General features: G+C 52.2%; 19 protein-coding genes across 20 annotated transcripts; 9 read left to right on the top strand and 10 right to left on the bottom strand.

Moving 5' to 3' along the window:
• Positions 1–8,465: 8,465 nt before the first annotated feature.
• LOC100904872 (autophagy-related protein 101) lies at positions 8,466–11,898 on the top strand. The gene is made up of 6 exons (XM_003747910.2): positions 8,466–8,822; positions 10,041–10,118; positions 10,340–10,426; positions 10,516–10,738; positions 10,923–11,089; positions 11,238–11,898. Exons 1-6 carry the CDS (start codon positions 8,793–8,795, stop codon positions 11,322–11,324), a joined length of 672 nt encoding a protein of 223 aa, XP_003747958.1. The 5' UTR covers positions 8,466–8,792; the 3' UTR covers positions 11,325–11,898.
• A 2,866-nt stretch (positions 11,899–14,764) lies between these two features.
• LOC100903672 (protein FAM135A) lies at positions 14,765–24,170 on the top strand. Its single transcript, XM_018641225.1, has 17 exons — positions 14,765–14,876; positions 17,788–17,872; positions 18,318–18,558; positions 18,689–18,759; positions 18,879–19,055; positions 19,209–19,320; positions 19,579–19,860; positions 19,981–20,553; positions 20,660–21,008; positions 21,109–21,413; positions 21,514–21,669; positions 21,891–22,227; positions 22,308–22,563; positions 22,681–22,986; positions 23,077–23,228; positions 23,378–23,605; positions 23,790–24,170. Exons 2-17 carry the CDS (start codon positions 17,796–17,798, stop codon positions 24,002–24,004), a joined length of 3,837 nt encoding a protein of 1,278 aa, XP_018496741.1. The 5' UTR covers positions 14,765–14,876; positions 17,788–17,795; the 3' UTR covers positions 24,005–24,170.
• Positions 24,171–24,743: 573 nt separating this feature from the next.
• On the bottom strand, positions 24,744–27,016 carry LOC100903528 (leukocyte elastase inhibitor). Its single transcript, XM_003747977.2, has 5 exons — positions 26,783–27,016; positions 26,440–26,583; positions 25,454–26,345; positions 25,223–25,360; positions 24,744–25,058 (listed from the first exon to the last, which is right to left on the bottom strand). The coding sequence occupies exons 1-5, from the start codon at positions 26,876–26,878 to the stop codon at positions 24,913–24,915; spliced, it is 1,416 nt and encodes a 471-aa protein (XP_003748025.1). The 5' UTR covers positions 26,879–27,016; the 3' UTR covers positions 24,744–24,912.
• A 1,699-nt stretch (positions 27,017–28,715) lies between these two features.
• LOC100903383 (cortactin binding protein N-terminal like nausicaa) lies at positions 28,716–32,359 on the bottom strand. The gene is made up of 7 exons (XM_003747976.2): positions 32,332–32,359; positions 32,103–32,228; positions 30,630–30,855; positions 30,280–30,476; positions 29,917–30,088; positions 29,301–29,786; positions 28,716–29,179 (listed from the first exon to the last, which is right to left on the bottom strand). Exons 3-7 carry the CDS (start codon positions 30,853–30,855, stop codon positions 28,779–28,781), a joined length of 1,482 nt encoding a protein of 493 aa, XP_003748024.1. The 5' UTR covers positions 32,103–32,228; positions 32,332–32,359; the 3' UTR covers positions 28,716–28,778.
• Positions 32,360–32,813: 454 nt separating this feature from the next.
• On the top strand, positions 32,814–34,972 carry LOC100904727 (methylmalonic aciduria and homocystinuria type D homolog, mitochondrial). Of its 2 annotated transcripts, none has more exons than XM_003747909.2 (4): positions 32,814–32,912; positions 33,660–33,849; positions 33,983–34,146; positions 34,308–34,972. In XM_003747909.2, exons 2-4 carry the CDS (start codon positions 33,660–33,662, stop codon positions 34,833–34,835), a joined length of 882 nt encoding a protein of 293 aa, XP_003747957.1. In that variant the 5' UTR covers positions 32,814–32,912; the 3' UTR covers positions 34,836–34,972. The 2 variants fall into 2 exon arrangements, with proteins under 2 accessions (XP_003747957.1, XP_018496753.1); XM_018641237.1 differs by having other exon boundaries at positions 32,834–32,912; positions 33,657–33,849.
• A 680-nt stretch (positions 34,973–35,652) lies between these two features.
• Positions 35,653–45,082, bottom strand: LOC100904581 (uncharacterized). Its single transcript, XM_029112749.1, has 5 exons — positions 44,890–45,082; positions 40,496–40,706; positions 37,800–37,991; positions 36,498–36,657; positions 35,653–36,397 (listed from the first exon to the last, which is right to left on the bottom strand). The coding sequence occupies exons 1-5, from the start codon at positions 44,942–44,944 to the stop codon at positions 36,356–36,358; spliced, it is 660 nt and encodes a 219-aa protein (XP_028968582.1). The 5' UTR covers positions 44,945–45,082; the 3' UTR covers positions 35,653–36,355.
• A 3,749-nt stretch (positions 45,083–48,831) lies between these two features.
• LOC100903240 (N-alpha-acetyltransferase 50-like) lies at positions 48,832–49,413 on the bottom strand. Its single transcript, XM_003747975.1, has one exon. It carries the CDS (start codon positions 49,411–49,413, stop codon positions 48,832–48,834), a length of 582 nt encoding a protein of 193 aa, XP_003748023.1.
• A 2,909-nt stretch (positions 49,414–52,322) lies between these two features.
• LOC100903095 (monoacylglycerol lipase ABHD12) lies at positions 52,323–54,195 on the bottom strand. The gene is made up of 2 exons (XM_018641233.1): positions 54,147–54,195; positions 52,323–53,841 (listed from the first exon to the last, which is right to left on the bottom strand). Exon 2 carries the CDS (start codon positions 53,798–53,800, stop codon positions 52,667–52,669), a length of 1,134 nt encoding a protein of 377 aa, XP_018496749.1. The 5' UTR covers positions 53,801–53,841; positions 54,147–54,195; the 3' UTR covers positions 52,323–52,666.
• Positions 54,196–60,043: 5,848 nt separating this feature from the next.
• Positions 60,044–64,326, top strand: LOC100904006 (tail-anchored protein insertion receptor WRB-like). Its single transcript, XM_003747905.1, has 3 exons — positions 60,044–60,245; positions 63,751–63,983; positions 64,075–64,326. The coding sequence occupies exons 1-3, from the start codon at positions 60,141–60,143 to the stop codon at positions 64,271–64,273; spliced, it is 537 nt and encodes a 178-aa protein (XP_003747953.1). The 5' UTR covers positions 60,044–60,140; the 3' UTR covers positions 64,274–64,326.
• Positions 60,942–62,331, top strand: LOC114828472 (XK-related protein 6). Its single transcript, XM_029112756.1, has one exon. It carries the CDS (start codon positions 60,942–60,944, stop codon positions 62,124–62,126), a length of 1,185 nt encoding a protein of 394 aa, XP_028968589.1. The 3' UTR covers positions 62,127–62,331.
• Positions 62,469–63,236, bottom strand: SmE (Small ribonucleoprotein particle protein SmE). Its single transcript, XM_003747906.1, has 2 exons — positions 63,007–63,236; positions 62,469–62,711 (listed from the first exon to the last, which is right to left on the bottom strand). Exons 1-2 carry the CDS (start codon positions 63,143–63,145, stop codon positions 62,578–62,580), a joined length of 273 nt encoding a protein of 90 aa, XP_003747954.1. The 5' UTR covers positions 63,146–63,236; the 3' UTR covers positions 62,469–62,577.
• A 2,034-nt stretch (positions 64,327–66,360) lies between the features above and the next one.
• Positions 66,361–67,685, bottom strand: Vps20 (vacuolar protein sorting 20). The gene is made up of 3 exons (XM_003747904.2): positions 67,395–67,685; positions 67,041–67,264; positions 66,361–66,914 (listed from the first exon to the last, which is right to left on the bottom strand). Exons 1-3 carry the CDS (start codon positions 67,639–67,641, stop codon positions 66,693–66,695), a joined length of 693 nt encoding a protein of 230 aa, XP_003747952.1. The 5' UTR covers positions 67,642–67,685; the 3' UTR covers positions 66,361–66,692.
• Positions 67,686–67,915: 230 nt separating this feature from the next.
• LOC100902954 (dimethyladenosine transferase 2, mitochondrial) lies at positions 67,916–69,471 on the bottom strand. Its single transcript, XM_018641224.1, has 2 exons — positions 68,932–69,471; positions 67,916–68,819 (listed from the first exon to the last, which is right to left on the bottom strand). Exons 1-2 carry the CDS (start codon positions 69,156–69,158, stop codon positions 67,916–67,918), a joined length of 1,131 nt encoding a protein of 376 aa, XP_018496740.1. The 5' UTR covers positions 69,159–69,471.
• A 3,294-nt stretch (positions 69,472–72,765) lies between these two features.
• Positions 72,766–80,005, top strand: Cont (Contactin). Its single transcript, XM_029112747.1, has 11 exons — positions 72,766–73,127; positions 73,218–73,506; positions 73,617–73,806; positions 75,546–75,839; positions 76,068–76,655; positions 76,764–77,048; positions 77,138–77,316; positions 77,516–77,789; positions 77,929–78,182; positions 78,297–78,659; positions 78,750–80,005. Exons 1-11 carry the CDS (start codon positions 72,766–72,768, stop codon positions 79,341–79,343), a joined length of 3,672 nt encoding a protein of 1,223 aa, XP_028968580.1. The 3' UTR covers positions 79,344–80,005.
• A 1,066-nt stretch (positions 80,006–81,071) lies between these two features.
• On the bottom strand, positions 81,072–83,479 carry LOC100902660 (ankyrin-1). The gene is made up of 7 exons (XM_003747971.1): positions 83,093–83,479; positions 82,749–82,935; positions 82,530–82,653; positions 82,073–82,409; positions 81,784–81,937; positions 81,495–81,693; positions 81,072–81,414 (listed from the first exon to the last, which is right to left on the bottom strand). Exons 1-7 carry the CDS (start codon positions 83,477–83,479, stop codon positions 81,072–81,074), a joined length of 1,731 nt encoding a protein of 576 aa, XP_003748019.1.
• Positions 83,480–84,568: 1,089 nt separating this feature from the next.
• Positions 84,569–85,504, bottom strand: LOC108864866 (SUMO peptidase family member deneddylase 1). Its single transcript, XM_018641232.1, has one exon. The coding sequence runs from the start codon at positions 85,331–85,333 to the stop codon at positions 84,653–84,655; it is 681 nt and encodes a 226-aa protein (XP_018496748.1). The 5' UTR covers positions 85,334–85,504; the 3' UTR covers positions 84,569–84,652.
• Positions 85,505–85,582: 78 nt separating this feature from the next.
• Positions 85,583–87,722, top strand: LOC100903575 (palmitoyltransferase ZDHHC6). Its single transcript, XM_003747902.2, has 6 exons — positions 85,583–85,953; positions 86,121–86,400; positions 86,464–86,520; positions 86,622–86,866; positions 87,042–87,232; positions 87,330–87,722. The coding sequence occupies exons 1-6, from the start codon at positions 85,693–85,695 to the stop codon at positions 87,448–87,450; spliced, it is 1,155 nt and encodes a 384-aa protein (XP_003747950.1). The 5' UTR covers positions 85,583–85,692; the 3' UTR covers positions 87,451–87,722.
• A 22,288-nt stretch (positions 87,723–110,010) lies between these two features.
• Positions 110,011–163,158, top strand: LOC100902520 (gamma-aminobutyric acid type B receptor subunit 2-like). The gene is made up of 19 exons (XM_029112748.1): positions 110,011–110,205; positions 153,387–153,524; positions 153,681–153,848; positions 154,071–154,178; positions 154,712–154,969; positions 156,273–156,515; positions 156,719–156,779; positions 156,892–156,978; positions 157,247–157,533; positions 158,327–158,434; positions 158,822–158,944; positions 159,100–159,270; positions 159,572–159,730; positions 160,541–160,705; positions 160,866–161,052; positions 161,482–161,599; positions 161,922–162,210; positions 162,424–162,565; positions 162,836–163,158. The coding sequence occupies exons 2-19, from the start codon at positions 153,405–153,407 to the stop codon at positions 163,156–163,158; spliced, it is 3,117 nt and encodes a 1,038-aa protein (XP_028968581.1). The 5' UTR covers positions 110,011–110,205; positions 153,387–153,404.
• Positions 163,159–227,242: 64,084 nt separating this feature from the next.
• On the top strand, positions 227,243–230,752 carry LOC108864864 (uncharacterized). Its single transcript, XM_018641220.1, has 7 exons — positions 227,243–227,423; positions 227,712–227,929; positions 228,048–228,165; positions 228,297–228,541; positions 229,428–229,706; positions 230,025–230,183; positions 230,666–230,752. Exons 1-7 carry the CDS (start codon positions 227,243–227,245, stop codon positions 230,750–230,752), a joined length of 1,287 nt encoding a protein of 428 aa, XP_018496736.1.
• Positions 230,753–236,694: the final 5,942 nt, after the last annotated feature.

Here is a 236,694-nt window from a genome sequence, read left to right as displayed (position 1 = left end):
ACAAAGTGACATGCCCAGAAGTCGTCGACACTCTCGCGACGCTCATGGAGCAAATCATCTCTGTCAGCGATCTACCGCAGTTTAACCCAGAAAACCCGAAGAAATGGTTGAGGCGTCTAGAGATGGATGCCGCAGTCAATCAATGGACGGAACAGAAAGTCATACGCCTCGCCTATCGGACCATGGACGACGACACCAAGGCTTGGTTCGTACACACCGGTCCATACGAGAACTGGGAAAAGTTCAAGGAGGCACTCTACGGACAATTCCCGAAAGGGAAAAAGAAATCTCCGTCTGAATACTACAACCGGAAAAGATTCCCCAACGAGTCATTCACGGGTTTCATCCGGAAGAAACAGTCGTTGCTGCGGGAATTAGAGATACCCTTCGATTTCTCAAACTTCCTAGATGAGATAGAGAACTCATGTAATTCGGTGAACTTCAGGAACTTCATTGTCTCCGCCAACCCCGAAGATTTCGAGGCACTGATGGAGGTGGCCGTCAAGTACAAAGACCAACAGTCGAAGATAGAGACACCGATAAGCCAAAGACAGGAGCCGTCAGGAAAGACTAAGCCGCCAATTAGGACACCAGAAAAAGCATCGAAAGTTTGCTTCAAGTGTGGGAAGAGTGGACATTTCCGAGCAGAATGCAGTCAGTACGGTCGTAAGCTCCAAGTACAATGCATCGGGAATGATTCTGCAAACCCCTTCGAAATGCGAGTCAACATCCAGGGAGGACTCAGGACGGCCACGCTAGACACGGGCGCCGATGTCAACGCGATATCACCGACCATTCTCAACCTGGACGACCCGAACCTCGATATTTTGAAGCCAACAGAGAAGCCTTACGTGACAGATGCTCAGAGAAAACCATGCACGTCATCGGTGCCGTCGAATTGGAAGTCGACGGGTCACGGGAACCATTTTTCATCATCAAGAATTTATCGAAGGAAGTCATCCTGGGTAAACCCTTCCTCACCAAATCATTCGATCTCGTCAATAAAGTTCAGGATTCCCAAGCTTATTCGCGACCGAGTTCTGCTTGTAAAGCTAAGAGCGGGACGGTGATACCCCCACAGGCAGCGATGTTCGTGAAGGCTCTAACGGAGAAGCCGAAAAGTACCCTGCAACTGGACGGTACATTACACTGTGCTCCCGGCAGCCAGTTCATAACACCGTATAGCATAGTGAGATCGAACAAGGGGGGTGACTGTGAAATCCTGGTGGTGAATTTGGAAAATACACCCATATACCTCAAAGAAGGAACATCACTTGGGCAAGCCCATGAGCCAATGGAGATAACGAAATCGGCTGAGAAGAGAGTAGATTCCAGTTGGACGAAGAATGAAGTACGACTAGGAAAAGACTTGACGAGAAGTCAAGAAGATCGCCTGATCCGTATGTTCAACGAAGAATTCGCGAATCTGTTCGGTCAGCCCGACAACTTGTCCCGTACCGGCCTTGTACAACATACCATTCCGACAGGAGACACGCCACCGATCGCGTTTCCAGCGAGACGCGTAGCCCCTGTCCAGCGGCAGACAATCACCAAAGAAGTTGACGGAATGTTGAGTTCTGGAATCATAGAACCCTCCTCGAGTCCCTGGGCGGCACCGGTAGTTTTGGTGAAGAAGAAAGATGGTTCTATACGGTTCTGTGTGGATTATCGGAAGTTGAATACAGTCACTAAGAGGGACGTTTACCCACTCCCGCGGATAGAGGATGCGCTTGATGCCCTCTCCGGTAATAGCTACTTCAGTACGTTGGACCTCATAAGCGGTTATTGGCAAGTTGAGATGGCGCCAGATCACAAAGCGAAGACCGCCTTCTGTACCCCCGACGGGTTGTTCCAGTTCAAGCGGATGCCCTTCGGGTTGGCAAACGCTCCGGCCACTTCCCAGCGGTTAATGGACCGAGTCATCGGACCGCTAAAGTACCGAATGGCCCTCGTCTACCTCGATGACATAATTATCTATTCGAAGGATTTTGAAACGCATCTCACGGACCTCAGGGAAGTGTTGAAGAGGATTCAAACAGCGGGGCTGAAGTTGAAAGCAAAAAAGTGCCTGTTCGCCCCGAAAGAAGTCACGTATCTAGGCCATAAAGTCACTCCCCATGGTATAGCTCCTGACCCCGAGAAGGTTGCCGCGGTGAAAGGGATCCTTCCACCGACTAACCTTAAGGAGCTGAGGAGCTTCTTGGGACTGGCGTCCTATTATGGGCGTTTTATCAAGAATTTCGCCGCGATGGCCGCACCCTTGTACGAACTCTTGACGGACACAACCTTCGACTGGTCGAAAAAACCCAACAGGTGTTCGAAAACATTAAGGAGGTGATAACGAAAGAACCGGTCCTATGTCATTACCAGGATGGTCTCGAGACCAGATTACAAACAGACGCGAGTGGAACCGGCCTCGGAGCTGTACTCGTCCAGGTTCTTGAGGGCAAGGAAAGAGTAGTGGCCTATGCAAGTCGCCGCCTCACGAAAGCCGAAATGAAATGCCACTCGTCGGAAACGGAGTGTCTCGCTGTGGTTTGGGCGATACAGAAAATCCACTCTTACCTGTATGGCCGGCACTTCAAAGTTGTGGCCGATAGTATTTCATTGAAGTACCTAAAGAGTAAGGCGAACCTTTGCCCAAAACTCGTCCGGTGGGCAATGGCCATACAGGACTATGACTTCGAGGTCGTGCATCGGAGAGGGGTGGACAACGGAAATGCTGACGCCTTGTCAAGGCTCTCTGTCGCCACACTCTGCGTCGAACGCGTCCGACGAGAACAGGGCCGTGACCCTGCCCTCCGTGATCTCCTACGAAGGCCGTCTGTAGGGTACACCGTTCAGGACCAACTCCTTTATCGCAAGGGTCGTCTCTGTATCCCCAATGTGTTGATGACTGACGCCATCAAACTTTGTCATGAGGACGACATGGCTGGACACCCAGGTATTTGGAAGACTCAGAGGCGCGTGAATGAACGTTTCGATATCGGCAAAGGGTTTCTCGCCAAGGTCCGCAGATTTGTTAAGGAGTGTGGCGTCCGCCAGAGGCAAAAACAGGGGACGGTAAAAATAGGGCTGTTGCAACCTGTCAAACCCCCGACCCGCCCCTTCGAGAAGGTGGGTCTTGATTTCGCAGGGCCTTCCAACATCCCTGGAGAGCGGGCATGGTATGTCTTCGTAGTCATCGACTACTGTACTCGATATGTTCACTTGTATCAGACGAAACGAATCTCAGCCCGAATCGTGGTGCGTTCTCTGTCCACCTTAATGGGTACAGTGGGGAGAATCGGATCCGTAGTTACGGACAATGCGATGTGCTTCCGGAGTCACATATTTGGGGATTATCTCCGGACGTCGGGGATTTCGCACATGCGGACAGCCATTGGTCATCCCCAATGCAATGGATTGGTGGAACGGACGATCCGCACTGTGAAGGATCGCCTGGCAGCATTGGTCATGGAAGGACAGACGTCGGTACCCGATATACTCCCGAGAATCGCATTTTCCATTAATACTTCGCACAGTGAGTCAATGCACAAGACGCCGTTCGAGTTACTCTTCGGTTTCACGGCAATTCTGCCGGGAGAACCCCCGAGGCTCCCCCCGGCGCAAGCGGGTCTGGTGCAAGACTTGCGACGGGAGGCCCATCACTCGCTCGAGAAGGCTCAGAGGAGTATGAAGGAACGTTATGATAGGTCTCGGGCACCTCCTCCGACTTGGTCTGCCGGGGAAAGGATGCTGGTCAGATTGAAAAAGACCCGCCGCGGCTTGTCGAAGAAGTTGCACCCGACATTTGTGGGGCCTTGGACCGTGGTGAGGCAAGTCGCTCCGCAGAGTTATCAGCTCAGAGATCCGGCCGGCCGTCTCAGGACTCTAAACGTAAAAGATCTCCGACCTTTTCGGACGCGGACGTCTCGAGCCGGTAGCGTGCCCGACTGATGCACTGCCGATGGCAGCGCCACAGGGTATAAAAGGGATAACCTTCTAATAAAGTAACGCATTATTCCCACCCTTCGTTGTCGGCGTGCTACACTATTCACCTCCTGTCACGCGCCAGTACACCGCTAAAATCCAGAATCGGCAGCGGCGGATCTTGATCATAGATCTTGAGATCATCTCGCTCTGAGGGAAAGGAGCCAAAATCAGTTGACATGAACGATCCGCCTTTCTAAGCTCCTCTTTCTTTCCCTCGGAACTGCTTGTTCTGTTGTGATCCTGAAGGGGGCGCATACGGACAGCATAGGCGTGCTGGGTAGTTCGACTTCGTGTGGGCAACCCGCCCACGTATCTGGCTCGTCGGATTTATGCTATGCACTTCATGGAGAGCTCAGAAGCCCCGCGTATCACATCGTTCCACTCATCGCTCGGCGATAAGCGAGAATCAGGTGTTTCATTAGGCGAGACGTTTTCCTTGGTGGTTTTAACTTAAAGATAAACGAAAGATATTACAGATGAACATATTATACTGCGTCAATTGACAGAGAGGAGATGAATAAAGATTGTCCTCACGAAAACTTTCAATGTTCTCTACTTAGAAGGTAATAATTATTCTCCGAAATCGAGGTGGAACTGTCCAATGCTGTGATTCGAGGACAAAAAACGGTCGCGACAGAGGAAATCGGGGAGTTGGGAAATAAGGAAATCGCATTAGAGCTGACTAAGAGTCAGGGGTCAGGGGGTCACGACGCTGTGCATATTGTAGTAAGCCGCTCAGCCTGGGACGAATTGACGTTTCTTGCGCGAGAGACCGCTTTTCTCGAACCGGTAGGCGGCTCTATCCTGAGGTGACCGAGAGTCCCTGGTTTGCATCCTCTCCGAGCAAATGTTGGAAACGTATGCACGAGCCCGATTTGTGGGCTCGCCGAGCATGACATGAACTCCCAGGCCCCCCGCTATTGCGTCGTAATCCGTACAACGCTCCGAAACATCCCCCTCCCCTCACATAGCTCCGATTCGTTTCATGAGGGAGAGAAATCAGCAGACCATCGCAGAACGGTGCGACGTCGACGTACGCTCAAGTCGAGTAGACAGTGCTAACAATCGACTGGTACGGTGCGACCATTACTGATATAGCACTGCTTCGTTGTACTAGAGCCGTTCTTCCGGTAAAGGGCGCAACGCACAGAATGCGCTGGTTCCGGGTCGCCTTCGGGCCGTGAAAGATTGTACATCATATAGATCGGGGTCGGATTCTGGAACCTTGTGTCTACGACCTGCGAAGATGAGCAACATTGGCTTTTTCCTGGGAACTCTCGAGATCCGCGGCGATTATACGGGAAGAAAATATAGCATAGAAGACATTTGCTCATTACTTCCGATCGATTCGGCCTAGCGATCCCAGACGAGCTCCAAAGCCTGAGTGCATCGGGGTATATCTCCAATTTCACGGAGAACCTCGTGCGGAATTCATGTTCATAGCTGACTCCCGAATAATTTCTTCGGGCTGAGTCGATGCGATCATTTGCTTGCGCGCGCAAAAGAATCGCAGTTTGTCTGAGGAGAGAACGCGGTATAAGCATGAAATAGGATCGAATCTTTTGATTGAGGAGTGAATTAATGAAGAATAAAGCGGGGCTGAGATGCACCTGATGCAGTCGTCCCCATCTTCCCTCTTCGTTTTCCAGTTCCGCATATATTCTATAGACTCGAACTGGAGGCAATTGCTCCAATAATGGGAATAGAACTCGGTCTTCCGCTTGGCAACAATTAGAAAAAAGTCGAATGTCTGATTAGGCACCAGGCTCAGCTCAAAATCTATTTTGAACTGGAATGGAAGTTCCAATGGAGATCGACCATTGAGGAGAGAGCCGATCACTGATCTTGAGGTGATTTCGAGCGGAGTTCCTCATACCGTGTGATGATAGTAGTACCCCATCTCTATGAGCCGTGAACCTGTCGGTATGGTCTCGTATAGGATTTGGCTCAAACGCAAGCTCTCATCCCGCACGGAGAGGATGCTTTTATTGTCACACCAAGACGTCATAATCTTGAGCTTTTGGGTAATGTCGGATTCCGATTGCGAGCTTGCACGCAAGAAGTCGAAGGGATATAGCAGCGCCACCACAACCATTGTGATAAGAGCCAACGTGACGAGCACAGGCATGGTGTGACCACACCTGGAATCGATAAACTCAAGGAACTAATGAACTGAGAGGATTCCCGGGCATGGCAACGTGATTATCGGATGTTTCCCCGAAACTGACCTTTCGCTGCTTCCCGGAAGAGCTAAGACAGCCCTGTAATCGTACGCTCCGATTTCTTCGGGCACATCAGGCATGCTCACGGAGTCTTCAGAAAACATCTGCGTCGATTCGATCTGGAATCGCTTAGCGAGCGGGAATGCTCGACGTCGTCGTTGTCGCCGATAGCAGCAATAATGTTTCCCCGGAAAGGCCGATCGATCATTGACGGCAAGCAACCCATCCTTGTCTCGACAAGCTGACTGTGCCGAGCGATCTCTCAGCAAGTCAGCGCAATCTTCAGACTCCAAGAAAGTAGCATCAAGCCCCAAGCTGTAGACCATTATCAGTAAGTATTAGTGTAAATGTAAGGACTCTGTGCTCCGTCCGTCGCCTCCTCGAACGCAAACCTCAGGAATTAGGATGTGCGTCCGGTCCGTTCGATTCCTAAATCGCGTCGAGCGTTCGGTTCACAATCGATACTCGAACGTCCCTTCCCCCCTTCCAAGCTTGCCATCGATCGCAGCTTCGTTGAACTACCTATTTTGGGCAGACTGCGAGCTGACGTCTCATGCTCCGACCTGTCTGCTTGTCTCGAGGAATCGCAGCCATCCTGCGATCCCTACCATGGCTTGAAGCATCGCATGAGTGCGACCGTTCCAGCGGCTCCCTAGCTTCTGACGGGGGCGTTCTCAGCCCCTGTCCGGACCCGATGAGCTCCGTCACTCTCCCGGCCGATTCTCAAGGACGCTACGAGAGGTGGTTCCTCTTTATTCGAGAGCTCCCGACTTTTAGCCCCCGATTAGCTAAGGGTGAGCTCGGGAGACGCCGGAGAGCCATGTGACCCTTCTCGCCGCTCGTGGAAGCGAATACGGAGCCCCGATTCCAAATGCCACGAGAAGTGCTCTGACTGTGGGAAGGACACACTCGACATGGGGAGGTCGCTGCAGACCCTGATCGTTGGAAGAAAGTGCGCCGTCGATGGTGACGTCGCAGCTGTGCGCCGGCGGCAACAGCCGCTGCCGGAGATGACCTTCGGACATTACTGCGCGCAATCGCATATAGCGTGAATATACTTGTTGAAGAACAGTCTCGAAAATACGAGCATTCCCTGATGTAGTCGAAGGTCTTGAGGGCTTGAAATAGATAGAAGGGCAGCCTCAAATAAGTATACGAGCAGTCTCTGGTGATTGGGAACCTTCTAGAGTCAAAAATCAGATATCCATGACCGCGGGACTGGGAGATAAACCGAATCAAAACCTCGGAAAGGGCTTGATAGACTGTTCTGCATGCGTGTATTACGGATCTCGCAGTGGTTGCAGTCAAAGGAACCTTGGCTCTGTTCTCATCTTGGGTAGTTGAAGGAATGGAGCTCCGTCTAACAAACATGCGGGTTTTTATTTTTCGAGCGGTAAAAATAGAGAAGAAAGCTCGAAGATAGCATGGTTTACCATCAGGATATTCAGGGTACTTATATTCTGGCTTCATCAGCGGACTCCGCAGAGCGACGCTCATTGGGGGAACAAAGGATCTCCCATTCCTTGCAAGCAGCTGCTCCAGTCCGGGCTCCATGGCACATGTTGCCGAACCTCCGCAAGAACCGAGAGCTCTTTTTCCTCGGAACCCGTCACTGCTCCCGGGAATACAAATCCGTTATCCGAGAGCAAACGCTGTATGATGTTCACATTAGGAATGATCCTATCCCTTTCTATTCCCGAGTTTCTCCATGGCAACATCCTCAATCTGCATTGTGAGGAAGACAACCAGAAACTGGGTATTCACCAGGAATTCAATGGCGTATCGTGAGCGGGTCTCCTGACGAGGCTAACGGGCCTCCTCGGAGCTGAAGAAGAATCCAGACTTCCAACCCCCAAAAAGGACCCGCTCGATGCATACGTAGGCGAAACGCTTGGTGAGATAGTTCGGAAACGACGAACGAGAACGAGTTTCTGACCTGTTCCTCTCGATACAACTATCGATGAAAGACCTAAGAATCGAATGTCTGCCGCGGGCGGAATGATTAGGAGGATCGGAGAAACTCCGATTCCTTCGTGATCCACAATCGAGGGATCTGCATCGAAATAGAAACTCTTCCAATTCAAAACCTGATGCGAGAGAAAGATCGATGGGTTCGCCTTGTCCTGCTCGGGTATCCAGCAAAGATCATCGGCAGCATTGCCCCCGCTCCTCTCCACCGACGAAAATACAACTCTCGCAGCATATATCCCTAATCCCGACTCCCAACTAGCCTCCCTTCGGACTCCCTTGTCATGGACTCGCCTTCTCAGGAGCGATACTATGTGACTCGATGGTTCGCACCGAAGCACGAACTATAGGGCGTCCGCATCGAGAAATTCAATTTTTCTGGAGCTGTATCAGCCAGCTGGGAGAGGGTAGTTCAGTTCGAACACCTGACGACCTAAAGCGTAAACACGGTCTCTCCTCCCCCCTCTCAACAATCATCATTTGGTTCTTCCTCCCGTAGTGTTGTGGCTGATGGTGGTGAAGGAGCAACAGAAGCCCTGATCGGAAATTTGTGTTGCTTTTCGACGTTGTTGAGAACAAGCGTAGTCGAACCAACGTGGCGACCATTGTCATACGATTAGGGATGAGATGAACGCGAGGCACAACAAATTTGAGTTCGTAAGTTGACCAATGTTGAATAGATGTTATCAAACTTCGTCGCAGTGATCTTCGCTGCTGGTTGCGATGCTGCTATCTCTGCTTTCTCTGCAGCTCTGCTTGTTTTACGGTACTTCCCGATCCTATCAATTTACTTCGACAAAAAGCAGCTGCTTCGAGTGAATGAGGCAGCCATCGACGATTTTGACGGTGGCCGCTTCTGTGGCCGCGGCAGCAGCGCAAATCGCTGCTCCAATAGTGTTTACCATAGAGTTCGTACCAGAGAAACGGATTCTGGGCAAGAGAGACGACTTCTCTTGTTGATACGTGTTCTGCTGGGAGCCTACCCACGGCAAGGCAAACGGTCACAGCGCGCGACCGAGGGAATCCTCATCTCGGTAAACGCATCTAATACCTCGATTTTTGTGACGAATCCCTGAAGGGCTGACGGGAATCTTCGACAAAGACGATTGGGTAGCTAAACGGAGCCTCCTCGCATGCACGCACTCGCGATCTCGTCGTGTGCGTCTTGAGCGTATCGCCCGTATCCGATGAGGGTTCCTCCGACGATGTCTCTATATTCACTCGGACGACACAATTTAAGCTTTCAAATCTAGAAGGGTGACTCCTCACTCACGAAACTTGGTATCCCGGACTTAGACAACAATTTGCAGGGGGAGGAGCTTATTATGGCGAATCGATGCGTAATAGAAAGATGGGGTACGCATATCAGCTACGTGCTTCCGCATCAGCTAGCTTCTGCAGAACTCCCTCGAGTACGAGTACATTCGCACACGCAATCTGCTTGATCTGATTCGCGAAAACGATGATCCCTTCGAATGTCGGGGCAAACTCACACTTGAGATTCTCTACGGATTTGTCGATGGCAGCTGAATGAGTGCCTCTTGTTGGGATTCGTTCCGAGCGTACTCGGTCATTCAATTTTCGACACGTAGGCTGAAAACCTAGAAGTGGAACTATAGTTCGGAGAGTTCATGCTGGTCACGAAGCTCCAAGGTGATTTATCAGGAACCCGATACGCAGAGGGCGCCTCGAAATATTCGTCTCCAGAAAACTTCCTCTGGACGTTCTTGATGGACGTATAATTCAAGCCTCGAGAGCAGAGACCAAGCCGAACGAGTCTTTCCGAAGGGCTTTCTGGGATCTGGGTCCTTCTTCTCTTCGGGGAGAACTCTTTTTCATCGAAACTTTGCCACATCCGATAATTTTCCCTTTCAGACTCTAGAAGGACGCCAAGTTCAGGAAGCTGTGACCGGCCTCTTCCACACTCTGCTGTTTTTTAGGTCGACGGGAAAGGTTAGTGCTATAATTATCCCGTGCACTCCACAATATCTTCCGACCAGAGACAGATAGGAAAAACGGAAGGGTTTATATATCTCATCGCAGTCGGTGAACCCTAGCTTTCCGGCTTCCCCGCAGATAGAAGGGCGGGAGTAGATTTCGGACTTGAGATTCATTCGGTGCTCTACGATTTCCCAATCGGGACTCTCGACTATGAAGCGATTTTTCTCTTACAGTACCACTACAACGAGAACGGGTCGAGTTACGGCATTGGAACTATCGGTTTTGAAGACGTAACGTGTGATTTCGTTGATTTCACCTATGTGAGTTTTCAACGAAAGCTTATCTGTCATAAAATTCAGTCATCTTTCTGGATGACCTCCTGGTTCTCATTCCTCATCTTGTTGAGCAGGTGAGAGCTTCTTCGGATGAGCTGAATCGTGATATCTCGCAAGACGTAGCTCTCTTCAGCAACGCTCTCAGAAGTACCGAAGGAACCGGTGGAGTTCAAGAAGGACAGATCCAGCTAGAGTTCTATCAGAAGAAAAAATGGCGTTGGCCTTTCACCTACGAGAGTATACCGTGGGAGATTTGGATCATGAAGGTCAACATAGTGAACCTACCGAATGAATCAGGTGATTACGCTGCCCGTCCTCTGGAGGACCCTTCTCTTCACATTTCACCTCCGTAGCTCACGCCCGCGTTTCGTGACTAGGCTCTGAGCAAATACTTTCTCCTATACGGAGACTCGCGACCCGTTCCTTATGCGCTTGTCGGTCCGAGCTGGTTCCGGAATTTCAAAGTTGGATTCATTCACAGAACGTCAGAAACATCGTTGCACCGCTGGAGAAGAGCTCGCCGAGGCTGTCTGCTCCGTTGCATCGGCGATGAACCGTAATGAATTCGTTCCTCGAGCGAGGCTCCGTGAGGATCTGGACCTGATTTTCGAGACGAAGTATCCCGACATCCAGCCCTACCTATTCAAGGTTCGCCACGAATAGCCTTGATATTGCTTTGATGTGCTGTCTTCTTCTTCTCATAGGTCGCCAGGTCCACCAGCTCAGTCCATTCCCCGAGACGCGTCTCCCTTCTGGCCCCGATCCCTCTTTTGATTTTTGGCCATTTCGATTGCAGGTCGCCTATCAGACCAATCTGGAGCCCACTTCTCCGTCGATCCCATCGGCCGTGAGGAGGATTTTTCGCGACACGTTCGCTCTCTGAATAGAGCGATCAGAGCCCAACTGAATCTACTTGAGCGTTTTGCTGATTACGATTTAATGTGGCTAGGTTCTACGCGACTCGAATGTAGACCGTAGTCATTACATCATTCATTAACCTCATTATTATGATTAATCATAGAATTCTATGATGGAATACACGCGGATCCATCATGGCTCGACGTTTCATTCAGAGGAACTCTCATCACATGGTCTCATAACAAGAAAAGAGTTCTCGACAAGCGTTATGTTGTCTTAGTCGTCAGACGAAACAGACAAGCAACAAACCAATCAAACGAGGAAGCGGCAGAATGAGGGCAAGAAGTCGGCGCGACGGCGAAAGGCCGACCCGCAGAGAATCCTAGGAACAAGAGGATGAGAGAGAGGCATACAAAAGACAGCTTACACTTACAAACGGAAACACGTTTGAGTACATAGTTGTACGGTGTACATCATGTATGATTGTATATAGGAGACTTTTCGATGTTTCATTGAAAGGCCTCCCAGCATCGAATAATTCGTGAGCTGGAAACTGAAGCGAGATGTCGGTGATTTGAGCAAGCGTTCTCCTTTCCTCCTTGAGATGCATTCGCTCTTAGAACATTTAATAAACAGTTTTTCACTTTACCTCTGGTATGGGCATCATTTTCACTTATAGCCTGCTCGAATATCTCGGATCATCCATCTGTGCGATCGTCCATCTCGTAAGGGGAATGAGGACGGTTCGTAGAGGCTTTTTATATTTTATTCGACTCTGGTTTAGACGGGGTCCCGCGACCCGTCCGGACGGTTTACATTACAGAGCGTTGCTTGATCCCCCCGACGCAAAACAATTCCTATCGACGCGGCATACTTCCGTGCCGTCCCAGTCCTCGACATACGTTTTAAAAACTTTCGTTGTGCACAACGAATACCTCGATGTCGTCCTCAGCTGTGAATAGCTTCTCAAAAAGGAGATTCCGTCTATGTATCTTCTGCTCACGTTCCTGTCGTTTCCGAGTCAAGCTGGATATGGCTCGGGCACTCGTTTCTCGTTCGAAGCTCATCGGTCGGTAGTGCTCACTGCTTTGATCCTTAGCCTCAGGAAAATCGAAAGCCGCTCCCGAAGAAGCGCGAACTCCCGTCACCTCGTGCTCGTCTTCGGGTACGCTTTCGTACTTCAGACTGGAGGACAGTCTTTCGAAAACTGCGCGGAGCGGAGTCTGAATATCGAGGAGCGATCGGCGACTCAGTCTGGGGTCCATTCCGATGCTAATATCAATGGGTATCGTATCCCAGAGTACTCACATGTTGGGCAGTAGTGTCGAATTTGCGTGTTGTCAAGTCGAACCTAGTGGTCGGTAAGCGGATATGCATTCTTCTCAGTTCGGTTCCGCTGCGAGGAATTGTTCAACCGGGAAAGAAATCATCGATACCCATCGCAAGCGCATCCTGATAACCATCACGTAAGCAAGTGCTCGAGAGGCACCTGTGTGAATGTGTGAATATGGACCAGCGGTCGCAGAGCTTACTCACAATATCCAGTATAGTAAAGCGACGAGGATCGCCGCCGAGAAGAAACCAGAACCGATCACGACGGCTGCAATCGTAACAGACATCGTTGAAGATTTTACCGCCAGCGGCCTCAATATTCGGACGAAATCCCTTCAACATTCACACCCACCCGAGCGCAAGCTTGTCGATGCCCCGGCCTCGATATGCGGATACATCGTTGTAGTTTCAGGGCCATGAATTCTTCCACCGAGGGTTGTGATCTCATCCGGAGCGTGCGGCACTCGATAAAAAACCGAGTCGCTGAGAGAATTCTCCTTTGCGCTCGAGACGTCCGGATCGATACCTGGTAGAGCATCGTTCCTCTGGCGAACAGTGTTTCGAATGGGATGCATTCCTACTCTGGTCGAACTCTGTGGGCAAACTAATTTGTTTGCCCACAAATCAGAACAGTTCCCTGCTGTCAGCTGTTTTGCAAGGCTCCCGAGCAGTGCCGAGACGTGCACGTAGCGGAAATCAATCCCGAATACTACACGGGAATATATACTTCACGGAAATCTCGCTTCGTTCGATATGCGACGTCCCCTCACGAGCTCCTAACCCTGAGTCCTGTGAGAGTGTCGGTGCGATTTAATCAGGAAAACGATCTCTGATGGTGAGCATCTCGGCTGGAGCCCCAGACTGACAGGCTTCAAGTCGGCTGTTCGCTGTCACTCTGCCTCGACGCTGGAAGATATGAGTCCAGCTCCCGTGTTCCCAAGTTCGTTCCGCGCGAAGCCCATTTTATCTAAATTCGAATCAGGAGACATTTCCGCCACGTTCCGACGGAAACTGAGCGATCAGACTGGAGGGTATCGCTCTAACTCTAATGATAAGAAGGCTCTCGGATCGATGATTGAACGGTGCTACACGGTGGCTGTGTCGACCATATGGTTGCTGCTGAAGGGATCGCGGAGATCATTTCATTTTCCGCAGCAGTGTATTCGATTCGATGATCTCGCCGTCAATCGGATAAATATCCGGGATAAGGGCTTGAGCTCTGGCGAAGCGTGGGGGTGGCTCTGCTGAATTCGGGAGAAAAGCGACATTATTGTATCAAGGAGTCGGAATCGGAATGTTTTGATCTCTTGGACAGCGGCTAGACGATCCGGAAAATGCCAGAAGTCCAAGCTGAAATCACTCCCTCAACTCCTTGTCCCAGAGGGGATCCACTCGTTACGGAGGCCCGTAGCTCGGCCGTCCCTGCGAGGTTTCTCGGTCTGAATTTCAATTTTTTGGTTGACATTTCGTCGATGTGCTCCCGGCTCGATCGTCCTGTGAGACTGGATTTTTCTGATGGAGCGCCGAGTCGAGCGAATCGTTCTGAAGGTATTGAAGCGAGGTGATTGACAAGGTGGGGACTTGACGTGACGTCACCAAGGGAGGAGGGCATAGAATCAAGCTGGTTGCCTGCCAGCTCACTCGCTGCCTGTCTGCGCACCCTCCCCTCAGCAGGTCGTCTCCGCTGCTCGCCCTGCGTGTGCTGCTGCTGCTGCTGGTGGTTGTGGTGATGGTGGTCGTCGTTTTCGCCGTGGTGGTGGGCTCGTCTATTTGAGCTCTGTATGTTCGAAGCTGGTGCATTCTATTTCCGATCCCGATTCACATACCGAGAATCGGACCGGGTTCAAGCACCGTACTTTCCTCGAAACAGCCTGGTGGTGGTCAGTTGGCCTCTGCTGTTAGGGAGCAGGGTTTTTGTCGGTCTCGGCCAGCCCGTCACCCCATCTACCTGTCGCCCGACCGATCAGCACGTATCTGAGGCAAACCGGCGATTGATCCGAGTGATCGACTGCTCCTCAAAGTCATAAAGCGGAGTGAGCCGAGCGGTTGATGACGTCCCAGGCAGCGAGAATCATGCAACGCGCTTCCACGAGATGAACACGAGTTCAGGGGCGACAGTGCTTGCCGTGCAATGTGAGAGCGTTTCCCGCGAAACGCCCAGCGTGCCGGTGATCGTAGGCCTCATAGTCGGCTGTAAAACAGCTACTCAGTGCTTCTAGTTCAACCGCGTGCTCCAGTGTCCTAGGTGAGTGGAGTGGAGACAAAATGTTACCTATAGAGCAGATGTTCGAAATTTTACGGCGAGTGACGTTTGACTCTGTTAGAGCCATCAAACTCTCTTCGGGGTCCATGTTATCTATCGCGGTAGAGGCGAGACTTCGTCTTCGAAGGTACCAGAATCGTTGTATAGCTAGCTTTGTTCTACTGCTTACGCGCACCCGTCGAGGGTGCGCACTCGACGCGGAAGCTACGGTGAAACATGTGCCGGTCAGAATTTTTCAACCGAATTCACGAAATTTTCGCGCGCAGCTGATGCATCGATTTGGTGCCAAATTGCTCGCAGCTCCTCGTGAACGATTGAGGGGCGTCGGGAAGAGAGTCGATGGAAATTTCCCTCCGACCGGTGATATTCCTGCTCTCATAATGGGTCACCAGCCTGGCATTGGAGTGGAGCAGAATGGATCGGAGCGATTCCCGACGATCCGATCGATGGAGCTCCTATGAGGATCTTGGAAGGATCTTCGCTGGCAGATCCGGCTGTCCGTACTCGACTCCTCAGCGAATGCGGAAATTCTCATGGCATCAAATCGCTGCGGTGGCCGCGAAATTTCTCTCACCGCCATTCGGAGCACCACCGACTTAGATGAGAGGTCGGAGTTTTTCGGAACGAAGCAATCGACGTTCGTTTAAAGCAGGGGAGGCCGGATCAAGCCTTCAGAGCGATGGAATTAATTCGGTGTCCCACAGAAAGGGCACAGAGTTTCAAGCATGGGATAGCCTTGCCGCGCGCTCTTCGGTGAGGGCCGTGACCCATTTCTCACTGCAAACGTGACCAGCCCCGGAACATCGTAGCGGGTCTCTCCACCTTCTCCAATCGAGCAGCGAACGTTCCATTTTCTTCTATCTTCGAGAGAACTCCAGTGGAACTCGATGCGGAGGTAGGAAGTTCGAGAAGGTAGTCGACCGCGATGGGTCCACTCTTGAAGCTTTCGCCAAGCTCCAGATGCAGTGAGGAACGCGCTTCACAGATTCTCCAACGGACGGCGACGTTGAGGATCATAATCCATCACTCGAGGCTCTGATGACTGCTGGTCTGAAGGAGGCATTCGACGGTCACCTAAAGTCTCGTTAGAGGATTGCGGCGAACCGTCCAGCAAATTCTGACAGCCAAGTGGTCAAACGGTTGCATTGTCCCGATTCTTTTCCCCCATTCGCAATTATTCATCTGGAGCGCCTGTGCCGAGAAGACTCGTCCTCCGCGTAGGGACTGGCGACTAGGGGGAGCTTTCACACCAGTCCGATGGACAGAGGTGATTAGTTGCTTCGGGTTCTCCGGGAGATATTGGATAATTTCCGTAGAAGTCCGATCTCTGAGGCGCGATCTCTGCAGGCTAGTCTAGAAGCAGGGCCAGGTGTTTTCTTTGCTTGCATTCGGTACGAGAGCTCTTATGTCAGTCGATAGCGCGAATGGGTGGAGGGGTGTGGCTTGTGGTTTCTTGGACGGTCCCGGATTACGCCTTACCTTGGATACCTTTCGTAGAGGATTTTCACGAGAAATGAAGCTCTCATGCGAGCCGGTCGACTTAGGATGACTCGATGGAAGCTCACTAATTCTCCACAAGGAAGTTTTCGATTGTCATGCAATTAGATATTACTCTGTTCAAGATCGTCTGCCTCGATTCTGAGAAATGTGCGATCCAATCCAGGCGCGATCACTTGCTCCAAGGCCCGATGTTCTGCGGACTAATCAACCGAACCCAGCAACGGCAATGAAACAGGTTATCGCTCAAAACAGACAGAGATTCCCATTGATCACATGAGAGTATAGGGACGAGCGCTGCGAGCTGTTCTGTTTCTGCCCGTTATCGGAAAAGAATCGTTGAGCTGACTAGAAATTTCGCGCAGATCCCGGGCGAGATTTGCGACCGCATCCCCTCCTTACGGTACGGCAACGTATTACTTCCCTGAACGACGCCGGATCGGGGACCGAATAGCGGATTCGGATCCTCGGCGTAAGCTGAGCGACAGACCAGAGGCGGAGATTCTCCGACGCCGCAACGACCTACCACAGCCCGAGCGACAGCTTCTGAATCGATGCAATCGTCCGACCCATGGAGCGTACTAAAGAATTCGTTTCGAAAGCCGGGCGCTGCGCAGTTCGCGCGTTGCAAGGCTCCAGCGGTCGCCAGAGAACTCTGACGAATTCCAAAAGAAGATGCGCAGACTCAGTGAATTTCCCTATACGAGTAACCCGGTACGTGGCGATCAATGAGACTCACGAGTTCTTCCGAATTTTTCCGTCCCCGCCCCAACTACGGATTCGGAGCCCTTACCAAGCTGGGGGTCGACGTCGTAATTCCATATCCTGATCCTTCTCCTGTTTTTTTTTCGTCGACAAGATTCCCCAATCGGCCCCGAGTGCAGGCGCATACGGGACGAGCGTCCCCGTGACAGGGGGCAGTTGCGAAGCAGGATGAGTATTCCACCTCCAGGTCGGGTTTTTCGTCATCCCCGATAGATTGTTTCGGACGTACGAGAATTCAAGCCCGAGAAAATTCTGAGAGGGGTCGAACGAGTCCTAAATTAAGGAAATGGACCGTTCGTGAATAATGTCATGCAGCCCTCGACCCCTCGACCTTGCGACGAAGTGTGTGCAGAAGGGTGGCGTCGTCAGGTCATTAGATTGACGTGTGGATCCTCACGTACCCAAGATGACGTATGGCATAATACGGTCTAGGGAGGGATCAGAAACTTGCGAGCCAGATTTTTCAATTTTTCTAATTTAGGAGACTCAGGTCGAATATCGATCGGATCGGCATAGTCCGCGGCGATCGCGGATTTTCGTGTCATCTCAATGAATGAGTCGCTCTCTTGGCCTCGGCGGATGAACTTCACCGATTTAGCCCGGCTATTCAACCTTATTCTTCTCTTTCCAGGTTCCTAGATGAGCCAGATTCAAACGAGTGTGGAATTTTCAGTTGAACTGCAAAGATTCATCAATGTTGACCTTTTCCAAAGAGGGTAAGCGGACACTCCAGAAGCGAAGCACGCCGAGCGTGAACTCGTCACATCCAAGCAATCGCGGCCGGCTGTTCCCAGCTCGGAAGCATCACTCTCCTCAAACCGGGGAGACGCTATCTCTGCCCCGAGTCTGCCTCTCTGAAATATCACCAAAGGGGCGCTCTCGAGCCATTCCGGAAACTTTTCCAGAAAGGCAGCAATCAGGAAAAATACCGCGGGAGATCTACATTGATTTTTGTAGTGGCATCTGCAATTCTTAGCGGACAGCCCTGTCCGAGGACTCACATTCCGAGCAAAGCGACGTTGCTGCGGGAACGGCCCCGTCTAGAAGTAGATAACGCGGGAAGTTTTCCCTTGAGACGCCGAGAGTTCGGCTCACGTTCATCTCTCAAGTCTCCTATGCTAGGTTTCGTTCTTGGAGCTGATGCTGCTTTTTTTTCAACAGATTGTACCAGGTTCGATCGACCTTGCGAAATTCACCCCGGCTGCCATCGAAAGTCGAAGTTCTTGTTGATAAATCTAGTTCCAGTAACCGATCGACTGTCAATCAGTTATTGCTCAACTCTTATGTCATCAATGAACAGACGGCCGTGTCGAAGACTTTCCAGATCCTGTATCGGAATGAAGAGATCATACTCGACGACGTCATCACCTTCCGAGTTCACTCGCTCGTCGATGGACATCGGGTACGTCTGTCTAGCATAGCTAGGAGGTCGTGCTCATGGATGGCGTCTCCCATCCCTTTCGATGCTCGTAGAAAACGATTTTCCATCCCTTCCGATGCCCGCAGAAAACTCACGATTTTCCATCTCTCAGGTGAAGGAACACCTCACCAAGGGTGATTTCCAGATACTCGTGGAGCTCTGGCACACCGATCAAAACTTTGGGTCAGTACCGAGATCGACGGCTCTTTCTATGAGCGGCGTGCGCGAGACTACTTATCGACTTCAACGTTGGAGGCACCGCGCTCGCATAGGGTCTAATTGTGTTCCTCTCATTTTCGCAGCGATTTGAGCCTTCACAAACGTTTTCACTGCGTATCCAGTCGGCACCTTATTTTGCATTTCGACGCGTTCCGTGGACTCCACCATCACATACCTGTGGTATTCGACTATTTTCATTTGTCGGGTATAACGCTGACCGTCCACGGCTCTTTGGTAACCTTGTGTCAACCGATCCAGGGGTGAGCTGTTCCCCATGTCTTCATGCCCTTCTCTCCAGCAGCGAATCCTAGTCACATAGAACGCTGGATGACCGAATCGGATAATATCCCAAGTCGTCCTCCGCGTCGTATTTTCCTCTGTCATTGATTCAAACTCCGATTCGATGATTGCAGATGTGGCATAGGCCAATGGTTCGGTTCGAGTCCGCGATCGCGGAAGCTGCAAGCGACTGCGATGCCTTCGCAAGCGGGGATTACGATGGAGAGCGTTTATTTCCCTCAGCAGGTAGGCGCTGATTGGTACCTCGCGTTGATTCGATTGAATAGTATGCTTTTCTCCCGTGCCTAGCACAAGTCCGAAGCTGTGTTGCTTGCAGATCCTTGGTTACACCATGAATATTTTTGAGTTTTTTAAAAGCGTAAGTCATCGATCTATGATGCACTGGTCTCGAACCGGTTCGTCGCGTAGGCTCCAAACATTGCTTTTTGATCCCCAAAACGATCGAGACTCGACGGCTTCATCTTTGGCCTTTCCTTCCTGCAGAGCGCAATGAAGAAGGCCGTGCGCCAACAGAGGGCCTGCCTCGTTCATTGGGACATTTGTTTACTGATGCTGAGCGCTTGTGGATCTCTCGAACGCCGACTTCTGGAGTATCTGAAACTGCTCTCGCCGTGGCAGCAGTTGCAGCTCGAACAGCTAGAGGCTCTGAAGCTCAATGCCAACCTGAGGGAGTCATTGTCTGAAATGGCAAGACTCTGCATTGACTACCTGAAGGTTGCAAAACTTCAGCCGCCACCTTGGGATAAAATCTTCAACGTGGCCAAGGTCCGTTTTCTTCCCTCTGAAGTTCCGCCTCGGTCCATTCTCTGGGGCTCATATCCAGATTCACTGATGGAGCCATCGAAGCCAGGTATTAGGTAACTATCCTTATAATAATCGTTGCAGAACACCGACTGTGATGACGACTTTCTGATGATGGCCAATAGCGACATCGCCCAGTTATGCGGCGCTCTCATCGTGTTATGGCAGCAGTTCCTCCAAGTGGCGCTGCGTCAGGAGAAGATCAAGCAATTTTTGGCTAGGCAGCGGCATTCGCAGCGCGTCAAGCGTTTCGGGGAAGGCTACTTCATAATTGAAAAACCCCGTTCCGCCATAACGGCCGTCTGTGATTCGGGCAATTTCTTGTTCAACGAGGTGACCGAAAGCTTGCGGAAGTCGACGTACTTGAACACAATACCCCCCCTGAGTATCGAGTGTCCTGAGACCGACGGTAATAACGACACGCTCCCGATCATCTACGAGGAGCACTACCAGGAATTCAAGGCGACTCGTTTGTCGTGCACCTTTCTCGTGAGTCCTTGTGCAACCTCCTCCGCCGAAGCCGCTGTCGACGCCGGCAAAAATTCCTCAGCGAGATTCCTAGCGTCGCAAGCATCCTCTCTGGCGCGCTCGGTTCTTGACTCCGAAATTACAGTGCGTCAGTTGCTCATGCAACTCAATCAACACACCAACAGTAAGGTACGTTGCCGCCATTCCCGCCGTGTGTCAGCATGATCTACCGGACATTCTATCGTCCCCGATGAAATCATAATACAATGCCGAACTGAGGGATTCGCTCTTCCAGAATCGATTGAAATCGCGTTTCTTCAGACAATTGAAGAAAGGCTCGCGCTCGAGATCATCGTCAAGCGATGCTATAAACAACAGCGAATCGATGCCGGACCTTGGACACTTCAGCACTGGATCGAAGCTGAACATGGGGGAACTAGACCTTGCTTCCCTGAATCTCAACGAGCTGCAAGATAACTCGACATCGTCAGCCGAAAGCTCCGCAAATAATTCACTTCGAGAAGATGCGAAGAAGAAAAGAAAGAAGATCAAACACCGGAGATCCATATCGAGCTCGCTCGTGTTCGCCAAACTCCTTCAGAACCAGAACAGAAAAGACTCATTCGACGATGTATTCATTCAAGGTATGTCTCGCTATGGTAGTGAACCCGGAGTAAAAGCCTGCTCTCGATTCAAGTGCTCAATATTCAAAGAAGACTCTTACGAATTTCGTTTCATCATCAGCGCCCTCGAACGTTTCCACGAGTACGTTAGGCAGTGCGAAGACGAGTTCTGGTTACGGTGGTTCTTGCACGCCTCCTGGGACACCTCTACCGCCGGAGGGTTTTCGTGACTCGCGTTCGCCGCTCTGCCATTCGGATCCGCATAGCCAGCGCGGTTCTCACAGCGGGAGTCCACCTGACGAGAGCGCAAGCGCCTGTAGTACCACCAGAGAGGAGACATCACCTTCTGAGAATTCCAAGTCACCTACCATCCCACCGAGCGGTCTCGATCCCCCTGCAACTGCACCAAAAGCGACTGTCGACGAGGTACGTTCTACCTGCGGCAAAAAGGCAGTTGAGGTTTTAAGGATTACTACCGTTCTACGCACAAACATCAAGATGAATGAAAGCTTCTGCCCTTCTCCAGGACGACGCCAAGGTCGGTATGGCGACAGGAAGAGGAGCAGCCGAGGAACCAGGCTTGGAAGAACAAAAGGAGGAAGGTCAAGAACATAAAGGGAACGCAATCGTTGACGTCGAGGGGACCAATGCCGGAGAGAAATCAGCTCCCAAGACAGAGGAGGTTATTATTGTTCGGATTCCATTTTCTGTCGATAGTCCACTCGAACAGTGACCTAGCTACCTCGATATTTCCATTGGGAAGATATTCCTTGTATCGGTTGATGCTCGATCGGGAACTTCTGATATTTTAGGCCTATGGGAAGCTTCCTTTTAAGATGAGCATCGAGTTTCTGATGGAGGCTTGAGAAGTCGATATTACAATTCTAGAACCTCTGGTTGCAGTCAATGAGTAGCGCGCCGTCAACAGCGCATCCGGAAGGAATTGTGGAGAAATCAGAAAGCAAGATCGAGCGGCAGGGGGAGGCCGGAGCCTGTAGCACAACTCCGACGAATACGAACAGTTCGACAAATCGCACGAGCAGCGTTGAGAGGTGTTCCCTGGAAGTCGAGGGAACGATGTTCTTCCCCAAGCCGCCGAAAGAGTTCGCGGAGTCCAACTCGGAGAGGAAAGTGGAAACCTCGAAACGCGCAGATACGAGCTGCGAAAAAGGCACGGAAGAGTCAGAAGCGACGCCAAGCCCCTCGACGCTACAATGCGCTTCCAGGGCCAATTCTAAAGGTCGGTAGTGCGGTCGGTAACGCGTATTCTGTTTGCACTGCGATAAGGGGCGTAATCCGCGCATGAAACGAAAATTCCAGATCCGCAAGAAGATGAGTCATACCTGAACGCCAAGTGCACCATAATGGAAATGCTCACGGACCTCGAAGCCAAGTCCGCCGCAGCGAGTGCGTGCGCTGGAGCTTCGCTTCAAAGCGGCCTTTTGTGCGATTTGGATGAGAGCGAAGAGGACGGAGTTGCCTTCAGGAGAGCTTCAGCTATTAATTCGGATCTTCTCGACTTTGTACAGGCGAAAGAGGATTTCAGACAACAACTCAATCTGCCTTCGTGGTTGTGGTGAGACTCGACTCCCAAGGTCTTCTATTTCCTACTCTCGAGGACGCTCGACGAAGTCGAGCCATCTCTCGACGGATGAGAGGATATCATTGAAAAATCTCATCTCCGGATCCACAGGTGCAGCGATTTTCCGAATCTTGCGTCAAACATTCCCTACTTCTCTTGTGATTCTGACCTGAAAGCCTTCAGTCCGGATGGTCTACATCTGGTAATATGCGTTCACGGCCTCGATGGCCACAGCGCCGACTTGCGCCTCGTGAGAACCTATTTGGAGCTGGGACTTCCCACTGTGAATTTCGAGTTCCTTATGAGCGAGCGAAATCAAGGTGAAACTTTCGAAAATTTTGAAACACTCACCGATCGGCTGGTTGCCGAGATCGTCTATCACATCGAGGTTTACGCGTTGAAACCGAACAAAATCAGGTTTGTTTCCCGATTCCTCTTTCTGATTCCGCTCTCGTATTGGAGGACGATTCGAGAAAGGATCTAGAGCTCGTGCATTCCCTCCAACAGCTTCATCGGGCACTCTCTGGGCAATATCATTATACGGTCGGCGCTGCACAGGCCTCAACTCAAACCGTATCTGAAGAAGCTCCATACATTCCTTTCTCTCTCTGGACCTCATTTGGGGACGCTGTTCAACAGCAGCGGCCTCGTTAACATGGGTTAGTGACGGGCAGTGGTGACCCTCGGAGTTGGTTAGCTATTGAGCGCGTTCAAGTCTTGACATTTATTGTAGAAAGCTGGGTCGAGAGTTCGACGAGGGCTCCATAAGCTCACGCTCGATCCCTGTGGGGTTATTTTCGGATTACAGGCATGTGGTTCATGCAAAAGTGGAAGAAATCTGGATCACTACTCCAGTTGGCGATGAAAGACGCACAGGACATCCGGCAGACTTTCCTCTATAAACTTGCGCAAATGGGCGGTCTCGAGCACTTCAACCACATTCTGCTGTTTGGTTCGTCGCAAGATCGCTACGTGCCCATTCATTCCGCGCGTATAGAGCTCTGCAAGGCCGCTATGAAGGACTCCACAAACGTTGGTGAGCTCGCTACTTGAGGCGACGGTTCTCTTGGTGCGAGGGTCGGAATCCGTCGACCGCGGCCCTTACTCGAGGGAGTGAGAATGTCTCGACGGGAGGGCAGTCTTACAAAAAGCATCCGCATGCTCTGAGAGAATTCCTTCGCAGACTCTCCCTGATTCTGAAGCGAATTTCATTCTGACAGGTGCGGCGTATCGAGAAATGGTTCAAAACCTGCTAAGTCCGGTGATGTCGCGGTCCGGGAAGAGCTGCCAGTTTGTGCGCTTCGACGTGCATCATGCGCTGCCGACAACCACTGCAAACTCGCTGATCGGACGCGCAGCCCACATCGCAGTTCTCGACTCGGAGCTCTTCATTGAAAAGTTCATGGTTGTCACTGGCCTCAAGTATTTCTCTTGAGCATATTTCATTCGCTTGTATTTGTGTCATACATAGGAAGCTTCGAATCAAATGACGTACAGGAGCTACATTTTCGGAGCACTTTTCCTAGTCTGATCTCACTCTTTGAATTCGAAACCATCTTTGACCATCAATGACGACGGAAACCGCCCGAGGAGTACTCACTGCGGTATGACCTGGGTCGAGCAGAGAATACGCTCCAATCTCTCCGACTTGACCGACTCGTTCTTTTCGTAGACTATACGGTGTATTCCTCTCCGGTAATCTAAAATCCCGCTCAATTGTCCGGAAAATCAAGCAACAGTCCTTGCTCGTGGCTGTTATTGGATAGCGTTGCAAGCGTACTCGATTGTCTCTACAGAATGAATCAGGAACCTCGCGTGCGTTGCAGGGAAATTCCGGTGTCAAATTCCAGACGTGGGGACGGCTCACGACGAGCGCGGGTTTTTCATATTCTAAGCCTCATCTTGACAGCCTCCCAGGATACAACGATTCCGCGGGAGGGGGTCGGAAAATCTGACAGTAAGAGAGGACATTTCAACTGAAATGAGTTTGTCTGATATTGAACCTTTAAGAGGAAACGAAGGCTAAGATTTTTCACCGGAAGTTCCCGGAGGCTCCTCCTGTCAGTGCAGTAACGGTCGGAATATAAACTACGAACAAGGATGGACTTACTCTGACTAAATGCACTTGGTCGTGTCAATTCTCAATAAACGACAAAACTATGTTGTACTAAATATCATTGGGCTCTTTGTTCGGTAGCGACTTATGGAAAACTGAAGAAGCGGGCTTGCAATAGACAAGGTTCGCCACTCGACGGTCTATGATGGTTCTCGCAGGGAACCTATCACAATATTATGGTAAGTCCTCTTCACGATGGCGGTGATGGCGTTGATTGCGTTCGGTATTCATCGTCCCTGTGTTTTACCGCCCGAGGTAGGCGCCTGCTCCTGGCTGTTCATACGGAGGATTTTCCCCGCGAAGAATATCGAGCCCGTCTCTTTGTGGATCACGAAGAAGACAAACGGATGTCGTACGTTGAATGACGGGTAGCCTAGATCAATGAGGAGGAGAATTATAATCCTTTAACGCGCCGGGGTATCCTCGAAAAATTCGTAACCGCATACGGGTATTGGGGATGCATCGATCCTTGTCCTGTGCACACATCACACCAAGAGATCTTGTGTTCTATCTCACCGCGGAAGTTCAGAAACTCACGCGAATAGTTTATGATGGCTGCCGTCGAGATGGCCACAGCCTCGGTACCCCGCTCATCGACTCGGATCTTCGCTTCGTGGAGCACGTCATCGACAACGAGCTGTCCCTCGGTGTCCAGTTGTGGGAGATCGGCCTTTCCTGAGACACGAGGATTTGTTTCAGACTCTGAACATCATGAAATTTCTCTCATCAGGCTCAAGACGGGAGCAACCCGCACGGCAAGGTAATCACCTCTGACGAAGAGATCTTTGATGCCTAGATCATAAAGCTGTTTTTTCAGATGATAGCTCCCGCGAACGCTAAACCGTGGGATATGGAGATCGACGGACTCATTCGCGTAGGTGGGCAAATCCTCGATGACTTTCGCTATATTCAGATTCTGGAGCATTCGATTGACCCCGTTGGGATTCCTCGGCAGAAGGACGAGCATGATCGTGATATCGCTTTCGTATGGGAGCTGAATTGCATCGGCATCCAGTTCTGGGAGAGACTTCACGAGAAAACTGTCGCGCATATACATCATTTTCACTGGGACTTCTGAAACACCGTCGTTGAAGAATGTTGAGTCGAACGAGGATCTCACCGAAAACGGTTTCTTCCAGAACCCCTTGAAGAAAACGGCGTTTGTGAGGACGACCCTCGTGGTCGGACTCACGCTCTCGATAGGATTGTCGATTTGTCCTTTGGTCAAGGAAGTGATAATTTTATTCATTTGAGTCACGGCCTGGACGGTCTGACTGAAGTCGATATCCTCGACAAATCCTCCAAATGTCTCCTCGATCAGAGCTCGATAGTCCTTGGAGATATTCAGATTTTTCTGAGCGAAGATGAGATTGCCCAACTCGACGGTCACTCCTTGCGCTTTGCTTGCTTTCGCTGCTTCGTTCAGAAATCTTATGGGCGTCAAGAGGTTATTTGGATCCTCTCCGAAGTCGTCGTAGTGCAGCGCTCTGGAAAGCTCGGCTTTCGTGTTTCCGGCCGCGGCAAAGTACAGCATCCCCAGAGCGATAGATAGAGAGACCGGCGCCATGATAGTATTGTCGTTCTCCGATATGAGGAATCTCATGAGGTTCAAGCCGAATTTGTTTCCCGCCATGATCACTTTGCGCGCTTCTTGCAGTTTCTGAAGGGAGAAACAGACAGTTGTCGAATACCGCGACCAGCAGCGTATGGCTGGTGGAATGAAAAATTCGGCCGAATGCCTTGTCACGACGTACCTGAGCAATTTCGTTCCGCGGCACGGCTGGCTTCGGGGCGAAGTATCTCGGGCTTGACGTGTGCGTCAGACGGTAAGAGGACCCATGGTATGACGGGTTACCAAGATGATCATGCAGAGGACGAAAATCGGGCGGACTCCGAGACTGCTTAAGCGGGGGGGGGGGGAGAGGGATACGGAATTTCTGGCTTAGAAGAACAATCTCGAAGGATTCGTGAGAATCGGAAAGTTGCTGCTCACATCCATCGCATCCCGCGGAGGTTCTAGGACTTGCATTCGACGGCCAGCCGAGCGAAAAAGACAGAAACGAGTCGCAAAATATGATGTCACCATGACGAGCTTACCTCTTGGTAGCGGTGTAGCAATCGTTTCACCGGACCTTGGGACTCCGCTCCTGACTTGCCGAAAACCATCACAAGGAACAGAATTTGAGCCCGCATTTTTGCGCTCGCCGGAAAGTGAATTGGGAGCGAGGAGTTGAAGACAGAGGACTTCGCGCTGACTGCTTCTTGAATTGGGGCTCCTTACACTCAACGAAGAAAAAAGACAGGGTAGGCCACCGGTTTCGGCTTACAGAGGAAACGTTGTCGGCAGCAGTGGTGAGGAGTTCTGGAATAGAAAGTCAAGAGAGGACTGAGCGTTTTTTTTCTCTATCTCCCTCTCATCTCGGCTCGTGCGCTTTCTTGGTTCCAGCGGGAATACCCAGCCGAGGAGCGATTCTGACGCACAAACGACGGCAAGAATAACATTTGACGCGTAGCACTCAGCTCCATGGGCTGGCGGTAGCACATGGAGTTTTTCTGGTTCGGTCGACGTTATTTAGTGCGGATTATTCATTAGCTGGTGATGATTCCTATCGAGCTTTATTCGTGTCAACGAGCGGCTTCTCTCGCGCCGGGCGTCTTACAAACCCGATGAGGGCTCTCTAAGAGCTAGGCACTCCTATGTGATCACGGAGTCGTTCGCTCCCAAATGCCTATCTTTCTTCCGTACCTACCCCTCTGGAAGACAGTGCTTCACTTTCAGAGCGGCATTTGCCGAGCCGCGTTTCGACGCGGGGCTCGGGACCTCTTGCCGCAAAGGAGTTGCGGTCGCCCACGCAGAAACAGGAGCCGGGGCGTTGGCTCATATCCTCTTCACGATTCATGCTATAACAAGCCTTACTCGCTGGGTCGCGCTGTATGATCCGCGGAGAAATTAGGATCCATGCTCATCGAGGTCTTGCCGCGGATGTCAATTGCTGACAAATTGATCCCCTGCATCGATTACCCCGATACCCCCTACTCCCGATAATGAAGGCCGGATTTCCCCGCGGGGGTTCGCTCGGGGCGGTGCGGGTCTCTCTGTCGCTTAGAAGTACGATTTCGGGTAGGATCGTTGCAGCTCGATTTTGAACGGAGTCTGAACGTGTTGTCACGATACACCGTTTGCGAGAAACCGTCGAAGATCAGCGACGCCAGTCTCTGTTAGTTAGGTAACTCATCCACAGTAAGCGCGACGGCCGGCTCCCACGGGCTACACGGTTTTTATTCGGCCCCGCCGGATGAATGATTCGGGCTGGGTCATCGTTAATCGAAACGGAGACAGTGGGAAATTGAGAAGAGAAGGGGACAGAACTGACGAAAAACGTTACTTTCGTCGGATTCGTTCCTCATGACTCATAACGATCAGTTTTTCTACAGAACGATGAACTCCTTCCTAGCGATTCCTCGAGGAAACGCGCATCGGAGCGATGCGACCGACTAGCAAAGCTGGTATACATAATCCACATGTATGGGGAAAGATGCGAATCGACTAGACACCGATGAGGCTCAATGAGTGACCATTTTCATCCTTAGAATTCGCCCACAGCGGACTTGTTTATAACAACTGCGACTCTCATCCACATACACAATATGTTCCGGAATGAACACGAATTTGGGGGTCTCGTCGAGCCTGTCCACGTCCGGCGGGAGCTCATGAGGTTCCACTTCGTTCCTGAGACGACAAGAACGTCGACTTATCCGCGCATCCATCAATTCTCACTGGCTACTTAAATTATATACTCAAAATCTAAGTCCAAGGTTACAACGGCCTATGTACTGAAAGCTATCTGTAAAGTTTACAGCTCGATTCAATGACCTAACACAGCTAGATACCGCCCCGGACCGGGCTCGGGATCCGACCAGAAATATTTACAAAATAAGAAAACGATCCCTCTACACTGAACTCTGAATTCCTCGTCTGTCGCTTGATTCTCGCTCAGAGATAATCTCGACTGCGTCTGAAAAACCTGAGTCAGGGCTCGCTGATCGGTCTCCCGAAAATGAGATTCGGCGAAATTATTCCGTTCGGTTCCTACTATTGCCTCCTAATTGAACTCCGACCCGTTCCGGCGGACCCCGGGCTTTCGGCAACACTGACGTCTTGCGTTTGTTGTGGGGACGACGGCGTCGGGTTTCCCATCATAGCGACGAAGACGCTCTGGAAGTTTTTGATTTCAGTGTCGAGAGGATCCTGCGCTGGGTGCGACGCTTGAGCAACGGATGTCGGGACGATCGGAGCCGCGGTCGCCGAGTCGGTGGTGCTATTGGCAGCTGTTGTGCCACTTGGAGCAATGGCCGTGGTGGCAGGAGGAGAAGGTGAGGGAGCTGTGGTCGTAGAGCCCGAATTCGCAGTGAGGTGCGCCGGCTTCCGGAGGATGACCGGTTTGTTAGGGGGTACTGGTGGAGGCACGGGCCTGTCGCTCGGTCGACTTGGAGCTGCGGGGGAAGATATTTCACGTCATCAAAATGGGGCGAAGGTAAAAGAAGCACGAGCTAGCTACCTGTTCGGATATCTCAAGTTGAAATTTCGGCACTCCCACAAAGGTCCGGCCCGCACCTGTTTTATTGAGCTGAGGAGCTTCGGCGATGTTCCTCTGAGCCAACTGAGCGGTAGACAAGACTGGAATGATCTTCGGCGGAGCGGGCGATTGACTGCTGACCACTTGACTCCGGACGGCACCCGACGACATCGAGAGTTTCTCGATCTCCACCCGGAGCCGGTCGATTTCAGCTTGTTGTCGAACAATCTTATCACGAAGAGAATCCACCTCGACCGAGCACTGCTGGAAATGAGCGCTGTATTGTTTGCTCACAGCATCCATTTGCTCCTCCATGTAGAGACTACGTTTGCTCTCCTCTTCCAAGCCGTCGACCATCTCACTGTTTCTCAATTTCTCTTTACGGAGCGCTTGTAGTAAACTCTGACAATTGGTTCGGGCGGTATCGAGTTTCTGGAGTAGTCGCTGACGTTCATTTAGCAACAGCAACACAATCTGCTTCTGCCGGTCGCGCTCCTGTTCCAAAACAAGACTCGCTTTCGTTTCTGCGAAGAGAAAGTACCAAGACTCAGCTTCCGTGTGGGAGGCGATACCGGCAACAAAATCGGTTAAACATCAACTCCGACGGGAGTGGATCGAAGAGTAGCCCTTGGCGGTGGACCTACGGAAGATTACCTTTTTCGAGCACTCGGTCTGCTTCTTCCTTGGCCTCTTTGGAGAGTTGAGTTCCCAGGGAAACTTTGTTCTGCATCGAACCGCATTCACACGACTGACAACATCGCTCCTTTATCTTAGATAATAGTTCGTTGTTCTTTGAGATAATTTTTTGTGCTAGTTTAGCGTGGACCTGAAACGCACACAGGGATATGTTACGAGTTACGAGCTGATCAGGAGGGTCTCACTCTCTTTTGCATTTGCGTACAATACTCGCCCCCTTGATGTTGAGGTATTTCTCGATGACGAACGCACAAGTACAGCATCAAGCTGCCACCCGTGTACCGTACTTCGAGAACACGTTCCTTTGCGCTACAAGCTCACCTGTTGTATATTGCGGAGGGAGCGCACATCCATTCGTTCCTCGTAGCTATCATAGGCACCGATGACATCTTGCCACAAACTCGTGATCGGATTCCGGGACCCCGGCGGTACCATTTGGGAGCAGGCGGGGTATATCATATGCTTTACATGCTCACTCTTCAAAACAGCAATAACAATATCACGAGCTTGTAGTTCACCTGAAATCGTGGAGATTGAACCTCGATTATAGGTCCCACCGTGACGACTGAGTCTCTCAGAGTTCTGAGTCCAGAATCATAATTCGATTTAGTGCATCCTATAGAGAGTGATAGAAGACTTCGCAGTCCGCCGTAATGTGTACCCCGACGTACCTTCGAGAACTCCGACGAGCCTGAGGAGATCAGGTCTCTCGAGGTTCCATCCGTTCGTTACTCGGTCATAGTCTATTTTCGAAGGTGGAATCCGCAATAACAGCGGAATCGGCGATCCGCTCGATGTGGTGCTCGTCGTTGCATTGGTTGTTGCGGGGGTAGGCGTAGTGGTGGAGGTCGCTGTCGTTGCGGATTGATCCGCACTGACAGGCTGCGCCGAACTCATCTACAAAGCGAGTGTATTATTTCCCTTAGATCTTCGATTCAGGCGATACTTTAGACGAGGCTCTGAAAACCGTTCCTAGGAGGCTGATGCGGAAAATGAACGCTGGAAGTCTCGATCATAATTTGAAATATAGAGGAGCGGTGCTCTCACGGTCACTGGGAAGTGTTGGACAGAAAAAAATGGCAGAACGACAGGCAACCTCTTTCTACCGAGAAACCGTGACGACCCCGCGAAACGAGGCTCCGAAGCGAGATTCATCAATTCATTGAGGTGTATAATGCACTCCCGATCGAATGGAACAAATGAAAGCTACAAACGACCGGAATCGAAACTTTCAATGGAATCAATCAGGTTTTTTCTCATCAACTGCAGCCAGGAATGCATACAGAAGTCATTGGAATAATTTGAACATATCGTTAAGCATTTAGTCCGCCCGGACCCACCAATATCCCCTCCCACATTTTAGCAGAGACAATGGAAAATTTTCGAAATGACGGCGACACAAGCGCCCCGACCATCCGCGAACATCCTCAGAATGCTCGAGCCTAAGATTCATTGTCAGCTACGGGGTTTCGAATTTTCCATGAATTGACGCTGGGAGCGCCTGCGATAATTTATCGAGAATCATGGAGATCTGAGGCTGAGGGCACAGTTTCAACAAAACTGTAGATCATTCCAAGAGAAGCGATGTGAGTGGGAAGCTTCTCGATCCACAAGGTTGCGCGCAATCCGCCTCTGCCGATGGCGGTTGTCACTGATTCTTGAATTAAACATTCCGTTGCTCCGGCAAGTTACGTCTTGACGTATCGACTGCTTTGTCGAGAACCGCCTACATGGGTCCGCGCCAACCTGCGTCGACAGATGAACTCCCTGCACCGAACAATCCCGTCGGGACGATTCACGATCCCACCCCATCTGCAACTCATACTCTGCGAGGGGGAGCCTCTACGCATTAGATCGACCGAGGACCAGCGCGGTTCCCGGGGATCTCCGGATTGGACAGAATCGGAGCTCGATTCGCATGGAGATCATTTGTGGAGCAGAAGCGAAGGCAAAGCTTGCGGCATGCGATCGCGCGATTTGGTCCTCCTCCAATTAATTCGTGGCGCTCTGACACCAGGGTTTGGCTTCAATATTCGAGAGATCAGAAAAAGCAAGAAATCTTCAGCAACCGATACCTCCGATGAGTACACGTGAAGCAAATGTGGGGTGCACTACATCCTAATTGGGTATGGATCGATTCTCACCGTGCAGATTCGGCGTGGACCTTATCGTCAAGGCTTCCCCCCTGAACGTGAAGCACTGCTGAACTCCAGTTGCTGTTGCTTGAGCGCTGAGCGCCGCTCACAGCGCACAGTTCACTTAGAGGAACTCTAGACAGTGGAGAAGTTCGAAGTATTGGCCCGCTCGCTCACTCGCAGATCCGCTACTCGGATCAAAGGGACGAGCCGAACCAGTGGACTTGAAGACAATCACCTTACCCCTCAGCTGTCTCTTTTCTTGCAGAGGCTCTCTCCGCAACTTCTATTGACTGTTCTTCTTCGATAGTTACAGTTACCGAGGATCGTAGCTTGACTGTGTGCTGCTGCTGCTGGTGTGTGTAGGTCTCCTCTTCGGCTGTCGGTTGGTGGCGAAAGCGCTACTTGGAGAGTGGATGGAGCAAGCGGCGGCGCTGCGATCAGCGAAGCACACTTCGGATCAGCAATGTTTCCATTGGAAAGAGAACCGGACACCGGACGTCTCGTCATGAGACGACTGTCCGCATTATTGGCGAACCATCCCACCTTATCGTTTCCAATCGTTGAAGTCTCGGAAAGCTCATTTATTGATCCGCATCTTTTCGCCTCGAAGAGTCTGACTTAAGCGAATCTTCTTGGCCCCCCGTTGTTCGGAGGAGCATAGTGCGCTACGCTTTTTCTCGCACACTTTCTCCGTCTGCTCTTGTTTACAAACATTAGGAGCTACTGCTCATGTCTCTACATTACATCATTCGATCTGTATTGCGTCGCTGTTTCTAGAATTAAGAAGTGTCCGACCGATCCTCCGATTTCTAGAAGGTTGGTTTTCGACTCTGAAGTATTGGTGAATTGATAACCACGCGCGCTCCTTGCTATCCCGCTTGTTCGGCTAGAAAATCCTGCGGAGCGAACGGTACCCCTTCATACTGAACAGCTGAGCCCACCAGAAGTGTCTTTGAAATGCGCATTGCCTGATCTGTGAGCTTCCGAAGAGGGCGCATCAAATCCTTATCGACTATCCAAACGACGGGGGAACGGGGCTCGACGATCGGCGCTAGCTCATATCCCCACCGTACGATCTATGGTCCAGGGTCAGAGCACACGCAACGGGCCAAGATTCGACTGCCGTAGACAATTTTCCCTGGCTTAACAGTTCGTCTCTCCCGATGACCCTCCGGGAGGGGCGCGGTTCTTCGGAAGTCCATTCGGAAGTACCGGAACAGGTTCGAGGCGAATCACGCGATAGACGCACGTTGTCGCGAGATCCCTCCCATTGACCAGTCTCTCTGAGGAGTCTCCGTCTCTTTAAGATTTCTCTTTGATCGTCCGCTTGATGGGGGCTGGTCATCCTGAGTGCAGTATCGTTCGGTTTAGGGAGTACTCATGTTTATGTCGGAAGCAGGGGTCGTTGTGAAAGTTCGCAGTCCATTCAGCCTGATCAGGAAGCTGTGTGAAGCAGTTTCGGCTAATTTTTCGCCCTTGGTTACGATGTTTCTTTCAGCGTGATTCAGTCTCGGGAAGACGGGATCGATCCCGATTCTTGAATATCCCTCTTTTTTCCAGCAGATGCACAACGCGAGCAAAATAAACGTGACTTCTGTGGCTCGCTTGCTGCGGGCTCAGCGCCCATCTTCTGGTGGCCGCCTGCAAACACTCAGCTCGAGCACCTCCATAGAGCACACGCAGACCATCCCGCCGCTACCTGGGAATGAAGTCTCATTCTTCGGTCCAAAGGACCACAGAGTTCCTCTCCCAGGTATGAGGCTTCCCGACCTGATCCTTTCAAGATTTCTTCAGAGTCTTTGACCTGATGAGCTGGATGAGATATCGTTCTTATCGAGACGATACTAAGCTCGAGACGCTATCAATTAAAACTTTCCTATCGACAGGCAACGTTGGCATTCCCGCTTCGGAATTCCGACCGGGCTTCTCGTATCGAGAACCCCTCGATAAGTCGAGTCGTTACATGACCGAGTTAGATTTGTACAAAGTTGATGTGACCGAAGATCGCCAGAGGAAAGTCTATTCGAGATTACTTGATGGAACGTTCGAGGTGAGATTCACGCGCGACGTCGTTGCATGGTATTCGAACTGGGAATGGTTCTCGGGAAACGCCGGAAGTGAGCAGTTGAGCCCTGAGAAGGTGTTCAATCACTGGTTGGTCTGCCTAGCTCCCTGATCTTCGGAGAATGCTCATCTGGATTTCATTTACAGTCAGGTGAATTCAGCGATGTTGAGGGGATTTTCCATTCGGGACCTGAATTGGATTGTCGCGTCCAGGAATGTCCTTTGCTTGTCAAGAAAGATTTCCAGGAGTTGTTTCCTGACCACGACATTCTCATGAAGCCCCTTACTATAATCACAGTGGCTCACAACATTCAGCACGAAAACGTTCTGCGGTCGCGGAGCATGGGATCCGAACGGGAAAGATTGACTGAATCCTTCATCTTCAAAGCGCAGAAAGTAGTGCGTCAACTCAGTGAGGCAGGTTTCTGGGCGGATTTCATAAATCCGAACTCGGGAAAACCCTATCTGAGCGGGAGATTCGGCGACGCAGTTCTCTTCGAAACGGACGAGCGATACCGTCATCTAGGTTTTACCATCGAAGACCTCGGCTGCTGTAAAGTTATCACACACCACGAATGGGGTCGGAACGCTTTCGTCGGATGCCTGTTCACGAACGCTCCTATGAATTCTGTCGAAATTCAAAAAATATTGAACAGTAGTAACAGAAGAAAATGAATCGGTCGGAATGAGGAAAAGCGATGAAAAGAGCTCTCATTCAGCAACCAATGCAAGAGGAGCCGATGAAGGCATGTTAGTCAATCTGTAGCTTATCAAAGCCAGATCTTGGAGTGATACGTTGATAATAAACTTTATGAATTGTTCCGCAAATACCATTCGTCATATATGTCGGTCAGGGTGTTCTCCTGAAGGATGGAGCGCGATATGATATGACCCCGATATCGGGTATTGTATAACACTGACATCAGGTCAGGCCCATCACCGCGAATTCGCTGAGCAACGAGGAAGCGAGCTCTGGCCCGAGAGAGGATTTAGAACGTGAGAAAACGCCCAGGTGGATGGGATGATTATCGAAAAAGTACATTTTTGTTCTTTAGCTGCACGAGTTCGCAAACTTTCCTGATGTAGGCCTCATGGAACTTCCGAGGGGCACAGTAGCGGGCTCGCTTAATAATTCACGGGTTTCTGAAGGGCGATTTCCATTGACCAAAACTCCATGGGTCACGCGGTGAATAATAACCAACTCGCCAACTCGATCCGTTCCGCCACAAGGAAAGTCGGCGGTCTTTCCTTCTCTCTGCCCGCACCCCCGTGTCGAAGGTGGAATTCCCTTGTACAGCTCGCTCACGAAGGACAGGAGTCGAACATCTGGAATCAATCCGAACCCTGTCGGGAAGATAATCCTGTCGGCTCCGACTTCCACTACTCTTTTCTTGGAGGAGAGGATGGGGGAGTGAATCTATCTCGATCGACAACTGTTGGACAGCGGATGGTTCCGATTGCGTTCCGAGACAACTGAGCAACAAAGACAGCATTTGGAAGCTCAAGCGTTTCCCGCGATTGCTTTATTGGGTTCGATAGTCGGCTCCGAATGAGGTTACCCTCTCTTCCGCTTCATTCGCAGTATCCTATGCTCGAATACCTCCACCTACGATATAGGTGACGGGCGATTCCGTCGGAAAAGACCGTCCGGTGATCGGATCGGACGCGACTTGGAGTGTAAATGATGAAGTTCCTTTTTGAAAAGCATCCGATTCCGGGACACGCTGCGGCACTGCACTGTGAAGTCTGCGATCATCAGTCTATGCTAATCACTCAGATCTAGGATATGTGGCGATGAGTAGACCTGAATGTCGTCGCTGCTGCTGTGGCTGCTGCTGCTTTCGCCGCTCCGTCCGCTGCCTACAGAGATACATTTTATACTTTTTCGACAGTTGTGTCCTCTGTCTTTTCATGCCGTTTTATTCCTCGAGAAGAGAAGTCGTTGCAGTGAACTCTCCGCTTAGTTCGGTTCGGGTGAAGCCGAACGAGAGTCTTCGTTCGTCTGTGGCACCCGTATTGAGATGGAGAAGATGTATTCCTACTTGAATAACTGTAATTTTTTGTGTGTTTTTTTCCGATATGCAGAATCGTGCATTCGGGTAGGCTCGTGGCCTCAGGCTTGCATCCTCTCCCTTGTACTGTTTCGTTTGCTTCGATAGAGCTCATTGACGCTTGACGATCCATGTCTTTGAGCTCTACTTTCCGATTCTCGGAGTGAAAGTTCTCAATGTGCGCATCTGGAAGAGGAAGGCTCCACTCAAACTATTATTCCTCTTGGAGCGCAAGATGCTGGATTAAGCTGCGGGAATGAGAATCGCAAACAAAGCTCGCGCTTACCTGCCCAACGTTCCCGTCGGACCTGCCGATGCGAGGCGTGAATGCGGCTCTCCCGATTCTCGGGGTGAAGGCGGGCGCTCGCTTCACCATGAAATCATTATCTTCATCTTCGTAGCCTGAAGGCGCTGATCCCGCTTGGCTCATGCTCTTCTTTCCGAGCCTTGAAGTTAAAATCACAGTCGTTAGGATCAGTCTCGCGGCGAAAAAGTTCCGATTCTTCGAGCTTCAATACTTGATCGATCAATTTCAACCTAATCGCGGTGGAGCGAGAAAGCCTCCCCAAACTAGGGGCTATGTGCGAATTTTCTCCCTCGATGGCCGCACACCGCCCCAGGGATCTCTCATCGAGTGACGGACAATGCCGGGAATGGAGTAAGGGCATGAAGACATTCGAATCGCCGCGTCTCTCGAGGATTGCGGATCGTTTTTCCTCATGAGTGCAATGTTTTCTCATTTCGGGCTGCCGCAGTCGTTTGCTGCGGAAGTCCGGCAATAAGACAGAAGAATGTCAGGCTGCAAGTGTTGGCATTCTGCCAGTGTGAACATGTTCCACGCCATAAGGCACACTCTCATCCACTTATGTACTCGAATGAGGGACGCGTGCGGCACGAAATTTGTTCCTCGAGCTTGAAGAATTTGCATTTGCTGCCCAACAGTCACTGAAGATCTGCAAATAGTCGCCTGCTTTTAGACGAATGGACCCCGAAAGCGGAAAATTCGCGCGACCGTGACTCGGGGGTCGGTGTTCTCGGCTACGTAGGAGCGGCCTTTCATCATGATTCCAGACTGATGTTCTCAATGACGGATCCGGGAAAAGTTCGATTTGGCCGGCCGCATGTGATTCCGTATGTGAAATCGTATACTTTTTTTTCGATTCTATCGTCGACTCTCTCAATAGCGCGGAAACACGACAAAATTCATCTGGAGTGGGCTCCTGACAGCAAACTGAAGGCTCAGTTCCCCATCACGGAAGGAGCCGCGGTGAGCGCTCCCTCGCAAAATGCCAATTCTGATCAAAATCTCAGTCCGTGCCGGAGTCGGAAGTTTTGACGCTACAATTTACCGAAAGCTCTTCGAGGAATGTATGAGCCTAGTCGCAGCTGCTTTAGCTGCCTGCGTCGCACTCGGGCATACATGTATACCTATGAGGGCTGCACATTGAAGTCTCGTGGAGTCCAGACACTGGAGTCTCGTTGTTTCTGACAGCTTGTTCTACCGAAAAACTTCGACTTATCCCTCCGAAGCTTCCCGGCCTAGCCGTCGAACACGGGGGAACATTGCAAGCGAAAGCACAGCGCTTACCTTGGCACGAAAGCGTCCGCGCGGCCGATGCGTGGACTTGGGATGAGCTGACGCATCGTTCTCTGGAACAGGGCCTGGAACTCTTCGGGGAACAGACGTCTCATCTGATGCACTCCGATCATTGAGTTTGAGTCGAGCGATCGCTTTTTGCGGCCGATTCTCGGGGTGAATGCACTGTGCCCCCCGCGTTTCCTGCAAGCAGCGCAGGCTAACAGTTTGCGGCCTCCGTATAATACTCTGCTTGATCGTGTCTAACTCATCTTTCCGTGCTCATGATGGATCACTGGTTCACGTGTTCCAACGCGCTATTGAGTGAGATATGAAAGAGCCCCAGCTTGAAGAGCGTTCTCACTTAACCGATGAGCTCGCTGTGCATCTTGCTCCTGCCGCTGGATGCTACCGAGTTGTAAACCCAGAGAAGTGCCGAGCTTTCAGCTCTCGGTGCTCTGCACGACGATGACAGCTGCTAGCGAGCTCATCGGATCGAAACAGGGCGAAAACTCCCGTGACCCGCGCGTGCTGATAGTCCTCCGGCAGCGATTCACGGAAGGATTACTCAACTTTCGAAATCGAGATTCGATCATCCTCTCTGTGCAGATCGAACATGAATACTGCCCGTTACTCGATGAGACGTTCGGCGGAGTTTTTTGAGACTTTCGTAAAACATTCCCGAGAGCTTGGATGTCGCGTCGAGCGATTCCCCCAACGGCGCTGCTTCATATTTCATGGCTCGCGTAGTCAAGATTCTATCGAATATTCAGTTCGAATGAGGGGAACTTCAGTCGACGAGGAGGTCTTTCGAGGTTTCGGGGAATGAGCAGCTAGCGAGCTGCGGCGAAAAACCAGCCGTGGACCCTGCGTCGAGTTTCATCAGGCTCTTGAGTGTCCCTCAAAGATGAGCTCGCTCCCAAATGATTTCGTCTCGGACGGCCCGGGGATTTCTTGGATGCGCGATAGGAACGTTGGTTATTAGGCCGCCACCGTGGGTATCCTCTACACGGTTCCGGTGGGCCCATTCTTTCTCATATCCTCTACCGCCAGGGAACGGATTCCCGCAACTTCCTCTGAGCGAGCAACCGACACATTTTGCTGCTGATTCTGAGGCCGATTTCGAGCTTATACTCGGTGCTATCGCGAGCATTTTGATCGTCGCTCCCCTTCGGAGCTGAACATTCCATCGCAAAGAAAATAGTCAAGAGCCTCCACGATTTCGAGAAGGTCCAATAAATGAATGATTCTCACCGCACATCCCCATCCCCGGGACTGGAAGCCTAACATAGGTTTGGGTGTATCAGATCTTCTCAGGATTGGAACTCGCCACGATGGAACGCAAGAGCCGAAGGGTGAAAAGTTTCACTGATACAAACATCTCTGACTGAGAGATCCAAAGGTGATGCAAGTTATGAGCGTCCGAATGTGTTGGATGCTTGCCCTAGATTACAGTCGGGAACAAGGTCGAATTTCCCGCTGCAACCTGTAACGCAACCTTTCTGACCGCGATGTGGTCATTGTTTCGAGGCATCGTCATGGGAGACATTGCGATGCTATCGACTCACATATCGGTTGTCACATACTGTCTTTCGTCGTCGAGTAATTCTGGCTGTTCTCGAGCATCCTGCATGAGATCGAATTTCTCTCTCTGACCCTTTTGCGTTGGTTTTAACTGTCTAATGGGTCCCGAGTCGATGCTCCGAGTACCTCGATTGCATGGGAGCGTGACTCGGTCTTCAAGACCTACTCGGACAACTCTTCGGAACCAATGGTATCAGAGGGCCATGGCCGAGACCGTAGGCAATCCCATTCCTGCGAGAATTTAGACCGAATCGTCATTTCATTCAATTTGGAATGGAGCCCAGCGGTTCCTCAAGGACATCGGCGGCTGGCTTCTTCGATGACCAAATGGCATGGCCAGCATGGCCCCATCGCGATACAGGCCCTCTCACTCCGTATTCCTCCTATTCTTCGAAGAACTGTATTGTGTTTGGGATCGCGTTCCGGCTGATTTCGCATCCCCCCTCTTATCAGCATGGAGCCGATCGAGCTTCTTGAGTTCTGGTCGAGCTCTCCGCTGGGTTTCCCATGAGCAACGGAGGTCGCCTTCCCTCCGATGTGAACCGGTAGCCGCTGAGAAGTATTTCTCCGGGAGATCTTCACGGAAAATGATAATCCGAAAATCGCTCTACAGCAGGCGATCCTCTCCTGAGTGAGTTCCGTCTCGGAAATCGAAAAGATCTTATTTCGCTCCTTCCGGAAGCTACTGCTGCATCACGGACGTAGGAGGTGGAAACGCGATTCAAGGTTCCATGTGGTCCAGACTTCCGACTCCCTTCACTCAGGGTCGATATTTTCAACTAGGAAAGGCTATGATTCAGTCTCGGACTGCAGCATCGCTGATTGAGCAAGAGATGTGGCAGATCGACGAGGCTATGAAACACCTCAGCAAAAGCATATTGTATGCAAGATTCGTAGTACAGATGAGGCTCGGGCCCCAGATTTTAGGCGCGATCCCCATCTTATTCAATATGTGTAGGATCTCAGGTGGAAGAGCCGATTTTCATGTCCCATCGACCGTCTTTCGCTCATCTCGCCTGGGATTTATATACGGCTCAGAGGTTTACACTCACAGATACACAGTCTCCGGGAAATACATACATGCAGAGCGGCTGAATGATCTAGACGTCGCACCGTATACTCACAGGTAATCGGGAACTAACATGTAGCCGACGTCGATAGCACCCTCCCAGTTCTCCTCATCGTCTGGACTATTCACAAGCTGATCCTCGCCGCTAGGCGCAAACGACGCGACGGAGCGGCCTATCCTCGGAAACGGAATGAGTCCTTGCCGTTTGCCGATACGTGGGAAGGGCAGCAAGTCTTGTCGTTTGTCCTCCTGGCAAGAAGCATAGTCTGAAGAAAGAAACATGAATCATGTAGGATACGAAAAAAAAGCAATAGGGCAGCATCGGATCTGATACTGGAACCAGTCTCTCTCAGACAGCCCAGTTAGTGGCTAAACGAATGTCGAGTGGCACAGGGAAGGAAGAAGGAACTCCAAAGTTTTAACAGTGCAGGTCCGATCCGACGCTGACCTCCCTACAGCTGAGGAATCATCGATTCGTTGGCGAGAAACTCCCCCGGACTAAGCATCCTCGAGGGATATTTTTTCGGGATGTTATTGCGATCCTCAAACTCGAGACGATGGAGTCGTTGGAGGAGCCGATCCCTTCGATAATTATGAGTTCTGTCGAATTTCCGAGTCTCTTCCGCTGCGCGGAGGAAACGAACCAAGGTCCTTAGACGGAGCGACCCTTAAACGGATCTGAGACTCCGCTCGACCCGAAACAGCCCGATTCGTCTCCGTGGAGTCGTAAACGGAGGACGAGTAGCGTGTCGACGCGGCGCTTGCGAGAGATTCCAAGCGCGACGAGGCCTGCTGTGCGCCAACGTCCATCGGCGCAGTTCTTGGATGTCGGCGAACTCCCCGCAACAAATATATGCAGTTGTGCTGCAGTTACCCTCGTGGGACTCGAAGGTCGATAGTCACAGACAAGTCCCCTGTCCTCGGGGAGGCTTCCACTGTCTCTCTCTCATCCTGCGTCACACCTTCGATCGTTGAGATCACAGCGAACGAAGCATCGCCGAATGACTCAAAATGAGAAAGAAAGTACGGAAGGGAAAAACTACGCCACAGCGTCGTATAGAAGAAACAATACGTCCGATTGCTGCTAGCAGGCTTGCCTCGAAGCAGGAACGCGATCGTCGTCTGCCGGTGCTGCAAATTGAATCCCGCAGCGGGATCTGTTGAACGTCGTCACAGGAATTGTCCTGTTTTCCGGTGCTCCCTCCGTCGGAGACCCATTGCTGGTCGATTGTTCGTACGCCATCACGGAATCTATTCGCCCGGCGAATCGCGTCGTGAAGACTGTAATTCCTCATTCTTGGTTTTTTAAGACATCTCTCCAGACATTCCAGGACAAACGACCAGCCAGCCCGAGAGAAAGGCTGCCTAGTCTTGAGCTGGTCGATGCTGTCCATTAGCGGAATTAAACGAAAAGGCGCAGTGCTTCCTCAGGCCCCGAGAATCGGAAGCTAGTGAGCGCGTCAACGAGGATGTCGTTCTTAACTCAATTTGACAATATGTTGACTGGCGGCATGAATGGATCACGCCCTGCAAAGTCTAGAGCTCTTGCTCAGAGCGCGTGACGAACGGAAGATCAAGCTGAGAAATAGTTCGTACCGCACCATGAAGATTCCGAACTCGGAATACGGTCAGGTCAGGAAAAGGTTCTTTCGGTCAGACTAGGTTCGTAATTTGATTTGATTCGATGGGAGACCGGCATAATCTCAGATTCCAAGCCTGTTCCCGTGAGATGATCCCTCGAGTCGAGGAAGGGCTCTCACTCAACAGGCTCTTTGAGATCATCATGAGTCGGGCTGAGTGTGAGAATACGCTGCTAGAGCGGCTGGAGACCACTCGGACCAATCCCTCACGACGCAAACTCTAGACGTCAGGAGGAGCTCTCAATAAGCCCAATGACTCACGGAAGGCATGTATAGTTGACATATTTTCTTACCAATAAATTACATTGTATGACCCGCAATCCAACGTTCCCGGAACTCGTTGGATCAACTCGTCCTCTGAGAAATTCAGATTGCCCCTTCTGCGGGGCTCTCCCTCTTCGACTACGGATACCGATTTCTGGCTCGAGATTTCTGTATCTTCCACCCTTACTGGTCACGAGGAGTCGGTGCTCGCGAAACGAAGTCTCGCTGCCCTTTCGATTCTCTTGCTTGTCGTCAGTGGAGCCTCCCGTTTCTTCGAGGGCAGCGGGACGATGCGGAAATAGGGTCGCCTCGTGAGATAACATCAGGGATCGTAGCCTCCGGACAGCGGAGAGCTCGACCTTTCTTAAAACGATTCTCAATAGAAATCGATGAGCCAATTCGAAGAGATTTGAACCGAGTTTCGTAAAGCTCGTCAGGATATTGCCTTCTAGGTTCAGGCCGATTCCGCTGCGAGATCCGTCCACCGAGCTCCTGGGGAATCCAGGAGAAATACAGAGATTCAGTCTAGACTCTGGGAAGCTCAGCGCGTGAACCGGGAGAATGATCCAAACTCTTCGAGATCCGAGACCTCTCTCTCGTGCGGCCAGCGACGGCGCGGCGGCGAACTGAGTTGGTCGACGAGGCGGGATGCGCATCTCAGTGCATAGGCCCGGCGACTTGAGAAAAGTCTTTTGGAACCGGAATCCATGCATGAGCGTCGTCATCTCTGTTCCACATGGCCGATGATTTCAGGAGCAGTATGTAACGGAGGAGGGGTGTGGGCGAGGAGAGAAGTAGAACCGAGTTTCAAAGCAGCTGCGGTCGCTCCCCTCGTTGCCGTGAGAGCAATCTCTTCGGAGTTTGAAGGGGCTCTCTGTCGTGCACTCAATTTTTTTCTCAAGTCCAGTCATCGTAGATTACAATTCCATCTCATGTATCCGATCCGGCTACGTATTCGCCGCGTGTAGCCATTACGCTTAGTGACTGGGACGAAAGCGGGAATTTACCCTAAACCGATTGTGTCTCAATCCAGATTTGTACGGATTTACACGATCGCACCTGGAGTGGTAAGATTCTCCGACAGAAGGTCCACCAAAAGGAACATCGACAGTAGGAACTGCTCGGAAAACTCTCGATCGAGTAGGAAGACATATCGAAGCTGAGGGAAGTGATCCTTCTCGCCGAAACGGGGAGACACGGGGAGGGTGATTCTTCACGGAAGCTTCCTCGGGACTAGAATTTAGGAGGACTAGAATGTAACTCCGAGATTCATCAGGAGAGCCGTTCCTGATGCGACGAGACAGTCACTTCTCCTCTATCGCGCTCAACTGGGAGCCGTAGAGGAATATTAGGGGCATATATTACATCTTTCATCTCTAGATTCTCATGCCTTGACGAGGGAGCCGCTCACCCTTCGACGGTATCCCGCTCATCAGCCCTGCGCAAGTAGATACATACTTTACAGATAGCATTCCCGATGGCATTCTGGCAGATTCCGAGGAAGTGTCGAGAATATTCACAGAGAGAATCAGAATCTCGTCAGACGTGATGCAACAAGTCGATCAATTTGCTAAAAGCGCTCAAGAAGCGAGAATCGCGCCCGATTCACCGAGGCGTCTTCTGGTCGGAGCACGTGGCATTCCGAGTCGGAATATCCCCTCATATGCGTGATTCGAAGAGCCGGGATATCGAGCGGTCGCGCACCTCGATGAAGGATGATCCAAGTCCTTCCGTATTCCTGAATCAGGAGAAGATCATCCGCCGGATTGGATCGACTGAAGGCCCCCGCTGCGGAACATCACTGATTCCTCCGTTTGGCGCCAACGGGTACAAGATAGGCATACTATCAATGATGTCGAGAATTTCCGACATTGTTTTGTTCCCCTGTTACTGGTTCTTCGCCGAGGCGCGAATAGAAACACGAAAACTGATCCCCATTTTCAGAAAGGGTCGGTTTTGGATTTCCGAGGTTACCGCACCGTGAGGCCAGGGGGGGAAGGACTGATTCCAATTATCGTCAGAATATCGGAATCTCCGGAGGAATAGTCTTCAAGGTTCTTCCTCTTCCCTTCAACTCTCCCAAGAAGGGTCACTAGAAGTGCTGCACGAAAGAATGAAGGTAATCATAATCTGTACCTCCAGCGAGACCTGATCGCGCGTCCAAATCCTCGTAATGCTAGACCGCATTCCCGATGGGTCAAAATCAAGACGCAGACTCGTGGAAGGTCTCAATGAGGAAGGTTTCACCGTGAACGGATGGGTAGTGGGGCACGGGGATTTTTGTCTGAATCCCTGAGGAGGCGTGCGAGCATTGACCGCTGAAATAGGCTGCTCGAGGTTCCGCGAGGCTGGATATTTCGGAGTCGTCCAAATATTCAGGAGCCAGGAAGGTTCCGGAGACCGCTATTCCGGAACTATTCATCAGTCGGAGCCCGGGAGCAATATTTCTTCCCTGCAGACCCCGAAAGTTTCCCGGAAAATGGAATCCGGAAGTGAATGTACTCTCTGGGGAAGTTCCTTGTTTACACAGATATTCACAACTCACCGTGGGAAATCAACAAAGCAAGAAGGACACTGGCGACCGTTGCGGACGATAGCATCCTGCTTGGCTTTCTCAACTAGCTGAGAGTTTCAACTAGAAGAGGCTTTTCGTTCGGTTCGCAACTCTGAATGCGATGGTCCTTGCGGCTGGGTCGGGCAGTAGGGTGATCGCGGGAGCGGAGTTCAAACTTGTCCGCGGTACACGTCGTGCCTGAGGCCTTTAACGGAGAAGGAGTCCCCTCCTCTAGGCCCTTTCTCACGTTTGGAGGCCACACCTCCGGTATTCGGATTGGCGTGTTTCTGTCGACTTCTACCACACCCCAGTGACGTCTCTGTAGTAACGGAAGATCACCAGATGACCAAATACCTCCGGTGTTCATAACCAGAGCCGGAGAAAACAACCAATTACGAGGGTGAGGTATTTGGGGTCGTCATCCAGCATGGAGAGCGTCATGCCCGTTCAGTGGCTTGGGCATTTGTTTGTCGGAAGAGAAACAGACAACTTCCGTGACGTACCGCCTCCGAGCTTCGGCATCCGAGGAAGATGATCCTTCCCATAAACGACATTGGGAACGAATGCTCTCGGGAAGAGTTTTCCCCCAGTCAGCCATCGCTTCCGGCTGAAGCTTCAGTAGCCATCTGGAAGCGCTGTCCATTTTCCAAGGAATGCCCTAATTCCCCCCCATGTATCATACGAGGCTCCACCGATTATTATCAATCGGCGTGAGGCTGGAATCGGTCGACTCCATGCTAGGCAAAATGTCAGAGCTCATCCCGAGAGTACCTCATCCGGGGTTTGATGCGAGCGATCTCGAAGCGGAATCGATGCAAATCGAAGAATTGCAGATTGAAACGACGACAGGGGCGAGATGCAAGCATCTGGCTAAATGGGATACTAAGATACGAGACGGGCGCATTTTCCACTAGACTGGAGCGGTCATAGCCTCAGGCGACGGATTTGTCATGGGCCACCAATCAAATGAGTCGATCGAATCGTTGATGATTCTTCGCGTTGCTATCCCCTGAGCCAACGCCGATGCGTCGTGCTCAACGGGCAAACATTGCCGCATTCAGTCAAAAAATGCCGGGAAGCAAATGTCCCGGGTCGAGCGGGATCGGGACCATCACGCATTCGATCGGCGCGGGCCTCAGGGGATGAGTCTTTACGTCGGCGGCCATCCTTCGGAAATTCTCCTCCCTCCCGGGGAGGTGGAGACCACCTGCACTTGACCCGTGAAATTACGAACCTTGTTAAAAGAATAGGATGCAAGGCGCACGACGATCGTGAGCTGCGATTCCGGCAACGCAGAATGGGCTCGGTATCTCACGATTCTTCGAGGAATGCGCACAGCTACTGTCTATTTATACTCTCATTATATAATATAGCTGTTCATTATAATGGATGGAGCTCGGTTATCTCCCAGAGGCTAATAGGATGACGGCTCTTGCCCCCATATCAGGGAGAATACGCCAGGCTTCGATTCGCGACCACCCGAACAGACACCGGATGCGAAATCTCCTGAGCGTATGGACCGCGAGATATTCGTCACGAAACATTCCCGAATCCGAAGAGCGGTACAGGTAGCTCCGAGACACGTTTCTTCCGCCCGAAGTTCGGGCCCACCAGATACAGATGAACAGGTACTTCTCGCGGAGTACGAAATCTCCGATATCGCCTGTGAGCGCCTGGACGTATTGTTCGCTCGCGGAATATCATTTAGGGTGCCGATGGCTCTCTCCATCAAGGGAGACAATTCGACAGCGCTTCGATGTGTTTTTTTTCACGAGGAACGGCGTCCGGGTAGGTTGCGTTCGCCAGGTCAGAATCTGCAATGAGTGATTCCAGAGGTTTAGCTCGATAGGCTACCCCTTGTGGGGTTCCTTATTTGCCTCACCCTCCCAGATATGTTGGCGTGAATTCATTTCGGGGTCAGTATTTCCCCATGAATGATTGCTTTTGTCAATTTCGGACTGGAATGCAGATACGCTCGCAGTCGCGACCGATGATATGCTTTCTCGATAGGGAATCGAGAGCTCAGTAGCTCATTGTTGAGCCAGGTCGCTCAGGCGCTGCCTCGCAGAAAGCCGATGGGATTTGTCAATTCGAGTCAAGCGCAGGGAGAACCTTTCGGGAACTTTGTCACAACGCACAGATGGGGCAATGCAAGGCCGTCAAAATCGTATGGGATCACGTCGTCATTGATTCAATGGTGATCTCTGAAACCTCACTGCCTATTCGACCTTTCGGGAGCGATTCATTTATTCACCACTCTCGAACTAGGATGCGCTGCTCGAAAAATAGTCCGATGTCAGACATCTCTCTAGGAAAAGTTCGGGGCAGCGTTCTCCAAACTTTTGTCCTCCGCACCCCACCTATGCATGGCGCGGCAGGGTCGCGCCCCGTCGCGCCTCATCGGTCGCTTTCTCAGGAGGGAGACGTGGAGCATGGGACACGTGAACTGCCGTTTCTCGAGACTCTGTGCGTGCTCAAGCAATTACTTTGACGAAACGTCCCCAAGATGGCTGAATCCAGCATTTTCAGTCTCCCATGTAAATCACCCCATTCGGGCTTCGAGTGGCTCAGGGAACCGACATTCGAGCCATCAGCGCCCCAACAAGTTCAGGACACTATGACTCGAGGCTTCCTAGGCACATTAACCTCCCCCAAAAATTAGGTAGGTAAACCTCCTTAAGATGATAGGCGCCGTGGGATCCTTCGACACTTCCGTCTGCGTCATGATGTCTGAGGGGAGATCGAGGCTCAAAATCCGAGTCGGAGGCTCCCAAGCCATGCCACAAGATTCCCCGGAGAACCGTCGCGGTCGCGCCGCCAATATGAGCCTCGAGACGTCTTTACCCGGCAAGATGGCTGATTGACCAAAACAGCAGATGCGCGATTAATCTTTATTTCCCCGGAAGGGACGGCGTAGCGGGTAGCACGAGTACGCTGCAGCCGCCGAGAGAACGCGCGTGGATTCGTTGCCCTCGGAATTCTCAGTCGTCATCGCGGCGAAAACCCCAGAAGGTATGGGAGGATCGCAGAACGCTATCCGAATCGAAATTCCCGGAGGACACGCCTTGTCCTGAAGCTTGGATTTTCCCACAGTGAGGATGGGCTTCTCGGGAGGTTTCTGTGAAGAAAGGAATATGAGGAAAATATGCCATCGATGCACTCTTCTTCCCGGGTACATGATGCGATATCAAAATACTAATGAGGCAACCCACGGGCCGTGGACATTTTGCCTGATATATTTGCCGCCCAGCACACGGCTTCCCGTGGCTAACTAAGATAGATAAATATCCATCGTCTTCCAACGCTCGTCAGGAGCAGAACTCCACGCAAGCGCTCTGTTTGCGTTCCGCCCGAGGACCCAACTCGAATATCGGAACTGAGACAAGCCCATCGATCAATAATCATAATCATTGACATGACATCAATCGTGATAAGTGATGTTGGATGAGAGACTGTGGTTTTCAGAAAGCTCTAAGGAGACGGATTTTCGATCGGTAATTCTTCATTTTTATGCATGAATTCCCGTTGACGTGTCTAAAATGTAGCTGTAGGAAAAGCAGTGAAGTGCTCAGAGTTAAGCAGGAGGCAAAAACTCGCATTTAGCGTAATTGTCTCCCATCACGTGAAGAACTCCAACACGCCAAATGCTATTCAACTCGGCTGGAGTTCGTCCCTGTGAACAATCGGATTCAGCCTACGATTCTCTTTCCAGCATCCCATGAGATTTCTAATTGACTAGTGTCGATAAGACTACGTAGTCAAAGGGAGCCCTGGAATCTCTTTGCGTGTTGGCGTCCGCTGCGAGCCCAGGACCAGGCTTGTACACTGCTCTGGCACGTTCCTCTCTTGTCGGCATCACGCTCTTAGAATTGGATGATGCTCAAAATCTCCATTGACATTGTCTCTATTCAATTCGGATGGACGAGTTTGACTTTATTTCGCGGTACACTCCGAGTTCGAATGAATTTTGTCGTCGAATCGCAATATTTTCCCGAGAGCGTCCCCCCCGTACGGAGAGTAGTATTGCGCAAGGAAGGCAAAGGACTTGAACCCCAGCTTCTCATACAGGCGGATCGCGGCCAGGTTCTCCGCCATCACATGTAAGTATACAGCGGAAGCTCCGCGCTCTCTGCACATTCTGAGACAGTCTCTCGCAAGAATGGTGGACAGCTTCAAGCGACGGTACGGAGGTTTGGTACCTATTGAGTACATGTATACAGTTTTCTCAGGTAAATAACGAAACTCGGGCGGTTTGTCGTGGATAGTTCGGTCATTGTGGAATTCTTTACCCGCGACGACTATGGCGATGAGCTCGTCATTAGCTGTAAATATCCCAAGCGACCAGTAAGCGGCCGCCGCTATATCCCAAAAGTAGCTGTCTGGGTATTTCATGGGGAAAATGTCTTCCATCAGCGATTTGATCTGGCTGAAATCTCCGGGTCTCATTGGTCTCTTGGTGAGTTCTTTGCTCTCGGGACCCCGTCTTGTTTTGCTTCGACGGTCGTGACAGTTCATTGTTCTTGCATCTTCGTTATCATTCCTGATTTCTCATCCTAGATCTATGATGTCTATGATGCACCCCTCCCGTCTATGTTACCCCTCTACCGTAATATTTCCTCCAAGATCAGGAAAGGCCATAATTGATGTAGTTGAGGATGGAGGTGTGCCTCACGAAATACACACCTGGGAAGCCTTCATCAGAACCACCCCATTATGGAGCATCGAGTGAGCGGCGAATTCGCGGAGTAATGATTGCTTTCTCGACTTTTTCAGAGCGAAATTGAGAGATCCTGAGGCCTTCCTCGGGGACGCATCCTGTAGGATTCAGTCGTACCTCGATCTGAGCATGCAGCTTCCAAGAAGGCTGTACCGTTCGACCTCGAGGTCCGAGTTCGGAATGTCTCCAACTCCTCCCGACGTTGCTGGCAGACAGCCTCAGTACCGTCTTCGATCAGTCTTCGCCTTCAAGCCCGATTTGGACGATATAAGTCGAATACGGTAGCTTTGAGCTGGCGAACCATTGGACTTTCTAACCATTCATGAATTGATAGCATTTGAGTTTGAGGAAACTTGCGAACTTGGGCGCGAAAGCTCGCACCTTGTCCCGATCTATACTCGCCGCCTCGCCGCGCGTCGGGACGCAGATAGCGCCACGGGAGGAACAAACTACCCGGCATTCCCGTATTGTGTTGGACGCGCCATTGAAAAAACCCTCATTTAACCTAGCGCTCATCATGAAAGGCGGACATCCGAGGAAACTGAGCCTCCCCAGAGTGAACTCTCGACATAGTTCCGCGCTGTCGGCGCTCGGAGACATGATTTGACGGGCAAACTGAAATCAAATTTTCTAGAAACCGGAAGTTCTCCGCGCTGAGAATGGTCGGTATGTTGTCGGCAGGGCATATTCCAGCTCGGTGACTCAAATCCCGCAATACGGTGACCAGAGGGCACTGAGATCCTCGAGGAGTTTCCCGCTCTTCCCAGTTTGATCGGGCCTGTGCATGATACATAGGGGAGAACCGCGCGTGAATCGGTACACGCCGGAATCTTCTCTGGCTCAACGCTCACTTGCGCTGCCTTGTTGAACTCTGAATTTCTCGAAAATGTTCCTCGAAAACGAATATCAATACTTTGAACCCCCCACCGGGCTTGATTTTCGACTGTCTGCGCCACTATCCGGGAATTTTTAGCGACAACCTCCATTCTGGTCGGATCGGGCTCACTGCTCCGAATCATTGGAAGGTGTAAAGTCGCTGTCCATTCCCCGGAGATTCCCAATGACATTATGTCTGGCAGACTTGGATTGATTGTGGATGGAACAGAGTGGACCCCCTCTAGCTATCACGTCTGAGGGGTTTCCCACGTGGAATCCGACGCTGTCAGCGGAATTCGATTACTCCGACTGCGAGGATTCGCGAGGCGCAAGATATCATGGATAAGGGCTGAGAGCTCTTCTGATCTGACTTATTCGGGCTGATGGTGCTCTAGAAACGTATGGTATTCCGAGCCAGACAGCTTCTGAGAAGAGCCCTCAACATTTCATGAGATTTACCATAAGAACAACTTCGGTATCCGACGGCTTTTGCGAAAAATTTTCCCAATCCGTGCCTCTGAAGTCTGGGCGCGGCAGAACTGAGCCAATGTGGCTCAAGTGTATGCGTTATGAGCACGACACGACGGGGCTGCTTCTTCACACCACGAATATTGGTGGGCAAAAGACTTTCTCTCCATCGGACGTTCGTCCATCCGATCGAGGAACGTCTCTCCACAAATCCGAGTTCCCCTAAGAGGCGGTCTAGGATACGATGTGCGCCGAACTCTGTCATTGCGCCGGCTCATTCATGAATGCAGCCTCGTTCAAGTCACCAGGTCGCGTTGTGTCTCTGTGGATAAACAAGGGTATTCGAACCCCCTCCTCCACCCTTTCCCTCGAACTCGAAAAACAGTTGGTCTCCGCGCCCGAAGCCGAGAAAGAGCCCACCTACACGTGTCATGACGTCAAAAGTATCCAGACCCGTATCTGTGAATTCCGCGAATATCAATCATCCTTCCTCCCAGAGCTTCGTTCTACGTGCGGCATGATCAGAACAGTCAATGAGCTCTACATCGTCTCATCGAGCCAAAATTTCTCACTCCATGATATCAATCGAGCAACTCCGCCTTGCGGATTGCAGGCATGGGATGTATTCGGATCTCAGAGACGAGTATTCCATGGACTTCCGAAGGGACCATTGAAGAATCGAGACATTAATTGCCCCAAGCATGCCTATTTAATTCCACTCGGAAATTCGTAGCGTCATTCAGTGTCTCTAGCGGGAATCGTGACTGTCGGACTCCACGAGATTGACGAATTTCTAGAACTGCGCTTCTCCAGCGGTCGGGCTCTTGTGAATCAGGAGCTTGGGACAGCTTGAACGTCGAAAACAGAAATCGTTCAATGGATGAGCCCTCCGCATTAAGAGCTGCGATTGATCTCTCTGATCCGAATTCATCTACAGTGACGATATGCTGCGCGATCCCTTCCTAACGGAGCAGAATATCCGCCTCCAGAATGCTCCAAGGCATATATAATCGGTCGGGTAACTCGCGGACACTCGGAGTACGAAACTCCAACTCTGTCGATGAATCGGGACTCAATATGCCTGGAACGCTCAGACGTTTTCTGAGGGCCTCCAAATATCTTGCATCTAAGTCGCGCTTCCCTCCGACGACCTGCGGCGTCCGAGAGACATGTGGCAGCGGCGTGGGACATCGAGCGCAGGATTCTGATCTGAGACGCTCATGATGCCGTGTGAATCAGGTTCCTCTTTTATTTCTACAGAGTGCTGCTCGAGGAGCTTGCGACTCCGGGATGTGTTGGACTGCTCTTACTTAGAGAAAGGGACTACAACCATCTCGCCGTGGGATAATTCTTCGTCATGTTATTCCATTCGGATCAGTCATTCCTCCAAAGCCCCATGCCGGGTTTTCCACAAGGGCTCTTCAGTTTCTCGTGTCCATGTAATAGTTTTTTCCGGGAGTTGGGGGAGGACTGCGAGGTATTTGTATAGATTACAGATCCGCTCACATGCGAGAATCCTTCATTCACGCATTCAAAAAATCACAGAAGCTACGCGGAGCGAACATACGCTGACCAGGTCCACATCTGAGACGGAAACTTAAATACAGACTCTCGAGGGCGTTCGAGATCTCCGGAGCTATACAAAATGGCGTTCATGAGATTGTGCCTTCCATTCCTTGATGAGCCTGCTCCCATCGACGACGATCCTCAGATCTCGGGCAGAACTTCCGAGGGTCCGACAGGATTTGAGCCGAGGAACCCTAGGACTAGGTCCGAGAGTTTGCCGTAGAAAACTATCGAGCTGTGCCCAAAGCCATGCGCGGCTCTGAAGGGGACGAAAGTCACCGGAGCTGCGTTTTCCACGCCTTTGCGGGCATCCCTGATGGTTTCATACAGACTAAAGCCATTTTCGAAAGGAATGGTTTGATCATCTTCAGCGTGCAGCATGAGCATCGGAACCTTTGGATTCAGTGATGAGGCTTGCGCGGTGCTATTGAAATCCACGGCAGGATCGTTCTCGAAGGGTTTCACGAATATTTCGTCGAACCACGGTATCCATTTAAATGGTTTCGAGAGCCGGTTGTGGACGATGACATTGCCCACGCTGTCCAATGCGGCTTCCAGGATTATCGCTGCAGGATCGTCGTCTTGCTCATGGAGCTTCCTCGCCAGATACATGGTCACGGATGTTCCAAGGGAATGACCCCAGATAATAATCTTGCTATTCGGCATGATATTTCGAAGTCTTTTGTATGCAGCAAGAGAATCGTTGACAACGCCGCTCAAGCTCGGCGTCTCGTTTGTGGAGTCCCCGAAGCCGCGATAGTCGATGGCGACGACATGAGTCTTCACTCGACCTGCCATCTTCTGCATGAGTTCCAGGCGATTCCTCGCACTCCTGGTTCTAGTTATCCCATGAAGATAAAGCACGGTCGACGAGTTCCCGGGAAACCATTCTTTGTCGGCAAAGCAAGGCATATCTTGTGACTGCATGTACCACGAAGCAATCCTTACTCCGGGATCTGACGTTGTGAAGAAGTTTCTTGAACAATTGAGACCGAAGCTTTCAGGATCCGAGAGTCCCTCGGAGCTAGTCAGGAAACTCAGGAACAAGATTTGCCGACGCACAGTCGTTGAGAGGTTTATACTGAGAGGGACGCCAATGTAGATTAGGAGTACCAGGGCAATGAGCATTATTAGGAGAGCGAGCAAAGTGTTTTTGAAAATATTAGGTCTAGCCTTAGTCTCCGGTAAGTCACCTCTCTCCATGGTATTATAATTCGAAGCGTTGGCGAAGGCTTGCAGACGCAGATCTTCGCGCGCCGTCGCGGTCAACGACATTCTGACGCTCCTGGAAGCAGATGTCACAGATGTCAACGACTCTGCAAAATGAACGAAGAAGCTCTTACATTCTCTCCGTCTCATAAAGGCATCGGAAGCGCCCCGGAGACGCCGCCGGACGAGGGCGTCGGTGCCCGAAAATCTAGAATCTAGGGGGTCTGCGAACTCCGATTACATGGTATTAATGACTCTCGGGTAGAGCGCTCTCGACCAGCAACACCGCACTGCAGAAATCGACAGGCGTCTCCGGATGTGTTGCCTGATGATGCCAGGACACTGGCGGGAGCGAGTGAAACAGAAACTTTCTACGCTCAGAACTGAGTGCAGCGCTACACGGTAGACTTACTGGGATCCACGAGCCGTGAGGACTTTGGCGGCCTCTGGCTCCGCGACGTGCCCACAAACTCCACAATCCGGAAAGCTTCCAGAGCAGTCACCGATGGAGAGAGCGTGCTTATCTGTTGACGGCCGCCAGGCTTGCCCTGAGAGAGTGAAAAACAACACTTAACACGTGACTGTCGAGCTCGCCACAGCTCTGCATGGGAATCGTTATGCGCTTTAGCCTTCCTAAAAAATCGATGCCTAGTCACAGTCATTTGAACTCTTCCGCGGATTCGTCCTTCGTCTCGTGGTTCTCCGTTACGACTAAATAGAGTGGATTAGCTACATTCGCTTAGCCTAGCTGATAAGGCGCGTTCTTGTGAGGGCTCGAAACGACTCTTCGCGAAAAAGAGGGGGCCGATCAATGAGACGTCCTACAAATCTGAACGAGGTTCCGAACTATTTCGGCTCAATAACTGCTGCAAACAGGTCCTGTCGTCTTAGGTTACATCGACATGTGACTAAGTTTGATCATCGAGCTATGTAAAGCGGAATTTCTGACCCCCCGTAGGCAAGTATGACAAGTCTTGTCTCAGTCAGTCAGACCCAGGGGTCCTCGATCGAGGGATGGCACAGTGGTCGGAAACCACGGAAAATCATAACTTCTGAACGGCTGGACCGATTTCGCTGAAATTTTTATCGTGGGTTATTGGGCCTAAAACGCAACTTTTGAGGATATAACTGGGTCTGGGTTTGACCCCGGTGACCCCGAGAATCGAATTTTTTTCACTAAATCGGCGATTGCGGCTAAACGGCTGAACCGATTTTGGATGTCTTGGTGGCGTTGGAAAGCTGAGTGAATTTCGCATCTTTTTGTCTCCTGAGAGTTTGACCTATGACCTTTCGTAAGCGAGCTAGCGGCCGATTATTAGAAGCGCCGATATCTCCACGAAAAATGCTTCGTTTTTTTCTCGCAAAAAAACGATTCGGCGTGGAATTGGATGATCTACCCGTTTCTGACGATATTACAATCATTTAGTAAAGACGAAAAAAATATTTTTTTTCAAGTCAAAAATCACGTTTTTTTGCAGTTTTTTCACGAAAATGCCCCACCCCTCTAGGTCCGTAGACCCACCAACATTTTTTTATGATGCCCCCCACGCCCCCGCATCCCATGAAGGTCATGTTGGGCACCCCTTCCGGGATTATCTACCTTTAAATCCGGAAAAACCCTTTAAATGGCAATTTTTCATAGAGAAAAATTCTTAAAATTAATTTCAGGGCTAAAAATTCGCTGGATCGGCTTTATTCTTGTAGAAAACCGCGCAAATCAACTCAGAACTTCGAATTCGCCGCCAGCGACGCCATCTTTGGTGCCGCCAGCGCCGCCATCTTTGGCGCCATTCGGTGGCCTCATGATGAACGCGCGGGACAGTCGATTCGCCACACGTGTTAGTGCTTGTGCAGTTCAAGGGCCGGAAACTCTTGCGATGAAGTCGTACATGCTTGTGATACCCTACGGGGATCTTATGGACTTCTTCCTATCTAATCAATTCGACCTGGACCTCATCATGGAAGATATCCAGCATCGGTCCCACATGATTCATCAAGACGATCTCAAGGAGTTCAGAGCACACTTGAGCAAGAACATCTTGCCGAACTTCACGAAGAGGTGGAAAGCAACCGGTCGCTGCAGAATCAAGTTCGGGGAGAAGTACCAGGATTGTTTGAAGAAGTATCTGCTCGTGAACGTTGACGTCGATGAGTCCCGGGAGGCTCCTTGAAATCGTCTTGATGAATCATGTGGTACCGATGCTGGATATCTTCCATGATGAGGTCCAGGTCGAATTGATTAGATAGGAAGAAGTCCATAAGATCCCCGTAGGGTATCACAAGCATGTACGACTTCATCGCAAGAGTTTTCGGCCGTTGAACAGCACAAGCACTAACACGTATGATGGCGAATCGATTGTCCCGCGCGGTGTTTATGTAGCCGCCGCGGCGGCACCAAAGATGGCGTCGCTGGCGGCGAATTCGAAGTTCTGAGTTGATTTGCGCGGTTTTCTACAAGAATAAAGCCGATCCAGCGAATTTTTAGCCCTGAAATTAATTTTAAGAATTTTTTCGCTATGAAAAATTGCCATTTGAAGGGTTTTTCCGGATTTAAAGGTAGATAATCCCGGAAGGGGTGCCCAACATGACCTTCATGGGATGCGGGGGCGTAAGGGGCATCATAAAAAAGTGTTGGTGGGTCTACGGACCTAGAGGGGTGGGGCATTTTCGCGAAAAAACTGCAAAAAACGTGATTTTTTACTTGAAAAAAAAATATTTTTTTCCTCTTTACTAAATGATTGTTATATCGTCAGAAACGGGTAGATCATCCAATTCCACACCGAATCGTTTTTTTGCGAGAAAAAACGAAGCATTTTTCGTGGAGATATCGGCGCTTCTAAGAATCGGCCGCTAGCTCGCTTACGAAAGGTCATAGGTCAAACTCTCAAGAGACAAAAAGATGCGAAATTCACTCAGCTTTCCAACGCCACCAAGAATCCAAAATCGGTTCAGCCGTTTAGCCGCAATCGCCGATTTAGTGAAAAAATTCGATTCTCGGGGTCACCGGGGTCAAACCCAGACCCAGTTATATCCTCAAAAGTTGCGTTTTAGGCCCAATAACCCACCATAAAAATTTCAGCGAAATCGGTCCAGCCGTTCAGAAGTTATGATTTTCCGTGGTTTCCGACCACTGTGGATGGGTTGGACTGGAGGAGTGTAAGCCTTGGCTTGGGACGATCATCTTCACCGAGCTGTGCAGCCATGACGTACTCTTGTATCTTATGCATATGACTATATGATTCCCGCGCGCCATGGATGAAATCATCACTGATCAGATCTCTGGTTGGGGGAGAAAGAAAATCCTGTTGCCCGCTCGCTTTTGTCAGTCGGCTGTGGAGATTCATGCCATTCACGTGACGAAAAAAAACTTCGGCTCAACATAACCCGAAGCTTTTCGAATATGACACCCCTCCGTTCTCGTCGAGTCATTGACGTTTTCTGCGAAGGCTCGATGGCAGTTCCGTGGAATTGAGTCGCCGACGTAGAATGGGACCTAGAATTTTGAGTTGTACCTACATGGAACCACCGTACAAAGAAAGCTCGCAAGACCACTCAGGAGCCCTTCCGAAGAAGTTCATGGCCTCCGCGGAGTGCCCGATATCGAGGTGCCATCCGAGAATGCCAAGGTCTGAAGTTCCTAAGTTATCCCTGCCTCCCCGATTGTGAGTCTTTTCCGCCGGCTAATGTGTTCCAGGTTCGTGACACGGACCGATCGTAGCATCCGAGATGGGTAATCTTTACGGTAATCTTTGCGGCTCGCTACGCGGTTGCTTTCTTGAGCGGGAGAGCGTGTCAATCGTTGTGAAGTTTAGAATCCCGATCGACACGCCTCAACCTAATCGTTCCCCTCCGCGGAGCTCTCAGCTATCATTGTTCGCCCGCAGCTTACCCTTTGTATCTGAGGATTTATCGTCAGACCCGTCGCGGAGCGGACGGAGTCCCTTGACGTAGGTCTCAAGTCTGTGGTCGCACGAAACGAAGAATGGCCGGGGAGGGCGCATTCACGCGACGCGGTTGTTTGATCAGTCGCATAAACGGGAAATGATTGCTAAGCTGTCTAAACTTCACCCAGGAGCGTAATATTGCATCCTCCGATAGGTTCTCTCGAGGGTTGAGCGGAGGCTTCACGTAGCCCAGCAGATCCGTCCTCCCGTTTGGAAAACTGAGAGTAGAATCGCCCGAATCTATGCCTGCTCACAATCCTCACATGTCTGTTGGAAGGGGACGATGAATTCGTCCATTCTCATCGTACGGCCTGCGAATCATATCCTCCAATCGGTTGCCACTTTGAACCCGGAAGTCTTCAGCGGTTTGGAAACCGCGACATCCAAAGGCTGAATGGTATGCGTGGCGTTTGGCAGGAGGGGTAGCGGTACGAAACCGTTGGCTTCACAGAAAGCAGTAACTTCACCAGCAGTCCAGATAAAGTCATTCGGGGACTTCTCTGCGAGGATCCTTGCGGACGAATTGCTCTCGGATTTATATCGAGGGAATGGCCGAGAAGTCGAGCTGCCCGCGGAGATTCTCTTCCCGGTCAGTCTCTCATCAGTGCTTCCACGAGCCACAAGCGTAGAGCAGAAGTTCTTTGGATCCTGATCGAGAGATTTCGGAGGGCCCGTACAAAGCAATGAGATAGTGATACTGCGGTATGAACGGATCGAGCCTCCTTTGAAGTCTCCATGTGCTCTTTAGGTTTCCTTATGAGTCATAAGGGCATATGACTTTCCGTATTTCCTGTATTATAAGAGCGCCCTCCATTAGAAGAGCACCCACGGGGAGATCGAGAAATAAAAGAGCACCCTCCAATGGAAGAGCACCCACGGGGAGGTCGAGAAATAAAAGAGCACCCTCTATAAGAAGAGCACCCTCTATTCGAAGAGCAGCCCCAGGTGGGTATTCATAATCCTGCGACCTGATGCAGGCAAGACAAGTGGAAAATTCCGCGTCTTCTATCCCACGGATGCCCTCTCGAGAAGCATTCTCTTCGAAGTCCGAATGGAGAATAACCATATTATAGACAGGTACCCTCTACTAGAAGAGCACCTTCTAATAGACGAACGAGCTGTTGAGGGATTGAAAAATAGAAGAGCATTCCCGAAAGAGGTTCAAGATGAGCTCAGATCGCTGTGTGTGTGTGTGTGTCGTACAATGCCGACTTTGTCGCTAACATGATCTTGGAACAAATGCCGACGTGTAGCTACTTCTTACCGGGAGAGCCGATGCGAAAGGCTTCACAGCGTGCTCGAATGCCGGCAAATGTAATCGGAGACAGTGAACGAGATTGCCGGGGCGGACTCCATGTCATTCACCGAGACTATTCGAGCATACTGACCTCTGCCTGACGTCAAAGCAATCTTGGGTGATGCCGATTATTGATATCGACTTACCCAGGTTCTCCCTCAGAAGTCTGTAGGCCAGAATCCGTTCCCGAACCTTAGTATCCGTGGTGATACTCCGAGCGTTCAGTGAGAAATCGACCAGGGCAGATCCAGGACCCGCATTGATCCGAAGAATGATGGGAGGAGGGGTTCCGGGGGAACGGTAAGGGTTCGCCCCTTGCTTCTGAGTCCTTCACTCCAATGGATCATCCCTGAAACCGACCCTCGATAAGTCATTGACTCAGTCTCTCATCAAATTGAGAGTATCAGGATATTCGTTCGTCATTCTTTATCCATCGATGAATCATTTGTTTCTCGTCATCTCAAAGGATCCCCCCTGCCCGAGATCAGGACGGAGCTGTCGCTCTGTGGCGCACCATCAAGATAACATGAACCGCAGAAGTCTGCAAATAGCTGGGATTCGATATACCGTGTGGAGAACTCCGATGGAGACTCAGTCCGGAACCCCGCCGAAAATACTCAAAGAGATCCACGCCGCGCCGTAAGATGCACCTCTGAATCCAATCGCCGCCGCGCGTCATGATCGGATACGGCGACTGCATTTCCGTGCATTAGCGACTCCCGGGCTGTGCGCTCAATTCCCCCAGGATTGAGAGCCTGATTCACGTCAAGAACGTGCATGATACTGTAGCATCGAACGAAGGAATACTCGTGGTCGAGACGCTTTCTCTGCGCTGTTGAGGCTGCTTGACTGGAAATATCCCTCTCGGATGAGGCTCGTGCACGGGGGAAGAGGGTATTCATCGCTGCATAAGTAAGATAACTGAAGAGCGGCAAGAACGCTGCGCTCTTCCCTCCTTGTCTGACTCAGTCAGATTATTCCACGGGCAGCCGTCCCGTTCCCCGCGCATCATTCTCTCGGCGAGCGTTCGAATTTAGCGCGCCGTGAACTCAGCTGTTCCTCTGCGAGGTCCGCTGCTGTTTTGATGCTTATGAGGAGCTGAGGGAAGAAGACTCTGACTAATTAAGCTCACGAAACAGTTTACGAGTTTTCTGTATGCCGAGAAATGTTGTACTTCTGGTTCGTGACGCTTTGTGGCCTCTTCTACGCGTTCGTGCCATCCATAGCTCGTTGGATTGTGCACAAACTCTTCAATGAGAGCGACCAAGAAGTAAGTTCGAAGCTGACAATTAATCGCCATGGATCCGTATGATTATATGTTCGATGTGTTCAAGGAAAAATGGTCTCGTCCCCGATAAGCACATTGACTCTGATCATGATCAGAAAGCAGCTTTGTTAGATTCGCCTCAAGGCGCATCACACGGAGACTATTCTGTATCAATTCATGGTTCGGATCTAGGATAGCTTCAGATGGGAAATTTGTGGAAATCGCAGAGTGATGGCTTCCCTCGGTAGCCCTGAGGGGTCTCCCTCTGCCAGAGCGTGCCCAATATGTAGGCGATCCCCTGCGACGCCATCGCGCATCCAGGCGCTTTTTCAGCCTGCGCCGGCCGCCGTGTTTGAGATCGCGGAGAAATTTGTAAACATGAGGTTTTCCCTCTCTCCCCATGTTCAGCTTGCGAGCCGTAAGTCGAACTGGCAGATTCCGAATGAGCCATATGACTAATCGACACGCGACTGACGATTGGTATCGTCAGTCGTCAGAGTCCCTGGGCTCTGAGTCGACTTCTTCCTCCCTGCGGTTCGCCGCCTCGTCAGTCGCATCTCTGTCTCTTCGAGCATCGTTTGCCAAAAATAAGTTGGACGGAAGCAGCTGCTCTTGATTTGTTCATGGTGCTCAATCCCGCCGTCCCGGAACGAGATGCTTTAGACCTGGCATCATCCTGCCGACAAGGGTGTGTCGATCATGGAGGTCGAGTGGCACGGTTTGAGACTGAAGCCATCGCCGGCCGTGCTTGAATTAGACTCCGCAGACGGGAGGAGCACACCGGCTTGGAAAGGCCCTCTGGAACTCTCAGCATGGGACTGCTTCTTCGTAGTTTTGGCAATAGTCTCCATCGGTCTCGACATACTCTCCGACTGCTATGTTGCCTACGCTCATGCGCTCAACGAGCGGATTACGATGATGTGGTTGAGCATAGTCTTCATCGTTGTACCTGCGTGGGTCTCCACTTTGGTGTCTCTCCTCATGATCCTTCAGGATCGGCAAAATAACGTCAAAATGCAGTGGACCTGGCGATGGATAACTTTGTTCCACATATTCCCTCTGGTCCTCGTTCCTCGTTACGTGAACTCATTGAGCTTCGGTCTCAAATCTCAACAAAAAAGCCGGCCGAAACTCGCTCGTCAGGTGCTCTACTACAGGATGCTGTGGGAGGACTACGATGCGGCATACCTGCGCCTGATCGAGGCCTTCCTCGAAGCCTGTCCGCAACTCCTGGTGCAGAGTGTTTTCATCTTCCGATCCTACAGCGAGTTGCGAGACGAATCTTCGTATTTTTTTCTGCACATCGCCATACCCCTAGCGCTGAGTCTCTTCTCGTTGGCGCACGCTGTCGTTTGCTACAAGCGCAGCCTTAGGATATCTCAGAATGAGAAGCGTATGACCTGTAGTGGCTCAATCACGCTTCTCCTTTCTCAGATCTGCCTGATTTCGAGTCGTGTGATAGTTCTGACTTTGTTTATAATTGAAGTCCCTGTGCCAATAATTCTCGGCGCGCTCATCGCGCGGATTTTCTTCAACATGACATGGTTGTATATGTTTTTGGAGTTTTTCCACGTCGACTCGAAAGTCGAATCATTCGTTTTGCGAGGAGTGCTGTCCGTGATGTATCTTTTCACTTACGTCGATTTCAGCCACGGAAATAGCGGTAAACGACATCTAGTGCACCATATCGCCACTGTCATCGATTGTGGGGCTCTTTTGACCCTGTACTATATTTACGCATACCATGTGAATGTATATTGCATCGTAGCGGCAATATGTCTATATCCTCTAGGACTCATGCTCCTCGTGTTTTATTATTGTAAATGCCATCCAACCAGCATGAGCGACGGCGTACACGTAGTCCACGTCGAGCAATCTCTCTGAAATTCCCTAAGCGACACGCTATGCCACATATCATCGATAGCAACGCTTTCCTCGCTCCCGGTAAAATCAAAAGGTTCGGAGCTCCCGGATACTAAGGTATGACCGAACCATCTTGAAGGGCTAGCGGGGGAAATATCGAATCCTGCGGGGTATTTTCCTCGAATGATCGTGTCCCAAAGAAGACTCAATAAACTTCGGAAAGCAATGTGTACTCTCAATCAGGCTTTGAATGGTTGCTTACGAAGGAACCCGATCGCCGGACGCGATCCAACCACGACATTAGCCGGCATCAGATACTGACACATCAGACAAACTGGCGGACAAGGGATAGTCTGAGAAAACTTAGGTTCGCTGCGCAGGAGACTTGATTTATTTACATCATGTGGTCCATTGCCAGCAGGAGATGATTATGTACATCGTCACCAGAACACCACGAACCGCGGTTCGGAATTCAGTTCTGTGTGTTCATCAACAGAGTGATATTCTCCCCTTTGAGTAGAATACGTCCAATCGTTTTGCGGTGACCGGTTTTAACGTAAACTTCTTCAGCCTCATCAAGAACCAAGTTCATGTACTCATCAAAACCTGGAAAAAAGGATATTAGTGACTTGAGATTAGATCAATGGCCCACGCCCATTCTTGAATATCGATTCTCCCCAGGGTGCGTCCAGCTCTTGATTCCGCAAACGAGCCTCACAGCCTGGAGAATCAGTAGCGGCACGGGCCAGGCGATCGCAGCCCCCCTCCCGTAATCGTATCATATTCCCAAACTACCCCTGTCAGAAAACCAAGCGGGAAACGAGCTTTCTCCTCCTCATAAAGAGTCTATTGATCGGTCCCCCGCGAAAGTCACAGGATCCGGCACTGTGAAGAATCTTACCGATAATGTATCCTTCGATGCGGAGGCTTGTGTTTTCATAGAGCCAGACTTGTATCTTCGCTCGGTTCTGAAGATAACGGAAGATGAGGTTGATGGGTTGGACCATCACCTTCTGAACTTTGGTGTTGCCCTTGTACATGATGAAGTTCACAGTTTCACACAAAATTCACTCCAATACGAAATTCGGACCGGCGTGATATGGATGCCTCGATTCTGAGCTGCGCACAAGCAAACAAACAGTTCGGAGGCGCGCGTCGTCTGCGCGGGCTCGGCCGCGCCAAAATTCGATTCCTTCACGATCAGAGAGGCGAGCTGATGAAATCCACGATGGATATTTCGACCGACGGGGGCTCGACCGTACAGCGCGTTCCTCGCTCATGTCTATTGTGTACATGATAGTTGAATGAGACTACAACTCCCCCGTGTAGTAGGTAGCGAAAGAGTGAGTGGGGATGGAAAATTATCGGGGACGCGGCCTCGATCCTCCTGGCTCCAGGCTACATTGTGTGCTCACTGGATCCGACCTCGGAACTTATTGGATTCACTTTTTTCATATTTCCAAATGCACATATTATCCTTTCTCTTCAGGGTAGGGGAACAATGCCTGAGACCTCAAACCTCGGCTGTGAGCACCAGCCCAGAAAAGTTTATGGATATTGGACTCTTCAGTACACTTCGTCTAGCCGACGATCAGGCGAATCGCATCGAGGAGATTTGAACTTTTTCTCAATTCTTCCGACACAGGTGAATCTGAAGAAGGAGCTCAGGAATCTGATAAAAGAGCGATCCAGCGTCAACCCAGTGGAAACTTTTGCGGTATACGCTCGGATAAACCGCAAGATAGACCGCGTCCGCGAGAGATTGGGTGAAATCAACCAGGACAACTTCAAGTACATATACAAGATACGTCTGATAGCCACCGTCATTCTGTACGGTTTGATCTCCCTGGTGAATTTCTACCTAATCTGGAACTACAGGTGAGCGCTCTCGCAGCCGGCGATCGAGGATGCGTCGAGTCGGGCAGTATCAATCTTCGTGAGCCGTTCTGTAAAATTATTCTTCCGACAGGACCGTCCCGTTGCTCAAGGTGCCATCGAACTGGTTAGATCCTTTCGGCAAGCTCGCACTCCAGAACGATACCGGTCTCGGTCTGATTCCGTGGCTGGTGATATCAGCCTCCATGGGACGCGTAGTGATGCACATCTTCAAGAAAGACACTGCCATTCCACAGAAAGAAGCCACAGCGCCGAAAGCGGAAGCCTCTTAGGGAGCCGATCTCTCATGACGACAATTGAATCGCTCATCTAAACTCATAAATATGAATGACTGCCTGCCTGTACTCATCGCCTAATCTCTAAATTGTCGTATCGGATAATGATGGAAGGGTCTCGCAGGATTTGTGCCCCCTTTTGAAAATCACTTCGGCGACCTTTTTCAGAAAGCTGGTCGCAGAGCGACAACCGAGAACACGTCCGAACGCTGAGTCCCAGAGCTTTCATTTTCGAATCAGATCAAAAAAATGATCACCCGGGACGGATTTATACGACGATTTTTTTACTCGAAAACTATATCGACGATTTCGCTTATTTTTATTTTTGCGGACTGTTCTCCGCGAAATCAGACTCTGTACGAAGTTTTACAGTTGTTTAGAGCATGTTTGAATACCCGGAAACCCTTTTTCCATTGGATAAGCCCGATTGGATTCTACGACCATTCGAGTCGGCTTGCGGAGGCTCTATCTAAGAAACGCTCGATCGTACAGAGCCGAAGAAAGTCGCTGGGTAGCCGATGAATCACTGCCTCGATGTAATCACATGAGCATGGGTCGACCGCGGACTCGGGCTCTACGATTCGCCCCAGACTCGGACCCCAGCTTCAAGGAATGAAGCTCAGGGAATTCGCCGATATTGGTGCTATTGTCCTAATGTAAACCGCACTGTCGGCTGCTGCTATGTGGCCTGCGTTATTCACTACTTATCGCATGCGCGGTGCCTTCCGTCGATCCCACGTCCCGCGGAGGAGCTGTCGAATCTCTTCTAGCGGAGGGATTCGATGGAGAAAAGGGTTTTCGGGCATTTAAACATAATTACAGTTGAGCAGCCATTCTTAAACTTGGTACTTGGTACAGAGTCTTATATCGCGGAAAACAGTCCGCAAAAAAAAGGATCAGCGGAATCGTCGACATAGTTCTCGAGTAAATCGTCGTATATCTCCGTCCCAGGTGATAACTTTTCCGATCGGATCAGCGCAAATGGGAGCTCTGAGTTTCAGCTCTCAAACGCTTCTCCGATCGTCGCTCTGCGACCAACCGTTCCGGATTCCGGAGATACAGCTTTCTGAGATAGGTCGTCGGAGCAATTTTCAAAAAAGGCCACAAATCCTGCGAGACCTTTGGAAGGCGTGCCCCTGTCCTTCAGGATGTTGAAGTCTGCTGTTGCAAGATAAGGAGACACGACCTTTTTTTCCGTCTTGTCCGCTTCTTTTACTTTTACAGAAAGAGTCCGCTTCCCGGAATTCGGGGAAACGGCGTCGAACTTTGATAGGAAAATGACTTCCCGCGCCATTTCCTCGCCCTTAGTATCGGCACCGAATCGGCTTCGAACGATGGTTCACTGACATGAGAACTGAAACACTTTAAACCCAGCCGTGTGCAGCTCATCGGGGAAATCGTGGGACGAATTGATCAACTCGGTAGATCGGGCAGCATACAATCCGTTTTCGATGTCCACTTTTTGTCCCTATGTCCACGCAGACATCTTCCTTTCTCCGGGATAGAAATGTCTCCTCATATCGCATCTCTATATGACCAATCTAGCCCTTTACTCAAGAGGGGAAGCCCAATTTAACAGTGCTCTCTCGATCCCCTGATTCTAAATGAACCTTTTCTCGATCAATAGGAGGCTAGCTGTGTCAATTGACGGGTTGTTGAGAGCCTTGCGCGTTTGTGACTACTCGTGCAAACGTGTGTTTCATTCCACGACATGCCGCAGCGACGCCGCTCAGGCGGGGGTGGCGTAGGTTCGATCCCTGCTGCCGGCGGAATATTCCTAATGGGAGCGCAGGTTCTCGGTCTCGATCCTTCCGCGTACATTTGCTCTCAGGATCCGTCTTCGGAAGCAATGTGAAAAACAATACCTGGGATGTCGAGATAATTCTGGATACATCATAGCCGGGAACGCTAGTGTAAAATAATATTGTATAATGCTAGTCTTGGGCGCTCGCACATTGTAATTGAGCGAAACGGTCATCTGAGGCTCTATGATCTTCGGAAATTGCATTTCGTTAGCTTGCAAGCTCAGGAATACAGTCTCGAGAATGAATTCGATCCATCAGGAGTTGTGTATTTGGATATGAAAGATAAAGATGTTATTTTATTTACATGGAATATCGAGCCTCAAGGCCCTGAAGTGCCCCGCATACGTGGAAGCTGTTGTTTCCTATGAACCCATCGTTGACGAAGCCTTCGGTCTCATGGGCACCAATGTGAGAGACCCTCTTATGCGGGATCTTAGTTAGAGCGAATATGATTACGACTCATAGAGTTCCTGAGGACACATTCTGGCTCGATGAATTGCAGGAAGGAGACGACGATGACCTTCCTTGAGGAGTCCGAGGCTGGATTGGGATCTTACGCGATAATCGGCTCGAATAATCAGAGAGCTCTCACTGGATCCAGCTCCGTGTGACTAGGCTTCGACCATCTGCTTTTCGGTCTTATCCGATTTTTGTTTCTTGGCTCGGGGCACCGCTTCAGATGGATCTCCAGCCGCTCTTTCGGGAGAAGTCCTGACATCATCATTCAGAACCTCCGGCAAACGTATGTCCTCGGTCTCGGCAGTATCGGCGGGCGGGGTTTCTTTCTCACCTACGAGTTCTTCGAGCTCGGAAATGAGCTCATCCTCGTCGACCTAAAATCAGAGGGATTTGAGCAGCCTGATCCTGGGCAATTTGAGCGAAATCTTTGCGTCCTGCATCTATTCGAGCTGAGAACAAAGATTGTCGATCGCGACGCTTCGTCTGTCGGCTCGACTCACCTCTATTTCTCCCGCGAAACCAACTATCAAATCATTGACTTCCTTCTGTTTTTCTGCGGCCTCTTTGGTTTCATCCAGCATCTTTTCGATGTCTTCGATGTTCAGCAGCGCGTTTAACGACTTCAGGGCTTCATTACCCTTCTCGAGGTTCTGGACCACGTTAACCTCCACCTGAGCCCACTCGACGTCCTGAGTCAAGCTCTCAATTTTCTCGATATGACCCTCTGTGGAAGAAAGGAAGATAGATAATGACGGCTAATGACCGATCGGTGGGGCAATCTGAATTTGGCTTGCAGGTAGAGGAGGGAGAAACTTCGAGCGTCATCGAATCAGATCGCCCGAGCCGATACTTGCCCACATTTTGAATGAGCTTTTCCATGTGTTTTTTCTTCCTGAGGATTATCAGAGCTCGTTCCCTCTTGTTTTCCCGAACGAGTCGAGCTGCCACCCCGCGCTCCTTCTCAAGACGGTTCTCCAACTGCCTCCTGTACTGCTTCAATTTATCTCTCTGTTGTTTCATTTGGAGTACAACTTTGTCTTGCTCAGTCACGCGACTCGTGCTCGCTTTCTTCGCGTTTGGTTTGCCGAAAAGATTCCCCATCCTGTAACTTGCAATGAAAACTATGAAATGAGCTATTCGACGCTTCCATCATTCTAAATACGATGATGACGATTTGTCGATCAATGGCAATCACGCTGGCTACAATACTCATGCAAGCAACCCGGAAGTTCTATCGATCGAAGCTCCGAGAACGAATTCGTAAAGTTGTAGGAGGAATTCGAATCCCTTGAAAATTGAAGACACCTGGCCAGAATTTCACATCCCCACGCTTTATCTTACATTTCGAACTATGGCACACATCACGACTCAATACCTACAACGTTCGACTGTCCTGTTCATGGGCAGTGGCCAACGGACATTGCGGAAATAGGGGATTCTCGGAAAGAAGCTCGAATAACCTAAGAAGCTCTGTCGGAGCCAGGGAGTAGAGTTTGGTGTTCACGTTTAGATGAGTCAGCTCCTTCCGACTCCATCTAGTCTTTAAGAGTACGTCCCGAGCCGCATTCGGAATCAGCTCATTTAGGTACAAGAGAGTCGCACCCCTCGTGAAGGCTTGTCGTACAAAAAAGGAAAATTCTTCCACTCTCTCCGGTGCATCGAACCTACTGAGGAACTCGTTGCTCGGGCTCAGTCTCACGAGCTTCATAACAGATCGTTTCTTCGTCTTCGAGCTCATGAGATCCCGATCTGAGTTGAATCGAAACGCCTCACCACCGACAGAGGCCAAGCATTGATGATTGAAGAACATGTGGAAAAGCAGCGGTGCCGGCCTCGCCTTCATTCGCCGGCATGCAAACATTTGGGAGTATTCGTCCTCACTCAAAAACATAAGGAACTCGACGTCGGACACCGAGAATATCAGCGATCTTGCTGCGTATGAATGTAGCAGGCTCAAGAGGAATCTCCGCTGTCGAGCCCGCGGCACAGATAGAACCATAGTGATTTTCGGGTTATCGGAGCCGCTCACGTGATTGATCGTTTGGAAGCAATGACCGAGCCGATTCGAGCCGTGGATGAGGTCGAAGCGCGCCAAGGACGCCATTCGTACTAAATTTTCGCTTAGCAGTTCCACGCGGTCTGGGTTCTCGGCCCGAATCTGTTCCACATCATTGTAGAAGGCCGACCATGTTGGCTCACAGAGGAATAATCGCTGCACGCCGGAGTTTAGTAACTGCTTCGAAAGAATCCCAGGTCCCGGGTTCGCTTCAAGGATGAGCCTGAAAGCAGCATAATGCGTAAGCTTCTTCAGGAAGGATAGATACACCGTTATAAATATGGTGCAATATCGGTTCGCCGATCCAGTCTCAATCTTGGACAGGTTTCACTTACCTCCCGGCGGCGATATCCCCTCTGAGTTCTTCGGCTACAATGCTCGCCACGTCGGGATCAGAAATGTAGATAGCGTCGTGATTCGACCTGCGTTTTCGCTCGCTGACTTGAGAGGCGGTTACATCTTCCTTCGAAGTCTTCGAAGATGATTCCCGTCCTCGAGTGGATATCAGAGCGGGAGCCAGGTTCGATACGATTTGAGTCAATCTCGGGAGGGTTCTCAACATTTTGAGCCAATGGGTCGAGCGCAAGATCTTTTCAGACTAATCTAATTCAATCGGATCCTGCTGATGCCGCGGTTTGCTTTCACGGGAATCCCGGCGAACCCCGAAGACACTGCTGTACGATTTCTGATGTCACATACCGTGAGACTCGAATCGGGGAGACAATGGTATGATTGAAAACCGATCGGAGCTCCCGCGTGAAATTTCCCTTCAAGAGTATATAGGCTCCCCGTGGGTGAGACAAGTCCACCGAAACGCACCTTCAATTAGGAAGATTCCGGCCGAGTATCTTTAGGAGTTGTTGGCCAGTGAATGATTGCTGTTTCGAACATCCACTAAACCGAACAATGGGCACTGTATTTTCGTTGTGTCTCTAAAGCAGACGATGCTCTCTCTTCCCTCTCTCCCCAAGTGAGTATATATAGACAGCGAACGGGCGAGGAGGCCCGAGGCGCGCTCGTTTCAACTGAGGGCACCCCTTTCCCCGTCGCAGTATGTTTCTAAGAGGAAGAATTATCAGAGGGGACTGAACTGTTCCCGAAGGGAACGAGTTCTTCGCCTCGCAGCCCCTCCGCAGGTGGGGAGCCCTTCAGATATCCGGCACGCTCTCCATCAAACTTTGCCCTCTTCGCATGTTGATTGCCCGAGTCAGTCGTTGCAGAAAATTGCCTAATGGTTCTCTTGTGAGCCAGTGCTCTGCGCTCGCTTCGTAGTCAGGGGCGTAGAATACTTCGACGTCGTCTTGGAAAAAATTGAACAGAAGATGCGCTCCGTAACCCGGCCGTCCGCTCACTTTTTTCTCCGGGTTGATAAGACTCAAAAAGCCTGATATTCCCACGTTAGACACCGAGAAAGCCAGCATCGATGGCGGTCCCGCGTATCTTCGAAGAGATCGGACCTCATCTAGGAATTTTTTGATTCCGGGTTTCGCGAATGTATTTACCGCCGAATCCGTCATTGTTCTGTATACTTCTGAGGTCAGGAGCAAATTTTCCCGGATACCCTTCGGTTGCTCGAAAGTCGTGGGAAGTTCACTGGCTACATCCTGAATAACGTCCAGACAGTCCGCGATGACGATTTTGCACAGGCTCCGGAAATAGGTCACGATTTTTTCGTCGACTTCATCGCGAGGAACTCCAATCTTTTCCATGCACTCGATAACGCCGATGTCGAAAATTTGCCTCCGATCTCTGGTAACTCGCGACGAAACGTCGACCGGTATCCGGATCGAGTCATACTTCTCAAGCCCTACGGCTTGCATGAATAAGTCAGAGTTCCTTTCGCTCGAAGTGCCATTGAAGCTCATAAGCTTTCCATGTCTAACTCGAGAGAAATAGCCTCGGTATTGTTGCCTGAGTCTCTTCCCAAGCTTGCTTATCTGCTCCCGACCTTGACTAGTCAAATCTCCCGGCTCAATAGATCCCCTGAGCTTTCGAGGAACCGCGCGGAAACGCTCGCCGTGCCGAAATACGACGGCGAGATCCTGGAGATCGATGAGAGCCGACTCGCATCCTGGTGTCCACAGCACGTACATCGCGCTACACAGAAGCACTAGCAGGAGCGCGATGGTGAATATGCTGCCGAAGATATAAAAGAGCCTCTCGGTCGAGGGACTCAATTGTTCAATGGGGAGCAGCTCACGATGCTTTCTGGGAGCCCCGCTCCGCGTCAGTAACGTGTCCGGTTCTGTATTCATGCTTCAAAATTATGAGTCATTGACTTGATTGAGCCGCGGGTCGCGATCATTTCCTTTACATACGACAGCTTTCGCTGCAAGTTGGCTAACTTGCTCTCCCGGATAACTCCTGCTGACACTTCGTTCTCTCCTTTGAATGAATCACACGATTGACGAAACGTTTACCAGGTGAGGATCATGCTCAAACCTCCCCCGGGAGATAGAAATTCCTCCGCGTAGCGATGCCTATGGGTTTCGGGGCGGCGATCGCTAAACTCGTTCGAGATTCATGAGGGAGTTCCCGCTCATGAAGATTCTCCGCCGAAAGATATCCGAGGGACAGCTCCCATTTTCCTAGAAACGGGTTCCTTGTCCGCTTTATACAGGTAGCGTTTCTGGAATACTCCCCCTGGAGATCCGGAGTGGTTTATCTCGTCCTTAAATGTCCCGATACAGGCTGAACTTGGAGGACACATCTAGAGTCGAGAGCGTTTCTCGGAAAAACCCGAGTTCACGGTCGCCTTTCCCGTATCAGGGATTATGGTGGCCAATGACATCTCGATACTACGCTGAAGCTCATCCCTGGGCGTTTTGCCTGAGCCCTTCACTAGGGTGATATCCTACTACTCAACTTTTGGAGCGACCCTCACTTCCGATCCGAGTTGGGCCCCGGAGAAGGCATCGATTCCTCGAGAGCTCCTCTGAAACAGATCCTGATAAGCTATGATGGAAACATACACGGAGAAAACTTCTCCCGCTAGCTCGGTATTAGTCCATGTATGTCTCCCAGAAGAACTGCCGATAGTCATGAATCAGGAAGTCATGAAAATTCTTCGACGATCATTTGGTCCATCGTTGTATATCGGCTGCTGCCAATGATGCGTTCCTCGGACATCTCGGGAGACTCACTCAGACTCCCTTCCTCGAATACCCGACGCGGCCCTCCGAGATTTTTGGGCTGATTCTCTAGTCGTCCATAATCACAAACGGAGCTCTGTCACTTTTGCGCCTCCCGCGTTTGTCTTGCGATCGGATAGATCCCGCAGCGGACCCTCGCTTCCCGCGACAGCCAGAGTCGTCGACAGCAGCAACACAGCGTGAGTATTCGAAGCGAAGGCCCGCCCCTTGAGCCGAAGCTACGGCAAGGGAATGTTTATCGGCTGCAGAAGACAGAGCAGAAGGAGGGCCCCTTCGTGCCTTGACAACGGCCGAGCGTCAACTCCTAGTTGACTCTTACGAGCGCTCGTTTCGCCGCATGATCCGACTCGCGAGAGCTCAACTCGAACCCCGGTCTCCGAGCTGCTCCTGACCGGTCCTCAATCTCGGAATCAGCTGACTTCACCGAACACTCCGCTAGAGTGAGAATAGGGCTCCTCGGAGCCAGTGAGTCAAAGTTTTCAACGCGTAACCAAGCAACGCTGCCAAATATTGTTCCTCGGAATCCCGAACCTGATCGTGTGTGATTCCGTCTGGATGTGTTGAGTTCACCGATGTATCAATTTTTCCGCGATCGCTTCGTCTGGTGAGTTGCTTTCGGTTCGCGAGTCAATCCTTATCACCTTCCCCTAGGAATTTCGTCCCGGGAAGCATTTCGAATCAGCAGGTGTTCGAATATCCTGTTGATTTTCGACGTTGGATGGATGACCGAAAATTGAAATATTCTGCGTGACGACTCGAGTACGTTCGCTCTCGTATATTCCCGGCTTCGCAACTCGGCAGGCAGCTGTAGCTCGGCCCGTCGCGCTCGGATTCGCTATTTCACTCTCAGACGAGGATGCCGTATCCGGCTTGTCGCTCCTGTATTAAAAGACGAGGTCGGGGCGCCCTAAGGCGAGGTCGGGGCTCACTAAGACGAGTACCCCGACGATGAGCTGCTGCTACTACATCACCGATAGTGCGTGACCCTGAAACTGAGTCCAGTCCTCAATTTCAGAGATGTTCCTCATCTTGACCTTCCTCCCGCTGTTGGTCCTAGGACAGGACTGTCCGCGGGGCTGGCTGGAGTACAGCGAGTCGTGCTACAAGTTCGTGAGATCTCCTCAGAAAACTCGTGAGGATGCTCGAGATCTCTGCGCCGCATACAGCGCTCGTCTGGTGAGCGTGAATACCTTCGACGAGCTCCAGTTCATCATTCGATGGCTTCGAGCTAACGACCCCCAACACCGGCGATGGTGGACGTCTGGATACGAACTGAATGGAGCCTGGTCTTGGGACGGGGACGGCTCGTACTTCAGTAACATCGATCAGTTATGGCTCCCGGATACTGGAAACACTATTTGGAATTACGCCGCCTACAGGTATATCCCGGATATATTGAATTCTCTATCGTTCATGACTGACTCAGGTCTCTCCGTCTGCAGAGATCTAAAAGTGCCCCTTCCATACAGCTACTCCTCGCGCTATCATCGATGGGGCTTGGAGAGAGCCTCTCCGACGGATCAATTGGCACTGATTTGCGAAATCTTCAAAGAGAATCTGCACCAAATCATCCTACAGGAGAGGACCATAGATTATGGGGTGATTGAGTTGGATCCTTTGCGGATCCCTCATGGTCCCTATTTCTCCCGAGAGCCGAAAGACGTAATATTCGATCAGAGCGGCCGCTCTCAGGTGGATCATGTGTCTCTGCGCTGCGTCGCCTCCGGCTATCCCACTCCCACTTACAAGTGGTACCGGGTGAGTTCGAATTCGGCAGGATCCTTCGCCCGAAGATTGGAACCAATATCCGGACTGCTGATGCTCCATCGAATTCAACATTTTCACTCTACTGTCGATGTCTTCCGCAGGAAGTATTCCGGGGGGACGACGTCATTGCTCGAGAAATAGACCCACTCGAGGCGGACCGTTTCACGCAAACGGATGGAACCCTCATAATCTCGCATCCGGAGCCGAACATTGATCGCGGGAAATATCACTGTATCGCTGAAAACGTTTTTGGGAGGGTCAAATCACGCACAGCGACCTTGGGATTCGGATGTGAGTTTTCCGAGCGATGTCTGGTTTCAGAAAGGGGTTTCACTGTCTCGATTTCAAAACTATATTATATCATGTTTTATTACAAATCAACACCGGACGGATGAAGCTCCACGAGAGCGTCTCCGGCAGCGATGCGAAGCTTTCTTTGTACAAGTGCTCAACAAAACTAGGACAAACAATAGCACCACTAGGTATATCATCGAATAGCTTCTTCGATCCGTTCGAAGAAGTTCTCCACAAGTTCTCTCGAGCTCCACACCTCCGCCACCGAGTCGAAAGACGGCGCGTATAGAACTTCAATATCATGCTGAAAGAAATGAAATATGATGTGGGCGCCGTAGCCCGGCCGACCGGGATCGGCTCTGTCCGGGTTTATGTATGAGAGCAATCCGGAAACGTGCACATCAGAAAGCGAGAAACTCAGAAGAGAAGCCGTCTTAGAGTTCTGGCGCAGCAAACGCAGTTCGTGGACGAATTTCTGGATCGCTGGCTTGGCAAAGGTCGCCATGGCCAGCCGTGTCAGGGCTCTGAAGAGTTGCGGAGTGAAGAAGATCCTCTCGTCCCGGACGCAGTTGAGCTCGTTCAGCTCGTAAGGCAATTCGATGCCCTTCTCCCGGAGCATATCGAGACCGTCGGCGATCAAGACTCCGTAGAGGAGCTGCCAACTCTCAGGCAAAATGAAGTTCTTGTCTTTCTCCTGCATCTTCGCAATCACTCGCGCAGCAACCTGTTTCATACAGTCGGAAACTTGCGTACGGAATACTTTCTCTTCCTCTTCGAAATGAGGATCATTCGGCTTCACAGCCACGTAGGGAATGTATTCGGCTTCGTACGGATTGCCGATCGATTCCATGAAGAGTTCGGCGCTTCTCCTGCAACGGGATTCGTCAGAGGCAACAACTCGCGCGTTTCCAACATCGGTGACAAACGCCCGATATCGGCGTTTCATTCTCGTGCCGAGTTTCGTCATCTGCTCGGCTCCGAGTGCTGTCAGATCCCCCGGCTGATTGTATCCGAGCGACGGTATCGGTATCATGGGCTGCCGCTCACCGTGACGGAACAGAACGGTGAGATCCTGCAGATCTTCTAGGGCGCTCTTGCCCTCTGTCGTCATGACGACGTACAGTCCCACCGCAAGCAGAGACAGGAGGAAAGCAATTGTCAGGACACTTCGGCAGATGTGGAAGACCCGTTGAGTCTGGGGCGCCAAACAGTGATAACTGCCCGATGATTGTTGAAGCGAACTGTCAATGACCACACTGCCGTAGGTTGTAGTACTCATGCTTGATGTATCAGCTCGAGGCGGTCGTTGAGCCGCTTGGAGTTAACATTGAGCGGAGGGAGAATTGATAACGGCTACGTAATCCTCCGATAGCAGTCTGCGGTGTAGCTTTCGCGAGTTTCTTCTTTGCACGGCGAAAGACATACGCTCAGACTCGGACCACTCACAACAGCCCTCGGAAGCGCGGGTATTCGGCTCCAAAGAAGTAGTGTGAACGAGCTTCGGTAAGGTGTAACAAGGATTGTTTACAACTACAGCGGCGCCGTCAATTCGAACTTCGGGTAGCTGAGTGACGTCACGATGACCCTATTGTCGAACATTTGACTCTATGGAGAGCCCATCAAATGAGTATCCGAATCGTTGGCAGTTGCGGCTGTTAAAGCGAACTGAATGAGCGTCAGATTAGAGAGAGATGCGATTTCCAACGATTGGTAGATGAATGCAATTCTCCTTTCAGATATTGGAGAGTTCAACAAAAAACGTGCTCCGGATACAGGAAGAGAATATTGGGGGAAATCGATAGCATGCGATGAACCGCAACACTATCCCAAAGTGAACTACTATTGGACCAGGAACTCTTTCCCGAACTTCGTGGAGGAGGATCGACGAGTCTTCGTATCACACGATGCGCATCTCTACTTCAGTTCACTGGAGAAAATCGATAACGGGAATTACTCCTGCAACGTTCAAAGTGACATCAGCGACACCGGGAGGACGGGACCATTTTTCCCCGTGATCGTGGAACCAGGCTGTGAGTATCTCGCGTGGCTCCTGGGATCTCCTCACCTTGACATCTTGTCGCGCACCCTCACTTGGCGGACTGTATTTGTGGTGATAGCACTCTATGGAATTCCCAAGGTGCTCTCCCGCAGCTGGACCGAAAGTCGCGATGACTAATGAGCCGGCTCTCATGTTGCTTGTTGCGGTCCCTGAGCTATCAATCCCTTGATGACTTGAAATTAGCTGTTTTCATTTTCAGCCAGCGGACAAAAGCTTCTGTTCCCGAACAATTTTCCGAAGAGTTTCCCACAGACTATCCTTGCGGGGGATCGTGTTCGATTGGAGTGTATCGCTTACGGATATCCTGTGCCGCGCTATAATTGGACTCGGGTCAACGGCGATTTACCGTATGGAAGTTACGTCGAGAGCCACGAAAGAGTTCTAATAATTCCGAAGGTCCGGGTCGAAGACGAAGGCGAATATGTCTGCAGCGCCATCACCAACCAGCAGTCCATCCAGAAGTCCCATCACCTCTCCGTGCAAGCTCTGCCCGAGTTCACGATACCCTTGGAGAACCAGATCTTCGACGAGGGCGCGACCCTCACGTGGGAATGCGAGGCTTTCGGCATACCGGACATCAGCTACGAGTGGTATTACAACGGCAGACCCCTCAACGACACCTCGAATCTCCATCGCCTCAACAGATACATCATCAATGAGAATATCCTCATTATCAATCAGGTCGCGAGAGGCGGCGAAGGCGAAGGAGGCGACGAGGGAATGTATCAGTGCATGGCTCGGAACCAAATCGGCTCTGCTTTCTCGTCAGCTCAGCTGAAAGTCATCTGTGAGTAGCGATCCCATAGATGATTACTCGACATTTCATTCCATCAGACGATGAGAGAGAGAGAGAGAGACGATGATCGAGCTAACCATGGCGTACTTCTTCTGTTAGCATTGATGCCGAACTTCTGGAAATACCCTCTAGAAACGGAGCTGTATGCGGCCGAAGAAGGGAACTTGACGATCTCTTGCCGGCCCGAGGCGGCACCCTTCCCTGAATTCTTATGGAAGAAAGACGGTTACAATGTGGGTACATCCGGGGGAGGTCGTGTCTACATTATGCCGAACGGTTTCTTGCGCATCAATCCAGTGAGGATCGAGGACGAGGGCAATTACACCTGCATTGCCAAGAACATCTACGGGCAGGACATGTCTTCTGGGAGGCTGATCGTATTGCGTAAGTTCTGGAGCGCTTGCAGATAGGATAGCGGGGAGGCTCTTCCTCTTCCTCTGGACATTTCTGACTCTTGTGAAAAAAAATTCCAGCTCCTCCGATCGCGTATCAGTCGCCGCCACCTCGTCTAAGTGCCGTTGTCAATGACACGGTAACATTGCTGTGCGAGGCCAAGGCTTCGCCTCTTCTCGATCTGTCGTACACCTGGACCCACAACGACTTGAAGATCGATTGGCGTCGAAGCCCACTGTACGAGACGAAATATTCCATGGTAATTCTCGAGCTTCCTCGAAAGTCTGCGTGTGCGACAATCCGAACGGGAGTTCAATCTACCCGCGTCGAGGGGCCAGAGGAATAATTCGATCGTTGTATCCCAACTGGACGGCAGACATGGATCGTGGATCGATCGTCATAGAAAACCCACTCGATAACATTCCCTCTCACAATTCCTTTCACAATTTCAATTTCAGCCTGAGGCAGGAAATCTTGTCATTTACAATGTCACCTTTGCCGAGGCCGGTTTCTATAAATGTATAGCGAAGACTTCTATCGGACGCGTGGAGATGCGCACGGAGCTAATCGTCATCGGTCCGCCCGGCCCCGTTGGAGCTATCAAGGCAGAGAACGCAAATGAAACATCGGCGCTTCTGTCATGGACCGATTCCGCGACAAACGGGCGTCATTTCTTGGGATATCTGATCGAAGGGAGAACGAACCACAATCACACCTGGAGACTCATTGCCAGTAAGTCAATAAGACTCAGGACGTCGATCAAGCTCGCGCATAGATCACCCGAGTCATATCGTATAAAACATTAGGGAGATACGTCGGAAGAATTGACCTGAGAAGGAAATTGTGCAGACAGAGATCTCCCCGCTTACAGACTACACCACCGGCGACCGTTTCCGCCTAGAGGCTCCATTCCGCGCCGCGAGACGTGCGTATCAACTACCTCGTTGGTCTCTTTCACCGTATAGTGGGTACGAGTTCCGAATCGCAGCCTACAACGACCTCGGCATCGGCGAATTCTCCGAACCTTCGCCTGTGGTCACAACTCAAGAGGATCGACCTTATAATGCACCGAACAACGTTGGTGGAGGTGGTGGCAAAGCTGGTTCTCTCACAGTGACTTGGGAGGTAAAAATGCTCCATGATGCCTCCTCTGTCGTATCCGATTATTTGTAGATTCGATCACTCAGTTCCGCGTTTATTCCGGAACGTGGCTTTAAAGCGATCGTTCTCTCCTCTCAGCAACTTCATACTGAAGATTGGAACGCTCCCCAAGTGTGGTACATCGTATACTGGCGACCAGCTTCTGAAAAGGGCGAGTTCAACAAACAGAACCTCAAGGAGTATGGAAATGTTGGACTTCACGTGGTCAACGTTGGCGAAGAGAACTATTTCCGGCCCTATACTGTCATGGTGCAAGCTATGAATTACAAAGGAGCCGGTCCCACTTCGAGGGAGGTTGAGGTTTACTCAGCGGAGGCCCGACCTGAGGTTCAACCGACGGGAGTGTATGCGCACGCTTACAACTCCACCGCTCTTAATGTCACATGGACTCCGCTAGATGTAACCAGAGAGAAGATTCGAGGCCGTCTAATCGGTCACAGGGTGAGTGCAGAAACTTCGAGTAAAATCTGGATACGGAGCTCGTATTTCTTGCATGGCTCTGAATAATATATCCCCCGCCCATTTTCCCAGATCAAATACTGGCGCAGCAATGCCGACGCCGAGGTGGACTTCCTCGTGCTCCTCAACCGGGGCTTGCGAAACTGGGCTCTGGTCGTAGGTTTACAGCCCAACACGGAGTATCGAGTGGCCGTCATGGCCTACAACGATGCTGGAAGCGGACCCGAGTCCGAATATTTCATTCAGAAAACTTGGAAGGCTGCACCGCTCCGTCCACCGACGTCTGTCAAGGTTCGACCCATCAGTGATACAAGCGTTAAGGTCACTTGGCGAGGAGTGGTGCCTTCGATCGAAGAGGAGTCCATTCAAGGCTATATGATCCGATATTGGGAAGCCGATCAAGATTACACGCAGGCCAGAGAGGTTCGACGCATTCTGGACATTCACAGCTCCGAGCTCGATGGCATCGTGTCGGATCTCGTCCCAGGGAAAGTTTACAAACTTCGAGTGCTTGCGTACTCGCTGGGAGGAGACGGCAAGATGTCCTCGCCGCCATGGGAATTCAGACTTGGCGACGGCGTTCAATCCTCCCTCACGTCGTCTTCGCTGAAGTTTGTTTCGAGTATCCTGACCCTGCTTTTCGGCTTGTTGATCTGTCGGATTTAATAGTCCTAGTGGGCTCCGTTCCACAGAGCAGCTAGATCATGTCACAGGTGTATAAATCGAGCGTCGCAGAGACCCGCCGATCGAATTCCACCGGAACAACGAGGGGCAAAGGCTCCAAATCCACAGCAGCTAGGAAAATAACGGCCCAAGACAGCGAACCGTCTCTGTCGGGGAAGAGCGAACGTTGACGAAATCGCGAAGCCTCGCTACAAGTCTTCACCGCATAAGCATAATCATTTGCAGCAGAGAACGGCTTACTATTTTTCTTGGATATGTTTCAACTACTGACTCAGATGCTGAACGAGAATTGTAGCCCGAGATTCACGATACGGTGTCACCGATTTTCTGATTTGCCAAAATGACGATATATTATACACTTATCGCTCGAAACATTCCATCTTTCGGAGAAGCATTGTATACACTGCCGACATTAGCCAAGAGCTCTCCGGCACAGCTCGGCTTATTTCATCAAAGCCTTCTCTACGGTGAGCAATATTTTTCTACTACCTAACTTATTGAGCGTATAGGAGAGGTTTTCTACAGATCGAGCATCAGTAAAACCCGGAGCTTCGTGTGAGGCAGTTTTTATAGTAAGGATCGGAGCTCCGTGCTGTACATACTGGAATGGAACTATAATTGATGTTACTGGAGCCAGCGATGAAGTTTTCTACGGATATTTCTATGGAAATAAAACCATTTGGAAGAACCCAGTTCCCTCACCGTCTCTACTCCCCCGTATGGATTCGGATCGGATATCGTAAAATGAACGCGCTCTGCGAGCTCGAGGATCGCTTCTCCGACCAAGAGCCGTATCGAGCTTCAGGTGAGCGTCGAGGAGCCGGGCGGGTCCCTCGAGGCACTATACGTCAGAGACCTGCGGGAGAAGCTCACCTGAGCACAATACGGCGAGTGAAGGTGTTGAGGAGGATGCCGCGATTCGCGAATCCGCGGAAAGTCTTTTTGAAAGGGCGGCATGTCGTTTGGCTCCCAGCTCTCACCACTAACAAGACAGAGAAATAGCTTGTGCGGTTCCATCATCAGCGATATACCTAGCTTCGAGGGTCGATTGGTCATCGTCGACAGGTAAGAGTAGGTACATCTTTTATTATACAACCAGGGTAGAGAGTTTAACGCTTCCATAGATTCACAATCTGAGATCTGCTAGACTTCGAGGAGATCCTTGACAACATGGCTTATCTAGCCTAGCCCGACGACGTCTTCAGAGCAAAACGGAATCATCGTCGTCCTCCTATGACTAGTCATTAATTATATGAAATTACTCTCAGTTGGAGGCCGATCCGCCCGGTCGCGGTCTGACTCCAAGTGCGTTCACAAGAACAATGGACAGCGCGCTTCAGCTAGAGTGCTGAGAGGCGTTCCGTCCGAAGTTGGGGTTCCGTGTATATGTCCGAAGGGTGAAAACTGCTCGAAAGGGTTCGGGCCACTCGATCGCCACATCAATCGATCGGGGCAGCTTCAAAATCGGAGTCTAATGTGAGCACGGGACGGATATGATGTTCTCGCCCCGATTCGTGTGCAGGACGTCCGTAATTCCGTTTCGTGGAACGAGACGGGAGGCTACGATCGCAAAAAGCACCGCTATTGACCGCCCCTGGGAGATGATCGTCTCTGGCGTGACAGGGATGATGATTCGTTGGTCACGATTCGTTTCGTCTTCCCGAAACCCTAATTTTTCTGCCTGATTTCATCACCAAAACCGGAAGTCAACTACAAGAGCTCAACATGGTCGGAAAACTGCAGAAAATCTTTCAGCATCACCGGCAGTGAAATCTGCCGCAAGCTCTTCTCCAATGGTCTTTTAAGGAGACGTCGAACGCTAAGCCTCGCAATTTTCCTCAACGCCAGAGGAGTCCTACAGGCGTCGGCTAGAAATTTCTCTACGGGAGAATCTCTCGGTGTCACCGTTAGAGGCAACGGCTCGATCCCTTTCCTTAGATCGTAACCGGCATCGATGAGCAGTCGAACGAGCTCGAGGCTTCCTTTGTTCCGAGCAATTCTCAGGACATCTATATTCTTGTAGGTGAAGGCGTGGCCAGCATTCGGATCGCAGCTGAAAACAGAGCGCGGTATAGGTTAGATGAGAAAGGCTGGGTTGGGGTCGTCATAGCCGTATCACTACCGAATATTCACCCATTGGCGACGAGAAGCATGGAGAATTTCAGTTTACTGGATTTCACCGCCATGAAGAGAGCAGTCTCTCCTTGGACGCAAGTCTCCGAGTCCATAAGATCGAAATTGAGTTGGACTAGAATCTTTAGGAAATTCCTGAAGAGGGGTAGATCGAATGTCTCTGCGAACGTTTCCACGAGGATGTGTAGAAGTGTCTCGCCTGGAGAGGACACGCCGTCAGAGGAGACATGATTCCCGATTATGAATTATCATGCTGTAGACTCAGCGATATCCGGCCACGATAACATACCCGATATAGAACTTCTTATGGACAAATCTGCACCATGGTTCACCAGGATCAGGAATATATCGAACTGTTTCTCTTTGATTGCAACCAGCTGGGGTGTCTCACCGACTGTGTTTCTGGGTAAAGGCACCGGAGTATAAGGCAACAATATTTTGACCTGGAAAGGGGAAACTTATGGATATTCTGTTTTCAGAACTCGTATGTAACCGAAAGATAGAACTGCCCTCAGCGGCCTCTCCCATCATGTGTAGCTCTACCATCGTGGTCGCCACCTGGGATGCTCGTCGCTTACCATATGCGGACTGTGATGGTAAATGGCCGTCTGTAGCAGGCCGTCGGAGGGATGGTTCCTCGCGCCAGATCTAAGCAGGAGATCCACGACTTCAGCATCGTTTGCCCACACTGATGCGACGATCGGACTCTCTCCGTGGATTTCTCTCGCATTCACATTCGCGCCGTGATCAATCAGAAGCTTCATGATTTTCAGATGCTTGTGCTGTAGCGCAAGCATCAAGGGGGTCCTTTCCGACGAGTCGAGGGCGTCGATCTGGGCTCCAGCTCGGAGAAGAGCTGCGCAGATCTCCAAGTGTCCGTAAGAAGCTGCCATGTGAAGAGGGGTCTGCTTCTCGCTGAAAACCGGTAGATTCGTTCGCATTCCATGCCGCTCCGAAATCGCTGCCTTCCGAATGAGGTCACGATAGATTCTACCGAGTCGCTCGACAGAGCTACGAGCTCCCTTTCCGACATACATCGATTTTCCGCTGAGTCGAGCCCCGTTACTGATCAATATTTCCACATTCGTCAAACGACCTCGGTAGACGCTCACGTGGAGGGGCGTCATGCAGTTTGCGTCTGACGAGTTCACTGAGGCTCCTGAAAGTATCGGATTAGGTACTTCAATTGATTCGAGAGACTCAGAGCTCGATGTATCCTAATGATTAGCCTCCACATTTGCCGGCTGGGCTCACCGCGCTCTATCAATAAGTTCAGTATATCGCTCGACTCCAGTTCAGCTGCGTAGTGAAGTGGCGAGCGATCGAAGAAGTCCGTGCGGTTGATATCTACTCGGGTCCGCCTCTCGAAGGAAGATGAGCGCGTCTGGGGACACAGCACAGAGTCACGGCAGGCCTTGGGTGAAATCGCTGCGTTCTGCTTCTGAAATTCAAACAATAGTAATAATCATAGATGCATAAAAACTACTGCTTGAATTCTGATATTCTGCAGTACTACGACTTCGGTGTACATATGTCCGTGATGACAGATAATAAGACGAAGTCCACAAAATCGCTGGCACCCAGATAGAGGATCTCACCAGTCTGGGTGAGCCCGAGGAGCTTCGGGCAGTACGCTCGTCTTTCCCGCGAGACGGTTCTCGCAAACATATCCTTACGGCCTCTGCATTGCCGGTGCTCACAGCTTGACCGAGGACAGTCATCCCGGATGAGATCAAGGAATTCACTACCAGACCTGGGTTCGCGGCTCGGTGGAGCACTTCGGACAACTTCTGCATGTTGTTGCTGAAGAGTGCCGACGAAGCGAGTTCAACTTCGCCGCTCGATATAGTTTTTGGCATCTCTCTGCCGTGGGAAGACCGCGAAGAACGCGAGGTCACGCTTTCAACGGAATTCTTCTCCATGTTGTTGCTGAAGAGTGCCGACGAAGCGAGTTCAACTTCGCCGCTCGATATAGTTTTTGGCATCTCTCTGCCGTGGGAAGACCGCGAAGAACGCGAGGTCACGCTTTCAACGGAATTCTTTCATTGCGAACTAGGGCGCGAAAAGCTCGCCCTAGTGATTCGCACTCGAACCATCCAGATGCAGGACTTTCACAGAGAGAGCTTCCTTCCGAGAGGTCACATGTCGTGTCACAGACGTTAGTCTCCTCCTAGAACACTAGACAATTCACGTATTTGACGGCATCTTGAAGCTTTTGGCCGTTATACTCTAGTGCGCAGTTCACTCCGAATTCGGTCAACCACCATTAGGCAGGAAAACTCTCAATGGGGTTGAATGGGGAACGGCATTTTTGTCCCGCAGAGAGCGGAGTATGCTGGAGCTGACATCAAGGAATGTCCCTTAGACTTCATGAGTGGTGCGCGCGTGAAAACAGGCGGAGAACCCCATTCATGATGAGATGGTCACCGGGGGAGCGCGACGAGGATGATGACGATGATTCACAGGCACGGTCTCGTCCGAACCGGGCGGGTCGTTCCGCGCTCTCTGTAGCCAGACTTCCACTTTGCGAGTGGCCAGGACGCCGAGCTTCCCAATCTCCTCTCCCGCATTCAATTTCATGTCGCAAATCGAGCGAGTCCCCTTATCCATGAATTGCGAAAGCATGAACCAGAATATCGCACCGGGGAGATGACCACCTCTAGAAGTTCTATGAGGCAGAGCTTCGGATTCGCTCTTCGTTCTCCCTCCAGCGACGGCAGACCAGAAACGCTGCCTCTCTCGTTGATCCGCCCGTCGCGTCGATTCCATCCACGATCGTCACCGGCCGATGTCGGCACGCTACGAGCCGGTATATGTATATTCCCGAAGAGGAGGGGCTCGAAGGGGAAACGTCGTCTCTCTCGTTTCTCATGGAATCGTCGTAGGCGCGGGAAATGTGACCTAAGCTTCCAGAAAGCAATGGATGAGCGACGAGGATCGTTTTGATTGGTCTCCCGTCCGCAAATTCCCATGAAAAAAATGTTAGCTAGAGAACATCATTAGAGTTTAGTTCCGGAAGCAACATGACGGGAGGAACCTAGGTATCCGTGGAAGGTAGAAGCAGCCCTGCTACCAGAGTAATGCAACGAAATTTATTTGACTTGCCGCAGATTCCGAGTGACAGGAAACAACAGGTAGGAAAAATCACGGACCGCGGATCAGAGTCCCACGTCAATGTGGGTATAGTCGGGTCTGTCGTGCAATTCCCCAATGATCCGGATGATTGATCTTCTTTTCTCACGAATACGCGCGGGTGTGACTTGCGCAAAGACATCAACGGACAGCCTTTTATCCCTCGCGTACGCTTTGCACGCTATTTCGGTAAATTCCAGTACGTAGACGCCGCAATCACTAGAATTCGTTTGTGATGGGCAGTTCACTTCGTCGATGGGAATTGGATCTTTGGAAAAGCAAGGAGATAGTTTTTTGCAGAAGCTTCGGGCATTCGCTTTGTTCATCGGGGGTGACGAGTCTAGGTGAAGAAACCTCTTATCGAAATAAATGATGAGTGACCAATGCGATCCGCCTCCGTGGGATATTTCACAATTATTCAGTGGTATGAAGACGAGTCGTTGCTCTGAAATGTTTCCGAAGCTTTGATGGAGCTCATCCGGCGCGAGGCTCTTCATCCACTGGACCACTCCTGCCGGTAGAAATTGTATCTCGTCCCGAAATCGGTGGTAGACATTGTTTTCGAGATACTCGAGGTAGAACGAGATTATTTGATCGTTGAGCCAGTTCCCGTTGTCGAGAGTCGCCAAATCCGAAGTCCGTAAAAGACTGTCGTGGAACGAGAGAACTGTCCGTTGATCACCGGCCTCAAGCTGACTCGGAGACATACTGCCGCAATACCGAAAAGACCTCGTGAAGATGTCCGCGAGTCACTTCCTCACTAATTCCACCGGTGAATCGAGAGTCGAGAGGCTATGGGTGTGCACCTCGAAGAACGGAATACATGAGAGCGGCGTTACGAATTGCATAGATAGGTACCTTGTACAACCCATCTGCGCTGGTCTAAGACTTGCTGTTTACAAACACGATCGAGTGCAATGTTCCGTCGTTTAGGTAAGCGGCAGAGCCCGCTCAAAACGGCTAGTGACAGGACCGTCGACTAGCTCCGAGCCAGTGTGCTGACTTCAAGAATTGAGTAGAACTCATAGAGGAACCAAAGCATCGTCTCCAACGATTTAGGGACGCCATGGGAGATGGCGAGAAGGAGAAGGGTCTCAGCATACTTCTGAGAAGATTGTTCCATTGGGGCCCCTTCGTGGCCCTTTTTATCATCAAATTCGTCTTCTTCACATGTGTCTATCTGACTTCTCTGTGGTTGCCCCCGTACGAGTCGGTCGAAGGAACGATCAACTATTTCTTATATATGGCAGCCATCGGATTGATCATGTACAATTTTTTGTGTTCGGTGGCGTTGGGGGGAGGTTTTGTTCCGAAAGGATGGAAGCCGGTGAGTGCAGCAATTGGTCTCGATATCGAATTCGTCTGAGGGATTCTCGACTCTCCCTGTTCGACTGAGTCGCCCTCTGAAGGGAAGCCAGTACCCTCGATTCGCTGGTGTCACCGTGCGAATTCTATCAGACACTTTCTTCTATCAGACACATTGTTCGCTTTCAGGAGAGCCCGGCGCAAGAAAGCCTGCTGCAGTATTGCAACATATGCAAAGGGTACAAAGCCCCACGCTCACATCATTGCCGGAGATGTGAGCGATGCGTGCTCAAGATGGATCATCACTGCCCGTGGATCAATACCTGCGTCGGTCACAGAAACCACATGAATTTCTGTTATTTCCTACTATTTTGTGTCACGGGCGCTCTCCATTCATTAGTTCTTCTAACGATCGGACTCCAGAGAGCATACAACGCACGCTGGTATGAGGAAATGGATGAGAGACTCCGCTTCGAGTTGTTGATGCGAGAGGAGCACTATCCACCTCCAGGATATCACCCGCCAGCCATAGTTCACCTCACATTTCCGCTGGCCGTGTGCACAGTTCTCAGCATAGGCCTCGCGCTCGGTAAGGCTTCCGAGAAACTATCGATATCTAGATGAAGCTTTCGTCAATCGAATCGCTGGCGAACCGGAATAACCGCCGATACGGGATCTCGGAAACTCCAGGTGTTGTCATCGCGCTGGGATGTCTTCTATACGTGCAGATGAGCATCGTGCTCAAAAATCAGACCGGAATCGAGACTTGGATCCATCAGAAAGCAGAAATGCGGCAGGAGGAGCTCGGCACGAACGATTGGGTTTATCCTTATGATCTAGGATCGTATCGAAACTTTCGCATGGTATTCTGTGATCGGCCAAGCGACGGAATCGTTTGGCCTGTGTTGAGTGGCTGTGATCAATACACCTTAACGGTGAGTCGGACCGTCGAGTGCAGCCTCGTCAGCTCACTCAGCAAGCTCTATGGTCTAGACCCTACTGCGATCCGATCCGCTTATTTTCCCTGCCAGATATATCATGATTATCCGCTTGAGGATTCTGATACAGCACGAATGACGCGACTGTAGATGTTCTCTCCGTTCTCCGCAGAGGGAGCAAATACTCCAGAAAGAAGATAAACGAATGCGACAGAGATTGTATATCGTCACAAAAGGATTCCGAGGCGGCTTCTTTCCTTGGTGCGGACACGGGGTCTGCACTTGTGTGAGAACACCGTTGAATGGCGAACCTCGCTTGAAACTGGCGGTCGGTGACCGAGTATTCGTGACCCGATGGAAAGAGTGAGTGCATACACGTCCCCGACCGGGAGTCATATGACGGCGAAACCTTAAGGAAATACGTGGAGGAAATTCTTCCTTCTGAAACCTTTTCTTGCAGACATTGGCTCTACGGTCAGAGAAACTCTCCCTCGAGAGCCGAAGTCGAGGACGATCCTCCCAAAGGCTGGTTCCCAAGGGATTGTGTAATAGCTTGTGTGGCTTCGAGGAAAGACCTATAGGCAAGGCAGGCCAAGATTGGCTCAGGGTGGATTCGTCTGGTCGATAAGCGAGCGGGCGGAACACTGTGATTCTTCATGAGCAATGACGATCCCGCCCGGCGGCCATCTAGTCTCTGAGAGTCGCGGGACGCAAGAGTGGAGTTTCCTACGGGCGATCTATGTAAAAAGTATAATCATTCTGCCCCGGAGAACTTGAGTACCGAATACTACTCGGAGGATGCAATGGCTCGAGCAATAAATTAATCTCCCTAGATGAGCTGTGTGGTGAGAGAGCAACGAATTCTTCTAGGGAGTGTAGGTATCTGCAGAGGCAGCGTAAACGTCTCATTCTACTTCCGTACGAAGGAATGCTCCGATTGAGAACATACAGATGAGCTTTCCCTCCTCGTTCACGATTGCTCAACGTTGGGTCGTGATTCTTCCTTAGGGAGCTCCGCGGTCCTATCATCGGACTTCGGGGAAATCGATCCACGACGCAACTCATGAAGGGTATTCTGAAGGTGTCTAATCTCATATTCCAAGGTGTGGGGAGGGGAACGAAGCAATCGCGGCTCGTCAGTCTCCTCAGAAGATTGAGCTCTGCACCTCAGCGGATTCCGGAGGGCGCGTCACGCTATACTTCGAGCTTCGTCAAGACAATCTCATCGCCATCGCGATCTGGCGGCACGATCCGTTTCGCCGCGTTCCTCTCGCCTGGCCGAGTGGACTCGGAACGCGATCGTTCTTGGAGCATCCCATCGGCGAATTCGATATCTCGCACAAGAAGTAAAGACTCACAACAAAGCGGAGCTATGATGAAGCTTGGCATTGGCTTTCTCGAAATAGGTGTCGTGTGTTCTTCACGCTCGACTGCATGATTTTCGATGCGTCCTTGCCGCGAGATGATCGGACTGTTCTGGTCGCTTTGCCTCCCTGAGATCGGAGAGAATGGACTATCTCAGTTTGATTGGCATTCATTCAGTATTTCAGATTCTGGTCGGTCTCTTTTCTGGTACCTGCTTTGATTTAGTCCAGCCGACCGTAGACGTCGTTCACTTAGAGGAGGAAGTCGAGCTGGAACTGATGGGGATCAGTTTGGTATTCCAATCAAGAGCCGAAAAATTGATACCACCCATATTTTGCAGCGAACATTAACTCTATATCACTTGTAAGGGCTCGTGAAACGTATGGTTGCCTCGCGGCGAATTGGTCTTCGTCGAGTCCACCAGCGGTGAAATGGTCTCGCGTCGAAACACTCCTGCAATCAGGGCAATCAGGACAAATTTTTACGCAATCAGGGGTTCATTATTCGCGGAACTTTAGGGTTATTTTCTTACCCGGGCTGCCTGAAAAGTTGTACGATGCTCCCAAATGCTCATGTCTTAAACGGGATACGGCCCCGGATTGATATCGAATCGTCTACGGTCGCAGCTAGCGGGGGCTGGTATTCGTATGTCTACCGCGTCGTTTTCAGATTCATTATTTCGGCTAAATAATGTCGTCAGAGAGTTCGGTTGGGCTATATACGCTCGAAAGCGGAGCTCCGTCGGTAAGAATTACTGTGTTTCACCATCCTGACCCGGTCTTCGATCAAAAGCGGCCGCAGGAGTCATTAAGAACGGACATCGAGCATCTGGGAGATTTTTTCCACAAGTCCGCTCACCACCCGGATCGGCGCCAGGGGCTGGTGACTTCGCTCTTGTTATGCGAACTATCTTTCAGGGAGAAAAACCATCAGACTATCAATTGCGTCAGGATTATTCCTAGATTTTCTCGCTTCTATTTTCGAACGAAGAAAAACTCTTCGAGCTGAGTCGAGCAATTGAAAGCGAGCATCCTCGATCCTTATCTATCATTGAAGTTCTTCGACAGCGACCGCTATTTTCTTTTGATGTAGTTTTTAATAAAGTGCAAATTAGCCGAAGCTCCCGAGCTGAATAAGAGCCGAGCGTCAAATGTTCCGCGCCAAATGATTAGCATTAGCACACGGGCAGTGTCTGAAAGTCTCGTCTTGGCCGCCTGATTGCTCTGTTTCTTCCGATCACCGCGTCTTGATGAAGAGCGCCTCAGTCAGATTTATACCAAGCTATGGATACTGCCAGAGTCTAAGGAGCGAATTATCGCGTTCATGGTTCCGTGGGGTTTCCCTCGATGCGGATGGGACGATCAGTGGCCACCCATGGATTGGCGGCGAGCATCGGCGCCCGCAACAAGTTATATAATGCTACTATTTCGGCATATTAGGTAAGTTGGTTCATTTCAAGCAGTTTTGCCGAATGAGCGGGCTAAATGGAATTACTTGACGCGATTCACTTGTCATCCGATCCGCGCGCGAGATCGCTTTCGCGAACCCCTCAGTTTACCAAACAAGCATCTAATTTTATTCGATGCAAGTTCGCTTCTGAAATTCATGTGTCTTCAGCGTCAGGTTCCTCCCGATCAATTAAGCGAGGCGGACAATATGGGCCTCACGACAAGCTAACTATCACCGTAAATATTCTGTTTGGAAGGCATGCCCATCTATTATTCGAGCATTCGGGACCTCCCCGTATATTTCTTCCGTCCACCGACACAGAAGTGCGTCCGGTCACTCATGCTTGCATTCCGTATTGAATCAATCAAATATTCACCGTGAGCATACTTGAAACGGACGAGCTGTGAGAGCAGTTCTGCCAGATAAGACAGGCGCCGAACCACAAAAATATTGTCGCGTCCCGCGATCGCTCGACTGAGATCGTACTCATCGATCGTACTCATCGATCGTACTCATCGATGGTCGAGAAATTATAGAAGAGCGTATTTAGTTTCTGAACCCATAGAGCAACGAGATGCAGGTTATCGAAGACATCAGAGAAGGCATCAATGGATTTTATCGCGCGAAGTATACTCCATTCGCGCAGACCGAGTCGTTTAGCAGTCAAAACGGAACCAACAATGACCCTTCCGCTGGGCGCGATATGAGGCCGGGAAAACTAGCTCAGTTTTATCCTTCGTATACCGCATTTATGCTTCCCAGGGAAAGGTCTCGAGCGAGCAGCGAGGTTGCGGTTCGTTTTCGCGAGCAATGCCGCAGCGCCGAAGCTCAAGAATGAAGCAGGCGGGAGCATCCGGAATGGTTCGCTGATACATGAAACCGAGGAATCGCGACGGCTCAAATAGGAGAGGAGGACGGTTCAGAGCATGGGAGGTTCCGTCCCAGCGTTCAGCGAGGCGTATTGCACACAGCAGGGTATTTTCCTAAGTGCAAGTGAGGGGGACGTGCCGATCTCTCGTGCAGTCATCCTGGGCGCCAGCAGCGATGCTTCGCCTAATGACCGCTCACCGTGAATGCGGAATTGAGGAATCCTGGAATCGTTCTGGGGAGATCACGAGTCTCTCTCAATGACGGATGGTCCAAGCATTGTGAGAAACCCAGTCACGACTGCCATACCGGAAGTACATACGCCTCTCAGGTTGGAGTGCTCAAGGCTGACCCATTGACAGGGGTTGCCGATCGACTCGATTCATCATATGACTGCCTTGGTATGTGATTATTAATTATTATGAGCAGATGCGTAAAGTTCGCTCAAAACTCATATTCATGTAGGACGAGTCGGAGCACAGTCTCCTTCAACAGTCTAGAGGGAAATCGAAGCGTTCAGAGTTGGCTTCCCTTCGTGACGCAGTCACACATCTCTTTCTCCGTTTTTCTACTTTTTCTCACTTCCTTCGCGATAAGCCTCTAGTGTCGGACGCCGCTCGGGCTCTCCGTCAATGCATCGACTCACGAAGAAAGTGCTGTTCGTAGCGCGAGAAAATGCTTCTCCTACCGTTTTTGACTGTGGAGTTACTGCTACGAGTCCATGCCGATCGGCGTGGCGTTTCGACAACTGGAGGTACACGTCAAAGTGTTCATTTGTGCATCGTTCCTTGTTCGGCACGATACATTTTAATTAAGGTCCCACACCGTCGGATTCGCGCCGAGCCGTGACGCTGCAGAGTGACCCCAGCTTTTGCTCAATATCAATCATTTTGAACTTGGAAAAGCACCGTCAATCTTCCGAATGGATTCGTTGGACACGAATATCGCATCCGCAAGGGCTTCTACTGTTGCGTCGGGCATGCGTGACATGGCAGCTATGATCAATCAATTCTAGCAACAATGGAATCCAATCGAAAGAGTGAGCAACAGGTCGAGCTCGACGCAATCCGCACGTCGGACTCCGTGTTCAGCTCCGGCGTTGCCGTAACCAAATGAAGAGAAGAAAGAGAGCAAAGGTGTTGGAATACAGAGGCCAATAACTGACTCAGCGAGTTTTGGGGCATCGAAATGACCTTTTCGAGCAATCAGTTAGTCCGCTCCGAATGTTCCCCATCCTAACCGTATTTCACGAGCTGTCTCAAAATCTGGGAACATTCTCTGTCCACTATTTCCAAGCACGCGGCGTCATGTGGATTTTTCGGTCTCCAGGTCGAGGGCAATGCTCAGACGCTCCTCAGACGAGTTTTCACGGGAAATACTTTCAAGAAGAAGAAGAAGAATTCCGGAGTAGACATATATGATTCTTTCCCGACAGTTTGGAGGAATAGCGTCCTGGTACTAAAGGCTACGTGCTCATTCTCTCTCGCAATGGTGCTCCCGCGATGAATAATAATCATTCAACCGAGAGCTTCCCTCAGAGGGTCGCTCAAACCTGATTGATGATGCCCGAGACGTTTGTTTGTGAGGGAGACTGGGAAATTGTATCAGGTCCCTCAAAGGAGCATCTTTTGATTCCAGGAAATGGATGTCGAGAGCTCGACATGCCGAACCTCCTCTTCGACAGACTGGCGAACGGATCGTATTCTAACGTCAGATGCTTTCCTGGCTACTTGATGCGAGGTCGAACGAAGAATCCTCAGAACAGGCTCACCATAAAATGTCGAGGCGACCATTGGGACAGGCCGGTTCCTTACTGCGCAAAACAAGGTCGCATCCTTGCCTATTCATATGTACTTGAGGCTCCCTGCGGGTGCATTCTTCATGATCAGGAACCGGTCTCTTCTCTTTCCAGTCCTGGCCATTCTGCCCCACAGTTGCCGTTTCGAGGATAAGAGATGCCTATGGAAAACGGATGGACTCGCCCCCTTGCAGTGGCAACGGAATCGAGGAAAAACGAAGACCGCCGGTACCGGACCGCAGAGAGATCACTCGAAAGCGTCTTCGAAACGCTCAGGTCAGTTCTCTCCGGTCAGTTCACTCTACTCAACCAGTGCCTCCTCCCTGAAATCGGAGTAAGCTTCAGGAGTTTTCGCACGGGAACCTCGCTCCGCCTCGCTATCCGAAGCATCAGGCGGCTTGCGTTGTTGGATAGACAGCCGTATCTCCCCGCTTCCGACTTTGTCGCAACGGTCACTCCCAGCAAACGCAGAAGTCGTCGCTCTTATTGGGTCTGTCCGAGTGACTTATACACATCAGCCGACAGGGGAACGTTTACAGCTTGAGACCTCCTTCTGTGGCGGCTCGGAATGCCACTCGCGAACGCCCCCCCCCCTTCTCCCCCTCTTGGGGCGAAGGAAACGAAGGAAGCATATGGCACAGCCGGGAACGGATCGATCCAATTTGTTCACACCGAGCTCTCCAGTCGATTGCGAGATGCCAACCTGAATTAACTTCGGAGGCTAGCTCCGCCGGCGCGCAGAAAATATGAGTCACAGCGGCTCAGGCCCAGTTCGCCGCTCCTTCTGCGATCGTTGTCGGACACCATTAGGATATAATTTCTCTTCATTGACGCTTTCCGACTTTGACTTCGTTATCGATACCCGCTCATATGGGACAGAGCCCTCGTCTGACAAGTCGACTGACGGAGCGTACTCGCGAACAGAGCACGCGTGGACTCGCCCACTCACAATCAGTCACACTCGCGAGTTGTCAACGCAACTTTTTGACGGGGCTGTTTGTAAGTCTGTGGATGACACAGCTTCACTTCTTCGCTCATCCACTCTCCTCGTGGCAGCCCACTCATTGTCTTGCGGGACGCTCAGCCGAAGACACCTTCTCGATTCGACCTCTCGACTGATTGTCGACTCGCCTCGCTAAACTCAGTTCGCCCAGGAGATCATTAACATTCCCAGTATTATTGGTGAATTATCCCTCAAAGCGGAGCTGGTTGGTGGCTCACTCGCCTCTCCTAGCTCGCTCCAACGGTTTGTCGGCGAAGTTTTCGACGCTCCTTCTCTGCGGTTAATCCGCAACGTAAAGCGCTAGGGTCTGACGAGTCTGAGTTTTGCGATCTCCGATCGACACGACCTCCTGGTCGAATATTTATTTCGAGAAGCGACTCGGATGGGCTGAAAACGACTTCTAGATCGCGGAGTTGCCTTCGCCTTCTGAAGTCTCCCTGAAGTGTGTCACTGTTATCACGGAGACGGTTCGAATAATGAACCCTTTCTATTGAGACAATGGAACGCACGAGGTCGACAAGCTTGGCTTTCGTTCGGTGCCAGCAGAAGTAACCGGGAAGTTGTTCATAAATTTCAATAAGCCGGGGGAGCGTTACGGCTTCCGGAGGCTCCATATTTCATGCTGGCACAAACAAACGAATTCGTTTATCGCAGTTGTCGTTCATCATGGCGTAAACCTTGCATGCGATTCAGCACGAGCCCAGACCCCTATCCGCGGCCAGCCCCGCGGCCCCGGGGAGAGAATGGAACAAGCTGAGCGTTAGCAGACTCCGTCCCTCTATCGGACCGCCCAATCATTAGAATAGATCGTCGGAGGTTTCTGGGCGAGTCGCGATCGGAACCTCGCGGTAGGAGGCTCGATTGTGTTTCCAAAATACGGAGGTTCCCTGTAGTCATCTAATCAGATTCCGATTCCTCGATTGTAGGCTACTATTTGTACATGGAGACAACCAACATCGGAGAGACGGCAGTCGCCGACCTCTACTCCCCAGTGCTCGAGGGCAACATGAGCTCGTTCCTTGGCGAGAGAGCATGTCTAGCTTTCTGGTATCACATGCACGGAGACCGCATAGGTAAGCGAACTGTTTGTTGTGATCATATTCATTCCTCGAGGCGTTAGGTGCGGCGAAGCATGAGCCATATTTCGGGTATGGGCCTCCGGTTCCCGAGGAAAATGGGACGTCTGGATTGAAAATCCGAAGGGGAACCACGGTGGTGATGGACCCCCCACCGCGGATGGCTCTGAATCCGGTATCACGCCATCGGTGGCGCGTAGTCATTCCTCTGCGAGAGTCCTGAGTTATCGAAGTCGCACGCACGTGTCCGCACCGCTCGGCTATCTATTCGCAGTTGTACATATGTTTTCCGGCGGCGATCCGTCTCGAACCGATACATCGTGTCGAGCTCGAGGAAAGCCTCGCAGTCGGCGAGGACGTCCGCGCGGTGCTATGAGCTGCGGCTTAATTCAATTCATACATCTGTTCTCTGTGCTCGTCGGAGAATCGCTCCGGAATTTCCGGCGCTAAATACATATCAAAATATCTGGTACCTACCCCGATCGGAATGCTATTTGGAGCCTTTCTCTCAAAAGAAACTCAGGAGCCCACTCGTGATCCTCTGTGAGTATCACTCCGAGAGGAGGACCGAGATATCTTCACTATTCGCGAAGGAGCGGAATCTCATTTACAAACACAAAGTCTCTCGATTCGACCCACTGCATAATTGACGAACATGGCAGACTTTCAAGATAGAAGCATCGAATTTCGAGAGGAAACGACGGTTTTCGGATCGAGTTATGGAAATGCTTGTAATCCGCATCAAACGAGAATGTATCGCTCTTATCGAGAGGGAGTCTCGAGCGGAAGAGCTCCATCAGGGTACATTTCGGAAATCGAGACAAATATGACCTTTAATGGAACTCACCGCTCTCGCTTCCCATTTCGTCTAGTGCGTCACAATCGAATTCGAGTCCGGATAGATCTTTCTCGCTGCTCTGAATCCGTTACAACTCACAGTCTTTGGAAGAGAATTTCCTCTCATTACGAAAATCGATTCTGAATTCGGCTTCCCTGGATCCGCGAATGATCGCTCTCGATTTGGGATGATCTCATGCTCAACTGCTGTTTTTTCGCGACTGCGGTCGATGTTTGCGGAGAACATTGAAGAGCCACGGAGCTCTGTCGGTTCGAAAAATCTTTTCACAATTCTTTCGACGGTATTTCCCTCTCGAAAGCGTATGAATCGTCTCGGTTCCCTGATCATCTTCGGGGATTCGTCCGGATCCATAGCTTGCCCTCCAGAGTCGGCTTCGGATAGTGGAGGAAGACTCCCTGTGCGGACGTTTTTCTGTGGAGCGCGGCCGGAGGGAAGCATATGGGAGAGCTCTCTCGTTCAGTGAATCTCCGCAAGATTCACCATCTGAGGAAACACGCAAGCGGGGATTCGACTCAGGATAGGCAAAGTAATAGATCTGCTCGGCCTGGGTCAGGAGAAAACGGGCTCTAAGCATGATTCATCTTTATAATGGACAGACACGAAGGAAGCCAGCGACGAGAAAGTAATATTATCAGGGGGAAGAGAGGAAGCCGCAAACGTACGCTCAGAGTCTGCGGATATACTGCGAGACCCAGTAAGCTCCCTCAGACCCAGCGGCGGCGGGCCTCTCGGCATGTCGAATCAATTTATCAAGCAGAATCGACCCCTGAAGCGTTTCGGCTGTTTGACCATGAAGCTCTACGAGCGCCGTGATCGCAGAGACTATCTCTTCGGATTCCCCTCGGCTGACACTTCGAGCAGATCATTATTATCGACGGGTCACGATACCCGGAGGGGTCAGTTCCTGTCCTATCGCCGATGCAGCAGCATCGGACGCCTCGACGGCTGTTGAAGGTCGGGACGAAGGTCGGGAGCACGTTGATTACGAGTGAGATTTCCGAAGTTTTCCATTCGTTCGGTCCAGCCCAGAGATGCCCCAACGTGTGCTGTGCCAGCAGTTTTCGTGCATTCGTTATGGTCCCGTTACGCCGAGGCAGCAATTACTCACTTCGGTACGATCCGTTCGTGTCGCCGCCCGTCGATCTTCCGGTGAAAGTCGCACGACTCGACTCCACCATATCCCTGTCTGCAAGCGAATCGGTCGAAACTCTCGAAAACGTCAAGAGCGACTTCGCCGAAGAAACTTATATCCGGTAGGTACCTGTCGACTCCGAGCTAAGACCACAATCGAACCGAGACGGATCGAGCCGTACCGAGAGATCCCGCGGCAGCCGGGAGCGATGGATAATCCCATCGACTCGTGGATTCGGTTTCCCGCGCTGCCACGATGGGTCATGTCGTCCTCAATTTCTCCATACGCGTGAGCCGGATGGGATCAGTAACTCTCGTTCCGCGCGAAATTTCCGCCGGGACCGGTGATGATGGGTCTTCGTCCTCCGCGCCTCTCTGAACGGAACTGACTTCGATTCGTTCGAGGACCTTCGGAATCGCGCCATGACTCGTGCTCGTCCGAGAGAGATCTTTCAGCAGCAAATTGAAGATGGCAAGCCAGCCCTCAAGAATGCGCTTGAGCAGAACATTCAATCAAGCGACCGCAAGCATATGATTGGAAGTTTGCAGAACCTGCATTTCGCCTTGACCTCGATTCCCGTCTCGGGTTTTTCCTCCTCCCCTCACTTAGGCATCCTTTCTACCGCTGCCGTGCGCTCCGAGAACGCCTCGACAATGGTAGGGTGCTGCTCAGTGCGGCCCGGGGCGTTTCATAATTGCTGCTCGGTTTTTGAAACGACAAACAGCGAAAATAAAGCCAAATTCGAAAGTTGATCGGAGCGAGAACCTCGGCCCGAGATTCGTCATGGATCGGTCGTCCTGCCGCCAATGAGGTCCGGGATGAAGCCGAGACGGTGTGATCCGACGCGACAGGCGTTCGGAAGCTGCTCGTTATCCGCTGGAGGATAGCGGAACATTTTCTCGAGAACGATCGGAGGCTGAGAAGTCCCCTCCTGTCACCTCGAAGAACGAACTTTCAGAGATGACGCCATCCGCCGCTGGAGGAGTGAAAAAGTCTATCGACGTCTCTGGACGTCAGCGAGGGAGAACTCCGTATGATGCGTGTCGATCCAGGCCTTATTCGACGCTACTGACTTGTCAGTTCTTCTCGAGCGAGCCTGCTGCATCCGATCAGACCCTGCATTGCTTCGAAGTTGGGAAACGCGCAACAGATGAGAGCGAAACGGAGATTTACGTACAAAAGAGTCGGGGAGGCGTCTTGGGAATTCAAGCAGCGAGATGACTGTGCAGACTTACTTGTTAGGCGTTCCACAGGTAGGACTCGCGGCGTTTTCTCGGATGGCCATGAATTTGTCGGGGAAAGTATACACGACGTGGAATCTTTCCTGCCGCTTGTCACTCTTTCTCTGGCTCAGGGCTAATGTGTGTACATATTCTGCTTGCTGTAGGTATCGTCATGGAGCGAGACGAGTGCCTGCCTCGTCGAAGCGTCTGCGAGCTCCAGCGGAGCTCGGACCTCCGCTATGTTTGTCTCGCAAGCTAGCATATCAATATACCCTTGCTCGACCCGCTTGGGCTGCTCATCATCATTCATGACCGAGTGAGGGGTCTTATACCGAATCCGATGATTAGTATCTATCAGTATGCGGTTGGGGCTATCAGAAAACAGAAAGTGTGAATCGCATCGGAGGAAATATCGTGCGATTGCTCCAGAGAGTCCTGCAAATACTCTCGAGCATCCAGACAAGTCCCTTCCTGGACATGACCCTCAGAAGAGGTTTTCGGTTTGTCTCAAGAGCCTTTTGTCCTGAAATTCGCTCCTGACGTGCTAAGTATTCCCCAGACGTTCTCTCTTGCTTCAAGTCCGAGGAGAATCCAGGCCTGGCAGAGTTCAGCCGATCATAGACGGGTAGGGGCGCCCGAGAATGCGATGGCGTGAATAAAACACAGTCATCGACAATACGTCAGAGAACAGCCGGAACGCCGGAAAAGCCTAAGCGAGAGCGCCGTCGGCAGGCGCTCCGAATTGACTTCCTGGACTCTCTCGGCGTTATAGAACTCCGATGGTCGAGTCAGTAGCACGATTGATGGCCGAATCGGGCCGGACAAGGAGCATAAGGCTGAGAGAATACCGACGGCAAGAAGCTAAGTGAGACGAAAGGGAAAGAATTACCGCTCCAGCAATCATTCCCCGACTTTCGCCCTTGAAAATTGCAAGAACCGAACGGCGAGAAACCAGGTGGCGAAGCGAGCCAACAGCTCCAGGGATCTCTACCTAAATCCGGGCTGTCCTCCGCCGAGGATCCGGGTGAAAAGAGGGATCCATGCCGGTCGCACGATCGAAAGTCGTGTGCAATGAACCATGGAAACAACTAGAGCACGACACACTGTCAGTATTCAAGCTAAAGATCCGACTGGCGGAGCTCCGGAAAGACTCGGTTGCAGTCGAGTGAGGGGATCCCATCGCACCGCAAACAGTCCGCTACAGGAACTCGCCTCGCTCTCGCCCGGAGAAACGCCGAGCCATGAATAGTAGCTGAAAAACTTTATGATCCTAGCGCACCAAATATGTACCGATGTATCTCAAAACTCAGAAGCGACGTGGAAGCCGAATCGACACGGCATCTTCTGAAAGAGGAACTTGACGTAGTTGAGTCCGACCATAAATATGAGCCTTGATCAAGAGTATGTCATCCACCTATACCATTACTGACTTCAACGTCTCAGGATGCGAGACTGCCTCCGACCGAGGTTTGAAAAAAGCTTCGTGGAATCAGATAGAACAGCAGAGAATCGGAGACGATCTTGAAACAGCTGATCTTTGATGAGGAGGCAATCTCAAAGCGGGAGTACGATTTGCATTCGAGCAGAAATTCCGTGCTACGATCTTCGCGGAAACCCATGGACGCCGTACCTCATCATTGGGTCTACCCGTGGTCTCTCGTATGCGAAGTACGAATGCGTGCGAATGGGCTAGACGAAGCGCTCTCTTACGCGAACTTTGGTCGCGCACTCTTTTTTGGGAACTCTCGCCATGCGCATCACCTGGGGCATCAAAAAACAGTAATCTCGGTTGCCTCCTCTGCATATATTAAACCTTTTATTTACCCGGAGTAGAGCCGTGGTTCTAGCGTCCGTGAGAGCTTAGCGAAAACGCGAGAAAATGATTTGATTACAGGGATCCATTTTTCTCAGCAGCACTGATGCTCGACGGATATTCAATCGCAAGAGCGGTTATGTTGGAAAGTCGTTTATTTTTACACACCCTGCGTTGTGAAAAAATTCGCGACGGTAATTCCGCATCTGATGCGCGAAGATCATTTTCACAACGGGTTCGTTAGACACGTGAGTCTGGTGGTAGCGATCGTATGGGTTCTGCGGATTGTTGGGGATATTTGCTCATAGAAACAACAGCGGAGCCGACGAGCCGGCACGGCGCGGGAATGGAAAGAGCTCCGAATTCCAGTTTCTAGTACATAGCTGGAGACTACTGGGGAGAACGGCCCAGGGCATCGAATGCCATCCGGAGCTTTGGTCTGATAGCCGTGCAGCCATCGATCACCCTCAAGGAGATCCATGTCCGGATTCGAGGCACGACATTCAAGCATCATTTTAGAACCTACGGTGTTTGCAGGGCATGGATTTCTCCTTTTTCCGTCGTAGCCGAGCGGTAGGATCCTGACGCCTCACCAGTAGGCTCATGGACTTCCTCCGTGATACTCCAAGCGCAGCTGAAGTTTTCGAAAGGCTGCGCATCGAGCCATTTTCCATCAGAGCCTTCAAGAATAACTTCCAACCGTTCCGTTGGAGAAGGGTTGGTCGGAAACCCCTATAGGATAAGTTTTCGTCGAGTAGAATCTGAAATGATTTGATTACCTCCGGATGACGGACAAGAACTCGACCAAACATTTGCTCATAGGGTGGTTTGTCTTCAAGTGAGCGAGTGTGATGATGCTCAGTCATTTCCACACCGCTAAGCTCCTATGTAATTCTTTTGGCGCACAATGACGTCTTGCATCAAAGAAACCGATTTGATAGAAATATTTCTGCAATCTAACGGTAAGCATTCGAGCTGGGTATCATGAATAATTCTGATGCCATCTCGGTCGTCTGCTTGTCCGGATGGCTTTCTGTCTGTCCGTCCGTCCGTCCGACGGTGCCCGGCAGGACGCTCCGCTTTGGTGGCGACCAAGTCGGTCAATGATTACACCAAGGCGGGTTGCCAAGGTGGAGGAGCAGCATCCAAGCTCAAAGCGGAGCCAGCTCCCCGCTCTTGTAAGCAGAGCGGCTCACCCGATCGCCACATGTGGATGAAACTTGGAGCAAAAAGAAAAGGGAAACTTGCCCCGCTCGAATTTCGGTGTTCGCCTTGTTGCCGGCGGGGCAGCTGATTGCGTCATTTGGGCAAGACTCCTGCTGGGGAGTGAATTTAGCCCTCGCATGCCTCTCTTTCTGTCAGTTTTAAATGTGCGCGAGGTGGACTATTGGATCAGTTGAACTCTATTCCCACGAACAGTAACTCGTTGATCTTCGCAATGAAACTCAGATGGATACGGTGCTCGGTGGTCGTGATAGCCGTCATCGGCGGTCTCTTCTCGCCCGCTAATGGACTCAAATTCAAAAAGGCTATGAAATACGGTCCATTGCTGGCGGGTTTAGCGCCTCTCGCGCTACTGCCTCTGCTCGGCCATCACCATGACGATGGATATAAGGGACCGCCGCCGATACAGACGAAGACCATAACCAAAATTCTTCACGTGCCTCATCCTGTGCCAGTGCCCGTCCCTATTCACCACCATCATCAAGTGACGGAAAAACACCATCATCACAAAGGCAAAACGAAGGTTGTGTTCCTTGAGAAGCACAGCGATCATGATATTGTCGACCATGATCACAAATACGGCAACCACTACGATATGGAGGACCATCACGAGCTTTGGTGATCGACTACCCCATATCCATGCCGCCCCGAGCCCAATAACCCAGCGCCTTCCAGACCGGAACATTCAGATTGTGAATCGGCCGTAATCCATTCAGCGCCAGCTCTCCGTGTCTTCGGAACTGTCGATTACACGACACCGATACAGCCGCTCAGAATCGACTCACCAATTCACAGGGAGGCGATCGATCCCGAGCACATCGCAGATCGAATCGGGACCCGCCAGAAGGTCTTCGAGATCGTAGTCATTATATCAATAACATCCGCTGCCATCTATTGTGAATCATTTTAGTGTCGTGCGTCGCTGTATTGTTCGTGCTGGTTTCGCATTCCCGGGAGGTTGTCCGCGGCCTGTCTTCGCTTCGAAGATACGCCGACCGGCTTGAGACTATTCGTATCACAATTTCCGCAGTCTACTTCATTGGGAGAGTCTGATTGCTCTGGGGTTGAGCCGAGCTTCCCCGTGCGCTCCGGCCCCAGAGTTCAATCGTTTCATGGAAAGAGCGCTTGAGTGACGGGCGCGGTCGGAGCTCGCTGTTCATGTTCGAATTCCACGCGCACGAAAGCGTCTCCAGCATTCTAGTCTGCCTCTCACGGTACAGAACATGAAAGCGTGCCTTTTCCCGCAGCGGCCGTGCTCTAGCCAAACGCTCCGACCGAAGTCCATCGCATCAGTTTGGGTCGCTGCGAGAAGCTTGAGCCTCGAGCTCACTTTGATCAAATGCCTCGAAGATGTCGTGAAAAAGAGATCCTCGAATATTTGCAAAGCTGCATGCATGATTTTTGGACTAAAATATTCCGAAATGCGTTTTTGTTGTGCACCGTTGATCTCTATGTTCGTCATCTCTTGTAAGTCAGCGTGAGCAATGTGAGTCATGCCAGGGGCGGGAATTCCAAATGCCCCTAGGCGAGACCTCTACGTGATGCCCCTCGGAATTTTTCCGCGCTTCCGACACGAATCCCCTCATCTGCAACTCTCGAACTGAGGAACTGGAAGGTGGATTATTATTGTCGTCGGAGAAGTTTCCGATACTTCGCTGTATTCGGACCTCCCAGAGCCCCCAAAGTGAGTCATGACGTTCAAAAGCCTCGGGACCTGGGGCGAGGCCGGCCCTCTCCCCCGATCATTTGGGATAGATAGAGATAGAAAGATTCGATTCGAACCCCGGAGAGACTGTTTCCGTCCTCATCAATGGGATGAGCGAGATTTTCGATGTGTATATGGAGTTCGTCACTCATATCGATTCCGAGCTCTTCTGTCCGAAATTTCGAGAATAATAAACGATGATTGTTTTGGACCGTTCCATGCTTGCAATTTGTTTTACCAGAATCCTCCGTCCATTTTCTGAGAGGATGCTGATGACGATTCGAGTCAAATCGAGAGTATGCTGGGCTTGAACGCTAGCCCGACCCTGTGCCGAGCATTCGGTGTCTGAATTGCCCTGTTCTCGGATCAAGGTGAAAGTCTTCTTAGGCGGGGGAAAGGGATACGAATGGACAGCGCGACGCTGCCCAGGATGTCCCAATCTGAGCTCGGAACGAAATTGCAGTCAATTAGCACTCGCACTATATCAAAACGCCGCCGTTCAGACGGCGCGGCGTCCGTATGGCATATATTTCTGCGCAATCTCCAGTGACTTTTCCGATGGAGGAAGCCATCAAGCGCAAATCGTCACATCTGAAGCGAATGAGTCCCCATTCGCCTCCAGTCGAACGATCCCGAGCATCTATTTATGGAGTGTAGCTCGCCGTTATGAAGATGATTTTTCTTGGGTTCCTTTTTATTCTGGGAGATTGTTTCCCAGCCTCGCCGCAACTCAAAGGATGAGACGGCGACATTAGAAATCGATATGGTCGTATTCATTTCTCTATGAGTCATTATCCTGCTAAAGGTCTCCCTTTGCAGGGAATTTATCGGTGCTACTCCGCTTCGATAGGGATACCCTCGACGAAGCTCACGTCTTGCATACGATAAGCGGGCAACAAGGGGATCAATGGTTGAATTTCCAGGCGAGACTTCCCGACACCCAACGAGATTACCAGGTTGGAATATATTGCGCTTCTTCCTATTTCGGTGGCTGAGCGGCTGGCTGGCTTAGCCGGTGCTTTTCTTCTGCGACCGCTTTTTAACCTTCGCCTGATTTACATGCCGAAGCGCACAGAACCGAGTGAACCTGCACGTCCGGGGATTACTCCTAATCCTGGCTTTCCACTCCAAGTCCGTATAGACTTGAGTCGGCTATCGTGAGAGTATGAAATCGATCGCCTTGCTGTCCGCTTGTTTCGCGGCTTTTGCGCACCCCTCCTCATCCTTGATTTTGAGCTTCGAACGAGAACTAATCGTGAACGGGAATAGAACGTGAAAATATTTCAAGCTCGGGTTCGGGGCTCCGAAGAGTATCTCGCGTGCGAGTGCTCGAGCCCTCGCGAGAAATACCGCACGAGGGTCAAAGAAATTACGGTCTAGTCAAGATGTCGTGTCGCACGATGACCTCACCCCAACAATAATTGTCAAAAGTCATCAGATACCTTGATCCCTTCCCCGACCTTGATTCCTGGGTTTCACGAGACTTCTCTACCGACAGTTCATCATTCGCGGTGATCCTGCGGGTCAAGACGAGGGCGATATCGCGCTTGATGATATTTTCATCGGAGCACCGTGTCCGTACAGCTCGAGAAAAAGTGAGCGCCTCTCTGCATGTTATTCATCATTCTCATTCATTCAATCCTGGTAACCGGTCCCGTCCCAAGCCCTGTCGAGCCTGTTGCTGTCCCCGGTGAGCTCGCCCACTCGAGCACGAGGCAACTTCCACGGGAGCATCCGAAGAGACGTTTCGGAACGCGTCCATTCAACCCTCTGCGTCCTCTGAAAACGAAATATGCATGCTTGCGTGCATGCTGTCTTTCCTGTGGGAGCTCCTTGTCGTTTGACTCTCTTCTCGTTCCGTCGTCAGCCCCGAAGTTTGTTGCAGGCTTTCCGTATAAGGTGCATGGGTGAACGGGAGAGTTTTAGGAATAATGATTCCGAAAGTCGCGAGAATGGAATCCCGGCGGAGGACCGTTCTGTTCAGCCTCCTCAGAAGTTTAGTGCTCGCCGGTTTTCCACATCGAGTATGAGCGGTTCTTGTCGATATAGAACGTTCCCATCGAGAAGAGTCTCGAGACATTATCCTCCGCCGAGCGTCTTCGATCTCTTGCCGAAAAAGTACAAGATACATTAGGGCCTCGCGAAGATGTTGTTCTGCTTTTTCCCCGAGAGCCATGACAGGTAGTTGTTGTGCCGCGCTGATGCGAACAAGAATATCCTCAGTGAGCTTCGCAGACGTCTTCACGTTCTGTGAACAATCGTATTAAACACAGGAGCTCTCGACATGGAGGAAAGAGACGACGACGTCGTCGACAACAACAGCTGCAGCAGCATAGTCGACGGAGGGGGCGCAGTCGACGTTGACAGCGACGACCTGTGTAAATATTTATACAGCTTCAATATTGAAGCTGGATAGCAGAGTGCCTACAGTCCATGATGGTGAAAGTGATAACTAGCGTAAGCTGCCCATGTCAGTTGTGTCCAGCTCTCTCTAGTAGAGCGGGGTCGCTGATGTCAATATCTTATCAACCGGGCTTACATCGGATTCCGCCCTCGTCCGACTACAATTTTCCATCACGAATACCGAGTCCATACTTCATTCCCGAGCAGAAGCGTTCAAGCGGATACACAGGACACGGCCGGGCAGATGATCTTTTTCTCCTTTACAGTTTTTGAATTCGAGATACCTCCAGAAGCTCACGGTGACAAGCCGCCCAGAGTACATCACGTTGACGGAAAAACAGAGCGAACTACACCAGTTTTTGTCGGAGATAATGAGCCCGCGACGTACGCGCCACGTGACATCGGCACAACACCGCCGACGCCATCGCTTCCGATGTCGCCGACAACGCAGGCGACTTCAAAGGCTGACTCCAGTGCCGAGATCAGTGAATTTCGCAATGCGACTCCGGCCTCCGGGACGTCGAGCCAATCTAGGCCTACGAGTGGGAATACTCCAATTCGAAAAACTCCGAGAACTCAATCGATATCCTCGACAAGTCAATACCTGACAGAAGCCACGACCCAAAGTTCCGCCACTCAAACAGACATCCGACATCATTCGACGACGGCGATTCCGCTGAGAGATCCAACCGAGAGATTGACCGACTGGACTGTACCGATGACCACAGAGGCTTTCTCGGGGGGGTACCCATTCATTGTGACGATTGGAGCCACGCTTCCGTCACAAGCGTCGACTCCTCTAATGGAGAAAACGTCGGGACGCTCAGCTACGGCGGACGATTCTTCGATAGCTTCGTCGAACGGGTAAGACCACACGTTGTCCCCACGCAATGAGCTTGGGATACCTCGAAGACAACCCTCTCTGAAAATTCTGAGTTCCAAGTCCTCGGAGTAGCAGACCTCCACACGAGACTGCAATTGAAGGAGCTGAGAACGTAGAGGCTTGATTTCCTGTTTTTTCCGCGCCTCAGGAAGTTTCCTGTTTCTTCTTTTGCAGGTCGCGAGCTTCAAACTCCTCGCCACAGTCGAAAGAAGGTTCGTAGCCCCCGCGGTGCCGGCAGCCGTGGCGACGGCAGCCAACCGCAAGAAAAGTTTAGAAGTTTTCTCTTTCAGATTAAACTCGGTCTTAGCAACTCCATCATGAGAATTTGTTGTTCGCTCGACTCACCCTCTTTCTCTGCGTACTTTTCCGCGAACTCCGTCGACTATGTACCCCTAAGTTTGGCAGAGCCGGTTTTGATCCTCCGTCCAATTAAAGTCACGACTTCAGGGACGAGTATATCGTTGAGCAAAGCGGCGGAGGTCGGTCCCCTAATTTAAGCTCATCGTCGACGGCGAGGCTAGGTAGAGAGTGCGCAATGCTCTCGAATATCGGACGGGGATTCTCAGCACGAGGCGCCTCTAGATCTGAGCTGGAACGAAAAATTATAGGACAGTTGGTCGAGTCCGAGCGGCACTGCCTTTTTCGGGAATGCGTCCTAAGCTATTGAGTCATACGCTTCGTTGAATTGATTAACCCAAACTTCTCTCGCCCGTATCGTTCAAGATCACCACGCATTGATGCCGGCTTCGACGGCGCCGAATGAAAGTGAAGCTTCAATATTGCTGAGAAAGTAAGTGAGAATCCAGGGTCCTTTCAGCATCGAGGACGCATGCCCTGTCGAAGGAGCTCGCTTCATACTATGGATTAGTTGGATAAGGGTCTAATTTTGTTTCTTTCTCTTCGCCTCTGTAGGAGCTCAGGTCCGTCAAGACGCATGCCCGTCAGCGTGGGAGGGATTCCGGTGCTGGACCCGGATACTGCTCGCAAGCGCCGTGTCGAAGAACCCCAAGGAGGAACAGAGCACGGAAAGGGATCAGCGAGCGTCTTTCCCAATTTACCGCACGTGGTTTCAGCGGGATTGCTCTTCCTCCTAATAGGCATGTCAAACTTCCCTCTTCAATTTTCCCCTCCGCCATGAACCTCGTGGCCTCGTGTACAAGCGGCCTCGGGGTGCGTCCATGGCCATGGCTGGATGTTTCTTCGAGCCTCCATACGCGTTGGCGTCAGGCGAGGACATTCTTCAAACGTATTCATATCTTCATTTAATCCCTGTATAACGAGCTTTGCTCTCTGGAAACAAAAATTTCGTCCCCGCGTCGGCGTGCGTGCCGCTCAAACGCGGTGCTGCCCTTCGCTTCATCCTGCTCATTCTAATGCTGACCATGACTTGCGAAAGACACTGAACTCAGAACGAACTGCTAGACAAGGGGCTCTCGTCGGCGGCGAGCAGCCAGCCCGCGGGCCGGCCGCTCAATCGCTCCGACAGACGAACACGGCAGCGTTGAATTCGTCCCCGAAAGACGATCCTTCGATCCTGAGCGCATCGATTCGGGCCTTAATGATGGTACGCAGCTGGAATGCGTCAGACATTTCGAGCCAGTCAGCGAGGCCGCTCTCCGAGTCGAAAACTCAGATGTTCTTTCCGTTCGGACACACACCGTGCCGTTCTGCTGCATCGATGCTTGTATGAGTCTCCGTATCGCCGACTAACAGAGCGAAGACCGAATCTGAAACTTATGTATGTGCTCCATAGCAAGACACTCGTAGCGTGAGACCTTACGCCGCGCTCCGCTGTTTTTACAGTCTGATAAGCGATGTGTTGGGGAACAAAACCCCATGATACCTAATCAGCCATTCAAACAAAGCTGCTCTTTTTAGACGTCGTCGTCGCGGAGACTCCTGCGGGCTCCGATGGCCCGTCGATTGCCGATCAATCGATCGGTATTGAGCTTGTTATCGACTCACACGCACTCACCCTATCCAATCGCAAACAGAGATTCCCTTCGTCGGTGGTTCACATCGGGGATAATGGAATACGGATATCTTATGAATATCCCGCAGCGCAGAAGATCCGTTTTCGAGTGTGCCTCCGGATCTGTTTGTTCTCCGGCCGTAGCCACGGTCGACCGAGCGGAAACTCGAACGTCGAGTATTTACCGAATTTGATTTTATCGATCGGCTCGTGTCCATGAAGGCTAAAATGTCTCGCTCCCCATGTAATTTCAGCATTTGCGGCAGTCCTGTATCTGGTTCGCCGCAGTCGGGGAAACAGTTTTCGAGTTCTGCAAGCCGAGCCGCAAATGAGCCTCCCAATGGATTGGATCGAGCCGCAGCAGAGTTCACGAGGAATGGTGGAACCTGCCCTTGATTATCACTACCATGGAGAGCAGGTCGAAGCCAGGTACGGGTGCACAAGCAAACTGTTGCCACAAACTGCGATTTGAGCATTCGGAGGGAACGTATCGCTAATTGCCGAGGTAGCGACTCGGACACCGATTTTGCGACACACGCTGCCAACGGAAGAGGACTCAGAAACGAGGGAGACAGGAAACACCGGGAAAAATTTCTACTCCCCGCTAGTCAACGGGACACGCCATCAATTGCCAGTCCGCGACCGAGGCAATCGACTCGGTCGAGAATAGCTCCTCGAATCGAACAGAGTTCTAGATCCGACCTGAAAGGCAATGCTAGACCTCACATCGCCTTGCCGATGAGCATCATCGAGCCGGGAGCCCCGATCTGAAACGAATAGGAGCGAAATGCCCTTACCGTAGTAAGATGGGTATTCAAGGATCGAGCGATCACGTGATGAAATAATAAAGATGTATTGTACATAAAAAATCCGGAACGTCGCCGTCTGCTCTGGGACTCGTCTTTCTTTGCTTGGTGTGGAGGCGGGTTGAAGATCAGTCGCTGCAATCGGCGGCGTCGTTCGTGTCCTTGGTAAATCTTTATCGGGCCAATCGTGTCCCGGTGACTCCTATCGTGGATTCTTCCAGTCACTCGAAAAGGCCGGCAGAAGTTTTTTCCCTTGTCAGCCGACGGGGAACCAACCGGGAAAAACCGGACCGTTTCGGTAGGATGCTGGAAGCGACACAAGAACACAATGTGAAAAAATAGAGAGAACGACAGTCAGGGACGACTACCAGGCATGGTAGCCCACTCGCCAATGGAGGCCCCTCGGGTCCCAGAGCTGGCCGCGTTGGATCGGGCAGGGGTAAGTTTGAAGGGCTGCGAAGTGGGGCGGGATGGCAGGCAGACCGGCTTGGCGGGGGGGGGGGAATGGGTGAGTTTGGGCGATCGTCCGGCCAGTCAGTCAGTCAGCCAGCCTGCCAGCGAACCATGGGGGTCCTCGGAGGGGGAAAGATGGCGTTCTCTTGGATGAGAGGATCGGTTTGCGGTGGCTCTACCAGAGGGCGTTGCGAAGGCAGGCTCGCAGGGCCCCGTGGCGAGCCATGTAGTCCGCGCGGAACACGGAGCGGTGCGCTGCTCGTACTCCGGCCGCCGTAGAAAACGTAAGCCGGGAGTTTGCTTTAGTCAGCAAGTTGTGGTCCGTAGGGGCTTAAGAGTGGACCGTGGAAATTTCCCACCCGGACGGCATCAGGCGGGGAAGGTCCAGGCCCCCGCTCATATAATCGTTTCTCCACTTCATCCATCGGACGGTCAATCATCCGATCAATCATCGAGTCGTTCTAAACGTGCTGCAGAGTGAAAGTGAACCGTGCGCGAGTCGCTGCTGGATGCGTTTCGAGACGCGTGCCGCCGCGATACAAGGTCCACATGCTTGTCTTCATGAGCGGACTCCAACCGAGCCCGTCTTCGGGCTTGCCAAAGTACGGCTTTGTTCCGGAGGCACTTTTTTACCAGCGCTACGATTGCCGCTGTCGCTGCTGAATGCTATGTTGTGCCAGCGACTGGTGGTCAAAAAGGCGGCGGCAGACGACGACGAAGAACTTCATTAGCAGCCGCAAAAGCGTAGCTTACCACCGGGCTGACAGACGCAACATTCGATTCGGTCGGCTCGATTCGTCGGAGTCATGTGATTAGCCGGTCGTAAAACACTGTGTAAGGGGCTCCGACCCCCTCCGCATGGCCCTACCGTGGGACATGGGGAGGCCCCCCTCTCGGCACAAGAATAACAACAACAAAAACAACAACAAATACACCACCAGCGAATACAGCGAACACATCGACCATCCCGACAGTTTCGGCACCGAAAACTGTCCCGCTCGACGGCGAGGACCCGCGTCGCGTCATGAGCAGCGACTTACGGGAGTTTGTAGTCGCGGTCGTCGACGTTGCCGATTGAGCAACGTTCTTCTAGCAACATTGTGTTTATCGGTTTGTGTGCTGGCCGGAAGAGCCGAAGGTGTGGATCTTCATATCGCGGGATTTTTTCCAACTACGTACAATCTCAGTGAAGGTGCCATCGGTCGCGGAGTGGTTCCTGCCGTGAACCTTGCTCTCGAACACATTAACAACGCCACCCAATTTTTGCCAGGATACACCCTCGCCATCCAGTGGAACGACACTCAGGTAGGCAATGATCATCCATTAGCGGATGTGAACACGCGAGCAAACCCCTGCATGCTCCAAGTAGCCACGATCAAGAGTGGGTACAGCTCGGCGAAGATGCTCCAAGTCTACGTCCCATTTCTCATGGTGTAAAAACTCGACAGTATCTTGTCCACCTCAAGCGTGGGATCCCTTGGAGAGGAACACGTCCATTCAGAGGCACAGCCATTCATGTCCCTCGATCTGATTCAGATTCGGCAAGAATCCTGCATCAAAATCGCCGCCACTTAAAATTAGTGTTTCAACTTGATAATTTTCGGAAAGGGGGCACGTCCCGCTCTAGGGAGAGACCGCCTCGGAACAGCGTCTATGCAAACCACGCGGTCGATGCCAAGTCGCAAGTTATTTCTCAAGTTTTTCTGTCGTAGTACGCAGGATGCGGGGTCCTAGGACATGTTTCGAAAACCTCGATCTCGTGGCGTGATATAACGCAGGATCGAGATGGCAAGCTTGTTCGCTGCGATAGCGGTCTCGAACCGACTGCAGCGTACGCCAGTTCAAGCCTGCTCAATATTTTGTCCCCGCAACGGGAATGCACTATGGCTGCGGTCCGGTGGTATGTCGCCCTGTCATCTGACCCTCGTCGCGACGTTCGTCGTCGGATATTTCGAGCCGTAGAACGTAATATCGCCCGCCGAATAAACTATTCGCCGAGAGGGCCAACCCGGGGACTTGGGATCCTTCCACAAGCGAGCCCACGGAAAAGGCGGCAAACCAGGAGAGAGGCTCGATCTGAATCAGAAGGAACAGAAAGACGGGCTCCGCTGAGATCGACCACGGGAAGCACACAGGACGAAGTCGGCCACGAGAAACGAGGAACAAACCACGAGAGGTGTGTGAATATTGGGTCAGAGCACGCCCGACGTAAGGAACATTAGTAGTCCTACGAGACGTTGGTCTCGGATGATGGGCAGCCAGCGCAGGGAATACGTTCGCATGAATATGAATACAACCCAAGCGACGAGAGTATGAGCCGCACGCTGAAAATACGTACGGGGCGAGATTCCGACAAACAGACGCGAGAGAAAGCGCCCAGTCTGTCGTTTGGAGGGATTGTCCCGCTAAAGGGAAAATGTCGAGCGAGGCATTCGAGCGCAACATTGTTCAAAGCTCGGAGCCAACGCCTACTCGCTCGCTGTCGAGTCTGTCATTCACTAGCGCAAAGCTCATTGGCTGCCTCCGCCGGAAGTAGGAAAATATACTAATAGGTGATCGGAAAAGCCTCATCTGAACTTGTCGGGGAGAGGAATTGGTCGAAGCTTCCCTTGCGCTCTCTGGTTTCCCGACGTGCCGCGGGGAAAATGTGACTTCGAGAAATCATTCCGAGGGTGCTCGCCCGGGAAGTTGCGTTCCGAGTCGAGCGTAGATGAATGCTGCTCCTATGTGGGTTTGGTCCAGTTGCGAGGCCGCTCCGTCCGACCCTTTCCCCCTTCAATCAGACATCCCTTCCTGTCGTCCTTCTGCCGCTTGGTGTGACCGCTGCCTGACGGTCCGGTCGCTCGAGCGGCGTTTTTTCGTCACCCGCCCCGTGGGCGGACAAGGGATTCGCTTGCGACGCTTGAGACTGACGGGAGTCTGACGAGCTTGCGGGTGGCCAGTCCAGCTCAGAACGGTTCTCCTCCTGAGCCAACTGAAAAGCAGATTGTTTAGTCTCATATGGTGGTGAGACCTCGCGCTAGAAAACTCTGCCGAGATTCAAATGACTCGGAAAGAGGCCGCGAGAGAATGCGAGCCGGGGTCCCCGTGCATCCACGAGCTCGCCTGCCTCACGGTGCCGAGCTGTCCATTTGCCTGGAGCTCAGCGTTCGTTCGCTGCTCGCTTGCCCTTCTCTCTACGGGGTCACATGGGAGGCGAAGTCGTCATGGCAGCTCGTCGTGCCTTGCCTCCAACCCGGTTTTCACAATCTAGCGCTCCATTCAACTCTCTCGCGGTCCGTCCTTCTCTGAGGCCGTCGTCGTCCCTGCCGGGGCTGCCGCGCCGTTCCGTCGGGATCTCGAGACGCGATCGATGAACGAATCCATAATAGCTAATTTTGGAGGGGCAAGCTACCGAGAGCCCAGGAGACACCCCGCTGCCAGTCGGCCACTCTGTTCGGTGTCCGGTTTGTCGGTCCGTCGCTCACCCACCCACCCTGTCCGTCAGGCGATCGTTGCCGTCGCCGCCGCCGCTGCTGCTGCTGCCGCGAGAGCGGGCGGCCTGTCGACCGGACAAACAAAGGACAGGCGCTCACCGATATCAAGCTTCTTCACGCGGTTCGAAACATGTACCGCACTCTGGAGCCTCTTGTCGGCCGCTGCGCTTCTTTGCTTACTCCTTGTCCGGCAAGAGGCGGCGCCATCAAGGCCATCGCTGCCTCCGTCGCAGCTTCCGCGAGCGGTTCCCATACGTGGAGGTTTGCCTCCGCGTATCACAGACGAACGACTTGCTGGTGACGTGGAGCCCGCGATTCGAGCGTTTCGGATGCCATTCCTCCGGAACTCGCTCCGGCTGCTACAACGACATCGAGATAAGAGGGCGAAGCGGTGGAAAGGCACGCGGAACGCACATCCCACAAGTTCGTAAATTGCGCGAGCACTTGTAGACCAGGGCCATGAGAGCGAGGCGGCAGAGCTGGCGTCGTCCATGTCGCTGTTTACTCAGAGCGCATCCCGCGCACAATTCCTATCCTCCGGCCGAGTGCGGTGTCATGCGAAATCCGATGCGATCGGTGGTTTGCGGAGCGTCGTGAAATTCTGAGTACGAGAGTCGGGCCCACAGTCGCGATCCGTCGTCCATCGAAGCTTCCAGGGCTCAAAGCATCCAAGCCGCCCTCTGGTCGCGGGTGGACAAAGGGACGACTTCGAAGCGACGGACGCACGCGCGGGCGGGCGAGCGGGCAGCGAGGTGTTCAGCAAGCGGTCCCTAATGCAAGATAGGGACATGAGAGAAGACAAACGAAGCGAGCCAGCGAGGGCGGGCGGACGAGCGGACGGACGGCCTTTGAAAGTCCGGAGCGCCGACTTCATGACAACAAACAAAGACGCGTTTGAAACAACAGAGTGTCTCAATTATTAAACGCGCTCCTATCTGGTTCTGTGCAAACTCTTCCCTCGGTCGTCGTTGTCGTCTACTGTGTTATTGTTTACGTTGTTCTGGGACGTTCCTCGTGGACGTTGGCGGCCGGAATGAGCTACTCCTTCACGTGGTTCAGCGTGGTGGTGGTCGTAGCGGCGACAGTGGTCCTGTTCGTATGCTGTGGGATGGTCGACGGGAGAAAGAGGGGGCGGGACCCGGTCGAGGGTTGGGGACTCATCAAACGCACGAACTGTCTCCCATTAAAGAGGTCGCTGCTGCTGCTTCTACTGCCGTCACCGCTGCTTTGACAACGGCGGCGGCGGCGTTGCCCCGCTTCGAATCAATAGTATGCTCGAGAGGATTCGGGAACGGATGGGACGTCTGCAGGAGGGTCTGCGCGTGTAGCGGATGGAACGAACGGAGAAGCGACTTGTCCCATGGTCGGCTTGAGAAGAAGCCGCCTGCCTGCCGTTTGGTGATCCGTTACTCTTCGAGAGCCCGCGGCTCGAAAGCTGAAATTACCCCTAAAAAGCAAGCCTCCCAGTTTCTGCACCGCTTTTTCTATCTTCCTGCTCGATGGGGCGGTCGGAACGACAACGGCGACCGTGACGACAATGGCTTAGCGCCTTAACAGACAAGAGTATTGAGCCCGGCGACTCATCAGATCAGTCCCCGGACGAGCGTCGAACGGATGGAACATCCGATGGAAGCGGGAAGAGTCTTTCGAGATGTCTGTTCTGACACTCTTCGCCGATCGTTGGGTTGCCAGAGGACGAGCAAACGAAGATGCGGAGAAGACACCACAGTCAGGATAGAAAAATGCCGATCTCGACACAGACGCCGTCGTCAACATAACCACAAATCCTTGGAGACCACGGCCTGTTTACAAATCCGAGGATCGATTCCCCGAGCTTTCGTTTGGCTGTTCGTCAGGGAGTGTCGAGGCATATGCCCGACACTGGGCTAGGGGTCGGTCGGCCGTTCCTTTGGACCAGGGTGATCGAACCGGTGACGGTCAAAGCACACGTCATAGGAGTGTATCCAACACACAAGAATCAAGAGATGACGCCGACGTTCTCGTCATCCTACTCGTCAGTCGCCGAGCTGAGACATCGAGCTCGGCTGGCGGTACGCGGTACGTCACCGAGTGGATTTGCATCCACCTACTTAGAACATAGCTCAAGGATAACAATAAGAGCACAAGCCACAGCGATAATATCGATCGAGGGTTGCGACGGGAACACCCATCAAGGCTGAACCTGTGTGTGGGACACGTGGGTGATCAATTCCAACAGAGGACCCGGGCCAACTAAATATGACCACGGTTGAGTGGAGAAAATGTGAGGACAGCACGCCGTGAGGAGCGACCGTAGACCAGGACAAAAACTATCGCAAATCGGTGCGCGTTTAACTCGTGTCTTCCGAGAATAACTGATCTAACTGATTGGATAAAGACGATGGGAGGGGGTACGTGTCGGAAGTCGTAATGCGTATCCAGCTCTGTATCAACGAATATCCTTGGGAGTTGCAGCTCTGAGTGAGAATTAGAAATCCCAATGAGCGCGCCGTTCCGTGGGAATCTCTCACAAAGGCCCTCTGACGATTTCCGTCGCCCTTTGTTTTCACTTCCAATGTTTTGATATTATCCTCGTCTCGCTTTGAGAAGGCCTTATCAAGCTCCGTGTGGAGGCACTCTCCCGGGCTGGCTGCGCTTTTTTCCCTAGAGCTAGTGACTGTTGAAGTTCGCGGTGCGATTGTTCTCTCTAAGAGACACTCGCCGAGAGAACTCTCGGCCAGCTGCCATGCGTAAACCATCAGACGGGGGCGGGCGTAGGCGACCGAGTAGGCGGATGGGAGCGGTTGCTCGCGTTCCTGCGTTTCTCCTTCGGTAGTGAGGCTCGTTCAGGGTAGCTTGCAGGCTTGCGAGCAGACGCACCTCTCATTAGAAGGAATTTCCGTCCTCCCGTACGTACGCACGCCCGCCCTCCCGACAGTCCGTCAGCCAGACCGCCCGCCCGCCTGCCACCCGGTCGGCTTCTCGCCCGAGGCGGCAAGTGAAGAGCCATGCGGTAAAAGAGGGCTCACTTCACAAGCCCATCCGACAGCAGAATTAAGCGAGAGTCACAAACGCAAACTCGTGGGGATATATTCGAGCACGTGTCTGTACGCAAGAGTATCATCGTGAGAATCACCCCAGACGGGTCCGAGAACGGGGCGAAAAAAAACCCGTTCGCGGTTCCTGGGTCGGATTTCGGATTGCACGGAATTAAGACCCTTTTTACTCCCTACTGCCTATATGGTACAGCGTCATGCTCCCGGATGCGGAGCTCGGGGCAGTAACGAGTACACTCGTTGATTTCATACGATGAACGATGGAATTATATTTTGCCGGAACCTGTTTCTCTAATTAGGTGCCCATCGAGAGCAGAGGTTCCGACCGGGGCTCGGCAAGCTTACAAGCTAGTTGCAATCGGAACCCTGCGTGACTCGGTGCCAGCTCCGCTTTAACGTGAGTCCAGCGGACCCGGATCAGAGCTTCGCCATCATAATTCCAGTTGCTTTACCCTTGTTCGGGAACCGTCCTAATAGCCCCCTCGCGATACAAAAGAGAGATCGTCAAATTGAGCGCAGGGAGTGCTTTTGAAAAGCTCTGACGCAAACGACAGAGCGAAGCGACGTTCATTGTTGTTTAGAATGAGCAGACGAGGTAGCAGTCCCCCAGGCACAATGCTCTCAGGATATTCTCATGGTAGGGATCGCGGAATCGGACCTGGGGCAGCCAAAAGGACCTACAGCTCGAATCGCGCCCCGTCGTTCAGTCGGTCGATATTCCAGCTCTGTGATTTATTATTATCGACAGTCAGCTGTTGGCGCAATGGCTTCATAATCCAGGGCAGGGAGCATCTTTTTGTCGAGCGATTCCCTTATCTTCAACGTCCAGCTATGGCGCTAATAGCGACCTCATCCCAGCAGAAGGCTGACAAGGAAAATCGTAAACTGATGGATCTTCATCCACCAGTGTTGCGTGTACACGGTCTGGGAACTGATACCGGAACAAGTCGCTCAGATAGCTCTTGTTGTGTTGTATCGAACCTACAGGAGAGAGGACACCGAGAGATCAGGAAAGGAAGTGAGCCCTGGATGGGTTGGAAGAGGCAGCGCTCTCTGTGGAGATTGAGCTGCACCGCCGCGCCGCCGTCGGCGTCACGGCTGAACAGTATTTTCCTCTCACCAGCCGACCTCGGTCGACTGCTTGTTTGAAGTAGAGTTCCGGACTTTTGAGATTGCGTTCGGAAGTTTCTACTTGTTCTTCTGCTTCAGTGACGGAAGCGATGGGGATCCCGAGTCGGAAGACTGACCGATTTCGAAAAGAGGAGAGAAGTATTTAGAAGCGTCTTCTAAGTAGCTTTCCTTGGCCGATGAGAGCAGCATCTAGCAGAGGTAGCGATCCTGAGGAAGAGAGTGCGGATCAGAAACCACAAGTCGGTCGAGAGCCACTGCACTCCCATCGAATCCTCCCAGTCGGGTACACAGGAGTAGAGGTACGAGTCCGTGACGTCGGCTGGCCGATTGCAAGACCGAAAAGGGAAGTGAAAAATAGAAGCCCGAGAGAATCGGACCGTGGCGAAAAACTTGCTCTGCCTTCTTACAACATGAAATTTGCATTTCAAAATCCAGACAGATCATCCTCTCACGCTTCTATCTTGTTCACTTTCTCACCGGGTCGGGATATCTGTCGTGTATGAAGATCCTAAGACCTGGCAGGGCTTGCTTGTAAAGGTGCCGAAGACCGATCGACCGCAGAGCCCGACGGAGAAAGCGAAAGCGTTATCATGTAGACTGTCATTGCCAAACACGTGTCCGTTGGCAGCAGGATATGACACCTATCGGGAGAGCCGCCGCGCCGTCGCTTCAGTGCACTCTGGGACAAATCCATGTCCGGGCCCATTGGAGCTCAAACTCGCCCCGGGTCACGTCATGAAGATCCTCGGAATCTCGCTTGGAACAGGTCGGATCTGGAGGAAGGAGCTCCGGAACTGCTTGTTTTCCTCATTTGGGAGATTTCCGTCGTCTGAAAACGCGGACGCGGAAGTCTCCGGGTATATGAGAGCAATAAAAATGCAAAGAGAGCGAGCGAGGCTCGAGCCCCGCCCGCTCCGCGACGGGGACAAATGTGCTCCGAAAGACAAACGGCAGGAACGCTCTGAAGCCGGGAATGAGCTCTCTGAACAGCGGTATGCCTTGAACGCTCGTGGCCCTGCTCAGTGTCCAAAAGTTTTCCTTGTCAGCTTGGTAAGTCCGAGTACTTATAGTGGTTCAGGACCTCGGATCATGATGGTCGAGGCCCGCTCGGAATATCGTGCGGGGCTCTCGTTCCTCCGAGGAACACCGGCCGATGGCACCGTGCAGAATCGGAAAATAATTACATGGGGTGCGATTCTTTCCGCCGATGGCGAGCAAGCATGATACGTAGATGAGAGCCGCGATATACAGATGTCGAGACCCTTACGAGAAGGTGGCTAGGAGATTCGCAAAGAAGGAAGCGAGCAAAAAATGCAGGCACGTCGAGGCGGAGTGGCTCGTCGTCACCGAAGAACGAATGGGTGACATTCTGCATTGATAATCGATGAAACGTGACCAAGGGAAGCCCGGACAGGGAACCGCAAAAAAAAAGAGTCGCATGGCGAGAAAAATGCGCGAGACACTCAACCCTAAAAACAACTTTATGTTTACGTTGAGCGACACTGTACATACTCTGCAGATTCTGACGCTTAATCATTAGAATTATGAGAGTTGCGGTCACGGTCGTGCATGCGCGTCCTGACGTGCCTACACGCGACAGAGGGGGAAACTTTACTCCGCTCTTCTCGTTCTGGGAGACGGTCCCAACTATGACAGGTCAGTGAAAAAGGACGGTCCGCAACTTCGAAACAGGGGCCTGGAAGAGCGCGCACTGTGATTGATTCCGACAAGGCGACGGATGCCGACGCAATCGAGTCTCCCTTCCGCTTTCCGATAGCATCGACGCTCTTGGTCACCAGGGTTTGAGCCATGGCCAAAACTGCAACGCCCGGTACCACTCCATCATATTGTCGGCCCTCACAATCGCTAGATTAAAGTCCCACACCCTTCGCTGGTCGTCGGATTCGATCGCGAATGCATCATCAACACCATCACCGATATTACGCTCAAGTATGTCCCATTCCTTTGAAAGCTCGGAACAATTGGATGGCCCCGTTATCCGCACACAAGACATGCCAACGAATAGACTCGATGACCCCGCTGGAGGTCCGGACAAGCGGATTCGGTATCCGGAGGCAAGCTGGAATGGCGTCCAATTCCAAAAAGCTCATATGAATAAATGAACGAGAGTGACCGGGGATGAATCTTCCGCGGGAGGTTCGGGACATTACGCTGCGTAGGCTCTCTGTGTCAGTTTCTCGAAACCTCCAGGGAGCCCGGCAGAACGAAGATGAGGAAGGATACCGCCATGGCCGATCGACTCTTTCTGGGACGCTGTCAGGAGATGTGACAAGGATCATCCGAATTGCATCAAGTTTTCGGCAGCGAAGCAGAGAATCGGATCGATGACCACGGCTCACTGGTCCTCCTTTGTTGTCGGCCATGTTGCCCGACATTTTCTCTACATTCCTCCGCTCGTCCGCAGCATTCCATTACACGTCCGCTGGGGACACGAGCGCGGGCGGCTTGAAACGCTCACTCACGCCCAAGGCACATCGAGGCTGTTACGCACACATAGCCCTGTTGTCAGGTCCAATCTGGACTCTCGTCTTCAGCTGGTTGGGTCGTCGCCGGCGGAGACTATTTATACCTTCGTCTCTTGTGGCATTCGCCTTCACTTACAAAACGGAAGCTATATCGTTCAAGGGCCTCGAACGACTTCTTCCCTCATTCTCCCTTCGCTCACTGTCTCTCCCTATCCTCGGCACGATGGGTCGTTCACTCGTTCGCTCGCGCGGATCCACCGCTGAGCTGTTCCCCGCTTTGACTATCTCGTCGATCTCCGATGTCCGTGACCTCATAAAAAGTGTTCCTGTCACAAGCACTAAGTAAACTGTCTCCCAAGCAAAAACGGTATCTTGATTAGAACTGTTCCTTTCTCGATAGCGCGGAACTTATCTCTGCCACAGGCATTAGATTTCCTTCACTCAGTTAACGTCTCGACGTCCCATTTTCTTCGATGCCTGAGCGGCTGAGTCGCTTATCTCTCCGGAGAACGCTTCTATGTAGGAGCGCCGGATCATGAAGACAACTAGATCGGGTGTCGTTTGTGAGCTGCATACGTATATTAGTCGCTCCGTCCGGCGCCCAGTTCTCGTGCCGATCCCCCGGCGCACTTCTCGGAAGGAATCCCCCTTCAATATTACAGAGACGAGCAGGACCCTTCGATCGTTCGAATCCTGCGCAGATATTCATCGAACTTTCGGCGGCCCCCGAGAGCTTCACAGGAGTGGACGAGCCCGGAAAGGTTGTCGGGTGGGAGCATCCGTAATAATTATCGAGATGCTGTATATATTCGCCCTTTCCAATTCTCGAAGGACTCATTCGTGATCCCTTGTCCGAATCCTTATCATGCAGCTGGTCCCTTGCGTTGTTGCCGTCCTGATCAGGCTATAACAATTTCTCGGTCGCAGGAGAGCAATCGCAGTCTTGCACCGCTAAGTGACTGATGTAGCCTTCATTTGTGTGTAATTGATTCCGAGCAGGGATTCTTGTTTCAAATTTAGGGAGAGAGTAATCGTTAAATCGTCGTTTCCGAGAGAATCGTCGGGGACGGACTCCGAACTGAGGACCTGGATCTAACCGAGCAAACGAGAGACCTTCTTGACTTCGATGTTGGCAGTGACTTGCTCGACTGTTCTTGTCGGAGCCAATGTGTACATTAGACCTTCTCTCCGGCCCCGGATCGAATCAACTCAGTTTTTGGCGCTAAATCAGTCGCTCGACCTCCCCGGACGAATCTGCCGAGCCAACATGGGCGCTCCTCTCGTTTCCTCTCGGAACGATGTTCTGGGGAGCCGAAATTTCGGTCCTACCTAACCAAACAGAAAAGCCGAAGCGACCGATCCGCCGTACAAATAAGTTTTCCGTGGCTCTCCCCGCTCATTCGCCGCAGAGGTCAAGTCTCGGGGCCGTCGCGACTCGCCACGGATTCCTCTTTTGTCGATGCTCCTTGGAGCAGACGGACAAGAGAAATTTTCAAAGACGAAATCGGAGTAGTGTTTGTCTGGCTGAATCGCCGCACAACAGGTTGCTCGGAGCGTACTCGATCATATTTCGAAGATATTTCGGGCATGTGTTCCCGAACTCCCCCTACAGATCCGCGCTCTCTCTCTCTGACCCAGTATGAGGTCTGAATGCTCATGCTGGGGGTGAACGCCCCCCCCCGTGGCGCCTAACACAGGTTCAATTGCGGAATTACCAATCGCAAGAAATCGAAATATCATCGAGGAGCAATTAGACCTTCTCGCGATCGTCCACGATCAGGCACATCTCTCTCTCACAGCCGCATCATTGATTGAAATGACGATTGCAGCGATCTGCGAGAGAATCGCGCCGCGGTCCGCGACCCGAATCACTCAATAAGATGTCATTGAGACCTTATGAAGGGAGCTCCCCTTTGAGGGACAGACGATGCGATCTGTGATCGGGACCCAGGAACCCCGTGGCGGAAAGTGGAACGACCCCGCTGCGATGATATATCATCGACGTCGCAATATTGATGAATACATTGCCCTTGCTTCGAATCTGGATGTCTGCATGTTGGTGACCCACGTTCGTGCGTTTCGAAATCGTGGATCCAGGGTCCGCTGCACCCGAAAGACTGGCTCTCACCGCTCAGAGGACACCTCGAATGGAGTACATTTTATTGCAGCAGAGCACGCTCGTATTGGATGGACCTCTGAGCTTTGGGTGTCTCCAAAGCCATTGGGAGGTCAACCGAACGGGCCTTCGAGCTTCGTCGGATGGTTTCGTCGGTCAACGCGGTGGTATTCCGCTGATATTCTCGTCTGCTTGTCCCGGAGCTTTCTTGTGAAGCTTTTTGGCCATTAGCTAATTATGAAGGATTACGGCAGACTGTACGGCGGCACGGTCCAAGGACGACGTTCGGTCGGTAGAGAAGGCATCCTCCTCGCCGTCGTCATCGTTCCTCTGCGTACAGATGAGAGATGGCTGAGATGACCTGGAGTGGCCTGTTGCCCAAGCTCGCTTTACGAGGGAAAGCAGACGACGAGTGGCGCGTACCGAAGGAGCTCGCCGCCTTTCCCCATCCATCGATGCATATTCCACTCGGCAGTCACCGGTAGCGATCAGAATGAGCGGTTTATCGGTTAATGTCGATGACGGCCTCCTATGTAGACAGGGGAGATGTAAGCTGCGTCTCGGTAACAGGTCGCTTCGATCATTCCGCGAGCAAGCCGTGTTGTTGAATCGCTGTCCAACGAGGATATTCGCCTCGTGGCTTTCCGGAGCGGTAACTTGCGTCCAACGTCTTCTTCCTCCTGATAGGCGTCGTCGTCGAGGCCGCCTCGACAGCGAGGGCAGCCACCCTTCTCCTAAGCTGCTGCCATCTTGGCATGGAGGTGTACTGCTTGCTCCCGTGGATGGTATTAGCTAGGTGGTGGACCCAGGCTATCAGTCAGCTCTGCCGACAGATTAAGATGCTGTGGTGGCTTACACGCTTTCGGGTTATTCGTAGGATCTTATGGGTCCGGGATGCGTGAAGATGGAGTGAGGCACGGGCAGGTCGAGCCGAGCGTATACGGGCAAACGAAGACGGACGCACGCTCGCATGGGTGAGTGGTGGACGACGACCAGAGGATTCAAGGGAAAGATCGTCCAGGTGAGCAATGAACTCGTGATTTATGTCTAACGAGAGCCGGTCCTAAACGGCAACCCGGAGATCAATTCGCCGCGGGCGGAATCGAGGCCGCCAGGAAGTGTGCCATTCTCAACCAGCTGCCCTCAGCTGGGAGGTGATCACTTCCCCCATACTTGAGAGATGAGAGCTCCCATCGACGATTGTGACCCATTGCGCAGCTGCGATTGAATTCAGCTCGCAGAAACCAGCCAACATTCCTTCGAAGGCAAGGTCCGTTGAGCCGTCGTCCGGTCGGCCGGGTCGGAGCGATTCCGGTGCTCGGGCTGCGTCTCACCGAACGAGGCGGCGGCCGCGCAATGGCTCGCCACCCGACTGGCGATCCTCTCGTTCCGTGGGTTCAAGTGGACTTGCCCCTCTGATCGCTTCGACTCATAATAAATACTTGGCTGTCCGGGTGAGAACCATGGCTCGTTGACGCTTCCAACGCTACGGCTGGGAGGGAGGCGCTCCCGTTTTTTGCCGCCGAGATAAAGTTGAGCTCGACGGAGGAGTCGAGCCCCGTCAACGACAACCAGCATCAAGGCAGAAAGGCAAAACGGATCAGAAGAAGCGATGGACGTCCCCGAGAAAAGCCACCTGCGAATGTCATTTGGGATCTTGCCGAACAGGGACTAGGAACCGGGTGCAGGCAACGAGCTAGTCAGTCAGGCGGACCTGCTACATAGTGCTTATCCTGGTGTCTAAAGACATCGGGGAGGGTATCCCTCTTCCAGTGAAGAGGGTATCGTTCTTCTCCCCGGCTCCTTCCTCGGCTCTTTGCCGCCGCCGTCCGGAGATGGCTGGGATAAGTAGCTAACCTTAATTGCGACAAAAGGCTTTCCTCTCCGGCATGGCTCCGCCAGGATCAGCTCGCTCGGTTGCTTACTCGCAGCATTCGGCCGCACGGTGGCGGCGAGGGGAGGAGGGAAGGGGTTGGCTGGGTAGTATTGCAAAACGGTCGCGTGCGATATCGACGTGTTGCTCAAGCAGATGGAATCTGGCTCACCGAGAGAAGAACGGGCAAGTCGATTCTTTTGTTATCATCGCTTTATTTCTCCAAGAGACTGCTCGACTGTCTCGGACTCGAGCTTCGCTCTATCGTTGCTCGACTTCGGATGGGTGGGTCCGGTCGTTTGCTCGGTAGCAGACGGACGGACGGTCAGAACGTCGGGCAGACCGCTCGAAGGAGGCTGTTGCTCCCGAGCAACGAAATCATTTGCGGCTAATCTCCCAAATGGAGACTACATATGATTTGGCAGAGAGACAATATGAGGAAGAAGAAGGCAGCGTTAGCAACAGAATTCGCTTGATTGCAGTGCCGTGGAATGGGCGGCGAACGACCGACCGTCGCACTGACATGCGTCGTGCTTCAATCGAGAGGAGACACGAACGGAGGGAATGCTCTGTTCTACGAATACGCTTCTCCGAGCACTATCGAACGACGTATCGTCTATCCATGGGACGATTCTCGTGTGATTCCGCCTCCACAAGATGAATGGATAGAAGTCTGGATATATGGACTCTCGTTCGGATAGATTGACGGATCGAGCCATCGACTGTTCTGCGGAAAAGTGATTTATGTATATCCTGCTGACGAGCACGGACCAATCTGATGGCGGACGCGATTCTGAAAATTCGATATCGAGACTTTTTTGTCTCCGGATCGGAGACGCTCTTCCTCGATGGCGGGGTGTTTCCTGGCCCATCTAGCGAATGCGGGTAAGCTTGAGGGGCTTCTCAAAATGAAATTCACGCCGTCTCCCCGCCTTGAAATGAAAAACTATTCGAGCAACAGCGAGCCTGGAGGCAGGGACTCTGAAAAAGAACACGAACGGAAGAAGAGAACATGTTGTGCGGTGACAAACGGTCTGACATCACGCCAGTACCTTGTAGACATCCATTGGAAGGCACGGGTCGCCTTTAGCAGCTACGTAAACCAGACGCACGGCGAGCCGCTTCGACTGCCTGGAGCCAAATCGGCTCCGACGAGCGACTGTGCAATCTGCGAGAAGGTTCGTTTGCTCACGCGCGAGAGGCTATGCGGCCACAGTTCTTGGTCGAGATCGGAGAGTAGGCTCGAATGCGATCGATACGAATTCGACGAAACAGATTCTAGTTTGAGTTGAGTTTCCCGCTTTGTGTCTTCTCCTTAGCAAATAAAAGAGTGAACCCCAAGCGAGCAGCCTCATTCCGGCTGCCTCCGCGACGAGTACGAACTGCGAGTTTGTTTCCTACTCGCGTTTCCTATGCTCTCCATGTCGAGCTGAAAATTGGATTCCAGGCTAATCTCTCGTCGAGTCTCTTCTGCGATTCTACATACCTCATCATTGCGAGTATGACGAATAGTAAGATGTCTTTTATCTCTATCTAGGCCGAGATTAGCGTTGCACAAGCTCGAAGTCAGCAGATTCTCTGCGCTGAACGCAGTCTGGGGTCCAGAAGGCTAAAATGCCGCTAGCAGAGACTCTTTCCCCAGCCGACCCAACGCCATCCACACAGCCCGATGGCTCCCGGGGAAATTGAACACCTCCAACAAACGATTCGGATTTGTCGGGGGTGCGCGAGAGTCGCTTCCAAAAAGTTGATCATTGATCTCGATCGAGAGAATTTCCAGGAGCAAGCGAAAAAATCGCCCATAGACACTCCAGGCGAAGCGTGGCTCTGATCACTTCAGACCGAATCGATTGAATAGAGCTTCTTCTGCAGCATTCCGCATCAACTACCAAATCGAGGGCATTATTGGCCGCGAACCAGACATTCGACCCGGGGTGCCGCTCCGGTTTTCGAGCGCTAGTTCCTTGCCAGGATGAAGCTCACCTGCAGAGCATTCCCGTCGAAAAATTCCCTTCTCTTCTCGGTGGGAATTATCCGAGGGAATTATCCGTTGTCAGACGCAGTGAGCGTCTGGGACTCGAGAGGAGCGAGAAGCCCGGATTCTTCGTCCTTGATATCTCGCCCGAGTCGAAGGATTGAGCTTGCTAGGGAGTCCAATCATAGCGAAAGCTTATTTCGCTTAGGTAATTGCCGCTTATGAAAGGTGTGGGCTGTCCTGTTTTTTTCCGAATTAAATCCAGGCCTCAGGAGAAAGGCGGAGGATGAGGTCGTGGCTGGATATCGTGCGGAAATAGAAGGGATCCGCAAAGGGGAAGTGAAGAAGGAATTAGGGGAACAACCGACCGAGAACGACGTGGCTGAAATCCGAAGTAGACTGTTTGATGGTTCGTCGTCTGATGTAGCTAGCTTGTCGGAGGAAAGGATAGCCAGACGATCAGGACCGACGGCTTCGTTTCGTTTGCCTAAATTGGTGAGTGACTGGACTGGTTTTCCGTTTCACCCGTTGATTCGACGGCTTCCTCCTTTTCTTCCAATTCCCTCCCACAGTTTCCTATTGAGTCTCATTGCTTATTCATTCGAGCTGCCCAGCTCGGAGTTCTCCTTCGTTTCCGTATTGCCTTCGGTCAACGCAGAGTCTCGATCCATGTCCATGACCCAGACCTGAAATTTCTTCGAGAATTCCGGATCGATGGACAGTCAGCGCTCGATTTTGCGAACAGCGACCCCCGGAGAATCAGTGAAACTTTCAATTTAGTAGACAACTGTCTAGGTCACGACCCTCGGTGGCGCGATGTTGAGTACCCTCAATTTAGTTAATCGCTCGCAACGGTAGAGAAGCTTCCAGGTTCCCTAAAGAGTTCACTAAATTGAGCGCTTTCTGTAATCCATCCTCCAACCCTCGTGAAGGATAGTAGAGACCCGATTCCATACCTTCATCCCTCTCGTAGCTGTCCGCGGCGGCTTGCGACTCTATAGCTTCGCGTACCGAATATTTGAAATTAATCTCTGTGGCAAGGGCGAGAGACGAAGCCATCTCTCATGCTGATCGGGGGCCGGGAGCTGATGCCGGTGTGGAACACAGCAGTCCTCAGCCCGTCGGCCCGCGGAAATCGTAACCGTGTGTATAGAGGGATGAACGGCTCAACTGACCTCATCTGAACAGGCGACGCAAGAAGTCTGAAGGTCAAGATAAGCAGATCTCAGCTTCGCATCGACCAGGCGGATTTGCGATCTCGCGACTCCGATCGTTCTTCTTCTCTTCGTTAGCCGTCCATGTCCATGCCCCCACTCTGATCTATCGAATTTTCCGCTCTTTGATCGTTCCTGCATGGCGAACAGCGCAGGGATCGGGTCACGAACCCACAGGAACGAAGCTGAGAAGATTCTTCCGAGAACGCTCTTTCGGGCAATCACGCGAGGAGAGACAAAGGCAGAAGGCTAAGATAGGAGACGGAACGTCTTCCCGTATCTGGACTTCGGCCGAGGCCCCGTTTCCATAGAGGCGAATAGGTGGAACGAAGTCGACAGACAACGCAAGGGATTGCTGCAACCTCGCAAGAAGAACAGTGCCAGCGGACCGGGGTAGAAGCCTCAAGCAGTCACGTTTGTCGTCCACTTGTTTCCATTTGCGTCCGGTGGTCCCTTGCATAAATGGGCAGAGGGGAAAGAAGGGACGTGTTGTCGTCGTTGCTGCAGCCGACGACGACGACGATGTTTTTTCCCTGATAGTAAAAGCAAGAGTAGCAAACAGTGCTGCGGTGGTAGTTTTCGAGAGCTCTCCTGGAACTGACCATCTGAATGTCGTTGGCATCGTTCCCCGAGCCATGCCTGCTGCCGCGTCGTGGTCGCCATTGCCTTGGGGAACTAGAACGCTCTCTGCAGCGGCGGGGAGACGTGATCGCCCTCCGGATCGCGACAACTCTCTCAACGACGACGACTTCGTCCACGACCAGTTGGCGGCACCCTGACTAACATTTGCTCCAGATGACCACTCGCTCCACCTCGTTCCCTGCATGGTCAATCGGCGGCTGAACCCTCCATCAACCACTGAATTCATCGCCCGCCCTCTCATCAGGCAATCAATGTCGCCCTCGGTCGAATGCCTGTTCCTCCTCACGTCTGGGGACGATTTTCCTGTCCGCGGCGTTGACGACGAGCAACGACACGAATTATGGGTCTGTTTCCTTTCCGCGACTCTGCTCGCTCATTCCACTCAATCTCCCAGGTGCACTCTCTTCCGCCTTATCTCGTTCCTCTCCCTCCAAGCTATTTTTGTCTCATTATTACCACGCTCTGACATTGCCCCAGCCTCGGCCGCTGAGAGCTACTAATGCCACTCTATGAGCCCAGGACTCATATTCCTTCGCTTTCCTCTCCCGTCTTCATCATCGTTTCTGGTCTTTTCCCATGTTTATGTGCATCGCTGCATCGTCAACGGTCGGCCTCTGATGACTGAAAATTCTTCCGGCTCGGATCTTCCTCACTAATGGGAGCACGCATCTCGGGCGATGTTTCGATTCCCGCTCAGGTTGCTCGCTGTAACTTTCGATGGAAGATGCCGTTCCTGGACGAGTTCATGTCGATTGATCAGGCTCTACCACATCGGACCACGATTCGAAGACCGTTCCGAATGGATCGCTTTCTCGCTGGAGGAACGTCAGACTTCCAGTGAGACCAGCTTGAATTCAGATCGTTAGCTCACTCTGAAGAGATGGGCATCCCCTGCCGCCCACAGAGTGAATATGCAAGAGACGTCGCCTGGATGCCCAAATGGGGAATTTCCCATATCTCCACCGATTGCTCCACATATGTATAGGGCGCTTGGCCCCGCTCCCCTTGAGCCATCCTCCGTATGAACTGCCGGATATGTCGAATAGAGACGTCTTTTGGCCCCTCGCACAAAGTTCCTTTGGAACGCGCCGCAGAACGTTGACGGGGTCTTCTCCCTGGTCGCTTCTCTCTCGGAGTATGTCCCCCATCTATGTACAATGTGACTGGGTCGCATTCATATCGTGCCCGGTCTCTTGCTCGGGGAGACACCAGATGGTCGTCCGCGGGGTGTGTTCCGCTGAATCATTCAGGGTTGCCCTCTCGTTGGGCGCTATTCGGTCTCGATTTTTTTCTCGTTTTCCAACTTTCTCGGAGAGCGCTTTCAGCCCCTTTCAGCCTCCTTACCCATCAGCAGCTGGCCACCGAGATGTCACTCACGAGTCTCAGTCAGAAGTCTGCTCGTCGCGTGGGTTCGTCTTCGTCGAATCCAGCACTTGGAATGCGATTAGTGTGCGACAAGCACCCAGAAAACTACTCAGATTCAGACTATCGCGATCGTTTGCCTTCGGCTAGCGCTCACTTTGCCGGCTTGCCGACGACTCGAGAAGTTTCGGCGCCACGCCGTTCCTGCCGCTCGACGCCCAGAGCTTGGCAGATGCTCCAAGGAGGTATCTGAAAGCCACGACGCGGGAAGGAACCTCACGCTGATCGATCGGAAAGTATTTCGATTGTATCGAGGACCTCAGATCATCGAAAAGCGCGATCGGTCTCCGGCAGATCCTCCCGAGCTCGATCAGAGAACCCATCTTCTGATTTGAGAACGCGTGCTCTGGATCGCCGCAGAAGCTCTGCGGCCGCGGCGGGTCCCTCAAAATAAGAAGCTCCAGGTGTCGAGTCGGTATAGTTTGAATGGAATAATGTGAAGAGATTTCCTTCTCGTCGCGGCCTTCACGCGGTGAAGTTGTTTTTCGTCCGAGGTTTCTTCCAGGAAAAATTCTCTGCCCCGGGCGTCGGGAAGTCATTTCAATTTTTCATTGAGATATCCGGTCGTGGGAGCATGGAGGGACCGGCACGGCGGCAGCACGCCGGAAAGGCGAGGGACTCGCTCGACGAACCTCAAGCCATGTCGATTTTCCAATCTAGGCTCGGTGAGCAGGAGCCGCGAAAATCGACAAATCTTGACGGTCTTCGAGAAATCCTCAAGCTCGATTCTCTCGTCGAGTCCGTCACTCGCTTCGTTTACCAACAAGGGAGAAGTCGAAACGCTTGACCGGCGGCGCGGCGTCGGGTCCGCTCACGTCCGTTCGCTAGCCTTGTAGCATCCCCTCTCGGCTGGGCAGGCTAGTGGTCCTCCCATTTCGGTCGCTGGTAATCTAATAGAACAATGATCTAATAATACAGAAATGATCAATGATCGATTTTGTTCCCGAGCCGAGCACGCGAGATCTGCCGCCTGCCGAACGCTCGACTTACTCTGGGGGGATATCTCGATGGAGCGGAATCTCGAGGAGGCGAGTCCCTCGTCAGGAAACTCTTTGACAGATTCGATTCAGACGGATATATTCGAACATATGAGTCGAATGAGAAATTAATTCGCCCATCGAACTCTTCCGTTCGACCAGGGCTCCGCTTCTAGGTCGTTCGCATGACAAAATCGGTCGAGGAGGATCTTCAAAAGGGGACGAGTTATTCTGTCTGATGTGAGTTCGAATCGGATCTAGTACAGATGGACACGTCGAGGTACGAGGGAATTCTCGTCACTCATACGATGAGAGAGCGTCGAGATGATTTGGTCTTCAAGACCTGGAGACATATCTCGCTCCACCGCACGACGGGAGTCGGGTTTCACGGGAGAGGAGGGTCCGGCCACGATCGTGCTATCCACAAGCGATCCAAAGCCACAAACACTGCCTTGACCGCTATGACTCCCTCTGGGGATCAGAAGTCACATTCAGCACACATCTGTGAGAAGTGATGACATATGTACATGTGTTTGATATATACCATGTTATCCTAGGTCGAGTTGCAAATGATCCCTGGCGCTCCAAGTCGGGTTCGACATTGAGCGCGTTGTCTCAGTCTGGATAAATACAGCCGCTACTTGTTCTCATTCACCTCGATGATTAGAGATGTTTCGATGATGACAGAGGAGGCCGAGACGACATCCAGGCTGAAGGAGCGGCGGACAGCTGAGCGATCGAGGTCGTCTCTCACCGTCTATTTATTCGCTGCTCAATAGAACAATAGCCAGGCAGCATTTTTTCCTGACAAGCTGTCAAGTTTGCTGTCGGTCTCTGAACATTCCCCAGGCTCAATCAATCAGACAGCTGGTACAGCCGATCAATTTGCGCATCCATCCATCAATCAATCAATCAATCCACCCATGGAGCGTACAGTCTCCGTAGAGCACCGAACGGGCGTTTCCCCTTTTCATTTCCCGGCGGGTTTATCCACGCATCCCCACTTCTTCAGCTGAAAACGCTCGCGGAGTCCCGAAGCCTGCCTGCGGTCGAAAGGGCGAGGATACCACAGCCGCCTTGGTCTTCGACTAATCTCACATGGAGCGAGGTTCTATTTGCAGTCTTCTCTCGAATGCGGGAACGAGCTGATCTTCCTCATTCTTTTCGTCGATCCGAAGCTTACCCAGGAACGACCCGTCATCATTATCCCAGATCATTTGCTCATCGGGGCTCGAGGGTCTGCACTCACTCGGATAATAGAACAAGCAGCAGGGAGCTTCTGGAGGAACTTGACTGAAAATGTCCGAAATCGGCGGAAAATGCCCATGCTCGCATTTCCCTACTTTTTACCTCAGCAAGCCGCGTCTAACCCGTCGACGACGCTTCGTACAGCGTGGCTTAGCAGGTTCAGCGGAGGAAGTTCAGCGAAGTCACGCGAGAGGGAAGTGTGACGCAAGACAGGGAGTGGTCCCCATCCTGCCTTTCTCTCTTGTCGTCGTGTTCGGTCTTGCCACTTTAGCGCTCGTGAATAATTCGCCACTGGATGCCTCCTGACCTTCCAAGCTCCCGGGCGGCGGAGCATTGCCTGAGACTGTGAGTTTTTTTCCTCGACGTGGCAGTTTGCGGACGAAAACCTTCCCGCAGCTCGTCTCGGTTCGCATAAGCCTTCTCGCGTTGAGCCACGCTCCCGGTTCTGTGAAAGTCACGCTGCTAGAGCGGGATACGGGTCTCAATGGGTTGCAAGGGGTGTTCTTCTATCGCGAGTGTCACTCATTGTATCCATCAACGCCAATAGAGAAATTCGGCCAAATATGATGTGTCAAACAACGTCAGACGGCGCGAAGGAGACAACTATTGGATCGCGCCAATAAGCACCTATCGACCGCGTGAGCGGTGTCGACAACGGTGGTAGCAATGCTCCGCAAGCTTGCGGTAGGGATGGAGGCGGTGGATAGGCGATAGCTTTGCGATTGGAAGTGGCTGTTAAGTAAGCCTTTCGTCGTTTCCACCAGTGGACCGACCGAGCGGATGAATGAAAAAAACGAACTCGTCCGGCAAGCAATCGAGCAAGTGACCAATTAAGCAGTCGAACAACGACGCAAGGTCTCGCTTCGCCTTGGAGCGGCGCTAATTTCCCGGAGTTGCGGGCCTCGCAACACGGCGGGGCTCGCTATCAATCGCCGAAGTCAGCCTTGCTTGCCCACTGACAATGAGAGGTCGTCGTTTGCGATATACTAATAAGCAATCGATCGTTAATCATTACTGATTACGAATTATCACGATCATAGCATAGCTTGGACCGATAGCGCATCTCGTAGATGGACCTTTTTGGGAAACTCAAGACCGAGTCGAGTCTTGCGTTTCTTCTGATCCTTCCCTCGACGTGCCTTCTATGAGATAAAGCTGCTCCCTTCGGCGATTGAGCGCGATCAGGATTCGAACGAATATATCGAGTAGGCTGAAAATTCGCTGATTGAATATTGACTCGTGGTGCACGATGCGCTCCTTGGCAACACATGAATACCCGGAGAATCGCGGACGGTCACGATAGGCAGTCATGAGCTCTTGAAGTCTCTCGGTGTTTCCGGAGGAAAAAGGTCATGAAACATAAAGGATCTGAGACGAATGAAGCAAGTCCGACCAGCCGCGGAAGGATGTACAGATTTCCCTACTCGACCGTGCTCCGCGAAATTATTTGGAGGCTCAGCTCCTTCCCGTCGGGCGAGCGAGTCGACCAGTCGGCCAGTGTCGGGTCTATCACCCTCTCTATCAATGAGCGATGAGAACTGCCGCTTTTTCGGTGTACTCCTTTTAGAAGCTCGCGCCGCTTTTCGATCCCCCGTCCGATTCCGTCTCCTTTTCTCCAGGTCCGGGCCAATTTCGAGACTTACCTGCCTCCCTGTCGCAGGGAATACTATGCGTCCGAAATCCTTATTGAATATGGCAGTCTGCGGAGAGAAGTCGGTACGCCAGCGCCGTCGCAAAACAAGTCGCTTGTCTGCGAGGTTGGGCAGGGAGAGCCGGGGGAATTTTTAGCGGGCGGAAGGATTCGCGAGATCCGAGTCATTCTGAAACGAAACGCCTCTCCGGATAATGTAGACGAATAAGGGTCTCTCCTGGGGCGTCGGGGAACGGTTGGCCGCTGCTCACTTCCACCTCCTTGGCACGAGAACTAAAGAACGATTGATTGATTGATCGGTTCACGGCGCTCGAGCGCGGTACGAAGGAGTCGCCGACCAATAAGCAGGCCAAACTCGGAGGACAGCGTACGGAGTGAAGATGGACGATTTTGTCTTCGATCCTTTGAACTATTGCGCTGTCCGTATGGGATTCGTTCGTCGTTTGTTCGTTGGTGGCGAGGTTCAACCGTCCGTACGTCCATTTGCAAAACAGCGGGGCAGCATTAGATAGCCGTTGCGCCGAAGCCGTTGTACCGATGGCTTCTCTAACATTTGCTTTCAGGCGAACAAACGGCCGGTCGACTGGGATGAGGGCACACCTCGGGTGCGCAAAGACTTGCTTACAGGAGGGGAGCGGGGGCGATGCCTGATAGGACATAATTTATGGAGTGCTCTGTATCTAAATACCGCTTAAGGCTTCTGCCAGTCGGCCCGCCGAACGCCCGTGAGCGAGCGCGGCCGTCGAAGCGACACCCCGGGCAGGCCGAGGGCGTGGGAAAATCCGCTCACCGACCGGAGGGAACGAAGGAAGTGCAATTTTGATACTATGTCTCCAAAAAAGGAACGGAGTCGGGGTCGACGAGACTCGAGAACCGAACGCTGTTGAAGTGAATATCCGTCGCGCAGTTCTCGGATATCAGGCGCCGGAGGAGAGATCCTGAAAGGAGCTCGGCATGTCCATGAATCTCCCGGAAGAGATCGGAGTGACCTGTATTCGAAGCGGAGATATCAGGCGATGGAAGTTCAACACGTTGTCAGCTAGGTAGAGAGGTTTTTCGAAACGCGAATCTCCCGATTCGCCCGGCGACAGATAGCGACATGTTCTCGATGCCTATGCTTGCTTGGTCGCCCTTTTCTCCGGTTTTCCTTGTTAAGCTATTTTTCTTGTGCCTGTCTGATTCCTTCGTGTTTCGTGTCGCTTCGGCTATTATTGCCGCTAAACCGCTATTCTGCCTTATTTAGTTGCTATCCCATTGCTTCCCGATCCGGAGGATGACCGCTGGAAAGGCCAGTTCGACCCTTATCCGGATCAATGGCGAAAGGTTTTCGAATCGCCAAGAGACGTCGTCGCGGATCACTTGGATTCGCTCGGAGGGTTCCTGGAAAGAGGAGAAGAAATCGGATTGCGCAGTTTTATTCGGAAAGTGCAACCACAGCCTTGCTTGAGTTCAAGTTAATCTCTAAGCCCAATTCGCTATTGACATGTTGGGCTTGAAGATTAGCTTAGACACAGGGGAAGGCAGTTCTTCCAGTCGCAAAAGCAATCAGAGGAGCGCGATGAAGCTGACGCAATTCGCCACATTCCCGACATTACTTCGTTCGTCCTGAAATCGCACTTGGCACCAATTTCAATCGTCATACTTTTTTGAGCTTTGGATTTACGACAATCCCGTTCCACCTATACGCTCTCCGCTGTGCCCCTTTCGAAATGAGCTGCCTGGGATCTATCAGGATATTCATGCAGCGGCAGCCACGTGAACTTCTTTCCGCTTAAGACCATCATTCAGAGCACAGGAGTTCGATCCCCGACGACGATTCTGCGAGTTCTCCATCGAGGACCTCTTTGCCGCTACACCCAATCGCTTTCTCTTCGTTGCATGGTTACTTGGCATCTCTCCTTTCGCCTCCCCGGAAGAAGAGAGAAATGTTCACGGAGTGCCCGGGTTCATCATCTTTTCTCTGCGCTAATTTGTTCGCTCTGAGTGATTGCCTTGTTGTCCAGGTCGGTGAGGGACTCTCCTCGGGGTATTCGCTCCCCATCACATCATAGAAACTCCTTGTTGGGCCCTTCCCCCTCGAGGTTCTGCGGCTCCCAATTCTTCCCGGACCCGACCGCGCTCCATGACCTCGTATGCGGAATATCACAAAGTCATGGCACCCGAGGCGGGCAGCGCCAGCGCACCAACGGACCTTGCTCGGCCCGCAAAGTTTCTCTTCGGCTCCCACAGGCTCAAGATACATGCGAACTCTCCACTCAAACTCTAAGCACGTGTTGGCCAGACCGGCGAGCAAACTTGACCGGTGTACGCATATATTCGCTGGGAGCGGCATCTACCCTCGCTCATGAACAATGGTTTTGCGGAAACTTGGGTCAGAACCTTGATTCGAGCTCCTTGACGAGGGTCTTGTAATTTTGAAGCGTAGTGATTTTACTATGTACGGAGTGAAGGCGCGGAAGGGAATCACTCAATGTGTCAGAGAGTGAAATGCTCGGTCGACTTTCGAAGTTGTGAACAAGCTGACCATCCCGTCGCCCGCTCTCCCATGCTCTGAAGTGTATTTCCAAGCGACGACCCGCTGTCCCTCATGCGGAGTCGAGGCAGCTGTATCGAAATTCGAGCGAGTTGACACAGGAGGAGTTGCTTTCCCGAGGATATACATACATATAGTGCACATGATCCGACATCGATGAATTTGCCAGCCTTGAGGGTTCGAAGATGGTCGATTTCGAAGCGCCTGTGCATTTGAGATTCGTACGACCGACTCCTGAGCCTGGCTCTCCTGCCCAGAGGCTCCTGCCAGAAGCATCGGCTTGGCGCCTACCAAGCCTTGACTCTTCGCGTGCTCGGAAGAACCGAAAGGCCTACAAGGGTTCGGCTGTCTGCCCGACTTCTCCCCTACCGCTCGTTGTTTTGCGACGTATTTCAAGCGTCCCATGCCCGTTTTTTATATCTAGCTCCTTTGTCCGCGTCCCGAAAGAAACAAGCGGCGCAAACAAGTCTTCAACTTGAGGAGACGCTGGAGAGAACCCCTACCTCGTACAGGGCAGCGTCGGTAGTCAGCGCTCCCAGCATCGGAAGGACTCCGTCGGGCTCGAACGGAGCATTGCGTGCTACACAGTGAGTCGATCAGGATTCCCATCCCGAGCGGATCGAATGTTCTCTCCAAACAAGTCCGCACGGAGTTTATCGCGTCTGCTGACTTCATCCAGCTGTGCAGGGCTTGCTACCCGCCAAGCGCTTGTTTGCCTGCCGCTTTCTGTTCCTGCTATTATCGCGTTGTTTTATTTCGCCCGTTATCGCGTTAAGAGCTCTGTGGGAGAATGACGACGACGATACGGAATGAACAGAGATCCGCGGGAGGTCCTTCGTCCACGAAATGGGTCGGAATTCGCGCTGCGGTGTCGCAAGGTTCCCAACACGGTGTCGGGAGTCAATACGTCCGAGACGTGATCGGTGAATAGCCTGAAAACCTTGTGCGGCGTCGACTTGGCGTGAGAGCGCGGCCGTACGTCCGGGGCGGAAGCGTTGGGTAACCGTGAGAACACATCCGAATGTTCGACCAGTATTGATCGAATGGAGCCTTAGATCGGCATCCGGGGCGGATTCCGGGAATCGAAGATGAAGGGCAACAAGCTGTCGAGGCATTCCGGCTCGTCAGGAGCAATAATTGTACCGAGCTGCCATTCGGGCTTTCGCAGAGGAATCCGGATGAACTACCGATTGAATGGAGAGGGCAGCGCAACAAGGAATCGCAGTACGGGCTTTGCTGCAGCCTTGTCAATTGTCTCGCTTTTTGTGGATTGTCTCAGCCGAACCGGAATCGATCATCATTTTTTCCGGGAAACGCCCTTCTCCGACTAACAGTGATTTCGAATGCGAGACTTGAAGAGGGGAAGTTGCGATGGAACGCTCCGTCTACCCCAGCCATCTTGGTCAGACACCTCCCTGCCAGCTGTTCTTCGACGGCGCACCTTCGAATCGAAAGCCGCTCTCATTGGTCGCGGAGGAGGCTCGACCATACACAATCTCGCTCGATATTTTAGAGTTCGATGAGCCGAGGTGGCTACGGATCCGGAAGCTGAGTCGAGATTCGTTCGTTTGTCCTCGAGACATCAGACACCTGACACCAGGTCGGCGTCAGCGTCGAAGGCAAACGCGCGAGAAGGTAGCACCATGTTCGTAAATCCGAGAGAGAAAACGGAAGCTTCGGGGGGCGTTCGAAATACACGAACGGGATAGCGAAATTCGAAGATGACGAGGAAAGTTGGGGTGCAGGATACCAATGTGCAGGATCGACTGCGGAGAGGGAGTCCTTGCTGAGCCGGGAAAGCTCCAAGTCTCCGACTCTCGTCCGAGAAGGATCGTCGAGCGATTCTGCATCACGGAAGAGAGCAAAATAAGCACTGCGGAAAGATTTTCACCGCATGGGAGGACCCCGAACGCCGTTTCCGACAGATAGCTCAGAAAATATCACCGGCACCCCCGGTCTGCCGATTTCACCGATACTGACGTCCCGGATTGAGAGAAGCCGAAAATCGGTGAGCAAACAATATCAGCTCGCCTCTTGAATGCAGTGCACCAGAGGTCGTCTGAATCTCAAACGGACCTCTATATGTGAGCGAAGTTCCTCCGGCGGCATTTCCACTAGCGGTTATGAGGAGCAACTAGTTCCTGCAAGCTGAGCTCGAGTTTGGAGTCATCCTCGAGAATAACGTCATACGCTCGGCCGCAATCTGCAAAACTCTTGGAATGAGATGGCTCCCTCGTAAAAAAAACTAGCGAGTTTGCGAAGCGGACGAAGCGACGGAATTTAACGCGGACGGAGAGGAAGCCGAGATCGTGACCAGCCGGACTCAAACAACAACTTTTGATGATAAGCCTCGTTTGCTCGGAAGCGCGCAGCCGGGATCCGCGAGAAAGGGCCCGAGTGAGCGAATGCGGTCCGTGCGAAGAGATCTAAAGTCGCCCTCAGAGTAAATCCGATCAAATACTGCTCCGTATTCGGCTTGCGGTAGCCGGGATCGAGAATCGCAAAGCACGCGCGCAGCGCAGAGACGACAGTTTGAAAGTCATCGATCGAAACTCAATCAGATCCACCTCTCGTGAGAAGTGAGCAGTGTGGTTCAGCTCCCACGGGCCGTCTGTGGGAACGAAATCAATTTACGTCGACTCTCATCGCGGTGACGTCTACGAGATAACCACACGGCGGTTCGAGAAGTCAGTCAACATTGTTGTCGGTCATTGTCATCGTTCATTCCGCCCTGAATTGAGTTTATTTTGGGATCCCCAGCGATTACGAAACGTTTTCGGAGAGACGCGAAAGGGCCCACTGGCTTGAGCCGAGATTTCCGCTCTGCGGGGTCTCTGGAGCTCCTTCTTCTCCAGTCGCTAGCCAGGCTGATCTCTACGCCCGGTCTCCCTCTATGCGGTCGCACTCTCATGTCCAGCCGTTTCCCGCTCGGTTCCGGGAGGGGAGGCACGGCAAGCTCCGGTTTATTTATCTCTGACTGAGAGCCAGTACGCAGCACCCGAGTGCACGGCCATTACGGGGACATATTCAGAATCTGGAGTCTCTTCAGGCTCGTAAAGGGATTGGAAGTTTGCGACCCCCGTGACATTACTTCCCCCCCCCTCCCCTTCCCCGTGGAGTAAGAATGACGGAACACTAATTCCCGGTGAACATTTTCGTTCCCTCCGAGCTCTCACGCCGCATACCACGGAGGGTTGGGCAATTTGAGCGTCCGTTCCCCCGTTCATTCAGGCAGTCAGTTACTCACTCGGAGAGGCTCTACCATCATCACTGTTTCCACTAGAGCTGTCGGTAGATGGGACGCTCTCTTTCCAGTTCTCCTCGATTACATGCTCACCACGCGGATCGAGATTGAACGCGGCTCGTGCACACGTCTCTGATAGGGCTCAGTCCCATTAGCGTGCCGCGTCCTACAGGTATAACCAGTAGGTAGACGAAAGTTCCAATTTACGTACCGACAAGCACGGAGGATTCGGTTGAAAGCATCTCGCGTTTATTAGCGGGATCCTAATTGAACAACACCGTATATAAGTATGTACATATGCATGTGAATTACCCGTACTCCAACTTTCGTCTTCCACCTCTGATCGCCTGCTCGGACGAGCGGGATCCGCTGTCTCGGCAGGTAGTTATCTTCGTAGGTAAGGCATAGTAGTCCCCAGAGCTCCGTACTCACGACCGTATCCAAGAAGATTCGGATTCAAACGATCCGGCAAACTCGATGGCTGCCGTTGAAAACAACTTAACAATTTTATATTTGCATTTCAGGTAAGCGATATATTGAGTGCAGCCATCGAGAAGCCTCGCAGCTCGCGAAGCTTCGCTTCCGAGACGGCCCCGGCGAGATCCTCGCGGATTCTATCGGAGCCTCGAGCTCGTAAATAATTTATTGATGCGAGCTGTGACAGTTCGCAGACTATGCAAGCGGAACCTCTAACGGACGACGAGAAGCAAAATTTAGACAAATGAACGTTCCTTTGAGCCAAAGATTACTAGCCGTCGATTCACGACCTCCGAATAGAAGCTGAGAGTTTGCGCTCGATATCGAGCTTTCGCGATCGAGGCAGCGATTGACGTATCAGGGGGGAAGTCGGAGGGCGAGCCTATCGCGGTCCCGGGTGCCGGCGTCCACGCTAATGAGCGACGCTCATGTCGGACTGAGAGAGTCAATGAATTTTGCGTGCTCCACGGGCACGTAGCGCAATATCTGTGCTGCTGCTGCCGCCGCTTCCGGGAGACTTCGAAATATTCAGCGGATCCTCCAGCTTGGTCCTCATGAAAAAATAGCGCCATCATCACGGCTCCCTGTCCACGTTTTGATGCCGTTTTGTTCATCGAGATTCTATGCAGTAGCTCTCTTCGACGTTGCTCCTCCGGGCTGCTCGAATCGGGCGCTTTGGTTTTAGGACGAAGCTCAAAGCTCGCTTCGATCTCAGAGAAAAAGTAGGAATACTGCTGTGTCCCCAGATATGTACGCAGAGGCACTTTGTTGTTGCTTCAGTGAGCACTCGGTGATTGGAAGTTCCACGTGCGTCCTGCACGAGCTCTGATGGCTAAGCTCCAAGCTACTACTACATATCATTACCTCGCACCGGCGCAAAGAGCCATCATCTAGCGATCTCCACTGGCTTGCGGGAGTAGGTGCTTGCTGAGTCGAGAGATTCGGTGATTTACTGACGCCTGGAATAGGGCGAGCACGGTGTTCCAGACTGACGAGTACTTCAGACCGATGCGTTCGGATCATGGATGATCCCTTTGGAAAAGCGCAGGGTTTTTCCGATAAGGTAGATCACCGTCTCCAAAAGATCGTTAGGACCGAATTCCGCATCTCGGGAGCTGGCATGATTTGAACCCACCGATCCGGCTATCCCCGTGTGGTGTATTCCCTCCATTTCCTGGATGCTTTCGGATGCGAGGTTCACGGTGGGATGGCTTCGACGCACCATCGATTCGGAGCTCCTCACCATGGAGAATCCTCGAATTCCAGCTGCCGAAAAAAAATTTGCTGGCGCTGGCACTGTTCTCGGGCGTTACTCATGCTCGCATGAGCAGCCAGTCGCTTTACGCAGGAAGGGTGGCATTTTCCCCGTTCTTTGCGTTCTCAGCGGCTTATTTGCTCTGTGAGTGTTGGCCGCAGACAGTAAACAAGGAGGAGAAACATTGGGAATAGAAACTTTTGCCACATCTATTTACATAGCTTCGCCCAACAAGCACCACCACCACCTCCAGTCACAGGGGCCGCAAGGCTGGTGGCGCGACTGGCACCGGCGGCGCACGCATTCTTTATATGAAAGCGCGAAAGCCTTTCGAAAGCCGCTCGTTCCTCCCCGATATCCCCTCCCCCATTGAATAAATAAATAATTGCTCACTCATTTTGTCGGATATCGGTCTGGCGTATCCGAATAAGCTTTGCTCGCTCCGGGCCCCGGCAACAATTTTCTTTGTCAGGCGAACTCATGAATTTTCCTCACGGTCCGGCATCGGAGATTCTCGACTGAATTATTCCCACGGAGCGGGAGAAATCCGAATTTTTCGCTCGCTTCGCTTCGGAATAAATCGCCCTCCTGGAAAACTGTTACCTTCATTGGAGGAATAAAGCTATGAGCAGCGAATGAAAAATCTTCCGAGAGAGCCTGGCGAAGGGGCGACCGAACGAGCGAGCGAGCGACAGAGTGCGCGGTATGTCATGGCCGTAAAGTAGGCCAATAACGACCAATAACCTGAAGCTTTTCATGTCTTTGTTATTACACTGTCCTTTATGGCAACGCGCAACTCAACACAAAGCCGTCCCCGGTTGTTTGCTGCATCGAAGCTAGAGGCAGAGGAGCCCAGAGCACATTCGGTGCGAGCGATCGAATTTGGCAAGCCAGTATCGTGCACGGCTTGCGCGCACAAGAATCATAGGGAAAGCGATACTTGGCACATGGCAAAGACAACGTCGGCTTAAATAAGCTCCCGGTACGATCCCGCGCCGGCCTGTATGGATTTCCGAGCGCGGGCCTGAGAAAGAAACTTCACCGTCAATCCATCGCGCAGCTTGCACAGATGCGCTGAGTTGGAATGAACCCGCCAAGCTCCATGCCATAAACGATTTGCTGCACTTTGGCTGTACTGTCGGGGTCCGGAACCTTGCCGGAACACAGCACGAACGATGAAACAACCATGAGGAATACTCGATGGATCCGAGGAAATGGAACGACGGAAAGTGTTTCCCGGGAAAAATCTAGGTGGCTGCTCCCTGCCCCACCCTTATGGTCTTGCGCTGAAGCGGTCGAGTCCTGACGAAACGGAGCGATCGTTTTCAATCGACGTGAACTAGATGGATATTGCTCCTCGGTCCAATTGGTGGAGACGATTGACAGACAGACTCCACAAGCCCCGTTCGCGACCGGCGGCATCGAGGCACGAGTGGAACTGGAACTTTGTGCGACGATTCAGTTCGCGTGCCGCAACCCGAGAGTCCGATGCTCGAATTCGGATACGTCTCATGGAGCTCCCGGACAGGAGATGACGCGGAATCCGGAGCGGTTGTTTCTTGGAAACTGGAAACATTCTGGAGTTGCGGGAGCTTGCTATGCCCGACTGCAAGTCGCAGGATCTTCGGAAGCTCGTCCGGCCGGGTTGATCCAGTGGCGAATCTTCGCAGCCAGGGTGAAACCATGGAGAAAGGGTCGACTTAGCGCGACCAGGGACGCTTTTATGTTGTCTCCAAGTAACGAGCCTCAGCCGTTGGCGACGATGATCCGGCGACTTTTTTTAGGGATACGATTAAAAATAGAGGATTCCCTGACCTGGGAGCACCTGCGAGCGCTCGCTCGCCAGAGCCAAGACAGCATCGATGTGGCGAAGGAGCTGCTCCCTTGTGGAGCACTAGCGAAGGCCAAAAAAAATACAACTGAAAGAAACAACGGAACGGAACGCTGACCACATTGTCACGGTTCTGCACATCGATTGTCGTTCCGCCAGGATCTGACGGGGGCCATCGATTGTGCTGAGGAGAGCCGAGATCATCAAGCGGAGGGGACACTCTGTTAGTGCTCTCTCGCCTCCTACAGTAGGCAGTTTCCACCGAGAGATCCGCACCTGGAGTTCAGGTTTTCGAGAAGGGAATTCGCTGGATCTATTCGGTTTATGATTATACGTTCCTCTTACTCCCTAAAGCGCCCGAATGGTTCCCGTCGAGCTCTCGTGAACTTCGGAGTTTCCGTGGATGTTTCTCTTCAGTGAGGCCCGCCCTCTACATCACCCTCAGTTCCGAGCGCTTCCGCGGCGACTGTTGTATCATATTCCAAATTTACCTCGATGTGGGTCTCGAGGACGGTGATCGTCGTCATAACGCAACGCATTTATGGTGTGGTGGGTCGAGCGGTATTCTCATCCTGAGGGGCTACGGCGCGGCGGCTCCGTGCAGCCAGTGGCGTGAATGCATGGGCCACTACGCGGGAAGGTATACGGTCGGAGCAAGGAGGAGAACGCCCGTGGCAAGGGCTCGAGAATGGCGGTGGCATCAGTGAGCGGAGCCGACTTCGATTTCTCTCGGAAGGACGAGAACAGCGGCCGAAGGGCATAAACAAAACCTGAGCTCGAGGAATGCGGAACGAAATGGAGGGTGAATGGGATGGATACCCTTCTTCCGAATAAACTGAGTGTTGTAGCTTCGCCGTCGCTTCGGCGTTCGTTGAGTTCCTTTTGCTATTGAAGTGGAGATAAATGCCCTCGTGAAAGCCTGTAGATTACCCTCGGCGGATGGCTCGTCGATGCAGTGGATGTCGTAAGCGGGAGACTCGTCGGCGAAATCTCGTTGCTCGCGGAAATCGCTGAACCTGTGCAGAGTCCGAGCCAGTCGGGATTCTCGCGCAAAAAATCTCGGCTGTAATTGTAGAGCAAATCCACATTTTCGCTCTACTCGAAGACCGGGACCGACTTTTCCCGTCCAGCCGAAATTCCCTGAATGTAAACTCAGTCAGCCCTAGACTCACAGTTGGTGTGTACATAGTGTGGTCACTCGCTCGTTTTTGCTAGCAAACAGTTGTAACGAAAAATGAGTGTATCGAGAGTAGGGTACACAGAATAATGACGCAAACCGAACGCAAAGTCGAACCCTAGGCATTACATCATCATCATCATCACAATCATTCTCGGCTGACGAGGCGAGATTTCCCCTGCCCTGGCGTCAACGAGCAACCTGCGGACCTGGACGAGGGTGCACTCGTCCACGTTTGCCAGTGGGGTAGTTTCGCTGATCGAACGCTCCGAGAGTGATGAGAACTTGATGGGACAAGTTTTTTTTTGGAGTTATATGCTCAGGATATCTCACAGAATAGGCTTCGAGTCTCTAACTCGCTTCGGCGAAGAGCGGGCGGCGAGTTCCTTGGGGGAAAGGGAGGAATGATGAACTTGTATCCTCCTGCAGGGGTTTCGACCGCGGGGTCGTTCCTGAGTTCGCGGCAAGATTCTGCTGGCAAGAAGGGTCGGCGGCCTCGCGTTGCCCCATTCAAAGGCAACGATATCCATCCGAAATCCACTGCCCCCCACATTCGTACACAAAAGCAAGCCGGGAGAGCCGATGACGCCCAGATCTTCGATCGGCGGGGAAATGCAATACGGTACGAAATAGAGGAATTCATAGAGCGGGAAAGTCCATTCCGGGAGGGAATACAGCCGAGATCGGGACCGAGCAGATTTAAATTCCGAAAATATTTCTGTGGTACGTGATGCGAGATCAGGACGGTCTACTCCCCCATAGGTAGCCCAGCCGCACAATTTCCTCGTCGAATCCCGAATGCCTTCGTCGGATTCATAGCCGATCCATATATATTTGAGTTCACTCAAGAATTTCCAACGATCCCGGATGAGTTGCGGGGATTTCTGCTCATGGCTCTAGTTTTCCTCGGAGCGTGACTTTCCCCTCGTCTCCGTCCGGAACCACCCGAAATCAAAGGACTCTCCTAATCAGGAAGCGAAAAATACGAAACGGAATGGAGATTGCGATTAGAGAAAGGATCGCAATTGGATTGGGCCCTTCTCCATAGCCCCGATCTCGGGATTCCCTCCACCCATTCAGCCAGCCAGCCAGCTAGCGGGTTCGATCGATCGATTGCCAGGTTACAAGTTAGATCGAATAAGGAGAGGGAGCATGAACGAACGGAGGAGGCAATAAGATAGAGGTCGGAGAATAAGCCAGGAAAACAGCGAATTCGGAGAGAACCGAGTCGAAGATTGCTGCCGCCGATGGAGTCGGAGCTTCGAAAACGGAGAAACGCAGAAAATCAAATTGATTATCTTGCTCATTCGTTCCTGTTCATTCGCTTCGACAACGACTTCGGCCACGAAAATGATGACGGCGGCGGCGACGGTAGTGGATCCGACGGGAGGCAGGGAAGGAGAAGAGCATGTCGACGACAAAACCGACAATGGTCCGTAGGCAGGCGGAGGCTGTTTGTGCGAGTGGTTGGGTGACGGCCGTCGTTTCCGTGACTCCATTACGTGTAATGGTGGTTCTCTCTCTCTCCTCCGCTCAGAATCTCCTACCCGAGAGCCGCGCAGGTTGTCTATCGGTTTGTCCGTCGGAATTCGGATTCCGATTTTCGATGCTCCAGGACCGAGAGCGACGAACGTCGAAGGATCATGCGGAGCACGAGCGACATGCCTACGAGTTAAAGATCTTGAAGGGAACGAAAAGTGGTGAACGATGCAGCCACATAAACGCGGCCGCAGAAGTCCCATAGGAGCTTCCACAGACGAATGTTGAGATCCCGAAGGAACTCGGAAGGAGCGGACGCTTTATCCCCCTGCCTGCCCCGAGCCGACTCTGATTTTTCTTCGTCCCAGAGGTTCGGTTCCTCCCTTTGTTTCGATTTCCTGCCACAAGTGAAGAAAAATAACAATCCGTACGCTTGACTGCTCTTTCTACTCAAAGCTTTCGTTCGTCTATCCGTCCGATCTACCTCAACGGCGAAGGGATGGAACAGCCGAACGCACGAACGAAAAACCCAACCGACCGACCCACGGTCCGAGGAACAAGTCTCCGGCTGCCAGCGACGCCGCGCCGCCGGCAGCACCAGCCCCAGAGGCCGCATCAACCGAAGCAGACTGATGGATTATTTCAGCTGACTCTGCCAAATACGGAGGGAATTCCGCTCCGAACAACTGCGTCGAATCGCTGCAGCCTATGGTAACTCAAAGCAAACAATGGAGCGCTCCCAGTGTACACCGCTATTGACCTCCGAGCGACCGAAAGCCCCTGAGCTTGTATTTGTGTTCTTTCCTTCAAATTAAATCAGACATTGAGCACCAGAACACTGAAAGAGAAACGAGGTATTCGTCGTCATACCCGCCGACCACCCGCGCAGCACTCCGCACGAGAGGTAGTCCCGGCTCACGCTCTCAGGCGGGGATCAGGCAAAAATTTGTCCAGGAGCGCCGATATTGGTTACGAGTTCCATTCATTCAGGACCTTCAGGTAGAATCTTCGGGAGGCAGGGGGCGGTCATCCCTCGGCAGCCGTCTACGGATCTGGGTGGGATCTGAGCGGATCCGTCGGGGCCCGAAAAAAAAGAGTCGCGTTCCGCTTAGTTAGCCCCGTTTATTGCTTCTTTGAGGCTGTCTGTTGGTCTATCACTCGACTCGGTCACTTGGGTGAGCTCAACAGGCACTTCAGAGAGCTTGTCGAGATGAGGACAAACCTGCAGTGAGAACGTCTACCTAATTCAAATGTTTTTCGCCACACTAATTGGCGCATCGTTCCGCAGCGGTCTCAAAGGCTAATCGAACGCCCTAAGACATCGTGCGGAGATTTGATTCCCTGAGCAAACGAGGACTCCGAATGCATAGCTTCTACGATGGAAAGCAGCATGCAAAAATGCGCTCGAAGGAGGAGAATCTGTATCGTCGTTGTGGAGCAGGATGGAATAGGTAACGGGGAACGTTGTAGGGAAAAATAACTAGAGAGATGAACGAAGTCTCTCCGAGGACGCAGAGCCCGCTGTATATGCCTCCGAAGGACGATGGAGTTTCGAGCGGAAACGGAGGCGTCGAGAACGGAGACATTTATCACAAGGCATCCCGATCGATCGATCACATCTAGCATTCAAGAAGGGATGGAGCAGACTCCCGTCGAAATCGCGGAGTGGGGTACAACGACAGCGGCAGCTTCTGAAAAAGATATATGTAAGTCAGTCCAGACAGACGGTTCCGGTTTCGGATGCGACATCTTTTATCTCCGCTTGTCATTCACAAGATGACGGCAGCGAGCAGTCAAGTAGCGAGCCCACAATCGGTGGTCGGTCCGACTGACGCTCACAGTCAATCCGATTGTTCGTTGGTTGACGGCTCGGTGGGTTTGTTCGCCTGTATGTCCTTTCTGGAAGAAAACGAAATTACCGAGGAGCATACAGTAGAACAAAAAAATCCCGACAAGAAGAACTGTTGGACCCGAGCGCTACTTCAGCTCGCGCGTCGTGGAAACCAGCGCGGCGGTAGACGACAGGGTCACTGACATCAGCTAGTTCCTTCGCGGCGTGGAAGATCTGTCGACAGTCTCGGCGGGACAAATTTTCGACGACGCGACGGCAACAACAACGATTCTTAGGGAGGTCGCTTTTCGTGCGACTTTCCGTTTCCCCTCCCTTCGATGTGACGTCTATCGTCTCAGACACTCGATTTGGACTCCGCTGGAAGAGTGGAGCGTCTCCTCGAGTCCTCATGGAGGCGTTCGACACGAATCGCAGCCGGGGGAGACGCGGGTCTCCGGAACGCGGTACGAATGGAGGGAACGGAGGATCTGAGGAACTACAATTTCATCCCGTGTCTGTCCGACGCAACATCGACCGCGAGTCGTCTACCTCAAGGGTCGACCATGCGGAGCGCCCAGCGTTATACGTCGCTGCTGCTTCTTCGATGTGACGGTCGGCCAGCCGATAGCCTTTCCTGGTTTTGGACGGGAAATAGGACAGACGTCAAGCTAAAAACTAGCCAAGCAACGGACCGAAGCCAGCCAGCGATCGACCGACCGACCGAGTCCCGCTTGGCTTTACGTTCTCTGACCTCCGTCCCCGGGAGTTTCACTGCCGGGAAGGCAACGAGCCGGATGCAGTTAATGCCGATGACGGCGATCCATTTCGCAGTAGATGCGCGAACGCGATGCGATTATGCGTGGACCAACTCGATAAGCAGACTGGATGCGGGACCGTCATGCGGCCCTACGAGGCCATAGATTCCGGATCATACGGAGCGACTTCCTCAACGTCCGGAGTTTCCCCCAATCGCGCCGCCGGGGTTCTCCGATTCCCAGATTCACCAGCTGAGAACGGGAGCCGAGCGATGGGGTCAAGGTTCTCTTAACAGCCCCGACACCATTTTTTCCTCGCTGCTGCCCTGATGGCGCGTTGATACCACGTTATTTGAGCTAACGACATCTCCCTGCTTTCCTTGAGAAACCGGTATTATTCCCTCATCCAAATGGGTCATGCTTCAGGATTACGCGCCTACGTCCTGAATATTTCCTCAGTGCCTTCGGCGAAAACTGGCGAGGGCCGTTTTCGATCGGCGGGGCGAAGGATTCCACTCGAGGTGGATTATTCGTTTGACCCGAAGAGAGTCCCGGATTCGCTCGGAATACTCATCAGTAAATATCACATTGTTTTGACAGAGGGGGAAGCGCAACAGCTCGGTCATTCCCCCGCGGCCGGAAGGAATTTTTCTTCTGTAACCGAGGCTCGATGGAGTCCCGTGCATTATTGCTCGTGCATTATTTAAACACAACCGCGTCCCTGGCGGGCGGGCGTCCGACCGGTCGGCCTGTCTGCATGACCGTCTATTTGTATCCCAGGTCTGTGCCGCAGTCCGTTTGGGAATGCTGCGGGGAAGCATCCGAATCTACTGCCGCAGGCGGTCTCACGTTCTATTGCACTGACGTGACGCACGTTCCTAGAAATGCCGGACTTCCATGAACAGTGGACAGATCAGAGGCTTGCTGCCGTTGTCAAATCAGACTTCGGACAGCAAGAGAAAACGGTCCCCTCTCACAGAGTTGCTCCATCGGCATAGCGATGAGGCTGCGTCGGTGGCCGCCCAGCTCACGATACGTCCAACACTGCCAACTCCAACATTCCCTCGACTGAGTCGACCGAGTCCGAAGGAAGGACCGACGCATCATGCACGACTGGTGACGGAGGATAAAAACAGAGAACGCAGGCTCCCGAGCCGTTTCCACCGACGACCGACTGGATGAGGGTTGGGGAGGCTGGTGGGAGTCAGTCGAATGGCTGGCTCGACCACCGTCAGACGACAGAAAAATGACAAGCAGGAGACGAAACCAAAATGATCTCATTCTGCTCTCGCTCGAAGTTGCCCGTGCTTTTCTTCCATCTCCTGCGTACGTATGTAGATAGTGGCACGGTCGACGGCTGTGCGGCCGAATCTAGATCCCTTTCACGTGCGATAGCCGCCCCGGGACCCCGGAAGCGACGACGGGCTTAGCTTGCCACACATATCCGCCGGCTAACAGGGGGAAACGAACGAGGTATGCAACCTCATAGGACGACATGAAGAAACAAAGCAGGAAAGCACAGCTGTTCCGAGCACACACGCATGGGAGGTCCACTTTTTGGGTGTACCCACCTACAAACATACATACATATGCAGTTTGCTGGTGATTGCCCTCACTGAGCTCCTCTCGGCCGCAGCTCGCATGATGCCGTTTTCTCTCCTACAAAAAGTCTCATGCAGAAGCCGGAACGAGCTGGCATCGCGATGTCGCGTGGGTCGAGTTCTATGAGCGACTCACATGTGAGCATCCCGCTTGCACGCTCACGCCGTTGGGGGCTTGAATCTTCCTGTGGAATAATATTCTCTGCAATCCTGTCCCTTTTCGTTCTTGATCAATGGACTACTCGAAAAAAAGTTCTCGAAATCTATCCGCGAACGTCTTCCGGCGAATATGACGACTCGATATGCGGGACCGTGTCGGAGGTGACCCGTCTCGGGAGCCTCTGTGCGTGCCTTCCCTTCCGCTGAACAAAAGCAGCTGCAGCAGCGGCAGCAGCAAATCGTTGCAATATGAGCCGTGTTCGAATTCGCTTCACCTCGCCTCCATCGCTCTTCCGAAGGATCGGTGCGTCTCGTCGTCGACGTCGTCGTCCTTGTTCCCTGTCAGAAGGAAGCGAGAAGAGAGCATCCATGCAGACACGGGTGCACGGCAGGAAATTCGAAGGTATCGTCGTTCTGCAATTGTGCGACATTTGCACGAATGTCGAGAAACGAAAAACAAAGGAGGGCACGAGCTCTGTCGTTGTGCTCTGATCCTCGCTGCAGTCTGAAAGTCGTGGGGCTCGGCCAACGACGAGCGAGCGTGCCAGTGAACCGACTTGGGGTTTTCAAGGAACCCGACAACACGACTGACGAGAATGAAGCACGCCAAGCTATTTACGCGACCGTCCGGAAGTGATCTCTGGCTCGAGCATGATCCTGCCCTCCCTCGAATGAGAGACAAGTCAGTTGAAATATGCACGGCAAGACAAACCGACTGGAATCAAGACTCGTATAGTCAACGAACATCAGATTCCACGAAAACGTCAGACCCGTGAGGAGCTAAGAGACATTTTCAACCTTCCCCGTGATACGGACTGGCGGTAAAGAGGCGACCGCTATCAGAGGAGTGGAAGGACGTTGTCGAAGATCAGAAATAAGAGGGCAAAAATCTCCCCACACTTCAATTCTCTTCCTTATTGGACTCTGGCAGCAAGCTCCCGCAAGATTTCGATGGACGAATTTCTTTTGAACGAAATTTGCGTCAATGGAGCGCTGTCAATTTCCCGCTTTGCAAGTTTTCGGCACGGCGACAGTTCTGTGATTGAAAGTTGTCTCCTCACGGCGGATGCCTAGTCAGGGCACACTCGCGCTCGCTTCAACACCGGCTCGGTGGCTGGCTCCTCCGACCGCCGAGAACGAGCTTGACAGTACCTGGCTCTGACACTTCCTCAAGGAACAAAAGGCGAATGGAAGGAGAACAGCGCGCTTGCTGCTTCCCTAGGAAAGGCAGCTCCTTGAGCGAGTACACGAAAACCAGGCGACGGCCCCGACGACACTCGCAGGAGAAGGTGGGGGAGGAGATTTGCCCTGGCGGTCGAGCGACTCGCTGCCTAAGCCTTTCGTCTTCTTTCTACGCTGTCCTTGAGGCATCGTCATAGACACTTCCTCGGATGCCGGCGATCCGATTCACGGATACTTGTTCATGTCCCTGCTTCCGCTTATCAAAGTTGGAACCGGGATCTGTCGCGGATCTATCGAGTCGACGTGCGTCGCCCAACGGAAGCCCCGAACCACGATCGAGCGCGGATGGCGGGAAGAGGGTTTCTCCATTCGGCCCTCGGGAGCGGAAGCAAGACGGAGACTTAAAAATGTGGCTCTTGCTCTCCCAGCCGCGCCCTCTATTGCGAGCGGACCCCGCTACAGCTGATTCTCGTGCTGCATACGCGGACGGACAGCTCCCGTGCGGTGGTGTTATCCAGTTTGTTGATTGCGTTCCTATACGTATTCCCGGTGCATGCATAATGAGCCAGTGCTTCAGTCCCTGTAACATGCTCCCATTTGCTGCGGCTCGAGCGCTCTCCAATCTGAACTTCAGCGATACCTCCGTTGTCGGAGCTTCATCGACCAGGAAGTGCTGGCGGAATGGCATAGTGAATGACACGAACGGTCTGATCCCATGAGAGTTCGGGACCGAGGAGGGGTCGCCATCCAACTGCGATTCGCGTTGGATCGTTGAAAGGATTCGCCATTTCTGAGGCTAGATGGTTTCCCGGTGATTCCTCTGACTCGAATGGACACTCTCCTTTCCAAGCATGGTGACTTTGACCGATGTTCTCCGGAGGTCGTGAAGCCCCGGGGAAGAGCGAAAATTGGGGACTATGACAAACGAAACGAGAGGGGGAAAAAGGGAAGAGGAGCTTTAAGGAAGAGAGAATGAAGCGGAAGAACGATGATGACAGCCTCGGACGCAACCGGAAGGATCAAGACAGAAGGTGCAAGGCAGAGGGAAATGAATAGAGAGGTGCATAGAACAGTTTCGAATGCGTTCGTTCCGTTTGCAGCGCTGTCATCGCGACCGAACGAAGGCAGAAGAGATTCTTTCGCTAGTCGAGAGCCGCTGTCAACTCCAGACTGTGGCCTCTCGGACCCCGTGTCGGCTTGGCACTCCGTCCAGTTCGGCCACCAGCGTGCGAACGCATTCAGCCAGGAATGCCGGGAACTGCTGCGAGCAGCTGCGGAACCTTCCAGCGTTCGGATGCTACAGCTGCTGCGCGCGCCTCCGCCGCCTTATTGGGATCGGTTTTCTCGAGAAGACTCAGAATCGGAGAAAATTAATCGGGATACGTTTTATTGGATAACCCTCTTCGATCACCGTGTTCTCGCTGTCGGGCAGCGGCGATCACGTCCGCCCGGAGCAGAGAGATGAAAAGTGAAATCAGCGCGGACCGACCGTTTCCAGAGACTCGATCACGCACTCCCGAAAGGGCTGTAGGCAGAGGATAGCGCGAACCGTTGGAGATAAGGATAATTGACCATAATAAGGAGGCTCCCTCCGAGCTCCTTGCTGCTCCGATCCTTGAGGTGGGCGCCGGCACAGGAGACTGCTGGGATAGGTCTCGCACAGATATCGAGCCAGGAAAGTGTGGGAGATCGTAACTAGAGTCCAGTGTTAAGCGGAGCTCATTGTGACTCGTGTGTCGTACCTCAATCCTTGCAATTTTGCTCGCGGGGCTCCTTCGCTCCAGATGCTAGTGAGGGTGTCGCTCGTGTGGGTATGGATGCTTCAGGGATCTCAATATATATCTCGGTGCTCCGGGGCGAGACTCAGTCGAGATCGAGGCGGGATTGGCGACAACAGGAAGAGGACAGAAGGCCGAGTCAGCACGAAGACCCTCCGAAGGACCTGGGCGTGCTCGCGATCATTGAATTAGCGGTGGTCGCCGCAACTCACAGAGACAAGGCGCTCCTTCCTTTTCTTTGATCCGAGACTTGGAATTCTATGCGATGGTCCAGCCCGTTGACATGATGACTATCTCCTCGGTTCGTGTGCTTCCGGGGCTGGATCCGCGACATCTAGAAGGCTATTCTCAAAAGTATCCTTCCGAGTGCTCAACTCCTCAAAGGAACTAGTGGAAATGTCGACTTGAGGAGGTCGTCGGGCGAGGAGCGAGAGCCGCAGGATATATCGGCTGAGTGGATAACACAGATCTGAAGTTCCTCCGCCAGATTCGAAAATCGATGACTCGTGTTTACCCGCTTCATAAAGGAGCGATTCATCCGATAGGCAAGACTCACATCCGACAAATGAGCCGGAATTCCGATAGCGCGGGAGTTCAGAGGATCTTTGCGTGGCCCGCCGAACGCTGCTGAGATATTCCCTTGAAAATCTCTCGAGTCGGAACGCTTATCTCTCCTCCGAAGCGTGACGAAAGTTCCCGGAATAAACCCCGGGCTCTCGTCAGGTTTGGGAAAATTCTTCCGAGCGCGGCTCCACCGCGGAATGCTCACCGAATTTCTGCTCACACTTCTGCTCAAAGCCGATTCCAGCCCGCCAGAGCCTCGCGCGATGCGATACCGTGAGCTCACCTGAAAGTAAAGAAGTTCGAATCACCGCTGACTGGTCGAATCTTTGACTTACGCAAGAAGTTTCTTGTGCAATAGTTCCATCATCGCCACGCCTCTTGATCAGTAAACACACCTAAGTATGCCCACACACAAGTAGAGGCAACTCATTCGTCAAGCGTAACTCTTACGCAAATATTGGTGGCGTCGTGGATCAATCGACAATACGTAAGCGGTCGAATCGGCGGCGAAGGATACCGACGAGAATAATGACGCCCGTAGAAAAGCCTCAATTGTGTCTCGCGCATTGATGATTCGGCCAATGTCGATCGAGTTTTACTTGGTCGAGGGTCGACGTAATTGAATCAACATCGGGTGGAAAGTCATCACGTCACGCATTGCTTCGGGAGCTCCCTGAGCTCCATAGCCATTGCCGCGCTTCAAGAGTCCCTCCGTTGTTCTACTATCTCTGCCACCGGATATGAAATCGCTGTAGGCTCCGGGGGAGATGAAGAATCAAAAAGTTAGACGACTCTGGGTTCGTCTTAGTCCGGTCGACCGGCCGACCGGTCGGTCGACTGCTCTTTTTCGCGAACTCGCTCCACACACTGCTCTCGCGAGGCCCGAAACGTGGCGGCCTTACCGGTGATGGAGCCTGCTGGGTCTGATTTTGCAGCTGTAAGCGGATGGACGGGTAAGCGAACGACAGGGCGAGGGTCGGGGAACGGCGGAGGTGAAGAAAGCGTTACTTCCTCACAGCGCTATATGAGAGAAAAAAGAAGAAAAGAAGGGGAAGACAGACGGATCCGAAGAAACAGAGGAACGAGAAGAGCAGAGATAGAAGTGAAGATTTAGACTCTCTGAGACTACAGCAGTAGACTCAGACAGTTCTTTTTCAGTTTTTCATCCGCTCCGTCTCACGGGTAGCGGAGAAGCTCCCGAACAGGGAAGAAGACGAGAGACACAGAGATGCGGTTGAGAAGGACAAGCGAGCCGACACTACGCCGGTCGACGATGATTTTGACCAAAGGCAAATCATAATCGATCCCCATCGGGGTCATAACCGGGTCAAGACCTTCTACATAATCTCAGGGCAAGTTTCTTTCCCATTTCAGTGTGATCCTGCCGTTGGCATGAAATCCTTTTTCGATATGGTTCACAGTCATCCCAAGAAATTGGCACTTTTCGGGGCGGCTTGCAACGCTGTCACGGATCCAATCGCGAAGGCTTCTCAATTTTTCGAATTGGTTCAGGTGAGTCCTTTTCGCATCGTAAGGCACGGACGACCGTCCAACGCTCATCTTCCCTGCTCATGAGCAAACTCGATCTATGGAGCTTGCGATTTTTCGGTTGTCGAAGCTCGGGAACTTCAACGTGTTAACTCATACACCTCTCTCGTTTGATTCCAGTTGTCGTATGCGGACACACATCCAATGTATTCGGACGAAAACTACCCGAATTTTTTCCGAGTAGTGCCAAGCGAGGCTGCGTTTAATCCCGCGATGGTCTCCCTGCTCAAACACTTCAACTGGACCCGCGTTGGGTCGTTGTACCAAACAAACCCGCGACATTCTCTGGTAGGTTATCGAATCGTTTCAGAGCGATGATCGACGTGCAAAGCTCCACGTCAAGAGGATGCATATGCCTTGTTCGGGCAGAAACACAATGTCGGGTGCGCTGGTCCGGCATCATGGAAGCCTCCGAAGTTTTGCCAGCTTTGAGTGATTTCGGAAATCGGCATCCACGAGGATACCCAGGAAGTCGAACATTGCAATTGAATCCCAAACTTCTATTTCCAGCCACAGAACGCTCTCCACACCGAGCTCGATAAAGAGAAGATCACAATCGACGAGATAGGAGGCATCGGTGAAGGCGATGACCTCACAGACGAACTCAGCAAACTCCGAGTGAGTTCTTCGTCTCTCCCTCTCGCTCTCCGTCCTCGGGGAATCGAGAAGAAGGGTCTTCCCTTGGGTTTCTTTGGGTCAGCTTTTGAAGTAGGGAGCTTTCTTCCTGTTCTCCGTTTTCACAGCGTCCCAGTTGGCGGTGCCGCGCCGTCGCTGTCGCCTTCGTTCTCTAATTAGACCCCGACGTTATCAAATTACGCAAATTGCAAAGCCAGTGTTAGAGGAGGCTGACGGAGTTCTTTGAATCGCCGTCTTACCTCGGTTGGTGGATGGGTGGTAGATTGGTCGGTAGGTAGGTTGGTTGACTTTACTCAGTGAGGGAATAGCTCATGTTTCTTCTCTGAGTGGGCGTCTTTTCGTTGGTCTCGGGAATCAGACTGAAAAGCATACGACATTATTTACCAGGGAACCCGACTTCTGTAGATGCTGACAAGGTTGAGGAAAAAACATAATTCCGCGGAACTCATAAATGCCCACTTCGATTTGAGGCGAATAAAGGTTTTCCTTTCTGGTTCCCTCCTCCCGTTCTTCAGGACATCGATGTTCGGATAATCCTGGGCAACTTCGACGAAGAGTGGGCGCGCAAAGTGTTCTGCTCCGCGTATCGTTCGAAGATGTTCGGCCGCAAGTATCAGTGGATCATCGCCGCCATGTACAGACCAAAATGGTGGGAGGTCAAGCAATCCGATGTAACTTGTAGTCCAGAGGAGTTGCAAGAGGCTATTCATGGTTACATCGGGCTCGATCTTCTTCCTCTCAGTACGAACGAGAATATAACCGTCTCCGGTTGGGTGAGTAGTCAACCCTTGTCCCTGCGAGCCGGCCAACTGGCCCACCGAGTGACCCGCCACGCGGGCACAACATACATACTTGGGCAGGTGGGAGCCGGCAGCGGACAAGTCCAAATATCCGTTGGTCGGACTTGTGAGGAAGATTTCAAGCAGCCGGATTATTGAGGGAGAAGGACCGAGGGATTCCTGAGGAGATGCGGAGGACCGCTTCGACCGAGTGATAAAGGCGGGAGGGGGCGACCGACTCTTCTCGCTATCGACAAACTCATAGGGATGAATGAGGCGAAAAAGAGGCCGATACCGGAAGGCCATTCATCGCTGCGGTCCATGTAGCCTGGCGATCGACGCAGCGATGGAGCGTCGAGCGAGACCTTCAAGGCTGTAGCCGACCATCCAGGCGAGACGATGTTTCACCGCGATGACCGATCGGTCGGCAGACAAGCCGGCACGGCGAACGGCTCGATGAGGTGGTCGTGCTTTATGGAAGGATGAATCATTACGCTCCTTTTCTAATTTATCGCTGCATCCGCCGCGACCTGTCTCTCGCTCGTGCGCTCGCACATCTGTCCCCGTTGCCTCTCAATATCGACGTCAAATGGTCATCCTCGACCGGTCAGCTGGGACCCGTGAAAATTTTTAGATTCCTCACGTCTTACACGATTTATTCATTCAGGGGAGCAGCTCGCTCCCTGCCGCCACTTCCGACCGCTGCGGTAGCGAAGGGAAACTTTTCAAAAACGTCCATAGTTCATACGAGCTGTCTATCGGCTGGAGAGATCGGTGCTCACTCTAAACTTTCAGAGTCCATCGACCTCCTTGGATTCGGTCCAGTGTCTAGTGATGATCTTTTGATGGAATCGATGCAGAGAATAGTGCTGATGGTGCAGGGCTGTAATAAACACATTCACGCAGACACGTCTGCAGGAAGCTGCGAGAGCTGAGCTCCCAACCCTTGGATGGGTATCTCGTTCGCAGTGTTGAAGTATGCATAGCAGCACTTCTCCATTTCGAATCCTCGCCTCCTCGAATGCGATCCTACGAAAGCAATCCTGCGAACGCCACTGCCTTCGCGCGAGAGCTTTGCTCTTGCGCTGCGAGAGTGTCCCGGACCCCGTGAAGCGGTGACGAAGCATCCTCTTTCGAATCATGCTCCCCGATGCACACCTGTGCGTAAACACTGCGGATATTCAATCGGTTTTCCGCAACCTCGTGAAGCTCGGGAGGTAGAGGGGGAGTTTGCGGTCGAGTGGACCGACGCAAATGTTGCCGCTTGGCGGAACTTATTCACGATGCTCACTTTCAGACTCCGAGCGAGTACGAAGCACAGTACAACAAGCTGCGTTACAAGGAATACAGCCGCTTCCACGGCTACGCTTACGACGGTATCTGGACCTTGGCACTCGCAGTGCACAACGTCATCAATAAGTTACGAGCCCAGGAAACACCGAAAAGTTTCACAAAAGTCACCGACTTCCAATACCGGAACAGCACGTGGGGGAAACTATTCCGCGAGGCCCTCAACGAAACGGATTTCATTGGAGTTACGGTGAGTAATCGACAACCTGTATTGGATTCCACCGATATTTCATCTCGCGGGCCTGTCGGCAGGATGGGGAATGAATATTTAGCCGCAGCCACCGTCGCCGCCGCTGCTGCCCACTGACCGGCTCGCGGCGGATGGACGCGACAAAGGCATAGGTTCCCACAGACTCGAGATTCGGGAACTAATGAGCGATCATTCTCTCGCAGGGTCCAGTGCGATTTTTCAAGAACGAGCGGAAAGGTCAAGTGCTCATAAAACAATTCCAAAGTGAGTTTGGATCCTCGCCGTCGATCATTAGTCTCAACTCTGAGTCTGCCTGGCTGGAGATGATTCAATATTCATGTTCGGACCATAAACGAATCGTGGAACTTTGTTGCAGAGGGATCCGGGGAGGTGAAAATTGGAGAATACGATTGTTTGGAAGACCGGCTCGACCTCAATAAAGGACATAGCATCATTTGGAGAGGTGATTACTTTGGACTCATGAATAACTGAGTGACTTGACTTTTATCCCGATCTCAGAAAATTTCAGGATCACAAGATCATCAGGGATGTTTCATGAATGCAGAGGGTCGATTATTATTATTATTATTATTATTATCATTATTATTGTTTTCTACCCGAGTGATTCTCCGAGCGGTGATGCTCCCGAGGGCTCTGAATGTCTCGGCTTCGTCGCGCTTCACGTCGGCTTGACGAACCTTGATTCATGTGCGAGACCGCTTCGATTACAGATGGGAGAACGCCACCCAAAGACCGGTCTCAAGAAGTCATTGAAAGGACGCGAGTGAATCCCACAATGTACGCGGCCGTCAGTGTCACCTGCATCGTGGGGATCGTCCTGGCCACTGTCTTTCTTACCATTAACATCCGCTTCCGGAATCAACGCTACATCAAGATGAGCAGTCCCTACCTCAATAACCTTATCATTGTGGGCTGTATGCTGACATACACCTCGGTTATCCTGCTCGGCATGGACTCGGGATTCACATCCGTTGAGAACTTCCCCTACATCTGTGCCGTAAGTACATCCTGACATCCGGGGGATTTTGGCAGAGCATCGTCGTTCCGGGAATCCGCGTTGAGCGGGACGCTCGGACCGTGGAGTGATCGTAGTTTTTTCCGGAGTCCTACTTCTGAATCGACGAGTTCGAGAGGAGAGCATGAAGTCGACCGAAACGGCGAGATTTCTCGTCGGCGGCTCTTCAAGGTCGGAACTAATACCATCCAAGCTGACGACCTCGGCGAAGAGAACTTGTCGACCGCCGTCCGGCAGCGCCAGGTGGAACTTGTGCGTCCGTGATGGATTTATCCTTCTCGATCGTTTCATATCCCGTCAAGATGCAGCCGCCTCTTTTTGGATGCGCGAGAGCACCAACGGCTTCCTCGCTGGCTTCGGAAGTGCTCTGCCCTAATGTCAGGCGTTTCGTCTCCCTTTGCCCTATTCCCGTCTGTCTCCTTCGGTTCCGCAAGCACTTCCTCAGCCGGTCGGCCCGACGGTCAGTCACTGGGTCAGCGCGGAGGGGAGGAGACTATGGCACAGCAGATGATGATGGTGGTGGCGGTGTTGGTGGAATTGGGGGTCTGGTCCTCGGGGAAGCAGCGGAGACGGAAGGACAAGAGGCATTTCCGCTCACTGAACGTAAGGGATTGTGTTGTGCGCCCATGTGTGAGCGGGGCGTAATGGCAGGGTCTCGCTGACTGAGGGTGTATGGCGGCTTACATGGTGAATGGTGTCTGGGTTGATGGCCGTGGCAGTGAGTCAGAATGATCTTACAGCGGGAACGAGCCTATAACCGCTCATCTGGTTTCAGGCGCGGGCCTGGGTGCTCATGTCTGGATTCACCTTGGCCTTCGGTGCTATGTTCAGCAAAACATGGAGAGTTCACGCTATCTTCACCAATATCAAGCTCAACAAAAAAGTAAGCATAAAAAAGGAGCAGAGAATGAGTACACCCGGCCATCCGATCCGCGATCTGCCTGTCTCGGATCACGATGGGAAAAATCGTCAAAACCAATTAGAACGGCTCGCAGGTCGATTCAATTAGCCCGAGTTCCATTGATAACACTATAAATAATGCAATGATCGAGTCGACGCGATCTGCTGCTGTCCGGATAGCGATGACAACAGCCGGACAGGGGGCTGTCGGTTCGCCTCGCTTGATTGACAGGCGGACGGACATCGAAGCTTTCCCTCAGACACCTTGCCACGTATCGGGAAGCTTATCGCCGATTGAATTTTCATCGCGGAGTGAAGGGCTCTCCACGTCGTTTTGTGAGCTTCCTAGTGACACTGTCGCCGCTTCCAGGTGATCAAAGATTATAAACTGTTTATGGTCGTTGGTGTATTCCTGCTACTGGACATTATCATATTGACAACGTGGCAAATCATAGATCCGTTCTATAGGGACGTAAAAAGGGGAGATCCAGTGGTGAGTACCTAGTCGCCTGACTGAGAGTGAATTTTTCCGAATGCCGAACCGCGGCCTCGGAGAGCAAGTCAAGTTCTGAGGTAGAAGACCCTCAACGGATTACTTGGGAGCAGAGAGAGGAGACTTTGATCTAATGCTAGCTTACCACGCCATAGACGTCAGACGACGACATTGCGGTCATACCGGAGATGGAGTACTGCCAAAGTGAGCACATGACTATTTTCCTGGGCATCGTCTACGGATACAAAGGCCTACTCATGATCTTCGGCTGTTTCCTTGCCTGGGAGACGCGTCATGTCTCGATCCCCGCCCTCAACGATTCCAAAGTGAGTGAAGGGTCAGATGATCACTCTAAGGCCTAGTTGACGAGAATGGGGTAGTTTCCTTCCCTGATGGGTTCCTTACCGTGGTCTGCGGAGTTCGTCCTGTGAGTTCTATCAAACTGATCTTCGAGATACCTGAGCGAGGGAGGCTTTCGATGACATCGAACGCTCGGTTCGATGAGCCGAACACGCAATAATGGAACGCATCTTCCTTCCCTTTATCTCTCAACTTGTGCGTCCCTCATCCGGCAATTCGTGCGTTCATCCGCCATGTCACGGCTCGTTCGGGATCGCCGGAACGCAGTATGTGGGCATGAGTGTCTACAACGTGGTGATCATGTGCTCGATTGGAGCCGCCATTTCGTTTGTTCTGCGAGATCACCAGGACGCTGCCTTCATCATCATATCAGTGTTCATCATATTTTGCTCCACGACAACTCTTTGTCTAGTGTTCGTCCCCAAGGTGAGCCCGCGACTCTCACACAGTATATTCTTACATGTTAGATATCATCGCCTTACGCAACCACAACCTTTCGAAGGGCATCCGACTGGGCGTAAGTCTCACTGTCGTTGTCAAATAGAGAAGTAATTGCTTCGAGAGCGAGTGCCTGTGGGGCCATCGGAAAACTATTGCCTGCATTTGTTCGTTGAGCTTCGACGAGTGGGGACAGCCTGACTGTTGAATAAGAGCATCACAGAAGACTTGCGGTGCCGCACCGTGGAGAGGGAGATGTAGAGCTCCTATTTGTCTAGTATTTCCGTCCAAATTAAAAGCCAACAGCGAGCATTGGGATTAGCTAGGCCTATGCCTCCAGCAGGAACAAGCAAGAGGAATAGTGGGAGAAACAACGATGGGGAAGGACCGATGGCAACTAGCAAAAGAGATGTGTTAAGCAGACTCCCACAAGGCTCAAGTATGGCAGTGGGGCGGCGGCAAAGGAACATCAACCCCGATAGGGCCTCACGCAAGCGAGTTGCTTGGTTGGCGAGCAGCTGAGGCCGAGCAGACACACAGACCTCTCCTTGAGGGCCTATTAGGCTCGAGTAGAGGAGGGAAGGATGTTTGTCCTGGAATAGCTGGGCTTGCTTTGCTTTATGGATAGGAACAGACGAGAACTAATTATTGCATGCGAGAAATGAAGGAAACTCGGCCTGGGCAGACCCGAATAACCTTCTTCTTGGTAAACGAGCAAACGTCATTGAGTCTGCTGCTGCAGAAAGTAAAAAGGCAGGCGAAGCTAATGTAGTGATATCCGCCTACCTCTTCCCCCAGTTGGTAGAACTTCGCCGAAATCCCGCAGCCGGCGAGCAACGCGTTCGGGCCACCCTGAAGCCGTTAAAGAAATCGAGGAGAGATTCCGATTCAGATAGCAACGCGAACAACCGGATCAAGCAGCTGCAAGATGACAACGTCCGTTGCAGGACGCGTCTCGAAGAGGTGAGCTCCATTTACGATCTCAATCGGTTTCCGCTCAACGATGAGGGAGGCACGCTGACGGAAGGCAGGTCCTGAGCGGGCTGAGACCGGTGACATGGGTCAATCCGTCGCTCGACTATCGAGTACTCGGCTCTACCATCGTCCGAATATTCCTTTGCAGAAAAGTAAAGAGCTCCAGCAGCTGGTTGCCCAACTCAATCAGCCAGATCCGGTTCAAATCGTGATAACAAACCAGCACCAAGAATCCAGCGGTGCGAGCAAAGTACCCATAAGTACAATTCCTGAAGTGAGCTCACCCTCACCCTCGCAATCCCAGAGCAACTCCACGTCACAAAAGGCAACGCAAGGTAAGAATAGATGGTTATAGGTTGGATGCACAGAAAAAACACGGGCGAAGCTCGGCCAGCCACCAAGCAAACAAATAAACAAACGAACGAACGAGCGAAGGGAGAAAGGTAGAGAGCGAGCGTGCAATCCACTGGGATAACTGGCAGCTTGTTTGGCGACCCGCGACAGCTGCTGTGATAAAGGCTTCCGTTCGCTTCAACTCGAGCCCTGGTTTGTGCTTCAGCATCAGGAGCCAGAGATAAAACGGCAATACCGGAGCTTTCCCTATCTGAACGATGGACGCACTCGACGGTGGAAGCATTTGGTCGAAGTCGGGGACCGATGCGACGGCCAACGAGAGGGGTACCGGAGTGGCCCGTCAATTTTTTTGTCGCTAGATTCTCCGATCCAAGACAGACGATAAGACCAATTGTTTCCGAAAATTGCAGAGTACAACCCCAAGTTTCACGACGAATGTCAAGCCCTCCGGTCATACCGCCAGGACTCAGTGATATCGACTTCGGAGGATACTGATAATCTGATCCACCATCACAAGTCCGACAGCAGGTACGAATCCGTTCCTGAACCGCGTCAAAACTTGTTGGACGTACGCTGCTTGACTTGATCCTCAGGAAGCCCGAGGACGTGATGCGAATAGACGTAAATCCGGAGCCTCGATTCGAAGCCATAACTTTTTCCAGCAGGGAATGCTGCTCTTAGGATTTGAGTTTGGATTTTTGACGCTCGAGAATTAGAGTAACCCGGCCGAGCGAATAGCGATCCATGCTTCATGCTTCCACGGGAGAAAGGCGGAAGGGGGCGGACCTATTCTCTACGTTTCTTTCCTCGAGCGTCTCGTACTCAAGCCCGTCTTATTCCTCGATTCCAGGAAGCTTTCGATGGCGTCGCTTCAGGGCAGTCTGCTTGTGGCGACCTCGATCCTAGAGGGCGCAGTGAACGCATGCGGAAACGTTGGCAACGTTGGTGTAGAAAGCGAAATCGGAGAGGGTACTGCAAGTGTTCAAGTTCTGCAGACTCTTCGGCCGCTGTCGCTGATTTCAGAGGTACAGCAAATGATGCAAGCCCAGCAAGTGTGCTATCAGCCCTCATTGACCGATGAGGTCGACGACGGTATCGACGAGGGACACCACAGTCCTGATAACGTCAAGCACAGCTCGGTAAGCACTTCGCCAAGCCCGTCAATTCATCAGCAACTGATTGAGAATGACCGACTGATTGATTGTCAGTCCTTCTGCCTGTCTGTCAGTCCGTGTGTCTGCCGGAGCGGCCGGTGGGCCGATCCATGCTTTGGACCGGTGTCGTGTCGCCAGCGTGACACAATCACGGAAGCTCTCCGTCCTCCGCTCATTAACGCCGTGTGATCTTTGCAGAGCTGTTTTGGCACCGGTATGATGTGCGCATCACAGATGAACCACAGGAATCGCGGCTATGGAGCTGAAGATGTTGGCCCAACGAAGACCATCAACAATATTATCGACTACGGTCTCAACGGTAGGGTTCTTCTTCTCGTCTGTTGCACGCTCACTTCCGTGGAGAAAGCAATTAATGGCGCTCCCTGGAGACAGCTGCTCGGCGGTCGGGTGCAGGGAAGAATACGGATGGAGTTTTTCTCCTCTCCGATGAAGATCCCACAAGATGGCAATTTCTTCAGCGATACAGCAGGGCTTGGGAATCCGCGTGGGCAGCCTTGCTGCTGGATCGATTGCACCCTTATCGCACGAAAGTCGGCCGAACTGAACGTCAGGGTCAGTTTCCTCTCTCTATCCCCAGGTGTTGGGGGAGTCGGCCCCGGCGGGGAATGCACATGCGTTGGGATGGACTCACGGGTTCGTCGGAGGACAAAAAGCCTCGGAGCTCTCCGCCAAGGGCAAGCAGAAGACTCGGCGCAACATGAAGCCGGCCGAACATCACAGGCCGACAGCGGTACCAACAGCGGGGTCACCCTGAGGGGTCTGACCGCCTCATCGCAGTTCCTGCCTTACCTCTTCTCGAATCAGAGCGCAGGCTCCGCTAGTGTCGCAACTGCCGGACTGACTCACCAAGATCGTGCGGCACTCTTTGCAAGCTACCCCTCCGTGAAATGTGATATAGTTGAATATTTATGATCGTTGCTCGATACAGTGGATATGATACAATTACGGTTAGCCTAATGTATTGGCCGGAACGATTTCTTTCGACCTTCAAATGGCGACGAGTGACGCGATTGCCTCTGCCGCCGTTGCGATCGGTCAATGTAGGTCTCGTGACCGATCGTCCAGGATCGCGTTTCAGTGATTTCAGTAAATTTTGTGCTACGGATTTTCATGCAAGTGAGGGCTGCCAACGTACACAACATGAAGAACCATACAACCCACAGGACGAACATTAGGAGTTCCAAGCTAGCCGTTCAATCTGACTGGGTGTTGCTTACAAACTCTTGGAGAACACCCTCGTCGAAGGATTGTCAGGACTCAATTAACTCACGTATATGCTTGCATGATATTGTAATGTTCCACGAACATTGTTCCCATGCATTATCCAGAACAATTGAGCCTTCGGAAGGCTACCAATAGGAGGCTCCACGACTTTCGCTATGAAGAGTAATTCTCGAGCGATCCCGGAGCAGACGACGGGTCTCCCCAACAGGAATCACACCAACATCATAAATAATGAAAAAATATGATGACACCAGACGGCAGAAGAAAAGCAAGAATGACGATTAGTTCTCTCATGGCAAGTACTTCGAACCGAGCAAGTGACGAGGAAGGCGGAGCCCAATGAGAACAGTGAATCGATGACGGATAAAAAATAGCCTCATGTACAGTCTTGATTTTCATCGACTGTACATGGGACTGCGGGAACCTGAGGAAGAATTCAAGCAGCATCGGAATCGAGAGCCTCAGTTTTGTGGCCCGCGAATATGATATGAAGATCACGTAAACGATGCAATAGAATATTGGCCGATTCTTTCCATTTGTCACAGATTGGGGGATTCTGTTCAAAGGTTCCGATTTTGTCGGTTTCAGTCTGAGTCTTTTTCATTTTTCTGAGGTTTTTTTTTGCTTGAAAGAACTGGTTTGGGTAGGCTAAAGCAGAGGGGATTCGAAGGCGCGGCGCCTTCGACACCTTCTTCAGAAGTCAGCGCGTTCGAAACAGAAGGTCAGCTGACTGAGTCATCCAGAGCTCAACTACTCGAGCCGCTCTTATGGGAGATGGAGTCGCAGATCCTGAGGTCAGGCACCACGGATTCGAAGACTTCGTACCGACATCGCATGCTTTTGCAACGGAACTGACCGTGTTCTGTGTTCAGTCCTAGTCACCAGGACGGGTATTCGGGTCGGTATAGGCATCAGACTCGGTGGATTAGATCTTTGAAGGATAAAGTTCCCTTGTTGACGGCCTACTGATGACGATGAAATCGCCTCCATAACCATGGGACGGAGGCGTCTGTAAACTTGAGTTCACTTAGATCGAGTGTGCCCTCCGCTCCTGGTGTCTAAAGAAGAGAAGAAAGCCAGCCAACAAGAGTCGTGAGCGAAACAAATGACCGACTATCAGTAGACATCTTAGTACGATGTGTTTTCATACTTCAAACTATTCATGCTACATGCATAGATTTCTCATGATGAGGTATGTTCTCTCCAACTACTATGGCGTCCACTATGTACTTCTACTATTACTCCACTTCTATAGCAAGCCACCAACCCATGAGTCTGCGACCGATAAAATTGAAGAAGTACCTTGCGACTATCCCTACCAGACCCGTACTTCTGCTTACCAGGACTAATGATGCTATTTGAGAGATCCTGTAGCGAGTGCCCTAGGGAAGGCGCTCATGGAGCATAAGTGGGTTCAGCGTGTACGAACCGAGTGGCCTGAATGGATGACTAGTAAGCATGTTGTCGCGGCTCTCAACGTTCACCGTTGTTTCATCGAATGGTTTGTTTCTTATGTGTCCCGGTATGGATTTGGCTCGTGAGTAACTTCGATGGTCGTCGGAATCCCATGGCGTCGCGTACGATCGGGCAAGACGATAGATGGAATCGGATCTTTTCTGCTGATAACGATGTTGTGTGCACGAGTGACTGCCGGATGAGCGAATGAATGAATTAATGAATGGATGATGTATGGGTGGTTTCATATTCATGGTTCTAGATCACTTAGGATAAGTGTAGAGTTCGTCGTAATACCAATTACAAGTGCCACTCCCCGACGGGGGTGGTCACGTGCGCGCGCAACCTCGAAGGTTTACCTCAGCTAAGGCACACAGATATACTCTTCACGTTCGATAGGGAAGGCAGCAGGCATTTCGCCGAGGAGCGGACGACGTTTCAAAGAAATCTCTGTGCCATCCGTTCTCAAGTTAGATTTGGCGGATCCGTTCACACTCCAGCATCACACAGAATGTCGCTCTTGTTACGTTGGATTATCACTTCTGTCCGATAGTGTTTCTATTTCGCGGACGGAAATCAAAGGGTGGCACTAAACGGAATATCCCAATAAAAGCTTCGAGTGTGAACAGATTCCTTATACCACAAAGAAAAACATTGATTCTCCCCAGCTGATCGATTAGTCGCGTCAATTCCTTCTCAATTGGCTGACTGGTTTACACTACTTTCGACAGAGTGAGATACTGAGCAATGTTTTCGAATTCCTCCACTCAGCAGACGAACGAGGATCTACATATTATGTTGACTCGGTAGTCAGCCAACGGCGATTACCAGAATCAGAGGAAGCTGATACGGCTTCGATCCGTGCGTCTGGATCAACGTAGATTCCCCTATCGTATAAAGGAAACAACGGCTTATTATTCTTAATGTATATAGAATCTCCTGAATATCAGAGATGATTCGTTGAAGACTTTGTCCGTTGAACAAGTATTATTGTCTCTTACTAGAATGTGATTCTTCGGGGGCGACATTCCCGAACGGATCCGAACGAGCGGAAATCGCGTTTTTTCTAAGAAGAAAGGGACTGCTTAGAGTACAAAGCATACACCTTATGTTAGAGGAATCGACACAAGCACATTGTGCCCCAGGATTTCTCCTCATCAGTTGACCATACTCTTCATACGCGTCCGTGGAGGGACTTCAGCGGGTGAGGGGGGAAGGCCATGGACTAGGGCCCTCCGGGAGTTTTTTGGGATTTATGTGGAAATACATGAGCGGGTCATTCTTTCGGAGTCTGAGCTTTCTCAGAATCCATTCAAGCATTTTCTAGGAGCGATCCTGCGGACGCGTCTTGATCTCCCTCGAGGGTCAAGCAGATGAAAATGGAGCGAGGGTATCATCCGTGTTCTCCGAGCCTCCACAGCTCCGTCAATGACACGATCAAGATTTCGACCGTGTCTTTTTGCCACCTATGTGATGGATAAGCTCGTGTATGCACGGGAAGCATTCTGCGCCGATCAACCCCCAATCGTAAATCAAGCACTTGACTTGATGATGTGAATCGCATCGTTGATGGTTCTCGTTCTGATATTCCTGTCTACGATCTGAAATTCTCACTCTCCCAGTCTAACCATTATTATGAGGGTACTGAGCGCAGAATACACGATCCGACGATTGCGCAGATTACCCAACCTGCCAACTATTCTTTCTGCCTATCTCCCCTCGAGGATTTCCCTTCAAAGAACTTGGATCTGCGAAGGTGATGTCAGAAATGCGACTCAGACCGATGGATACACTTATTTACCTCCTGTCACCGAGTCGATACCCCCGAATTCTAGTCTGTAAGCATTCGGAAACGGTTTTACCATTGTCGAAAGCGCCCCCTCCGGAGCTTTATCGAATCCGAGCGTCCTTGATGATGGGCGAACAACATTTGTCATAGGGGGGAGTCGAACAGCGATTCGTTTCTGTTTGGAGCAATTTCGACAGGAGAACTCCCCAGAGTGATTTCCGAGTTCTCCAATCTCGGATCAGAGTCGATGGCTGCCCTCGAACTTTATAATACAAGTACAATATGTCTATGTAGTTGTACGGAGAATCAAAGCGAGGGAATGATCGGTTCCCGCTCCATTCTATCCCGCTCATCGCTACTCGTGATCTCGGAAGCCGCCGCAAATAACGGCAGGGATGAGAATCGGGGGTCGCTTCGAGAACTCGTCCTCTTATGCGAGTGTTCGCACCAGGCTCTGAAGCCGACCATCGTCAACGGTAACAGACTCAATAATCTACGAATCGTCTCACCTTAACCGATGGAGACGGGGAACACGCAAAGCATAGAAATGGTTTGGTATATGATCACCGCGAGGACGATAATTGAATGGAGATAACATTAGATAGGTTCGATGGAATGGAGTGGAGAGTAGCGATATTAAGAGAGACACGACAGGCCTCGGATTCCGCTGTTGCTTCTCAGGAGCCGAGAGCGACTGCGAGCGAGCTGATCTCTCGCGTTGTCATATAGTCACGAATCACGAATGATAATCGTTGATGGTTCGACCCAGAGAGCAGGGAAGATCTGCTGGCTCGATAAACTTAATGAGGTTGATCGTTTTATTATCTGTGTTTATTGAGTGTAAAAATACCAGTGTTGAAGATAGCTCAGCGAAACGGTTGATATTGTCTCATGCAATGTGAGGGAACGGTCGAAACTAGGGGGAAGAAGTTCGGGGAATCGCGGAAGCGGGAACGAGAGCCTATGAGTCTGACAGCGAGTAAGCGAGAAGCCTCAAGGACCTCCGCTCTGCGCAGACGCTGGCGATAACGATTACATCGGGAAATACTTCCCGTACAATGACGACGCTGTACTGTGGAATCAAAATCGAACGTGTGACAGAATAAAACATGTACAAAACGCATTCATCTCGATGAATTTAATGATTCAAATATACGCTGTTTTCATTGCTCTTCTCTCAGCACGTCGGAGCTCTGTATTAGCGGGAGGACCATCCTAGCGGGAGGAGTGATATGAGTACATATGAGGAGCTCGTCCGAACTTATCCAGGGAAGGGCTGCGCGGAAGGATCAATCGTTACTCCTGGGAAGCGATCGAGGACCTCCGTAGGGGCGCCTATCATTGGGAGTAGTATTGCCCAGTGACGCGAAGAGTTCATTCTTATGATTCATCAACGCGTCTTTCGAGGGTATCTCATCCCCCGAATTGATGCGGTACATTTCGAAAGGCCTCAGCGCAAGGTCAGCTCTATGATTCAGGTACAGAAGGAATCCTTCGCGGAGAACGGAAGCAGTCGCACGCCACCGGGATCGCATCGGAGCGACGCAGAGGCTTCGAAACCGATGCTCTGTCAGGCAAAAATGGCTCTTGTTCGAACGGACTGCAATCAGCAAGCACGGTGGCAAACGGGGTCAAACAAGGCAAATGGGAGAAGGTGGGCAAGCTCGACGAGCCCGAGCGCTGGGCCTGATGAAGCGCTTGGCGATTTGTCTGTGAGTTCCTTCTTTCGCCCGCTCGACGGCCCGCCAGCCCTTCTGCCAGCCGGCCGATTTACCGGTTTTTGTTCTGCGATGCTGCAGACTCTTAACCTGGTAGTGCCTTGCCTCACCACGCAATGCTGAAGTCGGCCTGCCCATACTCTTCTCCTGCCTGAACCGTCACCTGCCAGCCGTTGTTCGAGACGGATCAGATGGATCACCAGTACAGGGGTCGAGTCGCTCTGCGGAGAAAGGTGAAGCATTCGAGCTCTGCTTTTTCTCGGTTCGCCTGTCTATCGTTGCAACTCGTTCCCTCTTCTTCTGATTTCTCTCGTTGGCTGCTTGCTCCGCTCCTTCACGTGCGTCGGTGCAAGCCTCCCTCCATCCATCTATCCGTCGAATGAAGAGACGTTCTGTAATAGAGGAATTTCGTGTAAGGCAAGGCCGTGGCCGTATGACAGGTTCCAGGACCGTTTTTACATCGGCCCGGGCGAACTCGATACAAGCTCCGCTCCATTTTTTCTGAGCCCTTGCAGTCTCACTCGATGCCCAAAATAGCTAACCGGCGGATTTCTTACCGACCAGGGAACAGAACACTGGCGCCTGCGCGGCGAGCTGTTCTTTTCGGTCTCTTGTTTATTTTTTCCCTTGTGTGTCTCTGATGAAGTTGGGAAGTCTTCATTAAACCGCATCAGAAATGCAGCGAGCCGGTGGTTTTTGTTCGCAGCCGAGGAGCATGAGCGTATCCACAGAATCCACCGAATGTAATCCCATCTGAAGCCCGTTGAGTCCGCGTGAAATCCCCTCGAGTCACAGCCGGTTTCTCGTCGCATCTCCGGCCGGAACCGGCAAGCGCGGCGGATTTTCGCTCTTATTATCACCATGAGAGCAAGAACCTCGTTCGTTTTCATTACCTGATGTCCGAATTAATTGCATTCGGAATTGAGATCGTGATCTAGGATAGTTGACCTTCGGTGTTCCCAATCGATGTGTACGAGTTCTGTTCCGCCGACGAAACGCATCCCGCATCGTTCATCAGAGAGTCCGAAAGGTCGTGGGGTAGGGGCCGACATCAAACTCAGGTACCTCTCGAACTCATGGAGTCGAGGAGACTCCTGTGCTCGGCGGCGGTCACATATCATCTCCTCCCACGGACTTTCCGATAAACAATTCGTCAGAAATCCGCAGCTGCGGGGGATGCGCGCACGGGAGTGCGGATAGAGATCCTGGATGCTGAACGGTGCGCTCATGCCCCGGTTCGGAAGAATCCGATCGGGGCATCGCTCCGAACTTTACGATAGATACCATAGATTACAGGTCAGGAGCCTCCATGACTTACTCAGACGGTCGGTTTCGACCACATGGTCGAGACTCGCTTGCTCCGGATTGAAGTCTGGATGGAAGATACCTCGCTGCAGCCGGACGAAAATACTTGCTTCGTCCAGGGATGTCCGACACCTTTTTCCAGAGAGCATCAATCGAGCAGTCCAGGTGCGATGTCCAGCTATCTGCGAGGATAGACAAATTTCTGTCTCTTACGTGCGAAGGTGAAACGGTGCTGCTACGAATATGGCAGCTGGGGCTTCTCCCGACAATACGCGCGTCGATGGCTTGCGAGGTGAATGGAAACAGAATCCAGCGTGTCTTGACAAAAAGGGATTTGTCCTGAGGTACGCTTAAATCTTCAGACATTGAGTATAATGCTCACTGCCGGACTTCAGACTCTCGGCGTCAGGCTTCGCTCATGACGAGAATTTATACTCGTGCTCGCTTAAATCCTCAGCACAATAAGTGGTCCGGACTACAGCGCAGTCCTTCATCTTTTGAACCTGAGCGTGAAATCAGAAGACACAGATCCAGTCATCACTGGTGGGCAGTTAATCAGAGCTCCCACGATTTCCCTACTCCGCGCATACCTTCGTCCTCCAGGGTGTGACCCATTCGGAGATAGAACTATTTCTGCAGAACCGACGAGTACCGGCTCGTTCCGGAGTCTTGACAAGCAGAACTCCTCCGCCAAAGATCGAAATCTACGCGGGGATCGACAATGAGACTCACTAACGAGCTGCGAGAATTCCTTACATCAGCGGGAACCGAAGTTCGGTTGGTGGGCTCGAGAGAAATTTGAAGGAAGGGCCGAATGATCGTGGGCGCCGACAAAGCGAGTAAAGCAATTCATCAGGCTCTCGGTGTGGACAATCACGTCGAGAATGAGACTGAGCTCGGAGCAAGAGACTCTTTATTGTCTTGCGATTCTCATCGGATCCGTCGCGGCTCGTCCTCAGAACCAGATTCGGTGTACCTACCTGTCATCGTCAGCGTGAAGCCCACGCGAAAAATCTGGCGAATTCCATATCGGACGATTCGGCAAATGCTGTCCGACGAGCCTAGCTTACTTTCCCCTATCGTTCGAAGTGACCCTTACCCCGAGCGACTATCCCTATAGCGGCGATGAGCATAGCTGCTTGAACACTCTCCATATCTTCCAGGAGCCTCATGGGATGAGATTCTCTTGGATCTCAGTGGATGATTGCCATCAATGGTGACAGCCATCGGTTTTGTTCATGATTTCTCAACATGCGCAGGCGCTGAATCTCATTCCAGCTGCTCCATCCGGATGGCGTCTGCTGGAACCCGCATACGCCATTAGACCTGAGGCTGCGTTTCGCATGACGGCTGGAAATGAATTCTGTTGAACTTTCTCCCAGTAGTTCAGAACGTAGCCGTAAGTTGATTGCGTGATGCGTTCAAAAACTTTTCGCTCGCTCCTCCATCCAAGCTCGTTTAGCGCTAACTCAGCCAAGGTTTCTGCTCTGGGGAGTCCGCCTGACGCATCATCTGAGCATGGCGGCGAGATCCTGAGACGAGGGGGGCGTCCGGGGGATGACGCGGTACAACTCGAGCAGCGGAGGAAGCAGTTCAGCTCACGCGAGGGCGAATCGGGCCTTCAGCGACGAATAAGACCGAACGGAGTTTTCTGGAAAGCTAAAATATGTTGGGACTGATGGTGGCGACCGGATCCTCGGCGCGCGAGCACCCACTGAGCTGCTTTTTGATGTTGTTGCCGTCGCCTCCTTTGGTGGCCCTTCACTTGCACTCTACTAATGAAATCATTCACGACGTCGCCTGTTTTTATTCCACAGCATTAATTTCGCTAGACCCCCGAATGCAGCCTGCACGCTTGTACGCGGCGAAGGCGGCACAACCGAGTCTGTTTCCGCTGGCGATGTCGCTCTTTGGCCGCCGCCGTCGACGCAGACCCGTTGGCGCTCGGATTTTCATTTCATCTTCGATTCCTTTTTCTTCCGTTCATTTCCGCCGCACACTTATGGCCAGCACTCCAAGTGAAGGAGGGCTCGAAGGATCCTCAGACGATATCATCGCGAGAAAAATATTGCTGAAGGCTTCAGTCCACGTTTTTGAGAAGAACTCTGCGCGGAGTCCAGAGGTGTCTGGTTCATCGGGTTCATGGATCTCCGATGCTGTCGCAACGCCGGCGCCGTTGAGCTCCCATGCGACCGATAGTAAAAATCTCTCCCAGGACAGTACTTCCTCGAGCCCTGACCCTGTTCCCTCTGCCGGACGACGTTCCCTGCTAAGGTCGAATGATTCAACAGCTAATGAATGATGAATGGTGATGAGAGGGGAGCGCAAAAGGCGGAAGACGTTCATTCGGCATTGTGGTTTGTCGCTGGATTCGCCTAATAAAAGACCAGGATCTCTTTAGCTGGAGCGAACAGGGCGGACATTTGTCTCCTGCGACCACTGTGGCCGACATTGGGCAGCTAGAAGTATTGGTTTGCGGGCCGGTTGGATCCTCGCTCGCCCGTTCGTTGCTCGGTCGGTCAGTTCGACGGTCAGCTGGCTGCCCGTTCCGTTCGATGGTGGTGGGTTGCTCTTTCGGTCGGTTAGCGGCCGCTCCAATTCGAATCGGGGTAGGAATAGAACCGGGGGAAGAGACAAGCCGGCGGTCCGTTGAAACTGCCGGCCATCTCCTACAAGCGCCATATCCCGGTGGTCAGAAATTCACTGAATTCACTCAGTGCGCCATCTGCCCACGGGCTCCACTTCGATTGCAAATATTCCACGCTTATCCCGGCTCGATGACGGACAATTATACCCGGCGTATCCTCATAAAACTCCGGCTCGTCTCCGGAAATGATGCCCGAGCTCTCGATTCAGAGGGCTAGGTATCGATGGGCGTCTCGACACCCTCGTCGGATCCTCTACTACAGGAAACCGTGATTCGGTCATGAGGGAGGGTCTCTCAGCATGAGTTATGAGAATACTCGAGGCAAAGAGTCGCAGGTATCGATTCCGCGGTGCCATCGCTACAGGGAATTCTATCATTGTCCGGCGCCTGCGAATGATTTCCCTCCACATCAATACGGAAATTCCTCTTACGTCTTCCGCTCAGCCTAATTTCTGCGATCGACGAGAAGTTCTCTAGGACGTCACACTTGTATAGATGGAAATTGATGGGACCGACTCTGCGTATATACATACATGCTTATACACCTGGATACATTCCGGAGCAGATGCGAGCTGCAGACGAGTCCCGTGATAGATCAGCATATCACAAAATCAGCGGTGAGCCATATCGGGGCGCCACACAGCGGACTTCCAGGAGCAGGACGACTCCCAAGGTAGAAGTCCCACCGAGAACCTTTGAGTGCTCGCTTATACAAAATTCATGCCATCACCGAATTCATGAAGCCTTCGGAGAAGGGCAAACTTCGAGCGAGTCGCGCGGCTTCGGAATTTCACATGATATGTATGTATACCTCGGGGAAAGACTTATTCTCCGACGCAATCCCGGGGGCTCTCTTCGCTCTGAAGCGTATCACCGTTGCAGATGCTTCGAGAAGTGGCCAATGGATTAGAGCTCCCCGATGCGACGTTGATAAACTTCACAGGGACCCTGCTGTTGACTGCTTGTCCCAAGGTTCCCCGCCTTCCGCTCAATCGAAGGAAATAGGGAGGAGGGAGGGGTCTCACTCAGCGGGGCCTGGATTCTCCGGCGGAAATGAAAGATTCCGACAGGTCTACACGGTCGAATGATGGAGACGACGGGGCTCGGAATAACATACGGCTCACCTCCGCTCGTTCTGGGTAGAACACGACATCGATAGCATATTCAGCATAATCAAATACCGGTTGGGAACGACGTTGTTCGAGTCGAATGTCTGTTGCCGTCTGAGCCGAGCTCCCGGGGCAGCATCGGCTTCATATGAGTCGAACTCAGCGCTTTTTCATGCTCTTTCCGATATGACAAGCACAGTCTTTGCCACGGTTGGCTAGTTTGTTCTCGTTTGTTGCTTTGACCCACCTGGTTGGTTGGTCCCGTTGTACGCTCCGATGCCTTCCTGCCCGCCTGACTGACATTTGTTCGGCGTTCCCAAATCACAAAGGAGCGAGATATCTCCATAGTCTGCAGCTCGTTCGCCTCTTCTATTTCAGTCATTCTCGCTTGTGTCTCTGCGATAAGGGACGCGCCCATCGCACCGAGGAATAGGGACCAAACGGAAGGGAAAGGGAGACTTTTCTTCGGAACTCTTCAGATCGGACTATCAAGGAGCAAAACAAGAAACAGCAGTCGAGCACGGGGCAGGGGCACTCATACTGTAGAATTTCTTCGACTTTGCAGATCGCAGACCTGGAACTCCGTTTTCTCTCAGTGACATCTGGATTGGACGAGGATTGAGTGGTTTTCCTCAGTCCTATCCGGTCATCTATGCTCTTCGGGATCGACCAGCAGCATGAACTTCCGACTTCGATCATTTGCCAATCGAGAACGCAGCTCATCGGATGGTGGTAATCCGATAACGATGGGAGCGAGCTCTGACGACGCGATCATCTCCAACGCTGCCAGCCGACGACTCATCGTATGGCTACCAATGATTCAGCGGAGCTTTCTCCCCAGATAGCTACGTCAGCCGTTTTGAAGGCTTCAATTGATGCCTTGACCTGACACAAAGGAAACGGAGTGGGGCCTCGACTCAGCGATAGAAACTCTGAGAGCCTGAATATTATACTTCCTGAAACTCTACGTCAGCATTCCTCGCTAGCTCTCGGCGCCTACCGCGTTCAAAGTTCGAAACTTATTATTGAATTCGGATTGCTAGCTCTGGCAACGCTCTTCGGACCGCTTAGCCCGTCAAGGTTGACAATAGGTCCATATGTATAAACAGCAGCATCCCAGTGGAGTTTTTCGGTGCCCCGGGCAGTGATGAGATGATTCCTCCTCACGAGGCTAAGTCCTTGGTGGCATACTCCGAGATGTTGGCCCAATGATGATTTATCTCTTAGCATTGCCGTGGGTCGATAATTCCTTGAGGGGACGTAGTTCACGATGCTCCGGAGAGCGGAACGGACGAGCTATGGTATTTTTCCAAAAAAATAATCTGAGAGGTTCCCGTAGACACTTTCTCCCCGATGAAAGTCGATCCGACGAGGGGTCTGTGGGTTCATCATGGGGAGTCCAAGGAGAGACTCTCTCCATGTTTACTCTTTGCACGGATTACACCGGCTTGGCGTTCCTAGACGGCTCATCTGGTGAGTCTTGTCCTCCTTGATGAATGACCTCATTTCGTAACGTATCGGAGTATGCCACCCTCGACCTTCAGCCTTAACACTCGAAACGCTTCAGGTCGTCCGAAACAATGAAGACCGAGCTGTACTCGGTCTTCCTCCTCGCTCGTCGGTGACCTCGCTCTCCTGGTCCCTCTTGGTACTGAGAACAAATATATATATGGCATATTCCCGCATAGTATGTGTCGCTCCTCAAGCGAATCCCTGGAAGCCCGTACTCGATCTCCCCGCCCCATTGGATGTACATTACGCTCAGGCTGTAGGCTCCTGACCTCGACATGTGCGATCCGGCTAGACCCGAGCCTCTTCCCTCGATCAAATCACCGATGTCCGGAGCAGTTCACCATACGATTCACGATAATGGGAGAACCCTTTCCCCCTTTCAAGAAACTGCTCGAGAGGTATCTACACTCCCCAAACGAGCAGGGGATACGGCCTAGGGCTCACGGGTAAACGCCTAATTTGCAGATGAATGAAGTGAGAAGAAAACGAGTCGAGAGCATGGGGAGGGAAAAATTCGCATTGTGTAGACAATCTGTGGACGAGACAAACACGCTGTAAAGGGAACAGCTTGTGATTATTTCAGAGGCTTACTTGCTGTTAAACAGGCTGATCCAGCAAGGTATATCCTTGAGAGCGAATGCATCGTTGAGCAGGTTTTGCACTCCATGGAGGGCTTTATCACCATGTAGATGATTCGCCGTAGATGAATCAGTAGGGGTCCCGCAGGCCGAACAATAGGAGCAAACAAAGGCATGAACAAAAGAGAATTTTCATGATTCGGATTCGAGAACCACACATGCTCTTCTACTCCGAAGAAGCCCATTGAATCGTCTTTTAGAGATTTCCGCTCCCAAAATTTATCATGATCATGAGGGACAGCAAAGTTTCCCCCGACAAACGGGCGACGAGCTCTTTTTATCTGTGACTAAATAGTAGGAGTAGAATGAATGGGAGTTAGTCATCCGTCACGCGGAAAGTCCCCGCCAGAGACTTATTTTGCGTGTTCCTATTCTGTACCGGTTCTTGGCTGGTTGTCCCATATTCTCGAGGCAGCTTCCGCACTCAGGCTTTGAAGAGGAAAAATGACGACCGCTGACGAGCGCACACCATCTCCAGAATCGTGATCAACTGGGATTCTCGCGGAATCGGTCTTAAATCCAGAGCGACATCCTGAGTCTTTTCTGCTTGGGAAATATCGTCATGAACAAGGTGCATCGACTCTCCGCTATTCTCGAGCATGTCAACAAGGTTGTCTCGGATCTCCCATCTGTTTCGAGAACCGCATGGATGCTTCGTCGCTGGACGTCATCCCGACGGCGAGTCATATGAGGGGAAGTAGCATACGCGAACAAGGGTGGAACAATACGGACGGAGAGATGCCGGCAATCTATGTATAGATTTTTCTGATGCTAGAAGGGACTTGTTCTGTATACTGCATCACACTGATTGCAGAGGCCGACAGTCAGCAGAAATGATTATTTCTGCCGTCGCAGGTGACCTATCCGCATGCGAGTACGAGGAAGCCAGCGGCCAACGAAAAGCAGGCGGAACGAGCCCTTCCTATCGGCCTCGATCGCTCGAACACCTTTGACGTCCCTTTTACAGACTCGGTGGCGCCCGAGTGTTCCTGCCTGGCGATAGATTTATTACGTTGTGTCCTCCTGGCGCTGCGATGCTCTGTGATTCTCCGCCTTCCCGCCTCTCTGACGGTTGCTCCGATGCCGTCGCCGCGAACGCCGTGCCGTCCTTCCCGTAGCCCTTGTCCTCCTCATCGGGGGAGAATCATCAACAAGCAATGGTGGAATCAATGGAGTTTCTGTAGGTTTCAGGATTCATCTTTATTCAATGGCGCCTCCTTATTATGGGGATGTCCACGGGGGAGATTGCGCTTGATTCATGGGTCCAGGTCCTTTGAGCGACGTCGACGGTTTGTCCCAGTCAGCCGCGGGGGTTCGATGTCTCAGTCACTCATGTGACGCTAATGGCCTACTCCGCCTAAAGGCAAACGTCAGCGGACTAAGGACTAAGGAATCTCCAGATCAGTCTTTTCGTGCAGCAGCTCGAGCCTCCCGATATTTCTCTTCGAGTCTACTCCGAGCTCATCGTCAGTCTCTCTCGAATTAACGACGCAGGCAGAATAGCGGTCGACCTCCACGCCAGAATCAAAGTCGGCGCCGTTTCGCGTCCGCGGGGACCCTACCATGCGGATGCCTTCGGTGGCGCTCACTCGCAAACGCCTCACTCTTTTGAAATCTACGAGCCTCCAGTTCGACTCGATCCCGGCTGCTCTGCCAGCTGGCCCGCTCCGCTGTGAGAGCTCCCGTAAAAGTGGCGGGCGAGCGAACGAACGAATCTCTGTGATTTTCGTTGGAGTCTGATTTCCGTTGCAGGCTGATGACTGTTGGGATGGCCGACTGTCGACGTCCGCTGTGGGTCACAACGTCCGAATCGTCCACGGATTGAGGGCTGAAGGTCGAAGCTGCTGCCTCTGGGGAGGTAGCGGAACGGGTGGCATCAGCAACAGCAGCAGCAGCAGCAGCAGGTAAATGCGGAGCGCAGAAGTCGTCTATTTCACGGCCGAGGGTAGCGGGTTGGAACCCTTATCAAGTGTTATGAGTTCCGGGAGGGAGCGCGCTCGGCAATATCCGTTCTCCCTCGGAGGTTTTCCTTCTGCTCCTTGAGCGCTCGGGCCCTCACTCACTCACTCGCTCGCACGCTCGACAATTCTGCTCGGCTCGTTCCTACGTTTCGTGCTCCGCTTGCCTGCGTTCCGCTTGCAACTCACAACCGGCAAGTCAAACAGCCACCTGGCCGCCCTGGAAACGACCCCAAGGGGGAGCAAGGTGACCAGCCTCGTTTCCCTCGCTATCTATCCCCTTCCTCTCTCCAGACACGTCACAGAGGAGTTCATTCCCTCGTATACGATTCGCGAGCAAGCTTTTCCCTCGAGCTGCTCTCGGGCTTCTCATAGAGTTTCACTACTTCATCTCGACGATCAGCCTCTGTAATCGCTGCTGGGGGACCGAGACGTCTGCGTATTTGCAATACTAGAGAACGAGCCCGAATAACAAACCTGAGCAGCAACGCGCCCTTCGCTCATCGACGGAGTCGCTCGTGTTTCGGGTTTGCATTCCTTCGTAGCGATGAACGCTCGAGGTATTCCGGTAAAAAATTCGGTGCCGAGGGAATGTTTCGTCTGATCTTATAGCAGCGCTCATGTCGAGACATCCAGTTTCCGAACGACTTCCTTTCGTTCTAGGTGAACGGAATCATAGCAACCTCCAATAAATCACAGGAATCCACATCCGACGATAAGGGAGCTTCCGAGGGGGCATAGCTCACCGCTTTCGCGAATTTGCATGCAGGCATGTGCCGGAGACTCAGAGCTCTGATGCCACGAGTAGCTGTTTTCAGAGTTCAGAGACAGACAGACCCTCATACGCGGGGATTAGAGCAGTGTCCTCCACGCTGGAGCCACATGTGTTGTCGTTTTATTCGAGGGCTTCGAGGAGGAAGTTCAGTCGCTCTGGAACATCCATCTCAGCCACTCCTCTTCCATGCTAGCGTTTCCGTGAATTTTCATCCCGAACACTACGGATCCCAATCGGAGATATTCGTTGTTCAAATCTCCGATTCGAATCGCGTGATCGAGACGAAGTTCACGATCCCGACCGGTGGTTCCGGGGCTCAGGAAGCATCCAGGTGGAACAACGGATTCATCGAGAGCGAATCGCTGCTTTTCTTGCGGCTCCCTTTCCCTGGCGTGATGGACGAGAAAATTAAAAACTCCTTAGCGGTCAAACGTCGACGGGGCGACACAGACTGTATCCAGGAGATCGCGGCGATCTTAGGGAGAAGCTTCTCCCTTGACGCCGAGAGTCTTGCAGAAAGCCTATGAACGATCTTTTCGACAGAAATATCCCGCGAGCGGGTCTTCAGCATTGTGCTGAACAGCGGATGCAACCTATGAGTCTGATGGAGAGAGGCAGCATCAGCTAGCGCCGTACTACTCCGGAAAACTCCAAGATATCCATCAACACGCGGCACTCGGGGAACTCACTGCAATGAACGACCGGAGCGAGCTCGGGAGTCCATCATCCCCGGAAAGAGAGCAGCAACCTAAGATCTAAGATGTTGCACTCGGCACGGAGAGCGCGTTATTTGCGTCCGCAAAAACAGAAGCCTGCGATCGTCCCTTCAATTATGATTCAATCTTGAGCGAATCACGGAGTGCAATTGAGAGAGAGCTGTCCGAGAGAGAGCGAGGTTACTCCTGGACCGGTGCGGTGTAGTGCGGCACGATCCACTGCATTTTGAATAGCTTGATACCGCGAAGTTGCTTGACCCAGCATCGCACAGAATCGCATGATGCAGCGGCATTGGAGCGAGTCGAGCCAAGGGTTCGAGCGGTGCGGGCAATGGCGGACGGACCGATGGGCAAGCGGGCGTTCGAAATCAATAAGGAAGAAAATGCATTTCCGATAGAAGGCTCCATAAGCCGAGGAAGAAGGAGTTGCGGAATTGCTTTCCGCACCCAGCTGCCTGTTTTATTCCTGCGTCCATTCCAGAATGCTTGCGAGAGGAATAAGCAGAGCCGAGAGGGATGAATGAGACGCAAATTGTGTAGCTGCCGCTACATCTCATCGGCTTGAGCCTAGCCCATCGTCCAGCGTAGGAGTTTGTTACTCTCGACCGGGACACGTGTCCGCATTGTCACGTGTGACCTATGACTTGTCACGTTTTCGTAAAGATTAGTGGATGCCTGCAACTACTCCCTGAGTGTGCGTCAAACCGTGTTTGTCGACTCTGATGGGCTCACTCACTCACTCTATCCTTCGCTCGCTCGCTCGCCCGCCCGTGAGTTCGCCCCGCCCCTCGCCCCGTCTCACCATCTTTCCGGCTAAGAGCGATCCCCTTGTTAGTTCTGAAGGGTAGGCGAGTTTATTCACGGCAACGGCGCCTACTTGCGGATATCGCATCATAACTCATCTCAGACTTTTTATCAATTTAGAATGCTCGCAACTAGCGGCTGCTGCCACGCACAATTAGCGAAAGATGTCGGACCCAGAATAACAACGCAGCCTCGGATGGAGAAGCTTTGTGTTTGTCTTGGAATTCCTTAAGTGATGCGGCACCGGCGTCGTCGACGAAGGCCACGCCTTCATCTGGAGAAGACCCTAATAAAAGAGCGCTGAGAAAAAAGGAACGCTTCATTTATGTGTGCTGAATAGCCGTCGAGACCTCAGGTCGCCCGGGCGGGACCTCCACAGGGTCGAGCTGGACTGCTTTTAGGAAAGATGGCTTGGTTATACCGACTTTCAACGGAAACAAGAAGTTCATCATCTTTCGTGTGTTTTCCATCACGAAATTTTTCCTCCGCCTTTTGAGGAGTTCCCGAATCACGGTGCTTCTTCATGGTGAGCGGAGCGGAAGTCTTCGCGGTGAAGAAACACATATCTTTCGCCTGTCGACCGATTCTTCTCCGAGCTGCACATACTCCGCTCCTGCCATTAGCGTAATCACGAAAATGTGTTCCAACCCGGACCCGTGCGGACAGAGGCAGTATCGGGGTGCTGGTCGACGGGCCAACGGAAGCGGGTCTCCTCGAATCAAATCTGCGTTATTGGGCCTTGACGGATCGTTCGACGTGTCCCCTCAATCACCATCCAGATCCAGTTGTAAACAGTGACAATGATTGAAACGTATAGCGAATACGACGCGTTCACGGATGTCTCTTTCGGGCCATCGTATTTCTCTTCTTTACAAGGTGTCGCATATAAGTCAGCCGCGACGACGGATATGACGCGCAAGGGACAAGTGATCGTGGCTGCGCTCGGGCTCGGATAAAACATTTCACCCGCCTCCATGTTCCCATGCCATCGACATGGGCACACAAGTTTTCTCCTCCACCGTCGGAGCAGAGACCCGAGGCAGCGACCGGAGCGGACGCGGCTGGGAAACATTATTCCCACCAAAACCTTGGCTGAAGTCAGCCGCGTGCATAAGTCAGCCGAAAGAGGGGGCTTGAGGTTTCGCCGCTTGATATAGTTTTAATTGGGAAGTCGCTCGATCGCCGGCTGAGTGGGTCCTCGAGTCAAGATTAGTTTGCTTTTAAGTTGGCGCTAACAAGTCTGCCTTCGGGATTTGTTCCGGCACGCGTAAAAACTCACTGCTGTGAATGATATTGATTGGAGCTCCGCTACTAGTGCCTGGTAGGTTGAGAGCGGCTGGCTGGACTCGCTTGCTTTCATGGTCGTCTGTTGGCCGCCGTGCTTCCGCACAGGAGCCGGTGCCGTACGATTTGGTTAACGAAGGGGTGGAAGTGGTGGAGACGGCCGGCCTCGTCGGTGCGGGCAGAATTCGTCGTCGTCGTCGCCGCACGGTCGTCGTCGTCGAATGGCAGGATCCCCCGCTGAAAAGACCTCCACAAAGGTGGTAGTGGTTGGCTGTCGCTTGCTCTGTCAGCCTACGCGACTCAATGGCCAACTGATCTTTTGATCAGAACCTTTGCTTCTTCGACCGGTCTTTTCTCCCAAAGGGCTAGATGACTACTGCTCGGAGACCGAGTAACTGACCTCGGCCGGACCTGGTCATGTTAGCGCCCCGAACACACTCACACGCAGACACATCCACGACATCGCCCGCGACAGGGAGGATAGATTGCGAAGCGAAGAAGAGGGGATCGGGGTCCCGACGAAGAGAAGGATCGTCGCAGGAAGAATCTGGAGCCAATAATCCGATGTAGTCGACTGGGCGACTCGCTTTAATGGATACGAACATACAAGTCAAGTCAAGTGAACAACTAGTCCGATACTATCGGTCGGCGCCTTCAAGTCATTCGACCGAGAGTCGGTCGTCGTGTCGGGCTCTTGACAAGCGTCGAAAAGTAGTGCGCCTACTCGTCTTATATAATTCCCTCTGTCGATTGCAGACCGATTCCAGCTACCACTCTCTGTTTCGGGGAAGCCGGTGTTTTTCTCTCGAGCGATTCTTACAGAACACTCAAGAGTCTCTGCCTGCCGGGCTCTTGCTGAGACGATTCGCGAAAGCCGGAGCGACCATTAGACCCGTGTTCGGGGGAGAGGGGGGGAATTCCTTCTTTCACTAGGAGAGGTACGACACACAGCCCTCGGAACCGACCTCGCCGAGCATACAGCATCCAGACAAGGCTTCCCGAGATGACAAAGCGACTGTGGCAAGCAAAGTCGATGCTCTTCTGTTGTGTTTACCTTCGGCTTTCTCTGCTCGGCTGCTTTCCTCCATGGCCGCATTGATATTTGGTGGCGCAGGCAGAGCTGCTGATCATCGAGCTGAGAGCCGATGATAGCTCAGAAGACAGCCGGACCATATTCTCGCTCCAAGGTGCTCCTGATATTCTTTGCTCGTATTGCGATCTTTTCCTACTCGAATTCGTGCGCTCCAGCACACGAAATCCGACGCGCAAATGGACGGCCATTGTTCGCTGCTATGGGGTCCGTGATTACACGTTACGTCCGCATTCTTCCCCGAATGCGAAGGCCTCGAACAACTGTCGAGCTATCCGCAGGACAGCTCCGCGATGTCCCAAGTGTCCGTAGCTCCAAGTGAGGGGGATCGAAAATGTTCCTGCCCATCTCCCGGGACGTACATCGTTCTATCACTGTCCGTGGGTTCATGAGACCCGGTCGGCGTGCCTCCACCACCTGATGGAGGCGAAATCCCATCTGAGCGAGCGAGAGTCGCGGCCGAGAAGCACCTAGAAAAAATATTCCGGTCGACGAGACCAGAGTTTCATTTTGCTTTCTCCGATGAGGGTCCGTGGTCCTCCACAGCACGGGCTCGTATCACAATGTTTTCCGCGTGCGGGCAGAACAGATCAATTTTTCCACAGACGTTGGATGTGAGAAGCTGTCAAACCGATGAGGGTTGAGACTGCGAGGGAAGAAACGGCTTTCAAAGCGATGAGAGTGCTCACAGTTTTCTCGAGGGGGCCTAACGGTCGCCGCCGGCCAATGAGCAGGGTGAATACCACTAGCTGTGCGAAAGGCTTTCAAATCACCGTGGAGGAGTACGGCCCCGAATATAAACTATGCCACTCCTGGATTCATGAGGGAGTTTCGAGGGGAATTTCCAGGTGTTTCATTGATATTGAGGAGCCGTAGCGGTGAAGTTCAATCTGAGTGATTGACGGGGGAGCGCGATCGCGACGTGCGCGATCAGATACTCCCCATGATTTGAGCTCCGCAGAAGTAGGTCTTCGCCAGATAAACCCACACTATGATTTACCGGCAACGATGCTCCTTCGTCCGTTCTTGCTCGACTCAAACTCGGCTGGAGCCGGAACCCGGCACATGATAAACAGCGGACTGTATCCACATGCCGACAGGAATTGATTCGCTTCTCTTGCTCGCGAGATTCTCATTCTCGTGTCGAAAATGGCAGACCGATATTTTCACGGAAAAAAAACGAGCCTATTTCGATGATGGATTCCTCGTAAATTACCGCGGAGGCGAAGAACTTTCCGAAGTAACCTGCTCCCGAGGCGCTATCCGGCTGCCGAAGCGTCTGATTGGCTTGTTAGTAGTCGGAGGTCGGCGAAAATCCGTCAAAGTAGAGAAGAATAAGCCCGAGGAGAGTTACTTCACTCCTTGTGCGGTAGTGTGTGTCTAGGATAGCGACTTAGGGGACTGTTGCTTAACGAACAGAATAGGGGGTTGTGACGTCAGGTGAATACATGGAGTTAGGAATTAAAATGAACTCCTGCATCATTAAGGTGGACAATAATTCATGCGGTTACCATTACTCCCATATCAAAAGAGTGCCCTTTATTATTCAAATTAGAGCAGGGAAGAATGTCTCGAATTCGGACTCCCACTCAGGACGAGAATTCCGTCCTGGGAGAACCACTTCCAGCTTTTCCGCCGCGGTGAATTTTATTTTTGCGGGGATTTTTTTCAATAAAACTCTGGGCTCATGAGTTTGGCTATGTATAAGTTGGCTCACATAAGGTCCATACCGTTGAATACTCCGGAATTCGGCCAATCACTGTCTTTTTCGAAGAGGATATCACACACTGGACTGACTGCGTGCTTACGCACGATTAATTTATTCGAGGTCTGGCCTGGCGTCGTCCTCCGCAAGCGAGTAGAAGGCTCGGCGTATTTTCTGATGATTTTACTCGTCGTCGTTACACAGGGCCTACCCTTTCCGTTCTGAGTGAGGATGATCTCTCGACAAGTACTATGTCGTTTAGTGTCATTTATTCTGGTGTATGTGACCACCATTGTATGCTCAGCGGTTTTTACCGTTTGTTCCCAGAGAAATCAGCCTCACCACACGCACCTAAGTTGAGTCGGCGGCTCCTCCGTCAAGACAAGAACGAGGTTGATGAGGTGAGACCGCGGACAAGCTCCGAGGATGAGAGAGTCAGCCGCAGAATAAGAGTAGCAGACGGAGGGAATACAACAGGAGAACCGCAGACTGTCCATACAAAAGCTCGGGTCTTCACTCGAGTGAGAACTCTCGGTTTTTATATGCCGAAATCATCGAAGGCTCTGGTCTCATTGAATCTCATCCCCGGCAGCAGGGGGGCGGCGGGCGCCGGCGCGCGTGGATCGGGACTCTATCTCTTTGACCGGGAAGGAACTTTAGGCCAAGCGTACGAATAGTAGTCTTCGAGAGCAACTGTACCTCCGTCTCACGGTTACGAACACCGCGGGGCAACGAGCACGGCGGGCAGTGAGCAAACAATTCATTAGACGAAATACCGAAGCAACCAAGCGAGACAAGTGTTCGGTGAGGATGACAGTTGCGTGCCGTCAGCGCCGTCGACAACAGCCCCCACAAGATTATTCATGCTCGCCGACCGTCGCGTCGTCGCCGGCGCTCCGTTCCTCTGTTTCGGTCTTCCTCTGTGACGGGCGGTCGAATGCGGTCTGCCGCCGAGTTGGCGCTGCCAGGACTGTATCCGACGCGCGAGTGACCACAAGAGAAGTCTTAATGACCGCGAGGTCTACAGTGTCATCATTTCTTCCATACAAAGCTATTCCACTCTGTCAAAGTGTGGGCTTGCCATCTGCACGCATGGGTACAACGCTGAAATTTGAATGCTCGTCCCCAGCCCGGGAGTTTCCGCAAAAAGCGAAGGCACCCATGACGAGAGACTTGCTCCCAGTCCACGACCCGAAGTCTCATGATGCGGCGGAAACTTGAAGCGCTGAAGCCGCGTGAAGTCGATTGGGTCTCCGTTGTATCCAAGAAAGATCAATATCGCTCCTTGATCCTGTTTGATGAGTTCAGAGAGCCGTCATACGAGGACGGCTCCGATATCTCGAGGAGAACCCAATTAAACTTTAAGAGGTGTTCGGCATAATCCAGTCTTTCTCGTGCTTTGCGAGCAGTCGATGACGTCCCTTCCCCGACAGGATTAGCCGAATTTCGGAAGAATTGTTCGACTTCCGGGAGCTCCGAGCTCATTCATCAGAAGATTTCGAGAATCGGGGCTAGAGAACGCATTTCCGTCTCTGAATACATAATATCAAGCTCCCAAAGATTTGAAAAATGAACAAATTCAAATATTCGGGGGGAGATCCATTCCGAGCTAAGTGTAGACAGCCAAAAGTGGCATGGCTCGCCCTTTTCTCAGCCTTGACGACCTACCCGGACACGAGCTGACCATGCTCGGCAATGACGGTGCGATATAGGAGCTTGAAGAGAACTGCTCTCGCGACTCGGGGTGCGCGGAGCTTCAATCGACTCTATGGGAGGAGGAAGAAAGATGAGAAGCCGGAAACAGGTTGAGGTAGACGAACAGAAAGAATCCGAGAAGATGCCGAAAAATCATGTTCGGGTTCCCTGTTATTAGGACCCTCTGATCGGATGAGGAGAGCGACGAATTTCTCCCGCGGATTCCCGAGACCTCGATCCACGACAACGTTTTCGTCCCTCTGTAGGGAGTAGTTCCGGCCAGTACTTCAATCGAGGAAACGACCCGGCTGTACCAGCGATGCTCCTCCTCGGGGGAATCGGAGAGGGCCGCCGGGGGAAAATTTCCCAAAACTATTCTCGAGGCAGGAAGGTTCCCGGAGCTAGTAACCACTTCGTGTTACGCAAAATCCGCCGCTCGAAAAACTACCTAATTCATATATTTTGAGTCTGAAGCACTAGCAGACAGCGCAGTCCTGGGTTCAGTTCATGAGTCGTGTGCCGACACCGTGATGTGTATATTGTTGAAGCAGGACTGTTTGGCTTGCGCAGACGGACCCGGAGGGAAAGCTACGTGCTCGGGCATACAGAACAGCAGCAGCAGCAGCTGCCGCTGCGTCGACGAGCAGGAGTGACGGCACCGTTCGAGAATTCCGACTCGGTCAGAAGCCGCTCAAAGTCACTTCTAACGCACTTTATTCCGTGAGGTCACCTCGTGCTACTGAGTCGCGAGCTCTCGTTCGTTCCTCCAGTCGGAGCAAAATAACGCTGCAATGCCACCGCTCCTCCTTAATTGCTCTTCAGGAAGGTGTTTTCCGGATCCCTGGATCCAGAGCCCAAACGCTCGGGTGGGAATGCCCGCACCCCGGGCCGGCTCATGTGAGAGACCGCTGCGTGCGCTCTGTTGTTTCTGCATTCGATTTTGCATAGGAGTCATCTGATGGGGTTCGCCGTCGAAACGCAGCGTATCATTCACACGTCGATAAACATGCTGAGGCAAAACCGCTCCTCGCTCCACGCGTGCGCTGCCGCGGGTACCTCCCGGGTAGCTAAACGTTCACCCTTCCCACTCCCCCTCGACCGGAGGAGCGTCCGGGCGGGGGACCGACTGTCTGTCTTCTCTTGCCGTGTAAGCAGTGCGTGCGGAGCAGATTCCGGGATCAAACAGGTCAGGGTCCGAGAGATATAGTCGGGTGCTTTGGAGAAGGGAGAGCACGGAGCTTGACGCGACTGCCGATGCTTCGTGGCAGGGGCCGTTGTGAAAGGGCGAAAAAGAAAGCGCCAGCGAGAAAAACGTGCAGCGATAGGCCATGGTAGAGTTTCGAGCGAGCAAGAGCGAGCACAAGGCGGAGTAGGAGGGGTAGACAAGTTGACAGCTGTTCGGTCCTGTGGGAGATCCAGGCAATCAGTTTAAATCAACGCTTCCAAGTGCGCCTAGCAACTCTTCTACGGCTTAGCACAAGCAAAGTTCGCTGTTCTTCTTACCGCTATTCTTAGTTTTCTCTCTTAGCCAGATTGGCTTCAACAGCTCTCGCAGAAGAATCGGCTCTCACTGCGATCCGGCTGGTTATTTCCTATGGCTGGATTCGTGACACTGGAGCACTCCTCGGGGTAAATTGGTAGCCCTGCTGCCGAGGAAGCCTAGAAACTCATTCGCCGGACACACGGATGCTCGCCCTCGAGTTCGCGGTGCTGCGGGAACCGCGAGCTACTCGCTCGCTGACCCGTTGCTCTCGGATCCGCGTTCTTCATTCGCCAGTCTCCCCATCCGTCCACCGATCCACTGTGTCAAAATGTTTCGATCCGTCAAAGCGGAGGAAATCGTATTTGGCGTAATGACAAGACGGCTCCCGACACATGGACACTTCCGAGCAAGCGTTAGGGCCGGGCCTTGGACCTTTTCTCTAGAGCGGCCAACTCGGACCACGATAGAGGCTCCACGGCTCCGGACGATGACGTTTCTCCCCCTCTCGAGCCTCAACTGAGAGATCGTGAAACTATGGGGTGGCCTTGACGTGTTGAGGCCTTCCCCTATGGGCACGCGTTGCCGCTGGTCACAACCCTGAAGGCGACGTGATTTTTTGGTTATATGTTCTCGGACGCGATCATTGCATGTGCGTCATTGTATGTTTTCCCAATGTATCGCCTACCTTTTCCCTGTACCCTTTCCCGAATTTCTGTTTCCGTCGCACTCTGAGTGCCTTCCGAGAGTTCTAGGATAACCCCTCGGCGAGCCGCTCCTGTGACAGGATGGAAATATACTGCTCTGGAGCCAGTCAAAGTAGGTTGCCATCAACATGAATACTGGCCTGAGTTTGCCGCGGAGCCATTCCAACCAGAATAACTTTGACTCAATAGATTTCTCTCCAAAGAGGCGAAAGCTACATTGAGTAGTATCCGGGGATCGAAGATTTCATGCCCCATTCAAAAAGTTCGAAGGTCTAGACGCACCCGCCGCGCTCAGTGGAGGTGCGCGAATCCTGGTCCTCTGGCCGCGGGAAAGAATCATACTAAAGTTTTTGACCGCTCTCCAGAACTTTCCTCTCCCAGGGCGTGACCTGCGTCGGTAATGTTGCCGAAGAGTAACTCTTCAGCGGCAAACCAACTCTTCAGAGAACTGAGAGTTCATCGAAGGCTCCACCGCTTGTTTCCATAATACTGGACGCTCTTCCGGTGCGTGATGGGGGAAGGCGGTGCAGAGGAAGTGCTCTTCCTATCTGTAATACGTACCTGCATGCTGGTTCAACGAATTCAGCAACCTCAAAATTCGGATAAGACACGAGAGTTGCCAAGAAAGGAAGCGAGAAGAGTCGGCTGTCGTCGTTTCCAACAAGGCCGGCGTGAACAACGATGACAAGTGTATAGCTCTCTCGGTTCTCACTCTCACTTCCGGACTTCTTGACATCTTCTCTTCCGAGCATCCGTTGCCACCGACGTTTGAACATAGCCTTGAGCACAGCACACAAAACGGACTTCTCCTTTTTCTTCGCGTTCCCTTGTCGCGGCTCTCTGAGCTGGAAGGAGGGACAGTCGGTCGGTCGGGAAGACCTCGGGGTGGGCGGAACGACCGAGGAACGCTTCTCTCCGCACCTCGCATCCGCGCCAGCAGGATGAACGGCAGTCCAATCTTCATAGATTGAATCAATCCACAAAAAAGTCCACGTTCTTGAAGTCGCAGCTCTCTTGGACGGACCTCACCATCTTAAGCTCTGCGTCACCGGTTCCTCCTCGCAGGAAGTCTGTACTCTGCAATTATTATTGTCTGGGAACGAACTCCGCCGTTTTCCACATCAATGCAATTGAGGCATGCGGTGAGGAACGATCTTAATCTAGGACCGTTGATCTGCTCCGTCTCGAGTCTTCGATCGCATGCATGAATTAGACGACTTCCATCCAAAAAGACGGTGAGCTCCCTTCTGACTGAGTCGTTTTTCCAGCGAGACGAGATCTGGGAACAGAGGTGATTCCCATGACCGCATTTCCGTCGGGGTTTCCCCATGCGGCAGGCTCAGGGACAAAATCGAGTCGAGAGATAATCTTGCCTCGGAGCAGCACTCCATGGCTTCTCTTTGACGGAAGAAAACCCCGAAGAAAAGCTCGATACGACTTCCAGTCCTCAGATAAGGAGTCGTTCCAGGAACACGAGCATTTAAAACGGATGCTAGAGATAAAAACCGACAACTGAGTGATATCACGCATATACTGCATGTCGTGTCCACAGAGCACGAGCGCTTGTGCCTTGGGAGGGGGTTCGAGACAAGGGCGGAAGTCCGGGACACGGCTCCCTACAGCCTCTGTCGCCGTCGGAGCCGCAACTCGGCAGAATCCACCGACACGGACAAACTCAGGTTTGAACAGCTGGGGAAAGAGCGGACGTGGAAAAAAAGATCCGCGCCAGTCCAGATGCACTTTCAAGCGAAACCGTCAAGCAGGCGGAAGGAGGGGGAGATGTTTGTTATCGAAAATTGAAAAGCCTTGCTTCCTATCCAACTCTGAGCGGTGTATGCCTTCTGTCGGGAAAGGGCGGTCGGCACTGCTCGGCCGGACCGGATCGCACGGCCACTCGATTTTTATCCTTGTTTTTTTCCCAAGTGAGTTCCTCTGCGATGTCCGCAGCTTGCTCCCCCAGCTCAAGTTCTTCCGTTGAAGAGCGCGCTGCGGTGTTCTGAAAAGCAAAGAGATAAGAAGCCGACAGGAAAGCGGAGGAGTCACAGGATACCGCGGACGGAGGAGGAACAAACAACGTTGAAGCGAGATACATCGCCGATTTCGCTACGCACGACAGCGAAAAATGAGGAGGGCAGCGGGGCGGCGGTGGCGGCGCTGCCAGCAACCCACTCGCTCGCTCGCTCCGGAGTCTTTTTCGACATGGCTTCTCACCGTGGCTGAAGGCAGCGGAAAGCAAGCTCTCAAGGACCAAGGATTTCGACAGATTCCAGCGGTAGTGATCGGAGTCCCAATCTTGACCGGCACGCCGGCAGGGGTGATGCACACGACAACTTCGTCGTAGCCCCCGATCGAAGCGCATAGTCGGTCCGTGGAGACTTCGGTCGGTCAAGTTATGCTCTTCCTCCCGCTGTCTCGCTCACATGATCGAGTTGAAAATTTTCTCCAAGAGGCGAGAAGGGAGAACAATTAGCTTGTGACGATCTCTTTCAGTCCCATATCGCATTCCTCCGACGCCTGGTTGGCGCGCACGTTTGGTCCCGAAGTTTTCCCAGTGATGCCGCGCCTCCGTGCCGGAGCTCAGTGGGAACCTTGGACACCATTCACGTCATGTAGAGAAGACATGCAGTATTCCTGCCGGAAACCTACCGTTTGTCTGCCCGCTGGGAGCGCTTACGCAATCTATGCCGATGGATACGAGGGTGGATCTCATATGTAGAGGAACTTTTCGAAGCCGGAGGAATAACATCGAAGACGACCGAACGGCGTTATCTAGGAACGGAGACGATTGCCCGTAAGACTTTCATACCCGTGCCCTGACCGTCCTCCCCTTCTTCGTAGGAATCGAGCGAAATCTAAGGGTCCAAATAGGAAACAGTTTCATTTAGCTGTAGACAACCGAAAAGGTTAGCCTGAACTCGGAAGTTGTGGGAATCTGACCGCGTGGTCAGCAAAACGGTTCGCTCGCGGTTCATCAAGCTCATTTTTGCTCTTTCCTACGATCTGAAACTGAGATCGAAGATCATCTTGGACGACCTCCGGGCACGAAATCAAAGAAGCATCATCTGCAGGCCGAAATCTATGATCGAGCTCAATGGGAACAGTGATCACAGATATCAGCAGTCCGAGTATTGGATCATCTGGAGCCTTAATTCTCAGACTTCGACCCTCCGATCCACAGAGATTTTGCATGCAACGATGAGCCGACCAATCGGAATTCCAGTCGCGGCTATCGTCCGAGTTCTGTGGCCCGTCGTAGCGAACTCAAATTTCCTCACACGGAAAATCAGGTGCGTTCCGTGTCGATGATTGTCAAAATTAAGCTAGGCGTTTCCCGATGCTCGATTCTTCAAGGGGATCAAGTCTTGCTATAATTGCTCGAGGAGATTCCGTCTCCCTCAATTTGCTGCTGTTTGTCGTTCACCAGGAAAACACGGGCAAATATTCTATTGGATTTTTCCCTCCCGTGACGTCGTTTGGCCCGCGGCAGTCGTTTGACGTTGTGCTGAACCTAATCACTATGCTGCGGCTCCAATAGGTTCCCAGCCATCAATATTGCTAAGTTGCTCGTCGGGCGCTAGCTCAGTAGGCCTGTGGTCCTAAGTTGGAGAGACGCTCATGACGTCATGACATTTGGGCATTGATTGATCGATCGACTATAATTCGGGAACTAATCATCGATTGCCACATTCATCAGGAAGTCTGTCGATCCGAATCGAGTCGAGACTCGAACGAGCTCCCAGGGTGGTGCTCCGTGACTCCGTGAGAACTAGGGATTACGTCAAAGTCAGTTAGAAAACGCCGAGTCGCTCGTTGGATACCCGATGGGTTCTCAATAACAGCATCGCTTATCGCACCCGTCATCTTACTGCTTATTCGAGCTCTCTGTGAGCGAGAAGAGAACATCAAAGGAATAAGTTCGAGATTGCGTCAAAACAGGTCCCCCCGCTCTCCAGAACGCCAGTCGAATCGGGATTGCGAGATCGATGGTCAACACCGCCTGAACTCGGTGGGGGGGTTCCAGGTGCCGAGTATCACGGCGTCAGTGTCCGACTTCGCTCGAATGCCTAGAATCACCGCCGTTCTATGGTGGAATTTCCTATCTGGTATTCGGTGCAAGGACAGCCCGATCTTTATTCTTCGGATGCATTAGGTCGAATATACACTGTCCACCCAAATAATCAAGAATATTTCTTCCTACGACTACTCTTAGTTTTTATTTGGAATCGATTTGCGGGATGCTTTTATTGAAATTCGAGCTCTAGTTCATTCTACTGTAACTGCCCTTCGCTACCCTAATGTTGTAGCTCTAGGTGTGGCCCTTGGTAGGTAGCCATGGTACCCATGACGGCCGCAGCATTGCCTCTTTGGACAATCAGGTATTTGTTATTTCCATGCGACTCGATGATATCGCGTTGAATTAGGGGTCAGAGTGACCCTCCGTTTGCTCGCAGGATTCCGGCTGAGGGCTCCTCGTGCGCTCCGCACCTTGGTCATCGATCTGCCTGCGCGGAAAGAACGTATATATTCCTCCATTCTATCAGTAATCGAGACGTAATCTGGTTTCTCTGGACAAAATTGAGACATGAGAAGAAAAATTTTCTCGGGAAATCGATGCAGCAGTTCCGGAGAACGTCTCAAGATTCGCGATGCGGTCGCAGCTTTCCATCACACGGATCAAAAAATTCACATTCGACCACTGAGAGACAAGATCGGAATGACACAGCGCCCGAACCGATAAACGTGTATCAGAATGCCGGTATCCGCGCTCCAATCACGAACTGACACGCTGGAATCACGAGTCGTGATTCACGCAAGGAATCAGAGGAATTCTGGGTGAAGTCTATCCGTCATGGAGCAACGCTCCAAACTTGAAACCCTGGAAGCTCGTCAGAATCCAAAACAGAAGGGAAAAGTCACTCAACGTCAAAATAAGAACTCAGACAGCAGGTGGAAGAGGGAGGAGCCGCAGGGAGCGCAGTTTTATGCGACGGCTCCATTAGATGTGTTTCAAGCTCTCCGGAATGCTTAAGCCCTTCGGGTACTCAAGCCCTAGCAGGAGATGACTCTCGTCCTCTCCCTTGGCTTCTGTTTTTATATCGAGATATTATGAACAGCCGAGTCCCATCTGACAAATGTCTCGTTCGGCTTCGTCTTTTCCTTCCAAGTCACACGCCCTCGTTCCACAGATCTAGTCTCAGCCACGCGGCTGACTGACTGAGTTCAGGATGGTGAGGAACAAGCTCCCCGTGAACGTCCGGCGTTCTCGCCGCTCTGCTGGCTGCATTGAACAGTTAGAGGGGCATGGAAAGACGCCTTGATGTAATCAAGCAATTTTTGCGTTCCCTTGCGGCTCTCTGTATTCGGGACTTCAAGCGATCGCGGTACTCCCGCTACACCAGCGATCCAGGCAGTCAGGATAAATCGCCGCGGATAGATGTGAGCTCTCTCGTGGAGCGCGCTTCCGCGCATCATCCAAAGCTGACCTGAGCGCACCGATTCAACACGGGAGGTTTTTCTCGAGCAGAAATCTTGGAGTCATCAGGTATCGCTCGCGGCACGGCGGCGTAGGCTGGAAATCGTCTCGGTCTGACGAGGCAAATAGTTCTTGGCCATCATAGGTTTCCAATTGAAACGATTGGAGCTTCGTCGCCATCTAGGGCGTTTTCCCGTGACTTCCAGGGATCACTTACTCGAAAATAGTGACAAGGACTGAATTCGAATCCTGGCCGTCTGGAAACATCCGTACGATTTTCCGAGTGCAGCATTCTACATTTGGTGTGCTCCGTGGAACGCTCGTCCCGTAAACATGCTGCGACGAGGCTCAGGCGTTCCGCAGCGCCAACTTTTTCATCTTTCATCATCAGCCTGCAGAAGGGCTTCTGGAGACATTCGCCCGATAGTTGGAGCAGCCTACCTCATGCACCTTGCTGCAGCCTGGCAAATTCAGCCAGATGCGGCGGTGATCAAATGAGCGGTATCAAATCAGTCCCGACAAGGAACTCATTCGAATGACGCACTCTGAATAGCGAGGAGTTCCTTCAAGAGAATCCCAAATCATACCCATGTACATCTAACGAAATATCCAAGATGAAGACTCGGGCTGCGACCGGGCCGCTCCCGGCCGTCTAATCTCGTTCCATCCTGCGCGGTCTGGTCCGAGCAGCCAACTTCAACTCTTCAAGGATCCCATGCTTCCTGTGAACCAGACGAGTCTCACAGTCAGGAGCACACCTTCCCCACCGAGAATTCATCACTTTCATGTCGCAGCCTCATTGACGACCATATCAGCCATTCCAAGGGACACCAGAATAATTGCATATGAAAAAGAGAAGATGCCATCACCAAGGACTCTCATGGAATTCAAGAAAGGCATCTGGAGAGCCCACGGTTGACGATATACGGAGCTCATAGGAAGTGAAATGTGCTCGAACCTTGGTTCTCATTACTCCGTCAGATAGCCGATCCCTGTCCCTCGCTCGCTCCATGCTCTCATTGCAACGGCGGGGCGATGAAAGGCCAACTCGGGGAACCGCCATCGATAGTGCTGGAAACTTTCCGCAACTGACATTTAAGTGATTTCCCTCAGAGCGATGGAATCGATTTTCCTCATGACCTTTCGAGAAACTTTTATCTTACGGCCTGGAAGAATTCCTTGCCTCGACCGTCCGTCGAACCAGCCCACCGAAGTCTCGCCAGATCGGAACGTCAGACGGAGGCTCGCGGAGCCTCACACCAGCACAGGAGAGGCCAAGCAAAACTTTTGCGTGCGTATCGTCATTATATACGGTGTGTCGTCAATATGAATCGTGGAATCCTTATGAATTATATCAACAGCGTGCTAGGCAAGCGACCGGAACGAACGTTACAACAAACGTGTATTGAGGCGTAAAGCGCGTTCCAACGGTGGAAAGTCGCTCTAACGCGCGCGACGACCCTAATGCGACGACCGTCTCCTTATCTCAAGTTGAACTTCACCTAAACCTCTGAAGTGCACTATCGAGGGATTTCAATATGGTCGTGGCGAAAACGCCGATGGAGAGAGGAGGAATCCGAGATTGACATCGATGTCATCGACGGCAACGAGGTCTCGAACGATAGACAGCGTGACGTCGGAGCGGCATGTTTGCCCAGCGACAAGACTAGTCTCGCTTCGGAGCCCGTTCTTCAACAAGCGGACGGGCGAGCAGAGCTCTGTTGTTCCTGTGGCTGCTGTTTGTAATTTGAGACAGCACAACGGGCGGGCAATCACACAGGCTGTGGCGTTCATTGGCCGCGGCATGGCGTCATCTTTGTCTAGGATTACCCATCAGCCTACGTGTCCTAATATCAGTAGCTTTGTCTGAAGACCGGCGGCCTTAAACAAGTGCAGAGCAGCAAGGCTACCCCCCGCCGCATCGGCGCTAGGGTCCGCCGAGCCAGGGCACGTACATACGTACTTATCAACAGGTTTTCTCAGATCACATAAAATGCCCGATCGAGTGCGTCCCGTGTTTCCAGGTCCTTATGCTGAGGGAAGAACTTCTTCGGAAGGAATCCCGGTACATGCGATCAGTCTCTACGTTCCTGGGACACGTGTACGGCAGTGGGTTCGAGTACACGCCCAGAATTCCGCTCGGAGAATTTCCATCTCAAAGAAGTCCTCGATGCTTCTCCTGGACTTCTATGCTGGGTTCGCGGAAATAGAATCAATGGAGGCGGTATCTGGGAACCCTCCTCGTTCACGAGGCACCTTCTCGAGATCAATCTTGTGAGACTGGGCAAGGGGGCGAGAGCAACAACATGAAAGTTCATTGAGCATTCAATGGAAGGTTCGTCTAATTGGCATTGAGATTCCAGTGAAGTCCACGTTCACGGACGGAGGATCTCGCGGGACACAGTCGAGAACTTTCCGGGACAATCTAGAGCGGGAGCCTCTGAGCTGCCGAGCTCTGCGGATCCCCTCGGATAATAACGCCCGATTTATATCGAATCCTCAGAAGATTCCCGTACACGAGCCGACAGCGGCCCTATTTAGCTCCCTCGACGCAATAACGAACAGACCATGATTGTCGATGGCTTTTCGCTAATACACTCGATAGAGTCCGAGATCCCACGTGGCTCGGGAGATATTTTTGACGAAACTCGCTGATCGCTCTATCATTTTGGTCCTCTCGAATATCACAAGCGATATCGGGCTTGCGAAAAGATACTTTCAACGATAGGCTTGAGCGTTCTTGACGCTTCGCCAATTTCGGTTTTTGACGAAGAGGGATTCTTGCGTTTTCCCTTACAAAAACATCAGCCGGGAGAAACTCTGTCGGGCTCATATATATTTAGGGCCGACAGGGACGCGTTCGCCCCTAATGCGTGACGCCGAAAGCGATAATCGCGAGCATAAATATCGGCGGGGCTTTAGTCGTGTCTCCCTGTTGTGGAAGCTCGCCGTGGAAGATCACGTCCCGTACAGTGCATCGTTGTTCCGTTATCTACGAACGCGAGCGCACACAGAGCGAGCCGGCTCGGCGCGGCGAGCATTATCATGGGTACATAGCTTTCCCCCTACCACCAACGCACAGGTATCACATATTTTATTTGAGTATATATTCATAGCTCGATGTTATTATCTAAGAGGAAATCGATGGAGACAATTTGTGAGGACCTTAGTCGACCCCGGAGCTTCGAGGGCTGGAGCTCGCGACGGAACAGCCCACCTTCCCAGACCAGAGTTTCGTAAACTGTCTGATTCATCAGAGCTTGACGAAGCGTGCCTTGATAACCTCAGAGAACCATGAACTATGGAAGGGTAGATATAGCCTATCTTATACAACCTGAATTCGTCGGCCTTGAATGAACGTGCAGAGACCAGTCGAAGTGTCACCGGAGAGTTGAACCTCGCATCCTGGAGCGAGCTCATGATTGACCACCCGAGTCCGTGACGAAGAATTCGACCGACCTGCACCTGGATGACAGCAGCCCCCTCATGCCGTCGCAGAAGATGAATAAGAGTTTAGCTTCCGCACTAAAGCGCGTGGAAATTAGCCGTTCGTCCTGAATCTCAAAGGAAGCATCGCAGATACACTCGCTTAGAACGACAAGAACTACTGAATGTCCCCTCCGGAAATCTCGCGCGCCTCGGCTCCCAAAGAAATATGCCACGGAGGCGTGAGCCGTCCCGATATTGATGAGACGCCGCGCCATCCGAGACGGAATCGCGATTTCACCGGCGGCGTATCTACGATGGTCGCCCTCCTATCGAAAATAGAGATGCCACGTGGTCGATTATTATTATCGAGCGCACTATCACAGTGTACACATTATACTTATCGGATATCCATTGACAACGATTTAGAAATTTAAGCGATAGGATCGAGATCTTCGCGTGGGAAAACATCGCGAGAGATTCCAAGGGTGGTATCCGCACGAAGGGAGCAGAGTTCCGCAGGAGTCAATTGTTTTAATTCGCAACTAGCCGTCCTGATGACCTCCTAGGCCTCAAAGTCGCGCCAGAGCGACCCCAGAGAGGAGGGGACCTCGCTCACATCAGGCCGAGTAGAGTCTGCAGCTTCATATGCATTTATGCAGATGACCCTTCTCGGAGAGGAGATAATTGTCACGACTTTGGAAACAGCCTCAAAAATTTCATGACGTTAGGGCCGACGTCTGCGTCGCGTTTCACCTCTGACTGTCGAGGTGGGATTCGTCGGAATTTTAATAATCTCAAGTTATCCCAGAGGTCAGCTGCAGAACTCGAAAAGTACACCGATGGGACACACTCTTCGATGGCATTGGAATTGTCTGTCGAATTGGATTCAGATTGGGGTCATCGTCTCGAGAGTATTTTTTGAATCCTCTGCGACTTATGGGAAAACGATTTTATTTGGCGTCGGTCACTAATCGAGCGTGATGAGGTCATTCAGCGCGATTAGCACCGTCACGAACTTTCTACACATCGACCATGGCGTGCCGGTGACACTGGTCCGCGAGCCGGCCGGCCAGCTCCCAGCTGGGTACTTGCCTTGCAAACAGGAGTGCATGGAGCTAGCAGCGCTAGTGACTTTGCTTCCGCTCTTCTCCATTCTAGCTGCTCGTTCTCGAAGCCATAAAGGAAAGTTGGCCTCATAAAAGCACCATCAGATGAGTCTGCTTGCAAGCGAACGCCGCCGGTCAGCGGCCAACGAGCTCTTTTCTTTGTTGAGCCTCGCAGATAGGCGTTCGGCCATGACACCGCTGCCACCGGATGCCATGATCACAACACCTGTCCAGGGACAAGTTGAACCATCTTCGAGTATTTATCTTTTCGTACACCCGAACGCGGCTCGATCGCTGCCTCCCTCACGATCCACCTACTGACGAATGACGAGAAGGGCAAGCGACCGACAGACCGACAGAAAAGTTGCTTCAACCAATCAAGCTAAGTGTACGTAGCAGATGAACGCGAAGCCTCGTCGGTGAGGCAACTTCGAAACATAAACCGGACCGCCGACCGACTCGCGGAGCCGGCGGGCCCTCGTACGAGATTTCGTGCGGGAGCCCAGCGGAAGAGACAAGACATTTCCAGATACAAAAGATTCTCCAGAGGCCACCTCAACTCCATTACCTAAAGGAGGGCGCTGGTGCTGTTCTACCTGCCAGCAGCCGCCAGCGCCGGAGCAGCGGTAGCGAAGGATACGTTGCCTTTTCTCCTTCTATACGACGTCTTGTTAGAAAAAAACAGACAGTCTTCCACTAGCTGGAGGCTGGCAGGCTGCTCAGAGAGAGTATGTGCTCCGTTTGAGAGCCGTAGTTCGTTATCAGTCCGCTCCACATCACCAACGCCTTCTCCACCTCCTCCGTCGCCGACAGCGCTATTCCCTCCGACGCGACGGTCTTCCGGGAGACAGAGAAAAAGGGCAGCTCTGGAAATCGAAAGTGCGCCCGGCTCGTCTGTCTGCTGGGTCCTCCGAGAAATTTTCCATCGACTGGTGAAAGCAATGACCGGACACCCTGTCCAAGGACCATTCGCGACGGCTCTCAGCAACACGAGAGAGAACGAGTTCTGAGCCCGAATCTCGAAAACCAAGTTCGGATATCAAATCAGATCGGTATAGGTGCTAGAGCTCACCTGCCTCACCGTCGAGGAATCGGAGGGAAACCCCCGGAAAGGCAAGTCACAGACAATGGCGAGGTCTTCGAACGAGTTTTCAGTGGAACATATTGAGCGGCACTCTATCGGATGGAGTCGTTCAAGAGAAAGGAGGCGGACAGAATAAAGAAAGAAGAAACGCAAAGCTCGCGGAAGGCCAGACACGTGAAGAACTCAGAAGCTGGGGATGGATTCGCAAATATGAATCTCGCAATAACTCTCGAGAGCCGATCCAAACCAAAAAGGCAAACACTCGGAAATGAAAGAAGGGAAAATGAAAGCCAGAACAGCGAGCCTCTCCTCCTACTCGTCCCAAGAGCCTGCAAGGGCTTAGCTCGGGACGTGGGGTGGAAACCTTCGATGAAAATGGTTCTCAGCTTTGTTTCATCGCCTGCTCTTTCGAACCTTCACTCGGGAGTAATCCGTGACGGATACGCAGCTTGTGTCCTGTCAAGCCTGGGGTCTCCGAACACAGAGGAGCGGATCGCATTGTCTCCGGCTGTCTGAGATTCGGCACCGCACTTGGTTAACGGGTTGTCTATCGTTCCTCAGGCGTGGCAGAAGCCTGCCGGAGCGGGGATCGTTACTCGCCGTATCGAGTCCGGGTGGAAGAGTTGCTTTCACAATGAATTTCAATTTTTCATTGGGAGCCTCATGGCCGAGATTCATCGCCCCAAGCCGCCAGCCTCGATCGAAAAAAAAAACAGGGTCCATACCGACCTGCCTCGATCGCGCAGCCTCCGTCGCAGCTGGGCCTGAAGCAACTTCGGGACGGAATCCTGAGGTACTTCGAAAGGAATTTCCCAAGCTGCCTTGCAGACATGTAACGACTCCTGGACCCTGACCGCTCGGGGATGGAGTCGCTGGGGGCCAGAGAGCGCGAAACTTGCTCACTGGTTCCTTTATTAGCCATTCGCTAGAACATGAAAATTGGTGTGCCGTGCTCTCGAGGCGGAGTGCACTGTGTTTGGAGAATGAGGTTCCTCTCTCGCTATGACCGCCTGTTCGCGCGAGCTCTCTTCATCCCGCACAATTTGTCCTGACGGTTTCACCTGAACTGTAGTCTCAAATAGAACCTCCAGGCTTGGGGAAGAGGCTTGACGTTTTTCTCAGCCTAGCGCCGCAGAGCTCTCGAACGGATGTGATTTTCCCACGCGATGAATGGCCGTTTTTCCTTTTCGCGGTGTAGATAGACGGCGACATCCGTAGGTAAAAAGTCGTACGCACGGTACGAGCCCCCCTCTGCCTACGGAACATGAATCATTACTGAGCCGAAGAAATTATGGATTCTTCGTTTTTGGCCAGTTGCGATCGAAAGGGTTCCTCTCATGACCACCAACCCTCGGACTGAGGATGCGCTGCCTGGACGCGCTGCGCTCCGCTCAGACCTGAGCGTAGCGAGGTATCGGCCAGATAAAAATCCTTCGTGGAGCTGCGTGCCAATTTCTATCCGGAAAGCGAACGAAAAGAGGGGATGTACAGGAAACTCTATCGTTCTTTCGGGGATATGAGGTGGTCGGCGCCTCCCGGGAACATTTGGAATCTATCTGTTAAGAATATTCGGAGCTCATAAAAGTCGCCTCCGAATCCCAAGCTCATCGTTCGGGCAGCTCGTCGGACCGTTTCCGCGAGATAAGAGCGTCAAACAGGAGACGGGGTTTTTATTTAAGAGAGAAGAGCCATGGGTTCCGAATCGTCAGCCGCTGCATGGGCTCGATTCTCCGGGACAATTCGCTCGGAGCTCTGCTCGCTTCGAGCTCATCGTTCGCCGTCAGGGTCAGAGCTCAGGCGTTCCACGTTCAGAGAAAGAAGCCACTGTCTCCGCTTCTTCTCGTTGGTGGAATATGAGGAGAGACATACTCGATATGAGTAGCTAGGAGACAGGACCCACTCGGGAGGGAAGCTCGAGGTAGCGGACCAGCGGCAAGAGACCGCGACTCTGTGCGAGGAAGTCGAGATTTTTCTTGCAGCGTCCATAATGGCGTGTTTCTCCTCCTCTCGATTTTCTCTCCAGCCTATTATAACGAAGTCATCGCCGGTCGGTGTTCATCCCTCTCGAAAGTCCCGGGTTTGTGCCTTGAGGCTACTTTCGCGTCCTTCGTCTTCCCTCTATAGTCCGTCGATCTGACTGAGCTGTACCGCTGCATCCGCTGTCGCAAAACCTTCGGAACCGATGCAGCTTCCGCTGTTTCACTGTGCTGATAGTTCCCACCGGGAGTAGACTACAACGAATAACACAGCTCCGGGAAGAGGAGGGAGAGCGAAGAAAGTAGGTGAGAAAGCGAGTAAAGGTTGTCTGAATTCGGCGTAGGCAGCAACAAGAAGTTCCTCCGGTCGGGTGCGAAAATACGACGCTGGATAAGGTGTTGTTGGCAAGGTTCTCCTTTTTACTCCAAACACACCCCTGCATGTGTGTTTCCTGTTGCTGCTTGAGTTGTTGTTGTTGTTGGTGCTGCACCGGAGTCTACCTCTGCCGTCGCGGCGGCACTTTTGCAGGAACAGGTCCTCGAGTTCCAGTTCCTCTCTTTCTCGGCGCTGCTGTTGCATCTGCAACTGCGGAAGGTGACACTGAGGGAACAGCATCACTAAACCTTCTCTTTGTACAAAGCTTCCACTGAACGCTTGTTCCTATCTCGTTTTCTGTTTGAACTGAGCAGCGAGCCGAGCAGTGAATCAGCGAACGATAAGATGTCTGCAGTAGACCTGGGCGGAGATCCAACGTTCGAAACCTTTCTCGCAGCAGAATATTGTTCGTTTTCGCGATCTCTTTCGTGTCGAAGCTCCGACGCTCGAGGAAATAGCGAGTCCTATGAAGCGGATCACAAGATGAGGTTCCCAGTCACGGACCTGATGCCCGGAGGAATCGAATCGATTCTCCGTTTTCTTCAGTTTTAGTTTTCATCCCGCATCAAAATGTCGCGCAAGTCCAATCCTCGCAGGACGACGACTCCTTCTCATTGCCAATGGTTCTCGAAGATTCGATCATCTTACGAAAGGGCCTGCAGGGAGATTCGGCATACCTTAGCTTGGAGGACATTCTCCGCACAACAGCGCGACGGATTAGGGGAGTTTCGGCGGTCATGAACCGGTGCGGAAAGTTCTCTAAGAGCTCGAACCTAAAATTACCCGGAACGCGAAATATTCGAGATGTATCTTTTACCGTTGATAGGAATGAAGGCCTTCATTGACTACAGCCCTTGGTCGATGTACGACAGGAAACCTCCGGAACGATAGCGGGATCAATGAGATCGGTCTCCCTGAGCGAGAGACGGTGAACTGATGTGTGTTTCAAGTTCAGCCAAGGGCAGGGTTGATCGGTCGGCTAGTACCGCTCTGCTAGATGGCGCAGCGTGATATTTATTCCAATTTAGAAATAATTCAATTGCCTTAATTGCTCGGCTCCTGCCCCGTTGTTCCATTGTTTTCGGTACAAGAAATCCGGGGCTATGTATCTCTGCTATTCTGAAACCAACGGCCCATATTCGTGCTTCCAGTTCTGAGCAAGGTTGTCGAGGAGGTGATTGTCGTCCGTTCGACACATTTTCCGTAGAATAACCTCCTGTGCAGCGATGTACGATTCTACCTTAAAAGGAATCTGAGCTGGGAGCATGCCGCACGACTACTGGTGGGACATACATATGACATCTGCGACTAAAGGGCCTCCTCTATTCTCACCGTATTTTGCTCCCGGAGCCGAGCATTTGACACGGCCAATTCGGAGAGGCTTATCAACAAACTCGGGACGCTTCGCATCGGGGATGTATCTTTCAGACTGCTACGGTCTTACCTCACCGCGCGGAAGCCATTCCCCAAATCTGGCTACACCGTCAGCGAACCCGCTCCTTTCACCTACGGTGTGCCACAGGGCAGCGTTCTCGGGTCCGCTCCTTTCGTATGCTATCTCAACGATCTATTCACCGACGAAGCGAGAACCGAAACGAAAAAAGCTAGAGCCATTGCAGATGATACGGTGTTCCTGATTGAGAGCTCGGATGATCGCCACTTATACCGCGTCGCGTGACATTGCATCCTGGCAGCCCAGGACTAGATGAATCGTTCTCAATATCAAAAAGACAAAAGTCATGCACTTCACGGGTGCTAGGAGGACTAGAGAGCCCGGAGTCCTTGAGGTCATCGTCCACCAGCGTGCCTGTCTGGGGCAGAGATGCTTATCTTCCCGTCTGAAGCAGGTGAATAGCTACATCTATCTTGGACTCATGGTGCTGGCTGATTCGGTAAGGATATCGCCGCGGTCCCCTCCGATTCTGAGGTCGCCTACTGCCATCCTCGAGAGGTGGAGGTGCGTCCGTCCGTCTGTCCATTGTCTCTGAGGAGACGTGTGTACTTCGCTCTGGGTGGAACACCTTCGAGGTAGGTATGTGGTGACAGTAGGCCCTCACGCTCCAAACTAGAGAACTGAACGCCCCGCCCCGGATCAAGGGTTTCGTAACCGTAAATCGATCGCAATTCAATAAACAGTACTGGATTTTTGTTTCAGCATTCGGATATATGTATGTATACCCGTCTCACGCTCGGGCACTACGAATTCGCTTGTCGGAGTTCCCACGTGTGTGCGTGAAGGCCTCTCTGTCGCGGAGGTGTTCAGGGATAGCGCCACAGTTTGGGGCGAGGCGCCGGTCACGTCATGTCATGAGCTCTGGTCACGGTCTCGATGGGAACGTGGATGAGAGATCCTCATTCCTCGGAATCAATGATGGTGGAGGGGGGGGGCTCGGATAAATGATAATGATGCCCAGCTGTGAACTTGGCCCTCTAGCTTCATAGGCGATGCGTTGGTGGGAATTCTGGAAGCGGCTCGCTTCACATATTGCAAACAGATTCGCCTTCTCGCATTGCTCTCCATTCGATCGAGTCGTTGTTGCGTCGAGTCCGAAAGACGGCCGCTTCCCAAGCATACCCAGGCCAGCCTCCATAATATTTGGTTAGGAGGTAAGAGAAAGGATTTCAATCCAAGGAATAATCACCTTCATTTATAGATGAATAGGTTCTTGCCCGTATGAGCGTCGCCTGCAGAGACGAAGAGCTAGAAGAGGGAAGTGATGCGGCGAAGCTCGTGAAGCGAGCGGAATCTCCGAAGAGGTGATCATCGCCATTCCATTTGTCGGTAGTTTCTTCCGGAGGGAGAGGGATGTGCTTCTTAGGTGCAAATGCAGCTGTGCAGGTCATCTGAGTTTTTTTTAGTGTGTGAAGATCCCGATACATGTTGGATGACGGTCGTACTTTCCAATGCAACTTAAGTTCTTTTAGAGCTCGGCGTGACTGCGAGCAAAAGGGCCAAGCGACTTTCCGAGAGAAGCGAACTCATTAGTTGTTCTCGGAGAGGAGTATGAAAAGCTGTCTAGAATTACAAGAGGCGACGGACCTGAGTGACGTGCGGCGGACGTCGAAGCCGAAGAAGGAGGAAAACGCCTTCTGTTCAATTATATTATATACTAGCGCTCCCGGTCGCCGCTTCGCGGCGACTCGGTATCGCTAGACTCACTACACGTGCGCTAGCTCCGAGTGCGCTGGCTCCGAGTGCGCTAACGCCGAGTGCGCTGGCTCCGAGTGCGCTGGCTCCGAGTGCGCTGGCTCCGGATGCGCTGGCTCCGTATGCGCTGGCTCCGGGTGCGCTCGCTTTGATCGCGCGTGCTCTGGGTGCGCCTCCCTGCTCCCCACTTCCCCGTTTCCCCACTTCCCCGTTTCCCCACTTCCCGTACACTCGCTTTTAGTCCATATGTTCTCCGGAAAAATCTACACCCTTCAAGGCTACAGCAATTTTAAGCGAGATTCATTAGTAGAGAGACAGAGGCCAATGATGACGGCAACCCCCGATAGTCTTCTTGGGAGCTCCCGAGAATCCACCTTCTCATGGCGATCGGTCCAGCCGATAAGAAATCCTGAGAATTTCCGTCTTTCCCTTGATAAAATCTTTGATTCTCGGCAAGAGGACCACTCAAATAATTTTTTTATGGTAGAAGGACTCATCGCATCGGGGAACTGACCCCCCTATAATCACCGCTGGTTCCCCCAGAACACGCTCCTAAATTTTCACGGCGATCGGTTCAGCTGTTTTAGAGTCTAAAGGGGACATTCAGACAGATTTATAGATTATGTGAAGAAATCACGAAAATTCTGGAGAACTCTGGAAACTCCCGCCGAACGATTTCCGGTGAGGGACCCGGTACTCAATTTCCAAGGGGAAAAGAGCTCACCCTCATCAGACGGGCACGACGACCCCCTCATCGCTTTTCTACAACTCCCGAGGACCCACCCCTGAATTTTCACGGCGATCGGTTCAGGCGTTTGTGAATTTAGCGAATTTGCGATTTTTCAATTTTTTCCGAGTTTTCGGATTTTCGTGGGTGGAGCACTCAAATAATTTTTTAAGGTAGAAGGACTCATCGCATCGGAGAACTGACCCCCCTATAACCACCGCTGGATCGCCCAGAACACGCTCCTAAATTTTCACGACGATCGGTTCAGCCGTTTTCGAGTCTATAGGTGACACCAGACAAACAGACAGACAGACAGACAAACAAACAGACAGACAGACATACGTTTTTATATATATAGATTCCATAAATGCTTCACCAAAGCATTAGCAACGGCACGGGCGGCCAGAGGAGCAATCAGGCTGACTCCTGGAGGAGTGAGGCGAGACATACGGGAGACTCTGTAGACGAATAAGAAGAGCCTCGCGCAGGGGCAGCGTCTGTTGAGTCTAATCACGGGCGATATTTGGGCGCTGCCTTTTTTGACTCACTTGTCGAAACGGGACATGTTCGTGGATTCATTCATCCGGGGACTAGGGACGACATGGGAACGCCTCTGTAGCATTCGAGACCCGGAATGCTAATTGGGGAGGATATCTGGAGTGAAATCCTTCCTGCTGTCTGTCGTCGGGCTCTGGAATTCCTGGCATGGGATCCGAATTCCGGAAGGAGAGACTTGAGATTCTATTGAGTAACGTCTAGCAGGGCATTCTTCACATACATTCGTACAAACGTACTCTTCCGAATCCGCGACCGAGAAGCCTCCGGCACCGGCGTACTCTATGTGGGCTATCAAGCCGCTCCTGGGAGCAGGAGTTTTTGTTCTGGGCAGGCTCAAGGAGAAGCTGCGGCTCAGCAGTTCATGATGATAATGGTGTGGCATCGTTCTCTGTTTTTGTCATTTGCGTAAAGTATGCCGCGGTGTGTTTGAGGTCCTCGGGCGGCTTCATTGTCGTACCAGCTCGGCCACGGCTCCTCTTGAATGTGCGAATGGACTCACATTTTGTCGGCCGGTATGACGAGCCCTTTATTCAGCGACCGGAGAGAGGGGTCAAGATCTGTCCGTTTTCGGAGAATGCGGCCGTCGCGCGCCGCGGCGGGCACGTTTGGAGTCGTTGTTGATATCGCCTCAACCAGTTGAGCAGGTTGCAACTTTGTCTGCCGAAAATCGACTGCACGGTCGCGTCGACGGAATTCCGTCGCAATATCCAGAGGTTTCCATGACTACGAAATTTAGACGCGATTTCACATGCTTTGACTGTGAGATACCGTGTACGTCCAGCAATCGCGATCTAGGAACTTGAATGGTCTCCATGGTTTGACTATTGTCTGCCATAGATAAATACGGCATTCCGATCATAGTTCTTCTGCCAGAGGGGCCGGAATCGAACGAGAGAAGACGTAGTCTACGTTTTCTCGCCGGGGATGAACTGCGCTATTGGATCCCTCAGAATTTCAAAATCAGGAATGAGAATCCCGTATTCTACATGGAGTAGGCGGAGAGATCCAGCATCAAACCGCTGGGAGGAATCGAACGGCTTCCTAGAACATTCCTTCGGTGGTGGAATGGTCAATCGGGGATCCTTGTGTCGATATAAATTCGCTAAACGAGGATTTAGTGTGCGGTATTCGATTAGCAGCGGGGACGTGCTTCCCCTACTATGAAGACGCAGAAGGTTTTCTGTTCCCCTTCTCCATCCGAAACTCCTACGTGAGGATGCCACTGTAGTTGGTGGAACGAGCGTTAGCAGAATGGAAACTCCTGATGGACCCCAAGTCCGTGGTTAAGCAAGCAGCCTCGAGGACTGAAGATTGTTCAGTCGAGGGTCTGACACAACGCTCGAATGAATCGTGCATTCTGACGACTCAGCGCGAGGCGAAGAGTCTTTGCGGGGAGGCGCACCAAATGGCACGAGGGTTGAACCAGAAGGGAGGAACGGAGAGCTAGGGGAATAGAATGAGTGAGGAGAGATGAGGCAATGCTGAGGACGGGGCGTACGAGGCGGAGGCGGCGGCGGCAGCAGCAGCAGCCTCATTACGTAGTTGTTTATTGCACCGTGCGCTTGCTGTGCTTAAGCACTCACTCAATCATTCACTCACTCGAGAAAGAACGACAAGCCCGGCGACTTAACGAGGCGTCTGTTCTAGCGTCTTCCTCCGCCGCACGCTCGTTTTCTCATTGTTGACTTCTCGCTGCAGATGCCCGGATATCGGGTAAGCACCGAAGAATGCGAGCTTTGATTTCTCCCTCCTTCCGGGGCCGAGCGAGCTCTTCATCACCTAGCTGCGACTGTCTGTTCGCCACGCAGCCCGACCTCGAGCGGGTCAGGCCTCTGCGCCTCCTCGTCATTCGGACTCCTGCACGTTCTCGGGGATTAAGGCTTCACGAATGACAGCGCTCAAGAGAAAGGTCTGCGTATACAAGATGCCTATAATTAGCTTTGCGAGATATTCCGGCCCGAGCTCCCGTCTGACCAGATCTCGAGGTGCGAATGCTTCGCAACACGGCCGAAAGTCAAGCGGCTGGGATGCGTGACCGCAGAGAAGCATCAACACTCTATCTATCGAGATGGTGCAAGCATGAGCTTCTCACTTCTTCAGCGATCGTCGTAGCAGGCTAGGCAATCGCAGCCAGGCGGCGGACGGACCGCCGAATGCAAAGCAACTCTTTTGCATGTGAATGCCTCACTACTACCGTGCGTCGGAACCTGCGGTCTGTTATCCGTCGGAAAGATCCGTTTCCGTGGATGCCTCCCTCCCAAGTCACTCGGATGAGCTCGACGGCCTTGCTTCCTGGCTGCTCGGCTGGCTGGCTGCGTGCATGCAGGCACGCTCAGACCCCTCATCGTCCCTCCGCATGTTGAGAAGGCTGCAGGCGGTTCTGCCGAACCAAATCAGACGGCGGAATTTATAAGTTCGACATTTCGAGCCCGCACACCACCGTAAAAATTTCTTGAGGCAGAAACTGGAACCGTCGAACAATGAGAACGAAGCGGCGCCGGTGGGAGCGGCTCCACACATCGAGAGCCTCCAGCTAGCACAAGTTCATTGGAGCGTTCTCGGCAACTAAACGTGGCGAATAAAGACCTTCCACGCATAATCCCATTCGGAAACTTGATTTCGATCAATTCTCCTCCGCCGTCTAGGGGAATAATATCCCCGCATTCGCTCTTGCGGCCGAAATTCAGTAATTGAAGCCCTCATATGGATAAGTGAATCAGAATTGGAACCGTTCCCCGCGCAATCCGAATCCTGATCCCCTGCCCGGCAAGGGGTCTACGGATCGACGTTTTCTTCCAGGGAATTCCGCCGATTTGAACGCTCAACAGGCAGCTCACGTTGCCTCCATTCTCAACGCTGACGAATACAACGCGAGAAACATAGTTCCGAGAGGGAGATACTGCCCATGTAGCTGCTCGGGGACGGCCGGAAAACTCAAGCAGTTGAGGCATTCGGGGAGGAATGCTTGAAGAGACGGCTGTTTCAGCGAAGGGGGAGCAGGTATCCTCTCGTGGTCGCGTGCATCGTTCGTTGCGGAGGCCTAATTCGCCAATAGCCCGATAGTTTGATTGGCCCGGGGCGGCCCCAGGCTTCTCCCGGCGAATGCAGCTGTCGAGCAGCTCGCATTCTCTCATTAACGTGCACGCTTCTCGCGATTTCGTAAATCGCAGGCGGTCTCCCGCGCGGCTTTGCATCCGTTTCTGAAGCTCTGAAGTGTGAGGCCACGACGCGCGATTCGCCGACACCTGAACTGTCAGAATCGCTGTGAAACTTCGGTCTGAAGCTAGGATCACATTGAAGCAGTCTACTCCTCTGGGAAATTCCCTGATGATCTCCGTGAAAGCTGGCTCAATGAAGGGCTTCGTCAACTTTCAAAAAATCAAATTTCAAGGGTTTCGGCGTAAGGGTCTCAGCTCCCTTCATGTCTCGAATCACACTCTCGGCTCGTCTCGATGATTCTTCACACCAGATTTCAGATCCTGCACGCTCTGGGATCGAGCGGAGCCCTTTTGAAAGACAATAATGAGGGCTCGACTTTCGTCGCGGCTTTCCAGCAGGAAATTCGCGACATTTTCAGGCTCACACAGACTTTCTATGGGGAAACGCCCCGCAATGCAAGGAAAAATCGCGGTCACGGTCACGGACAGCGACGGAAAACGAGCCCTAACAATAATATAATCGATTAGGAGTTTTTTGAACATTCAGGCGCTCCGGACGCTGTCGCTGGATGTGCAGCCCCAAGATCTCTTGACCATTTCCTCCCCTCACAGCCGCTCCAAAGATGGATGTGGAGTCGAAGCTCCCCTAAGAGCCCTTTGAGGGGTCCTCGTCGGAGCTCCTCACCTGGGAGTCCTTGCGGTATCCCCGGCACAACCCCTGGGGAACCCTTCGTCGGGGATAGCGAAGTCGCTCAGCGTCTCACGAAATGAAGTTTTCGCGACACTCGGAAGATCGGACGCGTTACAGGGAATAATCGAGATGCCGGGACCCCTGGGAAGCATCGCCAATCGACTGGGTACGCGATCGAACGGACGGGTTCGCGTTTCCTGGTGAGATGTTCCTCCTCACAGAGATAAGGAAAACGAAATGAATGAGAGGAAAGTCGACCGGGGCAGGTATCGTCACATCGCTTGAAGCGAATGTCAGCAGCGAAGCATTTGCGAAAGGAAAATAGTCGGCCTGGCGCGAAGGTCATGTACGGTGGAGAGGCTTCCGGAGTCTTCTCGTCTACCGTTCGTGCAGGCCATGAACATTTTTCCAACAGATGAGACCGGCCGATGCTCGACGTCGAGATGAAAAGCACGCACTTCAGTATTCATTCCTAGCTTGGATACAACAGCCGATGAGCTTTTTTAGACGCTCACCGGACGCACGTTGCTAGGGAGAAAGGATCGAGGCAAGCGTACAGTAACACGCACGCGCGGAAGGGATCGAAGACCCTCGGGGAACGGGAAAGATCGCCGTCTCGGCGAGCGGGTGGAAGGCGGCTGCCTCAATGATCCTGTGGGGAGGGGGTTTGGAAACTGAGACACAGCCCGCCAGCTTGATTCACTTACCAAGATGTGCGGGAGCTGTGTCGATCGCAATTCCTCTGTACTTCTGACCTCGCACAGCTGCTCCGCGCTCTATTCCTTCGTGGATTTCGAAGAAGTCTTCTCGGGCTAGCAAAAAAACTCATTACATCGTACTTACGACAGAATACACCGAGAATCGTTTTCACAATCAAAACAACCCCGAGGCTCCGAGCCCCGGTTCTCGAGCTTTCACTCCGCCGATATAAAGCCTTGATTCTGCAAGAAGGAAACACGAAGACGCTGCGGAGGCGTCTTTCAATCGAGCCCAAATTATTGAGTTCGAACGCTCATAACGATTCAGGCCTCTTCCGGGTTCCCTTCGACTGAGTTCCGCATAGCGGCTATTATAAACTTTTCGAACTTTCCTCGGTCTGTAGGAGAAGGGGCTTTTTTATACGGTGCGACCTATATTTTTCGAACTTGGAGCAGGACGACCCCGGCACTCTACAAAGTAATAAAATAATCCATTAGACATCTTCAGAGATTCTGGATCAGTTTTCACCTTCTTCTCTCGCTCGCTTTCTCGCTTCGCTCTGCAGCTCCCGATCGGCGGGACTCCGTTCAAGGTCATAGGTATCATTTTCCGTTCATTTTGAGAAAGATATCAATTGCGCCTCGCGCTCTATTCTCCCCCTGATTTCCAAACGGGGAGTCACGAATCCTTAATGTTCCCGGAGTTCCGGCCCCATTCATACACCGCTAATTCTCGCTGGGGAAACGCTGGTTTCGGAACGCTACCGAACTCGGTTTCCATAGGAGAGGACGGGCAGGCCATCGAAATCATTTCGACTCATGTCGGGGCGAATACCGGATCGCAATAGGGAATCGTCTCTCGCCGGTGGAAATCCGATTCGGCGAGCAGCGGGGCTTCGGTTCGCACCAGTGCGGTCTGCCTAGCAGTGACCGAAAGATAATGTTCCAGAACAGAAAATTCCGACCATTATCGAATGTAGCGTTAACAAGACCATCGCGATCCCTCTGTTCGTACACGGGATGTGCTTTCGGGGAAAGCCAATAACGAGATGGGGAACGAGCGCATATTTCTCTCAATTCTACTCGACATGCTGTCGTCCCTCTTGTTGTCGACGACGGTCCCAGGAGTCGTCGGAATCCTCTATCGGATGCGGGAAGCCCGTCCGGGATTCCGGGACCCGGAACAACATCAAGGAAACAATTCATGGCCGAATAACGGGTCTTCATCCTTCAATAATCACGAACGACACGAGAGAGACTTTCTCGCTGGCAGTCAGATAGTCCGCCTCGCCTCCCTCCCCCTGAGATCGACGCGGACTTTCCCCGATGGATGCTCTCGGATTACGAACACAACTCGAGACTTGACTTTTTCCGGATTTCAGGCGCCGCGCCGTACGCAGAGGGAATCGAGCTTGAGTAAATGCGGCCTCGTACTCACGATTCACAAACACGCCTGCGAATATGTTCCCTCGCAGATTACGACCGTTAGTGCACCTCCGAGAGCTTGAGTATAATCAGGGATGATAAAAGTGTTCCAGCTGCAACGAATGAATTTCCGTGTCGCGACGACCGACTCCGGTCGGTAAATTTTCAGGGGAACAACTCTAGTCGTGATTCGTGATCGACTCCGAGCCGTCCCGCTGCCAACGTCTCCCGATGTCGAAGTCGAACTTTTCAAAAATGTGAATAATTCTGCGGTGAACATCGAGTCAGGGAAAGGGGGAACTCATCCGAATATTCCTGGGATAGGAATTCTGGATCCGCTGTGCTATTGCGCGTATTCATGGGGGTCTCGTCCGCGCTCTCATGAGGACGGGATGAGTCTTGATCAGAAGTAAACGAGGACAGCGATTATTATTGATGGGCCGGGGACATTGTGCGGAGCTTCTCGATCCAGTCGGGAGACTCAGATATCCCTGACTTGAGGCCCAGAGTCGCCTCCCTGGAGCTCGCCAAGGCCCAAGGGAATCGAACGGCAATTACATCGAGGAGTCAAATGTTGAGACGCGAAGCATCCGAAAATTATATTCTTTCTCTGCTCAACGGCGATGTTTGAATATACCGAGCTTGGTGACGACGGAGAAGTTCTCGTCGAGGAACTGAAAAACCGGGAAAAACCAGATAGGATCGCGTCTCGTTTGTCCTCGTCCTGACCATCCCACGAGAGCCTTCCTCTCGCGGGGCTCAAGTTCCGAGAACGGTTCGAGTCCAGGGGTATTATGTGAGTTTTTCACGTTCTACCCAATGATTGTACCGATAGAGCGTCACAGTGTTCACCAACTATACTTGTGCGGCTGCTATGCTTCTCGCCCCCTTGCAACAAACGAGTCATGCTGTCGTCGGGTTCCTTAGGCAGACGACCGTGGCCAATTGGTTGACTGACAATGAGTTCCGAGGTTTCTATATAGAGTGTCAACTTAAATTGCAGCGGTCCATCTCTCCACCATCTCTCCAGTCACCGTTTTCCGGATGCAGACGATGGTCATCCGCCATAATCAATTCCAAAAAATGAGAGAAAACTGATTTTATTAGGGAGATCAAGTTCTCGAAGACACAAGAGAAGTATATTCATGGCGAGGAACGTACAGGAACAGTTGTACCCTCGGCCACGGCGAACGAGTCGCGTATGGCGGTGCTCCGATAAAAAGTTCAAGAGTCGGCGTGGAATGAGATCAGGAGCGCGATGGAGATTAGACTTGGACTGAGTTTTTATACCTAAAAGCTAGCGGAAATCCTAATCCTCGACACTTCGCGATACCTCAATCGAAGCTCTCTTTCTGAATGACGATCGATCCATTCACTCGGAACGTCCGACGTGCCTACAATGCAGTACAATGCTCCATACGTCCAATCGACCTACGACTTTTGAGAATGGATGCTCGACCTAAAACCTTGCCTGGTTACACGAAATGCGGTCGGTCCCTCATGTTCGATCTTGGGGTTCGATATGCCTCATTCGATCTGTCGGCGCGGATATGGTCGTCTTGATTCGTCGCTGAAGATATTCGACACGGGCAAGCTCTTTACTACTCGACTCACGATCTTCGTGCTTCACGAAATATTCGAATGTATATGTACATACATCATGAAGTGAGAGCGCCCCCATTCGAATTCGGAATACGCCCATCATTAAAAGAATCCCGGTGCCGGGCGACAATACGTCTCGAGCACGGCGTTTCTCGGTCGCAGGCTATTGGCTCAGCGTTTTTCCTTCTTTGACAGGGCGGTGAAACGGCTTTCGGATTCGTTATGAAATCTCCGGTGCAGTCTCTCTTTGCGATGAGGTAGGAATCGACATGAATTCGGGAACGTTTTCCTCGCTCCTGATTCGCTTGGGCCACGCAGCTGGGCATGCTACAAAAAAGATTTAGAGCAGGTTTGGCTACGAGCCAAACCGATGTTTGCGTAGAACTACGTCGATTCGTTTGAAGGTACAAAATAACTATAAGCGAACGATGGCTGAAGTTCTTCGAAGAATTTCTAGGTCGACGCGCTAGCAGAAAAGAAAAAGAGAATTCGGAAGTCCCGAGACCTGGGATATCCGCTTTGATTCTCTCCAGAAATCTGAGAAAGTTCCTTAACCGGGCCAAACTGGTTTGTAATGCGGGTCAATTGTGTCGATTCAGAAGGTTCATTATCCTGGAAGTTCGCTCTCCGAGGCGTTCGTTAACCGTGAGCCCACTGTAGTGGGCCGCTCTTTCCAGTTACTCGAATGACGGAGGTACGCCGACCGCTGCTACTGTAGAGTGGATATGTGGCTTCGTGGTCGCTAGATTCTTCCCTCCATGCTCGGTCGTTCCTCGCGATGACCTTTCACTTAGAGCGTAGTCGGTGTTGGACTCCTTTTCACTTCATGACTCAGAGACCGACCCGCCACTCGGTCCTGGTCTCTCTTACATTCGCGTCGCGGCCAGTGGACGAGGGGGATCTTCCCTGTTCGCGTATGCAACCGATCCGATTGGCTATGGTGAGATGATCCGACGACGCTCGATTACCGTAGATCCTCCAATAGCTTTCTCTTGGAATATTAGAAGCCCCTCTCCAATAGTAGCCCCTCTCCAATAGAAGCCCCTCGCCGGAGGTACAAGGTGGGGCAGCATATTCTGCCCATTTTGTTTTGCTCATGGAATCCGAACCATGAGGGCTAGCGAAGTTCTGTTTGCGGAAAAATGTTTAGGAGGACTCGCCCTCTCTGGAAAAAATTCATTCGGTCCGATATCCCCAAGCTGGAGAACAAGAATCAGCGGGAAAATGGGCTTTCCCACCGAAATCAATACCGAGCTTTATGAGAATGAGCTGAGCTTCAAAAAGTCAACTTTGAACGTCCACCTGGTGAGGAATCTCGGACCAGAGGATTTTTTTCTGAAACTGCAAGTCCTCGTGGTCATTCTACTGAGCAGCCTTCCAGCAGAATTCCACTAGCCGCCTTGGTTCGTATTTCATGGGTATTATTCGAAATTGGGAATTTATACTGCCCCACCCTGTATTTGAAAATCTAGAGGCCCGGGTCACTATTGGAGGATTCACGGGTCTACGCCACAAGCCCTACTTGTGCCCCCGTGCCGTGATTCCAGTCCCACTGTCGCTTTCGAATTTTGGCGCGTTTTGGAAGTGGAAGCCTAGGAAGAAATCGCAAGCGTTTCCAAATGGAAAAGCATTCCTCTTGCTCCCCAATTTTCACGAGAGTGGATGGCAGTGAGGTGAGCTCTATTACGATAGTTTTCCAAGAGAGGAATGGCATTTCGACGCAATAATAGTTTTTCCTCCTCTCCGTGACGCTTTTTTTCCGAACCGAGCCGTACGGCGTAGTTCTACGCCAAATATTTGTCGGTTTCGCGAATGAGATGTCCGAAACAGTGTCGACGGAACCCTGCGCAGTCGCAAAGGCGTCTCGCTTCTCGATTTGTGTGTCGAATCTCGCTTGGGAAGCATGCTTCACATCTGTTGCAGCTCCTGAATCTCCTCCGTCACGGTGGCTATCGAATGACCGAGGATCTTTTTTCGTGGATGGCGGACAATTGTTTAGACATCCGATTTTCCGCAATCATTCGTACCGGTGTCCCGCTCCGAGCCTCCCACGCTCCGGCTCCCCATGGAAATATCATCTTCGGTACACATAGGTACCACAATATCAAAAACCACTTCCCTTTGGGGAGAATTCCCCCCAGAGTCCCTAGAGTCCCGGTTCCTTGCGGACATCGCCAGCGTCAGGGAGTCTCGGTCCGAGAATCGGTCGCCACCACGATGTTTCTCGTCTCGTCCGAATATTCACCGTCGGATCACGAAATTTCTCGGGTTGCGTCGTCCCGCCACGAAGAAATAGATTTGGATCCTCTCGACCTCCTCTCCTTTCCCCCTCTCTCGGCTGAAACCCCCTTTATCGACTCCCGATGATCGAGGATTTCATTATCGTCGACCAGCCATCGACGCCCATTCATCACCGTCATTATGTTGGATGACTGCCATCATGACCCTTACGAAACGTTGTCGTTTCCGCGCGCGCAGTTTTTTGAAGCTTCTCCGCCGTCAACGTGCAGGTGTGCGCTCAGCTGCCCATCTATTACAGAGACAAAGGGTTTTGACCGCTTCCATCCCGCTCTCGGGGGAGCGAGCACTTGCTCCGGGGCTCGCGGCCTCTCCATTTCTGCTGCGTCGCTTCTGCTACCGCCGCAGCTGCTCGCATTGATGGTATTAGTGAGGCAGCAAAAAGACCAACCAAATATTAAGCCAGACATAGAGGGAATGGCCGGGCCGCCCTCACCGACACCAGAATTCTCTGAGGAAGAGAGACGGAAACAAAAAGATCGACAGCAGTTAGCCAGCTACCTCAGCATCACACTATTCCCTTTCGGGAGCAGAGCAGCGGCACCAGGCACCGCAGACGAGAGATCTAGTCTGAAGAAAAAACCTAAAGGCCAGACACGAGGAAAAATCGAGATCGCACAAGCGGATTCAAAGTGCCGAAGGAGCCGCCGTCGTGAAGCAAGAGCCTGTTCGGCCTTCAGTCGGCTTCTCTTGGTAGCCTCAGAACGAGTACCCCTCTTTCCTTCTCGCTCCCCCAACTGTTCCTTCGTTCGTTCGCTCGTTCTCTCGGCCGGTCGGTCTTCCGGCAAGAAGCCTCAGGCGCTACAAAGAAACCATTGACGATTCAGCACATCGGCCCGCAGTCATTAACAGCGTGGCTGCGACGGCAAAGCACCGCCTTCTATTCCTCAAACATCTCCAGGCGGCTCCGGAGCTGCGGCTGAACTTTGGACTCGGACAGAGTAGAATGTTTTCACTCAGAACGAGGAGGGAAGAGCGCATCGCGTTCATCCAAGTATGCACACGACGACACCGTCTAATGACCGACGACGGTGGCGCGGGATAACTCGGAGCCGAAAAGGGAAGGTGTATCGTTTCTGGGGGGAGAGAATTCGAAGACTCTTCCTTATCAGGAGACGACGGACGACCGGGCGACGCCGAGACGGAGAATATACAGAGCGACGGGAAGTGGAACCGCCAGTTTTTCCTCTTCGTCTCTGATTCGATCAGCGGGCGGATGTCGTCGCCCGGATGAAAATAAAGCCCCAGAGAGGGGATGACTCATCAATACGTCTGATGACGATAGTGAACTAGCGCGGCGAGCAGCCAGTACGGGGGGGTATGGGGGGCTGCCTGCCTGCCGGACCGGAGCGAGTCGCGTCAAGAGACGCGAAAGATACGGGACAGCCCTATCGGGACACGAGTCATTAATTTTGCTTATTTTTCCTCTTTCTCCCCTGAGCGCAACGGTTCCCGTTAGAGCTTTCCAACGAAAACCTTCGTCCCGGAAGGCAGAGAGCAGTCAGAATGGTCCTTTTTCGCTACGACGACGGAAACGAGGCTTTGAGCAACGGTAACAGCTGCTCTCCACAGCCTCCGGCCCGACGACGGAAAGGCCTCTTTAGACCAAATAAGAACGGAACGTGTTTGCAACACAGGATGGGAAATTCACCAATGGAATAGCCAGACGCATTCACGTTAGTTTTCGCGGTCAAATCGGTTCACTCTGACGCCCGGCGATCATTCACCCGGATGCAATTTATTTCGTGCGCCCTCAACCGACTTCAGCGCACGGCCCGTCTCACCGAACATTCCTATAGCCGGAGAGGAGCCCAAAATTTTCACGGCTCATCATGTGCCGTCGTCGGACCTTCGAGGGAAACACAGTGCGCCGGGCACGCCAATGTCGCGTGACGTCCACGGTCGATGGAAAACTTGTGGAACGTAAGCAGCTTCCCATACCTGTGGACTTCGCTGGGGAAGATTCAGCTATAAGTAATATCGACGAGAAAGCCGAGTCGCGCCCACTTTTCGGTGCGGGAGGAGATTTCGCTCCGAGAACTCAACCGGGAACAAACCACCGGGAGAACGGGCTTGAGATTGCCTCGGAGAATTAATTGTAGGAGGAAAGCTGCTACGAGGTCGCCAGGATGCGTCGATCCGCCGCGCCTTTCGCTCGGTTTTGACCTAGTATTACGAAGCTCCCCGGACATTCGCACGATGATCAAACCTGTTCTGCCTGCCCAATGTCACGGAGGCTCCCTTAGCGGATCGCAGGTGATGAAACATCTGTCGTGCGAATAATGCATTCCACGGGCGCTCCCTGCGCGTGGCTCCGGAGCAGAACTCCACGAATAAGATGACGCAGCTGAAGACATCTTTTAGGGAGCGCAGCGCAGCATTTCCGTCGTATCCCATTAACGGATAGAAGTTATCCCTAACGAGCTCTCGTGACAGGGATGTCTCATCCGCCCTTCTCGACTGCGATTCGGACGGCTTGTGATGTCCACCAGAGCTGATTTCGATGGACATGCGGGACGGCGATAGTGTCAAGGTCTCGAGGCGGAAGCAGGCGTCGAGCACCGGAATCTCGGACCGAGAATCCTTATAGAATTTTGGGCCTCAGGATCGTAGAGGATTACGCGATTGGCACGCAGAAATGCATTGGGCCTTCCCGACATCGATATGCTCTAATCGGCCCATACAGCAATCCATACAAGTCAGCAGAGCTTCGGTCATTTAGCGAACGGGGACAGCAAGAGGAGGGGGAGGGGCTTGCCAGGCGACCGAGCTTACGAGCGACGGAATCTCGGTCGTGGGAACGAAGGATGAGGGTCCTTCCTGTAAAAGAATCGGGCTCGGCCCTAATAACCTTTACGGCAAGAAACGGGAGCATGCGACCGGGCGGCCAGTCAGACCAGAGAGACGGGAGAAACGCTTCAAGAGGATGCGACCAATAGCCGGCACTCGCCATAAAAAAATCTCAGCAGAGCCCGAGCCGCACCCCGGCAGCCGTTCGTTGCTCGTCCAACGTCTTACGCTTGCCGAAAATTCCCAGAGACTCCTTCGTTAGTCGTCTTCAAGGAGCTTCCACAACGACCATCGTTGCCAACGTCGCGACAGTTTCAGAGTTTCTGCATTTTTTAAGCGCGCATCGTCCACGGATGATCTCCCCCCATTCTCCTGTGGAAAAACGGAGCTAAGACCTCCATCAGCCGAATTCTCTCTGGTTCCCTCCTCATAAGCTACATCGGCCGTCCTGCGACCTTGACCGCTGCGACGGCTCTAGAACTCGCTGTCGGTGCGGGCGCAGCCGCCATCGTTTTGGTCCAGTTCCGTTTTTAGTCTGTCTATTTCTTCATTGAGCCAAGAATATTCCTCCGTCCCGCAGTTTCCCGTCCGCATCCTTTACTCGGATGATCGGACGGCTTCTTTTGTCCCGTTATCTATTGTCTTGGAGTGATTTTTTTGAGAGCTTCCGTTCCATGGACTGCCCGACCTCCATTGTTGGTGAGCCGGAGCTCCGCTACGGGAAAAGACATAGGATCTCTCGATCGGAGACACGCTCGGAGCTTCCTGCAGCTCGAGTTCTCTTCCTGTCTGTGGGTGCATCAGGATTAGCGATTGTGCATGTCATTTCACCCTATTTTCGTGAGCGAGAAGCTCGATCATTATTCGCGTTCACAGTGAGACTTCGCTAATGAGCCTAAACCAGTCGACGGAGCAGTTCGCTCGCCGCAAGTTTCGTTATCGGGGTTTTCCTTTCTCCGTCGGTACGGTTCCGCTGCTGCCTCCCGAACTGAGAGTTCATCGCTCTGATTGGGAGCACGGTGAGAGGGGCCCGTGGGTTCGAATTCCGCCTCCCGGACAGCGGCGGAATTCAAGTTGACCGAAGCACACATTTTCAGGGGAATAGGTTCCTTGTCTTAAATGTTCGGAGACCCGATCGATCGAGAACCGAGATTTGACCATAGGGGCTTCCCAAGGAAGGGAAAATTAGTAGGGCAGGCTCAATCAACAAGTTTGATTGTGTGAGCTCCCGCCGACTCAAACCCTCACAGCACACGGCTTGCTTGCAATTTGAGGTCCGTCGGTCGTCTCTAGGTCCTCTACTGGTACTCGAGCCTTGCCCTCGCGATGGCGAATTTCTCGTCGGGATGAGCATCGCTGCTTCAGGCATAGTTTGGGTGATCTGGCTCTATGCTACGGTTGATCGGGAGTAGCTCTCACAATACGAGAATTCGTCGGGATTCATCGCCTCATCTTTCTTCCTGTTGTTCTCATAGGATTCAAAGCCGCACGGGGAGTTAATATGTTCCATTACGGTGGGCGCTACGCTCTGATAAACCCCCATAGCCATAAATCAAGCATAGGATCGAGAAAGCCGCTTGAGACGTTGTTCATGTCGAAATGACGGACGGCGCGGCCGCTGGAGTCTCAGCTCTAATCGGGAATAATTTCACTGGAAATGATTAATGTCCTGATGAATTATTCGTATTGCCGAAGCCTGAGCGCATACTTGTTACGGTACCTAATTCAGTCGATTCACTCTCGCGAATCGACTCGATAAGCAGCCAAGCAGAGCTTTGCACTCCAGATGCATCAACGAGAATCTTTCGGGGAAGTTCTCGCTACCTCGAATTTTCAATTCCCAAACACATCACCCGAAAAGTTCAAGCTCAGCCGACGCAGATGCTATATTCCAGCGAATGTATCGTTTACCCTCCTTGTTGCGCGCATCCAGCCGCCGGATATTCTCAGACGCGAGGGTTGGGGCTTGGCGCCGTGCTTTTGTCCTCGAAGCCTGGCGCTTTCGGTTCGGAACATCGATCGGCCTGGGGTGGGTAACGTTGGGATCGGATAAGTTCATTTAGCGAGTCAGAAGCAGCTTATTCCTTTTCGTATCGATATCGACGGCCGTGATCCCGGTCGTGCCCGAGCCTCGGCGGCGGACCAACTTATCGGAGGGAGTCGTGACGTGTGTCTTGAACCTTACCGGATAGGTATCGAGAGTACTGGACCGAGTTGACAACAGGTGGGAGACGGGCTCGAGCTGCTTTTGAGTAGTTGTTCAGTGTCTCATGCTGTAGGTAGCTCTCATTCTTGCCTCTTCTCCGGAGCAAGTAATCTATATGCAACAAAGGTCGCGCCATCAGCCCTGGAGGGACAAATCAGCGCATTCAAATCACTACGCTCGTCGGTGCCCGCGTCGACCTTGGAATGTGGGGGAGAGAAGACGGGCGTCGCATGCAGAACGCGGAGCGGGCATCGTACGTTCCGACGAGGTGCCCAATTATGTTGTACCCATTTCCGGAACGATGCCCGCCGCCGCAGGTGTCCTGGTTGTCTCGCATATCACGCGCCAAAAACCCGTAACGATTCCCCGTGTCCCGCAGTTCCTCCCTCGAACGACTCCGCGGAAGTTTCCTTCGCTCGATGTCTCGCCACTCGGTCAAGCGCAGTCGCGCTCGTTCCGCTCTCCGATACATATCTATACGTGACCATGCGAAGACGAAGCCAGCGGAGACCTTCGTCGGACAAGCTCCAGCTGCTTTCCACGCGGAGAGAATTAGTTTGCTCCACGATTCCCCACGCTTTCCGTTCTGCGCCTGGCGGCGGGAATCTTTGGGCGGTCGCGTCGATAAGCGCAGCAAGCGCAAAGATGAATGCCATTGATTTGTTCGAGTGATCAGCTGTAGGTGGGCAGATCGCCCGCCCGGTTCTCCAGACGTTTTTCTCGCCGATTACGAGACATTGGCTTCGTGAGCATGCGCCATATTTCGTCCCTCTATTTTTTCCCTTGAATCCCATATTTCGTCGTCCGGCTGCTTGCCGGCTCACTGGGCGGACGGGACGACGCAATGAGCGAGGGGATGGGTTAGCAGACAGGTGCGTAGGCCGGAGACTTGATCGATGGTAAACATCGCGGGTAACATCCAAACCAGAAAGCGGAGAGAGGGAGGGGACTCCATCTGAGCGAGAACCGATCGCAAGGAGGGAGAGCCGTGCAGAGCTCTGCATATTCGTAAATCGATTCCGCTCCGAAAAGCCAGGGAGCTGGGCCCCCGCGTCCCCGCCGCACCATCTAGGTAACATGCAATTGTTTCACTAAATGAGATGCGTCTCGTAGAGAATACGGACGGAGATCTCCTATCGATCCCTGGGTCGATCAGCACTTGAATTAGCACAGATCAAAGTCCGCCGAACTAATAATGATGATGAGTACACCGCAGCAATGACATTCGACGACCTCCTCCGAATCGACCATCATCGGCCAAGGTTAAAAACATGGACGGTGATGATGATCAAAGGGACAAGACATCAGAAATTCTGTTGGAGATATTTGATCGATGTTCGACTGCGGAACATGAAGCACGCTCCAAATCGAGTCCAAACGAAACACCAGCGAACCAACTCGCCCCATATCGCGATGTGATGCCGTGGTCGACGCGACCGTTCTTTCTCGCCGACTTGGTCTGCAAAGTGCGTTCCGCTCTGCTACCTCTAGCGGAGCTCCGCATAGGCGGCCAGCTAGGGGCGAACGGAGACGGAAAACTTGGAATACGACGGCGCCGGCGGTAACGGGGAGCGAGGCCGGGGGGCCAGAGAGGAAAATCGAGGATGTGAGGTCGACGAGCAAAAGAGGAATGAAACGGGACGACGATTCAGGGAGGTGGGAATGAAGGGAAAAAGCTAGGACGAGAAAAAGAAAGAGTTAGAAAGTCAGGAAGACGCATTACCAAGGGAGAGTAAGCCGAAGAGTATTCGCCTCCTCACTCCCCTTAGTGTTGTGCACAGACCGCGTCCTCTTTCCTTCGTGTCGTCTCCGTTCCCCCATCCGGGTTCTCGCAGCGTCTTCGGCGCTGCTTGTACGGTCCCTATAAGCCATTCATTCTCCCCGAAGACGGGACAGTTCCCAGCTTCCGAGGAGTTCAAAATCAACATCGAGCTCTAGCTTGCTCCCATCCGCGGAAAAAAGAGCGGAGTCGGACAGTAGGAACCGATGCGTTCAATCCGAAGATCGATACTCGGGGAATTCACTTCCTCTGAGATCACCTTGTTGTTTGGAATATGAGCTTAGATGAGCGTGGGGACTCCTGCTCAAGCTTGCCTGCTCCTCACAAATCTGATTGCGGCTTGAGCGGAGAAATACGTCCTCTCCAAGCCTTTTCTCGCTCGGACAAACGTGCGGACGTTTCCACGCAGAGACGTGCGGATAGTTGGTCGGTCTACCACGCTTGAAGTACCTCCCCTGCAAGGTCCACCAAATGGTCTATTGTTCCCATTGAAGCGAAAAAGCACGGGACTAGCTCAGGACTTGGATCCGAGTCGAGTTGGCGAGGCCTTTCTTTCTTCCTCGTTCCCGGTCGAGATTACAAAAGCTCTTTTTATTCAGGAATACTCGGTGCCTCGACAATCGCATTGTGCCGGAGCTAGTGGTGATTATGACAGTTGTCCGCGCATTCGGGTCCGGAGAAGGGAGGAAGCTGCGGGGAATCAGTGCATTCTGTGGAGTGGAGGAGAGAATAAATCTGCGCTTTTTCGCCCCAATTTTCCTTTTCCATCGGGACCGAGCGTTCGAGAAAAATAATTGAGCGAGCTCCTGCTGATGACGATCATATACATATGTGGTACTCCTCGATTTCCTCGACGTCGGCTCGCTCTCCATGAGCTAGCCTCAAACCTCCTCGAGACTCGAGGTTCGGTCTCTCACCGCCTTTTCGGGTGCTACGCCTTACCCTCGGGCTCCTCTACGAACTTTTGTCAGTTCAGACCCCATGGCCATTTATGAATGGATGGATCATTTGGTTCCTACCGAGGAGGAAGAGGACCAGTAGGAATTGTTGCCTTTCTGTTTCTCCAGTCACTCAATCGCGTGAATGTGCCACAACGAGGGAATGACGCTCGTTCCGTTGAGGTTCTGCCAACTCGGCACCGCTCTGGGATATCACTCGCCATGACAAAGCAGAGTCGCACCATCCCTAGGCTCTTTTCCCTCGAGAGCAATGTCTGGGAACGAGTCTTCCGCACCGTCCCACTCGGCTTTCGCCAATACCCTGGCTCTTCGTAGCGGATATTCATCTTCACGAATGTCTTATTTTGTGATTCTTCCGCAAAACTTTCGGTGTTCGGATGACAGATGGTCTCCGTATACGGCATTCCCGGTGCGGAGCTCGAATGATTTGTAGCAGGCAGGCACATAGGCAGGCAGGCACGCCTGGAGGAAGCATCGCTTGATTGTTCTCGATGTAACGACTTCGGAGTCAGGTCCTTGCTCGTAGAGCGAGTTTTCTCCTCTCCAATTCCGTCAGCGGTCGCGCGGCAGCCCGTCGAATAAACCCAGAAATTGTCGATGGGGGCTTCTCGCTATAGGTAGATTCCTCCCGAGTTGAGCAGGATTCGGTAGATCGCTAACAAGGGAAATTACAACCCACCGCCCCACCGATCGAATGGATTCGACGCCGCTTGGTTTGTGAACATGCATTAAGGCTTACTGCCGCAAGTAGGTAGTGACCGGTCACAGGCGTCTCATTGGCTCTCCGTCAGGCAACCTTGATGAGGCTCTCAACTGCGGTATCAGAACCGGGAGTCGCGAAACGACCCTCGCAACACATACTGAGTTTCTTCGCCGACCTTCTCGAGTTTGATTTCAAGGTAAATTACCTGAATCCAGAGGGGTGTGAAATTTTGATTGTCTCGTTCGGATCTCCTATTCTCGACAGATCGGATAGGACTGACTGAGTGAGTCTTATAGCAAGAATGAACCCAATACTGCCTCCGGAATCCGAGGGACGCCCCGAGGTTCCAGAGCGCGACCAAGATCCTAATCGACAGCTCAATCTAAAATCGACTCCGACGTTCCGTCGCTACTCCACTCCATGGACATTTTCGTCAGGGGCCTTGTCGCGTCTTCGTTGACTCCGGAGTCAATTCAGACAATGACGAGATTCTCCGGGAGTCCCGTTCTTGCGAGACTTTCTGTCGAGGTCCAAGGCTGACGAGAAGAAGCATAAACAAAGCAATTTCCTGTGCGAGAAACGAGTGTACATTCTCGGCGATGGTTGAGGAGAGCTAATATCGAAGGCTCTCTCCGAATGCAAACATACGATCCTGTCTGTTAATGAAAGCGCACGTGCTTCCCTTTCCTCCATCGCGAAGGACTCGGATCCTCCTCGTTTGCCTTCAGAAGAAGAAGCTGAAACCGAGGTGTCTCGAGTGACCTTTGACTCTGGCTTGTGACATCAAGAAGTTTGTCTAGTTCCGGGAAGAAGTTACGTTTGTTGAGCGGTGGAAACGCTGGATCAAGCGATCTCTCTCCTCTGGCAGGTATTCTCATGCGGACAAGATAAATGCACGAAGACGTCACACGAAATTGAGCCTGTCGACCCGATCCCTGAAATGTTTAGCGAGGACAAAGCAGTCACTTTGTTGTCGAGTATTTCGAACGTGAGGGAGGAATCAAGATACCCGTTCACAATGACGGCTCGAACTCCGTGAGCGAGTGCTGTGCGCAGGTCCCTCAGTGTCCGGGAGGGGAGGAACAAGAATGAAACTCGGCGGTAGTTTCTCGTGGCTGTGGATTTCCGCTCGATTTGCCCGACGAGTCACAGCAAATAGAGGGAGAAAAAGAGAATTCCGCTAAAAATTAAATTAGATCAGCTCTGAAGTACGTGTGTCGTTGCGATGTGAAGACAATTGAAATGTCGAGCGACGATTGGCGTGGACCTGTTGAAAAAGAGAAGGATAATCAGAGTCGAAACAGGACTGGAGTCTCTGTGACGGAGGGGTTTCCGGGGAAAGAGTTTACGACAACAGTCACCAAATGACACAACTGCGACGTTTCGTTTTCGCCTCGGTCCCGTTGATAACCGTAGGGGTGGCGTCGGGAGCGCTGATGCTAGCAGCGGAGGCTCGGACAAGCTTCCTTCTTCGCCCCTTCGAATCCTCCTCTCCATTCTTTCCTCCCGCTGCTAGAGAATGAGGAGCTCTTTTCGCCGTTTTTCTGTGCCGTCGAAATCTCTCCTCTCCCCCTCGACGCGGTGGCCTCACTGTTACCCGACGGCCCGTCGACCGACAACCGGCGGAGGCAACAACATCAAATCGGAGAATCTCCCAACGCTGCCACGGTGGACTCCATTATCGCAAGCGCAGGCTTGCTGAACCGTTGAAGCACAGTTTTGTGTTCCTTTCACTCGTCGAACTCACGCGCTGTTCAGATCTCTCGGAGCAGCCGAATTCTCTCCTTGCCGTCTCCCATGATTGAGTCCGCAAACTCTGGCACAGAGCGAAGCAGTCCACATACAATAAAGTTGAGTTCGGCTCATTCGCTCGCTGCACGGAAACCGCGACAGTGATTGACCTCAACTACTTTGGTAAACATTTCCGTGAGCCCATCCTCCCGTTTTGGGTGGGAGAGGGAGGAGCTTGCTCCCCGCAACTCGGGCTCAGGCTAATGCCGAGAATTTCATGCTCATCGCCTCGACCCTATTTTTCTCTGTGAGATTCCATCGTAGTCATCAATGTTTTGAGGACTCTCACCGGACTCTGTAGATGTCCGCCTCGGCGGAACCGGAGCATACCAGCTGAACGGAGGCGTTGCACGCCTGGGCCGGCATCAAGTGACGGAGACGGTAGTCAGCCCGATACCTCGCGACACCATGTTACAGCAGAATGTCCTCGCTTCGATCGACGTATCTGAGCGAGCATTTTTCCAGCGCTGCTAGATGCCGATCAAGGAGGACGCGAGAACGACACTATCGCTGGAACCTGGGGGAAGCTGGAACATTGCTCCCATCGTCTGGTCATTCCCGAGAAGAGACACGCGGCTGCTCCACGGAAATGGGTTAATCAATGCTTGTTATCGCGCTCTCATCTCCCGCTCTGGAGCCGATCGGCTCGGACTACTCAAGCGACGAGCCGGCTGATATTTAGGGCTACGATAAAGAATTCACATCCCTCGAACACTCAGTCAGCGATATTCTGAATTGGCCGTCCTCGACCGGGTCGCCGCGGAATTCCCTTGTGGGTACCCCGGAAATTCCCTCGGTCTCCGCCCCGGAAATTCGAATGGAATACCTGGGAACTTGGCACTCTGCAGCTGAGTGCGGCGAACGAATCTGACTGAGAGACCGGAGGGCGCCGCCCGCAAAACGGAGATCCGCCGGGGAGCGCTATCCCAGACGGTCATGGCGGACCGGATGGAGACTAACAGACATATCTCTCTAGGTGGGATGACGCCGTCGATAATAATAGTCTTCCGGAGCGTCCCGAGGACGCTCCCGGACAGCGGAGAGTCATTCGATTTCACCTTTCTGTTGAGCTTGGCCTCGAGCGAGGATTCTTTTGATAAAGGATTGGAGAGTGAACCTCTGGCGGGACGCAACCTCTGGTGACCATCCCCCGTCTGATTTAACCATCTCACGCAGTCGATGCGCACCCGTCCCATTAATGAAGCTTGTTCCGCGCCAGCGTTCCGTATATGTAGCACATCGGAGGCCCTGAGGCGGGTGCGCGACGGCAAGCTGAGCGACGTCAGCCTGACGGTCATACGGACTCCACGAAATTCTGCTCGCAAGCGCAGGATGCTTAAGCCAATTCCGGGTTGTCACGGTAGGCGGCAACAATCTCACTTGAAGGAATGTTTTCCTCTAGTGAGCATGCCGTCCTCGAGAATGAGCGTCGGCATGGAAGGACGACGTGCCTCTGCGATGGACGCTCAGGGAACCTCCGAGATCCGGATCGAGGCCAAGTGGCAGAAGAAAAAATGTGGTCTGCTGTATAAGCAGTTCCTCCCGTTGGCCTACTGCTTCCGCTCGACGGGTTGTCTTTTCATAGAAGGTGAGTAGCCGGCGAACGGATAGAGGAGTCTTCCCCACCCTACATGACCGCAAGGGGATGACGAAGTCGACGATGAGAGGCCAGAGTCAGAAGAGACTAGAGACAGGGGGCACAGGACGAGAGGGGCGACGGCGAAGGGAGTCCATCTTCTGCTCCCAGACTGGCAGACGCTTTATTTTGCAAGTTCCCGGCCGATAGCGTTCCGCGTCCCGCCGTCTGCCTGGAAATCGATGAATCTCAGACCCTCCCCTCTTTGAGGCCGGAGAAACTTCTCGCTGCGAATTTCAGGATTCCACCGGAAGAATGACTCACACGACCTCCGAGTGCGCAGCGATGGCTGGTACATTTTGTACGCGATGTGTGTTCACCTTATCGTGTGGGGCGTTCATCTCGTGACTCGCTGGAGGAACCTTCAGACATCGTTGAACGAATATTCGGACCGCGGGGTCAGAGTTCCGATCTCCTTCTACACAGCGGTGGCCATCAATCTGGTGGTCCTTCTTCAGGTCAGCCAGCTTCGCAGATCGTTCTGGAAGGATTCCAGAGCTCGAAACTTTGAGAAATCCAGAGCGAGGATCGTTCTGAGTCGAGAAGGTACCCGCGGCATAAGTGGAAGCTTTTCAGGTCGTCATCAATACCGGCACTATATTCGCCAGAGGATCGACGATACGGAAGGTGATGGTTCGCGGTGAGGTCTACGATCGGAATCTCAATGTGACGCGTAGAGACTGTCCGGATAAAGGTGAGGCAATTCGGGATTGAAAATCATTCTAGTCCTTCTAGAACCCCATGATTGGATCGAGCGCCGAGCTCCTGGTCCCTACATGAGCTCAGCGAACCATTGCCACCAACAACGTTTCACCCTGTCAACAGGTCGGCACTGGATTCAGTTTACGCTGTCGTACGGCTTCGCCATACCTTTGAACGCCATATTTTGTTACGTATCATCAATCAGGCCGTATAGGAGCTCCGACCAAGCTCTGTGGCTATTTCTCAACGTAATCGACATCCTCAGTTTGATGATCTTCTGCATGTGGGCAAATGCCAGTCGTCTGATGCTGAAGGCATTGTCACATATATTTTGGATGTATCTACGCCGTATCAACACCAGTGTACAGGTGAGCTTGGAACAGGTTATCATCGGTGTTACGATGGGACTCGGTCGGCGGAAGAAAGCCTCGGCAGCATCGACGCCGACGTGAACCATGGTAGGAAGCGATTAGGAGTGGACGTCCGTCGCCGCTGCGATCCCGGAAGACTCAAACTCACGGAGTGTTCTATCAGCGTTCCTAAATGAATGGACTCGAGCAATAAATCAACTCGAAAGCATTTGCGTCCACGTTCAGTGAGAGTCGTTCGTCGAGCGAAATCTCGAAGAAGCGATGTTCGCGTGAGTTGACAGGTAAACATGTTGAGAGAGGAAGGACGGCTCTACACCGTTTGAATAGCTGTTTGAATTGTGGCGCTTCGAGGCCGGCTCTCCGTCGATCCTCCTGGAGCCTTGCCAGCAGCAGCAGCAGCCGTGGACTGGGCGACGCGTAGATGTCGGTATGCCTCAGGGGTCCGAGCATCGAGGAAAACGTGGCACACAATAGGCCTTCGACCAGCCGAGATGGCCATCTCCGCGAAGCGAAGGGGACCGAATCCACCGAGGTACTTCTCGAATATACATATGTATGCTCGCATCAATGCGGTTACGTGATTCCGTGGAAACTTTGGTGGTTAGGCTCGGAGGCCCGATATTCGCATCGAAGAAGCGAATAACCCCGGCTTTTGTCGAAACGAAGTCTAGGGCCTTCTCCCGATTTTCTTCCCCGCCGGCGCTCCTGATATACATCATTATTCATGCGTTTCGCACGTCGGAGGCTAAGTCTGGCGATCGCTAGCTGAACGCGCGGCTGGCTGGCTGGCCGGCGAGTTCGAGCTCGGCGGGGGGTATTGATAGTGTGCTCGGTGTTTCATCATCCACGCTCTGAAGATTATTAATTTCTCTGCTGTTTCCAGACGGTTCTCCGAGGTGAGCGGGACGGCGCCAAGGAGCTGGAGGAAAATCGACTCTTCCTCTGCGAATTCTACGGTATACTCAGTCAGACGAACGATCTCCTCAAATACTCTGTCCTCGTGTTTTACCCTTGTACAATGCTGGTGCTGACCGTGTTGATCTACTCTTGCATCGAGTCGATCCATGAGACGTGGCAGATCTGGTATGCGCTTTCTTATGGCCTGTACAGCGTGATCGACGTCTGTCACAGCTCTTATGTCGTCCACGTCATGCAGTGCGAGGTAGGAGCTTCTCGCGTGCTACAAAGGTGCTCCTGCCAAGGGTTCCCCATGCAAGATTAAGATCAGGGTGTCAGGCTTTTTCCGTCAGAGGCGAGCAGTCAGGGCTGGAGAATTCTCGCGACCGTTACGAATGCAGTGGGGTCGTATGGGGGGCTTATGTTGATGAATAGATTAAGCGAGGGAGCGCTTGTTTCCTTCATGAACGGCCGTCTCGCTCGGCCTTCGAGTTTCCGAAAGAACATCTGGAATGTAACAGGACGCCGACAAGAGAATGCTAGCGCGTAGTCGGTGAACGTTACGCTCGTCCTCACGTTACAGGCCGTCGAGATTCGCAGCAACGTCAATAGAGCAGTCTACTCCGGAAGGAGTCCGGAGTTTGTCGCCCAGGCACAACTCTTGCTACAGGCATTGGATGTGCCCGCTATCACTTTTACGGGCTGCGGCTTCTTCAGAATCCGCATGTCTCTCGTAGTTACCGTGAGTATTGTAGTGGAGCTCATAAGAAGTTAAAAAAGTCTTTTACGACCGCGCCCATTCCGGCGCCGGCGTTCAGACTCGAGTAGTTTGCAGACCTACTCATACGCCGCGCCGGCATTACAGTCGCGGAGTTTTCATGACTCTTCTGGTGTAATTTATCCCGAAGGATTTCCCAAAAACGCCGAGAGACCTCTAACTCTCGATTCGCCTCTGAGGCTCGGCATATTTTACTCGCATGGTTTTGGTAAGGCGGAGGCAAGCGACGGACTTTATCCTGACCAATCGATGATTTTTGTTGATTGAAGCGCCATCGAAAGCAATCTTGTGCGCAGCTGAGCCGCCATGCCGCAACGGAAGGGCGTAATTCCTGGGTTGCCTATCGTTCTGGAAGGGAGATACGAGCTTTGAAAGTCCACCATCCGAGAGATACCCTCCTTCGGCGTATCGGCGTATATTTCAATGGGTATTCTATGATTCCCCAGGTATTGGGCAGTGTGCTCACGTACGCGGTAATACTCATTCAAACAAGCCAAGGATTCCAGTGCGGGGCGCAAGTCTCCGTTCCGTGAGGCGCTCCCCGAACTCCGCGAGGTTACTGCGAACGCTGGATTTGCATTCCTCTACGTGCAGTCCTGCCGGCGCTAATCTCAGCTTTCCCCCGCATATGTAATATGTACATATATCCTCTCACGCGGCCTACTCCGTGCCTTGCAGTCGCTTCGAATGTGGCTGAACCGTTTGGACGATATCGCCGAGCATCGGATATATATGTATGTAGGAACTGTTCGAGAGGAGAGGAAGGTGACTCTCACGCGATCACTGCGGAGCTACTCACAAGCATCATCCTTTCACAGTCGAAGGAACTCCGCCGCGGTGGCCAAAGTTGCGAGGGAAGCCCGCGAAACAAAGGACGAACGGCACTTCGGCGCCGACCGACGTCAATAGCAGTCCGCTACGATCTTTCAACCCCTCCCGACGCACAGCCTGCTTCTCAAAGCGGCACACAGACATATCGCAGCGCGAAAAACAGATCGGCGATTAGATCCATATCTACCATCATCAGCATGAAATATCTCTAACTCTGGTTTTGCCGAGGCTGCTATGCCGACACATGGGTTTACGTCGAGAGATCCCGGATTGGGGTGGACGCAAACGAAGAGCAAGTTGAAGGTAAAGGGCTCGCTCTGTTCTTTCTACGCTGTCGGTCCCACGAGCCTCGAGCTCGACACGGTGTTCTGGCGTGCTTACTTCAGTAATCCGGCGCACGGCTTGAATCCGATGCAGAAGAAAAAGGGCATGATTCGCTCGTGTAGCATTTCGGCATTTGCGGAGCTCCGCATGCTATTTCCAGCGTCACCGTCCCGGAGTTTATTTCGATTTCGCTCGACTGGTTGTTCTCATTGGCAACAGATTCCTCCGAGAGTCGAACTACTTTGCGAAGACTCACATTAAAAACTTTTTACGTCCAGCGGTAATGTACGAGAATAACCGCCAGCAACAGCAGAGGTTTCTCTTCAGACCTGTTTCGTTCCACAAGCTTTTCCGTTTTCTACCGCGGTGTCATCTCCGCAGCAGTGTCGTCGGTGACTTGAATCCGAAGGGGGCATCGTTATTGAGTTTGTATACTTCACGACTTTAGTTCCCTTGTCTAACACTCTCGAAATGGAATATCGAGAGTTGGACATCCGTAGACAGCAAGTAGAGTCAGGGGGCAGGCCTGTCCAGCGCCCTTACACATGCGGGACACAAACAAATACCTCCGTAATATGCAGAACCAGTCGGAGCAGCAAAGCCAGCGTAGGGAGGAGCTCCGGGACGTACCTACATCAATTACTGACCGCGTTACCATAATAACCACCGCAGAAGACATGCTGTAGCAACTTGACAAGAGCATGACAAAACGAGCACGCTCAATAAAAGAAGCGTCCTCTACAATACAATACAGTCATTTTCTAGCGGGCCCTCATCTGTTTAGACACGAGACCGAGTACGCATATTTGCCGAGTACTTCAAGGACTTTACCGAAGTCACAAGGATCGCGATGATGACGATGATGACCAGGACAACATTCCGAAGAGCGTGCCGTAATGAAATAGTACGCAACGTTCGGGAGAGTTCCTCGACGGGTCGGACCCTTGCGTTCGAGCCCCAATCCTCCGTAATACTCTGTGCGGGTCACTCGAGAAACGCGACTACGTCCCTAGAAACTTCTCACTCGTTCTACGTGACCTGAAAATGTCATGCTATAATTATGTTGATGTAAATTCCGTGCCCGGAACACGCGTCAGAACGGTGACAAAAGAGTTCTAATTTCGGAAGCGCTTGAAATTAACGCCGCCCCGCGGTCGAAGTCCCAGTCGCGACGTCAAGTTCCCTAGTTGCTAGCAGATGTGATTGTTGCTGGCGGCGCCGGCGGTGAGTCACCCGTTATGGTAGTTCGTTTTCTGGTGAGGCATAGTTCCACCGACTAATGAACCTAATGTCACGCCGACTGCTTCTGCGGCACGGACGGAGGAAGCGTTCGCTTGCTTGCATCCATTTTAGCCGAGTGAAGGGGAGTGCCGGGAGAAGTTCGCACCCCATCATGCGAGCAGACTCGAGCGAGTTTCTTTTGTCGGCTGGTCGGACGGACGGGCGGGCAGGCGGACGGACGGTCGAACGGTCGAACGACGCGGTGTTTCACCGACTGGTATGTATGCTGACGACCGCCGTCACCGAAAGGAGAGCTGCGTCTTCCTCGACTCCGTCGACGACGAGATCGTGCTCGACCGTGGTGTCGCAAGAGCGAACGCAACACGCGGATGAGTTTCCCGCCCGGCTCTCCCCGAGAGTCGGATGAGTTGAGTGCGGAGACAGCACCTGGCCATCGCGATCCGGTGCGAATGACGACGATCGCCCGAAGAGGACGCGATCAGAGAACGTGCTGCCGGTGCTCACAGGGTAGCTGGCTTCGACTGGAGTGATCTTATTGTTGAGAGTTGTCGTTGCTGTTACCAGATCCGCTTGTTCTCAGTCAGCAAGTCCCCCTATGGGAATGTCGTCGACGTCGAGGGTTAGCCTCGTCGCATGCTCCGCAATGCGTCTGTACATAATACACGCGATGCTCTCTTGTGAAGCTCTCCTGTAAGTAGTGCCCGCCGCCGACGACAACGACCGTTAGGTGCTTTCAACTCCAGCTGCCTTTGCTGCTGTTCTTGCTGCCGCATTCCCAAAGGCGCCGTTACGATTTCATTAAAGTCGTGGTGGAGGTGGTTTGGTTTACCCGATTACCGAGTAGCTGGCAAAAACAATTACGCTTCACCCGCTCGGCGTGGGGTCTGTCTCCTCCATTGAGTGGAGGTAACTGTTGACTTCTGCTCGGCTGACTACAGTGCACTCTGACTTGACAGAATTGGATTCGTCTTCAGTGTATCGGGACTTCACGAATGCAGACGGGTGCGAAAGTCTACGTCCCCAAGCTCAACTGGGCATCCGAGGAGGACCTGTCATTCAAAAACGTTCCGGTGATTTGCATCGACTCTCACGACCTCATGAGGACTGCAATGCTAAATTTTCTGCTCGTGATGGAAGGTCGGCAGAAGGAATAGAGATCTCCCTGTGGCCGGAATCGTGTTACCCTCTGTTTTCGTCTACTACCAGCTCCTACACTGATTCGGAACGACACGAATCACTAGTTTTCCTCTCCTTCGGAGCGGCTTCTCGCTTCAAAACTCGAGTTTCGGGTCGATTCCCGTGCATGCACGAGCCCAGAAGCGCGAATGAAGGAGCCGCTTGGGCAAAGGAGCCACACACCGCACACCTCTCATCCTAGAGGCCGGAGTGAAAACACTCTCGATTCGCTCATCTCTCGCGTTCTTTCAGCTGTATTCATCTCGCAGTCGTTTTGTTTCAGCGAGACGTTCGCCGTCCGAGAGCTCGTTCTATTCAGGAATGTAGTGCCATCTCTGGAGCTCGCGCTGGCGAGATAAAACGATCTGGCGCATTGTTTCGAAGCTGATCAAGCCGTCGGGCCGTTCGAGAGTTTCGACTTGACTGCGTATCTGACTGTCTGCGGACTGGAGAGCCGATGCGGGAACTTCTACTCGACAGATACGCTGGAGATATGACCTCGATCGTTAATGGCGCTAAAATGCGGCAGCGCGGCCTTTTTCTATCTTCCCTTCGGTCGTACGTCATCCAGAGAACACAGCGCTGCCGCTTTTCGAGGATTGTTCCAATGAGTCCGATTCGGCCTCCACTGAACGAGCTCCCGACTCGAACTCGCTCAGCCGTTGCGGCGCTCCGACTCTTCCGAGTCTTCATCCTTTGAGTTCGCGCTTCTTTTTTAATTTCGAGCTGCTTTTGTTCAGCAGGGACGCAGAGGATTTTCATGCGGAGGATTTTCATTCCAGCGCTTCCCCCATTTGAGGAACATATACACCGACTCGAGATCGTCCTCCTGGCTCCCCTTTTCTGACAGTCGTGCACAAGGACCCACGGATCGGAGGAGAGTAGATGATCACCCCGCTTCATGATGACATCATCCGATGGCTTCGACGGTCAATACTTCCCGTATCGGAGGAAGGCTCGAGTACGAACCACCCCCCCCCCCCCAGATGCGTCGAGAGTTCTCCCTAGGAAGCGTCTTTCGATACGGCGTTCGATATCTTGGGAACGCTCCGGAACTCTTTTCCTCCGTTCACACGGTGATCTAGTGCCCAGCCCGCGACATTCCAAAGGGTACAGCCGAATAACGTGGCGATCCCGGCTACGATCTGTTTTGGAAAACTGACTAGATAGGGTGATAGCTCTCGGTTAGTAGAAGACTTTTTCACGAGTCTCCCAGAAATCGACGCGGCCAGTTTCGAGAAAAAGGTCAAAGTTCAAAAATCTCAAAATGCGATTTTCTCGGAAACGGTAAGAGCTAGAGGGTCGTGCTTGGTCTCGTTGGAAAGCTGGCGAAAAATGCCACAATTCTAGCCCGGTCTCATTTTCCTCAGTACTTTTCATCATCATTTTTTTCCGAATTTTAATTTTCTTCAAGCTCCCAGACACCGAAGACCTTCGTGAACATGGATGACACTATGTCACAAATAAACCCCGTAAACCCATGTACACGCACACCAAGTTTCATCAAAATCGGAATAGTCCAAATAGGTTCATTCGCGAACACTTCATTCCCTACCACTGATTTCCATGCTTTTTCGGTAAAGGCCCATTGCCGCTCCCAATCGCTATTCCTTGGTCTGACGCTGACCCAGGATCTCGCGGGACACATTTGAATCTTACCGCGCATCGAGCAGACGCTGCGCGCCCTCCTTGGTACTTCAATCGAATTGACCGGCGGGGATTTTTATTTTTGATTACGATGATACTTAGGAGCATGACATAGATTCCAAATCAGTCTTCGTCACTATCTTCGTTGATAACAGGAAGGGTAGCTCCATCCCGGAACAGCGACTCAAGAATCTCCGCAGGTCTGACGATTCGGGAGAGAGACGTTCTCCCTGTCGGATTCGGATTCTCAGCTCGCGCGCGAGAGGACTAGATCCAGACTGAGACATCAGAGTTCGTCGGACAGCTCTTCGGAGCAAGAGATTCTTTGGCTCTGATATTTGATGGAACGTATATTCGTCGCGGTAAAAGCGCAAACAACTCGTACCAGAGAAAATACGTACCCAGTGCAGAAGAAAAGCGCCACTTTGTAAACCGTTTACCACCTGTACAACCACTGGATACGTCATCGACATGCTGGGACCCTACAACGCGAATGTCAACGATGCCAAAATCATGGTGGACGCGATGCGAGACCCGACTGGTCTAGGCGATTTCTTGAGAGCGGGTGACATGTGTTTCGTGGATCGAGGCTTCCGGGATGTGAAGACTCAGCTAGAGGAACTGGGTCTCACTGTCTATATGCCAGCCTTGAAAGGTCATCGCAAACAATTGCCCACGGATGAGGCCAACGCTTCTCGATTCGTGGCGGAAATTCGATGGGCGGTAGAAGCTGTACGCGGTATAATCAAACAGAGATACAGACTCCTGGATCATCGAGTTGACAATGATCTGCTTCCGAAGATTGGAGTTCTAACAAGGATCGCTTGTTATTTGAACAACCGTTTCGGGAAGCGCCTCCAATCCGATCAGGGTATGTTCGATGAGGTTCTGGGACGCATGCAGCAGATGCTACAAGTCCCGAATTCATTGGGTCAAGAAGCTGAAGTAAATGGATGGAACAGAGTGAGGCGGCCATGGTCAACCATTACCTCTGACTCGATTTCTGACTTCCCGATACTGACAGAGAAGGATCTCAAGATCCTATTCACTGGAACCTACCAGCTCTCCCAATCTGTGTCTTATCTGGCTGAACTGCTGAACGAGGACAACACGATCAACCTGAAGTTTCACCGGGACCAAACCAACATCCTCAAAGTAGAGGTCCGGTCGAGACATGTTGGGAGCAAGAGCTACAGGTGTTACATCGATTACGAGCCCGAAACGCTAGGTTATGCGGGAATCAAGCGACATTACT

Source organism: Galendromus occidentalis, unplaced genomic scaffold (genome assembly GCF_000255335.2).
Source record: "Galendromus occidentalis unplaced genomic scaffold, Mocc_1.1 scf7180000077526, whole genome shotgun sequence".
NCBI lineage: Eukaryota > Metazoa > Arthropoda > Arachnida > Mesostigmata > Phytoseiidae > Galendromus > Galendromus occidentalis.
The sequence above is the reverse complement of the archived record's forward strand: the minus strand, read 5'-3'. Positions and strand labels throughout refer to the sequence as shown.

Excerpts from the sequence above, each read along its gene's own strand:
- LOC100904872 (XM_003747910.2), top strand. The coding sequence starts at position 8,793 with ATGAACGCGAGGCACAACAAATTTGAGTTC. Across the intron at positions 10,119-10,339 it reads TTTTTAGGTCGACGGGAAAG|TACCACTACAACGAGAACGG; the intron begins GTTAGTGCTATA and ends TTTCTCTTACAG. Across the intron at positions 10,739-10,922 it reads GAACCTACCGAATGAATCAG|AACGTCAGAAACATCGTTGC; the intron begins GTGATTACGCTG and ends ATTCATTCACAG.
- LOC100904006 (XM_003747905.1), top strand. The coding sequence starts at position 60,141 with ATGTTGTACTTCTGGTTCGTGACGCTTTGTGGCCTCTTCTACGCGTTC. Across the intron at positions 60,246-63,750 it reads TCAATGAGAGCGACCAAGAA|GTGAATCTGAAGAAGGAGCT; the intron begins GTAAGTTCGAAG and ends CTTCCGACACAG. Across the intron at positions 63,984-64,074 it reads TACCTAATCTGGAACTACAG|GACCGTCCCGTTGCTCAAGG; the intron begins GTGAGCGCTCTC and ends TTCTTCCGACAG.
- LOC100904727 (XM_003747909.2), top strand. The coding sequence starts at position 33,660 with ATGCACAACGCGAGCAAAATAAACGTGACTTCTGTGGCTCGCTTGCTG. Across the intron at positions 33,850-33,982 it reads CCACAGAGTTCCTCTCCCAG|GCAACGTTGGCATTCCCGCT; the intron begins GTATGAGGCTTC and ends TCCTATCGACAG. Across the intron at positions 34,147-34,307 it reads TACTTGATGGAACGTTCGAG|TCAGGTGAATTCAGCGATGT; the intron begins GTGAGATTCACG and ends TTTCATTTACAG.
- LOC114828472 (XM_029112756.1), top strand. The coding sequence starts at position 60,942 with ATGGAGGTCGAGTGGCACGGTTTGAGACTGAAGCCATCGCCGGCCGTG.
- LOC100903672 (XM_018641225.1), top strand. The coding sequence starts at position 17,796 with ATGAGCCAGATTCAAACGAGTGTGGAATTTTCAGTTGAACTGCAAAGA. Across the intron at positions 22,228-22,307 it reads TTCCAGGGCCAATTCTAAAG|ATCCGCAAGAAGATGAGTCA; the intron begins GTCGGTAGTGCG and ends CGAAAATTCCAG. Across the intron at positions 23,229-23,377 it reads CAGCGGCCTCGTTAACATGG|GCATGTGGTTCATGCAAAAG; the intron begins GTTAGTGACGGG and ends TTCGGATTACAG.
- LOC100903240 (XM_003747975.1), bottom strand. The coding sequence starts at position 49,413 with ATGAACTGTCACGACCGTCGAAGCAAAACAAGACGGGGTCCCGAGAGC.
- LOC100903528 (XM_003747977.2), bottom strand. The coding sequence starts at position 26,878 with ATGCGGGCTCAAATTCTGTTCCTTGTGATGGTTTTCGGCAAGTCAGGA. Across the intron at positions 26,584-26,782 it reads TGCTACACCGCTACCAAGAG|TCTCGGAGTCCGCCCGATTT; the intron begins GTAAGCTCGTCA and ends CCGCTTAAGCAG. Across the intron at positions 25,059-25,222 it reads AGCCATCATAAACTATTCGC|GCTACCCGTCATTCAACGTA; the intron begins GTGAGTTTCTGA and ends TCATTGATCTAG.
- Cont (XM_029112747.1), top strand. The coding sequence starts at position 72,766 with ATGTTCCTCATCTTGACCTTCCTCCCGCTGTTGGTCCTAGGACAGGAC. Across the intron at positions 76,656-76,763 it reads AGCTCAGCTGAAAGTCATCT|CATTGATGCCGAACTTCTGG; the intron begins GTGAGTAGCGAT and ends TTCTTCTGTTAG. Across the intron at positions 77,317-77,515 it reads ACGAGACGAAATATTCCATG|CCTGAGGCAGGAAATCTTGT; the intron begins GTAATTCTCGAG and ends TTTCAATTTCAG.
- LOC108864866 (XM_018641232.1), bottom strand. The coding sequence starts at position 85,333 with ATGTCTCCGAGTCAGCTTGAGGCCGGTGATCAACGGACAGTTCTCTCG.
- LOC100902954 (XM_018641224.1), bottom strand. The coding sequence starts at position 69,158 with ATGTTGAGAACCCTCCCGAGATTGACTCAAATCGTATCGAACCTGGCT. Across the intron at positions 68,820-68,931 it reads GGGGATATCGCCGCCGGGAG|GCTCATCCTTGAAGCGAACC; the intron begins GTAAGTGAAACC and ends TGCTGCTTTCAG.
- SmE (XM_003747906.1), bottom strand. The coding sequence starts at position 63,145 with ATGTACAAGGGCAACACCAAAGTTCAGAAGGTGATGGTCCAACCCATC. Across the intron at positions 62,712-63,006 it reads CATCGAAGGATACATTATCG|GTTTTGATGAGTACATGAAC; the intron begins GTAAGATTCTTC and ends CCTTTTTTCCAG.
- LOC100903383 (XM_003747976.2), bottom strand. The coding sequence starts at position 30,855 with ATGAGTTCGGCGCAGCCTGTCAGTGCGGATCAATCCGCAACGACAGCG. Across the intron at positions 30,089-30,279 it reads CCCTCCGCAATATACAACAG|GTCCACGCTAAACTAGCACA; the intron begins GTGAGCTTGTAG and ends TGTGCGTTTCAG. Across the intron at positions 29,787-29,916 it reads AGACCGAGTGCTCGAAAAAG|AAACGAAAGCGAGTCTTGTT; the intron begins GTAATCTTCCGT and ends TTCTCTTCGCAG.
- Vps20 (XM_003747904.2), bottom strand. The coding sequence starts at position 67,641 with ATGGGGAATCTTTTCGGCAAACCAAACGCGAAGAAAGCGAGCACGAGT. Across the intron at positions 67,265-67,394 it reads AAAGCTCATTCAAAATGTGG|AGGGTCATATCGAGAAAATT; the intron begins GCAAGTATCGGC and ends TTTCTTCCACAG. Across the intron at positions 66,915-67,040 it reads GTTTCGCGGGAGAAATAGAG|GTCGACGAGGATGAGCTCAT; the intron begins GTGAGTCGAGCC and ends CTCTGATTTTAG.
- LOC108864864 (XM_018641220.1), top strand. The coding sequence starts at position 227,243 with ATGCCGTCCTCGAGAATGAGCGTCGGCATGGAAGGACGACGTGCCTCT. Across the intron at positions 228,542-229,427 it reads GTATCAACACCAGTGTACAG|ACGGTTCTCCGAGGTGAGCG; the intron begins GTGAGCTTGGAA and ends TGCTGTTTCCAG. Across the intron at positions 229,707-230,024 it reads TCCACGTCATGCAGTGCGAG|GCCGTCGAGATTCGCAGCAA; the intron begins GTAGGAGCTTCT and ends CTCACGTTACAG.
- LOC100903575 (XM_003747902.2), top strand. The coding sequence starts at position 85,693 with ATGGGAGATGGCGAGAAGGAGAAGGGTCTCAGCATACTTCTGAGAAGA. Across the intron at positions 86,521-86,621 it reads CAGCATAGGCCTCGCGCTCG|GTGTTGTCATCGCGCTGGGA; the intron begins GTAAGGCTTCCG and ends CGGAAACTCCAG. Across the intron at positions 87,233-87,329 it reads TTCGTGACCCGATGGAAAGA|ACATTGGCTCTACGGTCAGA; the intron begins GTGAGTGCATAC and ends CTTTTCTTGCAG.
- LOC100903095 (XM_018641233.1), bottom strand. The coding sequence starts at position 53,800 with ATGTCGTTGACCGCGACGGCGCGCGAAGATCTGCGTCTGCAAGCCTTC.
- LOC100902520 (XM_029112748.1), top strand. The coding sequence starts at position 153,405 with ATGAAATCCTTTTTCGATATGGTTCACAGTCATCCCAAGAAATTGGCA. Across the intron at positions 154,970-156,272 it reads ATATAACCGTCTCCGGTTGG|ACTCCGAGCGAGTACGAAGC; the intron begins GTGAGTAGTCAA and ends GCTCACTTTCAG. Across the intron at positions 157,534-158,326 it reads ACTTCCCCTACATCTGTGCC|GCGCGGGCCTGGGTGCTCAT; the intron begins GTAAGTACATCC and ends ATCTGGTTTCAG.
- LOC100902660 (XM_003747971.1), bottom strand. The coding sequence starts at position 83,479 with ATGCCAAAAACTATATCGAGCGGCGAAGTTGAACTCGCTTCGTCGGCA. Across the intron at positions 81,938-82,072 it reads ACCATCACAGTCCGCATATG|GTCAAAATATTGTTGCCTTA; the intron begins GTAAGCGACGAG and ends TCCCCTTTCCAG. Across the intron at positions 81,694-81,783 it reads CATAAGAAGTTCTATATCGG|GCGAGACACTTCTACACATC; the intron begins GTATGTTATCGT and ends TGTCCTCTCCAG.
- LOC100904581 (XM_029112749.1), bottom strand. The coding sequence starts at position 44,944 with ATGCTATCGTCCGCAACGGTCGCCAGTGTCCTTCTTGCTTTGTTGATT. Across the intron at positions 40,707-44,889 it reads TGCTTTGTTGATTTCCCACG|ACTATGCTTCTTGCCAGGAG; the intron begins GTGAGTTGTGAA and ends TTCTTTCTTCAG. Across the intron at positions 37,992-40,495 it reads ATGTTAGTTCCCGATTACCT|GAAACGCGGGGGGCACAGTG; the intron begins GTGAGTATACGG and ends CGCTGCTTGCAG.